General features: G+C 49.6%; 5 protein-coding genes across 5 annotated transcripts; 3 read left to right on the top strand and 2 right to left on the bottom strand.

Annotated features, from left to right (window-relative positions):
• The first annotated feature begins 3669 nt into the window (after positions 1–3669).
• Positions 3670–11811, top strand: NAPRT (nicotinate phosphoribosyltransferase). Its single transcript, XM_065628485.1, has 13 exons — positions 3670–3856; positions 6322–6449; positions 6520–6602; positions 6740–6870; positions 6941–7056; positions 7137–7330; positions 8116–8256; positions 8386–8470; positions 8854–8934; positions 10174–10276; positions 10367–10524; positions 10750–10857; positions 10986–11811. The coding sequence occupies exons 1-13, from the start codon at positions 3670–3672 to the stop codon at positions 11043–11045; spliced, it is 1575 nt and encodes a 524-aa protein (XP_065484557.1). The 3' UTR covers positions 11046–11811.
• A 332-nt stretch (positions 11812–12143) lies between these two features.
• On the bottom strand, positions 12144–28266 carry LOC135985177 (ubiquitin carboxyl-terminal hydrolase CYLD-like). Its single transcript, XM_065628219.1, has 15 exons — positions 28232–28266; positions 25614–26079; positions 25247–25528; positions 24935–25004; positions 23956–24176; positions 23364–23517; positions 21602–21740; positions 20888–20998; positions 19567–19658; positions 18506–18572; positions 17034–17166; positions 16651–16759; positions 16351–16469; positions 14965–15184; positions 12144–14332 (listed from the first exon to the last, which is right to left on the bottom strand). The coding sequence occupies exons 2-15, from the start codon at positions 26070–26072 to the stop codon at positions 14148–14150; spliced, it is 2361 nt and encodes a 786-aa protein (XP_065484291.1). The 5' UTR covers positions 26073–26079; positions 28232–28266; the 3' UTR covers positions 12144–14147.
• A 1367-nt stretch (positions 28267–29633) lies between these two features.
• On the bottom strand, positions 29634–52107 carry LOC135985280 (1-phosphatidylinositol 4,5-bisphosphate phosphodiesterase gamma-1-like). The gene is made up of 32 exons (XM_065628412.1): positions 51214–52107; positions 44917–45066; positions 44713–44806; positions 44553–44600; positions 43861–43945; positions 43648–43728; positions 43527–43561; positions 41165–41237; positions 40953–41054; positions 40755–40873; positions 40507–40592; positions 40191–40311; positions 39923–40091; positions 39515–39634; positions 39207–39314; positions 38935–39122; positions 38535–38735; positions 38302–38421; positions 37285–37468; positions 36890–36967; positions 35791–35894; positions 35475–35571; positions 34356–34422; positions 33769–33932; positions 33555–33651; positions 33203–33427; positions 32739–32887; positions 31844–31958; positions 31448–31609; positions 30918–31006; positions 30641–30825; positions 29634–30563 (listed from the first exon to the last, which is right to left on the bottom strand). The coding sequence occupies exons 1-32, from the start codon at positions 51431–51433 to the stop codon at positions 30512–30514; spliced, it is 3888 nt and encodes a 1295-aa protein (XP_065484484.1). The 5' UTR covers positions 51434–52107; the 3' UTR covers positions 29634–30511.
• A 10920-nt stretch (positions 52108–63027) lies between these two features.
• ZC3H3 (zinc finger CCCH-type containing 3) lies at positions 63028–242813 on the top strand. Its single transcript, XM_065628505.1, has 13 exons — positions 63028–63087; positions 65455–66865; positions 68296–68474; positions 135323–135473; positions 185380–185573; positions 199159–199240; positions 201643–201798; positions 205621–205690; positions 212433–212564; positions 228859–229034; positions 230646–230854; positions 241231–241299; positions 241463–242813. The coding sequence occupies exons 1-13, from the start codon at positions 63042–63044 to the stop codon at positions 241492–241494; spliced, it is 2907 nt and encodes a 968-aa protein (XP_065484577.1). The 5' UTR covers positions 63028–63041; the 3' UTR covers positions 241495–242813.
• Positions 242814–246430: 3617 nt separating this feature from the next.
• On the top strand, positions 246431–248994 carry MAFA (MAF bZIP transcription factor A). Its single transcript, XM_065628903.1, has one exon. It carries the CDS (start codon positions 247046–247048, stop codon positions 247910–247912), a length of 867 nt encoding a protein of 288 aa, XP_065484975.1. The 5' UTR covers positions 246431–247045; the 3' UTR covers positions 247913–248994.
• Positions 248995–269083: the final 20089 nt, after the last annotated feature.

Here is a 269083-nt window from a genome sequence, read left to right as displayed (position 1 = left end):
TTTCAGTTTGCTGCTCTCGTTTTCCACTTCGACGATGATTTGCCTCGTTAGCAGCCAGGGCCGTGGAAAGAGGAGGTGCTGTTTGGAACCGTCGGTGTGTGCCAGAGTCCAAGGTCCTGGCACAAGCGACACGGTGACAACACCGAGCGAACGCCAAGTGCCGTGGGGTTGTGCTGGGAGCACCGGACAAAGGGCAGGAGTGACAATGACCCCAGCACCTGCCTGATGTCACCTGCGTGCAGGAGCCTGGTGACAAGCAGTGCCTGGTATGGGTCTGACTGGGGTCTGTGCCTCGTGTGTCCCTTGGGGCTGGTGGTGACACGCACAGGGTCGATGCACACGGTGCCACCTGTGTGTGGCATCCTCTGTGTCCCTTGTCCCACCCTTTCCCACGCCTGGTGTCCTGTGTCCCCCTCCCCCTGCTGTGTCCCATGTCCCCCAATGTGCTGCCCTCCCCCTTGTGCCATGCGTGCCTTAAGTCACCAGTGTCCCATGTGTCTGCTGCCCCACATGTCCTGTGTCCTATGTGCTCCCATCCCCAGTGTCCCCATGTGCTCCCATCCCCAGTGTCCCCAGTGTCCTGGGTGCTGACACAGCTGGGGCCACGTGTGTCCGGTGCTGGGGGTGCAGTGGCCCATGTGTCTGGTCCCAGTTGCTGCCACCCGTGTGCCCTGCTGTCCCCTGTGTGCTGTCATCTGTGTGTGTCCCATGTCCCCTGTGTGTCCCACGTCCTCTGTGTGCTGCCATCCCTGGTGCCATCTGTGTCCCATGTCCCCTGCGTGCTGCCTTACCTCTGTGTCCCTGTCTCTTGTGCACCTCCATCCCTTGTGCCATGTGTCCCCTGTGTGCTGCCATCCTTCTGTGTCCCATGTGCTCTGTGCTGCTGCCACCCCTGGTGCCCTGTCCCATGTGCACTGCTACCCCTGGTGCCGTATGTGTCCTATGTGTGTACTGCCATCCTTGTGTGTCCCATGTCCCCTGTGTTGTGCCATCCCTGTGTGCTGCCACCCCTGTGTGTCCCGTGTCCTCTGTGTGCTGTCACCCCAATGTCCTGTGCCCTGTGTGCTGCCATCCTTGGTGCCATGTATCTCCTGTGTGCTGCCACCCATGGTGCCATGTGTGTCCTGTGTCCTGCCATCCCTGTGTGCTTCTATCCCCACGTGTCACATGTACCCCATGTGCTGCCATCCCTTGTGCCACATGTCCCCTGTGTGCTGCCATTGTTGTGTGTCCCATGTCCCCTGTGTGCTGCCATGCCTGGTGTCTCATGTCTCCCATGTCCCATATGTGCTGCTATCCCTGGTGTCCCATGTCCCACTTGTGCTGCCACCACCGGTGCCCTGTGTCCCCTGTGTGCTGTCACCCCAATGTCATCTGCCCTGTGTGCTGCCATGCCCGTGTGTCATAGAATGTCCGGAGTTGGAAGGAACCCACAGGATGATAGAGTCCAACTCCTGTCCCTGGTCAGGACAACCCCACAGGTCACACCGTGTGTCTGAGGACGTCGTCCAGTCTCTTCTTGAACACTGTCAGGCTCTGTCCCCTGTGCTGCCACCCCTGTGTGTCCCATGTCCCCTGTGTGCTGCCATCCCTGGTGCGATGTGTGTCCCGTGTCCCTTATGTGCTGCCATCCCTGAATGTCCCGTGTCCCCTGTGTGCTGCCACCCCTGTATGTCCTGTGTCCCCTGTGTGCTGCCACCCCTGAATGTCCTGTGTCCCCTGTGTGCTGCCACCCCTGTGTGTCCCTTGTCTCCCATGTGCCCTGTGTGCTGCCACCCCTTTGTGTCCCATGTCCTCTGTGTGCTGCCATCCCTGGTGTCTCGTGTCTCCCATGTCCCATGTGCTGCCATCCCTGGTGTCCTGTGTCCCTTGTGTGCTGCTGTTCCTGTGTGTCCCATATTCCCTGTGTGCTGCCATCCTTGGTGTCCTATGTCCCCTGTGTGCTGCCACCCCTGGTGCGCTGCTGTCTTGTGTGCCCCATGTCCACTATATGCTGCCATTCTTCTGTGTCCCATGTCCCCTGTCTACCTCCATCTCTGGTGCCCTGTCCCATGTGTGCTGCCACTCCTGGTGTGATATGTGTCCCATATACCCCGTGTGCTGCCTTCCCTGTGTGTCCCATGTCCCCTGTGTGCTGCCACCTGTGTGCCCTGTGTCCCCCATGTGCTGCCATCCCCGTGTGTCCCATGTCCTCTCTGTGCTGCCACCCGTGTGCCCTGTGTCCCCTCTGTGCTGCCATCCCTGTGTGTCCCATGTTCCCTGTGTGCTGCCATCCCTGGTGCCCTATGTCCCCTGTGTGCTGCCATCCCTGTGTGTCCCATGTCCCCTGTGTGCTGTCACCCTGTTGTCCTGTGCCTTGTGTGCTGCAACCCCTCTGTGTCCCATGTCCCCGTGTGCTGCCATCCCTGGTGTCTCTTGTCTCTGGTGTCTTGTGTCTCCGGTGTCCCATGTGCTGCCACCTCCGGTGCCCCGTGTCCCTTGTGTGCTGCCATCCATGGTGTCGGGTCCCCTCCGTTTTGCCATTTCCCGTGTCCCGCCCCCCCCCCCCCCGCACCTTTTCCCTGACTCACAGAACCAGAGAATCATTTCAGTTGGAAGAGACCCTCAGGATCATCGAGTCCAACCGTAACCTGACGCCAGCACTAACCCATGTCCCTGAGAACCTCATGTAAACACCTTTTAAACCCCTCCCAGGATGGTGACTGCACCACTGCCCTGGGCAGCCTGTTCCAATGCCCAACAACCCCTTCCGTGAAGATTTTTTTCCTAATATCCAACCTAAACTTCCCCTGGCTCAACTTGAGGCCATTTCCTCTTGTCCTGTCACTTGCTACTTGTGTAGAGTCTTGCATCTGGGTAGAAACAACTCCAGGTTCCAATATAAGTTGGGGAATGACCTATTAGAGAGCAGTGTAGGGGAAAGGGACCCGGGGGTCCTGGGGACAGCAGGGTGACCATGGGCCAGCACTGGGCCCTTGTGGCCAGGAAGGGCAATGGGACCTGGGGGGATTAGAAGGGGGTGGTCAGTAGGTCAGAGAGGTTCTCCTGCCCCTCTGCTCTGCCCTGGGGAGACCTCATCTGGAATATTGTGTCCAGTTCTGGGCCCCTCAGCTCCAGCAGGACAGGGAACTGCTGGAGAGAGTCCAGCGCAGCCACCAAGATGCTGGAGGGAGTGGAGCATCTCCCGTGTGAGGAAAGGCTGAGGAGCTGGGGCTCTGAGCTGGGAGGAGACTGAGGGGTGACTCATTCATGGGGATCAATGTGGAAAGGGGCAGTGTCAGGAGGATGGAGCCAGGCTCTTCTGGGTGACAGCCGGTGACAGGACAAGGGGCAATGGGTGCAAACTGGAACACAGGAGGTTCCGCTTGAAGATGAGAAGAAACTTGTTCCCGGTGAGGGTGCCAGAGCCTGGCCCAGGCTGCCCAGGGAGGTTGTGGAGTCTCCTTCTCTGCAGACATTCCAACCCGCCTGGACACCTTCTGTGTAACCTCAGCTGGGTGTTCCTGCTCCGGCGGGGGGTTGCACTGGATGAGCTCCCGAGGTCCCTTCCAACCCCTGACATCCTGGGACTCTCCAACCCCCTCCTCGCCCCAACCCCCTTTCAGGTAGTTGCGGACAGCGCGAAGAGCCCCGCCGTGTCCCCGCCCGCTCCCAGGCTGCCCCGCGGCCATGGCGCTGCTGGCCGATCTGTACCAGCTGACCATGGCGTACGGGCACTGGCGGGCCGGGCGGCACCGCGCTCCCGCCGCCGCCGAGCTGTTCTTCCGCCGCGGGCCCTTCCGCGGGGCCTTCGCGCTGGGCGCCGGCCTGGCCGAGGGGCTGCGCTGCCTCCGCGCCTTCCGCTTCTCCGCCGCTGGTGAGGGGAGGACAGAGGGGCCGCCCCCCGGGGGAGCTGCTGGAGGACGGGGGGGCTGCGGTGGGGGGGAGAGGGACGGTCCTTGGGGGGCTTGGGGACAGGGGTGCCCGCCAGCGGGAGCTGTGGGGGGACAGGGACAGCCCTCAGAGAGACCTGGGAGGGACAGGGGGAGCTCACAGAGGGACCAGGAGACCCCTCAGGGGGACCTGGTGGGGCTCCTTGTGGAGACAGGGACATCTCTCAGAGGGTCCTTGGGGACAGGGACATCCCTTAGAAGGACATGGGGGACAGAGGGTCCTGATGAGGACAGGGACATCCCTCAGAGGGACCTGGGGGACAGGACCTGCGGTGGGGTGGGGAGGGACAGTCCTTTGGGGGGCTTGGGGACAGGGGTGCCTGCCAGTGGGAGCTGTGGGGGGACAGGGACAGCCCTCAGGGGGACATGCAGGGGACAGGGACAGCTCACAGGAGGACTTGTGGGGAACAGGGAGAGCCTGTAGGGGGACTGAGGGACCAGGAGACTCCCTCAGGGGGACCTGGTGGGGACAGGGACATCCCTCAGAGGGCCCTTGGGGACCAAGGGACCTGGTGGGAGGAGAGGGACTACCCTCATGGGGACCTGGGGACAGAGGTGCCCTCCAGTGGGAGTCGTGGGGGGTCAGGGACAGCTCAGAGGGGGACTTAAGGGGGACAGGGACATCTCTCAGAGAGATGTGAGAGGGACAGGGAGAGCTCACAGAGGGACCAGGAGACCCCTCAGGGCGACCTGGTGGGGCTCCTTGTGGGGACAGGGACATCTCTCAGAGTGACAGGGACATCTCTCAGAGGGTCTTTGGGGCAGAGGCACCTGGTGGGGACAGGGGCGTCCCTTAGAGGGACCTGGGGGACAGGGGGGCTGCGGTGGGGTGGGGAGGGACAGTCCTTGGGGGGCTTGGGGACAGGGGTGCCTGCCAGTGGGGGTCAAGGACAGCCCTCAGGGGGACATGCAAGGGACAGGGACAGCTCACAGGGGGACTTAAGGGGGACTGGGACATCTCTCAGAGTGACATGGGGATCAGGGGAGGGACCTGGTGGGGACAGGAACATCCCTTAGAAGGACCTGGGGGATAGAGAGACTTGGTGGGGACAGGGACATTCCTCAGAGGGACCTGGGGGACCGAGGGACCTGGTGGGGGGAGAGGGACAACCCTCATGGGGACTTGGGGACAGAGGTGCCCTCCAGTGGGAGTTGTGGGGGGTCAGGGACAGGTCAGAGGGGGACTTAAGGGGAGACAGGAGCAACTCTTATGGGGACCTGGGAGGGACAAGGACATCCCTCAGAGGGACCTGAGGGACAGAGGGACCTTTTTGGGACAGGGACAGTCCTTCGGGGGGCTTGGGAATGGGGGTGCCCTCCAGTGGGGCCTGTGGGGGGTCAGAGACAGCCCTCGGGGGGACTTAAGAGGGACAGGGACATCTCTCAGAGAGACCTGGGAGGGACAGGGAGAGCTCACAGAGGGACCAGGAGACCCCCTCAGAGGGACCTGGTGGGGTCTCCTTGTGGAGGCAGGGACATCCCTCAAAGTGACAGGGAGATCTCTCAGAGGGACTTGGTGAGGGGAGAGGGACAACCCCAGGGGGGCATGGGGACAGGGGTGCCCTCCAGTGGGACCTGTGGGGGGTCAGAGACAGCTCACAGCAGGACCTAAGGGGGACTGGGACATCTCTGAGAGTGACATGGGGGCCAGGAGGACCTGGGAGGGACAGAGGCATCCTTCAGAGGGACCTGGAGACGGGGATACCCCTCAGAGTGACAGGGACATCTCTCAGAGGGTCCTTGGGGACAGAGGCACCTGGTGGGGACAGGGACATCCCTTAGAAGGTCATGGGGGATAGAGGGTCCTGGTGGGGACAGGGACGTCCCTCGGATTGACAGGGACATCTCTCAGAGGGACCTGGGGGACAGGGGGACCTGGGAGGGACAGGGAAAGCCCTTAGAGAGACCGGGGGAACTCAGGGGGACCTTGTGGGGACAGAGACATCCCTCAGAGTGACAGGGGACATCTCTCAGAGGGATCTGGGGGACAGAGAGACCTAAGGGACAGGGACACCCTTCAGTGGGAACTGATGGGTGGGCGGGGACAGGGACATCCCTCAGAGGGACCAGAAGACACCTCAGGGGGATCTGGCGGGGACAAGGACATCCTTCAGAGGGACTTGGGGGACCTGGGAGGGGACAGGGACAGCCCTCAGGGAAACTTGGGGGACACTGGGACACCCTCTGGGAGGACAGTCCCTCAGAGGGGACTTGGGGGACCATGGTGCCCTCCCAGGGTTGAGTTACCTCTGACATCACCTTGGCGAGGGGGACAGTGACTGTGAAGTGTCACCTGTCCCCTGCATGGGAGGCTCGGTCTCTCCAGCCTGACCTGTGTCACAGGACTGGTGGCTCTGGGGACCCTCCCAGCTGAGCTTTGTCCCCGCAGATGTCGCCTACCTGCGCTCCGTCCTGCCCAGCACCACGGAAGACGCCTTCTTCGATTACCTGGCCACCCTGGACACTTCGGAGGTGACAGTGACCGCCGTGCCCGAGGGCTCCGTCGTCTTCGCCAGGGTGGGACACGCTCGGTACCCTCCCCCGCTGCGGGGAGGACGGGGACGTCACCGCCTGGTTGTCCCCGCAGGTCCCATTCCTGCAGGTGAAGGGGCCGCTGCTGGTGGTGCAGCTGCTGGAGACCATGTTGTTGTGTCTGGTCAACTACGCCAGGTGGGAGACACATCCTGCTCTGGTCCCCCAGTTACCGGGGTCCACATCCACCAAGTCCCATGGTGGTCCCAGCTCGTAGCCACGTGCTGGCCCCATGCCCAGCTTGCCTTGGTGTCACCTGTCCCTTCATCCCCCAGCCTGGTGGCCACCAACGCCGCTCGCTTCCGCCTCCTCGCCGGTCCAGATGTGAAGCTGATGGAGATGGGGCTGCGGCGCGCTCAGGGACCGGACGGTGCCCTTTCGGCCTCCAAGTACTCCTACATTGGCGGTGAGTCCTGCCCCATGGTGTCCTATGTCACCGCAGCCGCTGTGTCACCCGTGTGCGTCACTTCTCGCAGGCTTTGACTGCACCAGCAACGTCCTGGCGGGGAAACTCTATGGCATCCCGGTGCGTGGCACCATTGCCCACTCCTTCATCATGTCCTTCACCTCGCTGGAGGAGGTGCAGCCACGGGTGAGTGTCACCACGGGGAGGGGACAGGGATGGGACGCTGTGCCCGTGGAGGGTGTCACACGTCTGTGTCCCCAACGCAGGAGCTGTCACCGCTGGCAGGAGGAGACCTGGTGGATCTCCCAGCGCTGGCGTCGTCGTGGCTGGGGCGGGTGTGCGAGGTGCTGCAGACCCCCCTGGAGAAGGCGAACCAGGGCGAACTGGCCGCCTTCGTGTCCTATGCTGTCACCTTCCCGCAGAACTTCCAGGGGCTGCTGGACACGTACTGCGTCAGGAGGTGAGGACACTGGGTCCCCTCAGGGTGGCTTTGCCACCACGGTGCAGGGGACGATGTGTCCCTCCTTGCTTGGGGTCCTTGAAGGAGGGATGTTTCCACCTGGAGGCATTGAGAGGTTGAGAGAGGTTCTCCTGCCCCTCTACTCTGCCCTGATGAGATCACATCTGGAATATTGTGTCCAGTTCTGGGCCCCTCAGCTCCAGCAGGACAGGGAACTGCTGGAGAGAGTCCAGCGCAGCCACGAACATGCTGGAAGGAGTGAAGCATCTCCTGTGTGAGGAAAGGCTGAGGAGCTGGGGCTCTGGAGCTGGGAGGAGACTGAGGGGCGACCTCATTAATGGTGATCAATATGGAAAGGGGGAGTGTCAGGAGGATGGAGCCAGGCTCTTCTGGGTGACAACCAGTGATAGGACAAGGGGCAATGGGTATAAACTGGAACGCAGGAGGTTCTATTTAAATTTGAGAAGAAACTTCTTCACGGTGAGGGTGCCAGAGCCTGGCCCAGGCTGCCCAGGGAGGTTGTGGAGTCTCCTTCTCTGCAGACATTCCAACCCGCCTGGACACCTTCCTGTGTAACCTCATCTGGGTGTCCCTGCTCTGGCGGGGGGGACTGGACTGGATGAGCTTTCGAGGTCCCTTCCAACCCCTGACATTCTGGGATTCTGTGATTCTGTGATCTTCGCTCTTTGCCGTTGTGTGACATGGGGCTTGGACCTGCTGCTCGTCCCGCCCTGTGTCCTTGTCCCCCCAGACAAGGGACACTCACCCTCTCCTTGCCTGTCCAGGAGCGGTTTGCCGAATTTCTGCGCTGTGGCGTTGGCCCTGCACCAGTTGGGGTACCGGGCTATCGGGGTGCGCCTGGACAGCGGCGACCTGGCCCAGCAGTCCAAGGAGATCCGCCAGGTCCTGCGAGCCTGCGCCGATCGGTGAGTCCCCCACCAGTGTCCCCACCTTAGACACCAAATTAGGAGCTCTCCTTGCTCAAGTGGGGGTCATGAACGGAGCCAGGGGTCCCACCCCCAAAAATCTGCACTCACTCTTCTGTCCCTCACCAGCTTCCAGGTGCCCTGGTTTGGGACCATCCCCATTGCCGTGAGCAATGACATCAGCGAGCAGAGCCTGGAGGAGTTCAGTCGAGAGGTGAGGGACCTGTTGTTGGCTTTTGCTGGTGCCACCAAGATCTGGGGTGCATGGGGTGGATGTGAGAGTCACCTGGGACTTTGTCCCTGGGTGAGAACAGGGAAGAGGTTCTAGGCTGGAAAAGAAAAGGCTTTTCATAGAATTGTAGAATAGTTGCGTTTGGAAGGGACCTTCAAAGGTCATCTAGTCCAACCTCCTGCCATGAGCAGGGACATCTTCACCCAGATTAGGTTGCTCAGGTTTTGGGTGGGTCAGATGGACAGATAGACACAGAACATCCTCTGTCCTGCCCCGTGGCTCTGGTTTTTGGCATGGGCTTAAAAAAAAAGAAATCGGTGGCAAGTCCGTGTTGTTGATGGCCGCTGTCTTCTCTGCTGCACCAGGGGAGCGAGATTGACATGATTGGTGTCGGGACGAACCTGGTGACGTGTCCCCTGCAGCCGTCGCTGGGTTGTGTTTACAAGGTAGGGGTGGCAGCTCTGCCCTGCTGGGTTCCGGGGCTCCCCAGCTGAGGGAGCTGAGTCCCCAAGGGGCTCCAGCCCTGAGGGACACTGCGGTGAGGCCAATGTCATCAGGTCACAGATGGGTTTGGGTTGGCAGGGACCTTTGAAGGCCATCTAGTCCCACCCCTGCCATGAGCAGGGACATCTTCACCAGCTCAGGTTGCTCAGAGCCCCGTCCAGCCTGGCCTGGGATGTCTCCAGGGATGGTTCATTCACCACCTCTCTAGCCAACCTGGGCCAGGGTCTTACCACCCTCAGGGGCAACAATTCCTTCCTCATGTCCAGTCTGAATCTCCTCTCTTTTAGTTTAAAATCATCACCCCTTGTTCTGTCACAACAGGCCCTGCTAAAAAGTCTGTCCCCATCTTTCTTATTGGCCCCATTTAAGTATCGAAAGGCCACAAGAGGTCTCCTGGGAGGTTTATCTTCTCCAGGCTGAACCTCCCAACTCAGCCTTTCTCCCCAGAGCTGTTCAGCCCTCGGCCCATTCCCGTGTCCCTCCTCTGTCCCGCTCCAACAGCTCCATGTCTGGCTGGTGCTGGGACCCCAGAGCTGGACGCAGAGCTCAGGGGGGCTCAGGACATGGAGGCACAGGGGCAGGATCCCTCCCCTTGACCTGCTGCTCACGCTGCTCTGGGTGCATCCCAAGACACAGGTGCATTCTGGGCTGTGAGTGCACGTTGCTGGGTCATGTCTCAGTAGTCACCAGCTGTTGTCCCCAAGTCCTTCTCCACAGGTCTGCTCTCCATCCATCCCCAGCTTGGATTGATACCGGGGCTTGCCCAGACCCATGTGCAGGACCTTGCACTTGGCCTCATTGAACCTCTTGAGGTTCACCTGGGCCCACACCTCCAGCCTGTCCAGGTCTCTCTGGATGGGTCCCATCCCTCGGGGGAATGAACAGCACCGCTCAGCTTGGTGTCACCTGCAAACTCGCTGAGGGGACACTCCATCCCACCATCTGCATTGTCCTTTTCGGAAATAATGGTCATTAGATGGCTGTAACAAGAAGCTTGCAGGCAGGAGGAGGTAGAACATCCAACTTGGGGCAGTTTGATGGGTTTTTGATTATTTATTTATTCAGCTGGTTTCCATGCAGGGACACATGTAGACGGTGCAGATCTCAACACAGGCCCCAGCACCAGCTAGTGCATGTGACAAAAATAAGGTGTCCACTTCCACAACCTCCTTCTCCTCCAGCTGGTGGAGGTCAATGGCTCCCCCTGCCTGAAGCTCACAGAAGATGAGGAGAAGATGACGATCCCAGGGACCAAGACGATTTATCGGCTCTATGATGCTGCTGGTGAGTTGGGACACACTTGGCCCGGTGTTGCCCTGTAGCTCCTGCTCCATAACCTTGTCCCTGCTGTTCCCTACCCCACCACCCCGGCAGGTCACCCCTTCATGGACCTCATGGCCCTGGAGAAGGAGCCCTCACCCAGTGCGGGACAGGAGCTGGTGGTCCATGTCCTGGGGCAGCTTGACGAGGCCAGAACGGTCATGCCCACCACCGTGGAGTCCCTCCATCGCACATATTTCAGAGACGGCCAGGTCAGAGGGGGCTCTGGGGTGTCCTCCACCTCATTGGTTGAAGGACCAAGCCAGGGTGGTGTTGTATTGGCAGAATCAAAGGGTTAAACCCCATCTGAGATGTCCTCTGTTCCAACAACCTTGGAGATGGTGACATCCCAGTCCAGCCTGGAGCTGGCTCGTTGCAGATTGCGGCTGGGTGGCCACCACCCTACACGGCTATGGTCCCACATCTCCATCCCGCAGGTGTGTGAGCCGCTGCCCAGCCTGCTGGAGGTGAGGAACCACGCGCAGATGTCCCTCAACGTGCTCAGCCCTGCTCACCGCCGGCTCCATGAGCCACAGCCCTACCCGGTACATCCTCTACGTGCCAGACACCATTGGTTGACCTCCAGGAACCCTGCCCAGCCTTGATGGCCTGGGCAAAGCCACCGTGGTTCCACCATGGAGCTTCTCACTGTCCCCTCTTGCTCCCATGCCAGGTGGCCATCACAGAGCAGCTGCACCGTCTCCTCATCGAGCTGCAGCAAGACAGACGGTGAGGGGGGTCCCACTCTCCCCCCACCCTGCGCCAGCTCTTCCTCCACGCTCTTTTGAAGACCAGCTGACTAATCGGGAACTAATGCTTCTAATGACGTTACTGCTGCATGGTGCTAACCTGGGAACCCTGCAAGAACTGGAAGCACTTCCTGAGGTCCCAGTAGCAAAGCTGGGTACGGAGGGATGGGGCAGGTAGAGGTGGGAGGCAGCTGTCCCCATGTCTTCTGGTACCCACAGTCCTTCTCTGCCCACCTTCTTGGCCCCACACCTTCTGCCATGGCAGCACTGTCCACCTTGGTGGCCCTGCACCTTCTACCACACCACTGCTGTCCACTCTGGTGGCCCTACCAACCTCGTGCCTTATTCTGTGGCAGTGCTGCCCACCCTGGTGGCCATGCCCAAAGCTCCTTGGTGGCACTAGGGACCACACCTTGAGTGCACAAGGTGTCCACCACGGTGAGCTTTTTATGCCCCACCTACGTCCTAAGGGACATCAGTGGCAGATGCACTTTGCCTGTCCTCGTCAAGGCTTTGTGGCCACATTTTCTCTCTTTCTGCATTGTCTCCGTTCCCTGGGGCATGGAAGACGACCAGGCTCACACCTGTTCCTCAAGGATCCGTGGCACTAGTCCCCATAATTAACTTCATCCTAAGCAAAAAAACCCCAAATAAAGGTCTTTTCCTACCACAGCGATGGCCACACTGGTCCTTCAAAAACACTCGTTGCCTTCAGCTTGAGCATTTAATTCAACATCCTTCACTTCAGGGTTTAGGGCTGAATAAAGTTCTGAGATATGCCTATTGAATCCTGCTCAAATCTGTACCAGGGAGATAATAAATCCTTTCCCCCAAGCTTGTAAAATGTACAGAGCTGGAATTGAGCCTCCCAGGACCAGCTGTGGTTTAGATGGAGGGAAAAAAAATTAAGAGAGCTTAATGAACAAGGCCTGATCATCATTTTTTTAACAACAGGCTGGATCTCCCGGTCATGATGCTCCAGCTCCAGGTGCTACATCACACTTGGCGTTTTAAGAGAGGAAAAAATTCCAGGAAAACCAAGAGCGGTTTGTTATTTAAAAAATATATATTTTTAGAGCAGAAGCACCAGAGATAGACAACCCCAATCCCCCCAGCGTACCTGAGCAGAGATTGTCCTGAGTTCTTAGAAGGAATGAAAACCTTTTTTAAGTAGATGAGGAAACACAACGAGACAGCAGCACCTTCCGCGGCCACAGGGGATTGGGCAGAGCTCACAAAGTCCGTTCACTCGCGGGGTAAATCCATCCTTGGGACGATCCGTTGCTACATCTGCCACCATCTCCCTCTTGCCCGACTTTTCAACCGTTGGTTCTTTGGCTTTGTCCATTTTGAGGCTCTCCCAAGGATGGAGACTCCACCACCTCTCTGGACAACTTGTGCCAGGGCTTGTAACCCTCACAGTGACTAAGTTTTTTTCCTTGATGTTCAGAAGGAACCTCCTGGGTTTCAATTTGTGACCAGGACCTCTGGGCACCACGGAGAAGACCCTGGGTGTTCTCTTTGCACCTTCCCTTGAGGTATTTCTAGATCCTCCTCAGCCTTCTCTCCAGGCTGGAGCCTCCTCAGCTTTTCCTTACAGGAGATGCTCCAGTTCTTTCATCATCTTCATGGTCCTTTGTTGGACTTTCTTCATCTCTCTTGTACTGGGGAGCTCCAAACTGGATCCAGTCCTTCAGGTGTGACCTTACCAGTGCTGATCCCCTCCTGCCACCACTTTAAATCCAGCCCGAGACATTGTTTGTCTTCTCTACCACTAGGATATGTTGCTGCCTCATGGTCAACTTGCTGTTGAAACCTAAATTTGGATGTTTTCCTTGAATCCCAACCCTGCTGTCAGCAAAAAAAAAGATCCTAAACCACGTGTAACGCATGGCCCAAGCCAACAGGAGCAATACAAAGCTATGGGCTGCGTATTAAAATTACCCCACCTTGGATTAAACAGGGGAAAAAAAGAGCAGGAGAGAGGTTATAATGGCACATCTGGGGCAGCTGGATGTGTCCTTCGAGGTTCTCGGGTCCTGTCAGTGCAATCTGGAATTTGGGCAACCCGATTCATAGCAGTGACTCTTGTAACAGCATCCCACTGCGAATAACTGCAGAGAATCCCCAGTTTGCAAATTCACATTATTTAACTTAATAAATACCAGTTTCCACCCAGAGACCCTAAACCTGACTGCAGTCACAGCATAAAATCTAAAAGTGCTCATTTTTATTTTTTTTTCCATTTTTTCCCTTGGAATTCTGTTACTGGTCTTAGGCGCTGATGTCAGAAGTGGATGCAAGATGGGACACAGGAAGTGCTAAAACCAAGGTTAAAACACACAATTGTGTAGCAATAGTGAAGAATTTGCCAAAAAAAGAGAAGAGTGTAATGAGCTCATATGCTGTTCCTCGGCTCCATCTTTCTTCCAGTTTGGTTCTTACAAAAATATGTATTTTTAAAGCATATTTTCAGCTTAAAACATCCAATTCATCGCATGGTTGAAAATAAGGGATGGTGGGTAAAAGTGCCACAGTATTAGAGCTGGGTCAGGGATGGAACCCAGACCGAGACCAAGAAAAAACATCGTCCTGACCCGTCTCTTAACCACACTGGTGCATCTCACACCTCGTTTTCTCACTCCACAAGTCCACGCGATGATGTCTGACGTGGTTTTCTTGTCCTCTTTGCAAACGTGAGGAAAACCACTCATGTTTCTGATCAGACACTGGTCCTCAGCTTTGGAAAGAAGGGTTGGCAGGGAAAAAAGGATGTCGGGGAGGACTCTGAGGTAGAGCAGAGAAGGAGGGCAGAAAGGGAAAGGTAGGAAACGAGAATGAATTTTGAGTGTAAATAATTCAGAGTCCAGGTCTGCGGAAGTTCAAACTATCACTTGATAAGGCCAGGTACAGGATTTAACAAAGGCAGAGAGGCCGTTGTGGATAGTTTCACGATACCAGACACTCGAAGAGGTAAGAAGAGGCAGAAGCACAAGCTCGGTGCACCCAGACTCCGGCTGCTTTCGCCGATTACGCTTGATCCGAGGTGATGTTTCCACCGTCTGGCTGCTCTGCGGGTGTCAGCGTCATTTGTAAAGCGCCATCTTCTTGCTCTGGTACATGTACATGTAGGCATCGCAGAAGAGGCGCTTGGCCACCCCGTCCATGTCCCGTGGTTGCTCCAGGGCCAGCACAGCCAGCGGCAAGTCCAGGTATTTGGCAACTTCAGGGCACAGTGTTACCATGGGGATGTTGAAACCGTTTTCATCACCTAAACCCAAAAAAGAAGGCGAGAAGTCCAATTAAGGTCCCAACAGACGAGTACTTAAAGCTGAAGCAGATGCCATCACACTGAACAGTAATGTAGTGAGTTAAATGAGAGATCTGGAAGTCAACAAAGGGGGAAAGGATGGGAGAACGGTCCTCCCCACATAACAGCTGGCTCGAAAAGTCCCTCGTTTGAACGCAGCCAGAGATGAAAGCACTACGAGGAACTCGTATGTTTGGTCTGGCCGTGCTCTTCTCTGGAGTTGGCTGAAGTGGAAGAGAGAGCCTAAATTGTGAAGAAAAACTGGAGCGAGCAGCACCTAAAAAATGAGCATTGCAGACACACGCGGCTGCCCACTGCGCAGCGCCCGGCTGCGATCAGGCTGGACATGAGGAAGGAATTGTTGCCCCTGAGGGTGGTGAGAGCCTGGCCCAGGTTGGCCAGAGAGGTGGTGGATGAACCATCCCTGGAGACATCCCAGGCCAGGCTGGACGGGGCTCTGAGCAACCTGAGCTGGGTGAAGATGTCCCTGCTCATGGCAGAGGTGGCACTGAGCGAGCTTTGAAGGTCCTTTCACACCCAAACTATTGTATGATTCCACAACCAAAGCTCCGAGCCCACCACCATGTCCTCACCGTGCCTGTCAGCCATGCTGTCGAAGAACATCCAGTGTTCGTTCTCAGGGCCATATTTCACGAAGGAGACGTAATGACTTGTCTCGATGCAGAGCACTGCGAAGAGCTCCATCTTCTCGCGAGGGACCTGCTGGCTGCCCCGGAGGTTCCGGCTGTGAAATTCTTCTGGGACGTGCAGCTTAGTTGGCTTGTGCGTTTTGCGCCGGTAGTGGGAGTGAACCTGAGGAGAGATGACGAGGTGACGTAGCTGAGCAGGCAGGACTGAACCTGGCCAGCCAGAAAGAGGAGTTTGCAGGGGTCAGACCCCTGGTTTATGATCTGCCTCCCATGCGGCCGACTCCTCCCTACATGGCAGGGAATGGTGATGTGTCAACAGGTGGGTAGCAAGAAGCTGAGACAGGAGTTTGTCACCCTCCAAGAAAGCTGCAGGAATGCTCCTGGTGAGCTGGTGTGGAGGGTCCAGCACTCAACCCCACGAACGCTCCAGGCTTGGGGAAGAGCAGCTGGAAAGCTGCCTGGAGAAAAAGGACCTGGGGGTGTTGGTCGACAGCGGCTGAATATGAGCCAGCATGTGCCCAGGTGGCCAAAAAGGCCACCAGCATCCTGGTGTGTGTCAGCACTAGTGTGGCCAGCAGGACCAGGGCAGTGACCGTCACCCTCTGCTGGGCGCTGTGGAGGCCAAACCTCAAATCCTGGGGTCAGTTTTGGGCCCTTTATGACAAGAAAGCCCTTGAGGTGCTGGAGCGAGTTCAGAGAAGGGAACAGAGCAGGGGAAGGGGCTGGAGCACAAGTGTGATGGGAGTGGCTGAGGGAGCTGGGGGTTCAGCTGGAGAACAGGAGCTGAGGGGAGACCTCCTGATCTCTGAACTGCCTGAAAGGAGCTTGGAGCCAGGGGGGTCGGGCTCTGCTCCCCAGGAACAAGCGCCAGGACCAGAGGAAACGGCCTCAAGTTGTGCCAGGGGAGGTTGAGGTTGGATCTTGGGAACAGTTTCTTCCCCAAAGGGCTGTCGGGCATTGGAACAGGCTGCCCAGGGCAGTGCTGGAGTCACCATCCCTGGAGGGGTTGGACAGATGGAGATGAGGTTCTCAGGGACATGGGGCAGTGCCAGGGGTGGGGTAATGGTTGGACTCAATGATCTTAAAGGTCTTTTCCAACCAAACCAATTCTATGACCAGTCTGGGCAGGAACAGTGCTTATTTAGGCTCTAAGCAGAGGGTTTGGTAATGTGTGGTAATAACTGGGGGTGGTGGGACTGATGCTCAGGAAGAGGCACCTCTGTGCCCAACCTGAGCAGCTGCAAGGGGGAAATGTGGGTTTTTGGGGGGGGTTCAACGTGCCATCAGCCACCAAGGCAGATTTCACAAGCACCCAAAGAAACCGAATACCTGTGTGGAGCAGGAGCTGCAGAACTGCTTCAGGCCTGTAGCTGCGAACACTTGGTCTTTGAAGCACTCCGAACACTCCAGGGTGGCAACGTTGCCACACACGCAGCACTCCCTGGGACCTGCAGAGGAAAAAAGGGCAAGGGGATGCATCTTCTCCAGATCTCGCCTCAAATCCAACTTGTCCTGCCAAAATCGGTGTTCAGGGAAGAAGAATGACACCAAGCTCCAACCTCACATCTGCTCACAACCCCAAGAGGTGAGACCTGTCATTTGGTTGCTCACAGTCAGCCAACAACTTACTGTCAAGCAGCAGATCTGTGATATCCAGCTCCAAGGAAGGAATGATTTTGCTGAACATTTTATATTCCTTCCCAAAACGCGGCATTTGGATGATGAAGCAAGATGGGATCTGGGAAAACAAAGGCAAACGAGTCACCTTGGTAGAAGAGACAAACCCCAGAGACTTTTCTCTCCATATTGCTCATGGGAGTAAAGAGTTTCTGCTCCACTTATTCACAAGACACGTTGACAGGGAAAGCAAAAATCATGCTGAGATTCCCCAAGACCTCTCTGGTGCAGTTGTTTCTTTGCTGTGTTGGATATAAGACACACTAGACCCACTGCAGACTCACAGGTGCATTGGAGGAAGCGAGGAAGAGGCAGCAGAAGGTACCTGGGCTCACCTCCACTAGCTTCAGATCGGAGGAGAGGAAGGAGCGTTCCACCAACTGCTGCACATCGGGAACCACCAGATCCTCCTGTTTGTCCATAAATATCTGGTAACAGTAACAGTCCTGCTCCTTCTGGCCTCCCGACCTGCAAGGAGTGGGCACGGGGCTGGTTTACGCGGTGTCACAAACATCTGAGCTCCCAGAGGACATAATGGTTTTGTCCTGCAAGAGCTTCTGGGCTCGAGGCGCCAAGGGCTGCTTGGTGCAACGCTGACATGAAGCACTATTTCCAGCCAGAAGTACCAAATATGTGCCGGGAGAAGAGGAAACAAGGATTATCAGTGCCTAAAAGGAGGCTATAAGAAAGATGGGGACAGACTTTTTAGAAAGGCGTGTTATGACAGGACAAGGGGTGGTGGTTTTAAACTAAAGGAGGAGAGATTCAGGCTGGACATGAGGAAGAAATTGTTGCCCCTGAGGGTGGTGAGAGCCTGGCCCAGGTTGGCCAGAGAGGTGGTGGATGAACCATCCCTGGAGACATCCCAGGCCAGGCTGGACGGGGCTCTGAGCGACCTGAGCTGGTGAAGATGTCCCTGCTCATGGCAGGGGTGGCACTGGCTGAGCTTTAAAATTCCCTTCCAACCCAAACTATTCTATGATTCTATCCTTCAGTCTCATTATCCTTCCACAGCATCACATCCTGCTCCTATAAGCAAGACTCAATTTCGATGTAAATATTAAAAGACACTTCAATTTTTTTTTTAAATTAACTGCACTGTGGCACAATCAGCAAACTCTTTCTCAGATGAAAAAAATCCGTTTGTAACTGCGCACAGAAAAGCCACAGAGCGAAATTTGGTGCGTTGACAAGGCGAGTTGTGTGCAGAACATCTCCCTACATCCCCGAGCCGGCAGAGAAAGGATTTCCTTGAAATGACCCTCTGCAGGGGAGCGGCAGCACAGACTCATCTTTATGCTCAGCCTTTCCGAGTACTCCAGAATCTACGGCTTGACTGACGTCTCCACAAAGGAGCGCAGAAAGCGAATAATCCCCTTTTATGCTCCCGAACAGCATGGTTATTTTTGGCTTCCGTCAGCCTCTCGTTCTCTTTGTAGAGTCCTGAAAAAACTGGGACTGCATCCATGGACTCCCCGGGTTGAGAGGCTGCAGGACCTGAGCCAGCTCAACAGGCTGGACACATCCCAAACATACCCAAAGGCTGTTGAAGAAGGACACTATGTTTCTCAAACCACTCCTGACTCTCCCTAAGGTTTTAATCATCATTTTTCTGAAGGTGGCACCTTCAGGGAAACCTTGGAAGTGTCTTTTCCTGGATGTGTCACCTGGGACAAGCAGACAGGAGCTGCGCACAATTCACCGAGTTGTGCCTCCAAAGCATCGATGAAAAGGTGCAAGTAACACCCGGTGATCATGAGGTGGATAAATAACGAGGAAATTGTATCTCTTCGATACGGACACTTACTGCAGTCTCAAGAGCGGCTCTATTCCCAGGATCTGATGCATGATGAGATTGAGGAACTCCTCGGGATCTGGAAGGTGAGAGAAAAGCGTGGGTCACACCACAGCGGGAACGCTGCGTCGCCCCATGGCATCCAGGAGGCAAAAGTGAGCCAGCATTTTGTGAACCTGGAATCTTTTCCTCTGGGTAAGGGGAAAATTGGGGTAAAAGCATGGAACCCTTGGTTAATGAATAAATCCTAGAGGGAGTTATTGCACAAGCTGGGCCATCACAGCAACGCTATCTCAGAGACCTTAACGGACAGTAACTGCCAACACCAAAAATATAAACCTCAAGTGAAATCTGGGATAACTGTGGAAATTCAAGAAACTGAACAGTTAAACTATCCTTGGCTAAAATAAATATACGATAGTACAAAACAAAAGTGCTGTTCACTGACAAAATACCTGTTGTTTCTAGAAGAATCAATACCATTTGTTTACTATCCGGGTACTCAGAGGTTGTTGCAGTGATATTAAACTGTTTCTGTGTTGTAAACTACTCAAGGTCTCACTGTGCACAGATGGGAACGTGGTGATTGCAACCAGAGAGAGCTGGGCTTCAGCTCCCAGTGCTTTCTATCCTACTTAAACCAAGACTACAGCCTTTGAGGAACTTAAAATAACTTACCAGAGCTTAAGCTGATCTTGGCAAAATGAGAAATTAAGCGGGATTCTAACAGGGGCATCAGGAGTGGACTTAGCAGGGTATAAGTCAAAGTATAAAGGTCAAGGAAATTTGCCTTGTTTAAATTCTGTTCACATGAATCTTCCTCTCTCCCCTTAGCAATAGCTGCCATTGGCAATTCCCACCTTTCCGTTAGACTTCAGGACAAATTTCAGTCAAAAAGCTGAAGTTTGAAAAGCTGAAAGTATTTCACACGTGCATTTTTACATAAAGGAACAATGCAGTGGGGATATTAATGCACGTGCCTGGGAAAAGCGTATAATCAAGTTGTCAGCCTGGTGCTGGGATGAGGCGGTGTAGAGTGAAGCAGCCGGGGAAGGCCCCGGAGAGCGCGTTACCTTTCTCAGCGTTGGTAAAACTGGAACACTGGCCCTTGTCTGTTAGCTGCTCCCTAAGGTGCATCACGCTTCTCGCCCTGACGAAGCCAGTCCTAGAAACAAAAAGCAGCTGCAGGTGATTCTGTGATCTCTCCAGTATATTTATTAATAAATCGGTGAATGGTTTGGGTTAGGAGGGACCTTTAAAGATCATCTAGTCCCACCCCTGCCATGAGCAAGGACATCTTCACCAGCTCAGGTTGCTCAGAGCCCCGTCCAGCCTGGCCTGGGATGTCTCCAGGGATGGGCCATCCACCACCTCTCTGGCCAACCTGGGACAGTGTTTTATTACCCTCAACATAAAACATTTTTTCCTTATGCCCAACAAAAACCTGTCCTCTTTCAGTTTAAAACCATTATTCTTTGTCCTGTCCCTGGTAATATCTCTTTTCATCTTTCTTATCAACCCCTTTTAATTATTGAAAGGCCGCGATAAAGTCTCTCTGGAGATTCTCCAGGTTGAACCCCCCAACTTTCTCAGCCTTTCTCTCCAGAGCTGTTCAGCCCTTGGCTCATTCCTGTGTCCCTCCTCTGTCCCGCTCCAACAGCTCCATGTCTGGCTCGTGCTGGGGACCCCAGAGCTGGACACGGAGCTCAGCGGGGCTCAGGACATGGGGGCACAGGGGCAGAATGCCCCCCCCTTGACCTGCTGCTCACGCTGCTCTGGGTGCAGCCCAGGACACGGGTGGGTTCTGGGCTACGAGCGCACATTGCTGGGTCATGTCCAACTTTTCATCTCCACATCTTTCTCTCAATCAAATCTCAGCATCACCGAACGCCCCAGCGTTGCATTTCTGCCGCCAGCGCCAGGACACTGGTCCTCAAGCAAGATGCTAATGTTTTATGTTCAAGCAGCTCTCATTTCTCTCTTCCACACCTCTCTACAGAGGATGGAGAAAGAACCTGGTGTCTTTGATGCAAATTCCAGAGAATTTAGCTCTCATACCACAATCCAGCCTGGAACGCATCCTGCCTTTGGGACTATCTGCTGATAAAAGCGATGCAGTCGCTTCATCAGCTCCAGGATTCCTCCATTGAGTTGGTCTGAGCCTCAGGAATCTCCCTTTTTATCCTTTCACGGGAGAGGCTCAAGGACCTGTAGTAGGAGTCACAACAGCCTCACAACTTGGGGAAAAAACTGGAAGAGAAACCTGATATGAAGAAGGTTGGGATGTGGCCAACAAGAGAAACATTCCAGGCAACCCTTTCCCTCAGCGACAGGCAGCAGAGAAGGTATGAAGGCAGATGGACGACATCCAGAATTCCCACATATTATACTCACTTTCGGAGGGGATTAACAATCTCATCCCGCAGGATGCTCTGGACGTTCCTGTCGCACAGTGGGAAGGGTTTGAAGAGCATGGAGTCCAGCACGGATGTACAGGAGAAGAGGCTGTGAAAAAGAGAGAGCGCCGTGTTAACTCCAAAGGGGTTCACAGCAGGACTTAGAACAGACTCGTTGAGCCTGGTGAACAGTCGGTGGCTTTCATTTCCAGCAATCCACGCATGCAGTTACAGCAAAGTGAGCGACAGCGCATCTCCACAATGAGATAAACCACATCTGCGTTAATGAACACGGGCGGTAAGCAAAGAAACAGCTCAGAGAGAAGGAAATCTCGTACTTTGCAGCCAAAACTGCTCACTGGGGGGCAGCACTGAGTCTTTTCCTCTCCGAACAGTGAAGCTGGGAACCTCCTGGGTGGTTTCTTTGAAATGTTTCCAGCCATTACCTCCAGTGACAAGAGTCAGCGCGGTCCAAGTCCAGAGAATTACAATCTCTCACCGCCCTGCGCGACAGACACACGGGTACCTTAGGTACTCACGGGGGTTATTTCAGGGCCTGAGAACCTTCCAGATGAGGAACGAGATCAAAAAAGCATCAAACACCACACAGCCTCTAAATTTTCAGCCAGCTTGGAATTCCAGGGAAGTGCTGCAATTTAGGGCTCTGTCCCAATTAAAAAAGCACTCGTTTAATGAAACAGCACCTCCTTACCTGAAGAGAGTTGCGTCCATATAGCAGGAATTGCAGTGGCCTTGGATCCCCTTCATCCGCCCTCGCAGAACATGCGCTGCTGCCTCATTCCTGAGGGGAGGGACACTGTCTGGAACCTGCGGAAGAACTTCTTGCCCTCCTGCAAGAGAAGCAACAGAAATAATTTTTAGTTTCCCACCTCGTCAGGCTCAGCTCTGTCTTTCCCCGACGCCGCAGAGGTTCTGCTCCGCTCAGAAGTCGTCACCGCGCTCTTCTTGCGCCGCTGCTGCTGGGACCAAACCATGATGGGATGAAGATTTATCTCTTTAGTAAATCATCTACCGGAAACAGAGACAAAACCAAACGGTCTCTTTTTCACCAAAGCCGTGCCCTAGCGATCCACACCACCTCCACCATTGTTAGGCAAAGCCTAACGAAGACAAAAAGAACTATGAACAAGCTGGTGCTGTGTTACAAGCTTGGGATCTCTCCGTCGAAGGACTTGCGACCCCAGTCGCAAGGGGACAAAGAGGCAACTGGGCTTTAACAGCCTCATCCCCTTGGCCTGTTGTCTCCTCAAGCTTCAAAGGTGGCTTTTTCAGCCTGGTCTTTTCTGGTTTCTTCAGCGTTCTCCCATTGTGAGTCAATCCCCTCTCTTCAGTGTGTCCTTACAACACTTCTCCTTGTCCCTACTCCCAGTTTTGGGGCAGTCTCTACAGGAATCCCATCTTCTTGTTTATAGTTTCTAGTTCGTACTGTCTTTGCTCTGGAGGAATTTCCTCCTGTTCCAAATCAAAATACCGACCTGTTCTTCCCCACACCTTCTTGTGATTGTCTTATCGTCACATCAAATTGATTTAATCATCTCTTCCTGTTCTTCCCCACACCTTCTTGTGGAATGTTTTATCAAATTAAAATTGATTTAATCCTCTCTCCCTTTCCAAGCTCTCCCTTATTTCTCAGTCCCCAAGTGCAACAGTGAGGCCTTATTTTTAGAGCCACTCACAAAATGTTGCCCTATATTCTCAGAATAATTTTGGTTGGACAAGACTCTCGAGATCACCAAGTCCAATTCAATATTTAGTGCCCTAATCTACGTTATCCCTGTATTTAATTACTGACCTTCTCTCACACTTGTGGGGGCATTCCCTATAAATACCATCAGGGCAACCTCAAAACTGTAATTTTTTGGAACACTCAAAGGAACTGAAGAATATTAAACCACTAATTAAATGCTCCGCACGAGGCTTCTCCTTGTCCTGCCACGGCACCATCTCGCCTCTCTGTGACAACCTTGAAGCGCTCCCCCATCCCAATTAAGACAAAGAATGATGTTATGCCTTTAACATCTAGTTTTTGATCCTTTGGGCAGAAAAGATAGGTGGCTGTGGAGGCAGACACCTTGTCTTTTCTTTCCCAAGGTTTTGTGAAACATAACGTAGATTTTTAAGACAGAGGCAATTAACAGTGTTGCTGTGAAGGCCTCATGGCCTAATTGGGATGATAGAGATGAACCACCTGTCGGACAATTACCAGAAGAAACCACGAACCAACAGCCAGCCCTGACAAGCAAAACAACTCACTTCTGGTCAGTACTGTGAACTTTCCCCTCATGTGAAGACCCCACACGCAATTTCCAGAAGACTCTTGCTAATTAGCATGAAGAGCGAACAGAGGGAGGAGATGAACTGCCCGCCCCTATCTCACATGCAAGTGAACTGTGTTATAAAACTCATCCCTAATCCCGGCTGGTGGGACGGGACGCTCTCCCCGGAGAATTTACCGTAATCCACGAGGCTCGGCTCGCTCTGGCGCGAGCACTGGAAGCGAACGTCGGGCTGGCAGGACTGCAGCTTCACGAAGAGGCCGCGCTTCGGGGCGCAGCGGAAATAATATTTGCCCAGCCACTCGCCAGCAGTGACCCCTTTATCTTCGTCCTGGCAAAAAAAGCAAAAAGTGTTGAGGAGTAACATGAGTGAAGGATCTCCACGAATGAGGCATAATCCCCCATTTAAGTGCTGGGTACAAGTTTAGTCCCATTTTGCTGGTTATTTTTTCGTTTATTCTGGTTCGATTTTGAACCTGTTGATGCCGCTTGTGGGATTTTGGATTATTCCATCCCACATTCCAGTAACGTTACTCGTGAAGAGAGCAAACCAACCCCAGTAATCACACCACAGACTCTCCTCCCCGCTCTACGGGAAGGCAAAATTGTGTGTTCGCCCTCAAAGTTCACACTCTGACACATCAGAGGCCCAGGTGAAGCTGCAAGATCCGCAGCTACAAGCTGATGGTCTTCACAGAAAAGAGAAAAAACAAGATTTGCCTGTTCTGATTTACAATCTCACAGCAGGACATATTTTTTCGCTCCTTACCAGTTCAACTCCTGCCATTTTGTGCGGGATTTGGGGCAGGTAGCCCAACCAGCGGATGATTCCCGACACCTGATTTCCCTTGTCCAAGGTGATCTGGACCATGGAGTTCACCTCCAGGGATGAATTTCCGCTCTCACACTCCTTGCCGCTCTCACTTATCTCTCGTTTCATTTGGTTCGGGTGTCCCAAGCCCATGTCGGACTCGAACGGTGAAAATAAACCTAATGGGTAAGACAAAATGTCAGGTGAGGTAGGAAATCAAAGCCTAACAACAGACACTTCTGGATCTCACCTAATACCAGGTTTATTTTGAAATTATAGACCATATGGACAAGCTCAAAGCTGAGCACCAGGGACACAAGGTGTAATTTTCAGGACGTTTTTCAGTGATATATATGACCAAGCTGGTCTAACAGGCTGAGCCAGGACAATCCTGCTCCTCGTTTCTCTGCTTGAGGCCACACCTGGAGCTAATCCAGCCCCTCGCAGAGCCATTTCAACCTCCTGAAAACAAAGCAGGGGTTTATTACCAATTTATTTTTGCCTTTAGTGAGATGAATCAACTCAATGAAAAGTCTTGATGGCAATGGAGATTCCACCAGTTTCTTGTCATGTCCAGTGACTCAAACCATCATCACTGCCATCTGTGCCGTTCCGAGTTTGTCTGCACCAGGATGAATCCATTTCTACAGTTAATTAAAGACTTTTTAATTGAGCAGTGCCTTCTCCCCTAGGAAATACTTCTGCTCTGCAATCAGACTCTCTTTTCATCCCCCTGACAAATGGGGAGACTCAGCTTTAGTTGCCTAACGCGAAGAGTTTTGTGCAGAACTTGAGACTTTTCTGCCTCCTGATCAACTAAGTCAGGACTAGTTGAAGCTTCGGTTGGATTTTCAGCTCCTCGGTGCCCTCCAGAGAAGAAATAAATGTAAAATCCCAAGGAATGCGCACAGGGCGGACACATCTGACGATAACTTACTTTGCAAGCTTTCCTTCACAACAGAGTCCATTGGGATTTCTCTGAAAATGTCGGTTGTTCCTTCTTCTTCCTGAAAGAAGAGAGAGACAAAACAATCTATCAGGTTGGAAAACCAAGAACAGTTGGTTATTAAAATTTACATTTTTAGAGCAGAAGCACCACACATATAAGAGCCCAACCCCCGGCGTACTTGGAATACGAACCAATTTTTCAATTTTGGACATTCCTTCTCCTTTTCTTTCACGTCCCATCTTAATATAGTTTTTAAAAAAGCCCTTAAAAATCAAGAAAAGGCAACAATATTGCTCTTACCGGACAAACTTTAACGAACCATTGGGTGCCCTCCCTGTAAACGGCCATTGCAATTCCTTTTGTGAGGACATTGTCCACGTAGAAACTAACTGCATCTCCCACTTTCACGGGAACCTCCTCCTCCGTGTCCACTTTCGGCTTCTGTTTCACATAATCGTCGTCTGGCTCTGGACTAAACTGGACCCTGCTAAACGGCAGGAAGACCCCACAGTTCCGCTTACACTTGAAATACTCGACGCCATGATAAGACCCATCGTTGCGCCCTCTGTTTTCACCCTCGCCCTGAAAACACGCAAGAAAGGCACATTACGCAACAAAACACACCAAGAGAAAATAAGCAACATACCTTCTTTTTTGCCCGTTTTACCTGTAACTCCACCCCGAAGAAGAATGGAGACAACCCAGCCACGGCGTTCTTGTAGACGCTCCCAATGTAGCGGATCACGCCGGGGAAATGCTGCCGGTCGACCTCCGCCATCACTTTTTGGCCCGGCGCAGCGCGCAGAGCCGCCTCGAGGCTCAGCCTCTCCAAGAAATAATTCAAGCGCTCGTCACGGCTCCCGACGGCCAGGAGGAAAACCGCCACCTCCTCACGCACGGGCTGCAGGATTTCCACGTTGATCGTGACGGTGGAGCCATCGTCCAGCATGACGACTTTTAAGAAGCAAGCTGGGGGCCCGTCGTCGGGGAAATTGCGCAGGTAACTCCTCTCGCTGCAGAAACACATGTTCCCGGCCCGGAAATACTTGCTGCCGTAGGCGCAGTCCTCCGTCAGGATGTAATAGCAGTTGCCGTCCCCTGTTGAGGGCGGGAGGTTGGTCATCATCACTCGCCTGGGTTGTGAGAAAGGAAAGAGTCACGTCGACGAAGATCCACGCGCAATAGCGCTGGATCTCAAAAAAAAATTCAGGTTGGGAGAGGCCCCGAGCCCGATGCTGCGCTTGTCAAAGCCCGCCCCGGTCCCTTGTTCAGGGTTTGATCAGCCTCGTGGTGGAAAATTTAAAAATTCTTTGTATTTCCCACTTTCCTGCTTGTCGCCGGTGCCTCCTGCCACCTCACTGCACGTCCGCGGGACGATTCCAGCTCCAATTTCTCTCCTAAACCCTCACAGACATCGCCTGGAGCAGCAGCTCATCCGTCCTGTTCCCTGTGACACCCAACGGCCTCATTAAATTCCGCCTCCTCCTTTGGCTTCGCGCTTACGAACAAAGCGAAGGTTAAATTCTGCCTTTAAAAAACTCCCTAAAAAAGGAATTTCGGGCTGCGATGAGAGCTCCTCGACATGGCGTTAAAATTCAAAACACACGCTGAGGCACCAAACGTTGCCAGCTTTCAAAATATATTAAAAATATATTAAAATATATTAAAAGAAATTCAAATATCTGGAATCAGAAGCGCATTTTTGTGCTTGTTTTCTAGCTAAATCCAGTTAACTTCTGGTTAAATTCAGTTAGTTAAATTCAACTAAATTCTAGTGAAATTCAGTTCACTTCGAGCTAAATTCCAGGTAAATTCTAGCTAAATTCCAGGTAAATTCTAGCTAAATTCCAGGTAAATTCCACCTAAATTCCAGGTAAATTCAGTTAGTTAAATTCTAGTTAAATTCTAGTTAAATTCAGCTAAATTATAGTTAATTCTAGTTAAATTCAGCTAACTTTAGTTAAATCCAGTTAAATTCTAGTTAAATTCAGTTAAAGTCTAGTTAAATTCTAACTTAATTCAGTTAACTTCTACTTACCTTCTAGCTAAATTCTAGCCAAATTCAGTTAACATCTAGTTAAGTTCAGTTAATGTCTAGTTAAATTCAGTTCACATCTTGTTAACTCCTCATTAAATTCAGTTAGTTAAATGCTAGTTAACTTCTAGTTAACTATAGCTAAATTCCATATAAATTCTAGTTAAATTCTAGATAAATTCAGTTAGCTTCTGGTTAAATCCAGTTAACTTCTAGATAGATTCAGCTAATTAAATTCTAGTTAAATTCTAGTTAAATTCATCTAAGTTCCAGTCAAATTCCAGTCAAATTCCAGCCAAACGCCTGCTAACTTTTCACACAATTCCCCCCTCCCCATCTCACTTCTGACGCGACCACGACCCAGAATTTTCATTCCACCATCCAAAAAGGGGCGAACGTAGAAACTTCTTCCTGCAGTTGACCCAAACCTGGCCAATCTAGGGAAAAATAAGAGCCGTCCCCATTTCTACACCACGGAGGAAATAAAGAAATTTAAAATAAAATGTCACTGCCATGGGCTGATTGGTAAAATTTCCTACAAGTTGGGAGCGGAGGGAGGAGAAATTGAGCAGATCAGTCCTTTTATTTCCCTTATTTTCCATTCGATGCAACTCGCCGCCGACGTTTTGTGACTCCGCTGGCTTGAAATTCTGTGATTTGTTAAATAATAGGATTAAACAATAATATTCTGTGTCCCAACCCCCCCATTCAATCTAAGACCTCAGCTTTATTTCACTTTTTTTTAAAGTTCTCTCTCTACCAGGAATACAATAAACCCCCCTGTGCTTTAAATGCTGCCAGAAGAAAAACAGAATAAACCATTTTTGTCATAAAAAGCCAAGAATAAACCACTTGCCTCATCAAAAAACAAGAATAAACTGGTTTCCTCATTAAAAATACCCCAAGAATCAACTGGTTTCCTCATTAAAAATACCCCAAGAATCAACTGGTTTCCTCATCAAAACAAAAAATAAACGATTTCCCTTCATCAAAACAAAAAAATAAACGGTTTTTCTGATCAAAACCAAGAAAAAAAATCTCTTTAATACCAAAATATGAACAATTGCCTCTCAGGTTAATAGAAATACACGCACATCCAGAGCAACGGGCGATATTTGAGGGTTGTGGTGTTTTAAACGGGGTCGAAACCTGACGGATCAGGCTGAGGGGAACTTGGAAAGCGCCAGAAAATTGAAAATAAAGGGGAATTAAAGCAGCAAATTGAGGCGCCCCCCCCACCCCGTTCTCACCGTCTCCCGCCGCCCCGACTCTTCCGCCTCCGGGGCCGCTACCACAGAGTCGCGGGGGTAGCGCGGCCCAGAGCGGCGCCGCCACACGCCGGCGCTTCCGGCACGCCCCGCTGCCGCCGGGCTGCCAGCCAATGGGGAAAGGACGGGGTGAGGTAAGGAGCCAATGAAGGGGAGAGGGAGGGGCTTGCGGCCGCGCTGCCCCGCCCCCTGCTGGGCCGTAATGGGGCGCGGGAGGTTCTTTGGGGGCTGTGATGGTTTGAAGTGTCACCGTGCAGCTGCGGCCTGTGTCCCTTGTCCCCAGAGCCCTTTGTCCCCAGAGCCATGTGCCCCAGTGTCCGCATAACTCTATGTCCCATGTTCCCAGAGCCCTGTGTCCCCAGAGCCCTTTGTCCCCCTGGCCCAATGTCCACATAGCTCTGTGTCCAATGTCCCCATGGTGCTGTGTCCCATGTCCCCATAGCCCCGTGTCTCCAGAGCCCTGTGTCCCCGTGTGTCCATAGCTCTGTGTCCCTACAGCCTGTGTCCCTGTGTCCTGTCACCCTTTGTCCCATGTCCCCAGAGCCCTGTCCCCCTCGAGCCCTGTGTCCCTGTGTCCCTATGTCTCGATAGCCCTGTGTCCCTACAGCCCTGTATCCCTGTGCCCTGTGTCCCTGTATCCTATCACCCTCTGTCCCATGTCCCCACAGTCCTGTGTCCCCAGAGCCCTGTGTCCCTGTGCCCCCATGTTCCCAAAGCCCTGTGTCTCTGTGCCCTTTTTCCCATGTCCCCATAGCCCTGTCCCCCTGTGTCCCCATAGCATTGTGTCCTCATAGCCCTGTTGTCCTTGTGTCCCAATAAGTGTCCCCATAGCCCTCTGTCCCACGTCCCCATGGCCCTCTACCCCCATGGCACCATGGCCCTCTGTCCTTGTGTCCCCATAGCCATGCATCCCCACGGCCCAGTGACCCTGCATCCCCATAGCTGTGTGTCCCCATGACTCTGTGCCCCATGTCCCCACAGCCCCATGCCCCCAGACCCCCCTGTCCTAATGGGCCTGTGTCCCATGTGCCCGTAGCCATGTGTCCCCACAATGCTGTGTCCTGCATCCTCACAGTGCTGTGTCCACTGTCCCTGTGTCCCCCTGTCCCTCTGCCTCCTAGCCTGTGTCCCCACGCCCCTGGCCCCATGGGCCTGTGCTCTGTCCCATGGCCTATGTCCCTTGTCCCTTTTCCCCTCCCTGGGTGGCCCTGCTCAGGGGTCCAGGACCATCAAGCCACTGGGGCATCACCCACCCCAGGGACATCGCCAATGGGGACAGAGAAGGGTGGGGACCAGACCGTGGCGCTGGGATATAAATATTGGCTAAATAGATTTATTTTCATACAAAGAATACACAGATCCCCCCTCTGCCAGGACACCCCGACCCCGGGGGACACCCTGAGATGTCCCCAGCCACCCCCCCGCCAGGCACCACCTCCATTCCCAGAGTTCGGTGCCAATGTTGGTGTCACCTTGGGGACATCCATGTCCCCACCCGGGGGCCACCTTGGCACCAGCATCTTGGGACACCCCATCACCAGCCACGGGGCACCTCCAGACTTGGTGCCCTGCTCCCTTGTGCCCATCCCAGGGACATCTCTGGACATTTTGGGGTGTCCCCAACCCCCGTGCCCTAATACTGTGGCTGGTACAGACCCACCCACCCCGCTCCCTGCTGTATGTACACGCTGGATAAAATAAGAAAATACAGATATTTATAGTGTGGGGGGTGCAAAATGCCTCCCTCCCCAAATTGTCCTATGTCCCCATCGTGGTGGCTCATTGCCAGCCGGTCCTGTCCCCTGTCCCCAGCTGGGAGGTGGCAGGAGGGGGGTGGCTGGTCCTGCCCCATCCTGGGCTGGTTAGATGCTGGGAGACTGTTCCTGTGCCTCAGTTTTCCCATTGATTATGAGGCTCATTGTCCCCCCCACCATGGGGCGGTGGGACACGGAGGACACGGGGTGAAGAGGAGCTGTGGTGGCCACCCCACAGGGACAGGGACACGGCTACCAGCCCCAGGGGACATGGGATGAAGCTGGAGGTGCCTGGGGATTTACGCTGGAGCATCCCACCTCCTGCCTCACCCCAGCGGAGAAATGTCACAGGCAGAGCTACCTGAGGTCCCCTTTTGTCCCCAAATTTGTCACATCGCTGTCGTCCAGCCCTGGGCAAGGGGAGTGTCCGGATTTGGCCACCCCCACCCCCCTTTGCAGCAGGAGAAGAGGTGATGGGGGGTCCATGGTGGGCTCGTGTCTATCCCGCTCAGCTGCGTTTGGTGACCATTTGCCGGTCCCTCTTCTTCTTCTCCATCAACCTGGTGGAGAGCAGGGTGGTGGCCTTGGGGACCCTCCTGAGAGGGACCACCTGAAGGCATGGGGAAGGGACACTCACTTGCGGTTGCGGACTTCGGTGAGCTCCATGAGCCGCTCCTGGGCTGCCCGTAACTCATCGAGACGCTGCTGGTAACGGGAGTCGCACCCGTTGGTGCGTTCGTAGCTGGAGACCTGGCTGGAGAGCTCGCTGGCGCGGTCCCGTAGCTGCTGGATGGACGAGTAGAGGTTCTCCTCATCTTCCTCCTGCTCCAACACAAGGGTACGAGGTTGGTAGAGTGGACAGGGTGCTGGGGAAACTGAGGCATGGGGTTCACCGAGCCACCCAGGCCACCTGCCTTGGCGTTGATGATCTCGATGTGGATGAGGAGGGCGGCGAGCTCTAGGTCCTCACTGTAGCTGTTCTTCAGTGGCACTGACCGGTAGCCTGGAGACAACACCAAGACACAAGCTCAGCCCCATGGCAGGGTCCAAGCCCCTCACCATGGCCAAATCCCCAAGGAGATGGTGAATGTGAACTACAGCCAGATCCCTGAGGAGAAGATGATGATGACAAGCCATGGCCACATCCCTGAGGAGATGATGATGATAAGCCATGGCCAGACCCCCAAGGAGATTATGATGATGAACCATAGCCAGATCCCTGAGGAGATTATGATGATGACAAGCCATGGTCAGATCCCAGATGAGATGATGATGATGAACCATGGCCAGATCAACAAGGAGGTGATGATGACGACGATGATTGCAGGGAGGTTGGACTGGATGACCTTTAAAGGTCCCTTCCAACTCAAACCATTCTATGATTCCATGATTCTATGGTTCTACCATGATGATGATGATGATGGGGCAGATGAAGGTACCATACCTGTTTTGAGGCCCTTGACAGGGAAGGTGGCTTGTGCTAAGAAGTTGGGGTCGCTGAACATGTCCTCCTCATACACCACAAAGCGGAGAAAGGCAAACTCGGGGTTGTTGATGTCGAAGACAAACTGCTTGAAGAGCCAGACGGGGTTGAAGCCGTTGTCAGCTGAGGGGATGAGGAGAAAGTGGGGAAGGTCAGAGCAGGGCTGGACACACAGACATCACCAGGAGGGCACCAGCACATTAATGGGAGATGCCCGTCCACTTCTCCATGAAGCTCAGCCCCATCACCCACATGTCCAAGAGGATCCCAAAGGGCACAGTTAGGGTTGTCCCAGTGTCCCCACTTCTCCCTGGGGCATAGGGGCTGGGTGGGAACATCACCCATGTGGACTCTCACCTACGACATCCGTCTTGTTCTTGCTGTTGTCGTACTCGGAGCCACACACCTCCACCTCTACAAAAGGACACACGATGCTCCTCCCATTCTTGGGCAGGTGCCGGGCACCAAGGATCTGCAGGAGGAAGAGGAGGGTGAGGCCTGGCTACATCAGAAGAGGAAGGACTCTCCAGGGCAATGCCATGGTTTGGCCACTTTAGAATCATAGAATCATCGAATGGCTTGGGTTGGAAGACACCTTTGAAGATCATCTAGTTCAACCCCCTGCCATGAGCAGGGACATCTTCACCCAGCTCAAGTTGCTCAGAGCCCCATTCAGCCTGGTCTGGGATGGCTCCAGGGGTGGGGCATCTACCACCTCTCTGGCCAACCTGGGGCAGGGTCTCACCACCCTCATCATAAAAGATTTGGGGTGTTTTGAGCTTGCCAAGGGTTTCATGGCCATAATTATCCACATTGTGCCTTATTTATGACCTTGGACTGGTTGTAGCTTGATTGCAGCTGTACCTACCAAATTATTTTGAAAAATGTTTGCTGCATTTGTGTCATGCTCAAGGGACAGGTGCCTACAAACCAACCCATCCCATCTCTTAGCACCAAAATTACCCAAGGGTTCGGTAAGGCATTTCTGGCCTTGTTTTATCTATTTTACCCTCCACCTTGCCCTTGCTCAGGTTGGGCTCAGCTCTGTGCAATTCTGGGGTTCTCCCCTGGGAAAAATGATGCTTCAAGCAAAGACCAACAAACCCAAGAGATCACAGGGTAACGATCTCTGTGGAGCAAATATGGGGCTGAAGCATGTAAAAACCACCCCTGGTTGACCCAAAATGGAGGAAGAAGCAAACCCCATCTTGATAGTGACCACGGGGTGGACTTGCTGTCCTTGCCCACTTGCCTGCAGCTGCACTGTGATGGGCTCCACGATCTTCAGGCTGTTCTTGTCAAAGGGGTCGAACGTCTCGTCCCTCATGATGTCAGGCTGCAGGACGTAGCCACTGCGGCCACCGAGCATGAAGAGCGCCTGGTTCAGCTGCATCGGTTTGTCTGTGGCCATGGGGACAGAGCAGCTCTGAGCTGTGGGGCTCGGGGACCTCCCTGAGGTCCTTGGGCAACAAGTCCTGCCCTTGCAAACACCCTACTAAGAGCCCCCAACCCTAGTTGGAAAAGGGATGCAGCTGGCTTTTGCATGAAGCACCCAAGAAGTACATGGAGACGTCCCCATGAGGATGAGGACAGAGGTTGGAGACATCACCCAAACCACCTCCAGCAACAGGACCCAGGACAGAGCCACCAGAGATAGGGGTTTTGGGGGTGACCTGTTGGAGAGAGCCCAGCAACCACCCCAGGAGCAGGATTTACCGGGCGTCTGGAAGTTGAGGGCCACGAGTTGACTACCACAGATCCACATGGGCAATGGGTCGTAATTGGAGGAGTCCAGGCGCTGCCCTTTGGGGTAGATGCGGCTGAGCTGGCGCCGGTTGTACTGCAGGAACTTCTTGCCCTTGCTGCGGTTGGCGTACTTCTCCGCCTTGGTCTCCGGGAAGGAGGACATGTCCCTGTAGCACGCTTTGTCTGTGCCGATCTCTGAAAGCACCAAGGTGGCCATCAGTGGAGGACACAGGGCTCTCAGGTGGCCCAGGGGTTGGTCCACCATGACCACTTGGTTCTCCCCGCCCATGTTCATCCCATCACCCGCTTCTCCAGCTCTTACTGTCCTCATCGAACGGCACCGGGCGACAATACACAACCAGCTCGGAGAGCTCCAGTGCAATCTTCTTCCTCCGCTCCATGATCTTCCCCTCTTGCATCTGCACAAGAGAAAACAGGAGCTGAAGGTCCCAGCCTCCTCCTTTGGAGATGTTGGGGACCATCCTCTGGGGGATGGGACCATCCACCCTCATCCTCTGCACCCTGATGCCCCTCACCCTGGCATCAGCGTTCTGTGTGGCCTCTCGGATCTTGGCCACCCACTCGCTGAGTTCCTCCTGCGTGTCCGCGGCCACGTCCAGTGACTGGGCTGCGTGGGACATCTGCTGGGAATGGATGGTGAAGACAAATGGTTTGGAGCTCCTCCCGTCTTTGGAGATAACTATAAGGACATCAGAGGGGGGCTTTACTCGAAGACATTCCCAACGGACGGCTCTGTGGAGCAAACGAAACCTCAGCGGTCCCGCTCCCAGGCCCCCACCAGCCCCTTCTGGGACCCCACCAGCCGTTGGGGTCCTCCTCTTGTGAAGGTCCCATTTTTCTAATGAACAGTTTCAGCTCTCCATGCTGAAATGCATTTTCCTTTCAGCCAGGGGTAAATATCCCCTGGATCATCCAGACCTCTGAATTCCTCTGAATCCCCCCAAAATCAAGCAAATCTCTCAGAACCCAGCCTCGCGTTGCTCCCCGGCACATTGTGATGAGTTTGGGGAGCCTCAGCTCATGGCAATGAGCTTCAGCATGGGGTGCGTGCTGTGCCGGCGGGTTCCCGCAGCTGTGGTAGGGACGCGGTGGGGACACTCACCGACGTGGCAGGATGGCACGTCAATGAAGCCTTTCAAGAAGTTCCCGAGGGGGCTGTTTTCCGAGGACTGCAAGAGAGAAAGGAAGAGGGGACAGACTTTTTAGAAGGGGACAGACTTTTGAGCAGGGCCTGTTGCGATAGGACAAGGGGTGATGGTTTTAAACTGCAGGAGAGGAGATTCATGCTGGACACGAGGAAGAAATTTTTGCCCCTGAGGGTGGTGAGAGCCTGGCCCAGGTTGGCCAGAGAGGTGGTGGATAAACCATCCCTGGAGACATCCCAGGCCAGGCTGGATGGGGCTCTGAGCAACCTGATCTGGGTGCAGATGTCCCTGCTCATGGCAGGGGGTGGACTGGAGGAGCTTTGAAGGTCTCTTCCAACCCAAATTATTCTATGATTCTAAGAGGGGGCAGTCGGGGAGGCATGCAAGGGCTGAGCCTGGTGCTCGCTCCATTTGGCAGTCTCCCTCCAGCCCTCTAAATCCTCCAAGTCTGGACAAAAGCAAAGAAGAAACACCATCTTGGCAGGCTTTGCTCCACGGTCGAGCATCCTCCAGCCTCTGGATAAGGGTCTGGGCTGGTATGGGGCCAGGAGCATCTTCCACCTTCCAGAAAGGGTTCTGGGCTGGTGTGGAGCTGGGAGTATCCCTCAACGTCTGGATCAAGGTCCAGGCTGGAACCAGGACCATGAGCATCCTCCAGCCTCCAGATAAAGATCCAGGCTGGAGCCAGGTCCATGAGCAGCTTCCAGCCTCTGGATAAGACTCCAGGCTGGTATGTGGCCAGGAACATCTTCCAGCCTCCAGATAAACGTCTGGGATGGAACCAGGACAATGAGCATCCTCCAGCTTCTGGATAAAGGGCTGGGATGGAACCAGGACCATGAGCATCCCCCAGCCTCTGGATAAGGTTCTGGGCTGGAACCAGGACCATGAGCATCCCACATCCTCCAGGTAAGGGTCTGTGTTGGCACAAGGCTGGGAGCATTCCCCCAGCTACTGGATAAAGGTCCAGGATGGAGCCAGGACCAGGAGCATCCCTCAGCCTCTGGATAAGGATCTGGGTTGACACAGGGCTGGGAGCATCTCAGGTTCCTGGTTCACGGGGACAGGACACTCACGGCTTCATCCTGCTCCTGTGCTTGCGAGTTGACGATCTCCTCCACGTAGTTGGCCGGGAACCACAGTTGCTTCTTCCCTCCATAGTCCCCCCGCCACCTGCAAGGGGTGAGAGGATCAAGGCAAATGGACCAATTTGGGGAGGGACAGGACTGTTCATGCTGCATGCAATTTTGGGGAGTGGTTGGAGAAGGGGTGGGGGGACAGAAAAGGAAGCAGTTAAAACCCACCACGGGATGACCCATGGGAAAACCCAGGGTGGTCCTTCCACCCCCACCCATGGTGACGGCCACCCAGGGGCCACCCAACTGCCCTTACCAGCCGCCGTCCTGCTTATCGACGTTGTGGATGATGGCCTGCTTGCAGAACGACAGCTCGTCCTCCCGCTGCGCTTTGTAGTCGTAGAGAGCCTTCACCGTGCACTGGGCCACCAGGGAGAAGGACACGTGTCACCACCCAGCGCCCAAGGACACTGGTGGGCAGTGCACCCCATTCAGCTCCTCAAGCCCACGTGGTGGAACATGGGAGCTCCTAAGCATCCAGCGTCCTAAATGATGCCCCCAAATTGTCCATGCCAGCAGTGGGACATCTTAGAGGGGACAGGAGGGCTGGAGGTGCCACCTGGTCCTGTAGGGCCACCATATTCAGCACAAACCAAGTTCTTCTTTTGGGTCCCCCAATGGTTTCTCCTGGTGCACTGAAGGGGTTAATCCCCTGATATTTCCATGCTCCCTGGACAAAAACCCCTTTGGGTGAAGCTTTCCCATGTCTGGTCTTAGTCTGAGAGCTGCTCTGCTGCAGAGGGACCTTTAAAGCACAGCAGTGCTGGCCCATGGGATCGAACGATGACAGAGAACGAACCTTGGGGCTCCACTCCAGCCTCCTCCAGGGTCAGCTCTGAGACCAGCCTGGTCCTGAAAACCTCTGAGGATGGAGACTGGGTCAGCTCGGAGACCAACCTGGTCCCGCAAACCTCTGAGGATGGAGACTGGGTCAGGTCCAAGACTCCTCAAGTCCCAGAAACCTCTGAGGATGGAGACTCCACCACCTGGGAACTGATCCTAAGTCTTCTCTTTCAGGGTTCCCCAAGACAAAGGGACTCATGGAGGTTTCCTCATTGTTGGGGCAAACTTATGCCAAGACCTTGCTCCAGGGTGGCCTCTCTCCAGACCTCGCCCACCATAATGTTACGATGCTGTTGGTGGAACCTGGACTGTCCCCAAGTGATGGGGAGGTGGGAAAGGTCCCACCAGCTCCAAAATCAGAGGGTCAGAAAAATGCAGCAAAACATGACCACTTCTCAGGTCAGTGGTGGGAGATGTAGTGGATCCTGGAGGGACCACCCAGCAGCCCCAGCACTAGGATTATCATGTCCCACCACCCTCCACCTCCCAGGGCCACCAGCTTGGCCACTTACCCTGGCCATCGGCATCTTGTTGGCCTCCACGTAGAAGTGGGGGGTCCGCACCTCATACAGGGCTCCATAGTCCAGCTCCTGCAAGGAAAGACACCTGAGTGGGTCACCTGGATGCAGACAGGTGCTACAGGGGGATGTGGTGGGAGCCAGGTCACCACATGTGATCAAGAGGACGTTGAGAGGGACCTAATATTCCTTTGCCACTCATTGGAAGGGAACTACGGTGGAGATATAACCATGGGCAATGGCTGAAGAATGAGCTTGGATGGTTCTGGCTGGGCATTACCCAAGAGGTTGGAGGACCCCTTCCCACCATGGTGGAGCTGGGGATGGTGTTTGGTTTCCTGTGGCACAGAGCCGTCATCCCCACCATCTCCACTGCCAGGAGCACTCACGGTTGTGCCCATCTTCTCCAGGGTCTCCTCGTTGATGGGGTAGCGCAACTTCATCTTGCGGTAGAGCGGGTGCTTCTCATAGTAGTTGACGAGGTCCACGAGGCTCTCAAACTCAGCCGAGCTGCCCAGCATGAAGAGTCGACCTTCCTGCTGGATGCGGCAGTGCTTGATCTTCCCCTCTGCCCTGGGGCCGAGAGAGCCGGGGGGAAATCATTGAATCATGGAATCATTTTGCTTGGAAGAGACCCTCAAGATCATCAAATCCAACCATTAACCCAACACTGGCACTAACCTATGTCCCTAAAAAACTCATCTATGTGTCTTTTAAACACCTCCAGCGATGGTGACTCCACCACTGCCCTGGGCAGCCTGTTCCAATGCCCAACAGCCCTTTGGGGAAGAAATTATTCCCCAGATCCAACCTCAACCTCCCCTGGTGCAACTTGAGGCCATTTCCTCTGGTCCTGGCGCTTGTTCCTGGGGAGCAGAGCCCGACCCCCCCTGGCTCCAAGCTCCTTTCAGGCAGTTCAGAGATCAGAAGGTCTCCCCTCAGCTCCTGTTCTCCAGGCTGAACCCTCCATCTCCCTCAGCCGCTCCCATCACGCTTGTGCTCCAGCCCCTTCCCCAGCTTCGTTCCCTTCTCTGAACTCATTACAGCACCTCAAGGGCTTTCTTGTCGTGAGGGGTCCAAAACTGATCGCAGGATTCGAGGTGCAGGATGACCAGACCCTGGCTCCATGATGGGGACAAGCAGGAGGTGATGCCCTGCCCCAGTGCTAAACCAATGCGAGATGCCACGAGGGTGACCACCCTGAGGACGTGGCTTTCTGATCACTGCAGCCTCCCCATGACAACATCTTGTGTCCCACCATGTCACCTTACCGACCCAGAGCAAACCCCTGCCACCCAGCATGGACTCACAACCAACAGAGCCAGGCAGTTCTCAGCTTGACCAGCAACGTGGGCACCATGGCTGAGCCCAACCGGCCTCAGGGTTGCCAGGGTGGCCACACTTACCGGAAGGAGATGGCGTAGGAGTTGGGTTCACTACGCTTGCGCACCAGGAAGGCTCCATCCCGTGGGACCCGCATCAGCATGTGCTCGGCCTGCAGGCGCGTCAAGTTGGCATGGTACCACCTGGCCGGGCAGAGAACGGAGGCGGTGGATTGGCGTTGGCACCCAAGACCTGACACTGGGGTTGGAGGAGGCTGGTGGACCCAGGGGACCAAGGGGATGGGGACCATCCTCACTCTTTGCTCTCATGAGCGTTGGGTTGAGGGACGGGGTCAGTGAGGCGCATCTCGAACTCGTTGCAGCGGAGCGGCACCTCACGGTAGTGGCAAATGAGGCTGTAGAGGCTGTCAAAGACCAGGTTGTCCGTCAGGTAGAACTTGGTGGCACCAGCTTCCTGCCGTGAGTGGATCCGGCAGTGCTGCACCCGGCTGGACCTCCTGCCACGGTGGTGGGGAGAAGGAAGGAGTGAGTCAATTCAGGTCCAAGACCATCTCACGTGTAGGGGTCCACGTACCACACAAAAAGATGGCATATCCCCCCAAAACACCATTCCAGCTACCATCAGCTGGACCTCTGGTGGGACACCCAGGCTGGCTTGAGGAGAGTGGGATCCTGCCTTCCCCCCAGGGCTCCTACCAGAAGGAGAGGGTGTAGTCACCCACGAAGGTCTCGCTCTCGCGCACCAGGAAGGTGCCGTCCTTGCCGCCTGTCTCGGTGCAGTACTCATGCAGCAGCTTCTCGGCGATCTGCCGCCCATCGCGACCACCTCCCAGCTTCCCGTGGAACCACTTCTCCATGAAGTGCAGCTCGTTGTTGTTGAACTCCTGCAAGTTCACCCCAAAATGGGAGACATGCCAGGAGTTAGTGTCCCCACTCCACCCCATGGGCACATCGTGCTCCACATGTACCTCTTTCTGCTCCACTTCCTCCTCGTCTTCATTGAACTTGTAGCGGGACGTCTCCTCCGAGTAGTAGATCTTGTTGCTTGTCAGGACGAAATAATGGGGGCTCCAGGTCTGGAAGGGAAAAGAGCATCACCAAGGTGGGCAGGATGGTGGCATGAAGGGACGGGGCTTTGAGACCTCTGTTTCTGCCCCTGCCCCATCCCAATGGTCTAGGAGACCCCATGCCACATGCCCAACTCAAACCCTGATGCTCATCCCCATCCAACAGACCCTGCTGAGCCCCCAGCCATGAGTGGCAGGGAGAACCTTACGTGGTCGATGGGGTCTTCGAGGTAGAGGATGCCGTTCTTGATGGAGTTGCTGATGTCATTCTCTGAGTAACTGGCAGTGGAGACCTCCTCATACAGGTTCCCTTCGACCAGTTTCTTGTGCTGGGGACAAGCCCAGAAGGGGAGGTCAGCAGTGGGTATGGTGTCCCCACCATGCTGAGCTCCCAAGTCCTCAGGCTGCACTTGGGGTCCTCTAGTTTCCTTTCCACCACCCCCTGTTCTCCTTGACCGTCTCTTGCAGTAGGACATCTCTCCGATGTCCTACTGCACGTGCATGGAGGTATACTGCTCTTGAGTCCCAAGATTTGGGATAATCACCATCCTTCCCAGCCCAACACAGTCCTTGTTCCTCCCACAAAGAGGGGCTTTGAGGTGGTCCCTGCCCCATACCTTGATTAGGATCTTCTTCTTGAGCTGGGTGGGTGAGGGCAGCTCGTCGGCATTGATGTCCACTGGCTTGGTGAGCAGCATGTCCCCGAAGACCTTCTTGAAGTGGGAGGCCATGTTCCTCTGCTGGACGATGCTGCAGTGGTCTTCGATGGAGAGGATGATGGGGAACCTGGAGGAAGCAGGTGGAAATGGTGGCTTGGGATGAAGGCAAAGGAGAGGTTGCCTGCCTGGCCGAGAACTGGGGTGTCATTGGGGGGCTGGGGCTTACTCGGAGGTGACGAATGCGTGCTCCTTGATGGTGTGCAGCACATCCAGGAACTTGATCTTGGAGGTGAGCGTGTGGCCATGGTAGATGATAGGGAGATCGTCTGGGCCATCCCAGCAGTCCACTGAATGGAGAAACATCTTGGTTAACACATGCTGGTCACCAGCTGTTCACTGAGGACCATGTTTTCCAGCCCTTGAAGGACATGGAAGATCCCCCCACCCTGGCGCTATGGGATGGGTATAGGGGACAGTCATCTGGTGCAACACAGGGTTCTGGGGTGGGCTCAGCATCTCTGTGGGGTGCTGGGGGGACTCACGCTCGATGCAGCGGCAGCCCATGCGCAGGCAGCGTGCGTACGCCTCCAGGGAGGACTCGCTGGAGAACTGATCTCCTGTCAGGTACCTGCAGAGAATGAGAATCATAGAGTCATAGAACGATTTTGGTTGGAAAAGACCCTCAGGATCATTGAATCCAACTGTTAGGATCATCAGTGGCCAGAGCTGCCCCAACCGGGGTGATGGGATGCTCATGGTGGTCCCCAAGGAGAGCCCACCCTGTCCTTACGTGTTGTGGGAGGAGGAGATCCAGTACTGGGACAGCGGGTGGTTCATCTCCTCAGGCACCACGCGCTCATACTTGGCGTCCATCACCATGTTCTCCTTGGAGAAGAGGTATGTGAGGAACTAGAGGGGAAACAGAGAGGTCAAAGCCTGCCAGGGCTGGGGAGACAACCCAGGGTGGGTGCTGTGTGGGTCCACCCACCTCATCCAGCTGGAAGGAAGGGTCTGCCACCTCATTGGAGCCCTCCTTGAGGTAGGCGCACATGTAGTCCCGCACCACGCCCATGTCGCTGGCCCAGGGTTCCTGTGGTGCAAACGTGGCCACCATTATGGGAGAAACCAGGCTGGGGCATCCCATGAGGGTCCACTAGATTGGGGCTGAGAGGGACACCACAGGAGTCTCTAAGAACCCACCTTCTGGTCGTGCAGCAGGAACTTCTGGAAGTCATAAAGGGAGACTTGGCACAGCTCGGGGCGGTCCACGTTCCTGGGACATGGAGCGGCCATCAGCAAGGACTGGGAGCAGGAGGTGGGGTAGACCCCATGGGGGAGTTGAGACCACCAGGGTCCACCTGCAGCCCCACCCTCTGGTGCCCCCCAAAGTCCTGCCCCACTCCTGCCAGCTATGCGCAGGCCATGGAGGTGCAAGGGGCACCTTGAGCTGGTGGGTGCTGCTGGAGCAAACACTCCCAGTGTCACCCTGTGACCTGAGAGAGGCAGGTACCCAGCCAGAGCACCCAGCACTGCCCAAGGATCATAGAATCACAGAATAGTTCGGGTTGGAAGGGACCTTCAAAGCTCATCCAGTTCCACCCCTGCCATGAGCAGGGACATCTACACCAGATCAGGTTGCTCAGAGCCCCGTCCAGCCTGGCCTGGGATGTCGCCAGGGATGGTTCATCTACCACCTCTCTGGCCAACCTGGGCCAGGGTCTCACCACCCTCATTGTAAAAAATTTCTTCCTCATGTCCAGCCTGAATCTCCCCTCCTTTAGTTTAAAACTATCACCTCTTGTCCTATCACCACAAGCCCTGCTCAAAAGTCTGTCCCCATCTTTCTTATCGGCCCCTTTCAAGTACTGAGGGGCCGTAATGAGGTCTCCCCAAAGCCTTCTCCAGGCTGAACACACCCAACTCTTTCAGCCAAGGATGTGGGAAGGAGGGCAGTGCAACATGTCCCTGCATCCCTGGCATCCAAGCTTGCTCATATCCCCACTAACATTCCTGATCCCATCCCTGCACCCATCCTCGGCCATGTCCCTGCTCCCACCCCACACCCGTCCATGCTCAAACCCTTACTCTCATCCCCCCTCATAAAATCATAGAATCATTTTGGTTGGAAGAGACCCTCAGGATCATCGAATCCAACCATCACCTAACTCTGGCAGTAACTCTTAGGGCCCATGTCCCTAAGAACCTCGTCTATGTACCTTTTAAACTCCCCCAGGGATGGTGACTCCACCACTGCCTTGGGCAGCCTGTTCCAATGCCTGATAACTCTTTCTGTGAATAATTTTTTCCTAATATCCAATCTAAATCTTCCCTGGTGCAACTTGAGGCCATTTCCTCTCGTCACTTGTCACTTGGGAGTAGCACATTCCTGCTCACATCTCTGCTCACATCCCCTCTCACATTCCCGCTCCCAGCCCTGCTCATCTCTTCTCATCCCTGCTCCCATCATGGCTCCCATTGCTACTGTCATCCCACTTCCCTCCCAGTTCTCATCCCACTTCCATCCCAGCTCCTATCCTTGCACCCATCCCCTCTACCATCCCTGGTCTTCCGTGTTCCCATCCCTGCTCATCCCTTCTCCCATCCCTGCTCCCATCCCTTCTCCCATGCCCTGTTCCCATCCCCTCTCCCATCCCTGCTCATCCCTTCTCCCATCCCTGCTCCTATTCTCCCTCCTATCCCTACCCCTCAAACCATGGTGTCCATCCCCACCATTTTTGGCCAAAAGACCTGACCATGAGGCCTACTAGAAGGTTAACATTAGACGAATAATAGATGAGATGTCTAGTAGTAGTTAACTTCTGACTGGAGAACAAAGCCTATCCTGGAATTGAGAAGTCAACCATGAACAGTTGATTGAGTACCTAGTGATTTTGTGGATGTGCTTAATCTAAAGGAAACTTTGCTCATTACAATATCATTTTAATCCAGAACTGCACCTCCTCATGGAAGGCTACCTGCCTCCAGGAGAAGAACCCTACTCACTGAGCATGCGTAGGAAGAATAGTGTTACAGAACTTAAATGCAAATATTAGAATCATAGAATCATTTTGATTGGAAGAGACCCTCAAGATCATTGAGTCCAACCATAAGCCAACTCTGGCACTGACCCATGTCCCTAAGAACCTCATCTATGTGTCTGTTCAACCTCTCCAGTGGTAGTAACTCTACCACTGCCCTGGGCAGCCTGTTCCAATGCTTCATGACCCTTTCCAGGAATAAATGTTTCCTAAGATCCAATCTGAACCTCCCCTGGCAAAACTTGAGGCCGTTTCCTCTCATCCTGTTGCTTGTTACTCAAGAGATCAACACTCTCCATGCTCCAACCTCCTTTTGGGCAGTTGCAGAGAGCAAGAAGGTCTCCCCTCAACCTCCTGTTCTCCAGAAAAGGAGCTTCTCCTGGCACTGGTGGAAATGCAGCATCATCCGGACCCTCTGCTCTCCCCGGGCTCTGCCCTACGGCCCGGTGGCTTTGCCCACCCGATGGATCCAACACTTGGAGGCTTGGCCAGGGTGGGAGCCGGGGGGGTTCCTGGGTACTCACCGCAAGGGGAAGGAGAGCTCCAGCTGCTCAATGACCTGCAAGGTAAAGGAGGGGAACAGATTTAGGTGGGACGCACCACACCACGTAGGGGATGCTCAAGAGGACAAGCCATGGCTCTTACCGACTTCTGTGCATCAAACATCAGGTTTTTGTAGAACTGGATGAAGTGGGAGAAAGTCATCTCATTCCTGGCTTCCACCTCCTGTGGGAGACAGTGATGCATGAGAGCAAGGCCACTCAACCGGAGCCAATGACACCAGGGATGGCTCCAACCCAGCTGTGAGGTCTTGAAGACCTTCTCCCCACATAGCTGGGGTACCTGTGGGGTCCTTACCATGAGCTTGTCCCTCAGGAACCTCATGTTGGGGACGCGGTAGTTCACCTGGGGCAGCATGGCCTTCAGGTCCTTCACTGTGATGCTGCAGAGGGACAAGCTGGTGTCAGGCTAAACCCTGGATGGGTCTCAGTTCCTGACACTGAGGGTCCCACCCCAAATCCTGGTGCCAGCATGGTCTCTGGCATGGGGGGGCCACACCATATTGGGCTGTGGACCCCTGTGGTGGCAAAGGACCCCTAATTACATGGAGTCCGGCACAAGTGTGAGCAGGTCAGGCAGAGGGAGCACATCTGGGAACCACCCATGTGCTCTAAGCCATCATCCCATCTGGAGATGATGCTCATCCCCATAATAATTTAAGTCCACATTCACTTGATTCGGGGTTTTTCTAGTCTTGGAGTGATGTTTATGGGCTGCATTAACCGTCCAGCTTCTCCTGGCACTGGTGGAAATGCAGCAGCGGGTGTCAGGGCATCAGGGTCCCCGTGGTCCCTAGAGTGGCGAGCAGGGGACCCGCACCTGAGTCTGATTTTTGGTGCCTTCGAGGACCCCAAATAACCTGGTACTACCTTGCTGCACAAACCCCACTCCCAGCCTGGCTCAGTCTCCAGATTTCAGGTGCAACTGGGGGGATACAACCCCATCCAGCCAAACCCACCTTCCCAATGTGGGACTGTCCCAGTGCTCACCTCCCTTCCCGTGACCGATCCATCCCGTCAAACTGTTTACGCAGCCACCTGGGAAGGAAGGGATGGACAGACGGCACTCAGACCCATGGAGGACAAAAGCCGGGGTGGTTTTGTCCCCCAGACAGGAACTGGAAAATGAGATCTGCTGGTCCTTCCTCACCTCTCGATCTGCAGCGGGGTCTGGGCTTTCTGGGTGTCCGCCACCAACCAGTTGAGCCCTGTTATCCACAGGTTGATGTCCTCCTCGCAGAAAGCTGGAGGAGGAAGAGAAGGGCAGTGAGGTTGGGATGGGGGAGATGGGATGCTGGGGAGGGGGTGAGACCTCAAGGGTGGCCATGGGGAAATGGGGAGGGAGACCACACACCAGCAACGCTGAGCGTCCGCAGCCTGAAGTCCATCCCGTAGAGGATGATGAAGCACATGGTGAAGTCGAGCTTGCGAGCATCCTCGGGGTAGCGCTCGAAGTCCCGTGAGTTCTTCCCCAGGCGGATCTCCTTGATCTCCCGAATGTCGACTGCAGGGAGAGAGGGACATGGGACTGTCCCCAGCCACCCTGCTACTGCAGAACCACACGTGGGGCTTGGGGAGGCTGAGGGAGATGGAACAGCCAGGAGACTGCATGACCTCTGGGGAGCCTTGTCCCCAGAATGGGGTGTCCCCATGGCACTGCCAGTGGGTGTGTGGTGGTATTGTGAGTGCTCTGGCCATGAGTCCTCAAGGGAGACATGTCCCTGCTGCCCTCCAGTGATGTATCTGCTGGTGTGATGGCACCATGGGTATTGTCCTTCAGGGAACCATGTCCCCAGAATGGGGCATCCTGGTGGCACGGCCCGTTGGTGCATAATGGCATCATAAGTGCCATGGCCATGCATCCTTCAGGGATCTGTGTCCCTGGGACAGGGTGTCCCTGCAGCACTGCTGTGTGACAAGCATCATGGGTGATGGGTCCATGTGTACTCCAAGGACCCATGTTTCCAGGATGAGGTGTCCCTGTAGCACTGCTGTAGCTGTGTGACAGCACTATGGGTGCCATGACCAAGTGTCCTCAACAGAACTTTGTCCCCAGGACAGAGCATGTCTGCAGCACTGTTGCAGCCGTGTGACATCACCATGAGTGATGGGTCCACATGTCCTCCAAGGACCTATGTCCCCAGGATGAGGTGTCCCTGTAGCACTGCTGTAGCTGTGTGACAGCACCACAGTGTCATGGCCACATGTCCTTCAAGGAACTTTGTCCCCAGGACAGGGCATCTCTGCAGCACTGCTGCAGCTGTGTCACAGCACCATGGGTGCCATGGCCATGTGTCCTCCAAGGACCATGTCCCCAGGATGGCTTGTCCTTGCAGCACTGCTGCAGCTGTGTGACAGCACCACGGGTGCCATGGCCACATGTCCTCCAGGGACCCATGGCCCCAGGACAAGGTGCTCCTGCAGCACTGCTGCAGCTGTGTGATGGCACCACGGGTGCCATGGCCATGTGTCCTCCAGAAAGCCACATCTCCAGGTCCCTGCTGCTCTGCCCCCAGCTGTGTGATCGCACACTACTACTGTGTGCCCCCCAAGGATCCGTGTCCCCAAGATGGGGTGTCCCTACAGTGCTGCCCGCCGGTTTCCCGGCTTCGTGGGTGCCATGTGTCCTCCAGGCTCAGCCAGCCCCAACCCAGCCAGCACATCTCCAACCACCTCTCCTCCCCACGACAGACCCTGCTCCAGGACAGGCTGAGCTCATCTTTTAATTTAAGATGTCTGCCCAAAAGTGGCAATTTGGAGCCCTGGCAGCCCAGACCGCAGGGCGTTTCTTTCCTGCTGTGCTGCTCTCTCATTATCTCGCTATATAAAGCTCCGCCGGCGGCGGGAGGGTTGGGTTTCCGGACCGTTGTCTTCCTCACCACTACACCACTGACGGAGATTTCCAGCCCCTGGTTTTGCTGAGCAGACGTGTCCGACTGAGAGCAGAATAATGATATGATGATATTATTAATAACACCCAAAGTTGTTCTCGATACCCTGAGCATCACCCCTGGGCAGATTTACCCTCCTGGGCTGAGGCAACGGCAGCAGAAAGGGTTTTGTGAGGCTGAGGGAGGCCGGACCACCACGCCGGGGTATTGTCCTGCTGAGGAAATGGGTCATTTCCCAGAGAATTTCCAGCCCGGGCGCGTTTCCGATGCGGTGGTGGGGAAGGGTGCAGGCGTGCCCATGCCTTGATGGAAAACCTCAGCTGAATCCAAAGTGGGAAAAGAAAAGCTGAATGCTGGGAGGAATAAGGGATGAGGGAGAAATTGGGCTGATTAAGCAAGAAAAGAGGTGTAGAACAGTTTTTCTTGGCGGAATAGCTCCGGAAAACACTGGAGGCTTTATCTAGCCTTCCCTCGCTGGATGAGCGCAAGCCAAATTTCACGGGTGGTGGTGGGATTTTAGCACAAGCGATGCAGGGGGTGTCCATACCCCTTTGTGTGTGTTCTGGGCCTGTTTCTCAAGAAATTAAACCCTGTTGCTGGCACTGTGCACCCCCCATGGCTTGGAGAAAATCAGCTTCAGTACAAATGGGTAGGTATTTGGGGTAAAAATGGATTTACAGTTTAAAAACAAGACACTCATCCCCAAACCTTCCTGTCCACAGGGTAAAAAAGAGGGGTCAGAAGCCGGTGGCTACCAGGGCTCTGTCAAGAACCCACAACGCAGCCACCTCCTGATACAACGCTGCCAGGATCCATCCTCAGGGCGCTGACGCTGCCAATAATCATAGAATCACAGAATAGTTTGGGTTGGAAGGGACATTTGAAGCTCATCCAGTCCAACTCCTGCCATGAGCAGGGACATCTTCACCCAGATCAGGTTGCTCAGAGCCCCGTCCAAAGTGACCTTCAGTGTTTCAGGGCATCCACCATCTCTCTGGGCAACCTGGGCCAGTGTTTTATTACCCTCATTGTAACAAATTTCTTCCTTATGTCTGGCCTGAATCTTCCCTCTTTTAGTTTAAAACCATCACCCCTTGTACTATCACAACAGGCCCTGCTTAAAAGTCTGTCCCCATCTTTCTTATTGGCCCTTTTTAATTACTGAAAGGCCACAAGAGATCTCCTGGGAGGTTTATCTTCTCCAGGTTGAACCCCCAACTCTCTCAGCCTTTCTCCCCAGAGCTGTTCAGCCCTCGGCCCATTCCCGTGTCCCTCCTCTGTCCCGCTCCAACAGCTCCATGTCTGGCTGGTGCTGGGAGCCCAGAGCTGGACGCAGAGCTCAGGGGGGGCTCAGGACATGGGGGCACAGGGGCAGAATCCCCAACTCCACCTGCTGCTCACGCTGCTCTGGGTGCACCCCAAGACATGGGTGGGTTCTGGGCTGCAAGCGCACATTGCTGGGTCACGTCCCATTTTTCATCCATCAGAACCCCCAAGTCCTTCTCCGCAGGACAATCAGCCCGGCCCCATGAAAAGCCAGAGGAAGAGGGAGCGGCGCGGGGCTGCACAATGCAACACGGCTGGCGCCTTCCTGGAAACCACATCTGCAGCGGATTTGCGGTGATCATGTCAGAACGAATGTCTCCAAACTCCTCCCCGCATTGTCTCAGGAGTCCCGGGCGATTAAAACACTCTGCAAGTCGGTTCCAGCTGCAAAAATCCCTTTCCTCTTCTAATGCAAAACCAGCAGCGCGGTGCAAAGAAGGTTTTAAATGTGGTGGTGGTGGTAAGATGATGTAGGACCAGGGTCTGCCCGGTAGCTTTTAGGGATGCTGAGAGCCTGGGAGTTTTCTTAATGCATTAGGAGAAAAGCAAAGCAAAGTGGTTGGAGGGAATGGTTGTGCTGGGAAATCTTGCTGGCCCGGGTGGTCCATGGTAGCACAAGCCGTGTCCTCTCCTGTTCGCCTCGGTCACCCCTTCTTGCAGGACATGTGGCAGCTCAGACCCTCCTATACAGGGGGGATTAGGCGACCGCATCCCCCATGGCTCCCCATGGTGTTGTAAAGCTGATTTAAAACCCCAAAGAAAAGATTTCCTGGCCCAGCAGTGTTAAAACCCATCTGGATTTTCTCCCTAAATGGTCCTATTTCTAATTATTGGGCATTAGTGAGGCTGAAGGTGTGATCCCAATTACACAGTGTCGTGGCAAACCAGGCTGCAAACCACCCCACCATATGCTCTGAGGTTTGCCGAGGTGCCTTCACTCCCTTTTCTTTTAATTTCTTTCAAAGATCCCTTTTGGGCTGTTTTTCACTAGATTTCATCCTTGCACTGGGGATCGGGGTCTGCAGAGGGTGATGAGCTGGAAACCCTTTGGGATGAGGCTGATTTGGGAGGTGACGCTCCAGGCGACCCCATCCGGCATGGACATGTGTCCATCGGCTGCTTAACGAAGCGTGTAATTAGTCTGCATGGTGTGGGACTTCTCGGGGAGAGTCAGGATCCGTGTCGGTCCATAACAGAGATATCAACATTGTCACTTGTCACTTGTCCCCACTAATCCCTCTGCAAGCGGGCGCCTGGTTGAAGCGGGGATGTAAAATGGCCCAGGCAGGCATGAGGTTGCATGCGGAGAAGGAACGAGGCTCCAGAAATGAAACGGAGATTCTGGCGCTTCCATAAAATCACGGCGAGCGTGAGAATGTGAGAGCATAGAGCGCAGCTGGACTGGGGGGTAAAGATGCTCTAGCCCAGCACCAAGACCAGGATTAATCCCACCTAGGGCTGGGGGAAGTGGGTGGTGGGGTTAGATGGCAGGATCGAACAGTTTCCAGAGGGATTTTCCCTTTTTTTTTTTTTTTTCCCCTTCTGGATGACCCTTCATTCTTGTGGAAGGGTTTGGGCCATCGCGTGGGAGAAGCCAGATCCCAAGGCATCGGTGGGGAAACTGAGGCAGGGCATCTAGAGCGACCTGAGCCCCTCACCCAGCCGTGCATGGTGCTCCCAAATTAAAACAAAGAGCAGTAAATGCATAATTTCCGAGACCAGAGAATGAGCTCTTTCCTGCGAGGACCAAAATCACTTCTCCACGCCCAGCAGCCCAGCTCGAGGTCGGCCCTTCCAAGCAGGAGCTAAACCCCCCTGGGGATTTTGCTCCATCTTGTGAAAAATTAGTGATGGGTGGTGATTTTGGGGTGAGTAATCGAGTGATTTTTAAGGACACTCCCTAAGCCCTCCTAGGGAAAAGGCATCTGTCACCTCCCAAACTTCCAGGGTGGACTTTGCCATCATCCAGGTGAGACGATGCCCCAAAACTGGGTTCCTTCCTGGATGGGGATGAGGTGACAGTATGGTTCTGTGTCACTCCAACCCTGTGTTTTCATCCCTTGGCTCTTTTTAGCTCAATTTAAGAGGATGTGCAAGTCTGGAGATAATAAGCAACCAGGTAACAAGCACCAAGGCATGGAGCCCCACCAAAGCTTTGTGGTGGGACTATGTCCCAACAGCCTACCAGCCACCAGCAAATCCACAAGGAAGGGTGATTTTTATGGATCCCCCAGCAGGAGCACCTCCTGTTTTGGACCCCGGTTCCATCAGTCCCTACTAGTTCAAGCGCCATCTAAACTTTGATGTCATCAATGCATGTGGGGCAAAGCCAAGCTGGCCAAGTCCTCTCTGGGCTGCATGGGGCCACCACCATGCTCCGTCCCATGCTGCTGGCAGCCTGAGCACCTCATTTTTGGGGTTAAAAGCACCATGAACAGGCAAGGTGGTGGCTGGCTCCTTCACCTCCTTGCCAGGGAGGGTATAAAATCCCAAGGATTAAAAGGCAGCAAGTTGAGCCCCATGGCAAGTTATGGAGCAGTTGAGCCATGATGGAGGAGGTGAGGGTTGCTCAGCTTAGCAGCTCCACCATTTGTATCTCCAGGTGAGAAAGATCCCATCATGGCGAGGCTTCCCACCATGGTAGAACACCCCACCGCATTCAGATACCCCACCATGGTAGGTCACCCCACCGCATCCAGGGATCTCACCATGGCCAATGAGCTCACCATGGTAGAACAACCCACTGCGGCTGGGCGCCCCACCATGGTTAAGCATCCAACCATGGTCAAGCACCCCACTATTTCCAGGCACCCCACATCAACTGAACACCCTCCCGTGACCAGGCTCTCCATCATGGTGGTCATTCCACCATGGTCAGGCACCTCATTGAGGACAGGCACTCCACTATGTCCAGGCACCCCAATGCTGGAGGCACCCTGCCATGGCCAGCCACCCCAACACAGCCAGGCACCCCACTGTGGCCAGACACCACACTGTAGCTGGGCGTCCTACCACAGCAGGACATCCCACCATGGTAGGGCACCCCATCATGGCTGGGCACCCCACAACCAATCACCCTACTACTGTAGGACGCCCCACCAATGACCAGACACCCCATGGCCAGGCACCCCACCATGGCAGGATATCCCACCATGACCAGATAACTCACAGCCAGGCGCCCCACCATGATAAGACATCCCACCACGTCCAGGCACCCCATAGTCAAGTATCCCACCATGACAGAACATCCCACCACAACCAGGCACCCCATGGCCAGGCACCCCACCACAATAGGACATCCCACCACAACCGGGTGTCCCACAACAAGTCATCCCACCATGGTAGGACATCTCACCACAACCAGACACCCCACCACAGTAGGACATCCCCCTGGCACCTCCCCGGCCCCCAGCACCGCTGCCACCGATACTCACTGTCCCCCTCCACCTTCTCGGGCGTCCGGCTCCAGATGATCTGCCGGGTCTCCAGCTTCACCTGGAAGGTCCTTCGCTCCGGCCTCTGTGACTTCTTCTGATAGAACAAGGTGAGGACGGTGCCCATCTCCAGGCAGCGGAGGATCCTGCCCATGTCCCCTGCCTCCATCCTGCCGTCCTCCAAAAAGCCATTGACGCTGTTGAGCCTGGCCACGGACATCTTCACTGTGCGGCCATCGCCCGGAGGAGCCGCAGAGCCGGGGTTGTCTCATGCAGGAGAGGACGAACCAAATCGCCGAAATGTCCCTGGGGATTTTCTCTGCTCGCCCTGGGTTTCCTCTACGGCCGATGTTCCCTCCACCGCGCCACGGCCACTGCACGGAGCCGGGTTTGGTGGCAGCGGGGAGGAAGAGGGTGGGCTGGAGGTGCCGTGACCTTCTCGCCAAGGCTGAATCCGGCCCCGGCGTTGGCATCCAGCGGCGGTGGGAGAAGATGGGCAGTGCCGGTGGCGATGGCCTTGCGGTTCAGAGCCAGCGGGAGGAGAAAAACCATCCGGCCGCTGCAGGATGGCGGGGGCACCTTTGTGGGTGAAAAAGGGTGGCGTGGGGGGAAAACCCAGCCAAAAAAAAAAAAAACCACCCCCCAAAAAAAAGCAAAGTCACCTCAAAATTGCTGCGCTGAGGTGGTGGATCCCACCCCGGCCTCCGGGCCAAGCGGGGCCGGGGTTGGGAGATGGGTGCAGCGAGGGGGTGCTGAGGGGTTCTCGGGCAGCCTGGGGAGCAGCGGGGTCTCCGTGGGGTGGGATGCGGGATGCGGGATGCGGGATGCGGGGTTGGGGTGGTGGCGGGTGGGTGGGGAGAGGGGGGGGCTCCCACCAGCCGCCCGCCACCCCTCTCCTCCGCTTCTTAATTTCGGGCTGATGAAATGGACGCCCAGAGGAAACTGCAATCACACATGGCCGGAAAGAGATCAGAAAGGAATTTTAAAAAAAAAAAAAAAAAAGAACCAGGATCTTGGAGAAAGGAAAATCCGAGCGGCGGAAAAGACGGCCGAGGGTGACATCTAGAGGGACTCAAGATGGGGACCAGCTTTGTGGGGGTGCCCCACGCCTTGCTGCTGGCTGGGGGGCACCCCGGGATGGGGACGGGGTCACCTGGGTGGAAATGTGGTTGTTTGGCAAAAAAGGGTTAAAGATCAGGAAAGTGGCTGTTCTGGATTTAACTCCTGGCTGTCCTGGCTTGGGGACCGAAGCCTCGTGAGTGACTGCAACCGGAGTCACTGCTGTTATGAGTTGTGTCCTGCCTCAAATATAAGGGAATAAAGGGGCTGAGGATGGCAGTGGGGGGAAAGAAACACAGCCAGAGAGAGAGGGGAAGGCAGTGGGGGACAGGGCTCGGTGTCACAGCCCCTGGTTTGTCCCTTTGATGGGCGCTGGATGGGCAAAGACCTGCTGGTGCTATGGAGGCTTTGTGCAGGGATTTGGGGGAGGCAAGAGAAGGACCAGGGATGTATTGGGTGGGCAGGGGGTTCCTTACCCGCCCCACACTTTGGGGATTTGGACCACGGGGGGATCTTGAGGTGTTTGGGGTCTGAGACTCCTGGAATATCTCGTGGTCCCGATGATGGAAGCTCAAGAACCCAGAGATCCTGGTGTTGGTGGTTCAGGCATCTGAGGATTCAGGTGATGGAGTCTCAGGAACCCAGAGATCCTGGTGATGGAGCCTCAGGCACCTGAAGATCCAGGTGATGAAGTCTCAGGAATCCAGAGACCCTGGTGTTGGTGGTTCAGGCACCTGGGGTCTGTGTGATGGAGCCTCAGGAACCCAGAGATCCTGGTGTTGGTGGTTCAGGCACCTGGGGGTCCTGGCGGTGGAATCTCAGGAACCCAGAGATCCTGGTGTTGGTGGTTCAGGCACCTGGGGGTCCTGGTGATGGAATCTCGGGCACCCAGAGGTCCTGGTGACGGAGGCTCAGCAGAGCCAGGTCTTGCCACTGGCCCTTGTGGGAGAGAGGACACAGGAGCTGCCGTGAACGGGGAGACGCACAGACCATTTCAGGCCTAAAATCCCTGAAAGAACATATTACGCATTAAATACAGGACACATTTAGAGTCGGTCTGAGCCCTCTGAAATCCTTATTCCTTCCTCAGAGGCTGCCAAGATCCTCCTGTCTTGCAGCTTCACTCCTTATTTATGGGAGCCACTAATTTCTCCCTTCCATGAAGAAGGAGTTTTATCTTTATTTTAACTCTCATCTAGCTGGAAATGCCACCTTTCCACTCCCTCTCCCCCAGCCATATCTGATCTTCTTATCCCAGAGGAGCCCAGAATGTGCACTCGTAGCCCAGAATGCACCCGTGTCCTGGGCTGCACCCAGAGCAGCGTGAGCAGCAGGTCAAGGGGAGGGATCCTGCCCCTGTGCCCTCATGTCCCGAGCCCCCCTGAGCTCTGCGTCCAGCTCTGGGCTCCCAGCACCAGCCAGACATGGAGCTGTTGGAGCGGGACAGAAGAGGGACACGGGAATGGTCCGAGGGCTGAGCAGCTCTGGGGAGAAAGGCTGAGACAGCTGGGGGTTCAGCCTGGGGAGGAGAAGCTCCGGGGAGACCTTATTGCAGCCTTTTTGTATTTAAAAGGAGCCAATAAGAAAGATAGGGACAGACTTTTTACCAGGGTCTGTGGTGACAGGATGAAGTGCAACAGTTTTAAACTGAAAGAGGGCAGGTTTAGGTTGGACATGAGGAAGAAATGTTTTACAATGAGGATGGTGAGACCTTGGCCCAGGTTGCCCAGAGAAGTTGTGGATGCTCCAACATTGGAAACATTGAAGGTCACTCTAGACGGGGCTCTGAGCAACCTGAGCTGGTGAACATGTCCCTGCTCATGGCAGGGGTTGGACTGGATGAGCTTGGAAGGTCCCTTCCAACCCAAACTGTTCTGTGATTCTGTGACTTCAGCAGGGTTGGGCAACTGGGAAACAGCTTTTCACCACGTGGCAGTGCCTCGGAGAGAATTTGAGCATTTGGACATTTAAGCCCCTGAGGGCTGGTCCCACGTGAAGGGCCTTGGCTGACTGGAGAGCAGGGAGAAGCCTCCAGCTTTGCACTGGCTGACTGCAAAGCTCCTCTATCCCAAAGAATTAGAGGATAGATGGGGTGAAAATGAAATCCTGAAGGGTTTTTTCTGTTTTTCTTCATCCATGAATTAACTTCTGTTTTCCCCCTTCTCTGGAGCAGAACAAGCTTTTGTTTAAGGCAATAAGCTGCAGAGATACTGGTTTCTTGTGTTTACGTTTTCCATTTCCAGGAAAATCCCATTTCGGAGCCCCCTGAATGCTGGTCTGGGAACTGAACATCCCGACCACAGTGAGCTGCGGTGGATTGAGCATCAGAATAGAAGGTTGTTTTTACACAGGGGATTTAACGGGCTGGGTTTGGCTTCTGATGTCCATCCAAAGCACGTGGGTGGAGAAGGAATGCTCTGTTTTCAGTCTGCAATGGAGTCACGGTTTTAATTTTAGCTTCTCCGGAGCAAAGCTGTAAGCAAGTTGTTACCAAAGCAAAGCACCGTACAGAGGCTGGAAGGGGCAGGAGAACTGGAGCCTCCCTGCTCGCCCATACATGATCCCCAAGGGTAGTAGGAACCCCCCAAAACTGGTGATGCCGAGCACCCAAAATCCCTGCATCCCTTTTGAAAACCTCAACGTGACTCGTCCATGCAGGTCAGAGGAGGTGCTGGGACACCATGGGGATGCCGGGACACCGTGGAGATGCCAGCACCGATGCCGGGACAGCAGAGCCATGCTCAAGGAGAACGCACCAAAGAATCTTCATTTTGCAAGAGCAAAACTCCATCAGGAGGTGCTGATAAACCCCCACCAAAATGCAGGGAAGAGCTTCAGCGGGTGCGATTTCTGTGTATAGCAGGAAAAAATGATCCCAGGAGGAATCAAGCAAGTTTAATTTCCTCTGCGGCTTCTCGTGGTTGATCATTACTGTTGGACGCGAGCATCTGCTTGACTCGCTGCTCACTTATGTCCCGGTGGGTCGGTGCTGCCCGCAGAGCTCTCTTCTGTCTGGAGAGCAGCCAGGTCAAAACAAACCCAGAAAAGTCTCAAAATGTCACCACCTTCTTCCTGAGCATCCTTTCTGCTCTGCCAGGGCTTGCAAAGAAGTATCCGATGCTGCTTTTCCTTCAAGAGCTGCCGTAAGATCCAGCAAATGCCCAGTGACCAACTCGCAACTCAGGATTTGTTGAGAACACTTTGCTACCCCTCTCTTTGGCGATATTGTGAAACTCCCGAAACCTTGTTGTGCTGAAAGGATTTGCAAATGTTTTTTTTTTTGGCAATGGATCCCTGAGCTGCAGGTCGCGCAACGTGGGAATGTTGCAACGGGCAGCTGGTGTTGCAACTGCACTTGAGCGCAGATCCTCATCCGAGCTCTGCTGAGAAACACCGGTCAACGGTGCAAATCCGATTTCTAATGCAAATATTTATAATTATCAGCGTATGGATTTCTTTCCTAACCTTTCCAAGCAGGGAGAAGTCCAACAACCAAGCGCTTGGGGAGCAAAGTCCTCCCCGCGTCACAACTGAAGCTGGGCCGATATGATTTTTTTTCACGTGAACAAATATTTATGGAGATGCTGCCACGGTCTCGTGCCAGCTTGGTCGTATCCCTTGGAAACAGCAACAAAACTCAGGAGCTGGTGGGATCTTAGTGAGGTGGTGGGGGAGGTTTAAAAAGGCTTATGGTCCATTTTCAGTCCTTTCTGCCTCCATGGAAGCTCAAACTATCCTGATTTCAAGGGGTGAACATGTAGGAGAAAAAAAGAGGCTTTGCTCTCTGTCCCCACTTTAAATATCTTAGAAAATAATCACCCCAACTGGGAATGACAGCAACACAGATCATCGCTTTGAGTTCTCCCCTTCCCCAAATCCATGTATTTAGCTCTGTGTGCAGCTCATGCGCCAGAAGCGAGACTGTGGGCAAAAATGGCCCAAAAAATAGACATCGCAGCAGAAAACTGGTGCCCACTTGATAAATGACAGTGGCTTTTCCTTTAGGATCGTGCAGCAGTTTCTTGTCCTGCCACTGACAATTTCCTGTCTGTTTTCCATCTAACCCAAGAGACATCTCTTTCCCTTGAGCCCGCGCTCCCGAGTCTTGCTATTATCAGCAAAAACGCGATTCTAGAGTTTGTTCGCCCTTGGGGAGCACTTTTTTTCCCCTGGAGTTAAAATAGCAAAAACTTTTTGGAGAAGAAGGAACTTTCTTCAGTGGTAAATAGCCGTAGCTGGAGGGTGAGAGTGTCCGCAGGTCGTTCTGAATTGCAGCAGCACATGGAGCCCAAGTCGGCATTAGGAAGGGCTGAGATGGATAAACCGATGCTCCAAATGGGTTTAAAAACTAAAGTAAGTCACAAAAAGACATAAAATAAGCTCCTGGACAACAAGCCTGGGAGGAAATACTGCCAAGCCGCTGAACTGGTTAGATATTAGGAAGAAATTCTTTACTCTGAGGGTGGTAAGGCACTTGCACAGGTTGCCCAGAGAAGTTGTGGATGCTCCATCCCTGGAAGTGTTCAAGGTCAGGTTGGACAGGGCTTTAAGCAACCTGGTCTAGCAGGAGACGTCCTTGTCTGTGGCAGGGGAGTTGGACTCGATGGCTTTAAAAAAATCCCTTCCAACCCAAACGATTCTGTGACTCATTGATTCTTGCTCGAATAGGTCTTCGTTTTCCTGTGATATTGCTTTCTTCTTCTGACATGTTTGCAGAGAGCAGCCATTCATCTCTTGGTGTGCAAGCTTAAGAAAACTCAGCTGTTTCGGGTACCTCTAGTGAGAAGCTCTCCATTCCTCAGAGTATCTCAGTAACCATTCCCCAGACCTCTTCCAGTCTGAATTCTTTTATCTAACATGGCCACGGCATCGTGCACACTGTTGCAAGTTAGTTTCCAGCACTGCGTTGTACAATGGTGTTACTTGTTCCTTGTCTCTAATGGAAACCTGTCCTACAATCCCCTTTGCGGTCAATTTCCTTTTCCTTTTCCTTTTCCCTTGCCTTTTTCCTTTATTTTTCCTCTCCTCTCCTCTCCTCTCCTCTCCTCTCCTCTCCTCTCCTCTCCTCTCCTCTCCTCTCCTCTCCTCTCCTCTCCTCTCCTCTTCCTCTTCCTCTTCCTCTTCCTCTTCTTCTTCCTCTTCTTCCCTTCCCTTCCCTTCCCTTCCCTTGCCTTCCCTTTTTCTTTTTCCTTCCCTTCCCTTTTTCTTTTTCCTTCCCTTCCCTTCATTTTTCTTCTTCCTTTCTTCCTTTCGTCTTTATATTGCTTGAGTCTAGCCAGTAAGCTGCTGCTGCTACTACTAAGATTATGTCCTCTGCTTGGCCCATGTCACACCTCCTCCTGAAGCTTTCCTTCAGCTCCTGGTCTCCTTCCCCGGCAAATTCAGGTGTCACATCTTCTTCCTAAGTGCCTGCAGAGCTCCCACCAGCTCCCCTGCCACCCAAGTAATGTGTTTCCCAGAAAACAGGCATCTGGAGATCCATGAGACTGGTCCAAGTGGGAGACAGAGATTTCTTAGCAGTTGGAGCGTGGGTTTAGGTCTTTCCAAATCAAGGGCTTTTGCCTTGTGTTCAGCTGGATTCAGAGCTGTGGTTGTTCTGAAACAGCATGGGTTGTGCTTGGGTTAGAGCAACACGGGTCCACGACACGGCCGAGAAAGGTGATCTCCTCCCATGGACCTCTTGTCCCATTGTTTGCACTCCTGAGGCTGCATGGTGAATCTTAGTAGAGACCAGATCAAGCTGAAAACTAAACCAGAAGGAGAAGAAGGAGGAGAAAGCAGAAGGAAGAGAAAGAGGAGAAGGAGAAAAAGAGGAGAAGGAGAAGGAGAAGGAGAAGAGAAGGAGAAGGGGAAGGGGAAGGAGAAGGAGAAGGAGAAGGAGAAGGAGGAGAAGGAGAAGGAGAAGGAGAAGGAGAAGGAGAAGGAGAAGGAGAAGGAGAAGGAGAAGAAGTTCTGCAGCCAGATCACATCCCATGAGTCCATGACAGCCATACAAGCACTGGTGCTGGCACAGGAGGGAACGGGGGACTCAGCTCACAACTCTTTTCTTCACAATACTTCAGCAAAAGGAGGCAGGACACAACTGCTGACATTGGGCTGACACACGTAAGACTACGTGGAGTCAATAATCCTGTAAAAAAAAAGGTTGAAAACAAGCTGAGGATCACAAATAAATCAGAGCCCCCAGCAGCGTTCTGCATGTATCAACCACCCCAGGAACACAATTTAAAACTTTCCATCTTCCCCAGGAAACCTCTTCTCTGGAGAGCTGGAAAATTTTTCCTGAGCTGTAACTTGAGTCTCCCTTGCTGATAATGAAGCTAATGCCTCCTTTACTTACACCAATGAGCATCAAGTACACTCGATTAAATATCTATTTCTAATATTATTTCCTTTTTTTTTAAAAAAAATCAAAAGCTGAACATCTGTCAGCTCTTCTTTATAGGTGATGTTTTTTAAACCTTTACTTTTTTGATTTTTCCCTTCCAGTATCTCACCAATTTTTCTACATTTTTATTAATATCTCTCCCCCAAAGCTTGATGTGGTGCTCCAGCTGAGACCCACAGGTTTGCCCAGAATGAATAATCACTTTGTCGTCCTATACATGATGCTCCTGCAAATGGATCCCAGGCAGTGCTGAGTGTTTTAGGGAAAACAGGAGGATCTGGGGATCCGAGGAGATCCCTGTGATTTGTGAAATCGCTCGTGGGAGCAGGCGGTGCCTCCCACTCACCCTGTCATCAGGTCTCCGCAATCTGCTGGTGCAGCGCTTAACGAAGTTTGGTGTTTCAGGCTTGTCTCAGCAAGTTTAGGGAAAGCCATCGGGAGACTCCAGACGAACCTGAAGCTGATGAGGCCGTGATTTCAAACCTGCGAGTGGCTTAATTGGGTCCTATCGCCTGCTTGTCACTGGATCCGCAGTTTGGGTGATGGTTGAGGCCATTAGAGGGATTAGCACCATGTTTATTCTGGGCTGAATGAGACAATTTAATTTCTCTTAAATGTGCCGCCCTCCCTGGGGCATTTTCTCACATGCCAGTGCAGTGTCGAAAACCTGCACTTGCTTTTTTACTGTTTTTTTAATTAAATTAGACTTACAAACAAGTGCCATGCAAGCGTAGTGCTGCAAACAAAGAACAAGCGCCGTGAATTCCTGGGGCTTTCAGATGTAACAGGCAGAGCTTCCTCATGGTGGGATGTAAAGAAAAAATAGGTTTATTTTAATGATGCAACATTATTTTCTCTCCTTTGCCCTCTGCAATGTCTCAGGGGAGATACGTGTAAGTATTGCATGCTTGAGGCAGGATGCTCCTCTCCATTCCCCAGAGAAGATCCAGTTCATACTTAAATTGGTGTCCCTGCCCCCCCTGGATGTCCCCACCCCACCAAACTTCTTTTTATGGGGAGACTGCAAAGAGCATCCGAGGAGGATCCCAAGTGGCCCAAGACACTCCAGCACTGCCTTATCCTGCACTTTCTTTTTTCTAGGTACATATTTTGGCATAAAATGGCAAAACAGGGCCCGCTGCTTTTAGGTCTCACTTTCCCAAGGTTGGGTTTTGTGGGAATGGTGGATACGCGTTTTCCCCATGTTAAAAATTAGCTTTTCCTCTGCCTGTGCTGCAATAATTTTAATTCAGAGCAGCCTGTTCAAGTTCATTTACACGAGCCACTCGAAGGGAAGGAACGAGCAGCTGGGAGTGGAGGAGGCTTCTTTTGGCAGAAGAGCCAATTTCTGCCAATCTAAAGCGCTTATGAAACTCCGGGTAGGGCTTTTGTGATCGATTGAAGCCGAATAAGCTCCCAGCTTATTCCCTTAAGTGCAGGACTTCACGATAAAAGAGGCTGCAGGAGGGTTTTTTTTTTGTTTGGTTTGGTTTTTTTTCAGTTTTAGGGCTTTAGGGGAGCTAATAATGACCAGGTTCCACGACCGCTTTGTATTTTGAAGCCTTTGCTCCCATCCACACAAAGTGGTTTATTCCTATGGGCTGGCTCTTCTCCATATTCCACCACTGAATCGCTTTTAAAAGGCCACTAAATATGCTATAAATAATTCACTAAATCTAGCTTTCCGAGCAGGCAAATCGTGGTTTGGCCCCGGGGACATTATTTGAACTCCCTGACTGCGACGGGAAGCGTGATGTCCCAAGGGGCGGCTGCTGGTTTAAATGATTTGAGGTTGACGATCGGTCGCTTTTATAAAGTTCCCATTACGCGAGTGTTTAGAAGGAAACGGCATTCTACTGGTACAGCTACTTGGCTCAGCTTTTTCCCCCCCAAATTGCTTAAAAAAATAATTTTAGTCTGTATTTTTATCTCTTTCGCAGATTCAAGGTTCTGTTACGGCTTTATTTAAGGTGATGGATTTTATTCCCTTAGGGAAGAATGAAATTATTAAGAAAACAAATTTCTTAAGGATAATATCTATATAAGTTACATTCTTTTCTGATTTTGCTCTCCATTACATGGTACACCTCATGGACACTCTTAATTTAAACTGGTAACATAGGGCCATCTGACTTTTAGAATGGGACACGTGCTCAGGGGGTACAGTTCAGGTCAAAGAAAATCTTTTTAGGGGATGCAGACTCGGACCAGACACCAGAAAACCACCTTCTTCTCCAAGATTTGCCAAATGTGTTACAAAATATGACTTGCAGAGCCACTTACCCGCTTTTCTTGCTTAATTAGAAGCTGCAAATTCCCAGGCTCAGATGTTGTCTCAAAATTACCCCGACTGCAGCAACTATTTTGATCTTTTGCTACTGAAGCTTTATTGGCACATCTAAGGCACAACGAAGATTTTAAATTAAGAACCAAACTTGCCCATTCTTGCAGGAATCTGAGAACATCGACAGTTTTCTCCACTAGCAGAAGTCACCTTTGTGGCTCAGCTTCGGGTCTGGGGCTCCTGCAAAACATTTTTAAGAGTTACAGCTGAAGTGGGAGAAATAAGGATGCGCATGGCTGATGGGTAAAATGAAATTGTTCCATGTGGTTCTGTGGGGTCACCGGGAAATCCTGGGCTGCTGGGAGACACTGGTGATGGGAGAGGGCAGAGAGGGGCAGGGGACAGGGGATGGGGACAGGGGATAGCTGGATGAGGCTGGCAGGGGACAGGGGAATGGGGATTGCTGGGCCAGGCTGGGATGGGGATAGGTGATTGGGACAGCAGGACTGGGCTGAGATTAGGGACAGGGGACAGCTGGGATAGCACAGGCTGGGGAGAGGGGATGGGGACACCTGGAACACACTGGGCTGGGAACATGGGATGGGGACAGGCAGACCAGGCAGAGCTGGGGACATGGGATGGGGACAATGAGACTGAGCTGGTCTGAGAACAGCCAGACCAAGCTGGGCTGGGGACAAGGGACAGCCAGGTTAGCTCAGGCTGGGGACAGGGAATGGGGACAGCTGGACCAGCCTGGGCTTAAGACGAGCAACAGCCAGGATAGCCCAGTCTGGGGATAGGGGATGGGGACAGGTGCACCAGGATGAGGTGGGGACAGGGGACTGGGACAGTGAGACTAAGCTGGGCTGGGGACAGAGTGTGGGGACAGCTGGACCAGGCTGGGCTGAGGACAAGGGACAGCTGGGATAGCCCAGGCTGGGGACAAGGCTGGGGACAGCAGGATAGAGCTGGGCTGGGGACAGGGGATGTGGACAGCCAGACCAGGCTGGTCTGGGTGTGAGGAGTTATTAAAGGAAGAATGTTGTTTTCACAACTGTAAATCTGAAACATGATAAAAGACTGAGAAACATCCAACTCTCAGACCTTGAATGTAAGACAAAGCCTTTTTGCACTAATTATGGAATGCAAATCGATTCTTGTGGTTAAAAGTTAAGCTGGGGGGGGAGGTAAGAGAGCCAAGAAACCAGACCTTAAATGGAAATAAATAAAAAAGTGGAGGGTTGTTAGAACTGGAGTTGTGAGAGAGGTAAACTGAGGCAGGACATCTGGGAAGCGTCGGGTGGTCGGTGAATTTTGTACCCAACCAATGGAGAACATGGGAGGGAATTTTCAGCCAGGATTGGGAAAATACAAGCAGGGGCTTTTCATAGAATTATGGAATGTCCTGAGTTGGAAGGGACCCACAAGGATCATCGAGTCCAGCTCCTGTCCCTGCACAGGATGACCCCACAGTTCACACCATGTGTCTGAACACATTGTGCAATTGCTTCTTGAATACTGTCAGTTATCTAATTAATTATAAATACTATATTTTAATCATGAAAATTACTAGGAAAAGCAAAAGTAAATATTTCTTATTATTGGAGTTGGGAAACTGCTCCTCCTGCAGCTGCTGAAACCACTGACCTCTTTAAAATATCGAAATTGAAACTTGTTTTCAAATCTTTATTTTATTTCATACTCTTCTCTTGCATTTTACACTAATTACGGAGTAATAAATCAGTTCTCACTACAGACAGCTAGAAACAAGGTAGCAGAAATGCTGTGAACAAGCATTAATTCAAGTTGGGGTAGCCCAGGCTGGGGCCGGGGGATGGGGACAGCCAGACCAGACTGGGCTGGGGCCACGAGGTGGGGACAGCCAGACCAGACTGGGCTGGGCTGGGGCCAGGGGGTGGAAGGAGCCGCAGCCGCCCGGGCTCAGCACAAGGCCCAGGGCTCAGGCCCCACCGGGCCGCATAGGCCGCAGCTCCTTCCGTTGCCAAGCAACGGCCGCCGCGCGCTCACGTGACCGGCCAACGGCCCGGCGCGGGGCGATGACGTGGCGGGGCGGGGCCGGGCGGCAGCGCTGCGGGGATGGAGGAGAGGGAGCGGCTGTGGCGGCAGATCCGGCTGCTGCAGGGTACGAACGGGGGGGAATGGGGGGAGAGGCTGCTCAGAGGGGACCCGGGAGGCCGGGGGAAGGGGACGGGTGGGTTGTGAGGGGGGAGCTGGGGGGGGGAGCGGGAGGGTTGTGAGGGGGCGGAGGGGGCGGGTTGTGAGGGGACCCAGAAGTCGATGGGGGGGGGGGCGTGGGTTGTGAGTGGACCCGGGCGGGGGGGCGGGTTTTGAGGGGACTCAGGAGTCGATGTGGGGGGAGCTGTAAGGGGACCCGAGTTGGGGGGGGGCGGGTTGTGAGGGGACCCGAGTTGTGGGGGGGCGGGTTGTGAGGGGACCCGAGTTGTGGGGGGGCGGGTTGTGAGGGGACCCGGGTGGGGGGGCGGGTTGTGAGGGGACTCAGAAGTCGATGGGGGGGGTTGGGTGGGTTGTGAAGGTACCTGGGTGGGGGGGGGGCCGGGTTGTGAGGGGCCTCAGGAGTCGATGGCGGGGGGGAAGTGGGTTGTGAGGGGACCCGGGGAGGGGGGGACGGGTCGTGAGGGTGCCCTGGGAGTCCTAGGGGAAGGGGCGGGTTGGGAAGGGGACCTTGGAGTCTTGAGGGAGGATCCGAGAGCCTGAGCGGGGGGGAGGGGAATGGGGAGGATCCAGGAGTGCCGGGGAGGGGGAAGGGTGAGGCCTGGGAAGGGCCTGGGGGGTGGGGGAGGGGAAAGGACCCAGGAGTGCTGGGCAGGGAGGGAAGGAGCCCAGAGAGCACTTGGGAGGTTTGGGGGTCCCTATAGGGGAGGATCCCCATGTTACTGGTGTCTGTAGGATCAGTGACCCTCCTGACTGGGGGGACAGGAGTGTTCCCTGCCCTGCAGCCCCTGGGGATGGTGACACAGAGGTGGGATGTGCCCCTTGCCCTCTGTCCCTTGACACTTAATCATGGTGGAGGAGTGTGTGGGGGGGATATATTTGCCCTTTCCTAGAATCATAGAATAGAATCATTTCGGTTGGAAGAGACCCTCAGGATAATCAAGTCCAACCGTAACCCAACTCTAGCACTAAACCGTGTCCCTAAGAACCTCATCTAAATGCCTTTTAAACCCCTCCAGGGATGGTGACTCCACCACTGCCCTGGGCAGCCTGTTCCAAAATAAGCACTGGTGCTTATTCTTAGTGCTAACTCACTCTATGCACCCCAAAATAATTTTTCCTCTCAAAAATCCTTTGATAATTCCTTTTATTGGAAGAGTTTTCTAAGTGCTGAGTACAGGACCTCCCTAATTAACATGTATCTATTATCCAAATGACTTTGTTTGTACACCAAAGCAGTGGGGAGGTGTGGTGGTTTGGCAGAGGGATGTGCAGTGACTCAACAGCGGAGCTGGGGCCGCCTTGGAGCCTCCTTGTCGCTGGTTTGAGGGAGAAAAGCCAGGAATCTGGTGAAGGGTCTGGAGCACAAGTGTGATGGGAGTGGCTGAGGGACCTGGGGGGTTCAGCCTGGAGAACAGGAGCGGAGGGGAGACCTTCTCGCTCTCTGCAACTGCCTGAAAGGAGGTTGGAACCGGGGGAGTCGGGCTCTGCTCCCAAGGAACAAGCGCCAGGACAAGAGGAAACAGCCTCAAGTTGCGCCAGAGGAGGTTGAGATTGGATCTTGGGAACAATTTCTTCCCCAAAGGGCTGTTGGGCATTGGAACAGGCTACCCAGGGCAGTGGTGGAGTCATCATCCCTGGAGGGGTTGAACAGACACGGAGATGAGGTTCTCAGGGACATGGATTAGTGCCAGGACTGGGGGAACAGTTGAACTCGATGATCTTAAAGGTCTTTTCTAACCTCAGTGATTCTATGGGTTTTGTTTGGGGCTGGTGGTGGCTGTTCTGGGTTATATGCACAAGCACACCCTTCAGAGACTGTTCTGAAAAGATATCTGGAGATAAAATTAGCATTTTTTAAATACCAGGCTCCAAAACCAATAATTCAAGCATTCGTTTTGGCACATAAAAAAGAGTGTAAATCATAGAATGTCCCGAGTTGGACGGGACCCACAAGTATCATCGAGTCCAACTCCTGTCCCTGCATGGGACAACCTCCAAGTTCACACCGTGTATCTGAGGGCGTTGTCCAGTCTCTTCTTGGGGCAAAATGTGGCCGACAGCACTAGTGTAATGTGTTAAGGGTGTGTTGGTGAATCTGTGGTTCAGACCTGCATTGAGTTGTCCTGTGAAATTGCTTTTGTTATTGATTTTCATGAGAATCAAGGGAGATTTTTAAGTGTTGCCTTCCAGCGCTGGTTATCTGAAACGTGGCCTGAGCGATTGTCCTCATTGCAGCGTGAAGAAAACCGATGCTGTGGTGCTGTCAAACACCCCTGGGATTATGATTAACAGACTCTTGTTTTCTTCTCCTTAGGTCTTATAAACAACCATAAAAACACGCATGGGGACGTGCCGCGGTCGCTGCCATCTGCGCCACCGAGGTGGAACAATCCCCGCCACCCCGCCTTCAGGAGGGGGATGTTTTCGGCCAGGTACTCCCAGCAGCCTCCCAGGGATTTCCAGCTGCATCAAGGTCCCTCCTGGAGGAAAAAATATTCCCTTGTCAACCGGCCACCGGGATCGGGGTGTGATGTTGGAAGCGGTGGAAGTGCCAGCACGTCTTGGGCTTTTGGAAGCCGTGGGGACAGCCAGGTCCCCGAGCCACAAGAATCGTCCCCGGAGAGACAGGTGGACTTAACCACAGATGGAAATATCGTCGTGGGGATCCAGCTGCCTCAGAGAGCCGGCCTGTTCGGAGATACGAAAGATTTTGACGACATGGGTTCTTACTGTGAATTTTCGGGGCTGAAAACACTCATCACTGTGCCAGGAGACAGTAAAGATGCGCAGAAATCTCTGTACGTGAGCCAAAATGAAGAGAGACGACCCTCTCTCTCCATTTCATTCAACTCATCTCACCGTTTTGTGAGTTCAGCGAACGTGAGTGTGTCCGATAAACCTCGAATAGTGTGTCGGGCCAGCGACGTGGCCGCGAGCTCCCCGGCCTCCTGCGGAAGCACCAGCGAAAGCGCCGTGACGCTGAAATCGGAGCCGCAGCAACTTTCGGTGGTGCCGGATCGCGAGCCGGCTCGACACTTGGTTCGGATGAAGGCAGAACCGCTGGCTCCAGGGCAGGCTGGTTGTGAGCAGGTCACGGATGCTTCCAGAGAACCGAAGCTCCTTGGAAACAACACGATGCGCTCCAGACCTGCTCAGACCGCAACTTTGGTGGCTGGGATGACTCCAACGAAGAGCAGGTTTTCCGCAGTCCCCAAAACCGCCGCTCTCCAAAGAGCCGCCTCGATACCCGTCTCCGGCAAAGCTCTGAAGTTCAGGAAAACTAATTACACGTGGGTCGCAAACCCTGGGAAATGCTCTCGTCCTGTGAAGAGGTGGGTCAGCCCTAGAGCATCCGAAAGCGCTAAGAAGGTCAATGCTGGATCAGAAAAAGGTGCTAAACTATCGCCAAAAGCCGACTTGGGTGCAAAACTGAAGAAATCGGGACTCCAGTCCAAACTGGGTGTTTCTCCAAGTAAATATAAGTGGAAAGCCTCCAGCCTGCAGGCCTTGCCTTCCACGTCCAAATCGGCGTTCAGGTGGCGATCTGAGGATCACAAAAATCCTCCGGCCCTCAATCTCCTTCGAACCGGCACCGTCCCGGCGCCTCCAAGCGCGGCGTCTGGTGTCGGTCTCGGCGGGGCCAAGTCCTCCTTGGGCGATGCCGCGTTGTCCAGTTACAAAGTGAAGTCTCGGACGAAAATCATCAAGAGAAAAGGAAATTTGGGGTAAGTTGCTGGTCGTCTTAACGATGGCGTTGCGCTGATCGTGTTTTGTGTCTGCTGGCTTCGCGTAAGTCGTGGCTATAAGTGAAATTGTTGTATACTAGAGGGTGTCTTTGTTTTTCTCTTTCCAAGCGTGGTGACTTTGTTCTCTCCAGGGTTCAAGGCCTCAGGTTTTAATTGTTTTCACAGTCTGTGTAACTCTGACTTGAACCTTTAAAACAGAGCTGGGTTTTCTTCTCATCTCATTCTCCGAAGATTTTACCGCAGCACTTTGGGGTCTCCTCCCTGCCCTGAATAACAGACTAATATTCAAAGGGAAGGAAAGAACTGTCTTCCTTTATTGGTTTATTTTCAAATTCATATAATTTTGTTGCATTGAGGGCTGGGGAGAGGAGAAGTGGCTTGAATCATGGATGATCTGTCCCCGTAAAGCGTTTTGCAGACCTTGGGATGGGAGATGAGCTGTGCAGGCCGGGGAGAACCACTGTCCATGATGTTCTGGGGTCTTGTGGAGCAAATTTTCACCCTTGACCGTGTCTGATAGGGCCAGAGTACAATGGGAAGCTTCTAAATGAAGCTCAGCGGAAGGAAGAGGCGTGTGGGACAAGTTATCTGCAAAAGGGCTTTGCACTGGGCTGGGAAGCAGATAAATATTGGGACCAAACTTTCTGTCATGGAAGTGCCACAAGGGCTTTTTTAATGGTTTATTTTTGTGTGTTTTGTGTTGATTTTTGTCGGTAGGGCTGGATTTTTCTTGGCAGGGGAGGGTTCAGCGGGATGGGGTGAGGGTTGGTGGCTCAGCTGTGTCACTTCTCCTCTACCACCAAACTCGGAGACACCCTCAGCACAGTCAACATGTGGTTTGGCTCCTTCCTCGCCGCAATAACGCCACACTCGGGCTCTTGAAAATTGAGGCCTAAATAACTATTCTCCGTGACTCAATGAGCTCGTAACGCAGCACAGATTGAGAATCTGGTGCCTTCATTCCAGCTTCTGTTTCTCAGGTCCTCTGCTCGGTGCTCCACTGCAGATAAAACCATCCTGGCTTGCGGGGGAATGTGTCTGTGGGTGGATCGTGCTGGGAAAATCACTCTGGAGAAGTACCTGGAGAAGCTGGGATTTTTTTGGATTTTTTGGCAGTCAGGGAGACAAGACCCTCTCCTCATCTCACTAAAGGATGGCATCCTCTCCCCTGAGCAGAAAGCAGAAGGGAATAAGTTGAGTTAGACTGTCAAATACCTCATTCTTCATCTGTGCTTTGCCAAAAATTCATCCCACTTGCCTGTTTATTTGTAATTTTCTCTTTGGTGCTTCTTATTGCCCTTGGGTAGGGGAGAAGGATGAAACTTGGTGACGCGGCTTCTCAGCTCAGGGCAAGGGGACAAAGCGTGTTTTAGTCACCTCTCCTAACTGTGTGACGTTCCCCTCTGCAGTTCCCCGCCGGATAAGAAGAGCAGCTCCTCGCCCACTGCGCCTCCGAAAAGCCACTTCCACCTCAGGAAGAAAAACTCCTCGCGGGGGAAACCTGCGACGCCGAAACGTTCCTCGCCCAAAGGTCTGGTGCAGATCACCAAGCACAGGCTCTGCCGCCTGCCGGGCTCTGCCAGGGAAGGTAGGAACAACCATCCCCAAGGGATGACGGGGACCACGTGCCGACAAATCGGTTCCGAGGGAAGGTTTTGTGATTTTTAGAAATGGGTTACCAGGTTCTCCAGGAGATGAATCTGCTGTTGTTGATCCCGGAGCTGAAGTTTGGCTGAAGTAATGTTTTTACTTTACCCCAGAGCTTGATTTCTCCAGACGAGGCCATTTTAAAGCTGCTTCTTGCTTTTAATGTGGTTTTGCTGGACTTGCAAGTGTCAAATAGGAAAGTGCTTAAGGAGGGAAGGGGATGGCAGAGGCAGAAATACATCTGTAAGATTAATCTCTCGTTTTACACCAGGCAAAAGCTTGTGTGTGCCACGAGATTCTCCTCTAGTGACTACAGACCTACCTCATGCACCTGTATCCCAGTGTTTAGGTTTTGTATGTAATTTGCTTAAAATTAGAGGAATGCCATGTCCGTCGTGTTTTCATGAACATGTAGTTTTGCCTCCACGTCCGGCTGCGTTCAGCTAGCAATGCTCAGAGCAGAAATGGGCTGCTTGGAGAGCAGCTATGCATGCGTGAAACATTTTTGTGATGGTTCTGCCTTTTGGTATTGACGTTATCGTGGACAAATGGCTTCACCACGCTGAAATTTAGTGTTTCTGAGCGCATACAAAGCGCATTTTGCTCGTGTGCCTGCGCCGCGCTCGCTCACGCGCGACAGGGCTGCTGTGGTCGGTGGCCCTTGAATGAGGAGGGCTGTTCAGGCCATGACGTTGCTACGATCCATCTCTAAAAGTAAAGCTGTTGAGCTTCTATTTTCATGTAGACACATCTGTGGTTTCCTGTTCTGTGCTTCAACTACCAAGTTTACAGGCGTGATTATAGTTATTTCGTGTCGAGATGTTGCTGTGTTTTGACGGGTGAAAAGACAAGAACGGAGGCTCGAGGTTCAGGAGAGGGAAAAGTTTTTTTGTGGGAGGAGAAGGAAAAAGAATTTTCTCATCTTGCGTGTGTTTGAGGAGGGGTTTGGAGGGATGGGGGAGGGTGTCGCGGGGGAGTAATTTACGGTTCTGCTTGCTGCAGAACAATGTTTGGATTTCTTAAAGAGAAGCGCAACTTCAAAGAGTTTGGTGGCGGGTTCACTCTGTTATTTACTGCATGGGGGAAATATGCCAAGCCAAATGCTGCTGATCTTCTCTCCAGGTGCCCGTATCCATTCACGAAGCAAACTGTCAGGCGTCTTCCCTCCCTGATATCCGTTTGCTCTGGGGACTGTGTCTTGGAGCTCTGGAGACAAACTTTCAGGCGAGGTTGTATCTGTTGCGGTGCAAACTGTCAGGATTCTTCTCTCTCTGATAACTGTTCGCTCCGGAGTCTCTATTTTAGAACTCCAACAGCAAACTTTCAGGCGAGGCCTGATAACCGTATGCAGAGCAGACTTTCAGGAGACAAAATTCTTAGAAAATAAAAAAATTTAATGGAGTAGAATAGCAGAAGGGCTGGCTCGAGCTGGGGACCTGCGCAGAGGTCCCTCCTGAGCATAGAAAACCACACACTTTTATATCTTTACCATTCACACCATGAATCAGTCCAACAGCAAAATTTCACTTTGAGGTCTTCTTGCTTCTCATTGGATCTTTTTATCTGATTCCACGTGGGCCTTTGTTTTGTTCAGCTGGAGACAATGTTTATGGTCCATGGCCTTGCAGGTGCTGTTTTGTCTGAATAAATCCCTTCTTCTCAGCGAAGTGCAAACCAGACCTTATCTTGCAAGTGTTCAGTGTAGTTTGTAGTTGCTTTTAGTAAATATGAGCAGAACTTTACAGCTTAAAATTGTAGCAAATCCACATTACTAAGTAACATGAAGCAAAGAGTATATTGAAAATCATACAACCTTTTATCTCTAAATAATTCATTACATTTAGTGTGCATCTACTTAAGCTAAATGATTAATATTGAACTTGAATTAGGCTCGTCCACTGACCTCTGAGTAGTAAAACCATCACCATACAGCTCACTTATTTAGCGGGGAGAGCTCAAAGTGGGCATAGTTCAGCATTCAAGCGATTGCTTGATTTGGGGGCTTGGAGGGGACCTTTCGCCAGTACAAGTCATTGAATAAATCTTTATACTGTAAAGCTCCTTTTTAAAGAATTTACTTTGCTTGCCGAGAGCCTCACATGAGCAGCTCTGCTGTAAACTCTGGAAATACGGAGGAATTTGAATTTGCAACAGCATTTTACATATGTGGAAGTCGAGATACTGAGCATTGTGAATCTGAGTTCCTTGATTGAAGATGAAATTCTCATACTGAAAAGATTTTTGATCTTAAACTGCATAGGGCTGAAAATAAGTAGATAGAGCAGAAATAAGCTTGTGCTCCTGGCTCTTCCTCCCTTCATAAATGCCACAAATCCTCCTTTTTCCCCACGTCTCACTGTGGGAACACGGACACTGATGCCTCGGTGAATTAAAAATACTTCCCCGCCATAATTATGAAATGGTTTTTAAACTTTTCTCTTGCTGGGTGTATTTTCTGTTGGTGTAGTGATTGTGAGAACTTGGCTGTGCGTCCTCTTCCCGAAGAGGTTCTCCAAGATGTGGCACAACGATGTTAGTTTAACAGTTCTTGTCATTTTTTTCCTCTCTTCCTCGTCCTCTCTTCTTTTCCTCCTCCTCCTCTCTTTTCCTCCTCCTCCTCCTCTCTTTTCCTCCTCCTCCTCCTCTCTTCTCCTCCTCTTCCTCCTCCTCTCTTCTCCTCTCTTCTTCTCTTTTTCCCTTTGCTGCTGGGACATCAGGCACTAAATGCCGATATTGTACGGGGTTGCTGGAAATCTCTCCTCTTTTGTACCATCATCTCAGGGGCTCCCGAAGCACTTGATTTGTGCCTTCCCGGGCCATTGCAGCTCTGCGAGGCAGCTGCCCAGTGATTATGGCTGCTTTCCTTCTCTAGTTAGCAGAAATTCGGAGAAATTCAGCAAGTCTTGAGTACCTTGAAATTGCTGGACTGTTCTGTGTGTGCAAGGACTTTTCTTTTTTTGCCCAGGGAGACATATATAGTTTAGTACAAAAAGATTATTAGACACTGGATGGGGCAACGACATTTTCAAGGCAGCATCATGAAGTCTGATGAGAGAGCGTAGCCACTAATAGGGCTTGGAACAGGTCAGACGTCACGTTCAGTGCCTTTAAATGTATAATTATGTATATGATGGCATGTTCTGGTTTCACAGTCGTCCTATATAGATGTATAATTATGTATATGATGCTCGGTGTCTTCTGGTTTCACAATGGTCCTATATAAATGTATAATTATGTATACAATGGTCGATGTTTTCTGGTTTCATATAGCAAATAGGAATAAGTGGAGGCTTGTGGGTTTAATTCCTGGCTTTCAGATGATCTGAAAGGTTTTGGGGATTTGTTTTTATTTCTCTTTTCTTGTGCTAATTAGGGTATTACGGGAGTGGTGGAGTTCTTGCTGTTTCTTGCAAGACAAGCGTGAGGAAAGTAAATGGGGTACAGAGATGTTACTGGGAGCCTCTTGGGGAACCTCTGGGGACCAGACTGGTGACAACCCAGCACGTTTGTGCAAAAAAGGGTGCAAAAAAGCCGGATCAGCCCCTTCCTTCCCACTGTTGTGATACAGCTTTGCTATTTTCTCGTTTGTCCTGTTCAACGAGCTTTTGGGATATGTGGCGCAAGCCATACGTACCAAAGACGTTAGTCCTGCCTCTCCCAAGCATGTAACGCCAAGTCCTGTCCATCTCCTGACTCTCTAATTCCCTTTTTAGCCGCAAATGTTTGATCTCCCAGCTGTTCGGTTTCAAATAGGTGTTTCCTGATGGTCTATTTGAAAGTGCTCGCCATATTTTCATTTAAGGATCAGTGATTGGACTAGTGAGATTATTTAGGCCGCTCTCATGATGAGCGTTATACTGTGATTAACTCCGAAATACTCATTTGATTAAATAGAACATCAGAAAGCAGGGTATGTCCCAAACCGAAGTTGCTCTGATGGGCCGGTTGAGCGGTGAAGCGTTTCTAATGCAGTTTAGTGCTCTGTTCATCCAGGTATTTGAACTCGGGGCTGGTGCTGGGGCAGAACGTGTGTATAGGACAAGCTCAAGTGCTTGACCAAAGCGAGGAGGAATAGAAAATATCCTGTTGCTCAGCAGAGCCGAATAAATGTTGATAAACCAGCCTTTAGATCTTGGACTTCTTGACCACTTAGTACTTAATATTAACGTGCCATTAATATTACAGAGTTCCTTTTTTTTTTAAAATAAATTTCTTTCTTCCCGTGTAATTTCTTAGGCTATTTTTGGAGAACTTGGAGATAATTGCTTTACTGGGAGTTGTGACTCAGGTAATGTGTCTTTGCTTTGGGCATCGTCATGAGCCCGACAGAGCCTCCGACATTCCCCTTGTTTCAGCTTCACAACTTCTGTGTTTCTGCTTCGTTCGGCACCTGCATATTTCAGATTTTTGTCTGAATTTCAGGCTTCATATATATGTTTCTCTATAGGTCAGGCGGTCGGGTGTAGGCAGAACGAAGGGGATAAAAAGCAGCAGGTTTTTTTTGGTATTTGAACCAAAAGATGTGGTTTGCAGAATAAATACTGGGCTCCTGCTCTGTGGTTTGATGAGGAACTTTCCTACCAGTAACGATATGTTGTAATTATGCTGTTTAAATGACAAATGTCTATCCCGAACTGGTTTTCTGTTGCTTATTTGTTATAGCAAATAACCAATATAATAAAATTGCGATGGATATGATGGGACAGCACCTCTTTTTGGCCATGTGCTGTCCCATTAACTCGGGCAACATTTATCATTTTTCTCCAAACTGGATTATTCCCAAAAGCGCAGGGAATTTTATCACCAGTTTTTAAAGGAAAATACCAACTTTTAAGTGAGGTTTGATTGATCTGGATGCAATGGCAGAAGGGTGTACCTGCACCTCCTGTCCTAAAATTCCTGTGGATGCAGCAATCCCTTCTTTTTCCCTACAGCCTTTTACTCCCAGCTCTTAATTGACATTTTACAGGGTTCAGCCCTTTTTCAAGTCTTGTTTTTGATGACAGGTGAGTCCTTGTGGTTGTGAACCTTTCCTCACTCTCGCCAAAATAAAAAATCAATGCTGTCTCCCTCCTTGGCTGCAACGCCGGTAAGTTCACCCTGCTTGGGCATTTGCCGCGTTGGCGTTTCTTATTCCCCAGGCTTTTTCTCTAGACGTAAGCGCTTAAAATTAAGATTTAATTCCTTTTAATGTCTGAGACACGGCAGCTCTATGGACGGTGAGCTGCATCATGCCACATTTGCCGTGGCCGAGCGGGAGAATGGGGGATTTTTGGGGTGTCCCTCCCTTCCCCGCAGCCCTGCAGAGGGCACTCGTGCCCCTCGCATCTCCCCCGTCCACCTTTTTCTGGTTATTGATGGCCTAATTTCGTCTTGATGTGAAAGAAAGCAGATATCGAGTAATTTGCAGCAATAACCTGCTAATGCCGGGCCGGTATCAAAACTCCCATGTTCATTTCAAGTGGCAGATAAAACACTAATATATAATTATCCTTGCAAATTGGATTGTTTTAAATAACCAAAAGGCTACGGCCAGGAGAAAACTATCCCATTTCCCTTGAGTTACTATTGCGGTGTAATTGCTGCGTTCAATCAATTTCCTTGGCATTAGAAATTCCATCACAATCAACATTAAGCTTTATTCATTGTGATGGCAAAGAGCCGGGCCATTTCTCCTCTTTTCCTTAACTGGCAAAATTAATCAGGGAAAAGATTTTAAACATTTACCCGTGCGAAAGAGGTCAGCTCTGCCACTATATTGCTCAGCAGATAAGGGGGCTAATAAAAAGAAAATTGAATTACTAATGATCGCCAGGAACAGAGTATATAAAACCTGGCAATCGCCCGGTTCAGGAAAAAAGGAGAATCAATTTTCTTCGGACAAGGTGCGCTCGTTTTTTATTTTGCCGCATATTATCAGCGATTTAATTTGAGAGCGCATAAACAGGAGGAAACGGTTAAGGAAATAATGAGCCCGAAGGTGTAAAATGCTGCAGGATCTACGCTGTACGCAATTTATTTGGCACAACAGATAATCGCTTTAATTGAATTCAAAAAGTGCATCGTTCAGCAGCGGCGCGGGCCGCCCGCCCGGGGGGAATTACGGAATATTACAAAGATGCTGGCGAGAGGCTCCTCGGTGGCTTTTCCCCTCCTGTAACGTCCCCTTCCAGGCAGGACTTTCTCAGCTGTGTGCCCAGGATTGTTTAGACTGAAAGCAGAAGATGGAGAAAGCGAGAAGCAGATTCCTCTAGGGACTCTCCTTTATCACGTTGCTACGTTTGATCCGTTTCTTAAATAATTTTTTTGCTCTCAGCACGAGATCGCCGTGTAAATTTGCGGCGCGGAACCCGGTCGTGTCGTCGTGTCAGTTGAACTTATTTTCTGGTGCCCCAAATGTGCTAAAAGCCTCATCCTTCTTATAGTGATCTCCCGGTCTGCGTATTAAATTAATTTTTGCGTAGTAGCTTTTGGATTTTGCCCGGGAGAGGTGGGTGGTGGGACAGAAGCTGCGGGTCGGCGCGCTTTCCATTCCAGGAGCTGTGTGGTCAGGGACGTCTCCAGATGCGTTGCAGAGGTTCACCCTTGAATTTCTTCCCTTCTTTGGTTTTGGAGAGCGGGGGAGACTCGTGCAGAGGTGGGAATAATATTGTTACTTGGCACTCTGCGTGTTCAGAGTGCTTTGTAGGGTTTAATTAATGAAATGGTGGTTTGGTACGGTGGCACAGAGGGGCCGCGTTACCGTCTCCGTTGGCAAAGGAAACCAAATAAACAAGGAACTGCAGCAAGGACCGTTCTGTGGCCAGAGCAGGAGTCAATTTTGAGCCTGTTCTATGTTGCATCTGCTACATGCACATTTAGGAGACTAATTTTTGTCTTTTCCCCCTTTAAAATCTTCCTTTCCGGCTCATCTTTGCCTTTCTTCGGCTCCCAATTGAGATAACACAGCAGTTCGCATTACCGTTTTCCTGCTTGTTCCCCGTTGCCATCGCCAGCGCTGAAGCCGGTTTCCGCAAACGTGCCGAATGGAAGGAAATCCCGTTTGTATTTCCTTTTTTCCAGAGAGAAATTCCATCTGGATTTGTAAGACCTTCGCCCTGCCGTCCGAACAAGAGTTTTTACAACTCTTGATTTCGGTCAGAGTGATGGTGATGTTCAAAAATATCCCTAAACTCTTAATTTCTTCTTTCCGCTTGCTCAAGAACGCGAACCGTGCATCACGAGGGTGTCGGGATGAACAAGAGCCAGTTGCTCGGGAAAAGGCCGGCGGCAGAAGTGGAAGGATCCAGTTTGTGTTACTCGCGCCCAGAGCGAGCGCAGAAAGTAAATGGGGTGTAAATGGTGAGGACTAAGTTACGGCCGGCATCCAAACGCTCAGCTGCCGTTAATTTTATTGCCGCTGGCTGTTCGTGTCCCTCTGGCAGCTTTGAAAATCTCAGTGATGGATTTTACACCCCCTTCTATTTTTTTTTTTCTTTAAAGTGAAGGCCAATCGGTAAATATTTCTAATGGAGAGATTGTTGGGATGCTGCGGTTTGGTGTTTCTTTTATTAAGCTGTAGTCTTGCTTTGTATATGTATTTTTTTCTTTATAGTGAATTGCACAATTGCTGTTTGTGAGGCGACAGCTCAGCTCACGTTACAGCATCTCTGTTCCATCTTATTAGAAAGAGTCAGAGATGCCGGAGATGCCAATTCCTGCTATGGAGTCGTGCAAAGCTCAGGATCCCTCGGAGTTCGTTGCGTCTTTTCTTCTCTGCTCCATCGTTAGTCTCCTCTTTCCAAGCGGGTCCTTCCTAAACCCTTTGCAGTTTCGCCGCTCGAGGCTGGTGAGCCCAATGTCATTTTTCTCTCGTACGTAGCCTTGACCTTGCCCATAAATCATGATGTCGTCAGGTCTCTCTTCTCGCTTTTTCCTTGGCCGCTCGCTCCTTCGCACGGATTGGGAAAAGTTCACGTACTTGGCTTTTTGCCGGCAGCGGTCACGTCAGCGGCCGTAAGTAACGGTTTTAGATTTCTGGCTTTACTTGGAATTTACAGGTGACTTGTCCCAAGCTGCGAGAGGAGCTACAGGCAGCCAAGAGTGATTATTCTGTTTTCGGAGCCCTCTTTTAAAAATAACGAGCTGTTTCGAGCGAGGGGAGTCAGCTTTGCTAACAGAGGAGGTGTCACGGTGTCGCCCACCTTCTCTCGAGCGCTCCGGCGTTTTGGATTTGGAGCCGGGTAAAATAGTGATGGCGATAAGGGGGGAACATCCAGACTTGAAATGTGATCTGAAGTGGATAGTCTTCCTCAAAAGACGAATACGAGGTTCTCCTTGTGTGGGTGTGAGGCCTGTGGATAAACCTCTGCCAAGGTGGAAGGTGTGGACCAAGCAATGAGAATCAAAGAACCATCGTATCAATCATCGATTGGCCTGAGCTGGAAGGGACCCACAAGGATCATTGAGTCCAACTCCTGTCCCTGCACAGGACAACCCCAAAATTCACACCGTGTGTCTGAGGGCTGGGAGATCTTCACCTAAAGCCGCTTTAAATTATTCTAATAATTTCTGTATCCGTTCGTTCTCCCTTTTCCTTAAGAATTCCAACCTCTTGCTCAATTTCACGTCAAAAATCACCTCTCGATACCCGTCTCCCGTATTTCAGAGTCTCTCCCGTACCCTGTGCGGTGCCAGCTACCGTTCCATTGTGAAATTCTGTCGGCAGCAAGCAGCTCTTAGGGGAGTAGTCTATTTATACACTAATAGGAAACATAGTTGGCTTTGGGGATGCGTGACGTCCTTTCTTCGCCTGTGACCCTTGATATTTCCAAGTCCGTGGGGGTTTTTTTCTAAGAATTGAAACCTCTTTATAGCTTATGCGGCTAAAGAATAGAGGCTGGCCGCTGTTGTGCTGAATTTACAAATGCGTAGCATGTGATTTTTTGGTGCTTTTTGGGATATTTTTTTGTTCAGAATGTTTGAGAGCTGCCAGGTTTGCTTGGAATTTGAGCTACGTTAGTCCCTGGCGAGCGCTGGTGTGAACAGGTTTATCTTCGTGTGGATGCTCAGGCTGCGCTCTAAAGCTCTTAAAACATTTCCAACCCGGCTGGCTCTACCCGCTGCTCCGAATTGTGCCGAATTCCAGCGCTGCCGCCTCTTATCCCCTTGGTTGTCTTTCTTTGGGCTCTTAAAGTGAAAAGAAGAAAAATAAAAGCACACACTTAAGGCACTTAAATGAAACACGAATGCTTCTGCAACCTGAAGCTTGACAGCAAGTCTCTTTTTCTTTTTTTTTTTAATTTCCTTTTGCTGTTTTCTTTCACCTGACACACAAACCGACTGACGGGATCCCCGGCACGGTCACACTTGAAATTCTTGATGTTTCCCATGCTGCGAATCGCTGCCCGCGCTGACGATCGGAGAATGTTCCGCGATGCCATCAGGATTCCCCAGATCCCTCTTTAGCAGATGCTCTAAAACCTGGGGAGATTTCTCTGTTCTGCTCTTTGCTTCCTGTTCTTCTCCAAATCCCTATTTGCAAGTTGATTTTTTTTTTTTTCTTTTTTTTAAATTTTCTTTTGCAAACGTTTCCCATTTGATTTTTTTCCTAGTAACAACACATAAGCTTTGTACGGTGACTCCTCTCTATCGCCGCCGAGCTGAGATAGAAGCCGTTCATTTGAGGACTTGCCTCTTCAGTTTGTGCGCTCCACAAAGTGATATAAATGAGTTAATACCCTTCAGAATATGTAGCAGATGCTCTGGGGTAAGCACTTTGTGGACTTGCCAACATCTCGCAAGTCCTACAAAACTCTGCTGTTGCGGTTTTAAGTTTCTGCTTTCATCTAATGGATGTGGAAATACATTTATTTCCGTCGTCGATGGGAATTTTGCTGTTGCCCCCCAAGGAAATTGGAGTTTGGGGAATGTTCCGTCCTCCCTTACGCCTCCATATAAAACACACGCGTGCATTTTTTGGCAAGACTTCTCGTTTGGATCGTGCTGGAGGTGGTTTGGAATGGTCGTTGGGTGGGTGGGTGGACAGGGCTGGTGAACTTCGGGTCTGGATCTGTTCTTAAAACCGATCCTATGTGTTCTTAGCCCTTAAGCCTGGCCTGGGGGGCTCTGCGGTGGAAAAGGGCACGAACATTCTTGAAGCCTTAACATGGGTTATTAACCCGTGCGTCATTCGCGATGGTGTAGTCCGTGCTCTTGTGCAAATGTCCTGGGACATCTCGTCCTTGGGTGGTATCCTTGGGCTGTACAACTTCATTTTTAATCTTGAAGGAGCTCCCCAAAACACTTGGGGTCTCAGTGGTAAAAGGAACAAGCTGGTGAGTATTGGTGCCCCGTTTGGGTAAAAAACCAAAGGGTTTTCCTAAAAAATAATCAGGAATGAGTGAGGTTATTGAAAGTTGCGACGCTGCTGTGCAATGAACGTCGTTAGAGAGAAGCGCTGAGGTTTTGTGGAGAAATAAGAGAAGGTCCAGCTCAGGAACCACATTGAGAAGATCCAATGTTGGGGGCTTTGGTGCATCTCTGAGCTCTTTGGGGTGACAAGGACGCACTTGAGTCACGATGGCCAGATGAAACAGTTTCAAATACCGCAAAAAAAAAAAAGAAATTTAAAAAAATGCTGAACTCTTCTTTTGAAGAAGCTGTTTGAAGAAGAGACCAGCCTCTCGCCCAAATGGTGGTGTTTTTTTCTTGGCTGGGTCATCGTGTTTGGGTTGATTGAGGTTTAATGTAGCGACGATGACTTGGAAATTATTTCCTTGCACGGCGATTGTTTCCTCGCTTATTAGGAAAGCGAAGCTTTATCACGAGAAAAATCAAATGGGGATTTGATAGGGTGAAACGAGTTCATGAAACACCACTTTGTGTGTGTATATATATATATATATATATATATTTTTAAAATAAGATTTACTTTGCTATCTCAACATCAACCGGAGCATTTTACGGCACTCCCCTCCCGTGATCCATCATTTCCCCGCGAGTGTGTTGGATTTTACTACGCCCAACGCTGTAAAAGGGCATTAGAGCAGTTAAATCTGGAGTCTTGCTTTCATAAGGAAAAAAGAAAATGCTGAATTAGGCAATGGAAAAGGCAACGGCAGCGATACTTTAATCTTGCATAAATTATCAGAGGAGTCAGAGGCTGCAATTTTATGTATTGTTAGAGCTCTGCTAATTAATGATTCCAGAATAATCGATGTTTAGAAGAACCAAAGTTTGGCCCTTTTCTGTCTTAATGGACTATGGTATTTACTTTGTATTTGAAGTGTTGCCACATCAGACAAAAATAAATTTTAACCCCCTCTCCCCACCTCACGGTGGGGTTAATGCAGTAACTTTCCTAAAAATGTACAATCGAAACAATAACTAAACAGGGAAACATAACAAATTATGGGTCTAACTCACAGCATTGGCTTTGGAGCGAGACATTCCTGACATCCAGGGAAAGCTGAGACTCCACTGTGAATATCTGAAGGATGAGGAATTAGTATTATTATTATTATTAATTATTATTTATTATTATTGAGAGGCTATAAAACGATCTACAGATTGACATGAAATGGTCAACGTGTCGAGAAGATCTGTGCGGCTGGAATAAGTTGGTATTTTTTTAAAATAGATGGTGAAATTCTGGCCCTGTTGAAATTGGGCTTAAACTTTGATCCTTCTGCTTCATGGTTTATGTATTTTAAACCTTAATATTTGCTCTGGCTTATATAGTGGGGTTAGAGTAATGATATCTCATGGGTTTGTCTCTCTGTTTATGTAGATAGATATAAATACTTATAAAAATACACAGAAGTGAGCAGGGGAATTTGGTAAACTACGTTATATTAACATTGCTACGTTAACATTCTGTTAGTCTGACAGAATTCATGATGTTTATTCAATTTGCAAGTTTGGGATCTAACGAAAACCAAATTCCCCATCTGGAAAAATTGAAGTATAAACCTTTAGTGGAACAGCGGGACTTGTTGTCATGTCAATAATTTCTTGACAGTTGGATTGTGTCCTTAATTTTGTGCTTTGTAAAGGTTACGTAGGAAATCGCGAGGCAAGAGGAGGTCTCTGCCAGCTCATAAAAAATGTTTTGCCCTTTTAATGTAATTTCTTCACGCGCTTAAATAAAACTGCGGTGCTTTGGCAACGGACGCGTCGATCAGGAGGAGAGAGAAGGAAAGAGCTGGACGATGCCTGGGAATGAAAAATGCAGATCGGAGAGGATCATCAGGCCCGTTATCATCGAGATGTTTTCAAATATTTACTATTTAAATCGTGTCTGATGTTTACCTGGTAATAGTTAAGTCGGGACACTTGCTTTGGGAAGACAGATTGAAAAAAAAAATAAGTACTTTGGGAACAGTTGAGCTTGCGGCTGGTCCTGGGTTTAGTTTCTAGACTCGACAAGTTATTCTCAACTTTAAGCTTATTTTTAAATATTGTCCTTGATAGAAGAAGATCACCATCTGCTGAAGAATAAGAGCTGTAAACCAACACTTCTCTGCTTCTGAGGAAGTAACTTATCTACTAAAGTGCTGAAGTTTTCACTTTAAGCACCAAAATCCCTATTTGAATTAGTCGGTTTTTAAGGTTTGTAACCAGTGGTGTCAAATCCAGGTGGCAAAAACATCCGATTGCTGTGTAGCTGTGAAGGGGTCGTCGTCAACAAGACTTCACAATCACTGCAAGGACTTTGGAAACTACAAAAATGCCAGAGATGCTGTTCCAAAGCCCTTTTGTTCATTTTTTTTCCTGAAAAGAATGAAAGGAGTCGTAAGATTCTCGGCATTAGGAGTCGATTCTGGAGGGGAATGTGCAAGTGACGGTGGAACCGTGTTCTCAGATGTGAAGCACCAAAGCAGGAGCAAATCCAACCACTTTGTTTCACTCCTTGAGAGGACCTTTAATCCAGCCAGTAGGTTTAAGTTAAACCATTGCTCCCAGAAATGAAGATCTTTCTTTATGGACTCAAATTAACCTTATGTTCTCAAAACCAGAGCGTTCCACGTACATGATTGCCTTGTGGTAGCCCTGCCGTGGCTCAAGCTCACTTTATTTTGCGTGAGCTGTTGTTCTGAGCTGTTATTCACGCAGAGCCAAGGCTGTAAATTGTCCTTTGCAGTCAGGAGAATGTGCCAACCGATTAAAATAACTGGTGTCCTGAAGAACTGGTGATGGAAGGACTCTGGGAAAAGAATGATGCAGAAGAAATGCTGGTTAACAAGCAACGATGTTTGCTTGTGAACAGGTAGAGTTTGCTGTGATGTATTTCTAAAGATCGTACTTAAGTGAAAAGATCTTTTAAAGAAAATAAAGGCAGCATCTGTTCCTTGTAACAAGCTTTGTGTCTCCAAGCTCAGAGCTGGTGCCTCATAGAAGAGCTTGCGCATCAGTTGAACATGTACCTGCATCTGTGTTGTCCAGACTTAACCTTCATTTAGAAAAAGCACTTCCCTGAGTGGAGGATGCAGATATTCAAAACTGCATTAGGGTTGAATGCTTTTTTGTGTGGCTTCGCTGCTGATGCAGACACAGCTTCACATCCTGCAGGTCAGACTTTGAGTGCAGAGAGAAACCCCCATCGCCTCCTGCTCCGAGTCTTGCATTTCCCAGGAGGAAAAGCTGCCCTGATTTTCCTGGGTTATGCACGATTGTGTGTAACCTGGTTGAGAATCATCGAATAGTTTGGGTTGGAGGGGACCTTCAGAGGTCACCCAGTGCCACCCCTGCCATGAGCAGGGACATCTGCACCAGCTCAGGTTGCTCAGAGCCCCGTCCAGCCTGGCCTGAGATGTCTCCAGGGATGGTTCATCCACCACCTCTCTGGCCAACCTGGGCCAGGCTCTCACCATCCTCGGTGTACAATATTTCTTCCTCATGTCCAGCCTGAATCTCCCCTCCTGTAGTTTAAAACCATCACCCCTTGTCCTGTCGCAACGCGCCCTGCTCAAAAGCCTGTCCCCATCTTTCTTATTGGCCCCCTTTAAGTATGGAAAGGCCACACTAAGATCTCCCTGGAGCTTCTTCTCTCCATGCTGGATGCCCCGATCTCTCTCAGCCTTTCTCCCCAGAGCTGTTCAGCCCTCGGCCCATTCCTGTGTCCCTCCTCTGTCCCCGCTCCAACAGCTCCATGTCTGGCTGGTGCTGGGACCCCAGAGCTGGACGCAGATCCCAAAATCGAACCTCAACCTCCCCTGGCGCAACGTGAGGCCGTTTCCTCTGGTCCTGGCGCTTGTTCCTTGGGAGCAGAGCCCGACCCCCCCTGGCTCCAAGCTCCTTTCAGGCAGGTCAGAGATTAGAAGGTCTCCCCTCAGCTCCTGTTCTCCAGCTGAACCCCCAGCTCCCTCAGCCGCTCCCATCACACTTGTGCTCCAGCCCCTCACCAGCTCCGTTCCCTTCTCTCAACTTGCTCCAGCACCTCAAGTTCTTTGTCTTGAAGGGCCCAAAACTGACCCCAGGATTTGAGATTTGGCCTCTCCAGTGCCCAGTACAGAGGGACAACTGTTGCTCTGGTCCTGCTGGCCACACCGGTGCTGATACAAGCCAGGATGTTGCTGGCTTTATTTTATTTTTTTTAGCTTTATTAGCTCTCTCCATGCCTCTCCCAGCACCAGCCGAGCATTGGCACGGTGAAGCCGCAGCATCGCTCTCACAATTACTTACATTCCCAAAGACGACCCAGCGGTGGGAAAACAGCGTTTAGTGTCTCGACTTCAAGATGTCCCTGAATAAAACCCTCTGAATTCCCACCTGAATGCTGTGGCAGCGACATAAAGCCCGGTAATAAAACGTAATGAAGAATAGCAGCGTGAAATCAAGATGTTAAACCTCTGCTGGTGACAGGCAGTCAATCTGCAGCCCGGTGTTTCCCTTTGCTTTTTATTTAATATATATTAAAGCGGGCAGCTTGGTTTATGTCTTCTTGTCTCATGGGCTTTTAAACAGAGCCGTGCGCTCTGCTGGGCGAGCGGGTCTTATTCTGTTGGAACTTTAGTCTCCGATTTCAATGGTTTTTCCCTCTAGAGCCTTTTGGCTTTCAGGAGTTTTTATTCTTTTTTTTCATTTCTTATCATGGTCTCGGATTTTTCAGACTTTCTGGTAAGAAACATCAGTTCAATTTTTTTTTTTTTTTAATACATTGTGTCTTCATGATTCCCAGACACTTTTACCTTTAAACCAAAGGGACACTTTTCTCTTTATTATCTTTTCTTTAATGGATCTTCAATATGGATCCGTTTTCTTTTGCGTGTCAGTAGCTGCATGTGCTGGATGTGTTGCTGAAACGCTGGTTTCATATTAAGTGGTCCTTGCTTTTCCCACTCCATCCTCTTAAAAAATAATAATAAAAAAACCCCATACCTGGATATCACACCAGCCACTTTGTGTGTGCTGACACTTCCTTGATCCTATCCTCTCTTCTTGAAAATATTAATGCACATCCTGGGCTGCTTGGCTGCCTAATGCTTTGCTTTTTCTCTTTTAAATATTAATGCGAGCAGAGTGGCCGAGTTACTTAATGGAGCAGCGCAGTCTTTGGAATCCAGAGCAGAAGTGGACTTGTTGGCAATGGCTTTTAAAAACTTGTTGCTAATCCAGTTGATAGACTGTCAGATTCACGTATTTCCCCCTCTTTTAAAGTTTTCATAAATTCAGGTGCAAGGACAGTTGCTGCTTACACATGTGGCCTCTATGTGCTGCGTTGGGGAATGGATGGACTCTGTAAAAAGGAGAGGAAAATGCCGATCCCGTACTAGACAAAGAAATTCGGCAAGATGTGAGGAAGAAGTTGTACACTGAGGGTGGTGACACCCTAGCCCAGGTTGGCCAGAGAGGTGGTGGATGCCCCATCCCTGGAGACATCCCAGGTCAGGCTGGACAGGGCTCTGAGCAACCTGAGCTGGTGCAGATGTCCCTGCTCATGGCAGGGGGGGCACTGGGGGAGCTTTGAAGGTCCCTCCCAACCCAAATAATTTGATGATTTTATGAGGGGCGGCTGAGGGATCTGGGGGGTTCAGCCTGGAGAACAGGAGCTGAGGGGAGACCTTCTTGCTGTGTACAACTGCCTGAAAAGAGGTTGTAGAGAGGAGGATGTTGGTCTCTTCTCCCAGTGACAAGTGATAGGATGAAAGGAAACAGCCTCAAGTCGTGCCAGGGGAGGCTGAGGTTGGATCTTGGAAACAATTTCTTCCCCAAAGGGCTGTCGGGCATTGGAACAGGCTGCCCAGGGCAGTGGTGGAGTCACCATCCCTGGAGGGGTTGAACAGACGCGGAGATGAGGTTCTCAGGGACATGGTTTAACGGTGGACTGGGCAGTGTTGGGTTAACAATTGGATTCGATCTGAAAGGTCTTTTCCAACAACAATGATTTTGTGATTATCTGCGATCGAAAGGATTGCTGACATGCCTGAGGGATATGTGGTGGGTTGTTTTACCTGTAAACCGTTGACAAGGACGTAGTCAAGGTAGCGAGAAAGCAGTTCAAAGAAATTAGAGGCGAATGTGTATTACGAATATCTGCAGTGGTGGGGCTTAACGAACCTTTGTTTGAAGAGGCGAACAAGCTCTGGTCTGTCATGTGTTGGCTGAACTCCCTGGAAAAAAATAACTCATCCTTCTTGGGAGAGGATTTTCCCTTTGCTTTCTTCCATCTTTTCTGCCTGTGAAGTCTCAAGATGATGTCCATGCCAATAGGCCGTCAGTCTGGTCATGTCTTTGTCCAGCGCAAACGAGATGCAATATTGTTCAGGGCTTTTAAGTGCTCTGGTAGCACAAGCAGTCATGTCCACCCCTTATTTCCATTCCGATTTACAGTTCCCTGCATCTCTTTCAGGAAACTGAGGGTTTTCTACACTTTAGCGTAAACTTTAAGCCCCACTTTAAGCGTAAAACTCTTCATCTTTTCCCACCGAATTGATTGAAGGGTGAAGGAGTTGAATGCTGGACTTTCTTCTGCAGCTTCAGGCCTCACAAAAATTCCTGTTTCCAGCTCGTTTTATCAGCTTCGCTCACCAATCACGCATATCTTGTTGTACAAATAGAAGATTTAACTCTCCTGGATTTGTCTGGTGAGTGAGAAGAGTAAGACGATGGCGTAGAATAAAAAAGGCTGGGCTGGACCTGGGACGTTGTTTAGTCCTTCCCCTCATCAAGGCACAGCCACCCATCTCCATAATTCCTGCTTGGTGGGTATCTAACCCTATTTTAAAGATTTCTTGTGATGGAAGCTCCCACATCCTCTCTAGGTAACTTATTCCATTTCTTTTTTTGGCCGTCACCGATGCGAAGGGGAAGGATCACAACCCCGTTGACGCACCCCACTCCGAAATTCGTCTTTGTGCGATGGTGTGACCTTGTCAGAGAGGGAGCGGATGCCGAACCACGTAGTGACAGAGGATTTTCACTCGCTTCGTTGTTCGTTAGTGCTTCCCAAGGGAAGGGAAAGCTTTTGGGAATGGCTTGGCGCCGACACAACGACGTGTTGGGTTTTAGATCCTCCAACAGCTCCCAAAAAGTAGAGAAAGGATAGAGAAGTGAAGTTAAAGGGATTAATACATTCTAATAGGTGTTTGGTGTCTTATTCTCCAGTTTACTGATTTGAGTCTGGCTTTTATCCACTGATTTGCTCGGGGACATCTCTTGTGCCTCTGGGCTACGGAATTGCCGCGGTGCCAGCGCCGAGTAGCGTGTGCGTGACTGGTCGTGCCTGGGATGTCAAAGATTAAACTGATTTTTTAGCTTTGGGAAAGGATTTCTCCAACACGTGCTGGTCAGGTAATGTGAAGAGGAAACCAGATCCGCTCCGGGAAGACATATCAACCTCTTGCTCTTCCATTTCCCATCACAAGAGATTTCTCTGCAGGTGAGGAAATAACGTCTCGGTGACTTTTCCTTCTTCTGAGCCTGCTGGGCATGTTTCTCTTGGTAACTAAATGACCAAATCCCTTTTATTCTTTAAAGTCATCAACTCCTGCTGCTCAGAAAGGATAAAATGAGCCACTGTGAGGAGCTAATGAGCTTAGAAATAAAAATACTGATGGAAGAATCAGCTTTTCTTGTCGGACAGGACTATGCCAGGGAAGACCAGAGTTTCCTCATGACTCTATAACTTTAGGCAACTCACGTAATCTTGATGGTTTATTTTTTTCCCTCTTTGGGAAAGTATTAATAATAACTTTACAGTAGAATCGGGGCTCTATTCCGTATTTACAGCTTGCTTTGAGGCACTGTAGAATGTCGCTCGGGTTCTTTAAGAGGAAAATAACCCGTCGAAGGAACGTCAGAAATTTTTTGCAGGGAATGTTTTTGTTTCTTACAGCTCTGCCGGCCCATCTACTCCCACCGCATTCGGGTCACTGGTAGGACGAGGGCTGCAAGTCCAACTCTCCTCTTATTAAAGCAGCCTGTGGATTTAAGAGATCGCGCCTGACACTTGGCCTGGAGAGCATAATTTGACGTGGCAGCTGAGTGAAAAATGCTGGATGTGTTTTTTATTTTCAGTGCGTGCAGATGCATGAAGTGTCTTTATTTTTTTTTAAAAAGCAACACAATGAACCACCAAGAAAAACAAAACACCCCCCAAACCACCAACAAAACTTTTATATTAAAACCAACCGGTGTCAAATGGGGATTCAGACAAGACACTAGAAGAGAGGGGGGAAATTTCTGAAATTTCTGATGGCCTCAAAAAGTCTTCTCTGCCATCTGATAATACTCTTAAATTTGAATACCAGACATCCCTGTAAGACCCGGGGAGTGCCCTTCAAATACATTTAAAGTTGATTAAAACCAACCAGCCTTCGCTGCCGCTGGATGGAGTTTTATAGACAACCCTGCAAGCTGCATCGGTGGAGGATAAAAGTTCCTGGCTGGTGTTGTTACAACTAATTTTCAAGCCATTTTCAACTTGAATTTCAAGGACAGAAGCAGATATTTCAATTACTTGAATAATTGGAGAGGTGGGGGGAACCACTTTTGTGGGGAAAGGGGCCTGATAGAGCGGACTGAAGCCAGATTTGGTTATTAATATGCTTTTCTGCTGATGATTCCCACCGTGACCTTGGGATAAAAGGCTTTTAACGGCGAATCTCGTTTTTGCCGCACGTGTGATGGGAAGAGCGGACCCCAGCGCTGCGAGATCTGGGCTAAAAATCAGCTATAAACCAACTATTGATGGTATTTTTTGCCATAGACATTGCATCTCAGCTGACCAAAGAGGGTTTGCTATTCCCCAGTGTGAAACTGATGGCCAGATATGACTCTTCTACTGCAAAAAATGAGAGGTGTGGACTTGGAGGCATCGTCCAGGATGGCTGGTTGCCCATCATTTGTGCTACGATCCGGGTTAGCGGGTAAATCTGGATGAAAGAGCCTCAAATTTGCCGGTGTTCTCCAGGTTGGGTAAAAAGGGATGAGTGGGTTGAAGGCTGTGGTGATGTTCTCGGCAAGTAGAGAAGTTTTTCTTATAGAATCATTTTGGTTGGAAGAGACCCTCATGATACATCGAGTCAAACCATTACCCCACCCCTGGCACTACCCCATGTCCCTGAGAACGTCATCTCTGGTCTGTTCAACCCCTTCAGGGATGGTGACTCCACCACTGCCCTGGGCAGCCTGTTCCAATGCCCGACAGCCCTTTGGGGAAGAAATTGTTCCCAAGATCCAATCTAAACCTTCCTTGGTGCAACTTCTTCCTAAGACCATGTGGTTATGTGGTGGAGGAAAGGGTTAAGCCCAGGACACTGGTCTTTCTGTCCTACCTAGAGGAAGGCGATGGTGGGTTTGTCCTTGCGATGTGTCCTGGGCTTCTCCCACCGTTGGGTGGTTGGGTGTTGCTTGAACTCAAAGGACCTGATGCACAAATCTTATGGGGAGGGCTGAGGGAGCTGGGGGGTTCAGCCTGGAGAACAGGAGCTGAGGGGAGACCTTCTGGTCTCTGAACTGCCTGAAAGGAGCTTGGAGCCAGGGGGGTCGGGCTCTGCTCCCCAGGAACAAGCGCCAGGAGCAGAGGAAACGGCCTCAAGTTGTGCCAGGGGAGGTTGAGGTTGAATGTTGGGAACAATTTCTTCCCCAAAGGGCTGTCGGGCATTGAACAGGCTGCCCAGGGCAGTGGTGGAGTCACCATCCCTGGAGGGGTTGAGCAGACATGGAGATGAGGTTCTCAGGAACATGGGGCAGTGCCAGGGTTGGGTTAACAGTTGGGTTCAATGATCTTGAGGGTCTTTTCCAACCAAAACGTTCTATGATTGTGGAACCTCAAGTTTAATCCTCAGCCCCTCATCATCGGGATGAAACTGCTGTAGGAACCGAATTGCCCGTGTCTTCTGAAGGCTGGAAGCACCGAGAGTGTCCCAGCCAGGGTGCTGTGAGCTCCAAAGCCCGTCTCCAGCTCCTAAGTAGTTTATTCCCCTCTAAGACGAGTCCCACTCGTATTCCTGGAAAGGGACTTTGTTTTCACACAGTCTTGTCCAGGCCAATTGGGCCGTTGCAGGGACTTTTCCCCCCTCCACCCTGAGCACTCCTGCCCTGGAAGTTGCAGAGTTTTGTTGATTATGCAAGTTATGAACTTGGAGAAGATCCAAGGGAAATGATTTGCAGAAAGCGGTGAGAAACGTTCAACTAATGTGTTTTTTCCACCCACTTTTCCGAGTGGCCGTGAGATGCCGGGTACCGCGGCTCAGCTCACGCACAGTAACTTGTTTTCCACGGTATTTTAATTGCCTGACTCGCCGACAGGAAAGGATTGGGATGAGGAATCTTTTGTTTTAAACCCCAAATCATCGAATTGCAATCTGAAATAGCCCTTACAGTATAAAACCTGTGCGCTGGTCTTGTTTAAACCTGGATTGGGTCTATACAGGATGCCCAAAGCCTTAATGTGAGGATAAACAGATTAAAACTCTACCTGTGTGAAAATTAAGTGCACGGTGGCTCTGAAAGCACTGGCGCTCGCAGGAATTGGGCCTGCGAGCGCTTCGCTGACCTGCTTCAGTCAAAATGAGCTGGCTTAGCAAAGACATGGTATTTAAACCGTCTCGGTTAACACGGCTTATAGTGACTGATGCTGATTAAGAGGCGCTGACGTGAAGAGGAAGGTAATTTCTGGTGCGGGAGGGATGTGCTGACAGACGGAGCTTCTTGCAGGTGGCCAAGCGAGGTCTGAAAAAGATGCTGAGCCGGGTAAGCCGAAGCCCCTTCTCCTGAAAACACTTTGCCTGGTGTCGGTCGCTGCCGTAGCACATGTTTTATCGTGGAATAAACACAAATCTGGGCTCTGGCTCTGTCTGCTAAAGAGCTTAATGTTCCCCGCTGGTTTTTGTACTTGGCCGATCTCAGACGATCTCAACAGATGGACAGAGGTGGCAGAGGCGGGACATTTTCGAAAAGTTTCGTGGAGATCTGCTGGGCACGGATAAGGAGGATGGGGCTGATTAGTTCCCTGGGAAAGCAAAGAGCTTTTGTCCGTCTCTGCTGCCTGGTCCACGTATGAGCAGCATCAGGTCACCCCCATGTCCACGGGGATTTGCGGTGACATGTACGGGTTCAAGAGGGACACGATGGGTGTTTGGAAGAGCCACATCTACTGAGGTGACGAAATACCTGATGTTCATCAGGCTCAGGAACTCCTCTGTGCTCTTGCTCCTTCTTGAGTGCCCATTTGTGGCAGTTGTTCCTCTATGTCCTTATTCCTGTAGGATCAAAGGGATGTTGGGGAGGTTTATATTGGATATTAGGAAAAATTTCTTTCTGAAAAGGGTTTTTGGGCTTTGGAACAGGCTGCCCAGGGCATTGGTGGAGTCACCATCCCTGGAGGGGTTTAAAAGATGCATAAATGAGGTTCTTCTTTATGGTTTAGTGCCAGTGTTGGGTTAACGGTTGGACTCCATGATCTTGAGGGTCTTTTTCAACCAAAATGATTCTATAAAGCAGAAGAAAACAGGGAGAAAACCAAAAGGTTTTGGGGCTGGCAAAGAGGATTGGAAAAGGGCCAAAGAAGCGAGGAACCGGAGGCAAAGAGTGAGCGGCGAATGTGTTTGTGGACTCTCAAATTAATCTGGAGACCAAGCTGGTCCATGGGCTCCTCACCCTTCCTGGTGGGAAGGACCAACTCAGAAACATGTTGGGTTTGGGTGGGAAAGGAAGAGATGAAGTGTGGAGCTCCTAGAGGTGGTTGGAGACATGTTGGTGGGATGTCCTGCTCAGGTGGGGAGAATCATAGAATCATTTTGCTTGGAAAAGACCCTTAAGAGCAGGTCCAACCATAACCTACATGTAGCACTAAACCATGTCCCTAAAAACCTCATCTCTACATCTTTTAAAGAAGCTCTTTGGGGCTGGAGAAGGAGAATGAGCAGAAAACTTGGGGCTGGTGCTGGGGTGAGCTCGATGAGAAAGAAGAGGCTGAAAATAAAATACGAGCAGGTTTTTGAAGTGCGAGAGGAATCTCGAAGGTGATGAGCATCTCCCAGGGATGCAGGAGGGAGCTGGGTGATGGAGACACCCAAGCAGAAAGGGAAGACATCCAATTCTGGGGGTTTTATTTTCATTTTATCCTCTAGCTTCCTCTTGTTTCTGAAGCAAAATAGAGGAGCGGCGTTCTGCTGGTCTGTAGCGGTGTTAATTGGTTTTTGTTTGAAATATTTACTGGTTGGGAACATCAGTGACAGTCAGCCCTCCCTCTAAGTTCCCCTGGGGAACAGGCGTTGACAAGTGACATTCCCCAGTAGCTAAAAGTCTCCGCGGTGCCATCACGGGTGTATTTTAGAAGTGCTGACTTAAAAATATAAAAAAAGATTTATGTTTCGGCCTGAAATCTTGTCCAGCTCTTCTGTTTTCTTTTGGATTTCCTGGAAATGTTTCATGTCAACTATTAAATATTTTTTGATCTTTGCAAGTTTTTGCGCTAAGGCTGGTTCATCTAAAATACGGTGTTTTGATATCCATAAAAGTCCATTATAAAATATTTTTATCAGTTTATTTGTTGGTCGTGGTGCCGGTGAGTTCCTGGTACCTCGTGGTTGTCACCCCTACGTGATGGAAATGAAAGATGAGTTTGATTTGCTTCAAGCTGTTGGACGGTATTCATCATCATGATGCATCCTAGCCCTCTGCAAGGGCTGAAAATCTTCTCTCAGGATTTAAGGAAGTATTATTTTAATTAGGTAAATAGGATTTGATGATAAGAGGGATCTACTTGTCCTGATATGAGGAGGAGATACATTTTTTGGGGCTGGCATGTGTTTGGTACAAACAGCTGAGCAGTACCTGGGGGGGCAGCTGTGACCCCAGAGATGCTGAACCCCCTGAACGTTGTACAACAAATGTGACAGTGAAAACATCTTAGAAAAGAGCGTCAAAGGAAACTGTGCTTCTCTCATTTATCTTTTAGGTTTTCGGTGGAGCTTTTTTGTGCCAGAGTCCCAATATTCTGAGTTTTCTGAGAAGTTAGTTCTGTAACTCTATGAATTGCTCTAACACAAGGTTGTATTTTGCGCAGGTCCCACAACCAGAGTGTTCGTGGGGCTGCTTAGAGCAGGAAAGTCCTTGTTGAGAGATGCTCAAAGCCTTGTTTTGTAGGTGCTAGAGTGAGTTGAGAGAAGGGAATGGAGCTGGGGAAGGGGCTGGAGCACAAGTGTGATGGGAGCGGCTGAGGGAGCTGGGGGTTCAGCTGGAGAACAGGAGCTGAGGGGAGACCTTCTGATCTCTGACCTGCCTGAAAGGAGCTTGGAGCCAGGGGGGGTCAGGCTCTGCTCCCCAGGAACAAGCGCCAGGACCAGAGGAAATGGCCTCAAGTTGTGCCAGGGGAGGTCGAGGTTGGATCTGGGGAATAATTTCTTCCCCAAAGGGCTGTGGGGCATTGGAACAGGCTGCCCAGGGCAGTGGTGGAGTCACCATCCCTGGAGGGGTTGAACAGACATGGAGATGAGGTTCTCAGGGACAGGGGTTAGTGCCAGGGTTGGGGTTAATGGTTGGACTTGATGATCCTGAGGGTCTCTTCCAACCAAACTGATTCTCTGATTCTATGATGTAGAGGAATGATGTGATGGGGATGAGCAGGTACCACCACTGCCTGGCTGACACTGATGAGGACCACAGCTTGTGTTGCACCCGTCTCATAGAATCATAGAACAGTTTGGGTTGGAAGGGACCTTCAAGGCTCATCCAGTGCCACCCCTGCCGTGAGCAGGGACATCTTCACCAGGTCAGGTTGCTCAGAGCCCTGTCCAGCCTGGCCTGGGATGGCTCCAGGGATGGTTCATCCACCACTTCTCTGGGCAACCTGGGCCAGGCTCTCAGCACCCTCAGGGACAACAATTTCTTCCTCACGTCCATCCTGAATCTCCCCTCCTGTAGTTTAAAACCATCACCCCTTGTCCTATCACAACAGGCCCTGCTCAAAAGCCTGTCCCCATCTTTCTTATTGGCCCCTTTTATGTATTGAAGGCCACAAGAAGGTCTCCTGGGAAGTTTATCTTCTCCAGGCTGAACCCCACAACTCTCTCAGCCTTTCTCCCCCCAGAGCTCTTCCAGCCCTTGGCCCCTTCCCGTGTCCCTCCTCTGGCCCCGCTCCAACCGTCCCAAAATGTGTCCTTTCTCCTGATGGAAGAGGTGCCAAAATTGGGGTCCCTGCCTGCGGAGGATCCCAGGAGCAGATCAATATCAGGCTCCTTGCTCTTCCCCCAGGGTTTTTCTCGCCTGAGCCATCTGGTCCCGGGCCGTTGCTCTCCCCGGGTTGTTTTCAGCTCTGGGAAGTTTGCCGCGTGTATCCAGCACGTTCCTCGGGAATGCGGGAATGCCGTAACCCCATTCCTTGGGAATACAATTCCAGCTATGATATAATCCCTGGAGCAAGTGAGGAGCCATTAACAGCTTCTTCCTTACGGCAGTTGGTGGAGCGGAGCTGCGTGGCTTTGGGATTCTGCTCATTCCAGGGTATTTTCTCATGCTCCCGACACTAACAGGTGGCACCCTTCACCGGGGAACGGCTGGGGGTGAATTATGTTTGAAATCATTCAACACCTCGGCACGGCTTCCCCTGTTTGCCTGAATTATTGACCTCTGGAATTTATTATGAATGCGCCTTTAACATCAGCTCCGATTTGAGAATCCCGTCCCAGAACGTGACGTTACCTGTCAGCTGTCCCAAAGGACACGTTGTGCCTGGTTTTTGTGTCCTCGTGGGTAGAGCATCACCTCTGTCTGTCTAGCTTTCCCTTGGAAAAAAAAAAATAAAATTAATTACTTTAATTACAGGTAGTAACAGAGGATCTCAAAGCAAGCGCTGCAGTGTGGCATCAGGAAGGGAGAAGGGCCGCACGGCGCAACGCTGGCATTTTCCTTTTGAACTTGGAATTAAGGAACGGTTGTGTTTATAGAGTCAAAAACCTGCTTTTTTTCGGTTGGCCATGATGCCAGTGAATCCCAATTTCCCACTCTGAAAACAAAATTCACATTGAAACCCTGAGCATCCCTGTGCTGAGTCCTTCATCACCCAGTTCCTGAAGGTGTTTTTCGTTACCTCTTCCACAGAGAAGAGGGACAAGAGTTTTTGGTTGTTATGAAGTTTATCACTAAAGCTCTTGGTCAGTGGGTCTGTACCCAGAGAGGACCAAATTGCTTGGGAATTGCTCGTGGGTGGTAAATCGCTTACAATGAAGGTCCTAGCGATCAGGTCCGGTCAACAGGGATTTATGAAAGGAAGGTCCTGCTTGGCCAACCCGATCTCCAAGGTGACCCAACTAGTAGATGAAGGAAAGGCTGTGGATGTTGTGTACGTAGACTTTAAAGCCTTTGACACCGTATCCCACAACATTCTCCTGGAGAAGCTGCAGCTCATGGCCTGGATGGATCGTCTGCGACGGATAAAGAACTGGCTGGAGGGCTGGGCCCAAAGAGTTGTGGTGAACGGAGCCAAATCCAGTTGGTGGCCGGTCACGGGTGGTGTCCCCAGGGCTCAGTACTGGGGCCAGTTCTGTTTAATCTCTTTATCAATGATCTGGATGAGGGGATCGAGTGCACCCTCAGTGAGTTTGCAGATGACACCAAGTTGGGTGGGAGTGTTGATCTGCTGGAGGGTGGGAAGGTTCTACAGAGGGATCTGGACCGGCTGGATCGTTAGACTGAGGTCAATTGTCTGAGATTCAACAAGGCCAAGCGCCGGGTCCTGGGCTTGGGTCACAACAACCCCATGAACGCTCCAGGCTCTGGGAAGAGCGGATGGAAAGTGCCTGGGGGAAAAGGACCTGGGGGTGTTGGTGACAGTGGCTGAACATGAGCCAGCATGTGGCCAGGTAGCCAAAAGGGCCACCAGCATCCTGGCTTGTGTGAGGAATAGTGTGGCCAGCAGGACTAGAGAAGTGACCATCCCCTGTTCTGGGCACTGGGGAGGCCAAACCTCAAATCCTGGGGTCAGTTTTGGGCCCCTGACAACAAGAAAGCCCTTGAGGTGCTGGAGCGAGTTGAGAGAAGGGAACGGAGCTGGTGAGGGGCTGGAGAAGGTGGTTGAGGTTGGATCTGGGGAACAATTTCTCCCCGGAAAGGGCTTTCGGGCATTGGAACAGGCTGCCCAGGGCAGTGGTGGAGTCACCATCCCTGGAGGGGTTTAAAAGTCGTATAGATGAGGTTCTTCGGGACATGAGTTAGTGCTAGAATCAGGTTATGGTTTGACTCAATCTTTATGGTCTCTTCCAACCAGAATGTTTTTATGATTCTGTGGTAAAGAGAAGAGTAAAATGAAATATCCACCCACATCGCGCTGCCTGCGGATTATATATATGTGGATTGCTGCTTGCAGGATTATTCCATGAGTGGTACCTGGGTAGTGGAGCATCACTTGGAGACGGCCCAGACAATGAGGGATGGAAAACAGCACCTGTGCTAATAATAATACTCCTTCCCATGCTATTTTTCACCTCCGTGGGCGAAAGGAAGAGGGAACGGATTAAAAAATATGTAATTAGTGCAGATCGAGCTCCAGCGTGCATTAATTAGTTGTCTTGGCAATTGTTGCGTTGTTAGGGGGAATAAACTTATTAAAAGCTGTTTTGGGGTTGGTTTGGCACTGACTGCGACGGGATCCCAGACAATAACTGCAATTCCTCTGGCATTGCGGGCGGAAAGCGCCGGGGAAGGCAGGATCTGATGCCATCGAAGGAATTCCGCTGTAAAGTAGATCTAGAAACCTTGCTGCCAACGTGATTTTTTTTTGGTATGTTCAATTTTTAACGTGTAGCAAGGACTTTTCAAACCAGGGCGATGCGTGCGAGGAGACTGAAGCATCTTGAGGATGTTGCCTCCTATTCCTCACCTTTCTCTGCATTTCTTGGGTGAGTTGTGTAACCTGCGAAGCTTTACATGAAGCTTTTCTGCCTTCTTTAGTTTGAAAATATATACATTTGTTTTCTGATTCAACTCCAGCTCCGATTCCAGAACTTTCCATCCCAGAAGGTGATATTTCTCTTGCTCCATGGAGCATCCCCGGGTTCTTCCACAGTGTAACAAAGCAGCATCACATCGTCACGAGCTGCCTGAATTATCCCCTTTGCTGTTTGAGGAACAATATTAGTAGAGAAACTCCCTTTTAATACCTTATTTCTCCTTTATTTTCCTTCCTGTAAAAGTGCTTGTGTTCGTCCCTGCAGTTTCCCGTGCTGGGTTTTGGTCCAGCGCAACGTGATGGGCCAGGGCTACGGAGCTTCGCTTCGCCTCTGTTAAATGCAGTTAATTTCATTTATTTCTTTAAATTTTATTTAATTATCTATTTTTAAAATTTATTTTCAATTTTTATTTGTTGTTATTTGCTCCCAGATGCTTTTTGCACTAGGTCACCGCTCCCTTCCTTGAAACCCCGCGACCAAATGGAACTGGCTGTCATTCACTAACTGTTGGGGAATCACTTGGAAAGCTCCGAGGACTTTGCACCTATGGAAAACAATAAGTGTTGCTTTCTTGGTCTTGTTTCTGGTGGGATTTCAGGGGATTTTGGAGCACAGAGGTGCAGTTTGATGGAAGAAGCGTCGTCTCTGACTGTGGATGCTCGTTGTGTCTCCTCTGGATGCTGTGAAGCTTTAGTATCCGTAATATTCCGCACTTACTTAAATATCTACATCTGAATTTGATCCTGTGAACAAAACATCTTGTAAATCATTAGTGTGATTGATTTATTACTCATTTCCTAGTGTCGGTTTGGCAAGCCAGGAAACTAAAGCCATGGGATGGGCAGAGAAGAGGCTGCGAGAGGAGGCACAAGCTGGAGGGTCAGCTCAGGCATCACCTTCCGTGAAATTCTGATGGATTTTTAGGTGGTTTAGACTCTCAAATTACAAGTTTTGCAGCAGTTTGTCCAGGATATTCCTCCAGCAAATTTTCCTGAATAATATCGTAGCACTAAGGAGAGATGAAGGAAATAAACCTTGTGGGTTTTTTTTGTCTCTTCGAGGATGCTCAAGCATCCATGGAGGAAGAATCGTAGAATTCTATGATTCTGTGAATTCATAGAATTCTCTAAGAGAGCCGAGCAAGGAAGCTTTGTGGCTTAAGGTAATTACTGTGTTAATTATTATTTACATTGCCGAAGCAGCGTTGATGTTACAAATACACCACCCTGAGCATCCTCGTCCCAGAGGTTTGAACTGTGAAACGACAAGCGGCTCTGGCAGGTACAAGAGGGTATTTTAACTCCTCGGCCTTTTTCTTTGTTCTAGCAGCACTTAAATTAGTTACAACTCATGCTAATTAAGACGTATTCCCCCCGACCCGTGCTATTTGTTCTCGATTTTTTCTCTTACGAAGTTGTCCTGCGTTAGTGAAAGCACCTGCTCCAGCCATCATCTTTTCAGCTCTTTTCCGTCTCTTGTGTCCATACAGAACAGCAAATGCTTCCAGTAAGTGATGAAAATTGCCAATTAACTGCCTGTGAGAAAGCGAGCAAGGGAACACCAGCTGTGAGCAACCCACTTCTCCCTCCCCAGTCTCACCAGTAACCCAATCCCCTTCCCAACTTGCCTCCCAACACCCCCAGGGACATACCCGACCCAGGTGGGTATGTGGCTTATGGGAGGGAACAAGGAGGCGACACACGAGCAAGAAAGGGGATGTGGAACAAGAAAAACTTCAACCGAAGGTTTATTCAGATGGGCGAGAACGATCTTGACCCGTCTTGGCTTGAAATGACGCTTCCATTTGTAAAGTGTTTGCAGAAACATCCAGCTCGGCATCCAATTCACGCCGGGCACGTCAGCCCCGGCTTGGCCTCCTTGCCGCAGCTTCAGGAAACTTCTCGCTCCCTTCACAGGTGCCTTTCCCATTTTAAGGGTTGCTCTGAACGCGTCGAATTGATGAAATTTGCAACCGAAAGCTCCGGGCAGATGCAGTTACCGTAAATTAAAAAAAGCATCCAGGGCTCGGCACATCGGGGGGTCTGGAGTTCAGGGCTTTTGAGGCCAACGGGGAATCGTGTGGTATTAAAAAGGGATTCGATGCCTGACACCTCCCTTGGTCATTTTCGCTGGGATGATCTCACCCCAGTCCTCTTGTTGATTTGCCACTTGGCTCATCTGATTCCTCATGTCCTGACCCCCCCACACCCTTATCTGTCAATCCATGGGGGCTGTGAAGTGTAATTAATCGCAGGAGCTGATGGAGGACGCGGGTGTTATTGCTACGGCTGCGCTCCCTTCTCCCTTTCCCCGGATAAAGTCGCCGTTGGGTTGGTGGCACTTGTCTCCTTGCAGGTCTCCTTCAAAAATCAGAATTTGTGGGGTGGAAAATCTCCTGAGCTCGTGTTATCAGGGCTGGTTTGGGTCCTGCCACATCCCCGCGGTGCTCAGAGCTCCTGGACGTTGAGTTTCTCCTTGGGTTGGACCTTTATTTTCTCCATGGTGACGTCTCAAGGAGCATCCTGAGGGTCTCTCCTCCCTTTCCCAAGTGGCTTCTTCTACTTTCTCTGAAGGAAAATCAGCTCCTGAACCCTTCCTTTGAGTTAGGAACACGCTGTTTCCACCCTGCTGTGCCTCCTCTTAGTGATAATTTTACACAGCGGAGTTGGGCAATGTGTCCAAGCATCTCAGCTCTTACTCCCATTTTACAAGTGGTAAGATATGGTCTAATATGAGATCATCTCACCACCAGAAAGGATGCTCTGGAGAGGCTCCTTTTTCCTTTTTTGACCCTCAAAATATCTATCGGTGACTATTTGGAGCCTGAATGTGTCGATCCAGTCCGGGTACCACCTGCTTAACGTCCCCTTTAGTTCCTGTAGTAACAGATGCCCAAGCACCCTCTTCCAAATACATCTTACTAAGCCCAAAGAGGCAACTCTCCCGATACAACCTGTACCTGCAAAACCCCTCTTTTTTTTTGGGTTTTTTTTTGGGCCTGATCCAAAGCTCTGAAACAAATGGGAAGCTCCGGGTCAGCATCCGCAGCTGTCTCCGTGCTAAGCCCGGCAGCTTGTGATGAGCTGCAGCTTGCAGGAGGCAAACAACTGGTGGAGGGTGCTTGATTCTATTTTTTTTTTAACCTCTTTTGCCCCAGGGAATGCAACAGGGCTGGAGAAATCCAGGTGTCTGATTAGCCACGCTTAATTAAGAACCCTTGGTATTTCGGAGGGAGCCTGATGGACTCAATGCAGGCTCAGCACAAGGGAGCCCGGAGGAAAAGCTCAGCTTATCCCCCGTGGGTACGGCAGATTTTCGGGAGCACCCTGCTCCAAATCTTCTCAATTTGATGTTTCGTTCCGAAAAAAAAAAAGCAGCAGGGGAAGGTATCACGAGAGGTTGGGGAAGCGGCAGAGGACAAGTTGTCGCCAAACCTTCCCGCGCCCCGCGGAAAAGCACCGTTGGGTTTGCGATTTTTGGATGAAACGGAGTCGCCGCCTGCGTAAATACAGTGTTTTTTTTGGCTCCTCGAATCGTGGCAGGATAACGTTGTGCCCTCTGCCTTTAAAGTGAAGCAAACATCCCCCTCCTCATCCTCGATCGCCCCCCCGGCTCGCTCGCTTTTTGGGATATTTGGTGACTGTAAATCCCCTCCGAACGCTCCCCAGGACCGGAGCCTTCACCTCGGCAGCTCCTTCAGGCACAAGCATTTTTATTTCTCTGCCTCATTGACTCCCCATCTGTTTTCATTTGCCGGCTGCAAACGTACCTGTTCCTTTTGGCTTTTACTTCTGTTTTTTTTCCCCCCTTTTTGTTTTAATTGTTGGTTAACTCAGCATCTTCCCGGCAGTCAAATGCAGAAGGTTTGCGAAGGGAGGGAGGTCGGTGAATAAACTACCCCCCTCCCCGGGGTTTGCTTGCAAGAAAACATCCTCAAATCATCATTTTTGGATGATTTTTAGAAGTACCCGGGCTCAGCTCAGCTCCCCTGGGTAGCGAATTAACCCCACGTATGTCTCATCCCAGTAAAAATGAGAGATCCTTTCGGTGCGTTCCTTAGTCTGGGATTAAGCTGGGGTTTAATTACACATCTAACAAACCCCACGTATGTCTTGTTCCAGTAAAAACAAGACGGGATCCTTGTGGTACGTTCCTTAGTTTGGGATTAAGCTGGGGCTTAATTACACGTCTAATCAGAAAAGAAAATTCCGAGCAATACGCAGCCCGTTGGGAAAAGTTTTATGTTTGCAAACACCTTTCCCTCCGTGCCTTTTCCAAATTCTTTCTACGTCATATATGTTTTAAAGCATATTCAGATGCGAGCGTGGAATCTAATGAAGGAAATGGCTTTTTTTTCTTTCTTTTTTTTTCTCCCTTTTTTGGATTTAGAAAAACGGATCCAAAGCCCGATGCATGCGGCCCCTCGTACCCGCGGCTCTACCCTCTAGAGGGCACGATGCACCTGCCGTCGTGCCGCTTTTACACAGAAATGCATTTCTTTCCTTTTTTTTCCACCTTAGGAAATGAAACCGAGAGTTACAAGAAGCAGCAAAATATCCGTGTGTTCAGCAGGAAAAGCAGCCTGATCGGAGCTGGTGTTTGGTTTTCCCACCCCCCCCGTTAGTGACACTTTAATTTTCGCAGTGATTTCAGCTGCCGGATTCTCGAACGCTCCTGTGTTTGGTTTTAATCAGTCCTGGAGGTTTCAAGATCGGCCAGAAAGCAGCTGCGTTTGGAAGCGCAGTTGTTTCAAACCGGCCAAAGTACAAAAGGTAACTTTTAAAAAGGCAAATGCTGCCAAATAAAAATAAAAGCGCTTGTGAGAGCTCCAGCTTTGGTACAGCAGGAAGGGCAACAGACAGAACCTTGAAATGCTTCGTTTGTCTTAATTTTTTAAGCACACGTGTGATTTCTGAGCCTCCTCGTTGGGACTTTGCAGCTTTTTTATTTTTAAGACAAACCTAATTCAACCCTTGTAGCCCCAATAAACCTCCTCTGTGCTTAAACACCCGTGACTGTCACCGTGCATCCGGGATGACTCGGGGTCTGCGTCGAGGAGCAAGAATTTAATTTAAACAGTTGTGGGTTTTTCAATTTTATTTTTTAATCATTACAAAGCCGGCCCTATTGAGCTGCCAGGCATGAGAGCCCGTAGCGTTAATACGCCGAGCGAACGACTCTATACGCGGCAAAAACCTTTCCGAGTAAATCCTGTTTTCCAGCGCTCCTGTAATTACCTCTCGCCTCATCGTGTCTTGTTACCGCCATAGAGATAAACCTCGCATTGCTTTTGTGCTGCCGCCACGATATTTCCTGTACGGCGCTGATTTCTGCCCCTGTTAATTGATTTCTAATACATGAGTTGACTGATCGTTTTGATTTGGTCGTATTGTTTCAATAAAACCTTCTCGTGCATTGGGGAGCGTCACTTACACTTGTCACTCTGTCCCCTCTGCTGGATTGCGATTAATTATTTGCTGCATTAATTGCTTTGCCAGGCAGAGAGGGGATGTGGCATCACCTTGCGGTGAGGTTTTGGTCCCATCGGTGTTTGAAACCGAGATCAGAACAAGGCTTTGCCGTTTTAATTAAACACATTTTTGCCAATCGGTCCCCGCCGACCCGGATTGTGTGGGATGAAGGTGGCAAACGATTGTCTTGGTGCCAAATATTAATATTTAGTGACTCTGACCAAGGTAACAGGCTGGCGATTATTCCTGCTTGTCTAACACCGCCTGCGATAGCCCGACAAATATAATTGTATGTGGTGTAATTCCTGGTGCAGATAAACCTGGATGTTGCGCTTTCCGGGTCTTTAATTACGCAGCGGGTAACGATGCTGCTGGAAGCAGCCGTGTCTTTGTTATCCCCACAAATCTTTTGCTGAAGGGATGAGACGCATGTAAAGGGCAAGAGGAGGGGATGATATCAGCCCCCTCTTTTCAAGGGCAAAAATGTGGGGTTAAAAACCCCCGAAGTGAAACAAACTATCTTAGAAATGTTATTTTATTAAGTGTGAACATTCAGTTTTTATAGCATAAAACTCCTTCAACTCCAAAAAAGAAAAATCAACCACCAAAACTCCTCCAAACCCTTAATTTTCTATGAAGCATCCTTTAGCTGGGATTTTTTTTGTTCATTTTCTCCTTTCTTATACTTGCTCATGAGGATTTTGTTGCGGAGCCGATGCTGCCGCATCCGCACCCTCCCCGAGTTTTTTCTGCTGGTTCGGTTTTTCTCCAGCGAGTTGTCGTGTGAGCAGATGGTGGGATAAAGTGATGCCGACCAGGAAATTACCCGCAAGCTGAGAGCGACGGCGCCTTTATCCGTCCCGAAGCGCAGAAAGTCAGTTTTTGGCACCGCTTGAATTGTCCGAGGAGGGCATGGAGTTCGGGCAAAGCTCTCCAGGTTTTTTTCCTGGGACTCTGTTTAACAGCACAAGGGGGTTTTTTTTGCGGGGGGGAAAGGCTGTATTAGTGATTTAAAATTAAAAGTGTTTTCGATGTCAGGGCTTCGCACTCGGTATTTTGTGTTGGAGAGTGGGATCCCCAGAGGATCAGCCAAGACCCTTTGGGATGCCAACACAGTAGCACATTTTTCCCCCCAATTTGAGCATCCAAAAGGGAAAGAGGTGAAAAATAGACTATTAAATACAATTAATCTCTTCCCTCCTGCGCTGTGCGCCTTTTTTAAGGATTTCAGCCTGTTTTGGGGAGACGCGGCTCTGTTCCCGTCTCCCCGCTGCCTTCCCTGGGCTTGGCAAAGCGTCGGCGACGTAGTCGGTAAGTGAGACACTCGCCGGCTCACTCCATTGCGAAGTAATGAAGTGGAAATGAACTCCCCGCCTGGCGAGGAGAGAAGGGAGGGGGATTAACTCCTGACCAGCGGCTGTGGAGATTGATGGGATGTGCTGACGTCGGGTACCAAACACGACCGTCTCGCTTTAGGGAACAATTCATCTAAAGGTTCAGTGATCTGTCATCCCTTCCCGTTCCGTAAGAGCCAGGAAATTCGTTAGGAGAGTTTGAAAAAGCTTCCACATTGCGGTTTCTGGCCCCTCTCTCTTTTACCCCGCGGAGAAAGAGTTGCGGTGAGATGCAAAAGCATCTTCTCGCTCCGCTTTGCCAGGACAGGAATTTGGGGACAGGTTCAGGGTGTGGAGCTTTTTTTTGGGACCCCACGTCTCTAAGCATGTGCCCGGGCACGTTAATTCACTGACACACGAGCCTAAATCTGCTTGGATGATTCTGTGTGTATATGAACTGCTTGATATTGGAAAAACAATTGCTTTACTACTGATTTTTGTCAAGTGTGGGGCAAAGTGGGGAATGGGGAAGGAGAAATATCATCTCCAACTTTTCGCTGTTCTCATTGCTCCTTTCTGAGGTAACTGTGGGATAATGCAGTTGTTCTCTGCCTTTCCCAAAACATTTCACGGACCCCTGAAGATCTACAGACAACAGGTTGAAATATTAATGTGCAAGATACTCCCCTATACCCAAACCAAACCATTTATTTGTCCATGGAGACGTTTTCCGTGCAAATACACGCGTGGTTTGACGTCTCTTTTTCACTCTGCCCTTTGTGGGGCATTTTTCCAGCCATTGATTTAAAAATACGCATTTAACGTGAAGGCAGATCGGTCACCGCAAAAAAAGCAATGGTCTTTCCGCATCCTATTTTTATTTTTTAAGTGGGGAAAAGACTTCAGGGAGGTTGTGGGCTAATATTCAAAAATTCCTCCGAGGTATCCAAAGGATCCTCTGTTGTGCTCGTCCCTGAAAGACACAGCCAGAGAAGGTGCTTTGGGATGGTAAAAGCTTCAAAAATGATATATACAGGTGGGGAAAGATTGCTGAAAACATGAGAAATCATTAAAGAAGGGGAAAAAGGAAGAAAAAACTCGGCCTCGAAGTTCAAACATCACTTTTAAACCGGCGGCGCAGGGTCGGTGGGCTTGGCGAGACCGGGGGCTTATTGACTGCAAGTGGGTTTAATCGCACATGATATATTGGTTTTTAGGTATCGCCGCGACTGGTTTGTATTTACCAGCAGCTGCCGGGACCGAGATGGATGCTCGGGGCGATCTGCCTGGTTTTTGCTGCGGCCCGTGACTTTCTCTTTCTGCGCTGAGATGGGATTTCGGTGCCGCGATGCTGGAGGAGCCTTGACTCAATTTTTTTTTTTTTTGAGGTAGCGCTCCTACAGAATTAATTTGGTTTCAAGAGGGTAGAGATGTTGGCGGGATTATCGACGTGGGATTAATCTGATACGTGGGTTGCAGTCCCAAGTGAAATTTGCACTGCGTTTTAATCTGCATCTCAGTTTGGGCAGGGGCTGAAGCACCTTTAAATCTTAACTAGAGGTTATTTCTGACTGGATTTGCAGCAGAATTAAACCCCAACACTGAGGAAGAGCCCAGATTAACCACGTTTTAAGGGCAAAGCTTGAGCAGAGCAGTCCCTAGAGCCTGGGACCTGAGCTGTGGCAGAGACTAAACCCCCTTTAAACCTCAGCTGAAGCTTTTTCTTCGTGGGTTTGCAGCAGATTTAGACCCAAACTCTGAGGAAGGATCCAGATTAACCACATTTTAAGGGTGAATCTCAGGCAGTGGAAGGCAGAGCTGTCCCTAGAGCCTGGGACCTGGGCTGGGACTAGTACTGGTATTAACAAAAGGGCAGCTCAGTTAGGCCAGGCTTCCTGCGCACAGTTGCTACAAATCCGGAGGCACAACTGGCACGTCACGTTAACGTCCCAGCGTTTCACCCCCTCGGCAGCAGGCGAGGATGCCTCGCAATATTAATAGCCGTACAGTTTGTGAATTTACACGGCTGTACCGAAACCCGACGCCAGCCGCTTTCCCACATGTCCCCCTCCAGATGGACAGAATTAACTTCGGAGAGTTGCTACGAGCTTGAAAACACAACAGCGGCCCCGGTGCAGAATAAAAACTGCAGCTCTTTTATTTACATCCCGCTTTAATCCTCTCTCCTCTGCTTCAGACCGACGTGCCGATGTTAAATCCAAGCGAGAGGAGTCCTGGAGACGATGGCGTCGGTGGTGTCCTCTGCTAGATTTCCACCACGGCTTGTGGCAAGTTGTCCTGGCCACTCTCTGCCTCGGTTTCCCCATCTGGTTATTGCTGCTGAGGATAAAGCCGGTAACATCCTGTTGTGCCGGAGGAGGTTTAGATGGAATATTAGGAGCAATTTCTTCCCAGAAAGGGCTGTTGGGCATTGGAACAGGCTGCCCAGGACAGTGGTGGAGTCACCATCCCTGGAGGGGTTTAAAATACATATAGATGAGGTTCTCAGGGACGTGGGTTAGTGCCAGGGTTGGGTTAACCGTTGGGCTCGATGATCTTAAAGGTCTTTTCCAACCAAAATGATTCTATGATTTGATGATCACCCCACTTAATTGCCCCCAGGTTGCACATATAGAGGAATTTCTCTTTCCTTTAGAGGAAAAGCAGCTTTTTGCAGGAGCCCTGAGGAGCAACTTGGAGATGGGCTCAAGTATCAGGTGGCCAAAAAATGCTCCTTCAAGGTGCCACCTCCACGTGGCCCCTTTCTTGGGTGGGTTCCTGCAGCACAACCGTGTCGTTCCGTAGCTCCCCGAGTTATTCCAGTTGCTTCAAACCTTCTCAAGATGCAAAGTCCATGAGCTCCGCGGGCTCCGCTGCGGCGTTTCTGAGATGCCACCGTAGTCACAGACCTCAGTGGCCATTTGGTCCTGATGTTTAAAGGAGATCTTAGCCAGCATCTCAGGTAATTGTCATTTATTAATCCCCATGCACGCAAAACCAGTGGTTTCTTTGCCTTGAGACGTTCTCCCCACTGCAAATTCATGCTTATTCCCTCCTTTTTTTTTTATTGTCTGTCTCTGCACATCTCCATGAAATGCTCTAAGAACGAGAACTCAGACCTACCTGATCTTTTATGGTGTTGCTGCGGTAAAGTTAACGCTCAACTGTCTGGGCTTTGCTGCTCTAAATATCCTGTGATTGCAAACCCCCTGATAATAATTAGACACCGTCGAGAAATAGTGTTTGCTTAAGGGTGATTTCTGAGAACGTATCATCCCGAAAATGCCGTTGCAAAAGCAAAACCGAGTTTAAGGAAACCTGTTTCTGCTGCCTCGGCCGGAGTGACGGGTTTTGCTCTGGGAGAATCGCTCATCGGTTTGGGGGGAGCCCATGGGAGGGACGCGAAAAACCGTTTTACAGCCGGGTAAAAGCTTCTTGCTTGCCCACAGTGACAGTTAGAGCAACTGTCAACCTGCTTGTGGTTGCTCTTGAAAGCTGTGATGGTAACTTCACGTGGATTTTACCGTCGATGGGAGTGGGACCAAGGGCGTGAGCCTGTGCGGAGAATTGCATTGCGAGGGCTCGCTCTTTAGGAACCCTATTTCACATATTTTCCCTATAAACTTGGCAAAGTTCTGCTGGTTTTTGCTGCTTAATTTGTATTGCCTTGCGCCCTGCTCCTCTTTATAGAAATAAATACGCCGGAGATATATTTTGTCAGTAGTAAGTATTGCCGTTGCTTTGCGTGAAATGTGGTGCAAATTACTGAACCCTGTATTAATAATTGCTTCCCGGGTTGTTATAAATTTCCATGTAGCTAAATATTGATATTCCACTCCAGCTTTATTGATAGGCGTCCTCCTGGGCTACCATATTGTTCCGGGCTTTATGAATATGACAAATCAAAGGCAGTTCATTATTTTAAATAGCTTCGCGTTGGGTTGTATTGTTTGACATCTGAAACCGCTTGCATTAATCAAGGGGGAGGTTTGGGGTTTATTACTCTGTCAAGCCGAGAGCTTTTGCTACGTGACATTGTGATGCCGAAGGAAGGCGTTGGGCTCGCGCGGTTGAGATAACGGGTGGCGTTATCCATGGGGGTTGCGGAGTGATGCCGCGAAGCGGCGGCGCAAGTTAACGAAGAAGTTTTCGAGCTCTGAACGGGGCACAGGTTTTTCTTATCCACCTGAGAGAGCAGCTTTGGCAACTTGTCGGAAGCCGGTTTATGTCACCCTCAGCTCGAAGCTGGAGGAGCTGCCGGAGGGGCTGTTGGATCTCAAGGTGCAAACGAAGCTCCGCGGGGAAGACGCTGCTCCCCGGGTGCCTCTTCCCACGCGCCTCGAGGCTTCTTGCTGAGGCAGCTGGTGATCCTACGGGCATCCAGGCGTCCTCCCTTCTGATACCTACCCCCAGCAGGAAGGGAAAAAATCAGAGGTGGAGGATAAGAGGAAGAATCTGCTTTGCGCTGCTCTTCTCGCTCTCCCCAGCCTCTTAATTGCTTGAAGACGTGGCACTGGCGCCGTCTGCTCCTGGGAGCCGCCACCCCGAAGGAAACACGTCGCTTCCCTGAAGAGCCAACTGATGTCTGGGGACCTTCTCCTGCCACATCTGGGACTCGCACAGAGGAGAGAATCATCCCTGAGAAGCATCTTTGCAAAGTTTTGCTGAGCTTGTAGCAAGATTTTGCTTAATTGATTGTCTTTTATTATTCTCGAGTATATTTAGTCGCCTTTGGAAGACTCGTTGGTTGGACTGAAGCTGACTGAATGAGAACTTGGGCAGACACCGGCAACAGCAGAAATTTATCTCCTGGAGAAAAACAACTGGAACATGTTATCCCAACTCTAGAGATACAACCGTGTTGGCCTTGCATCCCATCTAAGTTACAATCTGCAGATTCTGGGCTGTCCCCAGGCCTGGCCTAAAGGCCAAAACTGCCCCACACTGGGGTGTTTTGGCTGGCGGACAAATCAGTTTGACCTTTATGTCCATCTACCATCAAGCATGGAAGGTTTTCATGGGAGATTTGTGTGGTTTTCTGCCCTGAATGCAATAACACTGGTGGTAAAGTTACCATGCGCTCAGCTGTATTTTCTCAAGCCCATCTTTGCAACGAGCTCGGCTGCTGTTCGTCTGCTTCCCAAGTGCAACGGCGGCTCTTTGAGCTCCTTTTGCAGCCACTGAGTTGTAATTCTCAGCTTTCCCCCTCCCCGGCCCCACTGTTAATTGTTACAATTACTTTTAAAACCTGGCCCCTGATAAGGGGACTAGGTAGACACACTGGCTGGTTTTTATTACAGAACCTGCTCTTGCTAAAGAAGTTATTTTTGCTGAAGGCTTCCATCAAACTGCTGAGTCAAGACAACGGCTTGATGGGATAACATCTTCTCCGCTACCTTCTGTTCAGACCCTTGAGCCCCATTCGCCTGGGTAAAGACATTGTGTTTCTTGGAAGGCAGCTGGTGTTAAAGGAGCCCTGAAGAAAACACGACGAGTTCTTGCTGGAGGAGACGGCGTGTGTGCCCGTACTACGTCCAGCTCTGGGGTCGTCAGGACAGGAAAGATGTGGTGCTCTTGGAGCGGGGCCAGAGGAGGGACACGGGAATGGGCCGAGGGCTGAACAGCTCTGAGGAGAAAGGCTGAGAGAGTTGGGGGGTTCAGCCTGGGGAGGAGAAGCTCTGGGGAGACCTTATTGTGGCCTTTCAGTACTTAAAAGGGGCCAATAAGAAAGATGGGGACAGACTTTTGAGCAGGGCCTGTTGTGATAGGATAAGGGGTGAAAGTTTTGAACTACAGGAGGGGAGATTCAGGCTGGACATGAGGAAGAAATTCTTGCCCCTGAGGGAGGTGAGAACCCTGTCCCAAGTTGGCCAGAGAGGTGGTGGATGAACCATCCCTGGCGACATCCCAGGCCAGGCTGGACAGGGCTCTGAGCAACCTGAGCTGGTGCAGATGTCCCTGCTCATGGCGGGGGTGGCACTGGGTGACCTCTGAAGGTCCCTTCCAACCCAAACTATTCTGTGATTCAATGAATCTATGAGGGTTTGACTCCAGATCCAGCAGGAATTACCCCAAAGTGGGGTGATGCCTCCTACAGTTGGTTCCCTATGTTGACCATTCCTTGGTGTCCACCAAGACCTGCCAGTGATTTCATAGAATCACAGAATGCTTTGGGTTGGAAGGGACCTTCAAAGCTCATTGAGTCCAACCCCTGCCATGAGCAGGGACATCTTCACCCAGATCAGGTTGCTCAGAGCCCCATCCAGCCTGGCCTGGGATGTCTCCAGGAATAAGGTTTTACCTTCTCCACTAATCTTAGAGCTGGTCAGTGCTTTCCTCTCAGACACGCCACCACCTCGGAGCTCTGTGCCGGTGTTCAGCTGCTTTTAACTTGACTTTTCAAGCAGAGACTTGGCCAAAAGGTTACGCTACTCAACCGAGCCATCCATGAAGGGTGTGTGGAGCGGCTTGGAGGGGCTTTGCAGGGCTTACACAAAAATAGTTCCGCATCAGACTGAAATCATTAATGCTCGTTGCCCGCAGAGACTAATTAAGGGAGAAGCTGCAGCTGTTTTTGGAAGCACTTTGTGGGGATTACACAGCGAGCACATGCTGGAGGAGCTCTCGGAGTGTGAAACATTTAGGCAAAGCGTTTCGTGCTGCTGCTTGTGCAAGTGCTGAGCCCCAAAGACTTGCTGGGGGGGAGCCGTCGGGAGAGTGGGACAGAGTTTCCCAAAATGTTTGCTTGGAAACGGTTTGCTTTTGTCCAAACAACAGCCTGTGAGTGCTGACAGCCCGGCTTAGGCACTGACAGATCGTCAAGCCTGGGCATTTAATGAAAAAGGCTAATAAGGTTTCCCCCCCTTCCCTCCCCCCTAAAAAACCTGCTGCCTTTTCCATTTGCTACGTGCAGGCGGTGGAGCCGGGGCTGCTCGGGGTGTTGCTCGTGGGAAAGACGTCACGTTTGGTGTTGGACTTAAGTGATCTGCTTATCTGTGTTAGGGCAGCACTAAAATAGCCACGTCCTCCAAACGGAGGGTAAACAAATCACGGAATCACAAAATGTCCTGAGTTGGAATCGACCCACAAGGATCATCGAGTCATAGAATCATAGAATGTCCTGAGTTGGAAGGGACCCACAAGGATCATCGAGTCATAGAATCATAGAATGTCCTGAGTTGGAAGGGACGCACAAGGATCATCGAGTCCAACTCCTGTCCCTGCACAGGACAACCCCACAGTTCACACCATGTGTCTTGAGGACGTTGTGCAGAATCTTCTTGAACACTGTTAGGCTTGCGGCCGTGGCACCTCCCTGGGGAGCCTGTTCCAGTGCTCCAGCACTCTCTGGGTGAAGAACCTTTTCCTCATGTCCAATCTGACCCTCCCCTGGCACATCTTCTGCCATTCCCACAGGTCCTAAATCCATCTGAGCTGGTTTTGTCTGTGCAGCATCGACACCTTGTGCCTGTGGTGTAATGCCAGGCTGCTTGAAGGCTCCGTTGCTTGTCACGTCTGAAGAGGTATTTTGTCACGTGCAGTTGCATCTCGGCAGAGTTCAGCTGCCATCCCAGGAGGATGTTGGTCCTTGCAGTCCTCTGACATCACGGTTCATGTACTAATGGGTGGTTTTACCTGTTTTAAAAGATGAATCGTAGAATCATTTTGGTTGGAAGGGACTCTCAAGGTCAAGTCCAACCATTAACCCAACCTTGGCACTAAACCATGCTCCTGAGAACCTCATCTCCGCGTCTGTCCAACCCCTCCAGGGATGGTGACTCCACCACTGCCCTGGGCAGCCTGTTCCAATGCCCAACAGCCCTTTGGGGAAGAAATTGTTCCCAAGATCCAACCTCAGCCTCCTCTTATGCAACTTGAGGCCGTTTCCTTTGGTCCTGGCGCTTGTTCCTGGGGAGCAGAGCCCGACCCCTCCTGGCTCCAAGCTCCTTTCAGGCAGTTCAGAGATCAGAAGATATCCCCTCATCTCCTGTTCTCCAGGCTGAACCCCCAGCTCCCTCAGCCGCTCCCCATCAAACTAGAAGAAACGTTGTGTGCAAACGCTCCTGAGATCTGTGTCCAAAGAGCTCTCTGTACTGGTACTCGAGGACTGGGAGTATCAAAGCTGCCTGGCTAATCAGCAGAGTTTCTAATTTCAGTCACTTTATTTTAGAGCTGGAGTAACGCGAATGCCTCGTGGATCCCTCTGCGGTGCTTTCGAAGCTGCTCTGCCTCCTGAGCTCCAGCGTGGCTCCTTGTTGTCGTTGTTCAGCTGCTTTCTGGGGCCGCAGAGGTCGCTTGCACACGTCGTTCATCTCCACGGCATTGGCAGCACCTGGAGCTTTGCCGAGTCTGAGCTGACCCTGACGGCATGCGCTGGTTGATCCCCATAGAGTTTTTTGGACTTGACAATCTCGATGGTCTCTTCCAACCAAAAATATGATTCTATGATTCTCCTGATGTGCAACTGCTGATGAATTTTTCCAGTCTGCAGAGGCAGGACTCAATCTCATTTCAAAGGATGACTCGGAAGCCTTGACCCAGTCGTGCTTAAATTATGTTGCATGAGATTTCCTTTATTCCTTCTTTTGATTTTTCTGGTTATTTTATCTACTTCTGTATCTTGGTTCGTGTAAGATTGTGTTTTCTGCACGAGACATCTGGTGTCTCCAAGACCATGGGTCACGTCGGGTGATTGTAAAAGAAATTATAAAGATGCTTTGTAAAAACTGCACTGAGTTGTGTAGGACTCCTGAACATCACCTGAAATATTTTGTTCCTTGATCTGAAACCCTCACAAAGCAGCACAAGCTTTGTCATAATGGATTAAATCATAAAGCCATATATGCTGGCCCTGTGCCCAAGTGATGGGCGGGCGGATGGTTCTTCTGGGAGCTAAGATGAAAAATTTTGGAGGTGTTAGTGAAGTGGAGAGTCGGGTTCGGAGTCCAGCTATTCACACGCCTTTGAGGAGCTGCCTGCTGGCATGTGCAGAATCCCTATAGCGCCGGGGATTACGGGTTTATGGTTTGCACTTGGGATTCGCCGCGAGCTCCTGGTTCTTTTTATAGAGAGACTATTCCGAGGGTATTTCGGTGAGGGGATTTCTGACCTTTGGACAAGAAGCCATCGAGTTGCGGAGCGGAGTGGAAAATGCCAAGTGACTTTGCTTGGTGATCCTTGTTAAAATTCATCTGTTTGCTGCTCTGGGATGTTGCTCGTTGGGGTGATTTGTCATTGCCAAATGACCAAGAGGTCGATTTTGGTGGGGCAACCTCCTGGTGCTCTTGCATCTTGGTGTTGTCAGAGATTGTGCAAAATCCCCGGCACCCCTAAGAGATTATTCTCCTTGAGACTGCAAAGAACAGCACCTTCAGGTGAACTTAAATATGTAAAAGCCCTTTGGAGAACAGACTTATGCTACAGGCCAGGAATTTGGGAGCATGGATTTGGGTATTGATCCAGCGGGGCTGGTCATAAGTCTAAATGAGGTGAGAGGAGATGAGGCAGAAAGAAAAAAAAAAAACACGGAGAGGGTTATGCAAATCTGAGGTAACCTAAGCAATGGAGTATTTTATTAACTAATAATACTCAGCACTAATTGTCTTTATGAGACTATGCAAACATTCATTAAGCTGCTACTACCTATGAGGTAGGTAAAGAGGAATACTTGGTTTTATGGGCTTTTGCAGAGTACTAAAATCTGTGTCTGTTGGAGGGCGCTGAGGAGTCCCATGGGTTTTGGTTGGGCTCTTGGCCAACATCTGCAGGAGATACTCCATGCAATGTGTTGCCGTTGGATTTTTAACCAGAATTGGGACTGCTGGTGTAGTTGGATATTTAGGACCTTTTCAGAAGTCAATTTTGAAAACAAAACTACAAGTTGTATGGTTTTCTTTCCAATTATAAGCATCCACACTTTGTACCAGAATAGGACGCTGGTGCGACAGCTTGAAAACCCAACAAGGAGCACCAAGAAATTAAATCTTCATAGAAAGAAGAAGAAGAAGAAGAAGAACAAGGAGGAGGAGGAGGAGGAGAAGGAGGAGAAGGAGAAGGAGAAGAAGAAGAAATAACAACTGTGCTCTGCTTTGTTTGGGGAGATGCTGTAGCGAGGGTGTGAAAACGGTGTTAATCAGGGTGGGAATCAGAACATTGTCTGAGCTGAATCAAAATCACAGGAGCAAAGGGGAATTATTGATGAGAAGATAAAGGAGGACTTGTTCAGGACCCTCAGGGATGTGTGGCCAACAGGTAAGAGACTGCAGGTCAAGTTTTTCTAGTGGCTTTTTGCAGGAGGAGGATGATAAGGAAAATAATGACAGGCAAGTTGTTTGACTTTTCTAATATTCACTCCAAACTAGAGCCAACAGTGATGTTATCAGAAATATCCTCCTCCTTTGAGTATTGTTTTCATCCTTTGGTAGATGGGAGAAAAGGTTAAGAGAGATGGAGTAAGAAAAGAGTTTAAAGCTTTTTGGGAGAGTAAACGTGTGTTTGTCCGTATGATGTTCCCGTTAAATCTCTCTGGAAATTGAAGTCGTAGGGGAAGGAATTGATATTGCAATAAAGTCTTACAGCTGCTGGTTAAAGCCGTAAGCATCTTGGCCAAAGTGAGGAGAAGACCTGAATGGGCCATTGTGGTCATCTTGGCCATTGTGGTGTGCGAGTGCTGCACGGGGACATTCGTACCAGCTCTAGTGTGACCAGCAGGACCAGGGCAGTGACCATCCCCTGTCCTGGGCACTGGGAGGCCAAACCTTGAATCCTGGGGTCAGTTTTGGGCCCCTGATGGCAAGAAAGCCCTTGAGGTGCTGGAGCGAGTTGAGAGAAGGGAACGGAGCTGGGGAAGGGGCTAGAGCACAAGTGTGATGGGAGCGGCTGAGGGACCTGGGGGGTTCAGCTGGAGAACAGGAGCTGAGGGGAGACCTTCTGATCTCTGAACTGCCTGAAAGGAGCTTGGAGCCAGGGAGGGTCAAGCTCTGCTCCCCAGGAACAAGCGCCAGGAGCAGAGGAAACGGCCTCAAGTTGCGCCAGGGGAGGTTGAGGTTGGATCTGGGGAACAATTTCTTCCCCAAAGGGTCGTTGGGCATTGGAACAGGCTACCCAGGGCAGTGGTGGAGTTGCCATCCCTGGAGGGGCTGAACAGACGTGGAGATGAGGTCCTCAGGGATAGGAGTTAGTGATGGACTTGATAGTATTGGGTTAATGGTTGGACTTGATGATGTTAAGGGTCTTTTCCATCTAAAATGGTTCTATGATTCTATGAAGGGCACAGCAGCTCAATGTTTAATCGTGGGAAAGAGAATAAGAATAATCAGACTTGGTCAACATGAGCATCTACAAAGCATCAGCATGAAATGGGCCAACTTGTGCAAAATTGCTGCTGCTTCAAGGGCTGCAATGGAAGAGCCCAGATCTCAACCTCCAGCATGTTTGATCAGCCCAGGACCTCCCTCCGCAACATTTTTAGTACAAGACACTGTACACATGGTTTAGTGGTGGACTTGGCAGGGTTGGGTTAATGGTTGGACTTGCTGATCTTGAGTGTTGTTTCCAAACAAAATGATTTTGTGATCCTTGGGATACCTGTTGGCATCACATCTTCCATGACATCCCTCTGCATCACCTCACTGGCCTATGAGAAGACCTCCTGGCCCGAAGAGCTGAAACCACCTGTCATGAGATTGGTGAATGTCAAGAGGCCGAGGATACGAGTCACATTGTTGGACTGATACATGTGAAGGAGAAAGGAACCGTTTTTCATCGAAAGGTCTGGAGAAGGGGAGACCCGAAATAACTGTGCTGTGAACTGGGACAGTTGTTGTTGCTGGAACAGCTCGGTAATGGTAGGAGAGCAGTCTGGGAATGTGGAGAGCGTCACTCCTGCCACGGTGTCAGGTTGTCATTTGTTAGTATTGGCCTTGGCAGCCAAGTTTCTCTTCTGACTTTTGGGATGAACTTGGTGTTTGAAGTTGTTGGGTGGGATTTTCAAAAGCACATCTCGGGGGGGTTCACTCATCGGCGTCTCACAAGCTCTTTAGGAAACCACAGCTTCACTCACTGATGAGTTGTTGCTGAATGTAAATCATCCCGGTCTCTGTCTTTAGGCTCCTACTGGACTTAAAATTTGAGAAAAAGCAGCTGGTAGTCACACAATGGAAAAAAAAATCCAACTGAGTCCATGGCGGGGAGCAAAGGACTTTCTTGGAGCTGCTTGAGGTGCTGCTGATGGGAACAGTTCCTCACCAATTTCCCAAACCTGCTTCTCTCCAAATGCTTAGAAAAAATAATAACTTGCTAAAAATGATTAAGCTCAACTGGATTGTCTTGCAACAGGCAGATTGCGAACACATAGACGCTCATACGTCTGGTGTGGGTTGGTCATGGCAATGTCCTGATGCTGGTGAGATGCAGCCAGAGCATCTCACTGTGTCCCGTGCTCTGTCCTCACCACTGAGCAGAGCCCGACCTGGTGATTAGAGACATTTCAGCTTCAAACTGCCCCGTGGACACAGTTTTCTCCTAAAAAGCTGTAGAAAGTTTGGTTCTGCTACCTTTGGTATTTTGAGTGGGTGCTGCAAGGTCCTCCTTGGCTTAGGAATTACCCTTGTTTTGGAAATAATTGTCAGAATGAGAGGTTTGAAAACACTGTTTCATGATGAAATGGAGACCTGGCGGTTTTACATAAGATTCTTGCAGGTTTTTCTCATTGGCTCTGTTATCGGTGGTATTTCTGGCCCTACTTTAATTTCTTTTCCTGGATCGAATGTTCGTCGGCCGGGGAAGTTGACACCTTGGGCTTCTCTCCCTGTGACCTTTTCCCAAGTGCAGGAACGAAGTAGCAAGGAAAGAAGGGCTTTAAGGGAAGACTCCTCTAACTTAAATGATCTTTATTTAGTGATTTAATCAAAACAAAGAGAAACTATTTGCCCTCTCCTTATAAAAGGGGCCAATATTTCTTGATCTGCTTCCCCTCTGCAGGGAAACGCCGATCGTTCAGTGAGAACAGAGAGATGCTGTCATTTCCCTTTGGAAAGCCTCTTTTGTTTTTCTGCTTTTAATAGTTCTTCCTCTTGAAATTGTCGATGTCATAGCATGGCAAGGCATGATGGACCTGGATATTTTGGGACACGTCAATCAATGGGGTTGTTGTGCACTTAAGCGTGTCCTGCGTTGCCTCTGGGGAGACGGGCTTAGGACCAGGATGGAACCTGGCTCAGACCTGTAGAAATCATGGGAAGATGGCTGTTGGTTTTAGCAAAACTTGCATTCACCCATCTCTTTGGGCTTGAGCTGAGGTTTTGCTCTGTGTAATGGGAAACGTTGGCTTTACCTGTGGTGGAGGGCGTGAAGAAGTAACATCTCTCTGAGAAGCTGAATCATAGAATCGTTTTGGTTGGAAGAGACCATCAAGATCATGGAGTCCAACTGTTAACCCACCCCTGGCACTGCCCCATGTCCCTGAGAACCTCATCTCCACGTCTGTCCAACCCCTCCAGGGATGGTGACTTCACCACTGCCCTGGGCAGCCTGTTCCAATGCCCAACAACCATTTCCATGAAGAAGTTTTTTCTAATATCCAATCTAAACCTCCCCTGGAGCAACTTGAGACCGTTTCCTCTTGTCCTATCCCTTGTTACTTGGGAGAAGAGACCAACACCCTCCTCTCTACAACCTCCTTTCAGGCAGTTGCAGAGAGCGAGAAGGTCTCCCCTCAGCCTCTTGTTCTCCAGGCTGAACCCCCCAGGTCCCTCAGCTGAAGTCGTGCCTTTGTCTTTATACATGGTCACGGTTTTGTTCCTTCTACCTGTTGTGCTTCTGGGGGCAACTCAACATTGTCCCTGGCTGCCCATGGTCCTGCCCTTCTTCTACCTCTTTCTTCAGTGGAGAACATGAGGAGAAAGCTCATTGACCTTCATCCCGGGTTCATCATCCCTCCATCACCAAGATCTGATGGTGGTGCCTGTCCTGGGTTGGGATATGGTCCTTCGTCCCTTCCGGGCAAGCGTTGTGTTCGAGGACCAAGGTTGGTCTGACTCCTTGTGTGGCCAGGAGCTTGATCCAATGGCCTCACATGGTAGTTTGGGAACCACCACCGAGCTGTAACTCCGATGGGTATTATTAGAAACGATGTGGTCACACTTAAGCCACAGCAATGGCTCTTGGCATTTGAGCACTATTCACTGTAAAATTATCCCCGTAAGGGAGAGGGGGAAGCACGGTCACTTGGGGTGGTGAAAGGAGACCCAGAGCGAGCGATGGTTTCAGCTCCAGATTTGTGCTGGGGAGTTTCCAAAGGCACTGCATGGTCAACCAGGCTTCCAAGCAGCTTTTGTGATGTATGGAGTTATGCAGGACTCGCACCCAGAGGATTTATTTGTAAGCGGAGGTGGGTAGAAGCTGTTTCTCCCTCTGAAATATGTATTTGGTTTAATAACCATGCCCTTTTTCTCCCTGAGACTACAGAAAACCCCTCTAGCACTGTCAGTAAAAAGACTACCTGACAGCCTTGGAAGGGAAATAAAAATTTATCAAATATTACCACCCCGTCCAGGATGGCTTGTCAAACATGGAGGCAGGAGAAGCAAGATTTCTTGTTCTTTCCCTCTCCCCGGGTGATCCCGAGGCCGGTACAAGGGGAATGTTCTGCTTGCCTGTCACTCAGGGTTTAGAAAATTAGGTGTTTATCTGAGGCAGAATTGAGGCATGACTGGAGGTTTGTAGTCGCAGAAGAAGATGCCGTTTCCTTCAATAGGTGCTGGTCTGGGCTGCAGGGATGGAAATGTGAACATAAAATTCTTTTGATTCGAGGGTAAAGATAGAATTATTGACATATCAGGTAAAACAGCATTTATTTTCAACCACAAAGGGAAACTTTTCTTCTCCATTTTGCTCCCTTCTTCATTGGACATAGCGAATTTAGTTGGGACCAGGTGACTTGGAGGTCTGAGCTTTCTTCATTGCGATGTCTCTAACTTTATCATTGACTTCAGGAGCTAAGAAACCACCGATGCCAAACGTTTCCTCTTTGCTCCCTTTCCTAAAAGGATGGCGTGGGGGTCATCTTTGTGCCTTTATTCTAAGAAATTACAGCTGGAAGGACCTCGAATCCAAATTAAAGCACAATCTCACGTGGTGTGGTGCTTATTGCAGATTTTCTAGTGAGGAATGGCTCATTTGAGCCATCGAGGTAGCCAATGGAAATTTCCTTCTTGTAATCCTCACATGTTTTCAACACCATGAATTTAGGTGACCATAATCCCCACGTGGACTTCAGCCAAGAGAAGGTCTGGTCGTCATGTGTCCATGGTTTAAGCTCCCAGCCCAAAGAGGGCCATTTATTTGGATTAAACCCATGAAAAGATTTAATCTCTGGGGCAGAAACTGTGATTTTGACACATTGCGTCCCACTTAAGACCTGGTGGTGCCAGTTCCTGCAACTCCGACCATGGGATGAGATGGTTGGGTAGGGTTTGGGTGCTTCTTGGTGCCATCTAACTCCACAATGAGCATCCAGCGCTGCCTGTGGGTCCTTCCTCCTCTAGCGCAGATGAAACCGTGGTCTTTGGGGAGGTGGAAGAAGTTGTTATGTGCCAAACTCACCCAACCGTATCACCCAGATGGGCAATAGAAGCAAATAAAACACATGCGCTCGTGCTTGTGCATATCTTAGGTTGCAGAAATCCTTATTTATAGTAATTTAACCGATCCTGTAGCTACTTGATGCAAACGAGGACATTTCTTTAAAACAACAGCAATGTTCTTCCTCCTTCCCTAACCCTTCCAAACTCTCTTGAAGTTCTTGAAGTTCACACATGTGTTTACTGCTGGTTATGGGCATGTGGTGGCAGCCCCAAGTCTCTGGTGACAAACCACACATGTCCTATTAATACTGCCAAAATAACTGATGGTAAAGTGGCCCCAACCTTGGCTTTAAGAGTGGAGCTTCTGAGGAGCAAAATCATTGCTCACCACGTAAGCTGGATTTGGGAGCAGCATCCATCCTCAACTTTGTCTGTTGGAAGCAGCTCAGATAAAAGGATTATTTTTCCACAGTGAGAAGAAAAATGTTTTGGAGAGAGGCTGCAAAAATTGGAGAGGCCACGTTATTGTAGTCTCCTTGGTGGACATGAGAGTAGAAGTGCTGAGAGATGAGTAGCCAGACCAACAAACTGAACTTTGTTCCTTGGGTGACAGCTCCTCCTCGTCAACCCGAGTTGCCCTTTGCTCTTATCTCCTTTGCTTCATGCCTCTTTTTATGGGTCAAGATCAGCATCCCATCACCCTTGGATTACCCTCCCCTTCCTTTATGCCACTGACAACTCAGTACAACATCCCCAGAATGCTGAATTAATTCCGGACTGTGCGTTTGTGTTATAGAATAATAGAATCATTGAATGGTTTGGGTTGGAAGGGACCTTCAAAGCTCATCTAGTCCAACTCCTGCCATGAGCAGGGACATCTTCAGCCAGACCATGTTGCTGAGAGCCCCGTCCAGCCTGGCCTGGGATGTCTCCAGGGATGGTTCATCCACCACCTCTCTGGGCAACCTGGGCCAGTGTTTTCCCACCATCATTGCATTATAGAAGACGACTTTTCTTTGGTGCCAACCCAAAGCTTTGTCTGGTCCTACTCTGGGTACAAACCAGAATGAGCTGATGGGTGTTGTGTTAGATGGAAATAGGCCCCAGTGCGGTTCATTGGCAGACATCTGCGTGGAAGGACATATCTGCAGCACTTATATCTTACCTCTATGGGGGTTTTTTTTAGGGAGGGGGCGATGCTGAAAATCAATGCAATCTCAATAGCATTGGGTGGGCAGGAATTCTTCCTCCATTCTGACAGGACAGACGGAGATGCTGAGTTTTCTGCTTCTTCCCCTAAATGCAGAGCTTTGACCCTGGGGAGGAATGGAAGGAATTCACACAGATAAACCCGCACCGAGCTGAGAGTCCTGAGTGTCGAAGGTGCCTTGGGCTGCTCCTGCCACCAGGATCAGCGTTTGGTGATTTATTTTTGATATCATCCCCTGATCTGTCTATGTGAGCATCTATTTACTTGCAAGGATGCGCTCCTGAATCGTAGAATGGTTTGGGTTTGGAAGGGACCTTAGAAGGTCATCCAGTGCCCCCCCTGCCATGAGCAGGGACATCTGCACTAGCTCAGGTTGCTCAGAGCCCCATCCAGCCTGGCCTGGGATGTCTCCAGGGATGGTTCATCCACCACCTCTCTGGGCAACCTGGGCCAGGCTCTCACCACCCTCAGGGGCAACAATTCCTTCCTCACGTCCATCCTGAATCTCCCCTCTTTTAGTTTAAAACCATCACCCCTTGTCCTGTCACAATAGGCCCTGCTCAAAAGTCTGTCCCCGTCTTTCTTATTGGCCCCTTTTAAGTACTGAAAAGCTGCACTAAGGTCTCCCCTAAAGCATCATCCTGGTGTTAGATGCTTTTTGGGATGATCTGAGTACGACTCGTGTGCTGGGATATGTACGAGTTGGAGGAGAAAGGTCGGTTTTCCCAACTGGGAAGCATCCTGCAAGCAGTAAACTCCCAAAATTCGCTTTGAAGGTAAAGAGCTGGGATAGAAAAGGTGCCTGAGCAAAGGTGCACGCTTCCCTCTTCTTCCTTCCCATCCATTCTAGGCTTTGTAGAGCGATGGATAAAAAGGGAAAAAAAAAAATAAAACAACCAACAACCCACCCACAATAATCTATAGCAACTGTCACCCAGCAAACTACTCCCATTTCATAGGGATAGGTTAGGTGTCAGCGTGCGATCGATGGCTCCCGTACAATAATTATAAAAACTAGCGGGTTGTGTTGCTTGAGTGAGTTTAAGAGTAGGGTCTCAATCTTTTCTCTAATAGGGCTTTGACAGTCGGCGGTGTGGAGGCTTCGTCTTCGTCTGACAGTGTTGTCATTAAACACCAGGTAGCGTGGAACAACGGCGAACACGGGTTCGGAGAGCCAGGGAACACGCGGTTTTGACAGGAGCGATTTGTCATCGCGAAGCTGCCCAAACTCCTCAGCCCGCAGTACAGGCGGCTGCTTCGAGTGACTTATTGCCCCTGTCGGCGGCTGCAGTTGTGATTTGATAATCGGTAAATGTTTGTCAAAGATGAATTCCCTCCCCGATGAAGTGCTGTGCTGGAAAAAGCAAATGAAAAGCGAGGAGAAAAAACATATTGAATGGATTAGCCTGGAGAACAGGAGGCTGAGGGGAAACCTTATTGCTGTCTACAACTGCCTGAAAGGAGGTTGGAGCATGGAGGGTGTTGGTCTCTTCTCCCAGCTAGCAAGTGATAGGATGAGAAGAAATGACCTCAAGTTGCTCCAGGGGAGGTTTAGGTTGGATATTAGGAAAAATGCTTCCCAGAAAGGGCTGTTGGGCGTTGGAACAGGCTGCCCAGGGCAGTGGTGGAGTCACCATCCCTGGAGGGGTTTAAAAGTCATATAGACAAGGTTCTCAGGGACATGGATTAGTGGTGAAGTTGGGTTATGGTTGGACTCGATGATCCTGAGGGTCTCTTCCAACCAAGATGATTCTGTGATTCTCTAACTAAAGGCTGGGGTAGGATGAGGAGGATGGAAACAACAAGTTTCCCAGCTGACTTGTCCTCCTTCCTTTGGGAAGGTGAAGCATCAAGGCTTGGGATGCTGCTGCTTTGCTGGCGCTGTGGGATGGAGGCTTCTTGTTGTCATGGGCAACCGGGAGAGCTGTGTCCATTACAGAGATGGTTTTTTAGAATCATAGAATCATTTTGGCTGGAAAAGACCTTTAAGATCATTGAGTCCAACTGTTAACCTAATACTGGCACTAGCCCATGTCCCTAAGAACCTCATCTATGCATCTTCTAAATGCCTCTAGGTATGGTGACTCCACCACTGCCTCGGGCAGCCTGTTCCAATGCCCGGCAGTCCTTTCCAGGAAGAAGTTTTTCCATATTTCCAATCTAAACCTCCCTTGGTGCAATTTGAGGCCATTTCTTCTCATCCTGTCACTTGCTTTTGCAGACTTTGAAGTTCCTGGAGCTGCAGGTTGCATTCCAGTGCTTGGTTTCAAGGGACTAGAGACCATTTGAGGAACGATGATCATGTTCTCCTTTGCTTAACCACATCACTTTGGCTCCATTCTCCTCTGTCAGTCACTGTCCTGGAGGTTTCAAGAGTAGGTTTTTGGTAAGGAGAGCAAAGTCTTGACTCTTTCTTTCCATCGCCGTGATGCTCATTGGGCCTTTTCCCTTCGCAAACATACTCAGTGGTTGCGACTTAAAACCTTTTGTTTCTTGTTTGGCTGGATTTGGAGCCTTTATACCGAAGCTTAGAAAGGGGAATTAAAAGGATCTTAATAAACCTGCTGCCTGTAAAGTTTTCTTCTGTTCTCACAGAGTTTATACAAGGTTCTCTGCTGGTGCCGGAGTCGGGTCAGGGTCTTTTTAAATGGATAGTTAGGAAAGGTAAAACCCAGATGGCCTTGAGTTTGCTAAGTGGCTTTGAGGGTGGGGGAATACCTAAGGGATTCAAATTTCTCCTTGTTAAATTAAAAAAAACCTCTTAAGTCAGTCTTAAAGCACGTATGCAAATGGATTTCCAGCCCAACAAGTGCTCCTTGTCGCTCCCCGAGGCAGAACCACCTCTCTCCGTGCCGCGGCGAGGCGTTAATGCGAGATCCGTGAACCCCTTTGATTATAGCCAGGGTTTTTCTCAGTGTCTGAAGTGTTGCGAACGATCAAGAGCAGGAAAAGTGGAGTGATTTATTAGACTCATAAAAATTCATACTTTGTTATTCCGGTCGTCTTCCATCTGCAGCTTGTTAGAACGAGAACCCCTGGCAGCTCCCGCCGCGCGGCCGGGGGGAGGACGGCATTTATCAGCCTTCCTCCTGCCATCCCGCTCTCATTTAGAGAAATGGACCTGGCTCCTGGAAGCACATTAATAATCATTCACCGAAGGAAAAGCGAGAAAAAAAAAAACCCCACACCGCCCTCTTTTGTTATAATAATAAGGGTTGTGTTTGAACAAGGTCCAATGCTCCAGAGACCCATTCAGGCTGTTTAACGTGGGCTGTAGCGGGGAAAAGTGTGTTTAGCGCATTAAGCGTGACCACTTCTCTCCGGTCCCAGTGGAGAGGTGGGTAACGTGGCCTCTCCCCATCCTTAGTGGCCTCGTTTGCTCCCTCGGCATTTAGATGGGGCCACCTTGAGGTTTTTCAGCTGCGGGAATGGGGATGTGATGGAGCTGGGTACCAGTGCGGGGACCCCAGGGTGGGGATATTGTACCCAAACACCAGCGGATGGAAGTGGGAGCGTTCGGTTTGGGACCACACATCTTCTGGCGTTACTGGGAGGGAGGTGACAGGTGACGTGTCCTCCTGTCCCCAGCAAGATCTTGTTGGAGTCCGTCCACTTCTCCCTCTCTGTATTTTGGGATTGGAGAGAATAAATATAGAAATTTGCTAGAGTTCCTGTTGCTGTTTAAATAAGGGCAGTGAAGCTGGTGAAGGGGCTGGAGCACAAGTGTGATGGGAGCGGCTGAGGGACCTGGGGGGTTCAGCTTAGAGAACAGGAGCTGAGGGGAGACCTTCTGATCTCTGAACTGCCTGAAAGGAGCTTGGAGCCGGGGGAGTCGGAACAAGTGATAGGATGAGAGAAAATAGCCTCAGGTTGCACCAGGGGAGGTTGAGGTTGGATCTTGGGAACAATTTCATCACCTGAAGGGTTATCAAACACTGGAACAGGCTGCCCAGGGCAGTGCTGGAGTCACCATCCCTGGAGGGGCTGAACAGACGTGGAGATGAGGTTCTCAGGGACATGGGGTAGTGACAGGGTTGGGTTCACTGTCAGACTCAATGATCTTGAGGGTCTTTTCCAACCAAAATCATTCTGTGGTTCTATGGATATTAAAATGGTAGAGCTGAGTCAAATACCCCCTGTTCTGCCTGTTATTCACTGTGGCTTCCCAAATCACCAGGCTTCAGGTGCTGGGCTTGCTCTGAAGCGTGCAGACCCGAACACCTTCAACAAGTGATACAACCGAGTCTCCCGTGGGTAATCAGGCTGGCTCGTGGCAGACATCACGGGGATGTATGTTCTTACGACTTGCTGGTGTGTCTGACAGTGCTGTAGCCATCTTATATCTGCTACAGCTCATGCAGCATTTGCAAAGTTGGCTGCAGCCAAAATTCATTCGAAAATTGGTGAGCATCCCATGGAGGCTGAGAGCTGTGGGAGAAGCACTTAGAATCACAGAATTATTGTGGTTGAAGAGACCATCAAGATCATCAAGTCCAACCGTTAACCCACCCCCGGCACTAACCCGTGTCCCTGAGAACCTCATCTCTGTCTGTCCAACCCCTCCAGGGATGGTGACTCCAGCACTGCCCTGGGCAGCCTGTTCCAATGCCCCACAGCCCTTTGGGGAAGAAATTGTTCCCAAGATCCAACCTCAACCTCCCCTGGTGCAACTTGAGGCCGTTTCCTCTGGTCCTGGCTCTTGTTCCTGGGGAGCAGAGCCCGACCCCCCCTGGCTCCAAGCTCCTTTCAGGCAGGTCAGAGATCAGAAGGTCTCCCCTCAGCTCCTGTTCTCCAGCTGAACCGCCCAGGTCCCTCAGCCGCTCCCATCGCACTTGTGTTCCAGCCCCTTCCCCAGCTCTGTTCCCTTCTCTGAACTCACTCCAGCACCTCAACGTCCTTCTTATGATGAGGGGCCCAAAACTGACCCCAGGATTTGTACCTGCTGGGTCCAGAAGCACGGCCAGACTCCAGGAAGCATTTTCCGTCGCACTGCGGTTTTAACTCAGGCTTCAGCATGGCGATGTGCTCCTCGTGGAGCAGCCCTTATCCTTACGGATGATGGAACGGAGATGCCACATGGTTTATCCCAGTCCTTCCCTGCTTTAGTTCAACTGGAAAAGTTAATCTGCAACTATAAAGGATGGAAAAACGAACAACCGGATGGTTTCCTGCGTGCTGGAGGAAGAGGAGCCCCCCCCGTGATGTATAACATGCTGATGACCAGTGTGTAATGAGCTGCCAATCATCAGTAAAAATCTACGTGCGTTAAATCAGCGTTAGGCTTTCCAGGACTGGGAGACATACATCAAAAATCCTCAGCATTTTGTGTGAGCTTTAAATGCCTAATTTAGTATGATAAAAAATAAAAGAAACCCCCCCCAGCGGTGTGGCCCAGGAGAACGGGACTCGCAGGGTAACCCACGGAAAGTCTGGCGCTTTTTGAGATTTTGTGCCATGCTAGTTTGGCTGGCGTGGGGCTCATGGTTTGTGTTTCTGAGTTGTGATGGTTTCCAGCTGGCTCTGGAGATTCTCAGTGGACGATGAGCTGTGTTTCAGCGGTGACCATGAGGCTTGTTTTGACATCTGGAAAAAGCCCTGAAATCCAGTGTTGTTCCGATTCCCATCATGCAAAGATTTTACTCCATTCCCGGTGTGTACTCTTACCATGCTCCGAGTCAGTCCATTCCCAAAAATTCTAGATGAAAAGCTCCTCGTTGAAGAGGATTTTGGGAAGTTTTATGGCTTGGTCTGTATTCCAGAGACAGGAAATCAAGACTGTTCTCCAGTTTGTTTAAACTTTATCATGAATACCTTTGATTGAGCACTGGAGCCTTTCTCAGGAAGATCATAGAATCATTTTGGTTGGAAAAGACCCTCAAGATCATAGAGTCCAACCGTTCCCCCACCCCTGGCACTATCCCATGTCCCTGAGAACCTCATCTCCGTGTCTGTTCAACCCCTCCAGGGATGGTGACTCCACCACTGCCCTGGGCAGCCTGTTCCAATGCCCGGCAGCCCTTTGGGGAAGAAGTTGTTCCCAAGATCCAACCTCAACCACCTCTGGCACAACTTGAGTCCAAGATGGTCGTGGCTTCAACGTTGACTTGAGTAGGAAGAAGCAGACACTCTGAATGGGGAGAATAAGTTTGTCCTAATGTGAAAACAAGTTTTTTGTGGAAAGCTTGGTAAGCTTTGTCTTTATTTGCCATCTCCAAAGCAGGAGGACAAAGCTTGGTGTCCGGAGACCTTGAACTTGTGTGATGAGAGCACAGGAGTGAGACCTTGAGTCCTTGGTGGGTCTAAGGGAAACCGGGATGTAACTTTTAATAAGTTCTCCTTTAACCGTGTCTAGTGGTATTTCCATGTTGAAATGTTTCTTTCTGGAAACAAGTTTCTCTGAGGGGCTCTCTAGATTTCTCAGGTGCTAATGAACTTTGGCTTGGTGAACTTTTGATAGTCATCGAACCACAGAATGGTTTGGGTTGGAAGGGACCTTCAAAGCTCACCGAGTCCAGCCCCTTCCATGAGCAGGGACATCTGCACCAGCTCAGGTTGCTCAGAGCCCCGTCCAGCCTGGCCTGGGATGTCTCCAGGGATGGTTCAGCCACCACCTCTCTGGGCAACCTGGGCCAGGCTCTCACCACCTTAATTTTAAAAAAAATATTTCTTCTATCTAGCCTGAATCTCCCCTGTTTTAGTTTAAAGCCATCGCCCTTGTTCTATCGCAACAGGCCCTGCTAAAATTCTGTCCCCATCTTTCTTATCAACCCCCTTCGAGTACTGAGAGGCCACCAGGTCTCCCTGGAGCTTCTCTTCTCCAGGCTCAACACCCCCAACTCTCTCAGTCCTTTTTACTTAAAACCAGGAATTTCAGATGCATACTCAGACATTTGCACTTCATTTGAATAGTATGCGTAGATTTTAATACCTCCTCTTCTAAAATGGGTATTTTCTTCAAGTCAACCTCTAGGAATTGCCACCCTGCCCACGTCCTGCCGTGCCCGATGGGTTACGTTGACTTCATCTTCGCCCGCGGTCTGTGCAGCGTAAAGGAATTAGCGAAGCAGATTTGGTATTAATTCCCCAAATGTTCCCAGCTGAAAGCGAGTGCCGTGCTAAGCAAATATTGCGGTGGGTTCAGAGCCGGCGAAAACGTTTCAGCTGCAGAGCCCGTGCTTCTCTTGTCCTCTGTGAATATTACAGCCTGAACAGCCGTCTTGCTTGGGGTCACAGGTAAAGCACTTTTGATCAATTGGATTTATTTCCTATTAAGCAGCAGTTCATGATCATAAACCATCGTTTACATTCTGGCATAAATAGCCGTCGCTCTTGAAAGAGCTCCGAACTGAATGAGTGTGAAAATTAAATTCCTCTCTTAAACCGAAGGATCTCCTTTTGGAAGCTGATTCCAGTAGCAATATAATTAACCTCTTGCTGTGCCATTCTGTGGGAGCATATTGAACACGCTCTGTGATAATCATCCCGTAATACCGGTGTCTGCTTTCACACTCAGTTCGTAACAGTATTACAGTAATCCCAAATCCTTTTGTTAACTCGAGGGACTTGGCCAAGTTGGTCGCCAGAACAAAAGGTATCGGAACCGCACGGCTCAGGGCTGACATCTTGCAGGTGCTTCTGGTGGAACGGAAAACACAAAAAGGATTCGCTTTTGGGCGTAGGAGCCATTATTAAACTTTCTTCAGGTTGACCCACAGATTTATCCTCCTTTCAAGGTCATTTGATGATGGTGATGGTAGATGAGGTTCCTAGGGACGTGGGTTAGTGCCAGGGTTGGGTTAATGTTTGGACACGATGATCTTGAGGGTCTCTTCCAACCATAACGATTTTATGATCTGTTAATATAACTCTCAAAAGGTCCATGCATGAGTTGGGTAGGTCCACAACTTCTTCTGGAGCTACACAAGGATTTTTTAAGGCCATTGGAGACAGAGCTACGCTGGCTCTTAATGACTCTTAGCTTTTAACTTGGGTGGGCCTTCCTTTTTCTGGCAAATTATTCAATATAACTGTGGTATTTCTCACCCAGAGAAGCATGTGGTGTTGGGAACAGGGATGTCCCCAGGGACGTTGGGTGCTGGGATTAGTCAGTGGGTGTATTCAGCCTGGAGAAGAGGAGACTAAGAGGAGACCTCATTGCAGTTACAGCTTCCTCACAAGGGGAGGAGGACGGGCAGGCACCGAACTCTTCTCTCTGGTGACCAACGCCAGAAGCCGAGGGAATGGCAGGAAGATGTGCCGGGGAGGTTCAGTTGGACATAAGGAAAAGGTTCTTCACCCAGAGGGTGCTGGACACTGGAACAGGCTCCCCAGGGAGGTGTCCCGGCCCCAACCTGACAGTGTTCAAGAAGAGACTGGACAACGTCCTCAGACACATGGTGTGAACTGTGGGGTTGTCCTGTGCAAGGACAGGAGTTGGACTCGATGATCCTTGTGGGTCCCTTCCAACTCAGGACATTCTATGATTGTATGGTTGTTCATCCAGCTCTGTACCCACCGACGAGCAGAAGTCTCTGCAACACTTGGTGGAAGGATGATGAGTGTTTCTCTACATTTCTCTGTCTGTACCAGGGTGGTTCACACTCCTGTTTTCAGGAAGGACTCTGTGAACATCACAATTTATTTATTAATCTTATGAGGAATAGCTGAGGGACCTGGGGGGTTCAGCCTGGAGAACAGGAGCTGAGGGGAGACCTTCTGATCTCTGAACTGCCTGAAAGGAGCTTGGAGCCAGGGGGGTCGGGCTCTGCTCCCCAGGAACAAGCGCCAGGACCAGAGGAAACGGCCTCAAGTTGTGCCAGGGGAGGTTGAGGTTGGATCTGGGGAACAATTTCTTCCCCAAAGGGCTGTGGGGCATTGGAACAGGCTGCCCAGGGCAGTGCTGGAGTCACCATCCCTGGAGGGGTTGGACAGACGGAGATGAGGTTCTCAGGGACACGGGTTAGTGCCGGGGGTGGGTTAATGGTTGGACTCAATGATATTGAGCTTCTTTTCCAACCAAAAAGGTTCTCTGATTCTATGACAATCCGGAAAAACTGCATCTACTGCCTTCCCTTCATCCATGAGGTGGGTGACCTTGTTGTGGAAGGATATCAAATTAAGACACGCAAATTAAGCCTTGCTAGGATTTCACAAAAAGGAGGGAGGTTTGGTCCTGTGCCGTCCCGGAGCATCACCCGCCGTGTGTGATTTTCCTGCTTCTGCAGCGTGGATTTGATTCGGGTGGCAGGTGAACGGCAGCTTCCTTCTGGGAGCCAAGGGAGAGAGAACGTTGGTTTTTGCTGAATCTTTCCTTCCAGACCTGGAGCAAATCCGACGGCAATGGTGTTTGTGGGATTCATCTTCATGTTAGAAAGTGTTTTCTTGCAGAATACCTTTTGTCAGAGATTTTCGAGTTCTTTTTGGAGCTGCTTTTTGTTTCGAGTGCATGTTTTTTGAATCTCTGCCAGCATCAGAGCCTGTGTCGGGAGTTACCGCCACGCTGGTGCCATCCTTTGCACATGCGCTAATAGTCCTTAGCCCTTTATTTTGCTTCCTAATTGCCGTCTTTGAAACAGCAATTCAGTTTTATCAGAGGCTTTTTGGCCTCTGCTTTGCTTTTTTCTTACTGGACTTGTCGCGACTGAGTTCAAAGTGTCCCTGAGGGTGACCCTGCGGTATCACTTGGCATCCCCGAGCTTTCCTCCGAAGACAGCGACAACACCAGCGCCGTATCAAAGCTGCAGCTCCTGCTCCCCAATTTACATTCGTTCCCATTCTCATCTCGCTTCCAAGATCAATGGACCTGTCACTCGTCGCTTCTCCGTCTCTCCTCAGCGAGGGATTTAATGGCAATGATGGCACCGAGGTGACGTGATCCACATTGCCCCGGCGGAGGTTTGTGGTGGCCGATGGCGGAGGGTAGGACACCTCATAGGGATCCAGATCACATCATGGCTCACAGCACTGATTTTTAATTGTTTTTTTTTCCAATTCCCACATAATTCCCATGCCCATATGTAAAGCTTTCCCTGTCCCACACCCTTTCCCCAAATCACCTCTTGCATTTGTGAATCTGCCCTCCTGATGTGACCTTTTTCCTTCTTCAACTTTCTTTTTCCCGGCAACGGATGGACAAGATTTACTCCACCAATATTGCGGTTTCCCTAATCCGCAGCATCTTCCCCTTGTGCGCTTGCTCGTTAGGGCTCGGCCGGCTAACGATGCTGGCCCCGTCCCCGGAGAGACACCGTAACGGCACAGTCACGCGGAAATAAATGGCTCAGGGTGTTGCATTCCCCACCGTCTGCGTGCCAGCCCCTGTGTTATTGTAGGACCGCGATTATAGGACCTAGTTTGATTAAGCAGCAAAGTTATTTAATATCTCCCTCCCTTCCGCTCATTTTTTGGCAGAAGTGGAGGATTCAGATTTAATGAGAGCTTAGAGAGATGAAGGATTTGAAGTAAGTAACAGCAGGTCAACATTCCCCTTCCCCGTTTTTCTTGAATACATATTTTTTACAAAAGGTTTTACGTTTTGTTTCTTGAAACTTCTTTGCAAGTGATCTCAATTCTCAGGGTTGGAAAACAGCTATCACTTTTAAATATTAAAATTGAATTTGTTTTGGGGAGGGGCAGAATGGAAATAAGCACTAATTTGGAACAGTTGGAGAATATTAAAGTTTAAAGCACGGTGCTGCTGATGTTTTAAGAAGCACGTCAGACCTTGTGTTGTTTCCAGCTCCCTTGACCCAGCCCTGTTTTTTCCTTCCCTGTTTCAGCTTCTCCAGGGGGTTGATTCTTGGTACCTCTCGCAGGAAAATAACAGCAAAAATAAGGGTTAATTTAACCGTGTCGCATTCAACCCCTTTCCTAAAGGACGCTCCTGCTTGGAGCGCTGTGGCAAGAAATTTTGGCTGCAAATTGCCTATGTCAAAGTCAGCATTGGAGTTTGCACCAGGATTTTTTCTGTGGGCTTGGTAGATACGAGCAGTTCCCTGGGGGAAAACGCGGCTCCGAATAAACCACCAACCTCAGCAACACACGGCCCGTTGCGCTGGGCGCCGCCTGCGAGCCCAGGACTGATAAACGATGCTCATATCCCATTCAAATATGATGCAAGCAGGTTTTTTCTTTTTTTTTTTTTTTGTAGTTTGTCTTCCATTGCGGTAGTAAAGTTTTTAATTAGGAAAGCTAATGAGATCGATTAGTCATTAGAACTGACCTCTGGATCTCTGCGAGGAGTGTGCATGTGTGCGCCGGGCTGATAACGGGGGACGCTGGGGTATTGTTTGTAATAAAAGCGTAAAGTGTTTGATTTGAGTGAAATGTGCCACGGGGAATACATCATGCGGAGAAAAAAAATTACAACCCTGGGAGCCTGTAATGAAGGGAATTAAACCAACATCCTATCTAAATAACATGATTATCTACACAAAACCCCTCAGCTAGCAAGTAATAATAGAAAACCGAGCTCTTCGGAGAGTCTCTTTCAGGAGGTGGTTAATGCTGGAGCCGTGAGCGAAGGCACTTTCAGAAGAGCAGCTCCGGCGTGAATACACCATCCAATTACTGCCGGGGAATAGAGTTTACCAGGTGCCAGCCCGTCTGTGCGAGAAATAACGGGGGGTGACGCCTGCGAACCGCAACAATTTGGGACCTCTTGATTTCTTGAGGCGGGGGACGATGTCGGGCAGGAGTTTGATGAGGTTCTGGGTTGATTGGTGGCAGCTGGAGCTTGCGTTGGGGCAAAAAACATTAAGTGCGAATAATGTATTCAACAAATTTCCAGCTTAATAATTTCGTAAGGTCAGTGTGGAGGAGGGAATGGGTCAACTTGTGCTGGTGTTGTTCTGGGTTCTGGCTCTTGTTGGGGAAGAGCTGCGTTGGGTACATGGTTGATACCATATCATAGAGTCATAGAATGATTTTGGTTGGAAAAGATCCCGCCCTGGGATCAGGAACGTGCCGTGATTTAACGCATCTTCCTCTTGGAGAACCGCACAAACATCTCCAGACCCTGTGTCACCTCCAAGACGCATGGAGAGCAGCGTCTTCACTCTCCAAAACTCTCTGGTGACTTAGAACTATAGAACCATAGAATAATTTTGGTTGGAAAAGACCCTCAAGATCATCGAATCCAACTGTTGCCTCAACACTGGCACTAAACCATGTCCCTAAGAACCTCGTCTCCATGAGATGCTGGATGTTTCCAGCGCTTCTGGGTGACAAAAGGGTCTCATCGTCCCCAGCGGTCACCGTAGCTGGGGTTTCATTGTGTGTGTGCAGCGTTGGGCCATGCTGGGGTTTGCACGTCCGTCTTTTTGCTGTTCCCATGTACAGTTCTCTGATGTCAAGATGATAGATCAGACTCTTCTCAGTGGTGCCCAGCGATAGGACGAGGGGCAGTGGGCACCGACAAGCACAGGAGGTTCCATCTGAACATGAGGAGAAACTTCTTTACTTTGAGGTGCCAGAGCCCTGGAACAGGCTGCCCAGAGAGGTTGTGCAGTCTCCTCCTCCGGAGACATTCAAACCCACCTGGACACATTCCTGTGTGATCTGCTCTGGTGACCCTGCTTTAGATGGTGGGTTGGACTGGATGATCTCCAGAGGTCCCTCCCAACCCCAACCAGTCTGTGATTCTGTGAAACAAAATGCTCCAACTTTGCCGGTGCTTGTGAGTGATTTTCATGGTAATTAGCGCTCAAACCCTGCAAAAGTCATTAATAATCCATGTGGTGGTGTGATTGCAGCCTCAAAGAATTTAGTGTGACACAAAACATCCCAGGGCAGGGAAACATCAGTGAAAACCCATTTGCTTTCCATCTTCTTTCTTCTTGCCTCACCTCTAAAGCGATGGGTGTCTGCAAATCCTCGATTCAGAGAATCATTGAATGGTTTGGTTTGGAAGGCACCTTAGAAGGTCATCCAGTGCCCCCCCTGCCATGAGCAGGGACATCTGCACCAGCTCAGGTTGCTCAGAGCCCCGTCCAGCCTGGCCTGGGGTGTCTCCGGGGATGGTTCATCCACCACCTTTCTGGCCAACTTGGGCCAGGGTCTCACCACCCTCATTCTACAAAATTTCTTCCTCATGTCCAGCCTAAGCCTTCCCTCTTTCAGTTTAAAACTGAAACCTTGCACTTGGTCTTGGTGAGCTTCACAGAATCACAGAATGGTTGGGGTTGGAAGTGACCTCTGGAGATCATCTGGTCCAACCCACCTTCTAAAGCAGGACCTTCCTGGTTCACATGGGCCCACAAAACATCTAGTTTTATTTTAATTTATTTTAATTTTTAATCCAAATCATCAGAAGCTCTTTAAGTTACTGGCATTAACGTCTTGGCTTTTCCGTTTTTTATTCAACATTTACCAGTTGACTTAACGTACCCTTACTGGGAGCAGACTTGGTAGCACTGCTGGTTTTATGGCTCCTCACTGGTTAACACCAGCGTGTTGGTCATGAAAACATCATCGAAAGTCCCCTGCTCACTGCGACAGCGCAGAAAATAATTTGCACGCAGACATTATTCGGATACATTAAGGAGGGTCCCTCATAGGACTTGGAGGGATGTAGAAGAGTTTCTCTTCAGATAAGACTTTGGTGTGAGGATCTGGCTTCATGGTGCAAAGAGGAGTTGAAGGTCCCATACGCTGCGGCGTGGGCAAGTTCAGTGCCAAGTTCGAACTATTTATACCGAATGCCTTCCAAATTTTATTGCGGCTATATAAAAGAGATGATTTGCGTGATGTCATGAGTGTGTTCAGGGCTTTATAGGTGACATCAAAGGCTGCATACCCCTCCGTACGCTCCTGGCTCGGCGATCGTTTATCTGGCCGTATAATATTGAGGAGCGTTGCGATCGTCATCTTTCTTATGAAAAATTCCTGTGATGTATTGGCGGTGGCAAAACCTGCTTTTCTCCTCCCTCCCCATCAGAAGTTGTAACTCTCTGGCTGAATTTGGGAGTGGAAATCCATGCTCGATCCCTCCTGAACCCAACGCGAGACACTGGGAACGCACAAGAAATAAAATATTCTCAGTATTAAACACGAATCACCGGTACCTCTGTGCGGGGAGACGGGGAAGCTGCTCCCTCTCCTCTAGGGAACGAGATCATCTCTAAAATGCATTTCCCTATTTTTCTCGTTTTGACACAGATCCAGCATCTTGAGATTCACGGTTTAACTGAGATGCAACTTTATCCTCCCGTCTCTCACAGAGATGAACACGGGGACGGGTACAACATTTTCAGGGGAAATAACGATTCTGCTTTTCCCCCTCTCAACCTTGCAATAATTTTAATTAGAAGATCTCCAAGAAAAACAGCCAGTCCTTTAAATCAGTTATAAAACCAGAAGACTCAGTCTCAGCATGTAGTGTCAGCTTTAATTATCTGGGCAGTTAGAGCTGTATGTTATAAAAGCCGGGCAATTAGATGCATTCCTTAAAGCCGCAAAAAAAAAAAAAATTGCTAGCTATCAAGTGGAGGAAAACCAGAGTCAAACATAAGCTGTTAATTGCATGAAACATTCAGCAGAATAAACTGATGTGTAGATCATTGTGCAAAAAATGATGAAAACGGGAGTGATTAAATGCGTAGATCTGTTTCTAGATCATAGAATCATAGAAAGGTTTGGGTTAGAAGGGACCTTCAAAGGTCATCGAGTCCATCTGCCATGAGCAGGGACATCTGCACCAGCTCAGGTTGCTCAGAGCCCCGTCCAGCCTGGCCTGGGATGTCTCCAGGGGTGGTTCAGCCACCACCTCTCTGGGCAACCTGGGCCAGGCTCTCACCACCCTCATTGCTAAAACTTCTTCCTCCTGTCTAGATGTTGAGGGTCAAGGTACGGTTGGTGAATACGTGATTCACCTGGTAGGGTTTTGCTGCTGGTTTCACGAAGCCAAACACCCCCAGATCCCTCTCTGCGGAACTGCTTTCGAGATACTGGAGAGCAGCTCTGCGGAGAGGGATCTGGGGGTTCTGGTCGACAGCAAGTTAGACATGAGCCAACAGTGTCCCTGGCAGCCAAGAGGACCAGCCGTGTCCTGGGTGCATCCAGCACAGCATCGCCAGCCGGGCAGGGAGGGGATTGTCCCGCTCTGCTCTGCGCTGGGGCGGCCTCACCTGGAGCACTGTGTGCAGGGCTGGGGACACAGGGTAAAAAGGATCTAAAGCTACTGGAGAGTGTCCAGAAGATGCTATGAAGTTGGTAAAGGGTTTGGAGGGGAAGCCGTATGAGGAGCAGCTAAAGTCACTTGGTGTGTTCAGCCTGGAGAAGAGGAGACTGAGGGGAGACCTCATAGCGGTTACAGCTTCCTCACAAGGGGAGGAGGAGAGGCAGGCGCCAAACTCTTCTCTTTAGTGACCAATGCCAGAACCCGAGGGAATGGCAGGAGGATGTGCCAGACAAGGGTCAGTTGGACATGAGGAAAAGGTTCTTCACCCAGAGGGTGCTGGACGCTGGAACAGGCTCCCCAGGGAGGTGTGCCGGCCCCAACCTGACAGTGTTCAAGAAGAGACTGGACAACGTCCTCAGACACATGGTGTGAACTGTGGGGTTGTCCTGTGCAGGGACAGGAGTTGGATTCGATGATCCTTGTGGGTCCCTTCCAACTCAGGACGTTCTATGTGTCTATTCTATGAGGCCATCAGAGCCTTTCTGTTACCATCAACCATGGTGGTCCCACACCTGATGCGCCCCAAGATCTTCTCTCCCTTTTGCTAGAGTTGCATGTCAGATCTATATTGGTGATGTCTCTTCTGTCTCATGCACACCTGAATTTCAAGCCCTTTTTTGCTATTTGCTTTCCCATAGGAGCCAACTTGCACTTCGGAAGGAGCCCCCAGGCCAACAAGGTGATAAAAACACGCTACAGGATAGTGAAGAAGAACGTGGTGTCTCCAGCCGTATCATCCTTCAGCAGCCCCGTTCCCAACTGGAAGACGAGGCGTGCGGTGACATCCAGGTAATTATTCCATCTCTTGAACACAGCTGGTTGGGACGCGGCAGCCGAGGGAGCTCCCACGTTGGCTCCGCCTTATAACCATTTTGCTTTCGGCGCTTAATTTCTCTATTTGTTTAGCTGCTTCTACGCAGAATTTATTGATTTAAAGTGTAAAATTGCATTAGTAATCACGTTAACCCGCGTCGGCGTCCAACCGCTTACCGTGGTCTGTGGCTTTGTATTTATTCCCTGTTTGAATTAATTGTTGCCATGAAGCGGTTAAATAAGCTGTAAGGAGGATGAATAAACTCAACACAGGTTTTTATATCGGGCCTAAGTAAACTTGTGGCTTCTTTTTGGAGATAGATGTGGCCTGTTAATTAGGGATGGTCAAGCCTGCTAATGAGGCCAGACCTTCCCTCTGCTTTATAATATTGTTGTGTACATTGGTGCTACAGAGGAGCTTATTTAAAGCGTGTTGGAGGTAGATGCCTCAAACCTACACCAGGAGGTGGGTACTCGCACCAACTTGCTTCTTCCTTGGTTTTCGGGATGGGCGGAGCATCAACCAGGCCCTGTAGCAAATAATATGGCATGTCAGCACCTGTCTGAAGAGGGGTGTCACCAAAGGATGGTGTCGTACCCTTAAAACTGGGTCTTCCTAAACCTACGAGCGACCTGCAGCCACATCAGCTGGTGGAGATGCTACCAGGGAACATCTCATAGGCCAAGACAAAGTCTAGAAGTTGTATATAAGCAGAACGTTATTTACAGTAATCGACACCCTAAAACACAGGTGTCAAACACCCGTCCCATGGGCTGGATCCGACTGCCTCCTTGTTTTATCTGGCCCGGCACTTCGTTTCCACCCGGTCACAGTGCCAGGGTCCCTGTCCCCAAGCTTCTGCCAGCGCTGGTCACTGTGCAGCATGTGTGACACGCTTTGTGCTGCAGGAGCAGGAGCAGGAGCAGGAGAGCGGTGTTTGAATGAGTTTGACACCCCTGCATTACAGGATCACAGAATCACAAAGTCACAGAATGATTGGGATTGGGAGGGACCTCTGGAGATCACCCACCTGCTAAAGCAGGGTCACCAGAGCAGATCGCACAGGAATGTGTCCAGGTGGGTTTGAATGTCTCCGGAGAAGGAGACTCCACAACCTCTCTGGGCAGCCTGTTCCAGGGCTCTGGCACCTCAAAGGAAAGAAGTTTCTCCTCATGTTCAGATGGACCCTCCTGTGTTTCAGTCTGTGCCCGTTGCCCCTCATCCTGTCACTGGGCACCACTGAACAGAGTCTGGTCCGTCCTCTTGACACCCACCCTGGAGATATTTATAACCATTGATGAGATCCCCTCTCAGCCTTTCTTCTCCAGGCTGAACAGCCCCAGCTCTCTCAGTCTCTCCTCATAAGAAAGATGCCCCAGACCCCTCAGCATCTTCATAGCGCACTCCAGTAATTCCTTGTCCTTCTTAAACTGGGGAGCCCAGAACTGGACACAGAACTCCAGATGCGGCCTCGCCAGGGCAGGATAGAGCGGGAGGAACAACCTCCCTTGACCTGCTGCACACACTCTTCCTAATGCACCCCGGGTACCGTTGGCCTCTTGGCCACAAGGGCCCATTGCTGGCTCATGGTCACCCTGTTGTCCACCAGAACTCCCAGGTCCTTCTCTGCAGAGCTGCTTTCCAGCAGGTCAATGCCAACCTGTACTGGTGCCTGGCATTATTCCTCCCCAGGTGCAGGACCTTACACTTGCCCTTGTTGAACTCCATCAGGTTCTCTGCCCAGTCCAGGTCTCGCTGGATGGCAGCACAGCCTTTTGGTGTACTCTCATAGAATGTCCTGAGTTGGAAGGGACCCACAAAGATCATCGAGTCCAACTCCTGTCCCTGCACAGGACAACCCCACAGTTCACACCATGTGTCTGAGGATGTTGTCCAGTCTCTTCTTGAACACTGTCAGGTTGGGGCCGGGACACCTCCCTGGGGAGCCTGTTCCAGTGTCCAGCACCCTCTGGGTGAAGAACCTTTTGCTCATGTCCAACCTGAACCTCCCCTGGCACATCTTCCTGCCGTTTCCTCGGGTTCTGTCATTGGTCACTAAAGGGACAATTGCCCCCTTGCCCGGCTGGCGATGCTGTGCTGGATGCACCCAGAACACGGTTGGCCCTCTTGGCTGCCAGGGACACTGTTGGCTCATGTTTAACTTGTCACAATGACCAGAACCCCCAGATCCCTCTCTGCAGAGCTGCTTTCCAGCATCTCGTCCCCCAGTCTCTATGTACAGCCAGGGTCGCCATATCCCAGGTGTAAAATCCAGCACTTGCTCTTGTTGAACTTCATGTGGTTGGTGATTGCCCAGTTCTCCAATTGGTCCAGATCCCTCTGCAGGGCATCTCTCTCTTCGAGAGTGTCGACAGCTCCTCCCAATTTTATGTCGTCAGGTGCACTCGGTCTTTTCATCCAGGTCACTGATGAACGGGTTGAACAGGACTGGACCTAATACCGACCCTGGGGAACCCAGGGTTATCATCGCAATAAAGTTATGGTTAGAGAAAACACCTTTTGGGATTTCCCTGTGCACAGAACAAATGGGCCTTGCAGAAGAGAGCACAGCGTAGTTTCTAAAAGAAGTTTGTTCTGTTTGTTTTTCTCTGAGGTATTTATAATTTTCCCAGCAGTATATTGCATTATTATGTGATACCAGCATTTCCCTCTTCTGCTTGTGCCAACAGGAATATTTCAAGTTGCTCAAGTGTAGTATGTTCTAATTTCTACGGTCTTTCTGATTAGAAGATGTGTTCATGTTGTAAGTTTGGATGATGAGGAGGGTCAGAGAGAAGTATCAAAAAAGCTAAAGGCTGCATCAGAGTATGTGAAATTTATCCCTTTTTAGTTACTATGGAATTGCAGTTATCGAGTGGAAACTATTGGGTTTCCACTGGTGTTATTGAAACTGGTGAAACTGGTGCTATTGTATTGCCGTGGCGTGGAAAGAATTCACACACCATTTCTGATTCTATTCTCAAAGCCTTTTACTTTCCCGTGCTCTCCAAACCAGTTTCACATTCTAGCAGATTATTACAAATATTTGCTTTTGTTAATTAAACCCAAATCTAGCATTCAAAAATGCAAGACTTAAATCTATTTGATTTAGTTTGAATAGACTTTGTAAAACAGGACTGTATAAATGTAATTTTAAGACTGGATAAATAGTCCTAAAATCACATTCGGCCCTTTGAAGGCAACCGCGAGGCTGATGTCGCCCCAGGTGAAAAATGAGTTTGACACCCCTGCTTTAAAAAAAGGCAGTCTTAGAACTGATGGTTTGAGTCATGACCCAGATTCTGGTGATTCTTAGGTTGATTTCTTAGAGTTCTTCTTCGAGTGATTTCTCCTCCTCCTGAAATGCTGGTTTGCCACTGTCAGGGGCAATATTTTGGGCAAAAAGAGCCTGCTACGGGCTTTTTTGTTTTCTTATTCATTCCAACGTAGCAAATCCGAGGAGGTGGAGGATGCTGTGGGTTGTCGCCCCCATCAGCTCCTCCGGTGGAGCAGCCACACGGGTCGGCATCAACGTCCTGCTCCGGGTGGTTTCTTCCAACAATTATTTCCCCCAGCAATTCCCCAGGTGTGTTGGTTTGGCTGAAAATGGGTTAATTTTCTTTGTGCACTTAGAAACCTTTTTTTTTTTCATAGCTAGCATGGTCAGGATTGGGACTTAGTTTGAGAACAAGAGATAACAGCCCGGGACAGAGTTAATGTTTTAATTGCTCTGGTCTGAGAGCCAAGGACACTCTGAGCTCAGCCCACAGGTGTGAGGCAGCGAGGAAGGGGATGGATGGACAGAGCTTGACTGACATCCAGACTGACCAATAAGAGCGTTCCATCCCATTAGCATCATGCTAATCATTTAAGGAGAGTCGGGATCTCCTGGTCCCTCTCTCGGGTGTTCTCGCTCTTGCTCTTGGGCATTTTCTTCACTCTTTTAGTCAGAGCCGGGGGAGCTCGGTTCGCGATGTTTAGTTCAGCCTTTTGCCATTTTTCAGAGTATTCTATGTCTATTTTATATATCTATTTACTAGTAGTTTATTAGTATTTTGTTACTTTATTAAACTGTTTTTATCCCAATCCAAGTTTCTCCCTTCCCTGTCAATTCTCTCCTTATTGGTGAGGGAGTGAGTGAGTGGCTGTGTGGTTGTATTGCCAGCTTGGGTTAAACCACGACACGCGAGTTGGCGGCTTTTACAGTGGGTGCTGCGGAGAGACAAAGTTGCAGTAATAGTTTGTAAAACCTAATTTCACCAGATTTTTCCCTATACTAAGGGAATTTGGCTTTGAGTTTCACAAATTGGTATCTGAAGGGAGGGCTGGGTTTGGAAGACTGGAGGTTGATGAAGCAAAGTACCAGGTAAACAGATTTAAAAAAAGCTGTTTATGTTCAAACTATTTTTTAGAATACAAAATTAGGTCTATTATTTTATTTTGTGTTTTCAAGCTCTTAGTTGAGAAACTCCTTGTCTCACATACTCTACCAGCCTCCGTTTCAAAGCGCTTCTTCTCGTCTGGAAACGGTGGGATCCTTTTGGGCCAACAACTGATTTCCACCCAAGTTTTCTGCGGTCAATCGTACCTGCACCTCCTTCTCCTTTTCCTTCACCTTTTGTTTTTGCCTTCGATATCGTCCCACCTGCACATGATGCTCTTTTATCCAGCCCTGAGATCCACACGTCTCCTCTTACCACCCCCAAAAGCATTTCCTTTGTCTCCTTTAGTTCAATTCCTGCTCATTTGTAGGTGCCACCTCCATTTGTATGTCCTTGCGGCCAACTTCTTGCGTTTCTCTTGCCACAAACCAATGACATTTTCATTTTCTTGCTCCCTCATCCTGCATTTTTGTTGAACCAAGGCAGATCTTACCTGCCAGTGAGAGTTCTTGCTTTCTTACCACTATCAATTTATGATAGAAAGCTGGACCATCAAATAAATAACTGTCATGTTTCTTCTTTGGCCCCAAAAGCAGCTTTTTAAAGATATTATCATTAATTTTTCAAAGTGTGGCTTTTGCATTGTGAATGTACAAGTGTGTTACAGTAAAATCTTAAGCAGTATTGCTTCGTAGAGGTTCATAATTTGCTGTTGGTAATTACGGCGCCTGGAATTTTTCGTGCAAATGAAGATGTGTTTCTCGTGGCTGTTAATCTCTTGTTTCGTCCCGTACTGCTGGTGTGATGCTGCCCGTGGTTCTGGTCCCTCCTGCGTGTACAATCCCTGATGTGCAACTCAAATTGTCCCTGTTGAGCATATTTACATTCATATTCATCTTTCTTTTTCCCATCTCCAGCTCAGTTTGCTGCTTTTTTGGTCCCGAACCAGCCATTTTGAGCAAATCCTCCTTTTATTTAGGTGGAAAAAGCTGCTGCTTTCTGTTCCTGGTACATCAGTTGTGTTCAAACAAACTTCCATCACTGCTCTTGCTGCAAATCCTGCCTATTTAGCAGAGAAAAGATTGATTTTTGTTTCTAGTTTTTGTGGCAGTAAAACGTTCTGCAACAGATCTGTGCAAACCCGCTGCTTTAGTGTTTCTCCGCTGTTAATGCGCCGCAACTGGGACCTCGAAAGAGAAAAAGTGAGTCGAACAAGACTTGCCTTGCTCCGTCTTCATCCCGGTTTTATTCCTGGGAGGGGAATTTGTGTCTTGTACCTGCTGCCTGTTGGTGGATTTGGTTCTGCAATGGCTTTCCCAGTCAGTGAAACATGGAGATGTTTTTGCCACTTGGATGCTCTTTATAGTGAGAATCATGATGTTATACCATGACATGACGTTGCCCAAAACTATTATCCTGTTGATATATGAGCCCGACTCATGAAAACTCTTTGGGCATCAGTGGTAAGGCAGGGGTGAGGGGCATCTGTAGCCGTATTGAATTTAATCTGCTGCCCCTTAGTGAAGTGCGGATAGAATCATAGAATCATAGAATCATGGAATCATTTTGGTTGGAAGAGACGCTCAAGATCATCGAGTCCAACCATTAACCCAACCCTGTCACTAACCCATGTCCCTGAGAACCTCATCTCCGCGTCTGTTCAACCCCTCCAGGGATGGTGACTCCACCACTGCCCTGGGCAGCCTGTTCCAATGCCCGACAGCCCTTTGGGGAAGAAATTGTTCCCAAGATCCAACCTCAACCTCCTCTGGCACAACTTGAGGCCGTTTCTTCTCATCCTATGGCAATGCGTTTAATCCAGTGCCGTAATTGATGACTAACTCGATTGTCCAGAGAGGTGGTGGATGCCCCGTCCCTGGAGACATCCCAGGCCAGGCTGGACGGGGCTCTGAGCAACCTGAGCTTGTTGTAGATGTCCCTGCTCATTGAAGGTGCTTGGACTACATGGTGTTCAAAGGTCCCTTCCAACCCAAACCATTCTATAATTCTACAAACTTCAGCCTTAGTTAATAGAAAAGAACATTTGCTCCAACTATTCAGCTCAGGTTCTTCCCCCCAGAACTTGTTACTCCGAATCTGGATGGTTGATGGATGGAGGACCCAGTGTGAGGGCCGATGAGGTCAGGAGCTTCAGGCAGGGTTTGAGCAGGCGTCTCTGGCTGCTGTGTGGTGGGTTTTGCTCAACCAAACAGTGATTTTTCGGAGGAGCGACCTGTTCATGCCGCCGTGATTGGCCGAGAGCTCCTGCTTGTAGAATTTTTTTACCCGTATTAATCTCTGACTTCATTAAACGATGTAGTTGAGATCTTACGGCTGTTGCAGACAAATCTTGATAAAATGCCGTCAGCAAATTAAAACAATTATGTTTTAAAGAAGCAATAAATCTCTTACTCGGTCTCCGTGTTACCTTCGTTGTGTGCGATCAATCATCCACACTGTCTGGAGGAAGCACATGGCAAATCCTCGTCCTGTAGTTTTTATGGTTTATTTTGTCCAACATTTACAGCATCCTCTTGATCCTGTAACAAGGAACGAGCCAGGAGCTGCTTTCTCGGTGATTTGTTTTGCTTTTGCCAAAACAACGGGCAGCTTCGGTGGTGGTGGGACACGCCATCTGTGCCCGCAGCACCGCTTTAGTCACCCTCTCATTTTTATTTTTCAGGGTGCGGCACATTGAATGGTCAGCTATTTATTTTTAATATCCTTTTCACCTTAAGCCAGAAGTGGGATGTTAAAAAGCTGCAGGCAAGTGCTGCTCACAAATTGGTTTCTAGCTGAGTTTATGGGGATATTCTTGCTATAAAGTCCAAATTTTGGGGGGGTCCAGAAGTGATGTGCAAGTTTTTCGCATGGCCAGATTGAATACGCTGCCTTAATAAACTTCAGGCAGGACCTGTGTTCTTGTCCATCTTGTGAATTTGCTCTCACTAAAGATGTTTGTGAGATTCCTCCCTCTCTTTTTGAGTATCTATTCTGCAATTCGCAAAAAGAAACCTTGTCGCGGCATCTGGACGTTGCCCTTATTGCCAAAAAACACCCCAAATCAGCCGTTTGAGATGACGAGGGACGTGGCTTTGGGAAATGAGTGACGGGCAGAGTCGCCGCGGGTCCGGAGGTACCCGGTGCTAATCCCTCGGTGATGAGTCGCTTTCTCCCCTTATTGCTCGGTTGCATTAAACTTCGCCCTGCTGCTGACTTTTCGTCGAGGCAATAGATGGGAGTATATTTTAAATTAATTTTACTCCACTTTTTGTAATATTTTTGTTTTAAATAGATTTATAAGCAACTTGGGGGCTATTTCTCCAAATTTATGAAGATAATTTTCACTCTCTTGATAAGGTTAAATTTACACCTGCTATTTCCATATTAATTCACATTGCTAAGTGGATCTAATTTTCTTCCGTTCTTCTATCTAGCGAGTGTGGCCTTTCCTAATGCAATTTCCCCCTCACTAAATCACTGTGATCGGGAGTCATGATCGAGTTAAATTAACTTAAATTAATTTACTTAATAAGAGCTCCAGATCATTGTGAATGAGGTTAAGATTTATTGATTCTCCTTTTCACTCCTCCCCCTTATCTCTCGCTGCTTTGCAGGAGCGCAGCTCAGACGGGCTGCGATTTGCTTGCCTTAAATTTCGTTTGCTCCTGTTGACGTTGCGGTTGGTCATTGCTTAAAAATCGTGGGGGGCAATTCCCTCTCCCCACGCAACCTCTTGCCACTGGGAGAGGGCCGAGCGAGTCGCTGTGGAGAAATCACGATGGATGAAGCGACGCGCTGAGTGATGCTGCTCCTGCTTCAAACCTCTTTCTGTGGTTCACGGGTTTTCAGCATATGTGGGCACCAAGAAACCAGGATGTCCAAGTTTCATAGATCCTACCCAGAGGCTGAAGAACCTTCTGGGGTAAGGCCAAGGAACTATGAAGATGAGGAGGGGTCTGGAGCATCTTTCTTATGAGGAAAGACTGAGAGAGCTGGGACTGTTCAGCTGGAGAAGAGAAGCTGAGAGGGATCTGATCAATGGGATCAATATCTCCAGGGTGGCGTCAAGAGGATGGACCAGACTCTTTTCAGTGGTGCCCAACGATGGGACGAGGGGCAACAGGCACAGACTGAAACACAGGAGGGTCCATCTGAACATGAGGAGAAACTTCTTTCTTTTGCAGTGCCAGAGCCCTGGAGCAGGCTGCCCAGAGAGGTTATGGAGTCTCCTTCTCTGGAGACATTCCAACTTGCCTGGATGTGACCCTGTGTGATCTGCTCTAGTGACCCCGCTTTAGCAGGTGGGTTGGACTAGATGATCTCCAGAGGTCCCTTCCAACCTCAACCATTCTGTGATTCCGTAGGATTGTGGAAACTTCTGGAAAGGTAGGTAGGGCATCTGCTGTTGTGGCTGGGATCCTCCACCACAATGCACCTTGGCTGGAAGGAGTAGATGAGGATGAAGATGAGGATGAGGATGAGGACGAGGATGGGAGGTTGCTCTTGGCCATTGCAGATACAACCCCTTGCAAAGCCACTTGCTCTACCGAAGGAACAGTTTTCCTGCAGGATCAAACAAGACAAACCCAAATACCGTTGAGCATCCAGCCTGAGGCGGCAGTGGGAGATGTCCATGCCCCTCTCTGGTGGATGATGTGATGGGCTCAGCCAGGAACTGTAGCAAGAACAACGGAGAACATTGGCCAGGAGCAGGAGGGTGCTCAATGCCTACAGGAGACCCTATCTCAGCCTGTCATGGAGAGGCAGAACCTCTTTAAAACACATTTTTGGGAGCAGAGAGACCTGTGCATAGCAGCTGATGTTTTGTTTATGGACCCCCATGACAGACGAGTTAAACATTGACCCACTTTGAAGAGTTTTAGTCTAAATCACTGATTCATGCATTTAAAACAAAAGTCTGCAAATAATAGCCTGACTCTGATGGAGAAGCTCAGATATTTTCTTCAGAAAACTTTGCGTCTCCTCTTGAGGGACAGTCCTACCCCTCCAGCACTATAAATAAGTAAAGAAGGAGATAATACAACATTTGTCAGGGAAATGCCTGCTCAGTAGAAAAGACGTGTCAGCAGAGGATAAGCTCATGTGGTTTAGTTTTGTTTTCTTCTTTTCTTTCTGTTCTTTGGCCTGGAGCACATTGAATGGACTTAGATGGAAACGAGAACCTTCTGAGCTTGACTTAGGTCCTCAGCACCCGTTCTCCTCGTAGCCTTTAAGGTTTTGCCTTTTGGCACGAAGCAGGTGGTGCAGGTTGTGAAAAGGGCTTAATCTCAGTCACCAAAGTGGGTGCAAGTGCCACTTCCCCAGGGCTAAGAGACACATGGCTGAGCACCAGGAGGAGGAGAAATTACTGTCTCTGCCGGTCACCGTGTTTCAGGAGGTTGGCATGCTGTGTTCCGGATGGCTTGGACACGTCAACCTCCTTATCTCACCCCTTCCTTTTCTTCACGGTGGGTGAGTTTTGGTTTCCGATTCTGTTTTTGCTCTGCTGCCCATGTTTTTCAGATACCCATCATCAGCTGGTCATCCCAACTCATCACCCAGTTCATAGAATCAATAAATGGTTTGGGTTGGAAGGGACCTTTGAAGGTCATCCAGTCCAACCCCCTGCCATGAACAAGGACATCTTCACCCAGATCAGGTTGCTCGAAGGCCTGTCCAACTTGACCTTGAACACTTCCACTGATGGGGCATCTGATGCTGCTCCTTCTAGCTTTAGACCAGTGAAGGTATCTGCTGAGGTTTTGTAGAGGCCACCGTTCTCCAGCGCTGTCCCCATGCTCGGTCTCCTCTCTCATGCAGCAGCATCATCCTCATTTCTCCCAAGTCCCATGCAGTTTGCTGTCAGTTGATAAGTGAACTCTTTCTGCCTAAACCCTTGGGGAAGGGAGACATGGCTGAACTAAAGTCTTGGGTTGGAAGACAGAAGATGCACGTACCCCGATGGGCACGTGCCAGCACGGCTTTGCCAGATCCGTTGCTACGTCTAATTCCTGCAGAATGCAGAACTGAATGGTTGGCCATGTTACGTGGTGTGAACGTGAAGGGGCTGGAGCACAAGTGTGATGGGGAGCAGCTGAGGGAACTGGGGGGTTCAGCCTGGAGAACAAGAGCTGAGAGGAGACCTTCTGATCTCTGAACTGCCTGAAAGGAGCTTGGAGCCGGGGAGTTTGGGCTCTGCTCCCAAGGAACAAGCGCCAGGACCAGAGGAAACGGCCTCAAGTTGCATAAGGGGAGGTTGAGGTTGGATCTGGGGAACAATTTCTTCCCAGAAAGAGCTGTGGGGCATTGGAACAGGCTGCCCAGGGCAGTGGTGGAGTCACCATCCTGGAGGGGTTGAACAGACGCGGAGATGAGGTTCTCAGGGACATGGGGCAGTGCCAGGGTGGGTTAACGGTTGAACTCAATGACCTTGAGGGTCTCTTCCAACCAAAATGATTCTGTGATTCTATGGTTCTAAGTCATCAGAGAGTTTTGGAGAGCAAAGACGCCGCTCTCCATGCGTGTTGGAGGTGATGCAGGGTCTGGAGATGTTTGTGTTAAATGACAGTACATTCCTGATCCCACACAGGTTGGTAGTTGGGGTTGAGAACTGCGAGTGGAGTTCAGGGATGTAACACACGATAGATAGAGCAAATCCATATTTCTCCAGTGCTGGGGCATCATCTTGAAAGTTGCAGAGAAGATGGAGAAACTGTTGACATAGACGTCTACCATTGATAGTTGCCGAGTGCTCTGATGGGGGGAAGCTTTAGCTGAGTTTGTATATTGTGAGGAGACAGGGATGGCTTTTTTTTTAAAGATCTCCGCAAAAGCTGTCTTCTCTCAGTCCATCTATTTTCTCCACTGGCCGGTACCTTCACATTAGTGAGGAGAAGAGGTCCAAGAGGTGCGATCCCAACCTCCCAGAGACCAGTTTAGAGCACAAACTGGACTGGTGCTGTGGTCCAGATGCTGCTTTTCAAACCGGGGGGATCCCGCGAAGACCAGGCTGCAATCTCCAATTTTTGGGAGGGTTTCAAGCACAGTTTTCTGTGTTATTTATTAATACCTCATTCGGATGATGCTCCGGTGGGATTTTCCATCCTCTGCTCCTGGATCTCCTCACACGTTGGCGAAGGATCCTGAACATCGTAACTCAACGAGCAGAGGTCGGGGCACCAGGAGTTAATTTTGTTTTATCAAGATGATAAAACAACCCCTCCGCCTCCCCAGCTTTTGATGCGTTAATCTGAAAAAAGAGTCAAAATGTGACTAATGCCCTTAAAGTTGCTGTCAATTTTTTTCTTCCCAAATTCATTTGACATGAAAGTGAGAAGTAAACAGAAAGCCTGTGTTTAAGCAGATAACTTGGAAAGCCTTTTCCATCACATTTAAAAACGGCCGTGTCATGGATTCTGCGAATTGGCGGCTTCTATTTTGTTTTATTTTATTTTGTCTGTGTGGTAAATTTTCTTTTAATAATCTCGACGCGGTTTTACGAGGTTTAGGGCTCAGATTTTTTTTTGAAGGGATGTTAAACCATTCTCCAAAATGACATCTCATTAAAGTGAAATTCATCTGCCGGGATTGGAGACGTTACAGGCAGGAGGAAACTGTGGTTCCTATTTGAAAATACATATTATTTTTTTTTTTTTTCTGTAGGAAGTACTTTTAATCTTTTTAATGAGGATGGTATGAGATACACAACCCCGTATTGTTTCGGAGAAGCCCTGACATCTGGCCCAATATAATCCGGTCTCTGTTAGGGACTAGTTTAGAGGCTTTAAAAAACAATGTCGCCTCTTTTGGGCAAAGCTCGGGATTAATCTTTCAGACACTCGGTGCTCCCCCCTTGCAGAAATACAGACATTCTGTGACACTCGGTCGTCCCTTTTTTCACCCCCCCTTTTTTTTCACTCCTTTTTATTTCTGTGGGTTTTTTTTTCCTGTTTCTTGTTTCCCCTCTTTCTCCCTCTTTCTCTTTTTTCTTTTTCCTCTATACTTTTTCGCTTTTCTCTTTTTTCCTTTTTCCCATTTTTCGCTTTTCTCCCCCTTTTTATTTTTCTTATATATTTTTCCTATTTTTCCCATTTTTTCCCCTTCTTCCCCCCTCTTTCTCTTTTATTTTTTCATTTTCTCCTTTTCCTTTTTTCTTTTTCCCTTTTTAATTTGTTCCTTTTCCCTTTTTCCCTTTTTCCTTCTTCCTTTTTTCCATTGTTTCCAGTTTTTCCTTTTTTCCTTTTTTCTGTTTTTCCCTTTTTCCCTTTTTTCATTTTCCCTTCCTTCCTTTTCTCCATTTTTTTCCTTCTTCCTTTTTTCATTATTGCCATTTTTTCCTTTTCCCTTTTTTCTTTTTTCCTTTTTTCCATTTTTCCTTCTTCTTTTTTCCATTATTTCAATTTTTTCATTTTTTCTTTTTTCCTTTTTTCTTTTACTGTGCCCCCCCTTACCCCCTTTTTTCTTTTTTCTCCTTTTCTCCTTTTTTCCTTTTTTCTGTTTTTTTCTTTTTTCATTTTTCCTTTTTTCCTTTTTGCATTTTTTATTTTTCCCTTAGTTCTTTTTTCTGTTTCCTTTTTTCCCTTTTTTCATTTTTTCTCCTTTTTCTTTTTTCCCTTTTTTCATTTTTTCTCCTTTTCCTTTTTTTACGTATTCTTCCTTTTATCCTTTTTCCCTTTTTATTTTTTCCTTTTTTCTTTTTCCATTTTTCCCCTCCACCCCTTTTATTTTCCCCTTTTTCCTTTTTTTCTGTTTTTTATCCCTTTTTCAATTTTTTCCATTTTGCCTTTTTTCCTTTTTCCATTTTTTTCATTTTCCCCTTAATTATTTTTTCTTTTTCCTTTTTTCCCTTTTTTCATTTTTTCTCCTTTTCCTTTTTTTTTGCATTTTCTTCCTTTTACACTTTATCCTTTTTCCTTTTTTATTTTGTCCTTTTTTCTTTTTCCTTCTCTCCAATTTTTCCTTTTTCCTTTTTTCCATTTTTTTCCTTTTTTCTTTTTTCCTTTTTTTTTCCTTTTTTCCCTTCCCTCCCCCCCTCTTTTTTTCTTTCCTTTTTTTTTCCTTCCCCCCCTTTTTTTTTCCCTTTTCCCTCATTTTTTCTCCTATTTCTTTCCCTACATATTTGCTGCCAGCAGGTGCTTTCCCAGCCAGCAGGTTCCCGATGGGCAGCGGGACCCGGGGGCTGCACCAGCCCCATCTGTCCTCCCTGTCCTCCCAGTCCCCTCAATCCCGTCCCACGCTGGGGCAACCTTGTGCCATTAGTTGTATTTTTTCCTGTTTTTGCACGAATTTGAGGCTGCCAGGATTGCGGGGAACGCTCCGTTTTCCTCCTTGAAGGGTCGGCCACCAGTAATCGAGCTCTACTTTGGAGGAACTAATGAAAACAAAATAAAACCGGGACTCAGAGGTTAACTACCAGCTTTAAATGCATATGAAAATACTTAAGAATAATGGGATTGTCTTTTTTTAATTTTGCTTAATGGAGTAGTCGAGTTTGCAATGGATTCTATTAAAAATAAAAGTGTCGCATCCGAACCTGGGGAGGCAATGATGGGTTATTTACTCGGCGGAGTGTTGTGTTGGTCCTGGATCAGCCCTTCCGCGGAGCCTCGAACATCCTCGTTCGGGGAACCTGCCGTTCCCTAAATTCAGATTTTTTTTTTCTTGCTGGGAGATCTTGCAGCTTCATCACGTGCTGGGTCTGTGTTGATAGGGAGCAGAAAAAGGAGATGCTTGACTAGTTTGGCTTAAAAATGGAGAATTTATCTTTTTATCCTCCCTTTTGGAATTAGTGGGGTGTATCTCATAGTCCTCACCTGATGTTATTTGGGGGAAGGTATCTTGCATTTCTTGCGGAGGTACAGAAAATATCCTTTTTTCCCAGGGGCTTAAGGCATGTCAGGACATTCTGGCTTCTTATTTGGCTGCTGAAACATGGCTTTAGATCGGTAGCCGGCAAACATCTTGCTCTTCGGATTTAGGGAAAGAAATACTGAAAGCTGAGTTTTGGCTGAAGGGGAATCATAAGGACATGGAAATGTTGAGCATAACTGAGAATAAAAGTGGCGCCTTCTCGGTTAGCATCATTGGGGCGTAGTTTTGCTTTCGTAATGCTTAACCCCAGCCAAAAATAGATGTGTTCTGTAAATTAAATATATATAAGAGGTGGTTTCCACCACTGGGCTCCTTCTCAGTCTCTTCCAAGAGCCGTCACCCAGCAAACTCCCAGCCTGGCACCTGCTTTCTGGTGCACGAGATGTTGAACCCTTTTGAGATGCCCGTGTTGGATGGAAATGAGCTGGAAGTCAACCAGTCCGTAGCTTGGATAACGTATAAATGGAAGGTCTTTCTTCTCTTTCATCTTTTTTTATCCCTGAAAGCAAAGTTTGATGCTGCAAAACCACGGTAGAAGACCATGGTGCTGTCCCTCGTGGGAGGCACCACCTGCATCACCAGCAAGATTTTCAGCTGGGTCGGGACAACATTTCAAAGTTGGTCTCCTGAGTGGAACATCTCCAGTTTTGGGGCTTCAGGTAAATTTACAGACCAGCTTTGGAGGCTCAAACTCAACCTCTTGCAGATAAAACCAGTCCCGAGGATGTTCTCCAGCTTCTGGTTGGCTCTGAATCATCAGGCCTAGGTGGGAGCAAAGCCAAGGACGTGTTTTTGCTGAAGTGAAGTTGGTTGGTAGTGTAGAAGTTGGGTTCTCAGCACCAGGTTGCCTCCACAGATCTTCTCTGAAGAGTCCACACTACTTGCTAGAAGAGATATGGCTGGTGTGGGTCAACGTTGTTGGGCACCAGTTTGGGACAAGGTTTTGGATCCATGATGGAGTCTGTGAACGCCTGGTTGATGCAACCTCAGACCAGCCTCCACCTTTCCAATATCTCCCCATGAGAGTTAATCCTTTGTGTTGTGTCCTGTCGCAGGACAAAAAAGAGAAGATGATGTTCCCTGGGCCAAGTGATTTCAGCTGTAAATGTTCATCCCAATGCCAAGTCCTAGAGAGTTGAACGAATTTGTGAGCGTGGCATCGTTCTGCACAAATACAGAGAACTATTAATATATTACACCCATGATGCTTGTTTGACCAAATGGTCCTTTATAAAAGGATAAACCAAAGCAATAATCAAACTAAAAAAAAAGAAAAGAGGCTCTGAATCTCAATAAAGCTGCAAGAAGCACTAGTTTTGGGCGGCGCAGGGGAATAACACAAATCCACCATCTCTCAGTTGCATCCTGGTGCTGCACCAGCTTGACGAGCTCCCAAGGTTGAACGAGCCAAGCGGAAAGATCCCGTAGGGAGTAAAACCAGCATGTAGGACATCGTCTATGTTGTATAACAGCGTGAACATCCTCGCTAGTGGTTGCGTTGCTTCTCAACGCGCTACCGCTCATCAGCAATGTCTTGCTGACTGGCTGCTCCCACCTCATGGCATATTAAAATATATTAAGCTAATATGTTTTACTTAGTGTTGATAATAGGCAGAAAGCGCACGCACAGTCTGTTGGTAGAGGATTTGCTGATGAGTAGTAATTCATTAGCTGGGATTTTTTTTTCCCCTCTTTTGTGCCCGCCTCTCTTTGCTTTCAGAGTCCAGCAGCTATCAAAGAAAAGCAGAATATCCTCAGTGAAGAGGTTTATACAGATTAAAAGTTGGGAGTTTTCAGCTGTGGATCAGCAGTTTTGAGTCGGGGCTGGATCAGCTGGTGCAGGAACTCAGGTGGGAGACAGGAAAGTGCCCAGAGAGGTGGTGGATGCCCCATCCCTGGAGACATCCCAGGCCAGGCTGGACGGGGCTCTGAGCAACCTGAGCTGGTGAAGATGTCCCTGCTCATGGCAGGGGTTGGACTCAATGGTCTTCAAAGGTCCCTTCCAACCCAAACTATTCTATGATTCCATGAAAATTTGTGCCCAGGCAACTGGAGAGGTCATCTCCAGCATTGGGGATCCCATCTTCAGGTGCTGGGACACCGGATTTCGTAGAATAATAGAATCGTTTTGGTTGGAAGAGACCCTCAGGATCATCGAGTCCAACTATAACCCAACTCTAGCACTAAAATCATTTGAGATGATACTCCTCCTGCCACGGCTTTGGGAGAGTTTGCTGCCTCTCTCCATGGTTGGGTCCACGTGTCATCTCTGGAAGCCTCAACCCAACGATGTGTTGGGGTGGCCGTGGTCTTCGCGTGGTGAAGGCAGCAATCGCTCCCTTCCTCTAGGTTATATCCAAAATATCCTAAATATGATGGCACCTACATGACAGGTTGGTCAGGACTTGTCCTTGCTCTTGGTTTACTTGGAGTCCACATTTGAGGGTCTTGAAATGCAGCGCGAAGGTGGAAAAATCACCTTGAACTCAAATCATTAGCTCTGACAAAAGCACAGGGAAAGCTTTAGTGGAAAAATGTTAATTACTGATGTTATAATGTTATTTATGGATTAGTGCGCAGGTTCGAGGATGGACCCGGGGCAACCAGAGCCGATGCCACATGGAAGGAAGCGGAGGGTTGATACCTCCCTTGTCCCATCTTGAGATCACTCAGGGACTGATTGTGGTGACACTGGGAATCAAAGCCGATCTCCAAAGCCCTTTAACCCTTCTCAGTGCTGCTCATTCTGCTCCAGGGCATCGAATTATTCCTGATCAGATGCTCCAGGATAAAATATCTCGTGGGACCATGAGGTGTAAGGTACTGCTGTTCCTTTTATCCATCCAAATTCCCCAGATGCCAGCTGTACCTTTAAAAATATATATATATTTTATATGATAGTATACACTATTTTTAAGTCAGGCTTCAGCAAAAATATCTATTTTACATGATATTATTTCTAAATTTCTACCCTACTAAGACGTTATTAATGGCAGAGCTTCTCTTTTTCCACCCCTTTCCCCAAATGGTTTTTGCTACAAAGCGTTGTAACTTCTCCAACCTTTTTATCAGATCGATCCGAGAAGTTTTTTTGGTGCCGATTCCGGTGTCAAAGTTGGTGTTTAAAAAAAAGAAATCATTAAAAAAAAGGAGCAAAGGGGGAGTTCAGAATGGCTGAATGGCAGCTCTGCGCCGCAGAAATGACCCGAATCACTTCTCGTCGCCTCCTGGTGATGGTGAAATTGTGATACGTTCATTTAAACCTGGCCTTGAGCTGCTGCACTGAGCTGAGCCCAACTGGTGCCAGCATCTGGGCTGCCCACGCCGGGCAGGTCTCGGGGCTCGGGAAAGAGCGAACCAGTTTGCGGGGGCAAAGAGGTCGTTTGGCAAACGCCTGAGCATCGTTTTTAACTGATTAATTCTTTCCAGGCTAAGTAAACATTTAGTCTTTTTTCAGGCCGAAGGATGGATCCATCTGTTTCTTCTCGGTGTGAGAAAAAGAATAAAAATGAAATAGTCTAGAAAAGCTGGAAGAAACTTCTGGGTTAGCGAACGCGGAGGGATGCGCGGGATGAGGGGGATGAACGGGAGCGTCACGGCCGAAATCATAATTAAAAGAAAACAACATTTCTATAGCACCTTTGATACAGGACACTCAGATCCACGTACAAACACTACATTTTAACGCTTCCACCGAGGAGAAAATTGTCCACCCGCCGTCTTATATTGTGGAGAACCAAGGTCGGGTTGGACGGGGCTTTGAGCAACTGGTTCTAGTGGGAGGTTTTGTGGTACCCACGGCCCCGGGCTTGTGCATCTCTCCTGGAGTAAGTCAGGTGTTTTTTCCCTTGGGGCTGAAATAATAAATATTTCCAGTTGAGTTTAAGTGGATATTATATTCCATATGAAAACAAATACCTAAATAATGCTATATTTGTACCTTACTCTACATCCAAGACCTATGTAATCAGCTTTATTGACCCCTGGGCATTTATTTCCTTCTGCCCCCTTCAGAATAATCAAAATTAGCTGGTTTAGTATTAATATTGCTCTGGGCAGATTTAGTTTTTCCCCACTGTGGTTTTCATCTTTCTACACCCAAATTCTCTGTCTGATGGACATTATTCTGGGACTAAACTGTGGTATTTCCTCCAAACCTTGTTTTTTATGTCAAGGAGTGCATGGTTTTCATATTGGATGATCTTTACCGAGCGAAAGTAACGTGAGGACTTGTAAGAGGCGCTTTGGATGCCTCTAAATTAATTTCTTTTACCTCGCCTAGCTGCTGTAACATCAAGTTGGGGAAATAATTGGTGAATTTATCCTCTGCCCCTGTTATCGTCTTGCTTTGATGGGGCTCGTGGCAAAGCCGACCATCTGCACCCGGCAGCTTCCCCGCTCCCCGTCCGTCCGTCCCCCGGTGCCGACCGGGCACCGCGGCATCTGCGGCTCGTGCTGCCCCGCCGGGCTCGCCTGGAAGGAGGATTTGCAGGAGGATACGGGGAGGTCTGCGAGGTCACAGCTGTTAAAGCTGGGAAAACGGGAAGAAAAGGGGCAGAGGGGTTCCTGGAGTTGGCACGAGTGCCGCGGCCACCTGTCCGCGAGCATCGATGGTTTTCCAAGCTGAAATAGAGTTTGATTGCAAATAGTTTCCTTTAATCCCCTACTAAATAAATCTGCATTTAATAATTGCTTCTCGAATTATCGGGGCCACCGTGGGCGTTCCTGCCGTCCTCGAGTGGAAAGGAGCGTGTGAACGGAGGTGGCGAGGGACGAATCTCCGGGGAAATCCCAAAGTCATTCCCGTTCAGGATAATTTATACGGAAAAAGGTTTTATGGCTCGGTAAGGAGGAGCAGGGGGTGCAGAAAGCAGCATCTCTACTTGTTTTAAATCCTTTTTAAAATGCAAGAATAAAAAGGGCCAAAAGGAAAATGTTATTTTGTGGCACGGGAAGGAACTTTCTTTGTGGGAGTTGTGTTCATGAGTGAGACAGCGGGAATGTTTTCCTGTTCCCTCCTGACAAATTCCTGGTCTCTTTTGCACCTAAAATAACTGTATTTCAACCCAAACCAGGATTTGGTGCCACTGCAGCGGTGATTAGGGCTTGGGCACGTGTGCTCGGTTGGCTGGGAGAGATGGGAAGATGCTGGGACGCTCCAGTGTGGATGTCCAAAACAATTATTAATATTTTTTTTAATCCCATCCACGTAAAACTGTGTGTAGGACGGGGCGATGGCTTTGTCAAAGTGAGCTAAAAAGTTGCGTTTCTGTTTTTATGGTTTCTATTAGGTAAAAATTGCTTTCTGCTGTTTTTGTTAATATTAGCAAGCCTGAAATTTCCTTCTAAGCGTGAACAAGAAGGATGGGAATTCAAGCGAGCAGCTTCAAAAAAAAAGGAGTGCAGCCTTGAGAGGTAAAGAAAAAGCTGCTCGAAAAAATAAAATAAGAAAAAAATGCATGTCCAGGTTTCCTTTTGAGCACTTAACCACCCCCATCTTGGACCTTTCTACAGGAGGGAATATTTGTATGTCAGGGTTGTTTCTTTTCTGTGTGTTGCGTTGCTCTGAACACGGAGGGTTTTGGTGGTGGAGATGGTGGTGGCTTCTGCCATTGGTGGGATCCACCGCGTAGATGTTCTTCATGAGCTTCGAATCTTCAAATCATAGAAGGGTTTGGGTTGGAAGATGGATTGGACCTTTGGGTTGGACCTTTGAAGATCATCTAGTCCAGCCTCCCAACATCTCCCACTACATCAGGTCGCTCAAAGCCCTGTCCAGCCTGACCTTGGCTCTCCACAACATAAGACAATGGGTGGACGATTTTCTCCTTGGTGGAAGTGTTGAAATGTAGCGTTTGTATGTGGATCTCAATGTCCTGTATTGAAGGTGCTATAGAAATGTGTTTTCTTTGAGTTGTACTTTTGGCGTTGATGCTCTTCGGAAATCCCAGGGCTTGAAGAATAAAAACCCTGATGAAAAAGGGGGAAGATCAAAAGACCTCTTTGGACAACGAGTGAAACTGCGTGGTTGGGACTAACGAGACGCGCTGTCACTGATCATAGTCGTGATGCTTAATCCTTTATTATTGAAGGATTTGTGTTTGGGCAGGAGGAATGTTACCCCAGACCTGTTCTGTGGTTGTCGTGGTTTAACCCGAACTGGCAATACAACCACGCAGCCACTCACTCACTCCCTCCTCAATAGGGAGAGAATTGAAAAGGAAGGGAGAAACTTGGATTGAGATAAACACAGTTTAAGAAAATAACAAAATACTAATACACTGCTAGTAAATAGATATATAAAATAGAATATAAAATAAAAGATACTCAAGGCAATTCCTCACGAACTCTGTCCACATCGAGCAGCCGGTCCCAGGAAGCAGCACTTGGTCCTGAGCAGCTGATCCCAAAGAGAGAAAAGAAGAAAAAAAGGCAGAAAGGCCCAAAGGCCTCTGCAAAACGGCAAAGAGCCGAACTAATTGTCCCAAACCGAACTCCCCCGGTTTCGACAAAAAGAGCAAAGAAAGAGAGAAAATGCCCAAGAGCAAGAGCGAGAACACCCGAGAGAGGGACCAGGAGATCCCGACTCTCCTTAAATGATTAGCATGATGCTAATGGGATGGAACACTCTTATTGGTCAGTCTGGATGTCAGTCAAGCTCTGTCCATCCATCCCCTTCCTCGCTGCCTCACACCTGTGGGCTGAGCTCAGAGTGTCCTTGGCTCTCAGACCAGAGCAATTAAAACATTAACTCTGTCCCGGGCTGTTATCTCTTGTTCTCAAACTAAGTCCCAATCCTGACCATGCTAGCTATGAAAAAAAAAAAAAGGTTTCTAAGTGCACGAAGAAAATTAACCCATTTTCAGCCAAACCAACACACCTGGGGAATTGCTGGGGGGAAATAATTGTTGGAAGAAACAACCCGGAGCAGGACGTTGATGCCGACCCGTGTGGCTGCTCCACCGGAGGAGCTGATGGGGGCGACAACCCGCAGCATCCTCCACCTCCTCGGATTTGCTACGTTGGAATGAATGAGAAAACAAAAAAGCCCGTAGCAGGCTCTTTTTGCCCAAAATATTGCCCCTGACAGTGGCAAACCAGCATTTCAGGAGGAGGAGAAATCACTCGAAGAAGAACTCTAAGAAATCAACCTAAGAATCACCAGAATTAGGGTCATGACCCAAACCATCAGTTCTAAGAGTGCCTTTTTTTAAAGCAGGGGTGTCAAACTCATTTTCACCTGGGGCGACATCAGCCTCGCGGTTGCCTTCAAAGGGCCGAATGTGATTTTAGGACTATTTATCCAGTCTTAAAATTACATTTATACAGTCCTGTTCTAGAAAGTCTATTTAAACTAAATCAAATAGATTTAAGTCTTGCACTTTTGAATGCTAGATTTGGGTTTAATTAACAAAAGCAAATATTTGTAATAATCTGCTAGAATGTGAAGCTGGTTTGGAGAGCAACAGGAAAGTAAAAGGCTTTGAGAATAGAATCAGAAATGGTGTGTGAATTCTTTCCATGCCACGGCAACGCAATAGCACCAGTTTCAATAACACCGGTGGAAACCCAGTAGTTTCCACTCAATAACTGCAATTCCATATTAACTAAAAAAGGATAAAACATTCAGGTACTTTATGCAGCCTTTAGCTTTTTCGATCCTTCTCTCTGACCCTCCTCATCCTCCAAACTGTTACACACAAACACCGGTCCTGGGACATTGCGGGGGACACTTGCCCGTGGATCTGCGTCTCTCCCACCTCCTCACACATCACATGAACCCGGTTGAAAATTTGGGATTTGCGTTGGCCGTATCCGAAGCTGTAGCATCGCTCTGCCCAAAATATTCCGGAGACTGGGGTCTGGCCGGGAGGGGTTTTTAGCAGAACCTCCACATGAAATCAGGTGGGAAACGCTTCAGTGGGTCCGGGGAGCGGAGCTTTGGGCTGCTGGGAGGTTTTTTGCCTGCGTTTGTGAAACTCTCGGTTCCTATTTTGCTTATTTTTTTTTTTTTTTTTCTGTTGGCGATGCTGAAGCAAGGCTTCCTCCGGCAGGTTTTTTAAAATTTTATTTTATGAGAACAGTCGCTTATGACTCCCCAAGTGCCGTAAAAGTTAATGTGATAGTCGCTCTGCGCCTGTGCTCATTTTTATAATTTTTTATTTTATGAAACAGGACAGGGAGCTTAGTGACTTATTACTATTCATTTCGTTTCAATGCAGTAAATATTGATTCAGTTGGGGGTTTTCAATTTAAACCACTCGACGATTATATAAAATATTACTAGCCTCTGAAATTATGCTTACCGATCCCTTCGGCTGCTCATTAACGAAGGAGTGCAATTTTTAGATCCCTTTGCTTTCATCATTCTAATAAATGGGCTAAGCTCCCTTTTTGCATGGAAGGTGCTGTACACTCAGCTTGCAGGGGCTTGTCAGCCTCGATGCAGCTCTTCATTTGGAGTCGCTTTCAAAGGATTTTGTATTTTCTTATTTTAATTTTTGAGACATGTAGGTCTCTTCTTCTTGGTTCTCCAGCCGTGGCGGTGCAAGGGAACGAAAACCGGGATAAGTGGAGCTGGTTCGTCCTTGCGATGTGTCCTGGGCTTCTCCCACCGTTGGGTGGTTGGGTGTTGCTTGAACTCAAAGGACCTGATGCACAAATCTTATGGGGAGGGCTGAGGGAGCTGGGGGTTCAGCTGGAGAACAGGAGCTGAGGGGAGACCTTCTGGTCTCTGAACTGCCTGAAAGGAGCTTGGAGCCAGGGGGGGTCGGGCTCTGCTCCCCAGGAACAAGCGCCAGGACCAGAGGAAACGGCCTCAAGTTGCACAAGGGGAGGTTGAGGTTGGATCTGGGGAACAATTTCTTCCCAGAAGGGGCTGTGGGGCATTGGAACAGGCTGCCCAGGGCAGTGCTGGAGTCACCATCCTGGAGGGGTTGGACAGACGCGGAGATGAGGTTCTCAGGGACATGGGGCAGTGCCAGGGGTGGGTTAACGGTTGAACTCAATGACCTTGAGGGTCTCTTCCAACCAAAATGATTCTATGATTCTACGACCTGTTTACATGTGTTGCGAGGAATGAGAAAAGAGGTGTGGGAAGCAGGAAGAGGGGGAATGAAGCCTGACCGGTGTAATCAGCAATGGTGAAACGGTCTCATTAGCTACGGAGAGGCTGGTGGCTGCAGGCTGCCTGTGGACGATGGATGTTCTCATGGCAAAGCTCTACATGAAACCAGCTCAGTCAACCCACCGAGCATTGCTTCAACAGCATACGGAGGTATTGAAGCATATCCTGGTAGGGATGGGGTTAAATAAGCCTGCAGAAAATTTCTTCAGTGCCACCGGGGTCTCAGCTGAGAGCTGGTGGTGGTTGGACTGTGGGCTGGAGATGTTGCCCATCCGTCGGTGACTCTATTTGATTTTACAGGGGTTTTCCCTTCCCATTCTTAGACCTTTCCATCCCCACGACTTCCCATTGAGCACTTTGGAGTGCAGGCTCCTTGCTGTGCTCCTCCTGGGATCTTCTCACTAGAAGGACATGAGCCAATGATGTCCATGTGCTAGTTGCCCTGAAAAATCAGGACCAGCTCCTTCTCCAGCTCGCCTGTCCTCAGGACAAGGATGGGTACAGGATGTCCCAATGGGATTTGAAAGAAACTAAAAAATTCAGACCTAGAGAAGCATCTCCACGTGCAATAGTTGAGTGCTGTCAAATTTTGGGATTTCTAGTTGGGGAAGAAACCATCTGCTTGTTGCAAAGTGCCTTCAAGGCGAGAAAAGGGGAAAGCTCAGGTTGGCTTCAAGTTTTCTGCGCCTTTTAAATGTGACCAAGAATACGCAATGGGCAGGAGGAAACTCAGAAATCATCCGATTTAGCAAGAGCTGCATTAATTGGATCAATGTTCATATGTGATTTAAAATACGTTGTCAGTGGAGCAGAGCATTTGGCGGAGAAGCGGGTACGATGGGTGAGTTACGATGTTGTATCTCTTGGGGCAGAGACGTTCTCCGCGTTGTGCTTTGCGCAGCACTTAACCCTCGGTGAACTTGCCCGAAAATAAGTGATGATGTGGCCAAAAAGAACCTGGATGAGACTTCAAATCGGAAAAGAAAGAACTAAAACTCCTCTGCTGTGCGCACTGCCGTGCAGCCAACTTACATAATTGAGCACTGTTTTAAATACCACTTTTAGGCCAGTTTTAAGGGTGGTTGTAAACTACCTTTGCAAAAATCAATAGATTTTTAGACTACTTGCATATTTCAAATTTGCCAGCCTGATCTCCCTGAGTGTTTAATAACTAATCTTACTAATTCCTTGCAGTATGATCAAATCCGTTGTAGTGAAGGTGATGGCTTTGCCAGAAAACCTTTGTATGAGTGGTTTTTTGTCTCCTAAATTGAAAGAATTTATCCTTTTTTATGCAAACCCTGAGACTAATATGCTCATTAGCTTGTTGGGTTACCTATTGCTGTAGATGAATGCACATTATTTTAATTCTAAGGTTGAAAAAGATTTTCTGAAGTCCTGCATGAAGTATTCCTTGATGATATTTGAGGATTTAATGTGTGTAATGATAGGAAGAGAGGAAATGGCCTCAAGTTGCACCAGGGAAGGTTTAGATTGGGTCTTGGGAACAATTTCTTCCCGGGAAGGGCTGTCATGCATTGGAACAGGCTGCCCACGGCAGTGGTGGAGTCACCATCCCTGGAGGGGTTTAAAATACACGTAGATGAGGTTCTCAGGGACACGGGTAAGTGCCAGGGGTGGGGTAATGGTTGGACTGGATGAGCTCAAGGGTCTTTTCCAGCCAAAATGATTCTACAGCTCTATGATAGGATGATTGTGTAGCATTGCAGCACACGGGAGTTTTGGAGCAAGGCAGAGCATCCACCAGAGACCGACAGAAGTTGAGTACCAGTTTCCCCAGGTGCCCTTGAAGTCCCCTCTGTGCGCTTCAACCACTTTAGGATTTTTAATTCCTTTGTAAAATCATCAAATCATAGAATGATTTGGGTTGGAAAGGACCTTCAGAGGTCACCCAGTGCCCCCCCTGCCATGAGCAGGGACATCGTCACCAGCTCAGGTTGCTCAGAGCCCCGTCCAGCCTGGCCTGGGATGTCTCCAGGGATGGTTCAGCCACCACCAATCTGGGCAACCTGGGCCAGGCTCTCACCACCCTCAGGGGCAACAATTTCCTCCTCATGTCCAGCCTGAATCTCCCCTCCTTTAGTTTAAAACCATCACCCCTTGTCCTATCGCACCAGGCCCTGCTCAAAAGTCTGTCCCCATCTTTCTTATTGGCCCCCTTTAGTTATAGAAAGGCCACAATAAGGTCTCCCCAGAGCTTCTCCTCCCCAGGCTGAACCCCCAGCTGTCTCAGCCTTTCTCCCCAGAGCTGTTCAGCCCTCGGCCCATTCCCGTGTCCCTCCTCTGTCCCGCTCCAACAGCTCCATGTCTGGCTGGTGCTGGGAGCCCAGAGCTGGACGCAGAGCTCAGGGGGGCTCGGGACATGGGGGCACAGGGGCAGGATCCCCCCCTCCACCTGCTGCTCACGCTGCTCTGGGCGCAGCCCACGACCACACATTGCCGAATATTTTGGCCCCTTGCATCAATGGTAGATAACCTCCCACTCAATTTGTGTTCTGCTGCTGTGGTTTATCTGGGGTGTCAGGGAACCAATACGGGCTTCCCAAAGTGAAGCAGCAAGCAGGAGATTTTCCTTTAATACTGCAAAGCCAGGCGGTCGCTGGCGTTTGTGCCACCCAGGAACACGATCCTTTTATTGCGTCGGAGGCTTGCGAAGTCATTTGTCCTTGTTGATTGAATATTTATGATGGGAGCTCTGGATGGTGTTTCCCTTAGATTGAATTTCAGCAGCTGGCAAGAATTGCTCCGGTCCTCCCTGTCGGTCACTTTTCTGTCAGGACACAGAGCAGCATCCTACCTGTTTATTCTTGTCCTTTGATTTAATTCCTGATATAGGTACAACCCAAGTCTTGGGATCGGTGGAATTTTTATACTGCTTTATATGTATATATTGCCTTTCTCCTCCCCTTTTATTTTTATATATATTTTTTAATGCCTGCTCAATATTCATGGAACATAAAACCATTCACCACTTATCATGAGCCGTTATCCCAACAACTATTCACGATTATTAATAATAGCGCTTAGTTTCATGTATTGCTTTTCATTATGGCTCTCGAGGCAAATAATAGATGCAGGCAAGTATTGCTGTTGGTTGGGAAGCGGCAGAGCTGTCGTTGCCTCTTTGCGAGAGCAGATTTTGAGCCATTTCTATGGTTCCTGGTGGTCACCTACCAAAGGAGAATCTCCTGGATGCGCTCCTGTGCACCGTACTGTGTCCTCCTTGCAGACCGTGGTTGTGTTCGGACTCTGATGAAAATGCTGTAGGAACTAAAATGGGCATTTTGGTGCCTCCACTTGCATAGGGAGCTGTGTTTGGGGGAAGAACGGGGTAAATGGGAGCAGGTGATGGTGTGTCCTGGTGCACCAGACTGGGAGGAGGGGCTGCCATCCAGTGAGACTTGGACAAGCTGGAGAGTTGGGTGTAGAGGAACCTGATGGAGTTCAACAAGGGCAAGTGTAGGGTCCTGCACCTGGGGAGGAATAACCCCAGGCACCAGCACAGGTTGGGGGTTGACCTGCTGGAAAGCAGCTCTGCAGAGAAGGACCTGGGAGTTCTAGGCAGCAACATGAGTCAATGATGTGCCCTTGTGGGCAAGAGGCCAATGGTACCTGGGGTGCATTAAGAAGAGCGTGGCCAGCAGGTCTAGGTTGTTCCTCCCCCTCTGCTCTGCCCTGGTGAGGCCGCATCTGGAGTTCTGTGTCCAGTTCTGGGCTCCCCAGTTTAAGGAGGACAAGGTATTACTGGAGGGAGTCCAGCAGAGGGCTACAAAGATGCTGAGGGGTCTGGAGCATCTTTCTTATGAGGAGAGACGGAGAGAGCTGGGGCCGTTCAGCCTGGAGAAGAAAGGCTGAGAGGGGATCTCATCAATGGTTATAAATATCTCCAGGGTGGGTGTCAAGAGGATGGACCAGACTCTGTTCAGTGGTGCCCAATGACAGGATGAGGGGCAACGGGCACAGAGCGAAGCACAGGAGGGTCCATCTGAATATGAGGAGAAACTTCTTTACTTTGAGGTGCCAGAGCCCTGGAACAGGCTGCCCAGAGAGGTTGTGGAGTCTCCTTCTCTGGAGGCATTCAAACCCACCTTGTACACATTCCTGTGTGATCTGCTCTGGTGAACCTGCTTTAGCATATGGGTTGGACTGGGTGATCTCCAGAGGTCCCTTCCAACCTCAACTGTTCTATGATTCTGTGCAGCCAAGCTCTGGGCTGGTGATGTAGGCCAACAATTCCCACCCAGGTGCCCTAGAACCTCTCAAGCCTTTCAGGTATGAGTCTTCCTCCTTAGCGATATTTTTAAAAATCTATCTAGTCCTGGGCTACCCCTGCTTGATGGACCAGGTGATCTCCAGAGGTTCCTTCCAACCTCAGCCACTCTCTGTGATCTCGAGACCTCTGGGCATTGCATTTACCAATTGTGACACATTATATCTTCATGCTTCAGGGGTATTTGAAATTTTCACATTAAAAATTAGCCCTGGGCAGGTGGTTGGACCCACCTGCTGCAAGAGCAAGTTGACTTGGTCTTGCATGAACGCCAGGAGACCTGGAGTTGCTGGTGGGCCTGAGATCTCCCATTCCCATCTTTTCTTTGCAAAACAGATACTTCCAAACCCACCTTTGATTCTCCAGCCAGTGCGTCTCTCTTCTGCCTAATTTTCATTGCTGGGCAGTGGTTTTCTTGATCTCAAGTCCAGAAAGCAATGGGCAACCAAAACTTGAGTGAGAAGCAGCAAGCCGCTGAGAAAGGCAACTGGTTTCTCTTCTTCTACAAGTTAGTGATGTGTTTTGTTTTTTGGTTTTTTTCCTTTGTTTTCGGGCTTGTTTTTATTTTCTCTTTCCCCAGCTCAGCAAAGTTCAGCCGTTTGGCCTTGCACACCGGCAAGGCGTCCGAAAGACCCGGTTTTAATTTGCGGTTAGATATCTGTTCAGATTGCATCCACTTCCCCAGTCAGCACTTAATTGGCAAGTCGCTTGATTTAACAGCGTGGGAGCCGGCACCGGAAAAATGGCTCGAATAAATCACTGCCTGACGCCAGAAAATAGATATAATCTCAACATTAACTACATTAATAGTAGCAGGAGCCGAATTAGGAAAGCCATAAAGTATCGGCAGGAGAGTATAAATTATACCCATCTCGCTGTCTTCTTTTCCAACCTCTGTTTTTCTTCTTTCTCCGGACCCTTGCCCAGCCGGTGGCATGTGGTCATGCTCTCGTTGGACACACGTTGTGGTTTTTCTCCTTTGGGTACAGCGATGCCACCAGCCCACACCTTTCCCAATTCATGTCACCTCTTTGAGGACACCACTAGACTTGGCTTAATCAGTTGTAGTGGCTTAATATTGGTTTTGAAAGGAACCAGAATGCGAGGTAATTGCTTTGCTGTTGGGTTTCATTTCTTCCTTCCTTGGCCCTGGCCGTGACCACGTGGTCTTTTATGGTCCTTCTATATTTTTAACGTGATTATTTTGGGCTGGGTGAGGGGAGGCAAGACACTTTCTAATGATGTGGAAAGAAAAAGAAATATTTGTTAGGATACCAGCTTCACAGAATCATAGAATCATTTTGGTTGGAAGGGACTCTCAAGGTCGAGTTCAACCGTTAAATCAACCTTGGCACTGCCCCATGTCCCTGAGAACCTCATCTCGGCGTCTGTCCAACCCCTCCAGGGATGGTGACTCCAGCACTGCCCTGGGCAGCCTGTTCCAATGCCCCACAGCCCTTTCTGGGAAGAAATTGTTCCCCAGATCCAACCTCAGCCTCCCCTGGCGCAACTTGAGGCCGTTTCCTCTGGTCCTGGCGCTTGTTCCTGGGGAGCAGAGCCCGACCCCCCCTGGCTCCAAGCTCCTTTCAGGCAGGTCAGAGATCAGAAGGTCTCCCCTCAGCTCCTGTTCTCCAGCTGAACCCCCAGCTCCCTCAGCCGCTCCCATCACACTTGTGCTCCAGCCCCTTCCCCAGCTCCGTTCCCTTCTCTCTGCACTCTCTCCAGCACCTCAATGTCCTTCTTATGATGAGGGGCCCAAAACTGAACACAGAATTCGAGGTTTGGCCTCACCAGCGCCAAGTACAGTGGCACAATCACTTCTCTGGTCCTATTGGCCACACTATTCCTGATACAAGCCAGGATGCTGTGGTGGCCCTTTTGGCCATCTGGGCACATGCTGGCTCATGTTCCGTCATTATCAACCAACACACCCAGGTCTTTTTCCACCAGGCAGCTTTCCATCCGCTCTTCCCCAAGCCTGGAGCGTTCATGGGGTTGTTGTGACCCAAGTGCAGGCCCCGGCACTTGGCCTTGTTGAACCTCATGCAATTGGCCTCAGCCCAACGATCCAGCCGGTCCAGATCCCTCTGTGTGGCCATCCTGCCCTCCAGCAGATCAACACTCCTATGCGACTTGGTGTCATCTGCAAACTTACTAAGGGTGCACTCAATCCCCTCACCCAGGTCATTGATAAAGAGATTAAACAGAACTGGCCCCAGTACTGAGCCCTGGGGACACCACCCGTGACCGGCCACCAACTGGATTTGGCTCCGTTCACCACAACTCTTAGGGCCCAGCCCTCCAGCCAGTTCTTTATCCATCGCAGACGATCCATCCAGGCCATGAGCTGCAGCTTCTCCAGGAGAATCCTGGGGAATACGGTGTCAGAATGCTGTGGGATACTTTGTCCAAGGCTTTGCTGGAGTCTAAGTATGCAACTTAGTCCACAACTAAGTCCCTCCACCTTTTGCATGCCATGGGGTGCGAAAAAACATCTCAGCTCTTCCAGTTGTTGCTTTTTCCCTTTGTGCTGGGGTCAGCACTTAATAGGACGCGCGTCTGGTTGTTTCTTTTTCCTTTCAATCCAGCTGTAGGTCCCCCCTTGCTTTGAAAGCTGAAGTTTTTAGGGTTTGCTGCAAACATATCCAAGGTATGTGGATTCCTGGGATGGGATTGGTGGCCAAGCATCCTCATCAGAACCAAAACCGGAGCAGGAAAATGAGCTAAAAGTGCCCAATTCTTGCCTTAGAGCATCATTAAAATCCTTTTTCATCCACCTTTGCACAGACGGGGGTGATGTCAAGAGGGGAATGATGGTGCCATGGATGTGACTGTAAGTTGAGTTACATCCCACCTTAACGTGCGTGTGAAGGGTCTTGTCAGTGCTGTGAGCTGGATGCTTATTTTGGTCTTTTTTACAAAGTTTTCCCTATTTTTCTGTATGATTTTGAGCCATGAGTTGCTCTGGGTCTGGTGCCAGCAGAGGGAGACAGCTCTGTACAAGTCCTGCACGGCAAAGGCTGACGGCTAATTTAGTTTGAACGAGGGAGCAACAGTGATTTTGGTCTGTCTTCATGTACACGTCGAACGCGCTCGCGTCGCTTCACGGCGCCGACGTGCTGAAACTGAGCACCGGTGGATTTTACACCTCAGAGCTGTCAAAATTCTATATAATAGAGCGACCTTATTCGAGGTGTCTCTGCATCCCTCATCAGGAACCCACAGAGGTTCACAGCCCTTAGTTCCCAACAAATGCCACAAACATTTCGCATATCGTTTTACTTCTTTTCCTAATTTCACTGCGCAGTCCCTGACGAAGAGCATCTTTGCAACGTTTGGAAGAACAGACGATGCTCTCGCTGCTGGGGCTTTGTCTAAAAGCCGTGAACAAGCGACAGCTTCAGCAGATGATCATCCAATCACCTCGAAAACCTATCGAACGCCTTCCCGGCCTTTATGACCAACGCGTGCATCTTTTTTTTCCCAGATACCCGATAAATCGGTCCGGGAAGCGCACAGAAAAACGCGGCTGTCTCAGCACCGATGGAGTTGTCACTGTACTGAGATTCAACGTGCTGACAGCTCGGCACGGATGAGTTTCTCCGGCAGGCTAGTAGATGACCGGCGTGGCTGAAATGTGCCCACGTGGCTGTGGTTCTTTTTCCTGCAAAAGTTTTCTTTTAAGCATTCGAACTAGCAGAGCCATCCCGGAGTTAGCGGAAACGCTCGGAAGCGCCTCTGAGTCTGACGGTGAGGTTTGCTTGGGATAACACTGCCAAGTAGTTGATTTTAGAAGCCGGATCCTGAGCCCAAGTGGGTGATTTTCATACTCATCGGTATCAGTTTTACTATTTCTCTGGCCTCTTCTAAGGGAACTGTGTGTTTGTAAATGGTCAGCACGCACATAGAGGTGCTGAGTGCTGTCGGCAAGATGCCGTTACACGATTATTTCCTTATTGCTTCTGTGAAAGCCAAAACAGCGCTTCCAAAGGTAGGGGAGGCTTTAGGAAACATCCACCTTAATTTAGGGGCAGGATGGGCTCTGGCTTATGGTCACTCTGGTGTATGAGGCAGCTGATCTTGGAGCACATCCAGGTTTTTGCTGGGATTTGCTCACCTGCCGCGGGGATTTTTTGGTGCTGGAGGAGCCTTTCCCTTGCATGGGCTTTGCCCAGTGCGTGTCAATGAGTCCTTGGTCTATACCAATGGGCTTATAGTAAATATTAAAATTTATATGTCATTTCTGATCACAGAAGGATTGTTGGGAAGCCCAAAAGTTGTTTTCTTAATGGAGTGGAGACCATACCCTGTCTGTCCTCTGCCCCCCTGCATTGAGAGCATGGCGTGTGCTTGGGGGGGATCATAGGATGGTTTGGGTTGGAGGGACCTTCCCAGCTCCCCCAGTGCCCCCCCTGCCATGAGCAGGGACATCTGCACCAGCTCAGGTTGCTCAGAGCCCTGTCCAGCCTGGCCTGGGATGTCTCCAGGGATGGTTCATCCACCACCTCCCTGGCCAACCTGGGCCAGTGTTTCACCACCCTCATTCTACAAAATTTCATCCTCATGTCCAGCCTGAATCTCCTCTCTTTTCATTTAAAACCATCACCCCTTGTCTTATCACAACAGGCCCTGCTCAAAAGTCCGTCCCCATCTTTCTTATGGGCCCCTTTCAGAGCAGCTCACCAGTTGGAGCTGGACTGTCCAGAAACCACCAAATGGTTCAACCACACAGCCAGTTTCACCTACGAGAGGCTTCAGAAGTCTCTTTGTCACCCCAGTGGACAGAGTCCTCCCTTCCTTTTTATCCCTTTTTTAGTGCTAGCGTTGGGTTATGGTTGGACTCGATGATCCTGAGGGTCTCTCCCAGCTGGAATGATTCTATGATTCTACGATCCATCTTCTTGTTACCCAAACTGTTTGTTGTTCCCTCGGTCCTTTGGATAAGCTGTGCGGTGGGATGCTCCTTCAGAAGACGGTGACACTGGGGGGTCACAGCACCAAGAAGGGCAGCAAATGTCCCCGTGAGAAAGTTTGTTTCTGTATTTTCCTGACTTGCAGAATTCCCCAGTATAGCCAAAGTGGATTATTATAGATGGATATTGACTGCGGGTTTAATTACTTGGGGGTAACAACAGAGTTTTCCTCTTAAATTTGGAAGTTTCGCTAATGTCGTGAGTTTAGTTGGCGTCTCCTTTTCTAACATAACCAGACTTGAGTAACGAGACGCTGGTGATGGGGGGACAAACAAAAAGCCATCGGCTGATACAGGAACAGAACCAATGTCTCACCACCCTTGGTGTAAAAAATTTCCTCCTCATGCCTAACCTGAATCTCCCTTCCTTTAGTTTAAAACTGTCAGCCCTTGTCCTATCACAACAGGCCTTACTAAAAAGTTTGTCTCCATTTTTCACCCACCCCGAAGTCGTCTCCATAGGGCCAACATGACCTTCTCAACTTCTTAATTTCCAGCCTTTTTTTTTTTTTTTTTTGTGGGTTGCAACCTGCTTTACAAAGTCCCGCTAGCTCCCCTTGAAATGGATTTTTAAAAGCGTCATCTACCGGGGAATTTTCCTTTCCATCTTGTTGTTTATTAGGCTCTTAAAGGGAAAGCTTGTAATGCATCCATTGATCGAAATACCAATTGAGGAGATAGGAGCGCATAAAATAGCCCCGACCCTTTAATAATGGAGCAATATCATTTGTAATGTAGGCGATGCAATTAGTATTGCTAACCAATACACTGCCCCTTGATGGGGGCCTCTGAATCATTTTTATACGTTATAGTTTATACCGAGTCCGAGCTGAGTTCCTTTAAGTGTCTGCCCAGTGAGTATCTTATAGACTGATGCTCTCAGAAGTGTCGGACCTTTTTTTCTCTCACTTGGAAGTAGATCTAAATTCTTTATATCCATGTATTTATCGATAAAATATACATGGATGCATTTATAAAATATATATGTATACATATGTAAGTATATATACTTATCCAGGCATATGCAGCTCTTAATATATTTACTGCCTTGTTTGATTACAGGGAAGCCAAAAGTTCAGGCTGAGGAATTAGAAGCTGACAACGCTGCCTCTGTTTTGTGGGTCAGCTTGTAAGAGAGCCTAAAAGCCATAATTTAGGGAGTGTATATATGGATACGTAACAACTGCCTGCTTTAAATTTGGAGAAATAACCCTGCAGTAGAAACATCAGCTTATTATTCGCTCCTTATGATAACATAAAGGCAGCAAAACCAACTCTCTAGGGAAAAAAAAAAATCAGAAAAAGCCTGTATATGCTGTTTTCTATGCCTTAGTAGGTAAATTAAATTTAATTTTAAATATTGTGCTGCTGCAGATCCCTAGCAAAAGCCCCTATAGCCAGCCAGGAGTCGGTGTTTTCTTGGGGGATAATTCCAGTTTTCTCGGTGGATAATTCCCTCAATCGCAGCCCCGATAAACTTCTTTAACCTCTTCCAGTGCCTGACACATGGTTTTCCATTGAGCCCTGCTGCCTGACTGAGATATTAATTTGCTTTAATTAAAATATATCAGCTGTTCTTGCTCTTCTTAGTATTATTACAATTTCCTGCATGAGAAAAAGAGCATTTAAAAAGGAGTCATCTCTGGAAAAAACAGTTATACCAGATATTTTTTGCAAGCGGGCAGGAGGAAGAGTCTCGAGTGGGGTTTGACTATTATGTCTGGCTGATTATTTGGGGAAATATTTGACGTTGAGGCTGGTTTGGGTTTGAAGGTGATGCAGGTGGCTGCCCTTGCAGCGTCAAAGTGGTTTTGATCCTCAGCAATTAGCTTGTTGTTCAGGATTTCCAAAATTAGCTTATGCTTTGCACAGCCTGGATATCACTCGATCGTTGATCTACTTGATGATGTAAAATGTTGGAGACGCCGTATGGAAATGTTTGGCGTTTTGATCCGAGCGGTGACGATGCTTCGTACAGGTTTGTGCATTAGGAAAGCGAGTGGGAAGGTGCAATATTGTCGCACTTGGAGCACATCCAAACATCTAAAATACGATTTACTACGCTCTGGTGTGAGCAGATGAAGGAGTAGCACTTCTGTGCCAGGATGGGTGAAGGTCTATGACCTGCTCTCCCTTTTTTCTCATTTTGGAGGGCTCTGTAGCCCGTCGCCGAGGGTGGTAGGATGTGTTTCGGAGGAAATTTGCGTTAATGTCCTGTTGCGTGTGGACGTGGGAGCCAAAAAATCAGCGTGGGGGCCCAACTGGAGCACGACTTAAGTGCTAAAGCCGGTAACACCTGCTCGTCTCGTGTGCAGAAAAAGATCCATTTCAGCTAATCAGAATTAAACCGTAATGAACTTTGTCCAATCGTCTGAGCTAATGGGGGTAAAAGGAATCTAATTAATGGGACAATGGTCCCCGGTCTTCTTGGTATAATTACTGATCTGCTGCAGCAGTAGAGCGGCGGGTTGGAAAGCTGTGTATTAGGGGTTGTCAGCATTTCCATTCTCAAGCTTAGCGTAAGCGGTTTAATGGGACGTTGTCTTGGGTTTTAAGGCTGTAAGTTGACCTGCCTTGAGAACAGCTTCATCTAGGCAATCACATCTTCTAGAACGGGTCTTTTGTCTTTTCTCCGGGCTAACATTGCAGTGGAGAAGTTTTTATAGGGGAAACTTTGCTGGAGAACTTGAGTAACTTTGAAAGGTTTCAGAAGATCCTTCCATGGGTGGGATCAGACCCCCTGCTGGAGATAAGCCAAGCGAGGTGGCTTCAGGTTGAGTTGTCAGATAGAATCATAGAATCATTTTGGTTGGAAGAGATCCTTAAGATCATCAAGTCCAATCAAAACCTAAATCTAACACTAAACCATGTCCCTAAGACCCTCGATGAACTGGGAGTGAGCAGAGCTGGTTTAGGCTGGAGTTGGTCAGAAGACGGACTTCTGAAAGATGAAGAGAAGGTATCTCACCACCTGGAAGCTCTGGAGAAGGAGTGTGCAACTGGAACAGCCATGGAGATGGACGATCAAGGGGGAAATGAAGCTCTGGATTATTTAAGCAGCATTTCAGAAATTGTGAAGGGATGTGCAGAGACGGGGAGAAATTAAAAAGGAGAGAATGGCCAGAAGAGCAGGAGAGCTCATCAAAAACCTGCTTGGTCTCTACCTGGACAGAAGACTCTAGTAAGTCATTGGAGTAGACGTGGTCTTGGCCAGAAGCACTGCATAGAAATCCTCGTGAAACTAAAATCCTGGGAAATCATAGAATCATTTTGGTTGGAAGAGACCCTCAAGATCATCGAGTCCAACCTGAGACCCTCTGGTCATGAGGTAGCAGAATAAACCAAGCTATTGTCAACCGTAGGACAAGGTTGTGGATGAAGACAGGAAATAAGAGACCAGCCACCCTTTAGGAAAGCAAGAGCCACAAGAAGATGAGAGATTGGGACTGCAGCAGCTGTTTTGCTTTTGGGAATGATGATGAAACATTAATTACATCCTGCTGAGAGTTCTGTTGTCCTATTGGCAGCTCAGCAAAGGTGCATTTAGCTGGTGAAGCCGAGGACCTTTACATGGGTGAGGCTGGTGTTGATGGGGGTGTAGAAGGTGCAGAAGGAAAAGCCACGTTGGAGCCTGGTCATGGGTCTAGAAGGTTTATGGAAAGAAAGATCTTGAGGTTCTGGAGTGAGTTCAGAGAAGGGAACGGAGCTGGTGAGGGGCTGGAGCACAAGTGTGATGGGAGCGGCTGAGGGAGCTGGGGGGGTCAGCCTGGAGAACAGGAGCTGAGGGGAGACCTTCTGATCTCTGACCTGCCTGAAAGGAGCTTGGAGCCAGGGGGGTCGGGCTCTGCTCCCCAGGACCAAGCACCAGGACCAGAGGAAACAGCCTCAAGTTGCGCCAGGGGAGGTTGAGGTTGGATCTGGGGAACAGTTTCTCCCTGGAAAGGGCTGTTGGGCATTGGAACAGGCTGCCCAGGGCAGTGCTGGAGTCACCATCCCTGGAGGGGTTGAACAGACGCGGAGATGAGGTTCTCAGGGACATGGGGCAGTGCCAGGAGTGGGTTAACGGTTGGACTTGATGATCTTGAGAGTCTCTTCCAACCAAGATGATTCTATGATTCTGTGAAATGAGATTGGTGGCATAATATCTCTCACAGAGTACGTATCATATGGAGGGACAACCAGCACATTGGGGTGGCTTTGGCCGGTTTCTGCTACTTCAGGGGTCTCACAAATCATAACACTCAGAGGAGAGGTCAGAAGTAATTTTAAAAGACGGCTTAATTGGGATGTGTGCCTGCATTCCTGTAGAGCTGGAGGATGGAGAACCCCTCACTTTCAGGATGATGACCTTAGGAGGGTGCGTCCTTCACCCAAAAAGCCCAAGGGAAGGGGCGGGCAACCCTGTGTCCCTTTTCCCTGTCCTTGCCACCAGGATGAGAAGAACCACAGCGCTCAGTAAATCTGCTGATGCGGCGGCATGCGTGGAGGTAAAAATGATCCAGGAGCAGAGACACTTATGTTTGCACAATACAAATGAAATTCACCCTTGGGCTGAGGCCAGGACGGCCCCAGCGCACCAGGGAAATCATATTTAACCTTAATTTAGGGACAGGGGTTTCAATGCATTCAGTAACACTTGTGATCTTAAATTAGTTCTGTGCCTGTATCAGCCGTTGGCTTTTTGTTTGTCCCTCCATCACCAGCTTCTTGTTACTCAGTTCTAGTTACGTTAGAAAAGGAGATGCCAATTAAACTCATGCCATTAGTGAAACTTCCAAATTTAAGAGGAAAACTCTGTTCTTATCACCAAGTGATTAAACGCGCAGTCAATATCCTTCTATAATAATCCACTCTGGCTGTACCAGGGGGTTCTGTGAGTCAGGAAAATAAAGAAACAAACTTTCTCACGGGGACATTTGCTGCCCTTCTTGGTGCTGTGACCCCCCAGTGTCACCGTCTTCTGAAGGAGCATCCCACCGCACAGCTTATCCAAAGGACCAAGGGAACAACAAATAGTTTGGGTAACAAGAAGATGGATCGTAGAATCATAGAATCATTCCAGCTGGGAGAGACCCTCAGGATCATCGAGTCCAACCATAACCCAACGCTAGCACTAAAAAAGGGATAAAAAGGAAGGGAGGACTCTGTCCACTGGGGTGACAAAGAGACTTTTGAAGCCTCTCGTAGGTGAAACTGGCTGTGTGGTTGAACCATTTGGTGGTTTCTGGACAGTCCAGCTCCAACTGGTGAGCTGCTCTGAAAGGGGCCCATAAGAAAGACGGGGACGGACTTTTGAGCAGGGCCTGTTGTGATAAGACAAGGGGTGATGGTTTTGAACTCAAAGAGGGGAGATTCAGGCTGGACATGAGGATGAAATTTTGTAGAATGAGGGTGGTGAAACACTGGCTCAGGTTTCCCAGAGAGGTGGTGGATGCCCCATCCCTGGAGACATCCCAGGCCAGGCTGAATGGGGCTGAGTAACCTGAGCTGGTGCAGATGTCCCTGCTCATGTCAGGGGTAGGACTGGATGAGCTTTGAAGGTCCCTTCCAACCCAAATTATTCTGTGATTCTATGACTCTATGATTATATGATTCCTGCCCTCCCCTCCTGACCATGCTGGTCCTTCAGTGCAGCAGGTCATGAGGCCTGTTCTTTCCTCCATTCTCCGTGCATGGCATGTGGAGCTGTTTTTGCGGCCAGGTTCTTCATCACTCTCTCCGAAATGAATGAGGTTGCAAACAATAGCAGCGATTTGGCAAACGGCAATGATTTGGAGCAGCGAGAAGAGCTCTCTAACACTGCTGTAAGCTCCTTGAGGCGATAACTGTATCTCCTCTGTGTTGTGGAAAGTCTTGGCGTGATTTAAGCGCTTTGCTTGGCACATGGGTTCACCCTCACCAAGCGACCGAGACCGTGAGCCCAGTGCTGTGGGAGTGCCAAGTGCGGCGTGAAGCCTTTGCTGTGACATTTCTTGGAGGCAAGTGGGAAATGAAAGGGAGAGAGAGAAATGGCAATAAATTTAGTGGGAGAAACTAACGATGAGCTAGAAGGAAGGGATGTCAAAGAGGGACCTGGACAGATTGGAGGAGTGGGCCCATGCGAACCTCGTGAGGTTCACCAGGGCCAAGTGCAAGGTCCTGCACCTGGGTCGGGGCAGCCCCCGGTATCAGCACAGGTGGTGGATCGGTGGATGGATGGATGGATGGATGGATGGATGGATGGAGAGCAGACCTATGGAGAAGGACTTGGGGACACTGGTGGATAAAAGATTGGCCATGACCCAGCAACGTGTGCTCACAGCCCAGAAAATCAACCATGTCCTGGGCTGTACGCAGAGCAGCGTGAGCAGCAGGTGGAGTTGGGGATTCTGCCCATGCGCCCCCATGTCCTGAGCCCCCCCTGAGCTCTGCGTCCAGCTCTGGGCTCCCAGCACCAGCCAGACATGGAGCTGTTGGAGCGGGACAGAGGAGGGACACGGGAATGGGCCGAGGGCTGAACAGCTCTGGGGAGAAAGGCTGAGAGAGTTGGGGGTTCAGCCTGGGGAGGAGAAGCTCCGGGGAGACCTTATTGTGGCCTTTCAGTAATTAAAAGGGGCCGATAAGAAAGATGGGGACAGACTTTTGAGCAGGGCCTGTTGTGACAGGACAAGGGGTGAAGGTTTTAAACTAAAGGAGGGGAGATTCAGACTAGATATAAGGAAGAAGTTTGTTACAATGAGGGTAATAAAACCCTGGCCCGGTTTGTCCAGAGGGGTGGTGGAGGGGTGGTGGCCCCATCCCTGGAGACATCCCAGGCCAGGCTGGACGGGGCTCTGAGCAACCTGAGCTGGTGAAGATGTCCCTGCTCATGGCAGGGGTTGGACTAGCTGATCTTTGTAGGTCCCTTCCAACCCAAACCATTCGATGATTCTATGAAAGCCGCTCAGTTGTGGTGTTTGGTCGGTGAAGCCCCTTGTGTGAGGGCAGCACTGCGCGTCCCCCATCTCATGCTCCTCGTTGAAGCTCTTGGGAAAACGAAGACACAAGCTGGCACCTGACTTGCTTTTGAGCCATGTGTAGCCCAAACTGTATCTTTTTCTGCAGGCTTAATTAGGCCTTTGTACAGGCCTAATGCTCCAGTTTTTAATCCCCAGCTCAGAGCAGGATTTATGACACTGGGGACGTTTCTGTCTCTGACTCTTCTCCGAAGCTTTGTGGGTGGTGAAGAAGGGTCAATGTGGCTCTTGCACAGATTGAAAATATGACATATTTAAAACCATGGCCAAAATAGGGGGTGTCGAATGACTCTTGTAGTCCAGATGGAGCTGGTGCTGGGGTGTTTTTGGGATGAGTGTAGAGGGAACATATGTTGGCTGCCCTTCAGGGTCCAGGACTGTCCCCAAACCAGCTGTGGGATGTGCTGGTGGCCTTGGCTGTGCACCGTCATGTCACCGTGCACCATTGGGTGACCCTACCTTGGGGAGTTGACACTCACAGTGGGTGAAAAGCTGGAGACTTTTGGAAACCTGTCCAATCTCACCTGTCAAAACTCGAAGGTGTTGCTTAGGGAGACGTGTCCTTCTGCATCTTGGACATGAGGACTCTGCGTGGATCTCATCCCTTTCCTGGTTCTTCAGCTTCAAATTATGAAAATGGTCCAGAGAAAAGGATGAGAAAAACTGCGGGAAAGCAGAGCAGAGCCTGATCCTAGAAACAGGTCAGGAACCCTCAAGAATTTCTGCTGGTTCTTCCGTACTCTCAGCTGTTACCAGCCCAAAGAAGAAGCTTCCTTGGTTCATCTTGGTTTATCTGGGCTGGTTCCTGGCTGGCTCCTGGGGATGGGGAATTTGGCTTTGCCCCCAAACACTTGCAGAGCCGTCTGGGCAAAGCTGGGTGCAGAGGTACCCCATGGCCATATCCTTGGGGTGTCAGGCTTACTTTAGCTGATTTCGGGGTTCACCACCACTGTAATTCCCCCTCGTTGAGCTGCCAAACCTGGTCTTTTCCCAGAAGTGTCCCATCTCCTTTCTTAAACTGTGTAAGTTTCGAAGCATTGGATGTCACTGTTGCTGCCCCAGTGCCCGCGCTCCTGCAGCTGGCTCAGAAATGTTGTTGTCTTCCCATGGTTTGGTCTGGTCCTTCACAATGAAGATCAACACAACTGCTCCGGTATCAACTTTATTTTGGGTGAACAACTGGAAAATATTTGAATCTTATGAAGACACTGGAACAGGTTGGCCAGAGAAGCTGTGGACGCCCCATCACTGGAAGTGTTCAAGGTCAGGTTGGATGGGCCTTTGAGCAACCTGGTCTAGTTGAAGATGTTCCTGGTGCATCTGTGGGTGGACTAGATCTTTTAAGGTGCCTACCAACCCAAACCATTAGATGTTTCTAGAAAATGTTCCACATCAGTTTAGTGCCTTGGAGAAGTCACTGCAAGAAGTTTACATGTAAATGAGGTCCTCACGGACATGGTTTAGAGGTGGACTTGACAGTGTTGGGTTAACGGTTGGACTCGATGATCTTAAAGGTCTTTTCCAACCAAAATGATTCTAGGACTCTAAGTCCGTGATATTATTTTCACACCTGGGTCTTTTGAGTGTAATTATTTGAGGAGAGAATTTTTGCAGTTTAAACAAGGACTAGGAAAAGGTGTCATGTCTATGAGATGTGGAAATTGGAGGAAACCACAAAAAACCTCAACAACCCTGCATTGCAGGTAGAATCCAATGTTTCTTACACAACATGCGGCCATAAAAGTGACAGCGGTGGTTTTGATTGCAGGATGAAGTAATGGGTTGAACTGTGAAGAAGAAATCCATTTAGATAGCTTCGATAACAGCATTGGCAACAGCACGCAGGAGAACCTGAAAGCTTTTCAATAGATGGAGAAAATATTAACGTTTCAAAGGCAGTTGGTATTGTTTGTCGATGGTCCTGGTGGCTTTTCTGTTGGTGTTAGAGCTTCTGTGGTGCTGAGCATGGCACGTGGAATCTTATAATCCTTTTGGTTGGAAAAGAACCTGAAGATCATGGAGTCCAACTGTTAACCCACCTCTGGCACTACCCCAGTCCCTGAGAACCTCATCTCCGTCTGTCCAACCCCTCCAGGGATGGTGACTCCAGCACTGCCCTGGGCAGCCTGTTCCAATGCCCCACAGCCCTTTGGGGAAGAAATTGTTCCCCAGATCCAACCTCAACCTCCCCTGGCGCAACTTGAGGCCGTTTCCTCTGGTCCTGGCGCTTGTTCCTGGGGAGCAGAGCCCGACCCCCCTGGCTCCAAGCTCCTTTCAGGCAGGTCAGAGATCAGAAGGTCTCCCCTCAGCTCCTGTTCTCCAGCTGAACCCCCAGCTCCCTCAGCCGCTCCCATCACACTTGTGCTCCAGCCCCTCACCAGCTCCGTTCCCTTCTCTCAACTCACTCCAGCACCTCAAGGACTTTCCTGTCGTGGAAGGATGTTCAAGGCCAGGGGAGGAGAGGGGCTCGTGCCACCTGGGCTGCCGAGGCGGGTCCGCAGCTGAGTGTTGCCAAAACCGGCACAAATGAACCGTGTCGTGGTGACTGGTCATCTCCTGCTCCACTGTATCACCATCACACCTCAGCGCCACCCAGCGAGTGAGCGATCCCATCCCCATTATTTCAGCCCTTTGCGTATGGCCGCGTGGCACCGTCACAGCTCGCTCTGATTTAATTGCTGAGGTTAATTAGGATTTAAATCCGCGAGATGGAAACCCTTGATTTCAATCATCGGATCTAGTTTTGTTCCCCGTCTTTGTTCACCAGCTGTTTTTTTTGGCGGAACCTTTATTCTCATTGGTTGATAACCATTATAATGTATTTGCAACTATTTTTCTTTCGCAAGTCAGGAGGATTTATTAGGTAGGTACATCTTTATTTAGGTAATGAGGTTGCTAAATAGGTACTCATTGAGGTTCATAATTTTTCCAGGTTTTCAAAATGGTAAATGAGATCTGTGCTGGATTATTTTTTTTTCTCTTGAGCTTAACATTAAGCTGCATTTGAATGGAAATTCCAATTCAATTGAACCAAATTAAAATAGTTCTTTAAAGTGTTTGTTTCGTAATTAGAACTCATTATTGAAAGTAGAGAATTGTTTATGGATAAATTAACAGGTTATTGCTGGTCACTATGTATTAAAAACTAATGGATCCCCTGTATTTGTTTGTATATTGAAAGAAGACATGTGCGTTTCTATTTTCGATTTCCAATCACTTTTTCAACCCCTGATATCATAGTGAACTGAATTATTTGAGTAATTCAAATCAGGTTCTTTCAATAGATTAAGTCTTAAAGTAGAAAGTGTTTGAGATTTGACCTTTTTATTTTTAAGAAGAAAACAATAATATTCATACAAATTCCATAAATCAAACATTTTAATGAGGGAACCAATGCAAGAGCTCAGAGGACTGCTGGCATGTTTGAGGAGCATTTTTAAGCCCAAATCCTTGTTTTCTTCTCCTATGTGCTAAGGAGCAAGGATATTGTGATTTTTTGTTTTAATATTTTGCTCAAATCAGGGTTCTGGAATTCTCCCTGGGAGGCTCGGAGTGGGCAAGGTCCCTCCTGCCTGGTGTTCTCCGTAACTGTTGTCCCGGTTATGATCCGCTTTTTCCTCGGGAATCAAATGTCAGCATGCAAATGTGATTTCTTACTATGTAAGGATTACTTAAAAAAAAAAAAAAAAGCCAAGCCTAAAGAAGATATCCAGTAGTAAAAGAAAACCATCCTCAAAAGCCATTTGTATTGCCGTCAGCGCCAAGAAATCCTCTCGGTTTCAGCTGGCTGAAACGCCGTCGGGATGTTCTTGCTCTGCTCTTGGTTTTGTGTTTCATTTATATACATCAGCTCCTCTAATATTTCAAATATGGGTGTGTTTCTGCATTTGTGTGGGGTTTTGGGATCAGGTGGTCTCGTGCGTTGAGTGCGCGCTCGTGCGCGTAGCTTGAGGGTGTTGAATCTGAGCATCTCCTGCAGCTCTGGGTGCCCGTGGGGTGAGTCGTCTTTGTTGCTCACTTTCCACATTGACTTCGAAATCTCTCTTTTTCTGCTTTTTTCTGTTCTATTTAAGGGGGGAACATATTTCGGTAGCAGCTTTCACTGGCTCTTGGCTGAAGTTCTGGTGGTTTTCTTCCATTTTGAGCAGCTTCACTGTGCTTGAAGGTGAGGAAGGTGCGTTGAGTTGGGCATCAACTGACCGTTGTCTCCATGTTGTCTTGCTGAGCCCTTTTCCCCCTCTTGGCCCAGTTTTTGCTTTGAGTTTACTGGTCTGTTGGATGTCGGGCATTGGAACAGGCTGCCCAGGGCAGTGGTAGAGTCACCATCCCTGCAGGGATTGAACAGACGTGGAGATGAGGTTCTCAGGAACAGGGGTTAGTGGTGGACTTGATGGTGTTGAGTTAATGGTTGGACTCAATGATGTTAAGGGTCTTTTCCATCTAAAATGATTCTGTGATTCTATGAAGGACACAGCCGCTTGATGTTTAATCATGGCAAAGCGAATAAGAAAAATCAGACTTGGTCAACATGAGCATCTACAAACCATCAGCATGAAATGGGCCGACTTGGGCAAACTTGCTTCTGCTTCAAGGGCTGCAATGGAAGAGCCCAGATCTCAACCTCCAGCATGTTTGATCAGCCCAGGACCTCCCTCCACAACATTTTTAGTACAAGACACTGTGATTTTCCCATCACGCTCATCCCTGGCATTGGCAGTAGACCTTCAACAGTTACAACGCTGTTTTTAAACATTTTTATAGCGTCCCTCTACCCCCTTTTCATTAAAAATTTTTCTTCCCCTGTCCACCCCAGAGGTGGGGAAAAGACAACCCTCAACCTTGTATAGTCAAGGTTATGGCGATAAATTCTGTAGCATTGTCACTTCTATTCGGAGTAAATTGGCTGGCCGCTTTCGGGCTGAAGGGAAGATAATTTGCTGTAGTATTTCAAATGGATTAGAAATGGATTTGAAGGGAAAGTTCATGCCTCCCATTACAAAGGCTAGAAAGAAGACTATCTTAAGGCACTGTTCACACTCTGGCCTTCATTATCCACGCTTAATACCTTTCCTATTTTCCAGCGTTAATGAAATTTCCTGCCGGAGCGAGTCTTCTGGCCGGTCGGGAAGACTCTTTAGATCCGTGGGCTTGTGCGGCAGAAAGGGAATTACAAGCCCTTCGTGTCGAGGGCCCGACGTATTCTTCAGGTCCTTGGCCCGGCTATTATCTCATTAATTTTTATCCTCTTTTCTCAATACAGTTCATTTCCAAAGGCCGTCCTTTCCATTAGGGTAACAATTCAACGGGGAGCTGTGATACCGTCGCCGATGAAAAGCGGCGGGGTGTTTGACGCGGCTCCTCGCCCTCCGTTACAACCGGCCGGCCCCTGCGGCCACCGGGTCGGATGTCACTAACAAAGAGGGGGACACACACCGATGGTTGTGTTGGGGCTACGCAGCCATTTGGGAGCAACAACTTGGCTTGAAAGAAAATAGAGGTTTCTGGCAGGTGAAGGTTGGGCATTTAAGTTTCCCTCCGGCTCAGGTTCCACCGTGATTTTTCGATATAAAACATATTTTACCTGCAATTTTAAATCTCTTACAGCTCCTATAATATATGTAAATATGAGAAATATTCTAATCAACATGATAAATAATATATATCATAAATATTCTGATAAATGGAGGGTGTTTTTCTTTTCTCCCAAGTAACAAGTGATAAGACGAGAGGAAACAGCCTCAGGTTACACCGGTGGAAGTTTAGATTGGAAATTAGGGAAAATTTCTTCCCGGAAGGGGCTGTTGGGCATTGGAACAGGCTGCCCAGGGCAGTGGTGGAGTCACCATCCCTGGAGGGGTTTAAAAGATGCGGAGATGAGGTTCTTAGGGATGTGGTTTAGTGATAATGCTGGGTTAACATTTGGACTCTGATCTTGAGGGTCTCTTCCAACCAAAACGAATCTATGATTCTGTGAAATAATACTCTATAAATAACATGAGTTGGCCAATAGGTGCGTTCAGCTGCCAAAATCCCCTGCCAAGCATCGTCACCATTTCCCGGTGAGCGGCATCTCCTCTCCCGTTGCGTTTGCGTCGGGAACGTCCACGATGACGTTATGGGGTCCCACCAGCTCTGGTCTGCATCCCTCGGGTTTACCCCTCTGCAAAATTGCACCTCCAATTTCTGCGGAGGAAAGGGTGGAGGAGACAACCTCTGGGGCTAAAGGGGAATTAATAAAAATACAAATGCAAAAAAAAAAAATGGAGACCTGTGGGGAGATGTTTAAGGTGGGCTATGGGGGCCCTTCGCATGGGTTAACCCCTATTAATGTTGACTTTTTAGATAAGAGGGTTTCCAGGTGAGGAGTTGGGCTGGTGCAGAACCTCCGTGGAGGCTGAAGGGATCTGGGGACATCCCTCCTTGGACCCTTCCACCACCCAGAAGGTGGAAATGGAGACGGTGAAGCCTCCAGCGAGCTCCAGCTGAGCCCTTGATTGAAACTTGAGTTCGGTGGCACTTGAGGCTTCAGCAACGTGAGCAGATGTTCTGCAGAAGCTTTGCTTGGAGGCCACCTAGATGGTCATTTTTCAACCTTAAAAGTACAACAGCTACAAATTGGAGAAGGTTCAGCCCCACTCTCTTTGCAGTGGGAGATATTTTTGGATGTTTTCTGCCAAAATCCTTGAAAAATCCCAGCGGGAACGTCCCTAATGAGAGATACGGCGCCCGTGGTCCCTCACATTTGGAGCTTGACCATCCCCAAGGACTCTTGGAGAGGAGAACGTGCCACTGCACCTTATTTCTTTTCTTTTCTTTTTTAATTAATATTGCTTTATAAAAATAGAAAATGTTTTATAATCCGCAGTTATTTGCTTCACTCACATCCCAGGAGTCAGATGCCACCGGGTAATGACTCTTGATAAATGGTGACTTTCCAAGAAAGAACCTCAGTGTCCAACCGCTCCAGCGCGTTGAGCGAACGCAACAAAGCGAGAAAATAAATATCCTGTGGATTTGGGGGGATTCAACCAGTCGGGCTCTTAAACTGGTGCTTAAACCAGCCGGACAAGCAGCCCCTGGGGCTGCGCACGACTTGGGTTTAATTGGATTTTATTGATATTACAGCAACAAGATGGGTATTTTTCTCCTGTATTATTAATTTTGCACCTCACTGATGTTACCTTTTTATACATATGAAAATATAATATATATAATTTGTAGAATTGTAGAATACCAAGTTGGAAGGGACCTCTAAGATCATCTGGTCCAAACGTTCTTAGGAAAATAATAAATAATATAATGAATATAATATAGTATTCCATTTATATTCCATATGTTGAAATGTATATGCTCTGTAGATAATATAGATAGATATATAGATATAGAAATATCTCTACAGATAGAGATCTATACGTATAGAAATATATATCTATTTCTCTCTATATAATATACATCTCTACATAAAGATATAAAATATATTGGTGTATATATAGATCTAATCTATGTAGAAACATACAGAGTATATATAGATATATAATATAGTTTTATATCTAACTATATAGCTAATATATGTATATATAGTCTCTATATTATATGGAGTATCTATAGATAATATATCTATTTAAATATCTATCTAGTTACAGATATATGATATAGGTATGTGTATATAGATATAATCTATATATAGAAATATAGAATATATAAAGACATGTAGAATTATAGAATAGTTTGGGTTGGAAGTGACCTTAAAGATCATCTAGTTCAAAGCCATGGGGTTATATATAATATATAATTTTTTAATATAACTGTATAGATACATATTATATATCTATAAACAGTCTACATATAATTTATCCGTGTATATCTACATACGTCTGTATAGGTTTCCCAGTGCCAACCGGGCTTTGTATCTCTATCAATTATCTCTAAATATTATTGAATATATGTATTGAATATATATATATTCAATATCTCTATAGATATTATTGAATGTGTGTAATTCAATAGGTGTATTTTGTATGTGTGTTCAATAGTATCTAGAGATAATTGATAGGTAATAATATCTAGATTTTTAGATATGAGTGTCTATTATTATATATGATCTATGGATCATGGAATCGTAGAGTAGGTTGGGTTGGAAGGGGCCTTTGAAGACCATCTAGTCCAACGTCTTCCATGAACCCAGAGCTGGATGCAGAGCTCCAGGGAGTCAGGACATGGGGACAAAGACACAGAATCCCCGCCTCGACCTACTGATCGTTCATTACTTGATGTATTATAATTTTCATCGGCTGCATTAGGCCGTCGTTACATCCATGAGGCTCCAGGTCCTGAATCCTCGAGATTTGTCATGAACTGTTGGGTGGCCCTTGTGTCCCTCCTCCCATCGCCACCTTCACACGATGCTACCACTTCATCTTTTTTGCAAATAACCTGGTTTTATAAAAAAATTAAGACTCTACACTCCTCTCCGGAGCAGTTTCATGAGGACCAAGCCCTGGGGAAACTGGAAGCGGGGCAGGAGCTTCATTATGAAATCCCCTCCGCAAAAATAAAAAAAAATACGGGCAGCAATTCTCCGAGCTCGGTAGCCAGTGGCAACAGCCCGATGAAATGAATCGGCTGTCACACTAAGCGCTAAGAAATGTAACGATTACATTTTACAATTCTCTTTTTTTTTTTTTTTCTTTTCTTCGCAGCACATGTTCATTTAAAGGTAATGCTCTCCGGGGTTTGCATTCTGCTGATAGGATAGCGGGGTCTTAATTTACAGATATTCTCCAGTAATGCGCGGTTTATATACGTTCTGCTAATAGCATTATGAGCATAGTTTGGACTAATACAAAATTAGAGCTCTAATTTGCATAAACAAATTACTGTTTGGATTAGCGCTAAATGGGGAAGACAACTGATATTTGAGGAGATTTGATTTGGCTGCAACAGCTCTTGTTTGTATAACGGCGTCGGGATGAAAATGAGCTGGGTGGGAGGGAGCTGGGATGGGGCAGGAGATACCAGGTCAGGAACCGGAGTGGGTTTTGGTGGCACCTGAGCTCCTCTGGAACATATTTGTGTCACTTCAGAACTTACCGATGCTTCAGAATTACCTTATGGGCAACACTAATGGAATCTGTCATTATCCTGCTGCTGTATTATGGGGTTTGTGGATTTAGGGGAGAGATGTGGAGGTGGAGAAGGGTCCCCAACGTTGCCCGCTCGACCCCGCTTGGGTCCCGGGTGATGGATGGGGGATGGCGACTCATCCCATGCAAGGCTGTGGCAAAAACCTTTCAAGAGCCAGATTTGGTGGGAGGAATGATATCAGTCTTGGCATGGAGGGTGTTGGTCTCTTCTCCCAAGGAACAAGCGCCACGACGAGTAGAAATGGCCTCAAGTTGCACCAGGGGAGGTTGAGGTTGGATCTCGGGAACAATTTCTCCCCGAAAAGGGCTGTTGGGCATTGGAACAGGCTGCCCAGGGCAGTGGTGGAGTCACCATCCCTGGAGGGGTTGAACAGACACGGAGATGAGGTTCTCAGGGACATGGTTTGGTGCCAGTGTTGGGTTAATGGTTGGACTCGATGATCCTGAGCTTCTTTTCCAACCAAAATGATTCTATGATTCTAGGACACTTGCAGTACAGAATAATAACAGTGATGGTACCAAAAATCTCAAAGCTTGCAGAGCTCCGTAAACTGTGGCTCAGCTCAAGCGAGGTCCCCCGTTGCGGAATCCCTCGTGGGATTCCATCCACATTTCTTCCTCTGGCTCCTGCTGGGGTTGGAGCTGCCAGCCAAAGGTGTGAGATGGAGCATCAGCCTTGGCTGCGTGGGCTGGGTCCTGTTTTGGAGGCAGCAGGTTAAGAAACGTTGGGGCACTGGGGTCAGTGGCAAATATCTGTAGATTTTAGGGAAAAAACCCTTTGCCGTGACCTAGCAGGCTACGGTTGGGTGGGGACCTGACCTTCAACGCATGTTTTCTTCTCCTGCAGCATTTCTGTGGGTAATTGCGGGATATAAATGGCTTTTTATTCCATGGGGAAAGGGGTCCCTGTGGGACAGTCCTTGAAGGTTGTTTTAGTTTTGGTGTAAATCATGAGGGATCAGAACTTGCAAGAGCATCCCTGGTTCCTCCCTCTGTCACCTCCAACCTCCAGCAGCTGAGGATTTGCTCACGAAGCAGCAGCTCCTTGCGTTATCTTCCTTAATTTGGGCTTAACTTGACTTTATGGTTTTCTTGCAGGTCCCCGTTATTAAACCAAACGCGCCCATCACCTCAAGGAGGCAAATCCCAGCACATGCAACAGAGATGGAGGAGCAAAGGCTATCGCTGCATCGGCGGCGTCATGTACCAAGTGTCGGCAAATAAACTCTCCAAAACATCCAGCACCCCCGGCCGGGGCAGAGACCTGAGCACCAAGAGCCCTGGCAGAGCAGGTGAGCAGCAAGAATTTGTCCTGATTTGCGTCCGAAATCTGTTGATGTCCCGACTTCGGCACTGAGGTTGGATTTTAGCCGCTTATTCATGTAACTCATCTTCGGGCCTCACAGGAGCCCAGACACAAAGGTGATGGGCATCCCAATTGTGCCAAAGCTCATCCCCAGCTCTTCTTGCTGTAGGGAAAATAATGTAGAAGAAGCGAAAGGTTTAAGAAAAATTGAGGTTTTTCTTAACTCGGGCTTAGTTCAAGCTCGTAGAGAGGCACCGTTAAACTTGTTTCTTTTTTTAACCTGAGCAAAGTCTTGGGTGGCTTCGAATGGCACTGCAAGGTTAAATGTATTTGAGATGCTCATCAAATTACATTCAATATTGACCTAAAAAAAGGCTGGGAGGATCATTCTGCAGATAACTATGGAACAGGTGTTTTGATGCAGTTACTGGCTTTACATTTAAATTCAATTAAATTTGTGTTTTAGCTCGTCTTACACTTGATGCCTCAAGTGTGGCTCTTTGGCAAGACCAGGTTTTTCACTGTGCTTAAAGTTTTTTTTTAATTTTCTACTTGGGGTCAAGTATTTTTGCTCCGTAACTGCTTTATCGATGCATTTTGGGGGCAGTTAAGCTGGGAAAGGCAAAGCCAATGGCTTTTGTGCTATTGTTTTTCTTTGCTGGAAGGATGAAGGGCACAGAGACGCGTATGTTCGTGGATGGTGCTATAAAATGAGGCAATTTAATGCTAAAGTCATTTTATATATGATGGGAAAGTGGATGAAAAGACACAATAAATAGTGCGGTGTCATTGAGAGGTTCTGAAACCACTGGCACCCCAATTCACGTGAGCGTTACGGGGCAGTTTTAAACCCACAGAAAACAGGATTAGGGAGAGAAGGAGCTTTGTGCAGGTACAAAAATCCCATCAGCAGGAATTCTGAGCAGCTCCGGGAAGTTTGAAAAGCAGAAGGAAAATAAGGAGCAAACAGCAACATCTTAATAAAGAGGAAAATAACTCCTCCTGACTGAAAGTGTTCGTGGAGAGAAAACAGGGAGGGAAATGAGGGGCAGGTAGGAAAGGGATGGTCGGCGATGATAAATCCTTACTGGGGGGTGGGTGGGAAAGCAGAGATTTAGCTTAAACCTCAGATTTGCTGCCTCGGCACCCGGGGACTGGAAATAAAGACGCCTTACAGATGATGCCAGAGACGAAGATGCTGTGGTGGCCGAGGGGGCGCGGAGCCGATGGAGCATCGCGTTCAGGTAATCTCCCTTCTGAGAGTATTAAAGAGACGCTCGGTAGTGGTTTGGGGACAGTTTGCTGGGGTTTTTTTGCAACTCAGCTCTGCTCAGGACAGATTTCCGGTGGTTGACTCGCCCGTAACGTCCTCCTCGCTGCTGGCTCTGCAAATAGGTCTGTGCGCGCTCGTGAGCGTGAGTCCATATGGCTTGTTTTGAATTCTGTGATCCTACCTGCGAGCTGTTAATTCCTTGGCTTCGGCGCTGCGTCTGGGCAAGGAGACGTGGAAAAAAAAGGCCGTAAACAAGCTCAGGGGTTTGTAGACCAAGTAAATCCCAGTGTCAGCGATGTCAGATTTTTTTTTCAAGAGCTTTGCCAACAGCAATGGGATTTTCTGAAGTGGCTGAATCAGCTGCACAAAACCAACTCAAGGGTGGGTCTGCTGTAAGTATCATCCCCGGGTGTTGAAGCCAGCACCGAAGGCAGAAAACGTCTTGCTGGAGTGCAAGGAAAAGGGGTGAAACCCCCAAAACGTGGGCAGAGATGGAGCAGATCTGGTTTTGGAACCAGGTTTCAGGGCAGAGTTGGACGTTGGGAAGGGTCCAGTTGAGAAGTGATGGCCAAAAGGACTGGAAAAGTTGAGAACTTGGTTCTGTGCAATCTAAGAGGAAGAGATCGTCGCATCGTAGAATCGTTATGGTTGGAAGAGACCCTCAAGATCATCAAGTCCAACTGTTAACCCAACACTAGCACTAAACTGTGTCCCTAAGAACTTCATCTCTGCGTCTTTTAAACCTCTCCAGATGGAGATACTGCAGGTCCCTGAGTTCATGAAGAGCTGCCAAGCAAACAAAGGATGTCTTCTCCATGGCCAGGTGGAGCAACCAAAAAATAATGGACATAAACTGCTACAGGAAAAGTTCAGGGAAGGCTTTTGAAGGATGAGGACTGTGAAGTGCTGGAGTAACTTGAGTTGACTCTGAAATCTCCATTATTATATTTTTTTTAAAGAACAAGTCACATGAACTGCTGTTTGGGGAGGACACAGGTTGAGCAGGTCTTACCTTGCACCAAGAAGATGGACTTAAACTGCTACTTAATTTCCAGTTTGTGCATTGGTGGCTTGAATTTAGATGCTGGGAGATGATGGGACAATTTAACTGTTTCGGAGGCAGCTTTTCCCATGCTATATTTAAAATACTTTTTCCAGGCTATATTTTTTGTATTTATCTAAGTGCAAGAAAATCTCTAATTTTGGCTGGTGGCTGGGAAACAGCAAAGTCTTATGTAGGCAGCATGGCAAAGGCTGATGGATTTAACCTGTCTATGAATTTCCACCACTGAGCTGGGACCAAGCGGAGAAACACCAGCCCAGAGCACGATTTCTGGGAGAGGGATTGAGCCAAAGGTTTGACATGAGAATTTTTGCAAGTTTGGGCACCTACGTTGCTCTTGGGGTTCTCCCAGAGGGGATTTTGGGTATGGGGAAGGAAATGGGAACAATTTTCAAGGGATTTAGTTTGCAGAAGTAACTTAAAGCAGCTTGAAAAAGCAAAAGATTGGTAAAAGCCGTGGGGTGAGTGTGCACCAACAAGCGCCTGAGTTCTGCAAATCCTTTTCCTGCTCCTTTTTAATCACAGTTTTAAAATAATGAGACTTTTGTGGAGATGTGCAACTGTCCTGGGGTCAGCAGATCTGACCTGCTGGCCCCATTGTGGCTTTATCGGAGGCTATGGGGCATGAGGAGATGCGATCCCCCCCATCTTTCCTTCCCCATCGGTACCACGTCATTTAGTGACATCTCATTTGGAGAAACAGCTTTAATTAGTCCCACTTTGGGACAGAAGATCCCATCCAGAGTTATTTTTCATAACCCTATTTTCCTCCAGGAGTTGGAGTCGATGATCCTTGTGGGTCTCTTCCAACTCAGGACATTCTATAATTCTATGAAATAATATTTTTTTTAAAGATATTTCTTATGTTCCTGTAGGCTCCTTCCCCCGCCACGCAGTAGGTTTGTAACCATCAAGCCCCGATAACTGGTGCGTGTCAGTATTTTCACATAATCTTTCAGCTCTCGCCGTAATTCATCCTTCTTCACAGGGATGGATTCAACAGATGCTGCCGTCTCTTGCTTTACGATAACCAGGGCTGGCAGGGTGGAAGATTTGTGTGCGCTCATCGGTACAAACCTCCACATGTTTATGAAACGTCCTGTGTTTTCAACACTTGACAAAGTTTATTTAAAAACCCAAAAAAACCAACTTTTCTTTCCCCTCCCAGTGGCAGACATTGGGTGTTTGGGGTAGCAGAAAGATGGGAAACGCTCCTGATGGTTTAATAACTTGGAGTTTACTTACAGTGGGTTATAATTCTGCTCTTTGCCTGAATTTATTGGGTTGGTATTTTGTCTCTTTGTGGCTCAACTGCAATAAGAAACGCGATGCTGGTCTCTGCAGCTGATCCGCCGGTGCTGTCGCACCGTCCCTGCCAGGCGAGTGGGACGGACAATCACTTTGGTGCTGGGGGTAAGTTAAAATTTGGTCCTGGGGATGCATCTCCGGCAACCTTGCGTTGTATCAGGATCAATCCTGGGACTCCCAGGAGCGATAAAGTAATTTAATCATCTTGTGAAGCAAAAGGAAAATCAGGGGTTTTGCCACGTCTCGTCCGCAACCTGCTTCATTATCAGTGGTGTGACATAGGGAACATGCAGCTTGGGGACAGGGAAACCATAATTGTAAACCCAGGAAAAGTTTCTGAAGGTTTTTTTCAACGGTAAGAAGCTGCCTGGAGTGATTTGTGGGTTTTTAGGCATCAGAGTGATCCACGTAGCGGCTGAGAACTGTGCGCTCATCACATGTGGCTCCGCTCCCAAAGGGCTTGCGGCAAGTTCTGCACTTGTCTTCTCAACACTAAAGATGAAATATAGAAATAAAAAGATTTTTTGGTTTCCTAGCTGGCCGGTAAGCTCAGATATACCATAATTTGGCTTCTTGAGCAAGGATGGAAGAGGCTCAGAAGAAAACATCTTGCTGAACATGCAGGACATGGACACTCGCTCATCATCCCAGTGCAGAATGAAGATGCAGTGTCAAACACGGAAAAGCTCTTTACCCCTGGAATAACTACTATTTCTGCAATGATATATTTTTTACATTGCAGAAGTATTAGAAAATAGGCAGTGGGATGGTGTGGAAAGCATTCGATACGTTGCAATTAATTAAGCAAGTGTAATAATTGGGTTTCTCGGCTCACAACAAACTTCTCCATTTCTTGCCACAGCTGCTGTTATTCAGACACTTGAGGAATTTCCCTGAAATTGAGGAAAGAAGTAAAAGGTCCTGGCAGCATCACATTTCACAAAGAAATTTGAAAGGGAAAATCAAAAAGAAAAAACCAAAAATCCACAACCCTGTACAAGATTGAAAGCAGCAGAAACCAAATGAAGGGTTGACATTGTCCGAAAACCAGCCCTGACCCCAATCGAGGTCTGAAAACCAGCTCTGACCCCAATTGAGGCAGTAACTGCTGCCATGGTAAGAGGTATTAGGGCTGGCTCTGGCTGTGTTTTCCTATCGTTCAGGCTGCTTTCCATGGGCAAATCTTCACCTGCAACACCTTCCTCATCCTCATCTGGGGTTTCACCTCCTGGGAAACACACGGGAGCCCCAGCAGTGGCTTTGGGGACACTGTAGCGTGGTTGGGCTTCACTCGCCGGAGGGATGCTCGTGGGTGGCAGCCAGCTCATCGAGCAACTTAATTTTATTTATTGGTGGTTTTCCGTTTTTCTCCACAACCATAGGATCCAGAAGACTTGAGATGCCCAGGTTTGCTGAGCTCCCAAAGGTGGAGGTTTAAGAGGAGCTTTAAGTTTATAGAACCACAGAATAGTTTTGGTTGAGCTGTGAAGGTCCCTTCCAAACCAACCTATTTGATGATTCTATGAAACCACTTGCAGGTCTTGGTGGACACCAAGGAACGGTCAACATGGGGAACCAACTTTAGGCGGCATCACCCCACTTTGGGGTAATTCCTGCTTGGATCTGGAGTCAAACCCTTACAGAATCATTGAATCATAGGATAGTTTGAGTTGGAAGGGACCTTCCCAACTCATCCAGTGCCAGCCCTGCCATGAGCAGGGACATCTCCACCAGCTCAGGTTGCTCAGAGCCCCGTCCAGCCTGGCCTGGGATGTCTCCAGGGATGGAGCATCCACCACCTCTCTGGCCAACCTGGGCCAGGCTCTCACCACCCTCATCGTAACAAATTTTTTCTATATATCTAGTCCAAATCTCCTGTCTTTTTATTTAAAACCATCACCCCATGTCCTATCACAACAGACCCCGCTAAAAGTTCTCCTGAGATGCCACCGTGTGTCTCCCAATACACCCGTGACAGTGGCTCTGACTGCAGAGGAACAAATTATTTCTAAACACGTGATTGAGTTCAACCCTCCAGACCTGGGAGTCTTTCCCTGTCTCCATCCTGCTGCGTAACATCCCCTCCTGCCTCAGTTTCCCCACCCTACTGCAGCAGCATCTTCGTGCAAAGCTGGAGAGATGGAAGCTGCGAGTTCTTGGAGCATCATGCTGGAGACAGATGAAGGTGATTCCAGATGCAGTGGGAGAACTCCACGCTCGGTGAAAGGAGGAGGAAGAAAACCACAGCGCAGGGAACCACGTGCTGGAAGAAAGTGCACTCTCTGCTCCTTGTTTACCAAGTAATTTTAGAAGCGCTGAGCGCTGCAGAAATGCACTTTTCTGTGTTTGCAAGAATGATAAAGTGCTCAGCACCTCTGCCGGGCCAGCCGAGGGTTTGCGTGAATGGTGCTCTCTGCTTTGAGCCACTTGGTTTTTTCAAACAAGAAGGGAAACTTAAGACTGAACAGCTTGAATGCGTTGGGAGTGAGTTGGTGGACGAGAGGCCAACCCATGCACCAAGGCGAAAACTGGAGTGTTGCGTCCTGGGGTTTCAGCTGGTTTTGGTGTCGCTTGGGCTGGGACCCACTTGTGCTCAGCCCCTTTGAGCTGAATTCCTCGGATGTGGAATTGTTCAATCCCTTACCTGTCTTGATCTTAATCCCTTGGCTCCTTTTGAGCTCAGTTTCTTGTTTTGGGGATTGCTCAGTCCCTTGGCCCCATCATACTCAACCCCTTGCCCCATGATGCTCGATCGCATGGTTTTGTGGTTGTTCAATCCTTTAGCCCTCCGGCTCAATCCCTTGGCCCTATTTGGGCTCAATCCCTTGGTTTTGGGATTGCTCAGTCCCTTACTTCTTTTGAGTTTAATTCCTTGACCCCTTAATCCCTTGTCTTTGGGATTACAGAATCCTTTGGCCCCTTTAATCTCAATGTCTTGGTTTCAGGATTACTCAATCCCTTGACCCTTTAAATCTCAATACCTTTGTTTTGGGATTGCTCAATCCCTTAACTCTCTTGTGCTCAGTCTCTTGGCCCCTTTTGAGCTCAATCTCTTGATTTTGGGATTGCCTAATCCCTTGGCCCCTTCACACTCAATCCCATTGCTCTGAGATTGCTCAATCCCTTGCCTCTTTTGATCTTAATCCCTTGGCCCTTTTTGAGCTCAATCCCTTGTTTTTAGGAGTGCTCAATATTTTGGCCCCTTCAATCTCAAACCTTTAATTTTGGGATTGCTCAATCCCTTACCCCTCTTACGCGCAATCCTTTGGCCCCTTTTGAACTCAGTCCCTTGTCTTCAATCCCTCGACCCCTTTAATCTCAATCCTTTGGTTTTCAGATTACTCATTATCTTGGCCCCTTCAATCTCAATCCCTTCATTTTGGGATTGCTCAATTCTTTACCCCTTTTGAGCTCAATCCCGTGGTTTTGGGATTGCTCAGTCCCTTACCCCTTTTGAGTTTAATTCCTTGACCCCTTTTGATCTTAATCCCTTATCTTTGGGATTGCAGAATCCTTTGGCCTCTTTAATCTCAATCCCTTGGTTTTGGGATTGCTCAATCTCTTCACTCTCTTGCTCTCAATCCTTTGGCCCCTTTTGAGCTCAGTCCCTTTGTCTTTGGGATTGCTCAGCCCCTCAACCCCTTTAATCTCAATCCCTTGGTTTTGGGATTGCTCAATATCTTGGCCTCTTCAATCTCAATTCCTTCCTTTTGGGATTACTCAGTCCCTTACCCTTTTTGCTCAATGTCTTGGCCCTTTTTGAGCTCAGTCTCTTGTTGTTGGGATTGCTCAATCCCTTACCCGTCTTGAGCCCAATCTCTTGGTTTTGGGAATCCCCTTCACACTCCATCCCATGGGCTTTGGGATTGCTCAATCCCTTACCCCTCCTGCACTTAGTCATTTGGCCCCTTTTGATCTCAGTCCCTTGTCTTTGGGATTCTGGAATCCCTCGACCCCTTCAATCTCAATTCCTTCATTTTGGGATTGCTCAATCCCTTACCCCTTTTGAGTTTAATTTATTGACCCCTTTTGAGCTCAGTCCCATGGCTTTGGGATTGCTCAGTCCCTCCCCCCTTTTTAACTCAGTTCCCTGGCCCCTTCAATCTCAATGCCTTGGCTTTGGGATTACGGAATCCCTTGGCCCCTTCAGTCGCAATCCCATGGTTTTGAGATTAGTCAGTCTCTTACCCCTTTCAAGCTTCAGCCCTTGGTTTTGGGATCGTTCAATCCTTTGGTCCCCCTTGAGCTCAGTCCCTTGACTTGGGGATTGTAGGCGCTGATGGGCAGGGACCTGGTCTCCTCGAGGAGCACCACAAGATCCAGTGCTGCTGTAGACCAGAGCTTTTAGAGCTTGGATAATCACAGAATCATGGAGTAGTTTGGTTTGGAAAGGACCTTTGAAGACCACCTAGTCCCACCCCTGCCATGAGCAGGGACATCTGCACCAGCTCAGGTTGCTCAGAGCCCCGTCCAGCCTGGCCTGGGATGTCTCCAGGGATGGGGCATCCACCACCTCTCTGGCCAACCTGGGACAGGGTCTCACCACCTTCAGTGATGCTCCGTGGCGTCTACTCTGGGCTCCTCGCAAACATCTGCTCGCACAACAACGCCGATCCTGAAGCGTGCTTCATTAATTGAGGTTGCTTCATTAATAAAACACTTGTGACAACCTCACCCAGGAACATCATGTTCCTCTTGGACCTGGGGTGCAACCAGAGGGTGCAAAAAGCTGCGCTCGTGTCATGGCAGCTCATCCGTTGTTTTGCTGTTACCTTCTGGAGAGTGAGAGCTTCTGCTGTCCGGTGAGGAAAATAAATTACCCCCAGCAGCTGCTAGTGCTGATCATCTGAAACAGTGGAACCCACTTAAATGAATAATAATTAAAGAAATAAATTTCCCCAAGTGCCAGCCTCAAAACTTTTTGTTCAGCAATAAAGCGAAGGAGAGATTCGCAAAATGAATCGCTCGGCTGTTTCTGGAGTAGGCTGCCTGCACCGTGCCAAACGGGGTTATAATGGGTCTCATTAAAGGAGCTGGTGTGGTTCGAGGAAGCCTTTTCCTGCGTGTCAAGGTCATGTTGAAACAGGCCGAGTTGAAGCAAGCGTGGCCGATGGCAAAACCGCTTCCCTTGACGAGCAAGAATTAACGGGAAGCTGGGATGACCACGTTACAGTCTTCCCTGAGTCGGAGCATCTGATCGTCTGCTGGCCGAGGTCACTTGGGCAAAACCCTCGTTGTTTCATAGAATAATTTTGGTTGGAAAAGACCCTCAATTCATGGTGTCCAACCATTAACCCACCCCTGGCACTAACCCTCAGAACCTCATCTCTGCATCTGTTCAACCCCTCCAGGGATGGTGACTCCACCACTGCCCTGGGCAGCCTGTTCCAATGCCCGACAGCCCTTTCTGGGGAGAAATTGTTCCCAAGATCCAACCTCAACCTCCCCTGGCACAACTTGAGCAACTTGGAGTAAGGGTTTTGTCGCTTAGGATGGGGAAAAGCTCCTCGCTGCTGCGACAGCTGAGTCCACGCAGCTTTCCCATGTAAAACAGGGGATTTTCCCCATTTTTCAGTGGGGAAACTGAGGCACGGGATCACCCCCAGGTTAAGCAAGAGGTTTGTCCTCAAACCAGTAGCTATGCCCTGCAAGCCCTTGGTCCTTCACCTCCTGGACTGAGCCCCATCCCCAGTGACTTCCCACGAAATGACAATAACCTGAATTTCTCTGATGAGGAGGTTGTGAGGTTCCCCCCTGGCCCTATAACCGCAAAGTGAAATTAAGAATCGACTAACGGGGCACCAGCAAAACCAGGAACCCCCCAAACCACAGCAGTTGGTGTGTCATCATTAACCACACATAGGAAATCATTCACCACGTTAAAATCCCAACATAAATAGCCAAAGACCCTCAAGATCATCAAGTCCAACCATTGACTCAACACTGGCACTAACCCATGTCCCTAAGAACCTCATCTCGACCTCTTTTCAACCCCTCCAGGGATGGTGACTCTACCACTGCCCTGGGCAGCCTGTTCCAATTCCCTCCCTGTGTAATTTCCATAAATTATCCTTGATTTGGGGCAATGGAAACATATGGGCAGCGATGGGCTCCGAGGAGCGTGACCTGCATGATGGGCACAGGCCATCACCCGAACGATGCTCTCACCTTCTTGCATATCCCATGGGCTCTGCAACTTGTTTTTTTAGACTATTTACATTTCCTACAGACTTTCCACCATATAAAAAAATATAAAAAATAACAACACATTAAAAAGAAATTACTAAATCAGATGCACAAACAGACCTTTCCACATGATGTGGTCCTGGTCCTTGAGCTGTGCTCTAGGAGCAATAAAGTCCTTCCTAAATAATTAAGCAGGTAATAATTAACCGCGCTCCCTCGGTGTAGTATTTGCAGCCGATTTTTAATGCAAAGGGACATTTGAAGCGTCCTTTTTGTTGTGCATTTGTTGTATCGCAAGCCCTTGGGCGAGGGGGTGTTGGAGGTGGGTGGAAGCATCTTGCTCCTCGTGTTGGCATCCTGGAAATCACCGAACGTGGCTCCCAGACGTGATTCCTGGGCTGCCAAAGCAAATTTGTGCCAACATTTCCCTGGAGAAGAAGGAGCAGGTTGGAGGTCAGGGACCCCCTCAAACCCTGAGATATGTTTTGGGGTTATGGAAAAAAGTAAAAGGTCCGAATTATTATATGGGTGTTGATGGATGGTGGGACCACTCGGCTGTGGATTCCTTCAGAGGAGCAGGAAGAAAAAAAATAAAAATAAAGGAGTTAGGCTGTAGCCCCCGCTATTAATCATAGCTGTAATCATGCATTTAATGAACATGACAGCTCTCGCTCCCTCCGGAGAGACGCGGCGAGTCTCACGGCTGGGGTAGGTACAACAATCACTTCTCAGCTCTCGCGCTTGATGTAACAACCGGGAGCCGCCGGAGCAGCCGCCGTCGGGATGATGCATTGAGAGAAAACAACCCCCGTTTGCACGGGCCGTGTGTTTCCTTACAGATGATGCTCTTCGAACCGACTAAATCATTAAGAAAAAGAAAAAAAAAAAAAAAAAAAGGAAAAGCAGAGAGAGAAAAACACCTGTCCCTTATGCAGGGTATAAAATATCAAGCCTGACGCCGCCGTGCTGTGTGTAATCAGTTCAAAAACCCTTAATGTGCAATTCTTGCTGCTTTCCCCAGCAGCTTTGATTTTTTTTTCCCATATATATATTTTTTTCTCCCCCTGTTCCCGCTGCCTTTGAGCGTGCACAGGGGAGGAACTTGCCGTGCCGCTTATTGAAATCTTTTTGCAGCCGGGGACTTTTGCAATATAGAGGAAAACGTGATACGGGATGTACGAGTTTCTTCCCTGATCCGACAGCACCGCCGCGTCCCGACGCTGATGCTTTCCCCATTTGGGGAGCCAAACATGACAGATTTGGGATTGGCATCTGTCCTACAAACTAAAAATTAGTTGTGTCTGGACCAAACGAGACTCCCGGAGATCAGAGTGAAGCCCTGGGGGCATCATTTTGGCTTTTTTTTAGATTTAGTCCAGACAGCAGCAAATTTCAGCTCCTAATTTTTACATTTTAACCTTTATCCAGTTCTCCGGTGTCTTTTGCTCAGCCACGTTGATAATATAGATACACTCTAAATCTCCACTGTCTGCAAAATATCAGAAGCTTTGCATTTATTAAAGCAAATCTTCTGGCAGCAGCTCTGGGCATCTCGAGTCGGTGACCACTCTAAAAATCAAATTTTGGGCTCCTTGGATCTCCTTAAAGGTCTGAGGCATCAAACTCGCTCTCCTGCATCTCTCCCCTTGCTGCTTTGATGCTCGCAGAGCCTTCCTTGTATTTAAACTTCTTTTATTTACCTGATGCAAAGGCTTCTAAAAATACCATCACGCCAGAGCCTGAGTTTCCTCTGTAAATCCCAGTCGACGGCGAAATGTGTAATTACGGAGCTTCCGAACCGGCAGCTTTACGCAGCCGCCGAGCTCTCTCCTCCTGGGTAAATATTTAGGTGGTTTTCTAATAGTTTAGGGAGGATTTGCACTCGGGATGAGTAATTAAACGGTGGGAAAGCGTGGATGAAAGGGTTTTTTGCCGGCTGCCAGATGTGGTTGACGGTCTGGATGGATGAATCTCACCCGGATTTTGCGGGGGATAGGACCAGCTCTCGGGTGGTTAAACGACCTCCGGGCTGTGAATTAATTCACAGTGAGAGTCCGTAACGGGAGATGCACATCGCATGTCCCTATATAGCAGCGTGACTTCTTGCCAGAAGAGAAAAGCTGGAAAAAAAAGCCCCAAACGTTATGCCATGGGTGTATTTTTGCCATATATAAATTAAAAAGCAGTGGCATGAGGCTGTTGCACCCTTGATTTATTTACTTCTCCATTTATTTCTTTAGTGATTCCTCCTTTCTGGCCAGGATGCGGTTATCAGGCTGCTTTAACTAAAAGGATGGCACACAAGTATGGGAGCGTGGTCATCCCTGAGAATCCACTTTCATACCCGGGTATTAAATATTTAGAGAGATTTTCGGCCGCCCTGGGGAACCGGCTCCTGGTGTAGCCCATCCTGCTGAGCTTGCTTTAACGATCATTAAACATAATTGCAGAGGGCTGAGGGATGATCTATCCCTTCCCTAATGCTCAGACTTTAATTTGGGTCTTTTCTCTGTTCGTCAGTTGGGGAGTCAACCTTGCTCGAGCGCGCTGGCTTCGTAACCCGCGTCCTCGCTAAGAGATGCTCTGCGACATCCTTGTAGCGACTCAGAGTTGATCTGCCATTATTTTAGAGCTGAAAACTAGTTGAAAAGATGCTCTCAGAGCTCTGTGGTGAGGGGAAAGCCAAAAAAAAGAGGCAACGATGCTTCGGATCGACAGGCTCGTGCCGCCCGTGCCGGCATCGCACCTGTGCCGACCGCTTGGGTGTGCGGAGGGAACAGATGGGGCTCTGGCGCGGCCGGATTATCAAATTCCGCTTGCTCACTCCCCAACATGCCCGGGCTGGCAGGTGAGTGACTGAGCCACTCTTCTACCACCTGGAAAACTGAGATACAGCCTTTATTTTTGATTCAGTCTTTTTTTTTTTTTTTTCCCCGACGCCACTCAAGGACAATTTAATTAAGGCGCGTGCATCAGAGGCAGGCGCTGGGCTTCCCCAGCGGCCAAGCCACGCGTGGAAATTTGTGGCGTGTTCGAGTCGCTCAGAGGGGGGTTTTGGCGTGTTTTGGTGCTGTGGGGAAAGGTCCCCGCTGTGTTTGGAGCTGGCGAGGAGCCCCTTTGCTGTGGTCACTCCAGAGGTGCTGGCAATGTGGAGATTTGTAAAGAGCATCCTCACCCATCCGGGGTGTGGGAGCTGCTTGCTTTGGGTTAAGCAATAAGTTCATAGAATAGTTTGGGTTGGAAGGGACCTTTGAAGGTCATCCAGTGCCCCCCCTGCCATGAGCAGGGACATCTGCACCAGCTCAGGTTGCTCAGAGCCCCGTCCAGCCTGGCCTGGGATGTCTCCAGGGATGGTTCATCCACCACCTCTCTGGCCAACCTGGGCCAGGCTCTCACCACCCTCAGGGGCAACAATTTCCTCCTCATGTCCAGCCTGAATCTCCCCTCTTTTAGTTTAAAACCATCACCCCTTGTCCTATCGCACCAGGCCCTGCTCAAAAGTCTGTCCCCATCTTTCTTATTGGCCCCCTTTAGTTATAGAAAGGCCACAATAAGGTCTCCCCGGTGCTTCTCTTCTCCAGGCTGAACAATCCCAACTCTCTCAGCCTGTCCTCCCAGAAAACATATTCTACCGTTCTGATCATTTTTGTAGACCTAAGATACTCAGGGTTGCGTGAACTCCTGCAACATTTCTTGATTTGGCGCAAATTAACCTATGTTCTTCTTCTCTGTTTCTAACAGCGCGGTTGCTTTGTACCCCCAGTCCTGGATCCTCTCCGTCCAGCTGCCTGAACCGATCAGCGACGAGCCGATACATCGCCAGGTCTGTACTCACAACGATGAACGACGGACGTGCTCCCCCTCCGATTGCTGCATGTGGTTTATGTCAGAAGCTTGAGACGCGGCTATTTAACTGGCTATTTATTTGGTGAAGCTCTGGCCATTGTGGTTTTTTCCTCTCCTCTTCTACAAAGTGGGGTTTTTTTGGTTCAGCGAAAAGCCACAGTTTCTGCTTGGAAAGGGTTTGAGACGTTAGTAAGGGCTCGCAACACCTTTCTGCGAACAAATCCCGCTTGGAAACTCCCTTTTTAAACCAACCATGTTGTTCTCAAGGGGTATTTTTTGGTTTTTCCCCCGATTTAGAGAAGCCCATCCCAATTCAGCCCAGCAAAACCTGCAGATTTTCCTTCTCGCTGTCCCACCTGCAAACTGGGAACCTGCCACGTGGCAACTGGAAAACACCGTGTATGGGAGAATGGCGGCACATTCCCGGTGTTTAACGCCCTGCCAGCTTTCTCTTTGCCTTTTTTTTTTTGTGCTACAGATGTGCCACAAATCATCGCGTCCTTAAGTATGAGCGTTTACAGACAAGTCCCTCTTAATTGTAGCAGACTAAAATTTATTACCGAAATGCGTCTGTTCCAGATGTCGGTATACAGACGTAATGCCACATTCTAGCTATATTTTATGATATCCTTCCGCTAATATCAAGTAATTTAAAATGTGCCATCGGAGTTAATTGCTGGTGGAGTCCAACCTGCAGATGTTTTCTGTGCAAATCAACGTGGCTGGTGGCCTGGCCGGGTATCACAAATAGCTGAAGCCTTGACTATGGGAAAACCCTCTTTCAATATCATAATTTCAGCAAAAAATATATTATTTTTGTAATTACTTACTGTGCCATGTTATGGCTTGCCTTGCATTGGCCTTGGAAGCACCTCAAGTACTAAGAAACGATTTGTGGTGGGGCTTAGTGTCCCCCCCCAGCCATTTGTGATGGAAGAGGTGGTGGCGTTTCTGATACTGAAATGGGGCTTTCGTGTTCAGCAGTTTGGCTGTGCGAAGTTCTCTTTTTCTCATTTAATTTCAACTCAAGAACTACAGACAACCAATAATGATAAAAGTAAAAATGTGCTTTCCCCCCCTAAAATAGTTTCCTTGAGCGAGTATTGATCATGGGCAGTGCTGCTGTGACCCTTAGACCTGTGGTTCTTGCACCAAGAGGACGAAGACTGTGGAAATATATTAATATTATAGAATATTTCTATATTATACATATAATAAAAATAATTTTTAAATGTATCTATTTATCCTTAGTCTCTAAGGAAGCAATGAATACAACTACCCAGAGAACTGAAGGCAAGCAGCTTTCGTTTGCCCATCCAGAGCACCGTGTCCTCTTCAAACTTGAGTTGACTGTGCTGTACAATCTAATTATCTTCCCAAAGAGATCAAACATGCCCTCTGTGGTGTCACATTTCCCCAGATCTCAACATTTCCCCTCTTCCTCCTGGTCCCATACATCTCCAAAACTGTTGGGTAATTACCTTTTCAGCTAGAACCTTATGGAAAATGTGTGCTAAGCAACTTTTGATATCCTTACCTAACCTCTAGTGGCACCAGGCAATTAATAGCGAGTTTTTCGGATATTTGGTGTTACCCGGCAAGGGAGAGGATGTTTTTTGCCTCACCATGTTCCCCAAAACTGTGGGAAGGTCTCTCCATGCTCATAAAATCATTGGAGAGAATCACAGTTATGGAGGTGGGAAGGGATCTCTGGAGGGCTCTGTCCTTCCTCCTCCTACCTCAGAGGACCTTGTCCTTCTAACATCTCTCTCTGAGAAGCTCTGGTTCCAGCTTCTCTGCACCATCCCATGAAGAAGTCACAGAGGACAGTAAGATCCCCCTTGGCGTTCTCCTTGCTGGACAAATCAGCCTGTGGCCTCTTCTCAGGTGTCCTGTGCTCCAGCCCCAACCATCTTGGTGGCCTCCACTGGACCCAGTGCCCAGTTGTGGTCTTGCAAGCGCCAAATAGAGAAGGTAGATCCCATCCCTCATCCTCTTGGCTGCGTTCATTCTCACACAGCCCACGCTGTGGTTGGTGTCATCACTGGAAGGGCACCTGGTTGACTCCTGGGTGCCTTGTTGTCCCCAGGTCTTCTTCTGCAGAGGTGCTTTCCAGGCAGTTGATCACAACCTGTCCTGTAGATGTTCCCAGGGAGATTGGCCTCATCTTGCAGGTTTTTAAAGATTTGGGCCAAAGCTGGCCAAAGAATTTTAAAAACCTATGAAGTTATGACCCAGCAGGAACGTCCTGAATATCTCACTCTCTCTTCAAAGTGAGACTTGGGCTCCTGTGTCATTTCAGGTGCTGGTGACTTGTCTTCTCATCGTTGTGTTGAAGCTGGAGTTGTTACCTGACCCTATCTGTCTTTCTCCATTTAGCCGTGCTGTTCAGCGGAGTTTGGCCATCATTCGTCAAGCCAAGCAGAAGAAAAAGAAGAAGGAATATTGTATGTACTACAACCGCTTCGGCAAATGTAATCGCGGAGAGAGCTGCCCCTACATACACGATCCAGAGAAGGTGGCCGTCTGCACCAGGTATGGATGGACACAGCAACCACAGGCTTTGGGCCATCAGAGAATCATAGAATGGTTGGTTGAAGGGACCTCTGGAGATCACCCAGTCCAACCCACCTGCTAAAGCAGGTTCACCAGAGCAGATCACACAGGAATGTGTCCGGGTGGGTTTGAATGTCTCCAGAGAAGGAGACTCCACAACCTCTCTGGGCAGCCTGTTCCAGGGCTCTGGCACCTCAAAGTAAAGAAGTTTCTCCTCATATTCAGATGGAACCTCCTGTGCTTCAGTCTGTGCCTGTTGCCCCTCATCATTGACCACAGTATACTTGGCCATTGTTTGGTTTTGGTGCTTGTTCATAGAATCATAGGATAATTTTGGTTGGAAGAGAGTTTTAAGATGTATGGCCAGCAGGACTAGAGAGATGACCATCCCCCTGGACTGGGCACTGGGGAGGCCAAACCTGGAATCCTGGGGTCAATTTTGGGCACCTCACGCCAAGAAAGGCCTTGAGGTGCTGGAGCGAGTTGAGAGAAGGGAACGGAGCTGGTGAGGGGCTGGAGCACAAGTGTGATGGGAGCGGCTGAGGGAGCTGGGGGGTTCAGCCTGGAGAACAGGAGCTGAGGGGAGACCTTCTGATCTCTGAACTCCCTGAAAGGAAGTTGTAGAGAGGAGAGTGTTGGTCTCTTCTCCCAAGTGACAAGTGATAGGATGAGAGGAAACGGCCTCAAGTTGCACCAGGGGAGGTTGAGGTTGGATCTTGGGAACAATTTCTTCCCCAAAGGGCTGTTGGGCATTGGAACAGGCTGCCCAGGGCAGTGGTGGAGTCACCATCCCTGGAGGTGAGGTTCTCAGGGATATGGGTTAGTGCCAGGGTTGGGTTAACAGTTGGACTCAATGATCTTATATGTCTTCTCCAACCAAAATGATTCAAGGATTCTACAGGACCATGGAGTCCAACCGTTAACCCAACACTGTCAAGTCCACATGTGATATATCATATGATTTCCACAGGGAAACGACCTGATCATAGAGATGTAAGACCACAAGGACAGCTGTTCTGGGTCAGACCTCGGGTCTACCTAGCCCCTTTGAATTGGCAGATACCTACAGGATGAGAACAAGACCAGGCACACTGAGAAGGACTCTTTCTCCTGACTTGGACCTCTCAACTTCCGGCAGCCTGGAAGGTTTTTTTTTTTTTCAATTACTAGAGGTTGCCACCAAACCATCATCACGTAACAGTCAACAGAGGGTTTTTTTGGTGAATTTATTTAGGCTTTTCTTTAACACATGGTGTTTAAGGCCATGGGTTGCACAATGGGATTACAGACTGTTGGAAAAGTGTTTCGTTAACTGGCTGCTCGACTCCTATAATGGGCACCTCCTCGCTTGTGGTTCTTGAGAAGGACGGCATAATTCATTCCCTGATCACCTTCTAAGCACCATTTGTAGCTCTATAGTCCTCTTGTCCCTGTCCAAACTTCCCAGAATGGAGAATCATGGTCTATTTAATCTCTTCTTGTAATTTTTCCCTAAATTTATACAGCATTTTCCACCTATTAATGCTGATAAAGCGTCGCACAACCAGCCTCCACATTAAATACACACATTTTGGTTGTTCTGCACAACCTATAGGGATTACAGAAATATTTATTTCACATTTTGGAGGTGGATATCGTCACCAGGACATATATATCTAATAAATAACCTTTCATATCATTGTACAGAAGCTCTAAAAAAAATTTAAAAATCAGAATAGTGTTTTCAGAATTAGTAATAAGATCAAATCAACATTTTTTTAATATAAGCAGAATAATAATCCTTCATGATTTACTTACTGCCGTCAGGTTGAGGATACCATCAGTGTTTGCCAGGTGGAATTTTGAGGCTACAAATTTTAACCTGTCCCCAAAGAGACCATCTGACTTAAATGATTTTGTGGGTCCTGGATAATACTTGGTGTAGATGTCGGAGTCGTGCAGGTGCGAGCTGGGTGACTCGAGCGCCCGCGCCGGGCTGTTTCTTCCAGCATCATTTCTCAGATCCGCTCGGATCCGTGCAACAGGTTCGAATCCTTCAGCCCGTGACGCCGAGTAGCTACGAGACTTGATAATTTATTACTGGTGGACTGATTCATGTTGCCAGCTCATTATACCTGCCCGACAGTTGATTAAACTATATTATTAGTCGTTTAAAAAGTGTAGAAAAGCCAACTCCGCTGATGAACTCCGTGAGTAATTTCTCCGTAAAATTGCTGCTGTGCTAGAAATCATTTGGAGGTTGCACAAAGCCTGATGGGAGACCATATAAGAGGGAAAGTTAAACTGATTTCACTTTTTCTCCTGTAACGTATCCTCACCAGCACCGAAGCGCGTGTGTCCAAGGTGTCAGGTCAGGATTTCTTCTGGGGACATAGAGGACAAGGGATACCGGCTACTGAGTCCTCACTTTGACTCATTGCTTCTTCTTACGTTGGCAACCAAGTCTGGTCCTTGAGGTCTTTCAGGTCTCCGTCCTGCCCCATTTCCATGAATCACTCGAGGACAAATCTGATTTACTCCTGGTCTTTTGTCTCCGTACCGTGGTGCCTTCCAGCTCCAATCCCGTTCTTTAACTTTCTATTATTTTCTCTTAATTTTCTCAGTCTGCTGTTGTTTTAGGGTGTCCTTTATTTTGCAGATCTGCTGTTTTGAGGAGGTGCAAGTATTAATAGTTACGCCGTGATCACAATCATCTGCAAAACTAGTTGCCATCAACCAGCTGGTTCTCATAGCTATATGTTCCTGTTTATCCTTTGTTCATACCAATCTGAATTTGGTTTTATTTTTAATGAATCTCTCCATGCTCGGCTCTAAATTTACCCAGATTTTATACATAAAGCTGGGGGTGTGTTCTGTGCTCCAGAACTACCTGCAAGGTTAATAGACGTACCCCTGGACTCTGCTATTGAGGCGTTCAGACCAGCGCTCTTCCCATGATAGCATGTTTATTTTATTCATCTGCTGTCACACTGGTAGCTCTTAGGAGAACTTAGGAGTCCAAAAATCCTCACATACCTTGGGATCTCGGTTTTCTGTTGTGCGCCTCTCTCTGCTCGTCCTGGTTGTTGGCCACTCACACCCTGAGGTCCTCCTGGTGCTTCGTCCAGCATCTTCTCCCAGGTAGCAAGTGATAGGACAAAAGGAAACGGCCTCAAGTTGCACCAGGGGAAGTTTAGATTGGATATTAGGAAAAAAATCTTCACGGAAAGGGCTGTCAGGCATTGGAACAGGCTGCCCAGGGCAGTGGTGGAGTCGCCATCCCTGGAGGGGTTTAAAAGGTGTTTAGACGAGGTTCTCAGGGACATGGGTTAGTGCCAGAGTTAGGTTAGGTTATGGCTGGACTCAATGATTCTAAGGGTCTCTTCCAACTGAAATGAAATGATTCTATGTAATCAGGGCTCTAGGAAGGACCTTTCTCCTTCTGGGATCATCATCTACTGAGATTCTTAGGGACATGATTTAGTGCCAGTGTTGAGTTAACGGTTGGACTCGATGATCTTAAGGGTCTTTTCCAACAAAAATGATTCTATGACCCCTGAACCTCACGGTACAGGTCGTGCTCTACCTGCTAATGAGCAGTCAAATACAATGAAAGATCAAAATCTATCAGGAAGCATCAGCTGTTGTTCTAACATGAATTTAGGGTGTGAAATGGGCTTTGACAGCAAGCTTGGCAGCAGTCGTGTATTTTGAGGCCTTGGGGCAAACGTAGTCATGGGGCCAGAGAGATGCTTAGTGTTTAAAACCACAAGTTTTGCGACCCACCTCATGCTCAACCCTCTCCTTCTGGTGTATCAACAGGTTTCTCCGTGGCACATGCAAGAAGACAGACGGGACCTGTTCGTTTTCCCACAAGGTGTCCAAAGACAAGGTCTGTACGGCTTCCCAACGAGCGCGATGCGGCTCAACGAGCCCATCATCACCTCCTTGCGTGCTTCCAACAGAATTCATTTGTAGTTTAATTGCCAAGCTGCTCAGGCTCATGATGGCTTTGTAAGAGTAGCCTCTTCAACCAGCGTGGTGAATGGGTAGATGAACCCATTAAGGAGTGGATTGGAAACCAGAGCTCCTGAGGCTTCGTTGAGTGACGTGCGTTGGGTTAAGCAGCCCTTAAACTCCAAGGATTGGAGAGAAAGAGCGCAGGAGTAGCGTTTAGTTGCGTCTAATCCTTAGCTACGTCCGTAAGATCACCCTTCCGTCTAAATCACCCTGTGCTGGTGTCGGAGGAGGAGAATGTTTTAACATCCAAGAGCTTGGAGGTATAAATTAACCTTTCTAAAAAAGGTTTCTGCCAGGGTTTCACCGCCTGGCAGAACAGCTTTTGAGTTTGTCATCGTGTCCAACCTTCTTGATGTATTCGGGGCTCCGTGGTTTTATTACACAGAGCAAGGTGGAAAAATAATTAGATTTTCTTTTAGTGATTACCCGTTGACGATTTAGCAGATTAACCTCCGCTCTGTGGCTGGGATCTCCGGTCAGATGTAGCTTTGGAGACCTCAAGCGTTGAAGCCGAGGTGAAGTCGGTGCCAAAGGTTTAAGTATAACTGCGGGTTCTTTGCTGAGCTGGGATGCGCTTCAAGCACATATTTACATTTCGGCTTTTTTGGATGGATTTGGAGGATCATTTCTCTGCTACAGACAAAAGATCACACAAACAACAGTGATAAGGTTAATCCCACCGGGGTATTGAAGCGACAACCAGCACGGTGTCACCACCCGGGGAGCGTTTGCCGTCAGCTCTGGTATCAAGGCTTCGCTGTCGGGATGGAGATGCCGGGAAGCGGGATGCAAACAATGACCGGTTTTCCCGGACAAGCCTGTAAGGCTCGAGTCCTTCATCATGTCGCCCGATGAGTCTGCAGCCCCCCTTGGCTGGATTTTTGTTGTGTCATTTGTCGAAAGCCGCTTGGTCGAAGCTTTCGCAGCTGTACCTGGGGCACGGCGGGGACCGGAGCTCGCCCGAGCTGTGCCGGATCTGGAAATACTGCTTTTAGTTACTGAACCTTTGGTTATTTAACCCATGCTCTGTGAATTGTCCTTATAACACCTTCTTCTCCCCGCTCCCTTCAAGCATCGCCGTCCTCCTTTCCTCATCCCTGGCATCGTGTAGGTAATTACAGCGCAATTACTGACCTGTAAAGGATTTAACCCGTGGGGTCTTGTCAGCATCTGGGACGGGACCTTTTCCTACAGCGTTTGCCTTTGGGCAGGCGGTTTTCTTGTCTCCTTTTCCATCCATTCGCCTAAGGCACGTTCGCTGTCAGTGGGGAGCTCATAAGTTATCCTGGCAGTGAGCGGAGTCGCTCCGAACGAGGCGCAAAGCACCATATGTTTTTTACATGTATCTCTCTTCCGAGTCACTTAATCATGAGTATATAAAATAGAGAAGAGAGACCGGGGACAGCTGTAGTCTCTGACTCGTGGCGCGTCAAAGGAGGGATGGGAATGAGAATTGATAGAAGGAAAAAAAGGGCTGGTTTGGGTGGGTTTTTTTCTTCTTATAATATATAGACTTCAGAAATAAAGAAGCCGAGAAAAGAGAAAGCTTTGCCGAGGGACTGGCTGCTAGTGTATCCAGAATTGTTATAATTAGTGCAGATTTGGAGTGGATTTGGTGTGAGTGACTTCTTTTCACCCAAGTAAGCAATGTGCAAGTGCTAACGGCGGCACTGCCTGTGCGTCTGAGATGAAGGATTGATATTTGTCCAGAAAGCATGGGGCCATTGGCTAATAAATTAAACAGTATTTCAGCAGGTGCTGGAGCTTGATTTTAGTCCCAGGGCAAAAACCTGGGGGACACTTGAGAGCTGGAGGTGGCCAAGGATCCATTATGGTCGGTGGTTTGGCCACCAAAGGACGCGACGGTTTGATACAGATGGGTTTGTACCAACTGGTCTCGGTACCTGGGAATATTCCTCAACGTGTTTAATTTGCTGGTGGATAACTGGCCTCAGTTTCCCTTCCAGAAACCACCTCCTCGAGGAGGACCTCAAACTTTCGGCTTCTGAACTCTGTTTTGGGTGGATAGATGGAGAACGACGGCTGCAGCGTGACGTGGAAAACTCAACCTTTCCTCCTTAGCAGCACCTCACTGGTTAGGAATTGAGTGAAGAATAATGATAATATCATCACGGTAATAAAACGGAATTAAAAAGGAATGAAGTCTCTTGCAGAAGAGCCACTTTGCCGATGGCATTTTGGGGACAAAACCCCTGGGATGCGGGTTGGCCTCTGCCTGTCTCACTTTATTCCCCAGGAGTTCACTGCTACCGAAGCATCATCCAAACCCAAGCCAAGTCATTAAATTAACAAAACTCCAAACGAACCAGGCAAGTGCCTTAGAAACAAATGCTTTTCGGCGTGCGTTTCTGGCCGTGCGCCGTGGGGAAGGAGGGTTATTTTTTGCAGGATTAGGCGCCCCCGGGGGGGTGGTTCAGAGGTCTCCGCTCACCACCTTGTCATCAGCACGAGCTCGGAAGAGAAACAACCTCCTCCGCGGAGTTGGAGCCTGTTTTCAGGGTGATTTATAGCCGCGGGGATGCTGCTGCCCAAAGCGAGAGGCGACTTTTGCTTTTCAGCTCCCGTCGCTCCCCGTTAACCCGCGTGATTACTGGCAAAGGTGGCGTTAGCCTCATTTATCAGCTGCGGAGAAAGGCAGGTGAAGCCACCCAGCAGAGGAAAGCGTCGCTTTCTCCCCGCTCGTGAGTTTTTGGAGCGGATCCTGTCTCTTCCTCAGATGAAGGATGGGGGTGGCTTGTTTTTGGCTACTTGTGTTGGGATTTTAATGCGGTGAATGATTTTCTATGTGTGGTTAATGGTGACACACCAACTGCTGTGGTTTGGGGGGTTCCTGGTTTTGCTGGTGCCCCGTTAGTTGACTCTTAATTTCGCTTTGTGGTTATGGGGGTGAGAGGGGAACCTCACAGCCATCTCATCAGAGAAATTCAGGTTATTGTCATTTCGTGGGAAGTCACTGGGGATGGGGCTCAGTCCAGGAGGTGAAGGACCAAGGGCTTGCAGGGCATAGCTATTGGTTTGAGGACAAACCTCTTGCTTAACCTGGAGTGGGGGGGGTGATCCCGTGCCTCAGTTTCCCCACTGAAAAATGGGGATAATCCCCTGTTTTACATGGGAAGGCTACATGGATTCAGCTGTCACAGCAGCGAGGAGCTTTTCCCCATCCTAAGCGACAAAACCCTTACTCCAAGTTGCTCAAGTTGCACCAGGGGAGGTTTAGATTGGATATTAGGAACAATTTCTCCCCAGAAAGGGCTGTCGGGCATTGGAACAGGCTGCCCAGGGCAGTGGTGGAGTCACCATCCCTGGAGGGGTTGGACAGACGCGGAGATGAGGTTCTCAGGGACATGGGGTAGTGCCAGGAGTGGGTCAATCATCGGACTCGATCTTGAGGGTCTTTTCCGACCAAAATGATTCTATGACTCCAAGCAGAAGATGCTCTTGGGGACAGCGAGCTGCTCCAGATGGACACGATGCTTTGCAGATGCTTTCAAAACCCAAACTACCCATCTGGCAATGGAAGAAGGAGCCTGGAGGAGAGGGAAGGCTGGTGGCTGTGGAATTTTGTCTCACAGGGGATGGAGCATCTGTCAAAGCGGGAATTTCTCTGCGACGGGGCAGAGCGGCCGTCACATCCTGATATTTGAGAGAAACCGGTGAATGTGAATGAATGGGTTTGTGAGCGAAGGTTAGCGAGAGGCGAGGACTCTGGCAACCACCCGCTGCTGCTACAACAGCTTTTCCCCTTGAGGAGCTCGGAAAAGAATCAGCATTTTTCTCCCTAATAGAGCTTCAAAACTCTGTTGTGAGCAATTTGGAAATTCACGTTGAGTTTCGGGTTCATTAGCCGCCGGCTCCAAAGCGTGTACATAGTCAAAGCTGTCTAATACGGACGCACCGCACCAGTGCCTTGAATTAATGTTATTGTTATTTGTGTGGACGTAGTGGGGTGCAAACAAGGTTAATTGAAATGAGAGTGCTGCTTCCTCTTGATAATGGCTCAGGCTTGACAGCTAGGAGGAGTTTATTTTTGTAGAAGAGCTGCCTTTATTATCCCTTTTTATTAGAGCTAATTTGGGCTCTATATCAAAAACTACATTAAGGGAATCATTTACGGTCACACCACCACCACCAAAAAAGATAGCCCCAGAGCCCTGTCCTTTATGTTAATGTCTGCAGTTAAAAGACAATTAAAAATAAACTCTTCTCTTTTAAAGCACCCTTTGTTTTCTTTCTTCTCTGCTTCCCCCTCCTTCTCTTGATTTCTCTCTTTGCCTCAAGTGAGCCAATTTAGTTAAAACCCTCATGTGCCCTTCAGGGAAAGGGATTTTTTCCAGATAAACGTCAGTGGTGGTTATTGCAGAATTGTAAATATTAGTTTGGGGACGCTCCAACCGGCAGGACCAAGATGCTGCCAGTGAATGGAGAGATTGATACTGTGCTGATCTGTAAGGAAATTTGATGCGTAGACGAACAAAAAAGGATCGAGCAGGAGGAACCAGAACGTCGCGACGGCTTCGGGAAACTCACGTTCCCGTCCGCTGCTGCTTATTCGGGTCAGGAAGTTGCCTGCAGTAGCCGGTGAGTTAAGGATGCTGAAATATCGCAGCAGGCTGGTAATTTGTTTTTAATTATAACAGCTGGCAGAAGGTGAAGTTTGTGGTTGGAGGATGATGAGGATCCTTGCTCGTTTGCTTTTCCTCGTCTCAGTTGTCGTGCTGCTAAGGCTCAGGAGTGGTGGGAGTGGGGCTGTGCTCCGTGGATGTGACCGCGCTCGGGTTCTCCTCCTCCTTTCCCTCCCTCCTGGAACATCCCTCCTGGAACCTCCTTCCTGGAGCATCCTTCTTGGAGCATCCCTTGTGGAACATCCCTCTTGGAACAGCCTTCCAGGGCTACGAAGCTGGTGAAGGGTTTGGAGGGGAAGCCATATGAGGAGCAGCTAAAGTCACTTGGTTTGTTCAGCCTGGAGAAGAGGAGAATAAGAGGAGACCTCATGGCGGTTACAGCTTCCTCACAAGGGGAGGAGGAGGGGCAGGTGCCGAACTCTTCTCTTTAGTGAATGACAGAACCCAAGGGAATGGCAGGAAGATGTGCCAGGGGAAGTTTAGGTTGGACATGAGGAAAAGGTTCTTCACCCAGAGGGTGCTGGACACTGGAACAGGCTCCCCAGGGAGGTGTCACGGCCCCAAGCCTGACAGTGTTCAAGAAGAGACTGGACAACGTCCTCAAACACATGGTGTGAACTGTGGGGTTGCCCTGTGCAGGGACAGAAGTTGGACTTGATGATCCTTGTGGGTCCCTTCCAACTAAGGACATTCTATGATTCTATGATCCCTTGTGGAACATCCCTCCTGGAACATCCTTCCTGGAGCATCCCTTGTGGAACATCCCTCCTGGAACATCCTTCCTGGAGCATCCCTTGTGGAACATCCCTCCTGGAACATCCTTCCTGGAGCATCCCTTGTGGAACATGCCTCCTGGAACATCCCTCCTGGAGCACCCCTCGTAGAACATCCCTCCTGGAGCATCCCTTGTGGAACATCCCTCCTGGGACATCCCTCGTGGAACATCCCTGGTGGAACATCCTTCCTGGGACATCCCTCGTAGAACATCCCTCCTGGAGCATCCCTGGTGGAACATCCCTCCTGGGACATCCCTCGTAGAACATCCCTCCTGGAGCATCCCTTGTGGAACATCCCTCCTGGGACATCCCTCGTGGAACATCCCTCCTGGGACATCCCTCATGGAACATCCCTGGTGGAACATCCTTCCTGGGACATCCCTCCTGGAGAATCCCTCCTCCAGCACACAGGGACGGGCATCATCACTTCTCTCACGTCCCTGGGGAGCGCTGGGCTGATGCCTTCGCGTGATGCCACCCCTCAAAAAAATACTTGCGGAGATGCAAGCACTTGTTTCCAGGACCCACCTTTCGGAGCCTTTATTTAACCATGTGTTCTGCACCCTCCAGCCAGCTCCGTATCCATGGAAGAGCCAAATAGTGGGGACACCCCCAAGATGCTATTTTGACCTTCGCGACAGCCAGAACCCCCCATGGGAGTGGGTGGCTGGGCTGGGTACGAGCCCTGCACCGTGTTCCCATCACATCTCTCCTTGGGAAGGGTGTTCTTGGTCTTTGTCCATGTGACAATGTGTTCACCTTAGTGCCTTTTGCCCCTTCTTTCCTCTTCAAGGTTAGTTGGGAGCATCAGTAGGAGATGAACCTGCCACGTGCACCATGCCAGCAAAGTCCCTGTGGCATATTATGATTCCCTCATCCTTTCTCGTGCCGTACAGAGCCAGTTTTCTTTCCGGTGGCAGTTTCATGCTTTCCACCCTCACTCCAGCATCCTGAAGGATGCTAACGCAGGCGTGTTCACCCCCCTGTGCATACATACACTGGGACCATGGAATGTCTGGGACCTGCATTGCAGGAGACCCATAGAAGAGCTAAAAATACCTCTGGGATCAGCAGCTGGCAAAAGGCTTATATTTATTTTACACGTCATGGTTTTGTTTCGGTTCTGGGGGTTGGAATGACTCCTAATGGTGTGTTGGGCGAGCGCTAACGTATTTCTCATCTTCTGCCTTTGCAGATGCCGGTGTGTTCCTACTTCTTGAAGGGAATCTGCAGCAACAGCAACTGTCCCTACAGCCACGTCTACGTGTCCAGGAAGGCAGAAATATGCCAGGATTTCCTCAAAGGCTATTGCCCCATGGGAGAAAAGGTAAAGAGGGGACCAAGCTCTTGGGGTCCTGGGCTGGATGCGCCTTTACTGAAGCCACAAGTTGTTTTTCACATGAGCTGTGACACCGAAGGGAACCGTAGAGCTGGAAGCTGCCGAACACCTGGGTGTGATGAACAGCAGTCCTGTGCCTTTCCAAAGGGTGATGGGCAAAGTGGTTTGGTTGCTTTGCAGGCAGAAAAAAAGGAAGGAAACAAATTTAAGGTTGTAGCTTGCAAACGTTGTGCCAGACTTTCCCTAGGAGAAGCTTCCCTGGGGTGTCCCATGCCTGAGCTGAGAGCACCTGCCCTGAAAACTGCTCAGTTAGGTAGATGAGAAATGAAGGAAAAGGCTTATAAGTCCCTGGTTTACATAGAAAAAACACAGATATTTAAGCTTATTTTGCGTGCTGGCTCCATAATGGGTTAAAACTTGAGCCTTAGATCTCGTGGCTCAGTCTTAGCAGTAACTGAGCCTCAAGCTGTGCCTAAATATGTACCTGGAGGCTTCGTGGAGCCCACCTCCAGGTCCTGGGGGTCTTCTGCTTTAGATCAATGCAATGAAGACCAACATGGACTTTATGTACACCCTGAGCAGACTTGTAACCTCGTCCATGAGCTTACGACACCCCATGTAACACACAGAGCTCAAGAGTGAGCAGCTTTCCTGGAGTGGGACCTGGTTTTCAAAAGGCATTTTAGGGCTGTTACATGCCAAAAAAAGGGAATTTTGAGGTTTATCTTGCGGCTCCTCGCTTGTTTGTTAAGAGAAGCAGGTGGCAGCAAACTTGGTTCCTTGGTGCGAAGCCATGCTGGACGATCTCACTTCTCCTTGCTTCGTGGCTAAGGGAATCAAAACTACCATCCTATCCAACTCCTTTCGGCTGTTTTCTATTAATTTAGGAATATTTTTGCCTCTTAGTGTGAACCACCCTTTCGTTAATAGAGCATGTGGTTTTCTTTGGGGTTCCGTGAGCAAGTATGGGCCACCTTCGCTTGATTTCTCCAGCTGCCATCTCAAACTTGCGAGAGTGGCGATGCTGTCACATCAGAGTCCCCAAACAGCTGTAGTTCAGAAGGGGCAACCAGTCAATTTGCCACTAGGTTTGAATAAGGCAAAGATGGACTCTCAGATTTATGGAGGTGATGCTGCTTCTCCCAAGTAACAAGTGATAGGACAAGAGGAAACGGCCTCAAGTTGCATCAGGGGAAGTTCAGATTGGATATTAGGAAAAATTTCTTCCCAGAAAGGGTTGTTGGGCATTGGAACAGGCTACCCAGGGCAGTGGTGGAGTCACCATTCCTGGAGGGGTTGAACAGATGCCGAGATGAGGTTCTCAGGGACATGGGTTAATGCCAGCGCTCGGTTAATGGTTGGACTTGATGATCTTGAGGGTCTCTTCCAACCAAAGTGGTTCTATGATTCTGCTGTAGTTGAGAGCTACCAGGCTTTTCTCTTCTGGGGTGGGTTACGTGGTGGGATTTCTGCTCATCCTTTGACCATTGTGGCCAGCAGGTCAAGGGAGGGGATTCTGCCCCTGTGCTCCCATGTCCTGAGCCCCCCTGAGCTCTGCGTCCAGCTCTGGGGTCCCAGCACCAGCCAGACATGGAGCTGTTGGAGCGGGACAGAGGAGGGACACGGGAATGGACCGAGGGCTGAACAGCTCTGGGGAGAAAGGCTGAGAGAGCTGGGGGTTCAACCTGGGGAGGAGAAGCTCTGGGGAGACCTTATTGTGACCTTAAAATATTAAAAGGGGGTTTATAAGAAAGATGGAGACAGACTTTTTAATGAGGTCTGTAGTGATAGGGCTAGGGGTGATGATTTTAAACTAAAGGAGGGGATATTCAGGATGGACATAAGGATGAAATTTTTGCCCCTGATGGTAATAAAACACTGGCCCAGGTTGCCCAGAGAGGTGGTGGATGCCCCATCCCTGGAGACATCCCAGGCCAGGCTGGACGGGGCTCTGAGCAACCTGAGCTGGTGAAGATGTCCCTGCTCATGGCAGGGGTAGGACTGGATGAGCTTTGAAGGTCCCTTCCAACCCAAACCATTCGATGATCCTGTGATTCGCTGTGCAATGTTGGCCCATTTCTATGAGCCCAACCAAAGGACAGGACCCATCCTCTCAGCCCGTTTTTCTCTGGGGAGTTTGCTGGTCACCTCTAGGATGTGTTTGATATGGAAGAAGACATCTATGGATGTCTTCTCCTGGCTTGGTTGAGCTGCTTCCATGAGCCAACAGCAAGAGAACAGGAGGACACAGTTAAAGCCTCTTCCTTGAGCTGGAGACTCCAGGTACCACGTTGAAAACACAACAGGACCTTTACTTTAAATTGGCTTTTCAGCTGAAAAAAATGAGCCACTAATGAAACAATCATTTTGTTTTCCTCGAGTCTGCCAGATTGCAGGGCACCATCCCAAATACGCCCCAGCAGGCCTATGGAATGGTATTATTTTATAGCATTTAATAAAGCGTGAATAAGTGTCTACCTAAGCATGGTTTTGCTTAGACTTACTGCTCCTGGGATTTTCTAACTCCCTTGTGATTCTGGCTGCTTTTCACCAGGGAAGTTCCTGGGATGAGCAGTTGGATGTTTGGATCTCCAAAGGGCTTTTCTCCTCCTTTTCTCCATCCCTGAAGCTCCTGTTGATAGAGAAACAACCCAACACGTAAAGCTGTAGGTGCTCAGCGCCCGTCACCCTGGTATCACCCCCCTAAAGCCACCAACTTATCCCAAAACCCAAACACAACAGCGGACGGTACCTTCTGCAAGGCAAACTCATCCATTCCTGTGGAAAAACTGCTACAGACCAAAAAAACAGGCAAAAGAAAGGGGAAAAAAAGCCCAAAGTGAGAACTTTAAGGAAAGCAGGACATCAGCAGGAGTTGAGGGAAAGGCTAATAAATTAGTCTGTGCCTAATTACTTTTTGTGGTGGCATGTGGAGGGGACTCTGTGCAGGATAAACGTTTCCTCTGAAGGAAAACACGGGCATCCTGCCGCCTCCCTCCAGCTCAGCACCAGCCACGCGGGCAGGGTCCCTACAATTATTTTTAAAATATTCCAATTTAAATGAAAATATAAAAGAGATATTTAGAATATTTATTCTATTAGTAAAAGTGCTTACCGTGTCACTTTTAGAGTGTCAGAAAAGCATTCTCCTACAGATGATGGATAGCAGCCTGTAATTATATATGGGGAGAAATTGCTGAGCGGGCCATATTTAACTGGGGAGGAGAAATACCAGCTTGGGCCATTAAGGGTTAATTTTATTCTCTAAATAATATAAAAAGTGCTGAGTCCGTTCCTTTGCTCAAAGTAGAAAGTCCTCAAATGGACCCCGGAGAGTTTATAATATTCTACTGAATCAAGTAAAAATGTTAACCTTGCTTCATAAAACGATGGCTTGTTAAAGATGCACAGTCCCTTTTCTTTTGAATAATTTAGGACGGGAGTAAATCTTCTCTTGTTCTGCTTTTCCCTGTCCGAGGAACGTCTGCCTGCGGTCTGAACTGCGAAAGGCGCAGACGGCAAAGGTGTACGATGCCGGCACAGCATCCTCAGAGGAAAAACTCAAATAAGGATGGCCGGTAATTAGGAATTTAGGTTATTTTGTGCGGGAGTTTGGCACACTGGGCTCTTCTCCCCCTTGTGTTTTCCTCTCTGTGCTTCCCCCGAAGCAGCACAATTTCTGATTTTTATCAGACCTTCATAAAAAATGTCCATTATTATCCATAATTTATGACATGTCGTTCGCAGTGTTGCCTCTTAAGTACTTTCTAGATGTCTTGCAGGATGCTCAGGCCACGTTGATCGGCCTTTGACCCATCCCATGGGCTGTAACTCCAACTGCATGAGCTTTTTCTACAAACGATGCCAGGACTGGTCTGCTCTGCCTTCATCAGGAACTTAGAACAAGGGAGAAAGCTTTAATTTTGCATTCCCAAGTCCCTTTTTCAGGAACGTAGACTCTAGAGGGCAAAGGTTCTCCCACTCTTGGGGACAGATCCTCTACAAGACCATGACCACGTCCTTCATTAAGAGAATGTTATCCCCAATATTAATCATTTTCAGGTAGTAGAGCCAACTTTGATTTCCAGCATCCTCACCCATTCCTTGGTCATGGCTTGAGAAATTTCTCCAACCTGTGTGTTTGCACATTGACCTACAGCTTCCTAAAGGGAGTGGAGGAACCTGCAAGTTCAGCTTGGTGAAGCAGTTGGTGAAATACGGCTCAGAATAACTCTGCAGCTTGAATAATCTCTAAGCACATCATATGTGTCTTAGTGAAAGCCACAAAGAGATGCCCACCATGGAAATCTCCCTGACATCTTGCCTAGAGCTCTCTGACCTTCTCCAGCACCATGAAACGGTCATGCTGGGTGAGGCTGGTCCCTCTGGGCTGGTCACCTGCACTGGAGGAAGCCTGAAGGGGGAAGTGGGAAGAGAGAGAGAAATTGGGGCCTCTTGCAGGTGCTCTCCAGGGTTTTCCGAAGACGTTTCGATGAGCTGCTCTATGGTAAAAGCTCTTCTCTAGTTCCCCGTCCTTCTTCCCGTATGGGTCTTCATGTCTACGTCTCAATTTGAGGCACGGGTTCTCTGGGAGAGGATGGGGTGAGGCTGCTGGGCACAAGGGATGAGGTAGCACCACTATCAAGTGAAGCCATGGTGGCACAGAATCATAGAATCATAGAATCAATTTGGTTGGATCATCGAGTTGGTTGGATCAAGATCATCAAGTCCAACCGTGAAGCCAACTCTGGCATGAAACTATGTCCTTAAGAACCTCATCTACACATCTTTTAAACCCCTCCAGGGATGGTGACTCCACCACTGCCCTGGGCAGCCTGTTCCAATGCCCGACAGCCCTTTCCGGGAAGAAGATTTTCCTAATATCCAATCTGAACTTCTCTGGCGCAACTTGAGGCAGTTTCCTCTCGTCCTGTCTCTGCCAAGCTGCTCTCATTCCTGTGCCCATGCTTGGCTCCCAAAAAAATACCCAAATAATACAAAATAATATGAAATAATACCCAGCCCAAAGGAGCTCGTAGGGTGATAATATCCATGCCAGGTCGGGCGGCTGTTGTAATATATGGTCACAGAATCATAGAATGTCCTGAGTTGGAAGGGACCCACAAGGATCATGGAGTCCAGCCCCTGTCCCTGCATAGGACAACCCCAAAATTCATACCATGTGTCTGAGGGTGTTGTCCAGTCTCTTCTTGAGCACTGTCAAGCTTGGGGCCGTGACACCTCCCTGGGGAGCTTGTTCCAGTGCTCCAGCACCCTCCTTTTCCTAATGCCCAACATAATATCCATCCCATGGTTGATTGCCAGCCATGGGCTGAGATGTCGGTGTGGCTGAGAGCTTGGATCTGGGAATTACAGCAAACGCTTGTGTTACACCCATAGGTGACCCCAAGGATCAAGATTTGCTTGACAGGCACAAAATATGACTTATTCGGGAATAAACTGTATTTGGAAGAATCATGGCTAAGGCAGGTTTTGGCACTGGCGTCCTCCAGCTCTCACAATGTGTCAGAGCAAAGGCAAGCGAGTCAGCCCAGTCCCCTCTTAACTGCTGCATCTGTAAAATTGTTTTGTATTAAATAAGCTTTTCCCCCACGGTGTACATTAACGAGCGCGCTGCATTAAATACTTCTCTTCGTATCGTTTCCATCAGCTGCCTTGAAGCCTGTGGGTAAATTCTTCCCCCTTGGGGACTATTAAGCAGTAAGACGCGGTGAGATTAAACAACGAGGCTACGGTGAAAATGCACGGGGAGATGTACTGGAATAAATCATGGGGAAAGGGGGGCTCTGTGCTCCGGTGTTTGCTGGCAACACATCGCTCCGGAGTACGGTGCAACCTGCCCTGTCCCCGCTGATGGAGCTTGACCAGGGAACCTGCCGTCACAGCAGGGATGCTCATGGTGGACCTGCACTGAAACAGCCCGGTAGACTCCTAAAATTCATCTTTTGGTCCTGCTGAGTTGCTCATCCAACAGCATTTCACCAGAGCTTTGATTTACTGGACCAAGTTGTCCAGATTGGTGGTGGATGCCCCATCCCTGGACTCATCCCAAGCCAGGCTGGACAGGGCTCTGAGCAACCTGAGCTGGTGCAGATGTCCCTGCTCATGGCAGGGGTTGGACCAGATGAGCTTTGAAGGTCCCTTCCAACCCAAACTATTCTATGATTCTGTGATTTGCAGCTTATCCACGTAAAATATCGGCAGCGCTTATGCCGGCAGGGGCAGGTCTGGTCAGCACACCCTGCCTGAGGAAGTGCTGCTTCCTTAGGAAAAATCATTTTCTGTCCCCAGATGTAGCTGTGATGTTTTTCACAGTGACAGCTGCTTGATTTTTCTGCAGAAAATTAAAACACGGGGACTTTTTCTTAGCCGATGCCTTGTTCTCGTTTGCGTTTCTCTGGTCTCATGACATGTTAGGTTGGTTATTTTCTTCTTTTCTGGTTGAAGTTTAATGGGTTCCCACCATAAACTTATTTCATGTGTCTGATAAATTAAATTTAACACATTTCTTCAGGAAAACCCACATGAGCTGTGCTAGCACCACCTAACAGTTAAATGTCTTTGGGCTCAATTCGCGATGGAGAGCGGCAGCCTGAGGTCCTCATTCCCTTTAACCTCATCACAGAACGGTGAAGATCAACACTGTTCTTATTGCATATTCTCTGCTGATTTTTGTTGTTTACTGGGTAGAACGTTTTTTTTTTTTTTCTCACAGACAAGACCCATCAGATATTGGTCTTTCTGGGTCTTTCTTCCCCTTCCTCTAGTCCCAGGTTGACCTCCAGCAAGGTTGCCTTTTCATTGAGCACATAGAGTCGTCAAGGAACCCATGCACATTCATCAATGTAGCTGCTGGCTGATTCCCAGCTCTGTAACTACCCTCAACCTCCATCTTTCATCAAATCATAGAATGGGTTGGGTTGGGTTGAGGGGGACCTTCAAAGCTCGTCTGCTCCAACACCTGCCATGAGCAGGGACATCTCCACCAGCTCAGGTTGCTCAGAGCCCCGTCCAGCCTGGCCTGGGATGTCTCCAGAGATGGGGCATCCACCACCTCTCTGGCCAACCTGGGCCAGGCTCTCACCACCCTCATCATAAAAATTTTCTTCTTTAATGTCCAATCCAAACCTACCCTCTTTCAGTTTAAAACTGTTGCGCCTTGTCCTCTTGCTGGTAAAAAGTCTCTCTCCGTCTTTCTTAGAAACCCTCTTTCCATGTTGAAAGACCACAATAAGGTCCTCCCGGAGCCTCTTCTTCTCCAGGTTTCTCCAACCCCAGCTCTCTCAGTCTTTCTTCCAAGGAGAGGTGTTCCAGCCTCCTGATCATCCTGTCCAAGGTGGTCATGGTGGCCACCACAGAACACATCACATATGGTGTGGAGATAAAGGACACTGGCTCTCCTGGGCAGTGGGGCAGCCCCTTCTCTGGTGGAGGGGATTTGTGGATTACCTTCTCCCATCGTTCAGAAATAGCTGATGATGAGCACTGCCTTTGATAGCTCTTTTATAGACTACTGCAGCTGTATGAAAATCAATGACAATAGCAGCTTCATTTCATTTATCTTTTATTTTAACTCTGGTTGACAGATGTTTGCTGGGTGCTAGAGTTGCCTGCTTGATTTTGTTTTATTCCTATAATGTGTAGTAGAAATCTTCAGTCGACAAACTGATTACTAAGTAAAACATTTATTAAAAAAAACAACGGATAGACTTAGTAATGAGTCTGCTCATAAAATCCCCCTGTACTGGGCACTGGCGAAGCCAGACCTCAAATCCTGGGGTCAGTTTTGGGCCCCTCACGCCAAGAAAGCCCTTGAGGTGCTGGAGGGAGTTGAGAGAAGGGAACGGAGCTGGTGAGGGGCTGGAGCGCAAGTGTGATGGGAGCAGCTGAGGGAGCTGGGGGTTCAGCTTGGAGAACAGGAGCTGAGGGGAGACCTTCTGATCTCTGAACTGCCTGAAAGGAGCTTGGAGCCAGGGTGGTCGGGCTCTGCTCCCCAGGAACAAGCGCCAGGAGCAGAGGAAACGGCCTCAAGTTGCGCCAGGGGAGGTTGAGGTTGGATCTGGGGAACAACTTCTTGCCCAAAGGGCTGTGGGGCATTGGAACAGGCTGCCCAGGGCAGTGGTGGAGTCACCATCCCTGGAGGGGTTGGACAGACGGAGATGAGGTTCTCAGGGACAGGGGTTAGTGCCAGGGTTGGGTTAATGTTTGGACTCGATGATTTGGAGCGTCTCTTCCAAGCAGAATGATTCTGTGTTTCTGTGGATGGTGGCCAGGCTGGATTTGAGCAGACTAAGCTCTGTCCAGGTTTGCTCGATGGGGATGTTGAGTCTTTGTCCATCTCCTCTGGGCGACAAGGGCTGAACTACTGATAGTAAGTGATAAATCTCAGTACTCACAATGGGAACTTTCTGTTGAAAATGCTTCGTAGCCTGCAGAGAAGGTTTAAAACTCATCAGCTTTCTTCCATGCCTGATTCTACCCATGTATGACTGTGGAAATCTTTGTGGGTTTCCAGTTGCATCTTATTTACCGTACTCCGTAATGGCATAATGAAGGTTCTTATTGCTACTTTAATTTAACTGTAGTATTTTCAACAGCATTCAGATGCTTAAGTTAAAGATGTTGCTTATCAGTGCAAACTTGAACTGCTTAATAGCCTGGACTACTTGATGATAGTGCTGATAATACTGGTCTGCAATTTTCTCTCTTAATATCTTTGCAGAAGAAGGTATGTTCCCAAACATGAAAATTAGGAAGTTTAAGGGAAAAGCAGTCACTGAATCATGGCTATGAAGTGGAATGGGAATATACTGATGAGGAAGAGAGTTCTTGATTTCAACTTGAACTTCTGTACAGATGAAGGCAAAGAAGAGCAGATTTCATCTTTGCTTCCCGTACTGGAATCTCCCTTCGTTCCCATCTGTTCTCCATTGTTGGACGGTCTCTGCGTCCCGTGCACAGTGGGTGACACCTTCCCTGAGCCACCTGGAATTACATATGTGGCGGAGTCCCTGTCATCATCCCTGATGCAGGTGACGCTGTAGGGAATGTTCAGTGAGTGTCTGGCTTGTTTGATCCCCAGCGGTGATGATTTAGGGTTGGAAATTACCAGCGATAGGTTCACCACATGAAACTGGCTCCATCGTGGCTTTAGGATGTGATGGATGAGATTGCGAGAATCTCTGATGGAAACTGGTTCCTCAACAAAGCGGTGCAGGGAATGCCTGAACGCTGCAGACATTCTCATGCAGGGCTGAGTGCTGATCTTTGCTCTTCGGTTTGGGATTCACCTTTTGGGTGTCCACATCCAAAGTGTTATAGTCAATGGGTCAATGTCCAAGAGGAAACCAGGACCAAGTGGTGTCTCTTAGGAGTCTGTACAGGGATTAATACTATTTAATGTCTTCATCAATGACACAGATGGTGGGATTGAGCGCACCCTCAGCAAGTCTGCAGGTGACACCAAGCTGAGTGGTGCCGTTGATTCCCTTGAGGGACGGGATCCATCCAGAGGGACCTTGACAGGCCAGAGGAGTGAGCCTATGTGAACATTCTGAAGATCAACAAGGCCAAGTGCAAGGTCCTGCACCTGGGTTGGGACAACCCCTGGTATCAACACAGGCTGGGGGATGGATGGATGGATGGAGAGCAGCCCTGTGGAGAAGGACTTGGGGACACTGGCGGGTGACAAATGGGACATGACCCAGCAACGTGCACTTTCAGACCAGAAACCACCGATGTCCTGGGCTGCACCCAGAGCAGTGTGAGCAATAGGTAGAGGGAGGGATCCTGCCCCTGTGCCCTCATGTCCTGAGCCCCCCTGAGCTCTGCGTCCAGCTCTGGGGTCCCAGCACCAGCCAGACATGGAGCTGTTGGAGCGGGACGGAGGAGGGACACGGGAATGGGCCGAGGGCTGAACAGCTCTGGGGAGAAAGGCTGAGAGAGTTGAGGGTTCAGCATGGGGAGGAGAAGCTCCAGGGAGACCTTATTGCAGCCTTTCAATATAGAAAAAGGCTTCGAAGAAAGATTGGAAAAGACTTTTTACCAGAACAAGGGACAATGGTGTTAAACTGAAAGAGGGTAAGTTTAGATAGGACATAAGGAAGATTTTTTTCCCTTGGAGGATGGTGAGACATTGGCCCAGGTTGCCCAGAGAAGTTGTAGATGCCCCATCCCTGGAAATGTTCAAGGTCATGTTAGACAGGGCTTTGAGCAACCTGATCTAGTTGAAGATGTCCGTGCCCATGGCAGGAGGTTTGATGTAGATGATCTTTGAAGGTCTCTCCCAACCCAAACCATTCAATGAATCGATGCTTCCTCCTTGCGTTCATGGCTTTGCTTTCATGGTGGCTCAGCCGGCCCCGGGTGCTTTGGGGTTGGAGTTTGGCCGAGTTGCTCACTGTTGCTGGGTGATCCTCCCCTATCCTCTTGGCTCATGTGTTTCTTCTATTTATATCTTGGCTTAAACTGTCAGCGAGTGTTGTCAGAGCTGTGCAGCTCTCCTCCAGGCTGAGATGGGACACGGACATAAGCCAAGCCTGGAAAATCCAACCTCCAGCCGTCACGATTCCAAGCAAAGGTCTCGCCAGTGTGCAGGGAACTGGGGGCGAGGAACAAGACCAGGCAAGAAGCAATTCCCCAATGAGAAGATATATTTAAAGGAAAAAAAAATCATTGGAAATGCTCAATTACAGTACTCCGCTCCTGCTCGGAGCTGAAACATGGAAATGTCGTGTGCATGTGCACACGGAAATGAAAGGAAAGGAAAGGAAAGGAAAAGGAAAGGGAAAGGAAAGGGAAAGGAAAGGAAAGGAAAGGAAAGGAAAGGAAAGGAAAGGAAAGGAAAGGAAAGGAAAGGAAAGGAAAGGAAAGGAAAGGAAAGGAAAGGAAAGGAAAGGAAAGGAAAGGAAAGGAAAGGAAAAGGAAAAGGAAAAGGAAAAGGAAGGAAAGGAAAGGAAAGGAAAGGAAAAGGAAAGGAAAGGAAAGGAAAGGAAAGGAAAGGAAAGGAAAGGAAAGGAAAGGAAAGGAAAGGAAAGGAAAGGAAAGGAAAGGAAAGGAAAGGAAAGGAAAGGAAAGGAAAGGAAAGGAAAGGAAAGGAAAGGAAAGGAAAGGAAAGCGGAGGTCCAGTGCTCTTTGATATCATTTTGCTACATGGGAAATTTCAATCACAGAGGAATAACACCCTTAAATCAAGGAGCAGCAAGACACGAGGAAACAGTCGATGGTGGTTTAGAGGAAGTTCTAAGGTGGCGGAGAAGGGATGTGAAGGAGAACTGCGTCCCTTAATTCATTTCTATTTGGGCTGGACCGTGCCGGGGAATGGATTCTGCAAGGACAAGGCTTTTTCTTGCCCGCTTCAACCCCTCACAACTATTTTGCCGCCTCTTAATTATGATGTTCCTAATGATTTTAGAAACATTGTCCCATTCTTGCTCCAGCTCTGGAGGTATTTTAGCTCCAATGCTGGTTTATTGCCTGCAAATACCAAGGGAGAGGGTTCAGGGCTTTGTGGTAGATCCTAGAGAGCACTGGGTAGATCCCAAATCCTAGCAAGCATTTGGAGAAGGCCATCGGAGGTCATCGCTTCCCTGCAAGCATTTTGCTAGGGCACCAAACTCTGTTTTGAGGGCAGAAACCCATTTTGGAGCAAATTCCTTAAGACAGTTGTGTCGGCTAAATTTCTCCATCATTATCCCACAGCCTGGATGATGTTCGGATGTGTTGTCCTCCAGGTTTTAACGACAGGGAGCTGGAATATATATACATACGTGTATATATATATATATATATATTTAAGGCTGCTTCCATCTGCACCCAATTATAAAAAAGCACTCCAAAAAAAAGCTATTTACTGGCTGTCAGTTCCGAGCGGCGTCAGAAAACGGCTTCACCACCTCCAGCGCTTGCTTCTCAAGAGCCACTTAGCGCTGAGATGTGGCGGGTAAGAGGGACATTAAAACAGCCTGACATCAATCCAGACGGTTAATCCTGCTGCTCGGCAATGGGGTTACCTGCAAGAGCTCCGTCAAAGAGGCGTGGATGTGCAGAGGGCTTGAAAAAATAGAGAGCACTTGAGTTGAGGCACTTGGATTTGGGGGATTAACTCGTGTTTTTGATGCTCGTCTTCCCCAGAAGGTGCTTGGTGATTTTATCACTCCAGATTTCCAGGCACGAGCTGGAATTTTGTGTCCGTTACGGTGAAGGACGCTGGTCCAAGGGGATGGGAAGATGCTCCAGCGCTTTGCCATCTTTTTGTCCAGCCGCTGGTCCCTTTGTCACCTGCTGTCCCCTGGCACTGGGCAAGGAGGGATCGAGCAGTGGGGTGAGAGACAAGCCTGGAGATACTTGAGAAGTTCAACCTGGGCAAACCGCTGGTGGAGCAGAGCCGAGAACTCCGAGCTGGATGGGACCTCTCATCCCCACCCCGTAAGGTCAGTGGGTGGATGTTGATTGGCCCAGTAACCCAGCTTCACCTTCCTCCCGCCCTCCGCCACCTTCTGCCAAGCTCATTCGTGGAAAATGTTAATTAACGTCATCCCCGAGGCCGAGCGGGGACTTTGCACCAGTTGCTGCCTCCTCCTTTGCCAGGTCCGTGCTAAAGAAGGCCGTGCCCTGCAAACCCCCTTGTCCCTGTCCCGTGCGTCAGGGCTGGCTGGGCCATTTAAGGCTTTATGGGTCGTTAGCGGCACCTTGAATTTCACCCAGAGCTGCCCTGGCAGCCATGGAGGAGTCCCGGCCATGGGTGCTGCCAACCGGGCACCGTCCCAGCGCCGGGCACTGCTGCTGCTCTGGGCTACGGGGGGAACCCCAGAGGGGAGAGACTGGGATGGGGACAGCAGCAGCGGGATGGTGACATCCTCATCAGCACCCGGTGTCACCGAGCGGTTTCTCCCCAGGGTTTTTTAGGGGTGCTCTGAGTTTTCTCTCTGTTGGAAGGGACCAGATGCGCTTTTTTTTTTCTCTCTCTCTCTTTTTATGGTCCAACCTGCGGGCTGGCGGGGGACCCGCGGGGGTATAATTAGACACCTCGACAGGTGGAAGGGATCAGATGGTCCCTGGCGTGAGGTCGTGCCCGTCACCCCCGCAGCCTCGCTCGCCTTCACCCAGGCTGACACACGGCGAGCAGCAAAACCACCTTACAGCAACCGAACCCCGACACGTTTGCTCTGGCAGAAAAGCTGCTGTAAATAAACAGAAACAGGCTTTTCCAGCCACTGAACCTGGCAGGGAGGTGATCCCCAACCTCACCATCCCAGCCCCGAAACAGCGGTGATAGACGGGGCGTTACGGAAGAAGAACTGAGCACTTGGGAGCGGCGTGGAAAACCCATTAGAAACATGAGCCGAGGACACGGCCCTGGGATTAGTCGGACATGGTTTGTTTTCTTTATTAAGTATCTTTTTTGCTGTGGAGCCAATAAACGTGGGCTGGGACAGTGATGGACTTGGAGTTCTGTACCGGGACCATAGCACCGTCCCTTGGCAGGGATTTCTAACCTGTCCCTCAGGTGCTGCATTTCTCAGTTTTTCCCTCAAAATAGTGTCATTTCTCAGCATAGCAGCATCACCACCGGCTGGGAGGGTGATGCATCCATGCAGCTTTTTGAGTCCAGAGCTCTTTTTTCCTGCTCTTCTCCTTCCCAAGTCCATTTTGCGCTGGGAACCGCTACACAGGAGCGGATCTCCCATCCCTGGGCATAGGCTCTGAAGAGCTGCCACCCTGCTGATAATTAGCAGTAATCGACTTCAGGTGGGTTTGTAATTAATAGGAGGTTTGCAAGGTGTCACCATCATCGCATGGATGGAGATCTGGAGGTGGTGGTGGACTAGGAACCTTCCAATGTGGAGTAGATCTGATGTACCATCAGGCCAACTTGTCATCATGTGAGATCCATGCCATTGAGCTGGATCTGTCCCCGGCTATAAAGACGATACGGGAATTATTTCACCTTGATGCCAATCAGAAAGGTGATCAGACACCTTGAGAGTCCATCCCTCCTTGTTTTGCTGCCCGATGTTGTTTGAAACATGAAATCCTGAGGTTTTGCTCTACTTCCCTTGTGATTCCCTTGTCCCTTTGGGCTCAACAGTTCTGCCCATCCCTCACCACTGGAGCCGTGTAATTTCTGTATGGGCATCGTCATCCATCACTGTTCATCCGGACAGAGAATGGCTTTGGGCAAAGCACGTGGGGAAAAGAGGAATGAGAAGATAAACCCGAGGAGTTTGCAGGTCTTGTCCATGCAGATGATCTCGGAGCTGAAAAAGGGAGTGATTTCATATAGAAGCTTCTTATAGGAAAATTAAATGGATGTTGTGGGTCTTTTAATGAATTTTCAGTTGAAAAGTGGTACTTTCACTGCACTATCCCCCCTGTTGAGCCAGTGTCCCTGTGTCCATCTGGATCCCCAGCCCTCCTGCTGCTCAACGCCATCCCCAAACTCCATCCGCCAAGCTCTTTGCTCCATTGTCGACTTCAGCGATCGGCCCCGGGCAGTGGAGCTGCCGAACCCTTCCGCCCTTTCGAGGAGAGAGGTCCCACGGCTCAGCGGGCTGCCGCTTCATCCCAAAGGTCACCACGAGAGCTGCTCCCGTGCCCCCAAAGTCAAATCGCATTAAAAGGGCAGGAGCTCAGCTACATCCCGTGTCGTTGGGAAGATGCGTTTTTATAAACAGGCAAGAACGATCATGCTAAAACCCTCATTGTGCTTCTCTTCCTGTGGATTTGTCTTGTTTTTGGCCAAACCCGTGCAAAATTTGAGCATCTGTGCAAGGAGGTTTGCAGCATGGGTGCCCAAGCATGGAAGGGCTCACGTAGGGAAGAAGCAAGGCTACGTCTTTGCTCGCGGAGAAGGTGAAGAGAGGGATGAGTCTTGGTGGTGTTAACGCTTCGTTGTGCCATGTGTTGGGTTGTGTCTTGCCATGGGTGCATGTACTGGGCACTGCTGAGGATGCACCTCAAATCCTGGGGTCAGTTTTGGGCACCTCGCGCCAAGAAAGCCCTTGAGGTGCTGGAGTGAGTTGAGAGAAGGGAACGGAGCTGGGGAAGGGGCTGGAGCACAAGGGTGATGGGAGCGGCTGAGGGAGCTGGGGGTTCAGCTGCAGAACAGGAGCTGAGGGGAAACCTTCTGATCTCTGACCTGCCTGAAAGGAGCTTGGAGCCAGGGGGGGTCGGGCTCTGCTCCCCAGGAACAAGCACCAGGAGCAGAGGAAACGGCCTCAAGTTGCGCCAGGGGAGGTTGAGGTTGGATCTGGGGAACAATTTCTTCCCCAAAGGGCTGTGGGGCATTGGAACAGGCTGCCCAGGGCAGTGGTGGAGTCACCATCCCTGGAGGGGTTGAACAGACGCAGAGATGAGGTTCTCAGGAGCATGGTTTAGTGCCAGGTTTGCATTAATGGTTGGACTCGATGATCCTGAGGGTCTTTTCCAACCAAAAATTTTCTATGATTCTATGACATGGTACACGCCTGTGCTCCTGTCAAGTGCCAAGCTGGATGGGATGGGAGGGAGCATCCTGGGTGGGAGTGGGTCCATCCGGGGCATCACGGGGCTGAGCAGAGCTCTGGGACCTGCTCCCACCTCACATCCCTTGGGATATGCTGGGATGAGCTCTGGATCCCTGGGTATTGCTGTTATGATGTTGGGAACAGTTGGAGGTAAGAGAGAAGCTTCTCCCTTCCCCTGGCCAATGTTCCCAACCACCCAGAAAGAAATCACACCCAAAGGTGTCTTCTTTGCCCTACCTGCCTTTCCTGCTGCCAAAAAGTGGTTGAGCTCCAGCCCTGGGCCACCTTCATCAGGAGGGTGGTCCAAGCAGTGATCCAAAAATAAGTCCTAAATGGAACATACTTCGTTCCTGCTCTTCCCTTCTCCTCCGCAAGTCCCAATTGTGTCTGGGACAAGAAATCCCCGTGTCCTCTCCAAAACCAGCTTCTTCAGTTGACCTCTTTGGGACGTTCCACCATCACCGCCTTGGGAGTAGATCATTACTAGTAAGACTTCGGTGGTTTGGGTCGATAAAATCAGACACTTGGAAAGCTGTCAGTGAGTGTGTAGCATCTCTCAGAGGATGATATTGTTTTTTAATAAGTGTTTTTGTGTGGAATCATATTTTGATACAGAGGAGGAAGCACCAACGCATCCTTCTCTTCCTTCAGCAATGTGTTGGTGCCACCTGAAGGAGCCCAGCTCTGGGAACCTCTTCTACCTGTGGGGCTTTCGCTGCCTCTCCCAACATTTCTCTATTTTTTTTCCCTCACAGTGCAAGAAGAAGCACACGCTGGTTTGCCCTGACTTTGCCAAGAAAGGTTCCTGCCCCAGAGGTGCCCGGTGCAAGCTGCTGCACCCCCAGAAGAAGCGTCACCCAAGAGAGGCTGAAGATGGGGACCACAGTGATCCCCCCGCCAAGTGGAGACGACTCGGGGAGGAAACGGGCAGGTAGGAAAGTGCAGAAGAAACTCAATTTTGCTGCTTTTAAACCATTTTCTTCCCAGCCTACTCTGGATGTTTCATCTTCCAGATGTGTATCCGTTGGTGCGGTGGTTTATTTTAAGATGTTGCTGATGTAGGTCACTGTGGTGCCTTCTTGATAGAGCCACCATGAGCAATAGGGTTGGGCAGGGTCCTTGTTTGAGAGAGAAGTCTCCAGGCAGAGCTGATGGAGAGGAAAGAGGGGATAGTTCACATCTTTCTACCCAATGTGTCCTACTAACCAGGATTTTTAGATTCACACCCTTAGAAATTTATCACCGTGGGCTTTGTCACCTCCAGGTATCTCCGAGGCTTTTGTAGATCTTCCTGCTGGGAGATGCATGGTGGAGCCCTGATGGAGAGTCTACCACCAAAAATAGGTACAGATTATCCATAGCTCTGTGAGAAACTGGAAATCACCGTCCCTCTTGCTCTGTCTTCCCCAAATCCGTGGTGGAGAGCAGCGCTGAGCCCTCGGCATGGTGTTGAGAGACTTGTCATCAGGACTGGACTCACTGCCTGAAGAAATGGAGATGGACAAGGAGATACAAAAGGCTTTGTAAAGCCTTTTGATGCTGGGCTGGTTTCTTGGTTAATCCTTGGAAGGTCTCTGAGCTCTCTCGGGGCCAAGATGGTGCTTTTGGGTGCAGGCTGAGGGACACGTTGGTCCTCATCCCCAAAGGGAGACAGATTTTCTTGAGCTTGGCACATCTGCCCTCGTATCCAAGCCCTGCCTGCAAAACAACTATATCCCAGCGTAATTAAAATTGAAACCAAATTGAAATCAGGCTTTAGAAGCCAAAATCTAAAAATCCTGGTTAGCGGGAGGAGAAAATATTGGCTTGTATGCTTGGCCCTGCCTTGTAAGGTAGCAGAGGAGGACGAGCACTCAGCGGGCTCTCCGAACTTATCTCGGGTGACACAAGAGCCTTGGAATGACATGCAGCTCACGTCCCCGGTGTGAACGAGGTGTAAAATAACTCCTTGCTCTTTTTAGGTAAGGAAGGATGAGCTGGGTGATGGGGAGGGACCTTCCTATGGTCCCGGGACCAGCTCCTGGCATCCTCCATGGGGAAGGGAGCATGTCTGAGCTTGGAAGCTGCTCGGGAGGGTTTTTTTTTTCCTTTATTGGCACCGTCTTGGAGCTGTGGAACCAGCTGTAGTGTCACGTTAGTTGGGCTCGTTGGGCTCGGAGGAGGGCGGCAGGGCTGGGGCTGAGCCAAGACCAGCGGAGGCATCTCCGAGCCGTCCCTGCTCCCCGTTCTCTCTGTCTCCTCTTCTCCTCCGCTCCATCTGCCCAGCCGACACCTGGAGTCCAGCATCTCTGTGAGCATCCGAGAGCTGCAGGGAAGCGCAGGGCAAAGAATCCAGATGGGGAGTGAGAAATTCTGGCTGAATCCGAGCTGGGTCCTGGGAAATTGGAGATAGGGGGCAGCCAGAGATGAAGCCTGGAGATCCTCTGTGTGCAGCTCTATTGTTTCACCCCAGCCTCTTCCATCCCACCTGATGCCATTCCCAGCGTTGCCAAGTGAGATAAGTTTATTTTTCTTTATTTTTTTTCCCACGTGCCTCCTGCAGGAATGATCCAGCTCAGCTCCACGATGATGGGGAAATGCCCGGACCATCCAGCACAAAGCAAGAGGTGAAGTTTTGGAAAAAGGAGAACACCTCACCGACCAGTTGGCTGCGAAAGCTGCCGTCCTTCATCTCCCTCCAGTCCTCATCCTCTCCCGGTGACCAGGGCTGCAAGGAGGAGAAAGACGAGGACGAATCAGAGGATGCACAAGGTAAGAAGCACTCGCTCTGGCTTTGCTCACACATGCTCTGAGCTGTTCCGATTCACAGAGCAGGAGAGTTATTCCCCCGTTGGGTTTTGGTGGGATTGGTGTTTCATGTGAGTCACCAAACCAGTTAAACTGGGAGCTCTAACTGGGATGGCAACTGGGATTTGCATCACGCGAGGACATGAGCCCCTGGTTTTGCTCCTGAAACCACGTAGTAGGATTTTGTCCCCATCTTTTGTCATCAGCTCCTTCTTCCTTATCCTATAAATTACCAATGATAGACACACAGAAGGACCTCTGGACCATTTCTGGACCATCCATCTAGATGTGAAATAGCTTCAAAGATTTGAAATAAAAACATTCCTGGTGGGAAATGGGATGGGATGTTTGCAGATGGCAAGTTCAAAGGAAGAGCTGTGTTAATGAGATCATCTACTTTGCTCTTTTATTAAAAAGTGGAGGAAGAGGCTTCGGAAATCAGTAAAATTTCTGGAAAATGCAGTTTTAGGATGAGCAAAACTTCTTAGAAACTCCAACACACGAGAGCAAACAGCTTCTGCCTTAACATGTTTTTTTGACTTTTGGAAAAGTTCAGGGAAATGTTTCAACTGTTTGAAACTGAACTGACTGTGGGGGAAAAAAACCAAACCAAAACAAAACAAAGCAACAGGGCAAAATTGTTGAAAGGATGAGAAGAAACATCTTCGTTTCTCTGCAAAGTGGCTTGTGTTGGAGATAAGCTGCATTTCTGCTTCTCCAACATTTTCCTTGGTTCCTTCTCTCCTATATCAGCTCCCACATGGGAAAATCCTTTAATCACCAGCAGCTCTGCGGGAAGGGATGGGACTTTGGGGCACATCAAGGATGCGTCCACAGGAGCAGAGGTGATGGAGATGGAAAGGCACAGATTGTGCCTGGTCCTTCCCAGTGCTCGGTGGGAGATTTTTAGCCGGACGATGTTTCACGTTTTCATTTTCATCTCCCAGCCTTCGCTGAAGGGATGTGCAGCAGCTGCATCTCCTGAGCAGAATCGCAGAAAAGGGGATGGCATCTTGCTCAGAAATACAAGTATTTCTTGGCAGTAAGGATGAAATCCCCACTTGGGATGCTGGAGCATCCCAATCCATCTTCAGTCCCGTGCCTGCTCCAACCGAGCGTGCAGCCGGAGCAGGATGCCGCTGGAGAAGGGATGAATCCAGCGCCAAAAGCCACGCTGGGACATTTGCACCATCATCCGTAAGCGGGTACTGAGGATCTACAAGGCTTTGCCTGGCTCAATCGCAAAGTGCTTCGAGCCTGGGAGGGCTGAGATGCCTTAACAGTGTCGGGAAGAAAATTCCCAGGATTAGCAACATATTCTCCGAGTCACGGGCGAGTGATTGCGCTGTCGAACCGCGGTGCGGTGGAGACGGCGAGGGACCCTTCTGGCTGGGAAAGCTCCTCTGCGTGACGCGGGGTGAAGTGCTCGGCTCCCCTTTCCTGGGATTTCTTCCCCCCGTGTGCCTGCCTCCTTCCTTCTCCTTGGCCCCAGTTCAACTCCCTTTTGATCTCAGTGGCGGGGCCGGGGAAGTGTTCCCAAAGCAGCGACTTAATTGGGGTTTTTTTATCACTGCAATGAAGATGAAGCAATTAATCCACGGACAAGAAAGCTGTCGAAATGCCTTGGATTGCGCTTGGCAGCCTGGAGTAACTTGGTCGAGAGGGCAGAGGCATCGTCCTGGCCGTGCAGGCATCTCTTTCCTCTTAATTCTGGTTTGCACATGCTGGGGAGGATGATTTCCAGGTGTTTTGGGTGGGAGGATGAGTAGGAGGAGCTGGTTCAGTCCAAAGATGTTGGGAGGAAGGTTGTGGGGAGCTGGCAGGTATGGGGTTGGGACACACATCCCTCTGTGCTCCTTTGCCCAGGGACCACGTGGCATCGGGAAAGCAGATGCTGGAGGATAGGAAAGAAAAATCGGGCAGGAATTGCAGTTGGTTGTAAAATCATCTGATGATGAAGCCATTTCCTTGCCAAGGGGACGCGGTGATCGTGCATGATGAATCCGGGCATGAGAATGCTCTTCAGTGCTCATATCCGATGCTGAGGTGTGCTCGGTAATTAAAGTCTTGTCTCAACACACACAAACAAAGGGGCTCGGGGGCCACAGCAGCAGCTGGAGACCCCAATGACCTAATGGGAGAAAGGAAACCCCGGCCGCTAATGAACCGTCATCCTGAGAGGGCGCAGGATGGGGCTGTGGATGCTGCTAGGGGAGGTTTAGATTGGAAATTAGGAAAAATTTCTTCACGGAAAAGGTTGTCAAGCATTGGAACAGGCTGCTCAGGGCAGTGGTGGAGTCACCATCTCTGGAGGGGTGGAACGGATAGGGAGATGAGGTTCTTAGGGAGATGATTTAGTGCCAGTGTTGGGTTAATGGTTGGACTCGATGATGTTGAGGGTCTTTTCCAACCAAAATGATTCTATGGTGGCCAAAAATCACCAAGACTGGTGCTTATGAGCTTGAATTCTTGTTCTGAGCTGAGCCGAGGTCAGGATGAGACCTTGCGAAGCCGATGGGCTTTGGGGTTCTGCGCCTTCCCCGCTGCCACCATCGTGCCAGGGATAATATTGAGTTTCTGCTTGTAAAGCTTGAAGGTGACACGCGAATTGTTGGGGTTGTAAATAAGGAGGAGGACAGGTTATTATTACGGAGTGATCTGAATTGCTTGGTTAAACGGTCACCATTTGAGAAAATGCCCTTTTAATACTGGTAAGTGCAGGAGGAATGAAGAAAAACAGCGGCGCCGCGTGCGGGAGGGATGGAGAGGGAGAGTTTGGAGATGACCTTTAAGGACCAGCGTGGGCAACAGCATCAACTTGGGGGGTCTGGGTGGGGGTTGCAGCCTTGGGATGTAGAAAGAGGGGACTGGAAAGGGTTGATGTGATTTACAGGCGTGATGTTGAGCCCGCTGCTGTCCTCCCGTAGGAAGGGTTCCCAACCTGCAAGAGGTTGTAATTTGAGATTGGAGGGGTAATTTGAGGGCACCGGTGCTTTCTGAGCATCCTCTGAAAAGCCCGTCCGTGCGACACGGGGAGGTCAAATCGCTTCCAGCCAAGCGTTCTGGCTGTCCAGCGTGGGCTTGGTGGCATCTCATCCTCCTTGTGTTCTCCATCCAAGAGGGTAGAGCCGGAGGGAACACGGGCTCCCCTACCCCTCCGACACCCGTTTCCAGGTAATGGGCTTTTCCATATTTCACCTTCCAGTTAAATAGCCTGCGCTGGAGCCTAACTGGCCTCCCCGCGCTAATTGTAAGCAAGCGCACCAATGCAAACCATTCCAATCGAGTGCTAATTTAATTAGAAAGCACCCATTTTAGTTAATTTGTTCGAGAAGATCACTGAAAACTCCTGGAGAGAACAGATGTTCCCCTCTCCCCCGATGAACATTCAGGGGTTTGTAAATGGCTCCACTCAGCCTTGTTTAGGAGAGAAAAGAGGATTTTATAGCTGCAAACGACCCTTTCTGTAAACATTTTACAGCTCTCTGCACGTTTGAGTGACGATAAACCCCTAGCAACTCGGCGGGCTGCAAATTTGCGACCATACGGCTATCATTTTATTGTCATATTTCACGGTCGTAACGTTAATGGAAGATGCTCGCTACAGTCTTTTTTAACGGCTCCGCTGAGCACACTCAAAAACGCTTTGGTTTTGGAAGAATTCGTGGAGGTGCAAACGCTTCTGGGTTTGTTTACCGCTTTCACTGCTGGAGGAATAACTTTGGAAATGCAGATCTCCTCCCCTTCTCCACCCCGTGCTTGAGAGATGCCTCCGAGATGCCTCCGACGGGGCATGAGATTGTGGGGATGGGCAACCCCTTGGTGCTGGATCTTGGACCAACCAACCCCATCTCCTGGAATTTAAGAGAAAACTGGTGCTTCCGACTCTTCAGGTGGATGCGGCCGGTCCCCCTTGGCTGTGCTGAGGGTCCCAAGGGGTCTCCACCAGAGCAGCATCCCCTTTACAGGCTCGGGGAAGAGTGGATGGAAAGCTGCCCGGTGGAAAAGGACCTGGTGGTGTTGGTCAGCAGTGGCTAAATGTGAACCAACGTGTGCCCAGGTGGCCAAGAAGGCCACCAGCATTTTGGCTTGTAGCACCATCAGTGTGGCCAGCAGGACCAGGGCAGAGACCATCCCCTGGACCGGGCACTGCTGAGGCCAAACCTCGAATCCTGGGGTCAGTTTTGGGCACCTCACGCCAAGGAAGACCTTGAGGTGTAGGAGCGAGTTGAGAGAAGGGAACGGAGCTGGTGAGGGGCTGGAGCACAAGTGTGATGGGAGCGGCTGAGGGAGCTGGGGGTTCAGCTGGAGAACAGGAGCTGAGGGGAGACCTTCTGATCTCTGACCTGCCTGAAAGGAGCTTGGAGCCAGGGGGGTCGGGCTCTGCTCCCCAGGAACAAGCGCCAGGACCAGAGGAAACGGCCTCAAGTTGCACCAGGGGAGGTTGAGGTTGGATGTTGGGAACAATTTCTTCCCCAAAGGGCTGTGGGGCATTGGAACAGGCTGCCCAGGGCAGTGCTGGAGTCACCATCCCTGGAGGGGTTGGACAGACCAGAGATGAGGTTCTCGGGGACATGGGGCAGTGCCAGGGGTGGGTTAACGGTTGGACTCGATGATCTTGAGGGGCTTTTCCAATCAAAATGATTCTATGATCCCACTGTAAATGGGTGCTGCCCTCACCAGCCCCCGACTGACTCATGCTCTGTCGGGCGTGCAGTGAGAGTTTAATTAATGAGCATCCAAACCCTTTCATAACTGAATTAATAAATCTCTACTAGAATTGCTTTTTTCAATGCAAATATCTATGGAGCTGCAGGTAGTGGGCTGCACCTATCCCTGGAGCAGGGCAACACATACCAGGCTAATTAGTTTCCTGTTAACGGGCCGGATCTGCTTGGGTCATTAGCAAGTGCATCTTTTCCTGAGTCAGCAGGTTCTTATGGATTTGGGTGCTTTTTGGTGGGGGCCCCTGCAGTGGGGGAGGTTTAGGTTGTTCACATCCACCCTGGATATTAGTTTCAAACATCTTCTTCTTGGTCATGGTTCTTCCTTCCCATCCCAGAGGCATGGGCTGGTACTTGGGCTGGTGGACCTCACCAGGGGGACTCCTTGGTGGACCTTGCCCATTCCTCTGCAGCAGTGACTTAGATTTGGTGACCCTTGTCTTCATCTCTCCATCCCTCTGTTTCCTCCACCCCCTCCTTCTCCATCCCCTACAAAAGCCCTGATCCTGCAGGACACCATCAAGCTTGAAGGTACCATCAGGCTTTAGGGTGCTGCAGATAACACGGGTGTTTCTGAAGGTTAGGGTTGGATCTCCTCATGTCTTGGTGGTTCTGAGAAGGTCCAAAAGTCAGAAACTTCACTGCCATTTAATTTCCATATTGCAAATTGGCCAATTTAGTTGAAACTTCCAGTAAACCAAATGAGTGCTTTGAATTTTTGTAACTGGGCTCTCGCTCTGACTTGGAATCATCATTTCTTACCCCACAAAAGTTGGTTGAAGATTTGCTTTCTGCCTGGACCAAGCTACCTGCACATTTCCAATCCTCTTTCGTCATGATTTGCAGGTGGCTTTCAGACCTGTCAAGTCTCATTCCTTTGTCAGGACTGAAATCTGCTGCATCCATATTAATTTTTCACCCATTTTTTGGGGTCTCATCCACCTGTGATGACAGGTCTGGAGACCAGAGGTTTTAGACTTGGCTGAGGATTTCTGAAAACCCATCTCCTTCAAACCGTCGCCACTGGGCAGCCTTGTTGTCTCTTCCCTGAGTTATTTAGTGACCCGAAAATTGGAGATAAAAGAGCTCTCCAAGACAGTGAAATCCTGTCTTCTGGATAATGGTCCTGATGAGATAGATGAGGTTCACGATGATGGTAGATGAGGTTCTTAGGGACGTGGTTTAGTGCCAGTGTTGGGTTAACGGTTGGACTCGATGTCCTTGAGGGTCTCTTCCAACCAAAATGATTCTATAAGCTCCAGCTCACCAGTAAAGACCACATGTGGTCTTCACCCTACGTCTTCATGGTCAAGTGACCAAGCCACCCGACCACAAAGAATCTCTGCCATGCCCTCAACCCAGTGAAGACCTTCTCCCACCATTGCAGCTCATGGCTGGTTTTCTGGTGGCTTTTTTTCCTCCAAAAAAAGAAGGAATTAAGGAGAAGAGACATGGAAAGGACATCCTAGCAGAGATGTCCTGCTCTACAAATGTGGCAGGAGATGGACACTGCCAGGTGGTGGTGGAACATCTCCTCCAGCACATTCCCCCTTCAAATGTCCTGATTAGGAAGGAAGAAAACATCTGAGCATTTTTCCTTGTGGACAAAGCTTCTCCTGACATCCCAGCCTTGCTGTTTCCCTCCCCTGAGGGACAGAAGCTTTGGGTGAAACAGCAGCTGGGTGAGGTTTTGGTGCACATTGTCTCACCAGGTGGATTTAGTGCCAGATCCATCATCCCCCGGCTGCTTTTTACATGTGAAGAATGATTTGTGGAAAAATTCTGGGGTTTAGCCTTTGTTCCATCCCGCCTTTTGTTCTTGGGCTTGATTAAAAAATTATTCTTATTTTAATTTATTTTTTAAAAAAGGCATCTCCCAGCCCAAGTTTCTCTGGGAGGTGACTCAGCCGAGCGCTTTTGCTGTGAAAAAAAAAGCCATTTTTAACGAAGATTCGACCTCTGGGCTCCCCTGAAGTGGCTGGGAAGGGGTTAAGGGTTATTTTTCCTTTGGGAATGGGGAAAAAAAAAAGTGAGTTTGGGGATTTTGGGGGATTTCTCCTTGCGGTGTTAAACATCGAGAATCCGTCGGGGAGATGCTGGGACGCATCTCGGTGCTCCGAGCCACCGGGTGGAAATTTTTGTTGTGTTAATAACCAGAACATTGGCTATCCAACTGTTAAAACTCCTGCTAATTGCAGCCACCTCGTTAGCCTGTTTTCCTTTGGGAAATGGGATTATTATTTTTAATTTTAGGCCATTTTACACAGGGACGGCTGCAAAGCTGCTTCCCTGAGGCCAGCTGGATGCAGGAGAGGATAAAATCCCCCCTGGCAGCATCGGGAGAGCGATGGAGACCAAACATCCCATCGGTCTGGAAGTTGGTCAGGAAGGAAAAATATCAAAATAACTGTTTTTTCCCTCCAGGAAAACTTTTTATAGCTGGATGGTGGAGTTTGGAAATGAGCCGTCCTTTTGTACATCCCCTGGTTTTGGGGCTTGGGCATCTTCCGTATTGACATGGGGCATCTCCAGTTGCATTCAACCCTCGCAGTTTTGGGGAAAAAAAGCAATTTTTAAATCCTCAGAGATGCGGAGCGGTGGGAAGGGAGAGGATTTGGGGACAAGAACCAGACCCATGTCCTTTTATCCCCCCATCTGAGGGGATTCCCTACCTTTAAATCCTTTTAAATCCCCCTTCTATCAGCATCTGGATGAAACGAATTTTATTTTAACTTTCAAGTGCAGATGGAGCCATCGGGCTCGGCAGCGTCTGGGGGAAAACCAGGTGTTATTGAAAAATATAATGGTGCCACCTGAAGCGTGATTTACTGCACTGTCCACTCCTCGGACTTGATAATATATTTCTATTACATTTCCCTCTTTTCCCTTCCTTCCTCTCGCCGAGAGTGGCAAGTTTCTCCGTCTGCCTGACACTTTCTTAGGTTTAGGCAAAATAAATGTTGATTTTCATCAGGAGGAAGAGCGCTGGAAATCCTAATTCTCCGGCGAGGTTGACAAGCTCAGCAAAAGCCGCTCGGTTTTTCGACGGAGAGCTCGTGATCCAGCCCCGGTTCTTCTCCTTTGGAAGCAGTTCAATCATTGTAATGAAAAAAAAAAAAAGGGAGATGTTTTATTTTTTTCTGGTTTTAAGCTGGGCTTTTGCTAACTAGAAATTATATACCTGGTTGCTGGAAGATGGATTGTTCGGCTGCTGAAATGCAGAGAAGAAACGGGAGGGGAACAGAGCGAAGACGCGCGAGACGTGACCCAAGATGGATCGCGCCATTTGCAGGATCTCCCATGCACAAAAAGCGGAAAATATATTTTCCTTTGCTGGGGTGGCTTAAGTGACACCCCCTTTTTCTCCAGGTCCGCCCCCGAATTTCATTCTCCGCTCCCCAGGATGAAGCATCTGCTGCTCCGTCCCTTCCAGGAGCAGCATCTCCCTCTATCCGAGGTGAGAAACTGGACCGGTTTAGTCCTTTTACAACCTATTTTGGGTTTATTTCATTATTACCCTCTTCCATTTTTTCATTAATACCTTCAAAATCAAGCGTGGATGCTCTAAAAGCATCTTGGCTCCGTACAACCCCATACCGGAGTCAGGAAGCTAATTACGGTTGATTTAAAAAAATCACCTTTTTTTTTTTTTTTTATCCTCTTAGAAAAAAAAAAATCTATATTTCCACTTCTATAATTATATTTGCTTTGAATTGCAAAGCGTGGGTTTCGCAACGCTGCCTGGATATTAGTTAATGAAGTTTCCTCGGGGGGGAAATGGAGCTGTTTCCACCGTTGTTGTCGGACCGAGGCCACAGTCACGAGGCGGGAAAGGAGGAAAATGCCAATTTTTAACCCCTAATTCCAGCGGCCGGGCTGAGATTTGGAAATTCCAAGCTGGAAAAAACATCTGGATCGATGCAGAAAGGGGGTCAGCTGGAAAATTCAGAGGGTTCTTGGAATCCGAGTGGGGTGTGATGGGTGTTTGTTCAGTGTTGCCGTTCCCCGAAGCCGAATTTGTCGCGTCGCCGGTGACTAATAGCCCAGCCCGTGGTGGCTGCTGATGTATGGGTGTTATATTAAGGGTGGAAAGGTGCTAAACGAGCCCTCTTTATTTTACATAAATTAACTCGAAAGCGATGTATCACTGCCACGGCGCCTCCGATGCCGAGCGAGTTTGTTTGCCCAAGTTTCAAAGCGAAAGAAAAGCTCTTGGTGACTCCTCGTCGTCAAATGCTGCTTGAGGTCCCTCACCCATCCTGCCTCAAAACCTTCTCCTTTGGGCTTTCAAGGCTGCTGGAAGGTGCCCGTGGTCTCATCTCCACGTTGGGCGTCATCGTTTGGAATGTGTAATGTCCAAGTAGCCAACGTTGGGTTTTTGCAAGAACGTGAGCAAGTTGTGTGGTGGATTCTCTCCATCTTCTCCATGACCTTCTCCACCTCCTGACCTTCTCCACCTCCTGTAATCCCAAGCAAGAGAGGATTTATCCAACTAAACATCATCGCTCAGCAAGATGGAGGGCCTTTTTTTTCTGGGAAACCTTCTCCTTTTCGCATCCTCCTTCATCTTATTGTCTTCTCCTCACCCAAGTGGCCACCACGCTCCTGCCCACCCCTCAGGCTGGTAGGTAGAACCTCGGAACCACCTCTCCATGCTCTCCAGGGAGAGAAAACAGGAGAAACTCTGCAGAAGGACACGTCCAACGTTGTGGTTGAAATCAAGGAGGACTTCACACCGTCCACCCTGGTCCGTGGGATGTGCCTGGACTCATCCTGCAATGAGGTCACCTCCTAGAGGTGACACTTCGTGGTGTTTTGGCTTTATCCAACCATCTGGGACCCTCTTTGGGGGAGGCCCAGTGCTCCAACAAGCATAAATCATCACCCAGAGCATTTTGGGGGGGATGATGGAAAAGTTTGGTCCCCGAAATTAACCTCTTGTTTGCCGGTGCTCTGCTCTTCCCTGCTCCAACCCAGCCCAGGCACAGGTCTTGATGCTGCAATTTGAAGGTTTGGCTACTTTTTATTTTACTTTTTTGCGTGTAACTTGGGGATTTTGTGGCAAACTCACTGTTGTAGTAGGAAGGAACCTGTGAGCGTCCCGCGCTGCTTGCGGGGGCTGAGGATGCTCAGGGATTTGGGCAACAAGCCACCTCCATCTGGGCCGTGGTGACGTGGAAAGTCATCTCTGGGCTCGCAGGGAGACACATCCCCACCCCAAAGGGACCAAATCTGCACCAAAAGGCTGAGGAAAAGCCCATGGGACAAGATGACCAGGCTGAGCACCGCACTGGGGACACGTGTCCTCACCAATGGGCTGGCAGGGCGGTGGGGGAGCCCCAACCATCGCTACGGGCTCCAGGATGGGAGGCATAGGATGCAATTAGTTGGGTTTATGTATTTTTCTCCACTTGTTCACTAATTAATCCTTCTCGCTGGTGGCACCGTGCGCTCTGGGGCAGCTTTTACTCCCTTTTTTCCAGCTGTTAAATCACGAAGCACCGGGGCTGTGGGAGGAGCTCAGGATGCTCCTGCGCCCGCATCCCGCGGGATTTCCGCGGCGACCCGAGCCAACCACGGTGACTTTATCCTCTTCTTTTCCTTTCCGCTCCCCAGGCAGCACCAAACGGAAGAGAACTTTGGCGCTGGACCCCGAAAACACCCGTCTGGAGGAGGGCGGCAGAGGTGGGTGCTCTCAGGGTTGGGTGCTGCCAGGGTGAACAACCACCCGCATCCCCGGTCCTGGTCGCGGATGCGTTAACCCAACCGTGACCACGCAAGGAGAAGCCCAGGGGGTGTCCAGCTGTTTGTCACCCACCTCCCACCATCACCTTTTCCTTTCCTCCAGGCAAACAGCTGCAGATCAAGCCCCGTTTGTGAGCAAGACCCGACCCCGCGGCAGCCGATCAGCTCAGGAACCGCAGAGCCGGGCACGACCCGGCACCTACCTCAGGACGCAGCAGCTGGACGCGACACCTTCGTCTCATTTTGCTTTTCTGGGACACTTTTTTTTTGGCGAGGAGCCGCGTGGCAGCATGGGGAAACACCACCTGTTCCCACAGGGAAGCAGTTTTGTTTGAAATGTCTTAATTCGGCAATAAATTCTCTTTTCACCTGGTTTATTGAAGGCAAGCCCCTCGGATGCTCACAGGGTTGGGAAGATGCTCCGATCCCCACTGATCCTCCCGGAGATCGCAGCTCACCATGAGGTGACATGGGGACCTGAGGAGCTTTAACGCCATCAGGCGACGTGCCCGCATCCAGGTCAGCCACTGTTTTGGGGACAAGTGGTGACAAGTCACTGTCCTGGGATGTAACGGGGTGTAAAGCCCCCGCGCGGCTCAGCCCCCGTCTCCCCACGCCAGGACCCTCCCTACATCATCCATCCCACTTCATCCTCTTGGTTTTAGAAGGAGATTTCTCATGTGCCAAGAGCATCGCTAGTGGAAACGTGGAGCTCCCACCAAACGCTCCAGCAGCATGTCGGGGTCTCCCATGGCCGCTTGCACCCCGACCCCCACCTCTCCCCATCCCAGCGGGTTTTGGTCTCCCTTGGTCGTCCCAAAGCGGCTCTTTTTGTGGATTTTTTTTTTAGGTGTCACTCCAACTGCAAGCAGGATTGTGCCAAGCTGAGCACTGCTGACCGTGCAGCTCTCGGTGCGATGGGGTTTTGCATCCGCGGGTACGCTCTCCGGGGGGATTTTTGGGGTGGGGGATGCTGTTCTCCTACACAGACACAATTTTGAGGAACAGCTGTGGGATCTCCCCTTGCCAAGAGATGCTGAGAAGCAGGAATGGCCGGATTTGCTCCTCGATCGCAGCATCTTCAGGGAAAAGGCATCAGCGGGGACGTGGGTGCGTGATGGGGCTCCCTGGGGACCCAGGTGTCCTTGGCGGGGGGGTTGGTTATGGAGCCACCGCGATGCTCAGATAAACCAGTTTTATTCATTCCTGTCACTTCCCTGGGTTCCTGCTGCTGAACCAGCAACTGGGGGGGGATTTAGTGCCACTTGGAGACCAGTTTGGGGTGGTCGCATCCCCAGTGTCCCCCCAACCATAGCGGGTCCCCCCACCCTGGGCTGCACTCATACCCTTGTGTGTGTCCAACGAGCTGTTTTTTGATAAAAATGTCGTCGTCTCCGTTGATATTAAATGTCTTTTATTAACTGGTGTATTTTGATATGTAAATAAAGAGTTTCTTCCCCAGGTTGCAGGGTGGCTTTGCTTTTTTTTTTGCAACAAAATATCCCCTCGAGGAGCTGCTAATGCAGCAGAGGAGCCACTCTACCCCACAAATCTTTCAGGATTTTTAATTATTATGACTTTCCCACCCCTAAACCCGGAAAGGATGTTTATTCCTAGCAAAAACCCACTTAAATTCACTAAAAATCACCCCAGAGAAGATGACGCTGCAAGTCCCCAGGGATGGGATGACGGTGACCGGGACCTTCGGTGCTTCCCACACCCGCAGCTCCATAACGAGCAGGTTAACGGGGATTAATCCTCACACTGCACTAATTAACCAAAGCAATGAGTAACTTGCTGAGAGCCGCAGCTCTGCCGCCCCTTCCCGGGGCTCCCTTCCCGGAGAGGATTGTAATTTATTGCCGGCTGTCGTTAAATCACTGCTTGGGGGTGATTAATTTTCTGAGCAGGGATAAACGTGGCCCCTGGAGAGGTTTCGCCAAGTCCTGAGGGGTTCCTCACCCCCGGCAGCCGCGGCGCCTCGGTGATGGACTCCGATGGGAGGTTTCTCCATCCTCCCCATGAAGCTGGAGATGGTGGGTACATGGTTGGGCTGTCCCAGTGTCCCCAGGGCAAGGACGTTCCCTGGGTGGGGGAGCTCCTTGGCGTTAGGGTTGGTAACACGGGGCAGCCTTTTTGGAGGGCACCGTAAACATTTCTTGGAAAACCCTCCTGCGGCGGGTGCTGCTGGCACAAGCTCTTGGTCCCCTGCCGGGGCAGCAGGTGACAAGGTGGCATCACTTTTCTGCCTGTCATCAGGGTGACTGCCCAGTGCCCTCCTCTTCCTTGATGTCCATAGCAGGTCCCACCGCAGGCACCAACTTCTTTGTGTGATTTTTTTCCCCCTTTCGCAATAATTTCTGACGCTTCTCCACTCTGGATTCGCGCTGTGGATGCTGGTGGAGCATCACCAGCTCATGGGATGCAACATGGTAGATGTTCTTGGGGACATGGTCTAGTGCCAGGGTTGGGTTAACGGTTGGATTTGATGATCTTGAGCGTCTCTTCCAACTAAAATGATTCTATAAGATCAAGATCTTGATCTTATCTTGATCTTACCTTGATCTTGATCTTATCTTGATCTTATCTTGATCTTATCTTGATCTTACCTTGATCTTGATCTTATCTTGATCTTATCTTGATCTTACCTTGATATTGATCTTATCTTGATCTTACAGAATCATTTTAGTTGGAAGAGACGCTCAAGATCATCAAATCCAACCGTTAACCCAACCCTGGCACTAGACCATGTCCCTAAGAACCTTGAAGGTCTCTTCCAACCCAAATTACCATGGTATGATCTTGAGGGGCTCTTCCAACTAAAATGATTCTATGATTCTATAAGATCATCGAGTCCAGCCGTTAACCCAACACTGTCACTAAACAATGTCCCCCAGAACCTCATCACCACGGGGTGATGTCCCCACAAGGGCTCCCCAAACCAGCAGCACCCACCGTCAACCAACTGGGGAAACTGAGGCAGCACCCAGCCTTGCTTGAAGGGTTAAAGGGACAGACGAGCTGCCCCGCTCTAAAAGCGAACGGTGACGCCATCCCACTGCCATCCCGGCGGCCACCAACCTGGTTATGTCACTCGACCGCCTGTGAGTAAACTTAGATGACCGACCCCGGCGTTTGGCGTGGCGGAGAGGGCTGGGGACATGCCACAGGGCCCGGCCACGCTCCCCCGGCCGTGTCACTGTACCCGGCCACCCTGCTAAAAATACCCAAAGGGGGTGTCGTGGGCGAGCGACGGCCCTGTTGGAGCCCCGCCCGGTCCTAATCCCTTGGTGGCTCTTGTCCCATCGTGGGTGGCAGCTGCTGGTGGGGGTCAGGTGCCCCCAGGGTGTGAGGAGCTCCAGGGATGAATGTGGTGCCAGGGGTAGGGAGGTGGCATCGCATCCCAGACCCCCCGTCCCATAGCGGGACCCCAACCTCCCACCGCCCAGGGACAGCGATGCTGTGTTTGGAGGTCACAAAATTAAGCGAATAAGGGTTAAAAACACCTAATGAAAAGGAGGTTTCGTTGCAAAAATGGCCTTTTTGTCCCCTTCTCTGCCCCCGCTTCAAGTTGGGGAGCGTCCTGTTGTCCCCTGCACATGTCTGCGGTCACCAATATGGGGTATCTGTGTCCCAGGCTGTCCTATATGGGACAATCTCCAGTGTCACTGGGGTCCCAGGGGACACACATGGGGCTTTGCCTGCATCCGTGACCCTCCCTAGAGGGACAAGCTCCCCCCACAACTGCCCCAACTCAGTTTTACCTTGACAGGAGGAAGATGGGGACAAAAAGCCCCCGAAACCCTTCAGAGTCTGGATCCAGTAAAAGGAATTATGTCATGTTTTAATTGCTGGGGACGTGGTGGGATTAAGGATTTTCTTCCTCCTCCCCCAAAAAAACCTTTTTTGCATTAATTTGCCGCAAATAATCCCTGCTTTTGAACTGTCAGCACAGTGTCCCCCAAGTGGGGGTGGCCATCAGCTGGGCGAGGGGACTGTCACCCCCTGTGGGGACCAGGATGGGATGTAGTGGGACCTGGGTCACATCTTGGGGACAATGCTGGTCCCCCAGGGGTGTTGCTGGGTGGCGGGTGGGTATCGATGGCCTCTGTGGGGTGAAGCTGGTCGTCCCTTGGGGTTAGGTGGGACAACTCCGTGGTGACCGCCCCGTGCCTCAGTTTCCCCTCCAACACCTTGGTGTGGGGATCAGCTGTAGCCATGTGGGTGAAACTGGTCCAGTCTCAGCGGAGCCAGCTCCAGTGCATGCGGCTGCTCCCCAGCCACCAATGGCTTGTGGGAATATTAAAAAAAAGACCTAAAAAATCTGAAAAATATATATATACAGCTTTTTGCAAGGGTGGCAAGCCTTCCTCGTGCCCCGGGAATGATGCTGGGCTGGGGAAAACAGAGGTGAGGAAGGGGCTTCCTTGGTGCCTCAGTGAGACGGTGATGCAAAAACGATTTGCATCAACAGGGATCAATAATGCCTGCTTTGGATCTTTCTTGGTTTTGAGGGGAGGAAATTAGAATTTCTTTTACGTTTTTCCTCCACTCCTCGCTCAGCCCGGCTTGGGCCCAGGGTGGTCGGTAGGGGCTGCGGAGGTGAAGCCGCTGGGACCGGGGGATGCCCGGGGGATGCCCGGGGGATGCAGGGTGGTCCCCGGGACCCCGCTCCCCGCCCACCCCGGAGCGGCCGCTTTGCAGCTCCGACCTCTCTCCCCGCGGAGATTGACAGCTGCCCCGGGGCGTTGCCATGGGGATATGCAAATCGCTACGGGTGATCGCGGCGCTGATAGGCTTAAAGGGACTGGACACGCCTCCAGGAGGCGGGGCCAGGGCGAGTTTTTTCCCATATATAAGGGCTCGGGTTCCATTCAGCTTCTCGGTAGCGGCGGCGGCAGCGCCGGGAACGGGCAGGGAGCGGCTCCTGCCCCCGGGGCACCGTGTCCGAGGAGGAGGAGGAGGAGGAAGGGCAGGAGAAGGCTCGTAGCCCGGGGAGGTGGGGCCGGGGCAGGTGCCAGGGGAGGCAGGAAGGGGCGGGCAGGGCGCTGCCTGTTCCTCGCCATTGGGAACCAGCCGTAGGCAGCGGCAACAACCCGCCCCGCTGAGTCGTGCTGGAGAAGTGTCCGGTCCCGCATCCACGGGGCTCCGCTTCCCCCGGCGGCGGGGAGAGCAGCCGGAGCGCTGCGAGCGTCCCAGAGGAAGGATCCCGGAGTCCGGCTACAGCTCGGAGCCGAGCACCGGAGGAGGCTCTAGCACCGAAATCCGGTCGCAAACCCTTGCGGAGCCCCGGATTGAAGCCCCGACGGAGGCGTCTGCCTGCAGCCCGGAGCAGAGTCCCGCAGGAGGGGCCGGGAGCCCGGCTGAGCCCCGCACTGAAGCCCCGTCGGAGGATCCCGGTGCCCGGCTGAAGCCCGTTCGGAGGGTCCCGGAGCCGGACTGAACCCGGCAGCAAAGCCCGGTCGGAGGGTCCCGGAGCCGGACTGAACCTGGTAGCAAAGCCCGGTCGGAGGGTCCCGGAGCCGGACTGAACCCGGCAGCAAAGCCCGGTCGGGGCAGCCGGTTGCATTGCAGTCAGAGGCCCCGTATCCCGCTCGGAGGAGCCCCCCGGAGCCCTCGGGACCCCCAAGCCTCGGTGAGCGGCATTACCCGGGGGAATCACCCCCCGGTTCCTCCATGGACTGAGATGGCTTCGGAGCTGGCCATGAGCGCGGAGCTGCCCACCAGCCCCCTCGCCATCGAATACGTGAACGATTTCGACTTGATGAAGTTCGAAGTGAAGAAAGAACCGGCGGAGGCGGAGCGGCTGTGCCACCGGCTGCCGGCCGGTTCCCTCTCCTCCACCCCGCTCAGCACGCCCTGCTCCTCCGTGCCTTCCTCGCCCAGTTTCTGCGCTCCGAGCCCCGGTGGGCAACCGGCTCCTGGTCCCCCAACAACCACAGCGTCCTCCCTGGGCTCCAAACCTCAGCTGGAGGAGCTGTACTGGATGTCGGGTTACCAGCATCACCTCAATCCCGAAGCTCTCAACCTGACACCGGAGGACGCGGTGGAAGCGTTGATCGGTGCCCCTCACCATCATCATCATCACCATCAAGCTTACGAGTCTTTCCGACCTCAGCCTTTCGGCGGTGAGGAGTTACCGCCGGCCGCCCATCATCACCCCGGCCATCACCACCATCATCATCACCACCTGCGCTTGGAGGACCGCTTCTCCGACGACCAGTTGGTGAGTATGTCGGTACGGGAGCTGAACCGGCAGCTGCGAGGGTTCAGCAAGGAGGAGGTGATTCGCCTCAAGCAGAAGAGGAGGACCTTGAAGAACCGAGGCTACGCTCAGTCCTGCCGCTACAAGCGGGTCCAGCAGCGGCACATCTTGGAGAACGAGAAATGTCAACTTCAGAGCCAAGTGGAGCAACTCAAGCAGGAGGTGACCCGTTTGGCCAAGGAAAGGGATCTGTACAAAGAAAAATATGAGAAATTAGCCGGCCGGGGTTTCCCGAGGGAACCCTCCCCATCCGCTGCCCCTAAACCCGCCGCCGACTTCTTCATGTGAGCCCCGGGCTGGGGAGGGTGAGGGGCGGAGGGGTCCCCCCCTTTTTTCCCCTCACCCTATGTGGGGAAAGCAAACCCTCTGCTTGTATAAAAATATATTATTATTATTTTTTTGTTTGGTTTTTTTCCTCCCCTGACATTTTTGGGGAGGGCGGACCTGGAGCCAGCCTGCATGCGGGACGTGTACGGCGCTTCCCACCCCCCCAAACCCCGGGAGCATCAGCGCCATCCAGGTGGCTTCTTCCTCCCCACCTCCTCCTATTCTTCCTCCCCCCTTATCCTGCGTGGTTTACCCCCAATTCGATTTTTATTTGATTTTTCGGGGGGTCCCCGGCAGCGCTGCGCTTTGTCCGGCCCCGCACCCCCCTCCCGGCCGGCAAATCTGAGCCACATTTAACTTATTCACCCTTGTAAATATGTAGAAATTAGTTAGTTTTCTGCCTTTTTTTTTTTTCCCCCCCTTGAGCCTATATTTTGCTTGGTGATTTACGAAAAAAAAATCCTTTAGAAAAGAAAAAAAAAATACACGAGTCTTAAAAGTTTGTATGTAATAGCATGCAAATAATATCCGAGTTAATTTAACGATGTTGGGAAGAAGCCGAATGCACTATATACAGGAACCAATTGGGTTAAATAATACTGTTTTATAGAGATTTAAAATTATCTATGCTCTTAAAAATAGTGGCGGGGGGGAGAGGTAACAATTCTAGGGTGACCTGAGAGGCAATATAGTAATATATGGACTGCAAATGGTTGGCTGCTATCTCACTATGCACCAGATTTATTTATTAACCCTCGGGAAACGGAATATTATTTTAACCTCGATGTTGAAAGAAGGAAAGAAAATGCACATTCTCGCGAAGAAAAAAGAAAATAATTTGTGCAATTGTGCTTGGAGCGAAAGCGCGGAGGAGCGGGGTTCTTTTTTTTTAAACGAGTTGCTTATTTAAAAAAGAAAAACGATAAAAAAAAAATCTTGGGGGGACAAAAAAGGATCTTGCGGACAAAGCGAGCTTGGGAGCCTGGTGCATTTTAGGTACTGATCGTGCGAAGCGTTTTTAACGACCTGTTGTTTCGATTTGTGACGGTTTTAACGATGTTGCATCAAGATAAAAAAACCTTATATTCAACTAGAGCCTGGGTCGGGTTTTTCTCTCTGAACCGGGGGGATCCCACAGCATCACGTTTTCGTTTGGGGGTTTGTTGCTGCTTCCCTTGGAGTCCTGGTACGGATGCAAAACCCTCCCCGAGCTCCGTCGGGGGCTCGTAGGGATAAATCCAGCGTCGCCCATCGCTCCATCACTTGCAAACCAGGGACCACCATGAGCTCTACCCCACTGAGCTCTAGCTTTTCACTTTTTCTACCTTTTATTTCCTTTTTTAATTTCTTTTTTTTTATAAGCTGGGTATTGTGTGTTTGTGTGGGTTTTTTTCTTTTCCCTTTTACATTTTTAAAAATTTTTCTTTTTCCTCCCCAAGACACTCAGAGACCTTCATCCCCACAGCCGCTGAAAAGTCACTTTTCCCCCCAGCCCGGATCCAATTTGCCCCCAGCTCCTCTGACATTGCCCCAATGAGCCGCCGACTTTTTTTTTTTTTTTTACCAATTAAAAAAAATTAAAATGACTTTCCTTTCTCCTTTTTGACTTCTCACTTTCCAGTTTTTACTTAAAGGAGGGTGGGGAAAAAAAAATAAACCTCAAACCAAACGCATGCCTCCTTTAAAGGAAAACTTTAAGGTTGGTATTTTTACACTTTTTGGGACTGTTTGCAGGGATTTATGTCCCCGGCCGCTCTTTGTGCCACTGGGACGGCTGCCCCGCTCGCAGACTTCCTTGGCCGCACTGAGCTTGTTGGGGTAATTTGAGCCCTTGGTTCTGTATGTTCCTAATTATTCTATATTTATATATATTTTAAATAATTCTTTTCCTCCTGTATTTTTGCACAGACACGACCGGGAGCTGCCCCGGCACGTTGACTGCGGCGTGTTTCCTCCATAAATTAGGCTGATGTAACCCCACCCCAGGCCCTGGGATTTTTGGGGATGTCTGTGTCCCCAGAAACTCTTGCTCTGCTTCCTCTGCACCCCCAGACCTCATCCTTCCTTTTTTTTTTTTTTGTTTTTTTTTCAGCTGCTTTGGGCTTGTTGGTGTTTTATTTTGTGTCCAGAGGGTTTTTTGAATTCTATCCGGCTTGGTTTTTGAGATGGGAGCTGGGATGCAGGGAGAGACCTTTGTCCCATGATGGATGCACCAGAGCTGGGTACAAATTGGGATTTGGGGAGGGGGTTACCCCTTATTCCTATTTTTTAGAGCCAGGGAAGCTTTGTAAACCCTCCTCTAAATAAAACAACCTGTCCTGCTGCCTGCGCAGTGTCTTGCAGGACATTGCCTCCTCTCCCTGTTTTGTTCTGGGTTTTTTTTTGGGGGGCGAATCACAGCTCCTCAGTGTGTTACTCCCCAACTTTTTGCCCCAACATCCCTGTCCGCGGGTCATTTTAATTTTTTTGGGGGGGGGCGGGGAGAGGATGAAAGCGCTTTCAGCTCCTCACCCCATGACAGAATAGAGCTTGGGGAGGAAAAAAAAGTGTTTGGGGCCAGTGCCTTCTCCAAACCATTCTGGAGACCTTGTTTGCCCTCCATATATTTACTCTGCTCTGGATCTCGCTCTGGTCCACGCTCCCCTTGGGCATGTCCTGTGTGTCCCCACGGGCTGATGTCACCTTTGCCGACCATGGTGGGGCTGACTGGAGCAGCAGAGCTGACTTTGGGGCTGTGCAGGATTTTGGGGGGGTCTGGCATGATGCTCCACAGCATCTTTCCCCACCACATCAGCCGAGCAAAGAGAGCAATTTGGGGCTGAGAATGCCTGATTTTTTTTTTTTTTTTTTTAATTTTTTATTTTTCCCCTCCCTTGCCTTGGTACCCAGCACTACTTGGCCCTTCCACCCAGTTCTCCTTTGATTTTTATGTATTTTTTTTTTTTTTTTTTTCCCCCCCCCACGCTACAGCAAGGTGGGGAAGACACAACCCTGGTCTCCCCACATTGTTACTGCAGGAACAGATTATTTTGGCGATCGTGGTGTTACCCTTTCCTCTTCATCCTCCGTCTTCTGAGGGCAACTTTGAGCAGGGATGTGACCCTCAACTCCTTGCACCACTATAACTTTTAAAAATTATTTGTATTTATTTTGTTCTGTGCTGATTTATTTTTTTCCAGCACCTCCTGGAAATCCCCCGAGCAGGGGAATGGAGCAGGGCATGAAGTGTTATCACCACCGGTTAATGGTGAATCCTCCACGGAAAGATTTGAGGAGTCCAGGGCACTTGCACCCTTCTACTTTACTCACCCCTTGCCCCCTCACAGTGTTGGGGTGCAGTTGGGGACCCCCAAGTCACCCCCATCACCTCAACTTGCCCTTGGGGTGGCTGTCCCGGATCCATCCCTCCTCCCCTTTGGTGAATAAATAATAAAAACTAAACCGGTTTATGCCCCAAATGGGGCTGGTTTATGACTTGTCTCCTTGTTCGGGCCAGGGGGGTTGAGCCCCCCTTTCACTAGGGTCTTTTTTTGGGGAGGAGGGGGGGTGCTGGGTGGTCCTCGCTTGGTTTTGCAGCATCTTTTTGGGGGGGCTGCATCGCAGTGACCTTCGCCACAGGACCAGGAGTTTTGCAGCATCGCAGGGCTGCCCGTGCATGGTCGGAGTGTGTCAGTACATGTTTTTTGGGATGGGGGGGTGTTGCGGGACTGGGTGGCATGTCAGCGCATGTCGCCCATGCCGCAGGGCTGCGGATGTTTATAGGGTGCCGCATCTCCCTCAGAGGAGGATGCATGAATTTTTGGCTTGCTCTGGCCGTTTTTTAAAGTGTTTTCCTTATTTTTTCCCCTGGTCTTTTGGTGGGGGCTGGACTTTTTTGGGGTCTACATGGGTTCGCAGGACCTCAGAGCATCAGTCGCAGCCCCTGCACTCATCCTGGGCATCTCCTGCATCCCATCGCCAGCCTGGCCATGCAGGTTTAGGGAGTCAAAGCAGCAGCCCCAGGGTCTCACCCCAACCCCACGGGGTGGTTGGTTTTTGGGGTGGGGATATGGGGACAAGCCCTGGGGGTGTTGACATGTTGTCCCTTCCCTACCATCCTCCTGCAGAGCTTTTTAAACCCATTTCTTTTCAAGCTTTACTTGCACCTCGGCATGCGCTTGAAGACACCACTGGCCTGGGAAACACCCGAAACTCCTCCAGCTGACCCTGCTGATGGGTTTTACACCCTTTTTCCATAGGAAAAAAAAAAAGGTGATTTTTGGGCGATGCTGGATCCCAAACACAGCAGCACCCTCAGGTACTTCTCCCAAGCACCCAAACCTGGTTCCAACCCCTGGTAAAGCCACCCACCCCCTGGTGCCACGTTTTCCATCTTGTTCCCAAGTAGCAATTAGCTGGATTGTTGCAGATAATGGGGGTTTCTGCAACCACAAGAGGCTGATCAATGCGGCATTGCACAAATAACCCCCCTCACACCTTCCTCCTCAATTATTGATGCTGATATCCAGCAGATTTGCCACCGAACTGCTGCAGCGTGTTCAACACAAAGTCCCAACATCTCGGTAACATGATCACTCCAGCCCTGAGATATTAAATCAAGCTTGGGAAGTGGGGGGTGGGCTGCTGGGCGTGCACAAATTTGGGGGGTGCATGCAGTGGAAAAGTGCAAATTAATTAAATTCCCAGGAAAATAAATCCCTAACAAAGCGAAACTCCTGGCGGTTTGCAGCGCTGTTTCTGAGAGGCCACTCTCAGGGCTGACCCGCTGTGAGCTGCGCCTGGGCACCATTTGGAGCTGATATTTTTTGGCTCAGGCTAATCTTTATATTCTGGCTCGGCTGAAATTTGCCTTTCGCGCACTCCCTGCCTCCTGTGCTCTGGGGCTGGCTGCCTCCTCATCACTCGTGTGTCCATGGGAGCCAAATGCTGCCCTGCTCACCATATATATATGCATAAAAATATATAAATATAAAAATATACAAATATATAAAAATCTAAAACACATGTATCAGCTTAGCAAAACAGAGCTAATTTTCTTCTGCCAGCTCATGGGCTCGCTTGCTCTGGCACTTGCACAGCTCATCCCTACGGCTGGAATTTATGCCTAGCAAAGTTTAGAGCCCTTCGTCTTCTCCCAGCCAGCACATCCTGGTACCTCCCCTGACTTCGTTGGGAGCCGAGGTCCTTCCTAACAGCCGGCACAAAGGAAACCCCTATGCATACCATGAACAGGATCACAGCTGGGTTTTGTCCCCAAACTCTTCGCTTTTGTATGGGTTTGCATCACTCAGGGATGATGCTGCTGTGGGATGCAGGATGTGGTGATGCAGGAGGTGGGATGCAGGATGCACAAATACAGGACATTGGGTTTGAGATGCAGGTAGTGGGATGCAGGAGGTGGGATACGGGATACAGGAGGTGGGATGGAGCAGGTGAGATGCAGGATATAGGATACAAGAGGTGGGATGTACGATGCAAGGATACCAGACATTGGGAGTGGGATATACGATGCAGGAGGTGGGATACAAGACGCACAGATACAGGACACTGCATGTGGGATTCAGGTAGTGGGATGCAGGATACGGGTGTGGGATGCAGGAGTTTGGATATGGGATGCAGGAGCTGGGATGCAGGATGCACAGATACAGGATGTTGAATATGGGATGCAGATAGTGGGATGAAGGATAAGGATGTGGGATGCAGGAGGTGGGATATGTGATACAGGAAGGGGGATGGAGCAGGTGGGATGCAGGATGTGGGATGCAAGAGGTGGGATGTAGGCTGCATGGATACAGGACATTGGATGTGGGATGTGGGATGCAGGAGGTGGGATGGAGCAGGTGGGATGCAGGATGTGGGATATGAGATACAAGGATACAGGACACTGGATGTGGGATATGGGGTGCAGGATGCATGGATACAGGACACTGGATGTGGGACACCGGTAGTGGGATGCAGGATATGGGATACGAGAAGGGGGATGGAGCAGGTGGGGTGCAGGATACGGGATGCAGGAGGTTGGATGTAGACTGCATGGATACAGGACATTGGATGAGGGATGGAGCAGGTGGGTCGCAGGATATGGGACACAGGAGGTGGGATATAGGATGCAAGGATACAGGACACTGCATGTGGGATGCAGGAGGTGGGCCAGGCTCTCACCACCCTCATTGTAAATAATTTCTTCCTCATGTCTGGCCTGAATCTTCCCTCTTTTAATTTAAAACCATCATCTCTTGTCCTATCACAACAGGCCCTGCTGAAAACTCTGTCCCCATCTTTCTTACCAGCCCCTTTTAAGTACTGAAAGGCCACGAAAACATGTAATGACAGTGTCAGTCCTCAGGTCCAGTGGTGATCGGGTCCCATCAGCCCTTTGCTGTCCCACCTGCCCATGGATTGCAGCTCTCCTTGGTGTCATCATCCCCAATGCCCAGGCATCCCCTCATCCCCCACGCTGGTCCCACATCCCCACCTGCCAAGCTCCCCAATTAAGTCATCAGCTTAGTGTCTAATTACCCACCCAGTAAAATTCAAAGTATCCTTGTTTTCATTTTTTTTTTGTTTTTAATCTCCTCCTTCCTCCCTTTCTGTGGATGAGAGAGGGGGAAGGGGGGGTGGCAGGTACAGCATCCTCCCCCCCCACAACACCAGGTTATTTATTCATGTAACAGGCCGAGGCTGGAGCGCAGCTCAGCGCAGCCCTGGCAGCTGTCGGCTCCCTGGGAGCGCGAGCTGTAATTTGCACAAGCAAAAATAAACTAATTGTTATTTTCAATTTACATAAAGGGAAGAGAAGTGGGGGAGGCAGCCAAAACCTCCCTTGTGCTGTAGGACCAGCTCTTCTCCTGCTCCTGTGGGTCTCATCCTGCCCATCTGGGTGATGATGCTGGTGGCTGGAGGAGTCGATAGTTACAGAGGTGGAGGGGCTGGACCATCATCTTCCTTGCCGTGGGGATAGGGCTGCTGGCCCACTTCCATCTGTGAGGTGAAAAGCCCATCTCGATGCAGGCACAACCCAAGGGGGAAGAACTTCTGCTTTCATCATCTGGCTAAAAGGAAAGACCTGCTGGTGTCAGGCCACTTTTGCGGGGGGCTGAGGTAGGTTTATTTGGGGTTTTTACTTTGGTCACAGCATGTGCGTATCAAAAAAGAATGGCCTGGTCAACACTAACCACGAAAGCCAATGCAGGAACACAAGCTGAGGGGACATCTCACATGTTCACTGTCCCTCTTATTGTAGGTCCTTTTCTTCTTGAGGCTTCTTCATGCCCAAGCACCTTTCACCCCAGGAGTTCATTGCTTCCACTTCTGCTTAGTTGGCTGGTTTCTCATTTGAACACCATCGGTGAGTCTCTAGCCCCTGTTCTTGCTCTTCAACCGATGGGATGGCTGGAGAGGCCACCTTGAAGATCTTCCTACAGGAAGATCTTTGAGATCTTCAACCATTTTCTCAAGTGACAGCTGCAGATGGGCAGCTGGTGGGGATGTGTTTGCTGGGTCTGGGCTTGTGATGGAGGTGAGCGTGATGCTAAATAGAAGACCAGGATGTGAACTTTCCCGTCTCATCAACTCAGGACAGCCCAAGGACTCCTTGGGCAAGGGAGGAAGAAGAGGAGGAAGAGGAACACATCCATGATCTCATGCATTAGAGGGAATGGAGATGCTGGTGCTCACTGTCTCCAGAAGCATCTCCACCATACGGCACAGGAGACCCCTGCCATACTGGCACATCCCAGGAGCCTTTGTCATAACACTTTGAATGAGATGTTGCGGGCGTTTAATTTAGATTTACGCCGACAGGTTCTGTCCGTTAATTAAATATCAATTGATTGTTCGGAGAACACTTCCTTGGGTTTATCGCGTTTCTCAGAGACAAATCAAATTGCCATGTCATTAACTTGCAGCTATACAATCCATACATAATTACCGTCTTATTAATACCTTCGAGTTATGAGGAAGTTTTCGGCAATTAATATTTGTGGGATAGTTTGTATCAAGTTAATTCCGTCAGGGTTATGTTAATAATGCGGACATCTAATAAGCTGCGTAATTAACGTCTTTCTCGTTAGCATCTTCTCAGATGCCAGTTAAATGTCAGGCCAGCCTTTGTGGCCAGGCTGTGTTTAATTAAACATGTTATTACAGAGAGACTCGTGTCTGTTACATGTGAATATAGCCAGGTCAAAGCAGGTCGTGGCTCCTGCCTTGCCTGGGCTGTGGATTTAAAATGGTTTTGTGGATGGTTTGGAAATCATGGAATCATTTGGGTTGGAAGAGATCTTCAAAGCTCATCCAGTGCCACCCCTGCCATGAGCAGGGACATCTTCACCCAGCTCAGGTTGCTCAGAGCCCCGTCCAGCCTGGCCTGGGATGTCTCCAGGGATGGTTCATCCACCACCTCTCTGGAAAACCTGGGCCAGGCTCTCACCACCTTCATTGTAAAAAATTTCGTCCTCATGCTTAGCTTGAAGTGGGATTTGGGGACTGTTCACAAGTCAGGATGCAGGATGAGGTTTTTTTTGGTTTGGTGGATTTTTTGGGGTTTTGTTTGTTTGTTTGTTTGGTTTTTTTGTTTTTTGTTTTTTTGGGTTTTTTTTGTCTTGCAGGAGGGTCAGGATACTGCCTGAATCAGTGTTGGTCCATTGTTGTTTGATTCAGAGCAAGGTTTAGGTTTAAGGGTTGGTCTTCCAAAAAAGAGGACAAAGCCATGGAGTCCCTGACATGGACATCGGCACAGTGGTGTGGGCCATGTACAGGCCAGCATCTGTGACCACATTTCCCCAGCAAGCCCAACTCCAAAAATGATCACTGTGAAAATTCAGGCAAATCTTAGGCTCAGCTTGAGCCAAAAGGTAGAGGTTTGGGTTGGGTTTCTTCCTGGGCTGGCAGATGATTTGCCAGTGTGCCCTAGGCTTGGAATCATCTCACCCCATGTTCCTTCCCTGGGGTTTTCATGCTGCCTCATCCCTTGAGCTGGTACCACAGGGAAAATTGGCAGGGGGACATGGCTGAGCCTGGTGGGACATCTCCATCACCTGGCATGGATGCAGGGATGTGCATCTGTCATGCAAGAGGTCTTGGTCTTAAGATCTTCATCAGGAGATGAACATTAGAACAGGCTGCCCAGGGAAGTGGTGGAGTCACCATCCCTGGAGATGTTTAAAAGATGCACAGATGAGGTTTTTAGGGATGTGGTTTAGTGCCAGTGTTGGGTTAATGGTTGGACTCGATGATCTTGAAGGTGTCTTCCAACCAAAATTATTCTGAGAGTCTGTGATTCTATGTCCAAGACTCAGCTGAGCCTGGATCTCTCTGCCCACAGCCTCCCTTTCCCCGATGCTCATGAATAAAAGATCGACCCTATCTACCTGGCCTGTTTGTCATTGTGAAATATTCATCAGTAGCTGATTAAGTTTTAAGGAAGAGACATGTTGCCCAGGTGGGTTGCTGTGCTCCAGCTGCCCAGAGGCAGTGGGTTCAGGGGTGGGGAGACATGAGGCTGGGGTTTGCCCCCTCTGTTTTATCTGTGAGAGGGATGGGGAGAGTTTTGCTCCTTCCCTGCTCATGTCCGGGCTCCCTGCAAGAAATCCTTGTGGGATCATAGAGGGGAAGGTCCAGGCTGGGCTCTGCTCCCATTTGGGGATTTGACTTGATGCACGGAGAAGCCCAGCACCTCCAGAAAGAGAGAACTCACCACCACAGCAAAAAGAGCTGAATTCAGGAGAGGAGATGCCAGCCTTGCTACTGTGACCACGGAAAAAGGCTTCAACTGACCTGAGTGAGGTCCTCCATCCCTGGTGATCATTGTGGCTGCAGAGGTACTGTTTCCTTTCAACAGCGAAGCCTTCCTGGAGAAGCATCCCCATTGGGAAAAAGAGGGAATAAACCCAAATTAAAATAATTTTCCTTTATGGTTGTTCATAGTCCCTAAAATAAGGCTCTGCTGCTTATTTCTTCCATCCCCTCTACTTGTCTCATTGCAAGGGCAGACAGGAGACACTCAGGAGCTCATTCATGGTAGGACTCGAAGACCTTGAGGGTCTCTTCCAACTGGAATGATTTTATGATTCTACGATTTTTTAATTGCAATTAGGAGCACAGCTAATGCTCTCCCCAAAAGGGTTCTTGCTGGTAGTGGGTGGGTCTTCCTGTGCCCTGTTCTGGGATAGGCTGGGGAAGGAGAGGAGGGATGGATGCTCCACCAGCCAGTGTACTGGGGGCCATGGCAAGCAAGGATTCCCCGTGCAGCCTCCCTGGTCAGAGGTTCCTGCCCCATGAATATTTCAGGAGCCAGCGTGGGTCTCCTGGGATGGGGCATTAGTGCAGGCTGAGGAAGCAGTGGGCAGACAGCAGGAGTGAACAAAATGCTATGAAAACCAAGCAAAAGGCTGCCAAGGCCACAAAGTTGGGCATGAAATATTGATGGGGCCATGTCACGCTGGAAGGGAGGTGTGGAGGCCCTGGTGAGGCTGCTGGTACCGCAGATCTGGCTCCTTTCTTGCTCATCACAAATGCACAGCTGGCAAAATTTGGGCGGTGGTTAAAGATGTATGAGCCTACTTCTGCAGCAGCAACCAGACCCATCTGACACCTCGTCTCCCTGGTGCTCCTCTCTCGCGGTCTGTAAAAGGTGGGTCGTGGGATGGGGAGGGGAGACATGGTGGTCCCAGTGTGAGTGACACTGTGTGGGTCAGGCCCTGTGGGAAGCACCAGGGGTGGTCCTGGTGGTGGAGTGGTTGAGTGGGAGAATTGGCCATGGGATGGAGGCAGTTGGGTGGGAGGGATGGGCAATGGAATGGAGGCGGTTGACCAGGAAGGATGGACAATGGGCTAGAGGTGATTGTGGTGGGAGGAACAGACAGTGAAATGGAGCTGGTTGGCCAGGAAAGATGGGAACAAGATGGAGGCGGCTGGTCAGGAGGAATGGGCAATGAGATGGAGGTACTTCTGGTGGAAGAGATGGGCAACAGGAGGGTAGCTGGGTGGGAGAGAATGGCAATGGAATGGAGGTGGTTGACCTGAAGCAATGGGCAGTGGAGCAGGGGTGGTTGAGTTGGAGGGATAGGCAATGGTCCGGAGGTGGTTGTGATGGGAGGGATGGAAGTGGTTGTGATGGGAAGAATGAGCAATTGAATTGAGGTGTTTGAGCTAGAGGGGTGGGCAATAGGAGGCATGTTGACTGTGGGAGGAATGGGCAATGGGATGGAGGTGATCAGACAGGAGGGATGGAGCCTTCAGGTGAAGGCCTGTCCCCACGCTGGGACTAGTTTCCCTTTTCAGGGCAGTCGTGTATCTTATTTGGCCTCTCCATGCCCTGCCTGTGTCTACACTAGGACATCCTTCCCAAATCCACCACCATGTCCCACAGACAATTCAGCCCCATGCCCAAGGACCATCTCCTCCCTTCTTTATTGCCACCATCTCCTCCAGGCAGCCCCTGACCACCCTGAAGATGACATTCCCAAGCCAGTGTTGGCTCAATTCTTCCTAGAAATAACACCCCACCAAAAGTCATATTTTCTTACGCAAATTATTTCCATTTGCCTCTGTGTGAGCTCATTAGCATTCCTCAACGCGACCACATGGATCGATGCGGTACTGGCCCAACACTCAGCAGTCAATTCTAGTTTGCTGGAAGACTTTAGTTCCCTGTCTAATCAGGAAAAGCCCAGCTGATGGCAATGTCTTTCTCCCTGTTTTTTGTTCTGGTATTGGTCACCTGCTGATTAATTTTCAATGGGTTCGTTCGTCAGAGAAGGAGGCTCTCCGGTTTAATTAGAAATGGGTAGTATGAGTACATATTATTGTGTAACTGTCCAGCGGTGGGTTATTACAGAAGCGTGCCAGGAGTTTCAACTTTTCTTAAAATAAAATAGAAAAAAAAAAAAGGAATAAAAGGTTTCTGATCTTTGTGCTTACAAGGACAATGTCTGACCTGGGAGCTGGTGTAAGTGGCTTCATTGCCGCCTGCTTGAGCCTGCAGGCAGCCTGCCCTCGCCATCTCCACAGGCAGCTGCCTGTCACAGGCATCTTGTCGGGATGCTGTTCCTGACGTGGCGAGTGCTGCCAGATGTTACAGGACAGAGCAACTCTTTGCTATGGACACTTATGGGACAGGAGAGCAGCATCCATTCTACACATCCCATCGCCAGCCTTTCCCCTGCACCGTATCATCCCCCCTGGGAGCTACACGGGACCGTGCACACACGCTCATTCCTGTCGTCTTTGCTGGCTCCGGGTCTCCTTGCGAGGAACTGCTGAGTCAGCAGCCTTGCACATCTGCAAGCGCAGAATCCACCAGAGGATGATATTAATCAGTGTTGTGTTTTTTTTTTTTTTTCTTTTTTATCTCCTGGACTTTGGCAGCCTCCCTGCGCTTGCAGCTGTGCCTGCGCCCTGGGAAATAAGCTCCAGTGGCTCCACTGGGGGCTGCACCCTGTCCCCAGGTGGTTTTGGGGCCATGGGGACAGATGTGTCTCCCTCTGGCGAGTGAGCTGGAGGGAGGGGAGTTGCTGCTAATGTCTTGATGATGGGGAGTGCTGCCCTGACACCCCACCCCAGGCATAAAGCAGCTTAGTCTGTATCCCTTCTTAGGCTGGTGCTCTTTGGAACATCTTTGGATGTCATCTCCACCATGGAGAGCATCCTGCACAGCACTTGGTGCTGGACCAAGCAGCATTGTCAAGGTCTCAAACCCTCCTTGTGATGCTGGAAGGGAGAAACAAGGTGTTATGGGGCATGGGAGACTCATTAGGATAGAGGTTGCTCCTGGTTGCACCCATCTCCAAGTGCAAGGTCCCAAGTGGCACGTGTGGCTTGGCTGTGCTCTTGTGTCATCATCCAGAATCCGGACAAGGCCATGGAGATAATTAGGACAATGCACTGTACTAAAGCAACGCTGTTCTCTTTATGGGCACCAGTGAATTTAGCTTCTGTGGAAATGGGTGGGAGGGCTGAAGGAGGATCTTCTCCCAGTAAAGACCTCTAACACCGTTCTTGTTGAAGAACCTTTCCCAGTGCCTCAGTTTCCCTGGCTGCAAATGTGTGTGGGGGGGCTGTGGCTTGACCCATCTAGCTGAGGGTTAAATTATGTTGTTCGAGGGCCTTTTGGAGCAGGGACTATTTTCCATGACCTGGATTTCCAGCCTCATTTCCCCTACCCTCATCCCAGTGGTTGTGCTTAGGGGTAGGCAGCACTGCTGGGGAAAATGGGATGAGGGAGCTGGGGAACTGACACCCCACAGACATGGGGACACTTCGGTGGCAGCCAGTGAGGACAAGGTGAGTTTGCTAACGCCTTAGCAGTCCCTGCGTGTTTTGTTTTTGCTCTGTGCTCCATTCCCCATGGGCATTTGATTTCCGTGGGGGTTGAAAGCAGGAGGGGCACAAAGAGGGGGCTTGGTGCCGGCTGCCGCTCGCTCGCGATCGCTTTGTTTTGTGGTGTAATCAGCACTCACTTATTCTCTTTGATTTATTTTTTTTTGTTCCTTTTTGTTGTTGCTATTTTTCATGTTTCCACCGTGTCGGCAGTTTTCTCCCCCCCTCCCCACTTCCCTCCTCGGCTCCCCCTTCCCCTGTGATACACCAGAAACCTGAGACCAGGAATCACTTGGGTTGCAAAGGACCGTTTGTTAGTGGGTCACTGGTCTCCTGCTGTGACATCTCCAGCCACCGCTTCCAAGCTGTTAACCCTACCCAAGCTGCAAGAACAACCAACTCTCCACGCATCCCCCTTTTCCCTATACAGCTTCCCATGCAGAAATCCCCAGCAAGCCCGAAATCCTCCAGCAGAATTATGGAATTATATAATTATAGAAGAGCTTGGGTTGCAAGGGACCTTCAAAGGTCATCTAGTCCAACCCCCTGCCATGAGCAGGGACATGTTCACCCAGCTCAGGTTGCTCAGAGCCCCGTCCAGCCTGGCCTGGGATGTCTCCAGGGATGGGGCATCCACCACCTCTCTGGGCAACCTGGGCCAGTGTTTTACCACCCTCATTGTAAAAAATTTCTTCCTCATGTCTAACCTGAATCTTCCCTCTTTAAGTTTAAAACCATTACCTCTTGTCCTATCACAACAGGAGGGCCAGAAGAGACCAGTTTGGGGGACTTTGGGCTGGAGAAAAACAGCTTTGTGGCCTTTGAGTGGTCAGACTGGGGATGCTGGATGCTCTGCTGGGAGGTGCCCAGGGGATTTATGGACCTTTGGGGATTTGGGGTAGCTGTGGGGGAGATGACGGTGGGATGGGACATTGTGTGATTCTAGTTTCGTTTTTGTGGGCAACACAGGAAGCTGGAGCAAAAGAACAACAACATATTCTGGGATTTTGGGTAGAGTTTTAAGCACTGAGGTACTCTGCGGTACCGGAGACATTTGGGCTTCCATGGTAACAGGGTGGGGTTGCCTTATGGAGCTATGGTGATGCTGTGAGCAGTAGATCCTCCTGGGATGCTGGGGACAGACTCATGAGCGCTGAAGCATAGGGGGACATCGGAGCAGGATTTGGGGCAGAAGTCTCTTCAGGGACAGGGCAGGGAGGTGTTTGGGGATAACGGGATTAGACCTGTTGTCCCATAGCTATAGAGGGATAATGGGTGGGATTTGGGGCACCACAGCAATCTGGGATAAGGAGTGGGATGATAGGTGAACTGTTGTTGCCAGATATTGGAGAAGAAGGGCTATGAAAGAGATCTACAGTATTTTCCAGCTAGATCAAGTGAAAATGCGCTACAGAAAACTAGAAAAAATAGTAAGGAAAAGAAAACAGACTCTTTTTTCCTTGATGGCAAGTCCTAGAAAAAGGCCATATTTGCCCTTTCCAGTGCAGGGCAGAGGCCGAAGGGCTCTTCTATGCCAGACCCTGCCTGATGGGGCTGCACTGTGTCCTTCAGCAGTGGCCTGGGCAACACAGGGAAGCTCCACTTTTCCTGACTGCACCCTTCCTGGGTGCTGTTATGGAAGAACAAGGTGTTTTGCTATTCCCTGGCTTCATCCATGTGCTGATGGTGAGAGAAGAGAGTGATCTGTTTGATCTTTTCATCTGAGCATGAGATTGCAATTACAGCATGGGAGCTTAGGTTTACTTATAATCATAGACTCATTTGGGTTGGAAAAGACCTTTAGGGTCATCACGTCCAACCTTTAACTCAGTTGTGCCAAGTCCACCTCTAAAATGTGTTCTTAAGAACCTCTTCTATACATTTTTTAAACACCTTCAGGGATGGTGACTCCAACACTGCCCTGGGCAACCTGTTCCAATGCCTGACAGCCCTTTCTGTGAAGAAATTTTTCCTAATATCCATTCAAAACCTCCCCTGGTGCAACTTGAGGCCATTTCATCTTGTCCGATCACTTGTTCCTTGGGAGCAGAGCCCCACCTCCCCCGGCTCCAAGCTCCTTTCAGGCAGTTCAGAGATCAGAAGGTCTCTCCTCAGCTCCTGTTCTCCAGGCTGATCCACCCAGGTCCTTCAGCTGCTCCCATCACACTTCTGCTCCAGCCTCTTCACCAGCTCCATTACCTTTCTCTGAACTCACTCCAGCACCTTAGTGTTTATTTGGGTTACCGGTTTTGCTCTCCTGTTCCTGCATTTCCTTCACAGACAATCCCATGTGGAGAATCTGGGCACCTTCCCTGTGTCCATCAGTGCTTTTTGAGGTCTGGTAGCCCATACATTGTGCTGAGGGCCATCCCAGCAGGACAGAGAAGGTTTTTGGCAGATCCCGTGTGAGAACACATTTTCTGGCTTTTGGATGTTGCTTTGGTCTTGCCTGATCTGGCTGGTCCATGCGTCAAATATGGGGTCAGAAACGGTGTCCAGCATCAAGAGAGAACATCAGGATCCTACATTATGCAACTTCAGCTGTGGATGGACAACATTGCGCTGGGTTCATGTAGCTACGCTAACGCCAGCCTGGTGTGGGGCTGTTTGCCATCATGTCCACCACTCACCCCTGCTGAGCTGCTCTTGTCCCATGGTCCTAGCATCTCCTCCAGCTTGTGGAGCAAAGCTCTTGCCCCGGAGGTTCGTCACCTCTCCCCAAAGCCAGGAACCTCTAAGGAGAAATAGTACTGTGAAGATATGAAGCTGACTTTGCAAAGGCAAAAAAAAAAAAAAATCATCGTGGGTAAAGACAGGAAGACTGTCCTTCCAGTGTTTGGGGAGGTATGCGCTTCTCTCCCTACTTGTCACCCGAGGCTATCAGGAGTACTCAGTCTCAACCTTTTTTGATCTTTTCCCAAAAATTCATCGGAGGATGCAGAAAACTGGATCAGCTCCTAAGCGCTGCATCGAGAAAGTTGCAGTTTAAACAGATTTTTTTTTTTTCCCTTCTAATGGCAAGTGAGGTGTTTGAGTTAAGTAAGTGTTGACTAAAACCAACACAGAACTGTTAGCTGTGCGAACACGGATCACTGGCCCTTGCTCTGTGCTCTTTGATGTCATCTTCCCCTTTTGCATAGTCTACGGGTAACAACCGATGCTTCTAGGAAACTGCAAAAAAAAAATCCCCAAAAGTATAGAACAAGGCAGAATTACTGATGTGATAAGCAAATCGGGCTAGAGTGGTACGAAATGAATCCCAAGGCCTCTTTAGCCGCCGCAGCTAAGATAACAAATTTTCAGGCTTCTCTGGCCCAAGTTGTGAAGCAAGCAAAGGTGTGGGGATGGTTCTTATGACTGAATATTTGCTGATGGTTTTAAAAGCAGCTGCTGTTTACACAGAAGACTCCTTTGCACTTCATGGTGACACACGCATCGTGGGGCTAAAGAGTCCCTGGTCAACAGGGTTGTCAGTCAGGCATCGTTTAATGGTGCTAAATTCACTTAAAAAACAAAACCAAAAACAAAAACAAAACAAACCCACAAAGAAGACATTTTTAAGCAACCAAAACAAAACCTGGCCATGATCCATAAAGCAAAGAGCCGAGCAAATTGGGGCAATTGTCAAGGGAGGTCAAATCTGTTGCCTGTCAAGGCTGGCAGTTTCCTCTAGAAAAGACTTGATGTAAATCATCTCCCTGTAACACGTGCGGTATCCAGGGGCAGCTCTGGTTTCCTAATGCGCATCGTTTCCGTGGGGCCGAGTTTTGCATACGCAGCCGAGGCCAATTTTACATCACACTGAGCATTTAGCACCGACTCGCGGCTGCTCCTCTCCTGCTGTCTTTCCTTGCTGTGTTTTGATTTGGCCTGATCATGCTGGGTTTGCTGTCAGGGTGATCTTTCCCGGTGGCGCGGGAGCAAGGGCTGGCAGCATGGGACATGGGTTCAACATTTTAAAATCACAGAATAGTTTGGGTTGGAAGGGACCTTCACAGCATATCCAGTCCAACCCCTGCCATGAGCAGGGATATCTTCACCCAGATCAGGTTGCTCAGAGCCCCGTCCAGCCTGGCCTGGGATGTCTCCAGGGATGGTTCATCCACCACCTCTCTGGGCAACCTGGGACAGTGTTTTACCACCCTCAGGGGCAAAAATTTCTTCCTCATGTCTAGCCTGAATCTCCCCTCCTTGTGTTTAAAACCATCACCCGTTGTCCTATCACAACAGGCCCTGCTAAAAAGTCTGTCCCCATCTTTCTTTAGGCTCCTTTTAAGTAGTGACAGGACTTCCTCTGCACTCATGTGCTAGAGTGAGAAGCAATATGGTGATTAAACCCATCTCTTTCTCCAAAAGGAGCCATATAGCTCTTAAAGGCACCTAAAACTTCCCCAAGGAGCTGGGCTTTTGGCTACATCTCTGCTGCTAGGATCAACAGGGCCACAGACCTCTAGTCCTAATAGTGGATGGGATGACAAGGCTTGTGTTCAACCAGCTAAACTGAGCTACATGGGGTGACCTCATTCAATGTACTTTTTAGTCCTGGTCCCCAGGAACAGTCCTTGGCATGATCTAATTTACTATCCTCTACATGTGCAGCATTCTGAGCCTGCAGAAGGAGACGGCCACGGTCCAGCACGTCTCTAATAATTCTTCCCATCATGATGATGGGTCTGGGGGAAATGTAGGGAGGTCTTTGGCAGAGGAAGGGTGAGCTGAGGTTTAAAATGAGCTTGTCAGCAACACCCACATTGCTTTCTAGCTCCGTTTCTATTGCAGCTCCTGGAGCAAGCCCTGAATGGTGACTTGCTCCAGGAGAGTGGTGGTGGAGAGTGGTAAAGCCCAGTGGTGCAGAGGGGAGGTCCAATCTTGCATGGGCCAAATCATCTTAATCTTAACCCCCAAGGGCTCTTCTAATGCTCTGTCAACAGGGCTGAGATGGAGCACGGTCAGTACCTTGGAGCAAGGGTCCAATTCCTGGTGTCTCTCAACCATCAGGTTTCCAGGGCTGTTTTTTGGGATGTGCTCACTGCAGTTTCACTCTTGTTGTGTCCAATGTGTCTTTTCTCCCTCCTTTGTCCATGAAATCATTAACACTGCTTCTGGTGTTGCTTCCAAGCCCCCTTTTCTCTTGCTTCTCAGCCTCCTTGCCTAAATGAAATGCTGTCAGGGCTCTCAACAACTGCTCTGAGAGAGGCATTTAGAAATGAAAGCACCCCAGTCTTTGTGCTCCATTAAAACCCACTGGAAGCTGCTTATTGTACCAGGGACACCTGTAAATACACGTGATTTCAGGAAACCAGTGCAAGAGGTGATGTCTCCTATGGAGAGCCAGCAAGACTCGAAAACAATCTGTCTTCATCAGCCTTCAGAGCTTCTGTCTCACTGCTGGTGCAGCAGCAAACAAGCCATACAGAAATCAAAGCCAAGAGCCCACAAATCCCAAATTTCTCACTCTTCCAAATCCAATCTTGCTTTCCCAGCAGGAGGATTAGGATGAAGATGCTGGGGGTGGATTTGCTGGAGGTCCTGTTGCAGTGTGTGCAAACTGCTGCCTGGTGCCTGGTTGGAGAGTTATGGGAGATGACAGGGTGAAGGACACATCCTGTCCTTCTTCCTTTGTGTGTGCAATCACGCCCATGAGGCCATATGCTACCTGTCATTTGTTTGTGACTGTCTGGTGTGCAAGACTTGCTATTCCTGGGAAGTTTGGCAGAGGCTAAGCCATATGCACCTGCTCCTGTAATGGAAGAGCCAGTGACGGAGGTCAAAAAAACCTGGCTGTGCCACCAGTGGAATAAGACGAAACTTGCTTGAGATGAAGAAAATCAAGAGCAATTAAGCCTCAACCTAAATTCCCTTCTTTCCCACTTGCAGAGCTGAAGGAGAACCAGACTTGTGGGGTGATTACGTTACACTGGGGTGATGCTGCCTAGTTTTTGGTCAGGTACCACAGATTTCATCCGATGACAGGAAGCTTGGGTCACTCTGTCATCACTGGAGAGAGTCACCAGAGGTCCATTCAACCTAAAGTAAATGCTTACATTTGTTTGGATGAATGCACCACAAAAATGCTGGCTTTTTATCTCTGGACCATGGATGAACACACAGGTACACAGCTGAGATGGAGACATTTACAACAGAGACATCTAAATTTAGGAGACATGCTAATGCCTTTTGCTGAGCCCTGTTTGTCAGTCCTATCCAGCTTTGGTGGACATAACATGGTCTCTTCAGCCCATGTTTCAATGACTTGCAGAAATTTTCTCTCAGGACCTCAGAGCTGAGGGCCAAGCAGTTTTGCAGGGCAGGAAAATTATTCCCTGCTCAACTCAGCTTGTTCATTGCCCTAAACCAGCTCTTCGGCGCTCAAAACCTTTGAGCATTGGAGTGTGTTGCCTGTTGAATTAACCAAACTGCCATCAATGTAACTCTTCCTCTTGGTCAAATTGGGTCTTGAGATACTCCAATACAACAACAACAAGATCTGTGAATATCTAAAAGAAGGAGGTGACTGATCACTGTTGTAGGTGTAGGGCCTAGACCATCTTTCTTATGAGGAGAGACTGAGAGAGTTGGGGCTGTTCAGCCTGGAGAAGAGAAGGCTGAGCGGGGATCTTATCAAATATCTCCAGGGTGGGTGTTAAGATGATGGGACCAGACTCTTTTCAGTGGTGCCCAACAATAGGATGAGGGGCAACAGGCACAGGCTGAAGCACAGGAAGTTCCATCTGAATATGAGGAGAAAATTTCTTACTTTGAGGGTGCCAGAGCCCTGGAACAGGCTGCCCAGAGAGACTGTGGAGTCTCCTTCTCTGGATGCATTCAAAGCCCACCTGGACACATTCCTGTGTGATCTACTCCAGTGAACCTGCTTTAGCAGGTGGTTTGGACTAGATGATCTCCAGAGGTCCCTTCCAAGCCCAACCATTCTGTGATTCTGTGTGGTGGGACAACTGTAGCTTCAAAATTGTCCTGTGCATCCTCACAGTCCTGAGAGGGCTCTGAAGGTTTGGTACTTCACCAAGACTTAGTGATATAGAACCACAGAATCATTTTGGTTGGAAAAGACCCTCAAGATCGTCAAGTCCAACTGTTAAGCTAACACTGTCCCTAAACCATGTCCCTAAGAACCTCATCCATGAGGTCTATTTGCAGTAATATTGCCCTGTGATGACTGCTGTGGGTATAGTGATGCTATGGAAATGCCACGTCATCCTTTGGAGCTTGAAACCATCTCCTAGAGGATGTCACCAGAGCAGTTAGTGCCCTTGAGGTCTACACTGGAGAAGACTGGGACTGTGTGAGGTTAAATGGCAGGGTAGGCATGGGCATCCCCTGGGTGAGAAAAAGAGAAAGAGAAGAAGTTGGTAAGGGAAGGGAGAAGAGCAGCATGATTATTAGGAAAAACTTCTTCATGGAAAGGATTGTCAAGCTTTGGAACACGTTGCCCAGAGAAGCTGTGGAGTCACCATTCCTGGTGTTATTTAAAAGATGCTTGGACTTAGTGAAATGGCTTAGTGGTGGACTTGGCAGTTCTATGTTAACAGTTGGGCTTGATGATCTCAAAGGTCTTTCCAACTATGATTCTAAATGAAGGTAGAAACCAAGGAGCCATGAGGTGAGGCAGCTACTCTAGTGCCAACAGTGCTTTTTTTTTTTTTCCTTTCATCTATGATCCCTTTGCTGTTGAACTGAAGGACTGGGGTCTTTGAAAGCCCTTTGCAGGCCATTTCCTCCATGCCCATTTCAGGAGGCATGACAGTGGAAGCAGGGCTCAGGGCTCAGGTGACCACGCTGGCTGCCTCTCCA

Source organism: Caloenas nicobarica, chromosome 2, assembly GCF_036013445.1.
Source record: "Caloenas nicobarica isolate bCalNic1 chromosome 2, bCalNic1.hap1, whole genome shotgun sequence".
Lineage (NCBI taxonomy): Eukaryota > Metazoa > Chordata > Aves > Columbiformes > Columbidae > Caloenas > Caloenas nicobarica.
This window is presented reverse-complemented; position numbering and strand designations above follow the sequence as displayed.

Excerpts from the sequence above, each read along its gene's own strand:
- NAPRT (XM_065628485.1), top strand. The coding sequence starts at position 3,670 with ATGGCGCTGCTGGCCGATCTGTACCAGCTGACCATGGCGTACGGGCAC. Across the intron at positions 7,331-8,115 it reads GACACGTACTGCGTCAGGAG|GAGCGGTTTGCCGAATTTCT; the intron begins GTGAGGACACTG and ends TTGCCTGTCCAG. Across the intron at positions 10,858-10,985 it reads ATGAGCCACAGCCCTACCCG|GTGGCCATCACAGAGCAGCT; the intron begins GTACATCCTCTA and ends CTCCCATGCCAG.
- LOC135985177 (XM_065628219.1), bottom strand. The coding sequence starts at position 26,072 with ATGATGACCAACCTCCCGCCCTCAACAGGGGACGGCAACTGCTATTAC. Across the intron at positions 24,177-24,934 it reads TGTGAAGGAAAGCTTGCAAA|GTTTATTTTCACCGTTCGAG; the intron begins GTAAGTTATCGT and ends CTTACCCATTAG. Across the intron at positions 20,999-21,601 it reads ATGGACGCAACTCTCTTCAG|CCTCTTCTCCTGTACATCCG; the intron begins GTAAGGAGGTGC and ends TCTTTTTCACAG.
- LOC135985280 (XM_065628412.1), bottom strand. The coding sequence starts at position 51,433 with ATGTCCGTGGCCAGGCTCAACAGCGTCAATGGCTTTTTGGAGGACGGC. Across the intron at positions 44,601-44,712 it reads ACCCCGCTGCAGATCGAGAG|GTGGCTGCGTAAACAGTTTG; the intron begins GTGAGGAAGGAC and ends CTTCCTTCCCAG. Across the intron at positions 39,123-39,206 it reads AGGAAGTGGAGCAGAAAGAG|GAGTTCAACAACAACGAGCT; the intron begins GTACATGTGGAG and ends GTGAACTTGCAG.
- ZC3H3 (XM_065628505.1), top strand. The coding sequence starts at position 63,042 with ATGGAGGAGAGGGAGCGGCTGTGGCGGCAGATCCGGCTGCTGCAGG. Across the intron at positions 63,088-65,454 it reads GCAGATCCGGCTGCTGCAGG|GTCTTATAAACAACCATAAA; the intron begins GTACGAACGGGG and ends TCTTCTCCTTAG. Across the intron at positions 201,799-205,620 it reads AAGGTGGCCGTCTGCACCAG|GTTTCTCCGTGGCACATGCA; the intron begins GTATGGATGGAC and ends GTGTATCAACAG.
- MAFA (XM_065628903.1), top strand. The coding sequence starts at position 247,046 with ATGGCTTCGGAGCTGGCCATGAGCGCGGAGCTGCCCACCAGCCCCCTC.